General features: G+C 34.6%; 1 protein-coding gene and 1 long non-coding RNA gene across 2 annotated transcripts; one reads left to right on the forward strand and one right to left on the reverse strand.

Annotated features, from left to right (window-relative positions):
* Positions 1-9948: 9948 nt before the first annotated feature.
* Positions 9949-190287, reverse strand: LOC116658385. Its single transcript, XR_004313765.1, has 9 exons — positions 190179-190287; positions 188847-188960; positions 188351-188420; positions 186702-186858; positions 185563-185687; positions 183559-183645; positions 179644-179863; positions 85999-86207; positions 9949-10022 (listed from the first exon to the last, which is right to left on the reverse strand). It is a non-coding gene; the product is annotated as an uncharacterized LOC116658385 (long non-coding RNA).
* Positions 190288-190457: 170 nt separating this feature from the next.
* PCDH10 (protocadherin 10) lies at positions 190458-237571 on the forward strand. The gene is made up of 5 exons (XM_032463521.1): positions 190458-193914; positions 195496-195554; positions 196122-196228; positions 204110-204415; positions 231226-237571. Exons 1-5 carry the CDS (start codon positions 191290-191292, stop codon positions 231243-231245), a joined length of 3117 nt encoding a protein of 1038 aa, XP_032319412.1. The 5' UTR covers positions 190458-191289; the 3' UTR covers positions 231246-237571.
* Positions 237572-288358: the final 50787 nt, after the last annotated feature.

Below are 288358 nucleotides of genomic sequence, written 5' to 3' on the forward strand. Positions count from 1 at the left end.
TGTTCTGAAAATGTTGAAATAACCCCAAAAGCTAAGGGGTTATAAAGATCACTTATTTTTCTATGTCTCAATCTGTCTGATTATAAGATGAGAACAATGTGTCCCATCTACTGTGGTCTTTGGGATTTAAGACATAATGAGTACAAAAAGTTTCTAAGGACTTTACAAGAAAGCAGGCACATAAATAGTATTAATAACACGCCTGCTAGATGGCAACGGGAAAGGTGTGAAACAGTATCTCCAAATATGAAACAAAGTCAAAACATACACTTTTATCATCTCTTAGCACTACTTCTAAGAAGATCAAAGACCTCCTCTGTGTAATAATCTTTGAAAGCTATTTAGCTCAAATTTTTTAAAAAAGCCAAAATAATGGGGAAAAAAAGTTTGTAGCATTAATAAAAAATATAAAAGTTTAATACAGACCTATAGAATAATGTCAGATAACATGGTAAATAATGCTTAAAAAAAAGCCCAAAAACTACCAAACTCTTTGAATCAGGATGAAAATGGAATATGTTTGTCTGTCATCTATAAAAATTCGTGTCATTTTAGAAGTAGGGAAAGTAGCTGGATAAGTACACAAATGGTCTTTTATTCTATCTTCTTTAAGAAGGCGTGTGATCTTCAAAATGGAAAGAACAAAAGAAGATACGGAGAACATAACCCAAGTCAAGAAATCACGCTGCCCTGAATGAATTCAAATCTACAGGCCTGAGGGAGTAAGAGGAGCCATTGGCAGCTACCCGCCAAACCAGATTTGACAGTCTTTAAGTAATAATCGGGAAAGAAAGACTTTTCTGAAAACCGAAAACTGTAAAAAAGAATTCTCTGACTTTGCTTAAGATAGAATACCAAGAGGGTGATTTTGAATTTCTTGTAACAGAAGTAACTCTTAAGAAGTCAAAGCCTTTGGAACTGGAATACATACTAGAGTCCAGCTGTCTCAACACAATAATGTTACAGATTGTAAAATCAAAGTGCTGAAATTTTAGGGATTTTTCTACAACTTTTGCCAAATGACACTATATTATCGTATTGGAAATTGAGCAAGCCATGTAAACTTCTCGTGCCTCAGTTTCTTCATATATAAAATGAGACTAAACAAGGCTGATGCTAAAAATAAACAAACAAACAAACAAGAAAACAAGGCTGATGCTTAAAATTTCCCAAGCCAAATCTAAAATTTATACATTTATACATTCTAGTACAATATTTTAGATTCTCTTTACACCTGAAAAAACTAAACCTATGTCTATATGACTCCAGTATCATACATCCATTTATGTGTCATTTTCCACTTTTATATGCACACTGAAAAAAAAAAACATATAGTGAGTGTGGATTTTATTCAGTAGCCCCCACGGTCTTTTATGCCTTTCCACATGGAAACCTAAATCCTTCCACGTTTCTTGTCCTTGGAGCAATAATAACCTCAAGGTCCTCTTGTCTTTCCATCCCATGCTTTTTCTGCTAAAGTTTCCTCTTCCTCTAAAATCTGCCCAGACTCCCTTCCCAATTCTCTTTGCTTGAACTTTTATTTCTTATTCTATTCCTCTGGTGGTCTTGACAGCGTTCCTTAAAACAGTCTGCTAAAGAAGTTGCAAGTAGCTGTCATTAACATTTATTTACATAGGGTGTCTGACAGCAGTGCTAGCTGATTTTCTCACTGGGTTCCTGAAAACACCTGAGACCTACTAGGAAACAATCTTGCATTTCATAAATAGAAGATGTGGCAGACTGATGCGGGGCTGGAAGGTAGGGAGACACTAGAGCATAGCGATTTTTTTTAACCATAGAATCACTAGGTGATCTTTAATAAAATCACTGTGACCAAGCTGCTCTCTATACCAATTAAATCAGAATTTCTGGAGGTAGGACCCTGGCATCCGTATCTTTGAAAAGCTCTGCAGAAGATTCCATGTACAGTCAAGATCAAAAACTACTGTTTAGAACAAATATCCCTTGAGATTTTCAGCTCCTTCAAGGCAAGAAAGGTTAGAAACAGAGTCTCTCTAGGACTTGGTGGAAGTCATTGTTGCATAAGAGGAGACACAAGGCCAAATAAGAGGAAAGAACAAAGCTATCTGATTAGTCTACCAATAGCTCAGATTATATATAAGCGATATTAACAGCAGATTTACAGAGCACTGGATTTTTTCAAAAAGAAAGACTGTTTCTTTTCAGCAAGCAAACCAACAGGAATGATCTCTTACTTCTAGCATCTTAACTCACACAAGTTAGGCAAGGAATCTCAGAAATAAACCATAACTGAAAAGAAAAATCAAACTGATGAGATACAGCACACTTCCTAAACAACACTGTTAATCTTTAAGAATCGTGACAAGACAATGTACTTTTTTGTGATTAAAATATTATATTGTAAAATAAAAATGCTAGAGTGTTTTTTTATTTCTTTGCTTCTCCAGTTAAATTACCATTTACTGTTTATAAATAAATATCTCTTCTCCATTATTTCAGAAAGTTCTATAGGATAGAATTACTTTGGACAGTAACAATGATCTTAAATATCTTCAATGGCTCTCCAAAGTGAATATTAATTATGTCACACAATCTATATTATATAAGCCCAGATAGTTGAAACATGACAGGTGGAAAATCTATCCACAGATTTTGTGTGATGATTTAACAAGTCAATATGCAAAGTTAATTGTATTTAGTTTCTTTTTTGGAGGTCTTATTCTGTGACTACATAATTGCTTACCATTTCTGACCGCTCTTCTCAGGCCTTTTTAGGAAACCTCCAATAAATATCATGTATTTATTCAAATACAAGAAGAAAATTGCATCATCTTCACTGAAAAGATGCGCTACCAAATTGAAATGGACATATATGTAGATCCCATTTGACGAACTTTTCATTCAATTAAATTCAGAACATCCATGTCCACAATGTTCTTTTAAGTATGGGTTGCTGGCAGGAGTGGAAAGCATTTTGCCTAACAGAACCATATATTTTGAGATATTTGTTAAAATCTGTTTCTCTGTGCATTGAAACATCTTTGGAAACACTTGTCCACGCTGAGCTGTGAACTTTTACTGCTTCCTTACAGACCTCCCCTTATTCCACTATAGTTTTTGTTGAAGCTTTTATAGAATTGCAAGAAACTATAAATCATGTACTTCTTGAAACATAATTTGATGTTATTCTGCGATCTCATTTTTATTGCTTTACATTGTCACCGATTTTCATCCCCGTCTAATCTTAAGTAGCTGGAAGTTTTTAAACCATCTCTTTTACTATTGCATTTTTGAAATATACAAAGCATTAGATAGAGCTCAGTATAAAATATTGCTGTCTAGAAACAAGAGGGCAAGATTTGTGAGAAAATAAGCTTTTAAACCACTTCAGTTTTGGTTATACAATGTGGGAGACTGGAGCAAATGAGTAATAAAAGGCAGAACAACTGAGTCTCCTAGGGTGCTAAATTAAGAATTTATAGTCTGAATGAAGTCTCTGTAACCTCATTCAATTTTCAAGTTATTGCCGATCTTAAACAATTATGAACACAGATGACATGGCAATTTTCACTTATACATCTGCAACGGTGATACATATAACATGCAAAATTCATTTTGATAGCAATGTTAATTGGGCTAATGTTCTCAAAACAAAGAAAAAATAATTTTTAAAAAAAGCAACATTTTGAGCAAGTAAAACTGGCTTGAAGAGCCAATATATTTTTATTTTACAACAGATGGGGCATTTACTATTTTAAGATGGTTAGTAACTGCAGACGACATTCACATAAACATTACAAATGTGCTGCGAAATAGGTGATGCTTCTGGAGTTACAATATAAAAAATTATAAAACGAAACAGATTAGAATTTAGTTTTTTTTGCAACGGTACACAATAAAAACGGTTTCATTAAAAAAAAATACTAACTATTGACAGATGGGTGATCCAATGTTTTCCCTACCAAAAGAACTTTAGTGTTGCTATGCTTTCTAAGAATTAGCCTTCAAATCCATATAAAATTATATCTGTTTAAAAGTATATCAGAATAATGGAGTGTGGTAATATATCTAAGTCATATAAGACAGTGATGATTACAGAGGTAGATTCTCCGTTCTATGCAGTGTTTTCTTTTTTATCCTACCAATAAATAACATAAGCTTCAAGTGATATACTACATCAGCTTATTGGCTTAAGGAATCAGATAAATTTGGGGAAAATAATTAGTTCCTTGAATTAGATTAAGCTACTAGTCTTTAGTTGCTTTTTTCAGTTTTGCTTATACCTAGAAAGAGGTTGCCTTTTACTTTTTAATGGAACCTCTATCTGAGCAAAACCGAAGCGCCATTTGTGTTAAAATCCAGTAGATTAGACTCTTCACACGGGAAATCACATTAAAAGAAAATGTATTACCCTTGCGTTAGTATATTCCACTAAGAAATAAATATAGGTTACAAAGGTAATAAAGTCATGGATATTTTTTAGTGCATTTTTATGATATTCCTTTGGTGAATAATTATGCCTTAATATAACTTAGGTATTTTTGTTTCCCCAGTGTTTGAAATGTTTGGCCTGTAATTATTTTGGAGGATATCAATGGAATATAAGGCAAAAATCTTAAATATAAGAAATGAAATATCTAAAAGAAAAGGAAGGCATTGGGATTGAATTGGAATAATTAGAATGTTTTTGTATAAATTTACACTATCTTAATTCAACTCATTTTTCCAATTTCAAGAATGGAGACTAGATTAAAACTTAGAGTGTGTACTATTAAATACATTCCTCTACAGCTAAAATGTATTAGATGCATCTCAATTTTAAAATGTAATAATTTAGGGCCACCAAATATTGTAAGTACATATATAAAATCAGATATTTTAGTATTTTTATCTGGTAAATAATTTATTTTATATACAAATAGGTAATCAATAAGATGGGTGAAATTGAAGAATTTAATATTCTTTTGAATCACACTATTTAGTAAATCAAATACTGTCATTTTATAAAACACAGCATATAAAAAAGCCATGTTAAATATATTTCTTTTATTGATAAAAGTTATTTTATTCATTATATAACTTTTTAAATAGAGGCAAAAATATTGGCACATTGAATAGGTTTCTACATAAAATGCCACATCTTTATAGTATCTAATTCAATTCACACATAAGCCATTACTCTATCTAAAGAGACAAAAGATAAAAAGTCTTTCTAAATTAGCCTGTAAGTTGCTACTAGGAAATATAGGCTCTGAACTTTCTCAAGGATAAATGTTCTTAGCCTGGGAACTTCACCTTCTACAAACACGTTATTAAATTTTAGTTCACAGAACAGAAACCCACAAACTTATTTTAAAAGCCTGCAAAGAAAGATAAGGCAAGGTCAGCTCTGTAACTCTTTAGTCCTGATATACTTAAAGCATTTTCTGTAATATTTTAAACTTAACTTAGATACAGAATGTTTTCCTATTCCAAGAATGGAACCCAAGATATGTGTGTAGGAGAGAGAAAAATGGGATAATATAACTAAAACATGTTTTGCTTAATTTATATAATTTTATTTCTATATACATCAATATAAAAAAATTTTCCAATGACCTATACTTTAAAAAGTCAAAAATTCAAAGCTATATTTTAAAGTGAGTGCAAATGCCAACACTGAGGTAAAAGAGACTTTTAAATTTTAAACAAGTGTAGAATATAATTAGGAAGATAAAATATTAAATTACAAGTCTTTCATAATATTTTTGAGAGATTTTCTTATGTCTTCATCTTCCATGTCAAAAAAGACATGACTTTGAGTTTTTCGTTAGGATTTACAGTTTTTGACAAAGTTATCTCTGTAGGTTTTCCCTTTTATTTTCTCTATAAGAGAGTATGATAATTTGCATGTATTGGAGACGTATCAGATCTAACCTGTCCATCTATATACACACAAACTTATCTACATATAAGTATTACACATATACACACATGTACATATATATATGTAGACACAATTATATATATGTATACATGTGACACTTAAAACTCATTGTGAAGTATATAAATGTATTTTTATGTTTTCATATAACACACTGTCTGTTAGAGATCTGTAGGTTGGCTGTGGTTTCATTTCATTTCACTCTTACATCTTTACAACAATCTAGGAATAAGCCATCCCATTCTTGATGTGTAAAGCAGACAGTTTAGGGGATTAAAGTTGCTTTCTCTGAAGTTCTGTTTCCCAGGTACCCTCTATATTTACTTTAGAATATTTAGAAAGCTACTGCTGCTCTCCTGAGTCTGTGGACTTGGCTGAGAATCATTCAAGTCCATTCAAAGACAAGGGAATTTATAATGCTGAATTTATCATTCAAGATTTCAGTGTTGATAGAAAAAATAAATGATACAAGCCTATCTCAACTACAACATTAACTCTAAGAATTTCTCTTTATAAATTTGAGTGTCCACTGGTAATACACTCAAATTTTTCTTCATGAATCCTGTTTACTTTATTCTTCAAAAAGATCCTATACATTTTTGAAGGAAAATATATATATATATATTTTACTAAATTCTAGTGAAAAATCCTAAAGAGGAACATCTTTCTTAAAGATATAAAGTTAGCATCTTCAAGTTCCTACTTTATCGTCCTTGTAAGCTAGCAGTAGTAGTAGTAATAATAGTAGTATCCTGGTGTTCTTGAATGAGAATTCAGTATTTTCCACCATACTTTTCAGATTATCATCAAAAATGTTTTTAATGATTTAGACTTTCAAGAACTCAGAAATTTCCTTTCCACAGTATTTTTGAAGGATTCTATTAAACACTTTTTTATGAAGAAATAGCAAGTTTTGAGATTCTTATATTTCTTAGGTAATTATAATATCAATAAAATAGAATACTTATCAAACTGGAATCTACAATAATTTTCAAAATATCATAAAATGAGTATTATATGAAATAATATTGAGATTGAGGCAGATTAATATTTTGGGGTGAATATAATGCACAGAATCTTGAAGCAAAAGATGCTATCAATATATGTTTTGTTTCTTTAATTTCTTAGAGACTTAAGAGTAGGAAATATTTTCTTTGCCTTTTGACAATACAATAGTTCAATAAATATTGACACTTGGTTTTAGGGTCTGTGAGTCAATAGGGAGTATTAGGAACTTTGATGATTATAAGACTAGAATAATCATACATCATTTCCCTGAGACAGTTCTGGCTTCTGCATGATAGTGAGGCATGCAATTTAATAGAACACCTTTTCATTCCCCAAACTATATCACTTTGGCTGGTAACTTTAATGGTGACTCAACTCTGACATCCCTAAAGTGTGTAATTCATACCATGTGAATTTGATACTGCCAGATATTCTAATTTTTGAAAAATATAAGTTTGGATTTTTATGTTATTTACCAATTTTTAAATATTGATAATTTATTCAAATACACTAATAATTTAAATCTGTTATGCAGACTGACAAAACAAAACCCATTTGATCTGGGTTTACTATTGACAGACAGTTAACTACTCTGAACAAGAATACAAGAAGGGTTTCTTACTGATCATTGAGAAGAAAATTATCGTGTTTGCTCTTTTTTTTTCTTTTTAACTATTGATGATCATAAAGTCACAGTGAAGGCTTGAAAAATATTCCAAATCTGTAGTATAAACTTTTTGAACTCAATTCCTGTTTGTCCATTGACCAGAGCAACAGAGGTCTTAACTGTATGTTCTTAAGATGATTTGGTTAAAGTGTAAGTTTATTAACAGTGGTCTTCTATGCTATCTCTTCTCAGTATATTTACTTAAATGTGCCTATATATGCTACTTTGTTCTTTCCTAAATAATGATGACTGAAATTGTATTTCTCTTAAGATGGTATTAAAAGAAACTGAGAAAAGGAGAAGCGAGTAGTTGACAGCCATGAATATGGAATTGGAGAAGACTGGATTCACACGCCACTTGTGCCTCACTGTTCACTGAACAAGCTATTTAAACCTAACTTTGAGAGTGTTTGCTGAAATGAAATACACAGCACCTGTAAAATATTTCCGCATAATAATATGATCTTTTAGGCTCTGAAGTCAAACACAACTGGCTTCAAACCCTTGTTTCTTTGTCTATGTGTCATGGACTGTGTAAATCTGAACAAGTTAGGTAAACTTTCTAATTTTCAGTTTCCTTGTAAATAATTGGCATAAAAAGGCCAAATTTTCAAGATTATCAAGTGGGAAAAGACTGTATCTCTATCTGTTTGTCTATCTATCTCTTCTTTCCAGGAGGAAAGTGTCAAAAATGATAGGAGGTAGCACGTTTCCCCAATGGATAGGATGTACTTTAAAAGACACTGATATTTAAGGAGCGTTTTAATAACCAGAAGACTGATCCATGTTATTGACTGATCCATGTTATTGACACTATTGTTATTTCCAATTCTCTCCTGCCTATTCAATAGTACATATTTTGGACACAGTACACAATTGGTAATCAAATGTATTTCCTTTGTGTGTCAGAAACAACTATAAAATTCCTCTTTAAATGAAAAGGCAAATAGCTATTTACACACTCAGGGAGAGATCAAAGTCTACCTAGAATCACTGATTCCCAGAGGTTAAAAAGGGTAACATCTGTTGAAGAATTAAGTAGTTATTTCATTTATTGCAATAAGCTCCATGATAAAGAATGAAGAAAATGAAAGAAAACACCTCTCCATGTGGTATACTGGAAATTCCTTAACTAAAGAAATATTTTTTTCTCTTACTATGATCTATGCTCTTCTGCTGGCTCACCAGTATGCCATTTAGTGTATCTTCCTCAACAATTTGCATAGCTCACTAAGAAAACTTCAAGAGTTAAAGATATGCTGCGTTTTCACATGGTGGTGGGGGTGGGGGTGGGGACACACTTCACACTGAGCAAAGAAACTAAACCCGTAGAAACTTTATTCACACGTGGTCCCACAGAGAGCTAACAGCAAGATACTCCATATAACGTGAAGGTAATCAATAAGCATCACTGACTTGGCTACAAGCCAAGCTGAATGGGGTTAGAATACTGAGGATCCATGTAGGGAAGAGAGATGGACCCAGAAATTAATTCAATTCCTTATGAGTTTGTAGGTCATTTCTCACAAAAGGACAGTAAAAAGTTGAAGAATGGCAGATGTGTAAACCGTAAAACATGCGAGGAGATGTTAGGAACCTTGAGAAAATATCATATTTTCATTTGTGATTCTGGACTAAGTTCAAGTGAGCAACTTTTAAAACACCCTCTCCTCCTGCAAAGGTGCACACACACGTATCTTATGGGAAAAAGATAAACTGCATATTTGCTCAGGCTGCACATACCTCTTTTCCTATACGCTCCCTGACAACAGAGAAGATGGTCAGCAGTACTATGGCAAACAGCAGCGCACAACAGCCACAAACTAACGGGAAAGAGCACCCTACACCTGAGTTAAGAATTCTAAAGAAATCATTGGACTTAACCGTACAATTTAGAGTAAGTGACTTCTGAAAGAGGATGGGGCAGACATCTTGGTTCCACAAGCAGTAGATAAGAAAGACATACTATCAAATTTGGTTCAAGTTAATGCACATATAATTTAGACTCAATAGATCCTAAGAAAGGCTTGTGCTAGTACTAGTACTTGGTCATAAAATATTTTCACTTATCATCCAATAAATTCTGGATAAGTCTTTCCAAATGTGATTAATTTAGTTGGCAAATATATTAGAAAGAGTAACAATAGCAATTTAGAAATATTCTTGTTTTGAATAACAACTAACCAAACCAGGCAATGTACTAAGCACTTTATGTGCATTAATACATATTAATACATATACTTGCAATCTTAAGAAGAAGGTACAGTATACTGGGATTTACGGATAATTAAATTCCTTCAAAGAAGACTGAAAAGTGATATGCAGAGATTAAATAATTGTATGATATTCTCAAAAAATATAGCTAGAAATCCAAATGGACATAGAAATTTAATGAAGTCAATGTACTTACTTTATTCTCTGCTTCTGTTTTCTCTTTTGCTTCTGTAACAGATAAGAAATGAATAAAAACAAAATTTTAAATGTGAATCTTGATTGTTGACCTTATGTTTTATTTAAAATTGTAGCTATTAAAATTATTTGACATATCAACTTAGACATACAGATAACTTTTTCACAACTCAAGGATCAGTCAGTTAAAAATATGTTTGAAAGCAGACAAGGTTGTGTAACTGAATTATCTCAAATGTAACATCCTTGCACAGTTAACTAGTAGTCAATTGCAGACAAGAGATGATCAGAATCAACAGACATCAGAGGTGGTTATTTTATAGCATCTGAAATAATACTTGCCTCTGTGGAATTATTTCATAGACCTCCAAATGAATGTACAAAATTTCAAGCATAACTCCCCTAATTTTTGAGCTTACCTGGACAAATAAACAAATATCAGGACAGAAATTTGTTGGACTTAATCAAAACAAATGCCAAGAGAAATGTAACATGAGAATTTTTGCTGTGTCATCAGTTCTAGTACTGATAGTAGGGAAATGACACCCTGCTGGATGAAGCTGATTTCCAAAGTTTTGCCAGAAACCTTTAAGATCCCCTGAAGTACTCCAGTTTTGTTGGAGAATAGACTAAATGCAAGGCGAATTTTAGATAAAAGTTACCTCCTAGTGTGAAAATTGTCACTCTCTTCTAATAAAATGTACTAACAGGCCAATGATGAATAGATAATATTTGAGAATGAATGACCTCATTCTTTTTTGAGAGTGACAAATTGAAAACATACCCTAAACTAAGAAGACAGTTTACAAAAATCGGCAGTGGAGAGTCTACCATATTTAATTTCCCTTTATCCTGTGAAAACAAACAAATCAAATGATCGAAGTTTTGGTGTTAAAGAAACTGTTACTGAATAACAAAAACCTGATGGTTATAATGTTTAAACAGTGACATTTCAAGATCTAAAGTAGTTTCAGAATCATCCTCAAACAACATTTAATATGATTCATATGTTAAGCATAATCTTACTCCACTCTATTATTTAAAACAAGACCTCACAAAGTGTGCTTGATATCTTACGTCATTTTCATTCCATCAGGCAGAACGTTGTATTCCACAATCATCTTAGATGAATCGTTCTAATGTTCATATATCTGAGACGTTGAATAAGCATAGTATATTTTAATTAGCTTTCCAATATCACTTTAAAATGAGTGGTGTCTCAGAGTACGAGCACAGGGTTTCCTGGCACTGAGTATTCTCACTCACTGGCTAAAAGATCCCTTTTTAGGTACATTGCAACTTTCTACTTTCAAGCATATGACAATCTGTTCTACGGATTTAATCACCAACCTGACCCATGAAGGTGACAGAGGCTCAGTTAAGCCTGAAATAGGCATTCATACAGTTTCTGTGCACCACACAGGATGTTAAAGTACTTCTCCAATGGACTCACAACTTCAGCGAAAATACAAATGTTTGGAACAACAGTTGATAAAGAGACTGTAGATTAACTTCCAGAAACCCCCTGAAAGAGCAGTCAAGCTTTTTCTCTCACATACTATTACAAACATTTATTTGAACTAAGAAAACAGATCAAATTTGGAAGTCATTATTCTTGGGAAAAAGAAGAGAACACGGTAAGAAAGCGCTTAGGATAGCCCGTTGACATAAGTCCTCTGGAATGTGAGGCACGCGTGGACATACAGATTTGACGTCTGCCCAGCACCTCTGTGTCTGCAAGTGTGGACAGAACTACTGTCAAGGGCAGGATGAGGGGAAAGGACTGCCTGAACTGGCACATTCTGTCACAGCAAGAATTTATGGGTTTCCTTGTGCAAAAAGAACCTCGCAATATGAGGTTGTGTGGTATATCACCAGAGACAGGATGGAAAGATGCGAGAGTGATTAAAAAAAAAAAATTGGTTAGGATCACATTGCTGATATAAGATAAATTTTCAATGTGCAGGTGCTCAGAGGACTTTCAAGAACCTATACCAACACTTTACAAAAAGACACCTGCCCTGAAGAGGCATTCATACCAGACGAGTTACATACTACAGAGAAAACTGGAAGACTGGGAATGGTTACATTAAACACAAATAAGTAAATAAATAAATAATATTTTCTTTCACCTATTCCTAATTTCTACTCTCTCCATCTCCACTCTGAAAGATCCAAAAGAAAGAGAAGGAAGAGTAGGAGGAGAAGGAAAAATTATAGATAAATAGACTATGTCCCTCAGACACATTGCAAGATCCTGAGCGAAAAGGCAGTCCTAAGTAAAAAAAAAAAAAAAAAAAAAAGGAATAGGAAGTAAATTGGATCTGAATTTTTTTGGATTTAATTTATTTGCAAGTGAGCCTTCCTCATCTTTCTGGAGGTATTTACTATGAGTTTTTGCTTAATTATTTTCCTCAAGACTCTAGTTTTGTTTCTTCCTTACTTATGGATTCTTCAACTTTCTGCCTTTGTTGCACAGTGATGTTGCTTTTCAGAGAACCCATTTTGTTTCTTTGTAATCTTATCTTTTAATCTCTAATGAAAGTCAGGCCTTTTAGTTATTAATAACTATCTGGGATTTGGCCAACAGTTTAGGCTTTAGCTTATGCTTTTATGTATGAATTTGGGAGATGATGGAAAGAGAGTAACTGTTACTGCCGGCTGGGCTTACAACTTTCTTTCCGCCACTCCTTCCAGAGCTCTTCCATTAAAGAGCCCATTGCTTTACCTTGTGACCATTCATCCTCTATTGAAATTGCAGAGTACAGAGCAGGAGTTAGGGATGCTCAGAACATGCCAGACAGCCTGTATATTTCTACATGATCCACATAACAGCCAGGCTTCAAAACTACCCTGGAACTGTCTAAAAAGCTGTAAGGCTTATGCTGCATTTTGCATCTCGTGGGTATATATATATACTTATCCAGACCCTGGACAGTACTTCGTCTCTGTCTCTGCCTCTGGCTCTCGCTTTCTTTTTTTTTTTTTTTTTTTTTTTTTGGCTCCGTCCTATAATTCTTTTACTAACAAAGAAAGTTTCCTTGAGACACTATTCTTGCCTCAATCAATTAAGAGCCCAAGTACTTCCTAAGATTAAGTTACCCCAGTGGAACCTAGCACTTCCTATGCCACAAAAAGTTTAACTAATCAGTGGAATTAATATCTCGACTGAAAAAAAGTGCACAACCTTAAAGTTGAGAGTTATGTTTTATTCAGCGGACTTTCTGAGGACTCAAGCCCAGGACTTTCTGACAGGAGGCAGCCTCTTAGATTACTCTGAGAGACTGCTCTGGAGAGGCAAGGGGGGAGCCAGAATATATAGGAGCTTTTCAGGCAAGAATCGGGTAGTCAGAACATCAACAGATTACTGCTAACTAAAGAAAACTAGATAGTCCAAGTTAAGGAATTAAGGTGCAAAGGTCTGGGCTCAGACCCTGCCAGACAGCTTGCGTGTTTCTTTGCACCTTCCCATATGTGGAAAAGCTCTGAATTGAAATCATTCCTTTGATATGCACCTAGCTATCTAGGGCCAGTGTCCTGTTCTTTCACTTTCTGAGTTCCCTCGGGGCACCGGTGGGGGTGGCTGCAGAGGCTGGGCTGCCTACGCATCTCCATCCTGAGCCCCCTCAGCTCACCGTGGAGCAGTGGTAGTGGCTGATGACTTGATAGCCACGGCATCCTTTGTTTACTTATACGGCTAGCAATATTTTTCATTCATAAATAGCTAGTTTATTTGCCTGTTTTCCCCAGAAGACAATAAGCTCTATATGGGGATATAAATCCTGCTTTCAACTTCATTTCCAAATTTACCTAATCTACCTTTTACAACACTTAAAAAAAAAGAGAGAGAGAGAGAAATGTAAAAGTTTTTCAGTCCATTAGGAAAGCCAAATTTTGATTAGATCTATTTGGTGGAATAAATGTAAAAATTAAAATATAATTACACACACTATTTTCTCAGAGCTCATTATTTCACTGCTTGTTCTGAATAATAAAACAAAATGAGAAAAAAATTATTTTCATACACCAGGTACTTCCAACTATGGAATTCAACTGCCATCATCTGTAGATAGAGTATCCCACTGAAGTTCATCCACACATGCAGCCAGAGTAATAGATGATGGTGGAGATAAAAGAAATAACAGTTAAAATAACAGTTAAGTACACTAACTGCATTTGGCTTGATAGATACAGGAGGGAAATTTGAAAAAAGATCAACTGTTGGAAATTTTACCTTAGAAGCAGGGCTCTAAATGGAGTGAGAGGGTGGGGATTTCTGTGGACCTCAGATAATCTAAGCTTGAAGGAGTATAAAGCAAATTAACAAACTGACTTCCCAGATGGGAAACTGTTTGCTGATTCACTCTTTACTGAGAGTAACTTTAATGTAGAGGCTGTACTCCAGAAAGGAGATACTGAGACAGGAAGTGGGCAGGGCAAGCCATTCAAGGAATGCTACAGCAGTTAACAACAAAATGGTGAAAGATTCAACCCCCAGTAGGCCTTGAGGCTCCAGATGGTGGGAGATTTGACTTCCAGCAGAACTTGAGCTTCATTATACGCCCATTGTAATATATTAACATGGTGAATAACATGCCCACAGGCACCATGGCAGTTCCAAGGCTAGCCACAAAAGGTCAAATGGTGGGAAATGGCCAACTTCCTGGGAATCTCAGCCCCTTCCCCAAACTAGTTAGACCGGTCCTTCCACTTATTTCCATCTGAAGCCACCGAGCCCATAAAAACTGGCAACAGGAAGCCTGGCGGCTGCCGCCCTCTCTCTCTCCCACTTCAGAGATGACCTGCACTCTATGTATGGAGTGTGTACCTACTTTTAATCTGAGCACCCAACCCCCACACCTCATGGCCTTTCTTTTGCCTTTCAGTGTACCTCTCTGAATAAATCTACTTTCACTCAACTGTGGCTCACTCTCGAATTCTTTCCTGCATGAAGCCAAGGACCCACACTTGGCAGGGCACGTCCCAGGGGCTCAACCGAAGCCTGGGACACAGCCCTCCTCACGCCCCACATCCGTTTTCCTGCATCAATACCAGGCTGATAATCTCAGAAGGATGGACAGACCCTCTAGAGTTCCTCTTGAAGACTCATTGAGGTCAAGAGGAATGTAGCAGCACCCCGTGAAATGCCCTGATTGTCTGTTCCTATTTTCTGTTCCATCCGGTTTTTCTATAAAACCTCAAGACACCAACCCCAAGAAGGGCTCACAGTGTCTAAGGCATTAGCCTGCTGTGAATTCCTTTGCTGGACAAAGCAACAAAGCTGTCCTTTTCTTTGCTCCCAAAACTCTGCCTCTGAGTTTGAATTTGCTTTTCAGGGTGCAGAGGCCGATTTTTCAGTAACAAACTCACAAACTGATTCAAACATTTTGGTTGCATACAGCCTTCCCATGATTTCAGCTTTGCTAAGGACTTGAAATTGCATGTCAACTAAAACTCAGTGATTAAAAGCATGAACTCGTCATCAGACTAGATTTAGGTGAAAAATCCTAGGTCTTCTCAGTTCATGAGTGACTTTGGGCAAGTTACTTAAAATCTGAAAGACTGAATTTGCTTACTGAATAAAGAGAATTATATTTTTCTATAAAGCATTCCTAAGAATTTTGATAATATGGATAATAAAAATAATAAAAATCCATATTTGACAAACAAGAACTGACAGAAAATAAAGAGTTAATATCATGAATCAAAAATCCAATAATACAGCAGATTACCTATAAAAATGTATCAAAGCAATTGTGCAGGACATACAGAGCACCATCAGTTTCAGAGGGAAGAACAACCATATTGCATCATCTGCTGGTCAGGTTGTTTATGCAAAAGAATCTTGCAAGATTCATAATCTTAGAAAAAAACATAAATAAAGGCAAAGGAATTTTAAGCCAAGGGGCAGGGCAATTCAAGGAGTGTGATACTGGGAATGATTCCAAGTTTGTCAGTCAGCTTTGAGCTAAGTGATATGTCTGTTAAATGGAAATTGTTGTTAAGGCAAATAAGAGATTATGAGTTTATTCATTTGAGAGATGGAGAACAAGTCGAAGCTACTGAACAGATGATTAAAGAAAAACACAGAAAGAAATAGTTGTAAAATATATGCTTAGAAAATACAAATTAATGAATGTGGCTAAGGATTTTAAAATCCCATTTCTATTTTTAATAAAGTAATAAAATCATAATTATAATATTTTATGGCTCCACAAATAAAATTATTATATCAAGTTTTTAATAACAAAAAAATAATATCTGCCTGTATTAAAATGAGATTGCCACTCTTATTCTTTCATTTTTTTGTATGAGCTCTTCCTCATCTTTTTCTTGTTATTGTTGTTAAACATACACCATCTGGCCTTTATTACCACAAAGCTATAAATTCAAAATGCAAGCTATTTGTCTGTAATGTGTATAAAGTTGAGATTCTGCTGAAATTATTAGAGACAAGACTGAGTTATAGGTTTCTTTCTCCAAAAAAGTGGGACCCAAAACACATAATTTGAAATAGCACAAGTTGCACTTCAGATTAAGTAAGCAGTTTTGGTATGCTTACCGTATAAATACTCTGCTAAACTTACACTTCCCAGTCTGGTTAAGGTTCAGAATAGATTTATATCAACTTAATGAACCCTACTTCTGCTGACATACTCAGAAAAGAGTTTAAATTACAAGATGCTACTCTTACATAGAATTGGAATTTTTAACATAAGCTAACATTCAAAGAACATCATTTTAAATAGAACTTCATGATGTCTTCCTTTACTACACAGACTTTTAAGAATTTATTTGCATGGTATTTATGCCAACAAATCTGTACTTACTACAAAGGCTCAAAGTTAACTCTTTGGTAAACAATTTATGAGTGCTTCGTATTTTCCTTGTTAATAGTTTCATCAAGATACATTATCTTCTTTTCCATAGGCATTATAAAGTTTGGATATGGATATTAATAAAAATATACATGTACATCAAAATACAACATTGACAGATCCAACAACTATAGGTATATTATCATTTTCCTTGCACTGACTTTATATATCACCTCATTACAGAAGAGATAAGAGAAAAATAAAAAAGGAGTTTATAAATAAGTCCTCATTAGTGGAAGTCCTCTTAATTTAAGGCTGGATATTTAAAAAAATAGAACACCTTCACTTGAAAGTCATAAAAGAATAACATGTTCAACCAGAGACATAGCTAAGGCATGAAACTTAGGTTTTAATCAGATTATGTTGGATAATGACACTATAGTTTAAGCATATCAACTTAAATCTATTTGCTCTTTTTAAATACGTGAGCATAGATTTTCTCATCTGTATAGTGGAAATAGAATTATTATAAATGATGTAGGGGTAGTTAACAGCCAAGGAAAATAAGTAAGGCAACTGGGATTAAAGAAAACTATATAAACGAAGCATGCTTTTAAACCTGTAATATGTTTTAACCTCAAACAGTAAAGTTAATTAGCAAAGCATCTAATAATATTTCAAATAACCTTGATAGAAGACTTAAAAGCATCTGTTCTATAAATAATATCTTCTAATTAGCAAGAAGTTAAACTAAGACAACTAAAACCAAAATTTCAAAAACATACTTCAGTTCTTATATTCCACTAATGTAAATTTTTAATCTATTTTTGCCATGTGAGTGGGAAAACATTCTAACATTTCATACAATGATGAAAAACATGTTACATAGATAATCTTGAACTAAAGCATTAAAAATATTAATAAAATTATAGAAATCAGAAAAAAATATAATTATTCTTGCATCACAAATAAATACTGTCTAAAATTTCAAAGCAAGTTATGAAGGCAATTCAGTATCAAATAAATACAATGTAAAGAAAACATTATTCATATAGCAATAAAATGCACTTAAGGAAGGAGGAAAAGAATATAATAAATATAAAATTAGAAACATACAAAGAGTTAATATTACAAAGTGGGAAGAAATCATCACAGAAAAAAGAAAAATAGGAGAACTGTAAATGAGTGCATTCCTAAAAATCCAGGCAATTATTTTTGAATACCTGGACAAAAGAAAATATTTTCTAGGACATTTTGATTAAAAAAAAAAAAACCTCAAAGAGATAGATATTATAAAGTGGAAGGAAAAGCAATTAAAATGATTGCAGTAACCTAACACCTTCAACTAAAAGAATATTTCAAAGATCTTTCATAAGGGAATTGCTATAAACTGAATTTTTGTGCCCCCCCCCTAAAATTCATACATTAAAATCTAACTCCTAAGGTGATGGTATGTGGTGGTGATGCCTTTGAGAGATAATTAGGTCAAGAAAGCAGAGCCCTCAGGAATGGAATTAGTGCCCTTGTAAAAGAGACCCCAGATCCTTGCTCCTTGGGCCATTGTAGGACACAGCAGAGAGATGGCTCTCTAGGAACAGGAAAATGGGTCTTCCTCAGACACTCGATCTTAGACTTCCTAGCATCCTAGCTCTTCACAGCCCCTAGAACTATGAGAAATAAATTTCTGTTTTTTCATAAGCCGCCCACTCAATAGGTTCTTCATTATATAGACCCAAACAGGTTAAGACAGGAATTCTTTCAAAATGTAAAGAAACAGATTATTTTTGTGCTCTTCAATTTTTTCAAGAAAACAGATTGAAGGAAAAATTCAAATGCTTTTCGTCAGTCCAAAAAAAAAAAAAAAAAAAAAAAAGCCCACACTGCCACTAAACTTGAAGGAGAAGACACATTGAAAATATATATATACTATATAGTATATGTATATATTCAATAAGTACTCACAAGAAGCAATGGTGAAAGCCCTAAAAAAGAGTCCCTATGACAAAGGACTGGGCAGAGTTTGACAACATTCACTGTATCAAAGACAGGAAAATGTTCCCTGATGTTTCTCCCCACCTCCTCTAAGTAGTAAAAGTCTTAACATATTAGAAGAAAGAAAATAGATATCATTTTCCAGAGGGAATTCATAAGCCATTGCAGCTATAGGAAGAAGACAGAATACAACCTGTTGAAATAACATCAAATGTGTGCAGAAGACTCAGTCTGAGGTACAGTAAAAAGAGAAGGCATATCGCTGATGTTGGAAGAGAAACTGAGAAATTTATCAATACCAGATGCAGAGCAACTGGAACTCTTATACACTGCTTGAAGGAATATAGGATGCCCTTGAGAAAACAGTTTGTTTCTTACAAAGTTAAATATATGCTTATGATATGTCATTAGCAGAATAATGATACCTTCCTCCCGCACCCCCCCCCCAAAAAAAAGTCCATTCCCTAAGCCTGGAACCTGTCAATATGTCACACAGAAAAGGAGGAATTCAGGTGGTAGATGGAACTGTGTGCTAAGCAGCTGACCTTAAAGTAAGATTATCCTGGATTATACAGGTGGCCCAACATGGTCCCAAGAGTCCTACAGAGTGGGAGACAGAGGCAAACGAATAGGTCAGAGTAAGAGAGAAACTTGATGATGCTACTATGTTAGTTTTGAAAAATGAGAAATTAGTCAACAGGACAAGGAATGCTGACAGCAAAAAAAGAGAATTTCCTTCTAGTGTGCCCAGAAAGGATGCAGCCCTGCTGACGTCTTGATTCTAACCCAGTGAACCTTATTTTGGACTTCCAACCTCCAGAAATGTAAAATAATATTTTTTTGCTGTTTTACTAAATGTACAGTAATCTGTCAGAGCAGCAATAGAAAACTAATTCATCATATGGTCCAGTAACCCTATTCTTAGGTATTCCGCTAAGATAAACAAAAGCATGTTTACACAAAAACTGTACATGATTCTTTAGAGTAATGTTATACATAATCACCAGAAGTGGAAATAAGTCAAAATGTTCTTCAGTCAGGGAATGGATTAAAAAAATGGTAGTATATCTGTACAATGAAATATTAGCCAGAAAAAAGGAACAAATCATTAAGGCATACAAACACTCTGATTGAACGCCAAATGCATTTTGATAACTTTGTTGCAAAAGACAAAAATACTGTATAATTCCACATATGAGACATACTAGAAAAGACAAAATGGTACAGGTGGAGAATATATCAGGGGCTGCAATTAGACAAGGAAACAAACTGAGGTAAAATACTGAGCAACAGAAGCAAAATAACTTTATGTGTACTTTCAAAACCAAAACTAATAATCTTACAAACTCATTAAAACAGTAAGAGAAAATGCTGATGTCTGCATGTTATTAGTCACTAAATTCATAGTTTTTAATATTTTAATTATGTTATATTTAGAACGAGAGAGAGACATACCATAAATATAAAGTTATATCTAGTCTTTGTTCTATTTCTAAAGTTATATCTAGTCTTTGAATCCATTTCCCATGGATTCAAAATCCCTTGGAATTACCTGAGTGATAGAAGTATCTCCTTTATGCTAATAAAGTGACTCATCATGGGTCCCGAGATAGTTTCAGCATGGGAGAGGTCACTAGAAAGACCAGCTACATGATTAGAGGGTTGCAACTTTGGGTCCATTAAATAAATATCTAGGGAAGGGAAAAAGTCTGATGATTGAGTTCAATCACGTGGCCACTGAATAAACAAATCATGCCTATGTAATGAGACCCCTGTATAAACTATGGACACCAGCACTCTGTGGAGCTCCCAGGTTGGTGAACACACTGATACAGCGGGAAGGTGATGTGCCCTGACTCCATGGTGAGAAGGGAAGAAAGCTCCATTCTAGGCCCTCCCCAGACCTCGCCCTATGCATCTCTTCGGTTTGGCTGTTTCCGAGTTGCATCCTTCATAATAAAACTGTAATCATGAGAATAACATCTTCAGTGAGTTCTGTGACTCATCTGGTGAATTATCAAACCTGAAGAAGATATAAGAAGCCCTTACTTTATAAGCAGCTAGGCAGAAGGCCGGAGGCCGGGAAACACTCAAAATTTGAAGCTGGTATCCTGTAAGGGACTTTGTCCTTAACTTGTGGGGTCTGCACTAACTCTGGGTGGTCGGTGAAAGAGAACTGGTGTCAGCACAGTAAACACAGAATGACTTTATTCATAATTTTAAAAATGGGACTATTAAACCTACCAGATTCTGCAACATACCATACAGTTAAGGTTTAGAAGGATAAAAGGAAAACAAATGGATAAGTTGAATTTTTTTACATGTATTAAAACTAGACAACAATGCATGTGAATTTAACATATACTAAATGGTATTTCAAATTATTGGCAGAAAAACTGGTTAGTTTTTTTTTTTTTTAAGAGTAGAGAGTTAAGTGGGTGATGGAACCAACAGTTTTCTTACAAGATGGATTAAAATAAGATGAATTAAAATAGGGTAGGGTCCTTTGGGGCACAGATGCCATCCGTGCATGCAGACAATGTGCGTGGATGAGTCTCAGCTACATGTAAGAGTCACCTGAGGAGATTTAACAATCCTGATCCTGTTGGATCTGGAAAACAAATCTTACAGAAAAATTAATTATGGCTGGCTCAAATTTGAATGTGAAAATAATATTTTAAAATTATTAGAAAAATAAATCTGAAGTCATTCACAGTCTCTGTGATAGAAACCTTTTTTCTTTCTAAAAAGAACATAAATATCAATGCAGAAAGCAAAAGATTAATCAATTTCCTCCACAAAAATTAAAAATTTGTGCTTAACAAATATTGCTACAAATGTGAGACAATAAACTTAGTTTAAGATACTATTCAAGCAGATCACAGAAAGCTAATTAATTAAAATGAAAATATCTTACAAATTAATAATAAAAAGAATGAACAGCTAAAGTTATATGGACTGTTAACCACATGAAATAAAATAAATAAAACTATCCACAGAAGCCATGCAATTTGGTTCATTTTCAAAGATAGCTAAAGTAAAACAAATCAAATAGCAAAGGAAAAAGGTTGGGGTTTTTTTTTTGTAATAGGGCAATAGTTAAAATATTTGATAATGCTTAGCCTCTGCAAATTTGTAGACTAAAATATTCTTCTCTTCAACTTTTTAGAGTTATGCTCACCAATATGGCAGCCATTGGACACATGTGACTACTTAAAAGTAAATAAAATTTAAAAATCAGTTCTTCAGTTATACCAGCCTTATATTAAGCTACATGGGAATAGAGTTTATCTTACCAAACAACACAGATTTATCAAACATTTTCATCATCCACAAGAGTGTTCTTTTGGACAGCACTATTCTAGAGAATAATTTACCTATATTAAAATTAAAAGCACACACAAAACACACAAACATACACACAGATTTTAGTCAAGCAAACTCACTACTATTTCCTATATAGATACATTTTCAAAATGACATTAAGCTCAATGAAAATGATCTTTAGTATTATTATAACAATATTATTTGTGATAATAAAACATAGAAAAAATTCAAAAAACACCACTGAGGGAGCAGTTAAATAACTTATGGTATTCCAAAACAATAGGTTATTTTTCAACTGTTAAAAAATGTATTTATGATAACTAGAAAGTAGGAGTTTATTTTTGGGGAAGGTGTTTGTGATCAAGAGAATTCTATTTGTAATTTTACACTTTCCTATCCAGTTTGAAATTTTTACTTTATGTGCATACCACTTTTACATAAATAAATTGATAGAAAAATAAATACATGACTCTGAAAATACATAAAGAAATAAAACCATATTGATCCAGTTAGAGGGATTACTGAACTGATAAAGTGATCTTTATATTAAGTGCAAAATAATGTGATTATGAATTATAAGACTGAATTATGCATATTATTGATCATAATGTATCCTTCTGCTTGTTAACAGAATTTATGTGCTATTGGATATTGGTTTTGAGATCACACCAAATTTACAGGTATATCTGTGAATTCAAACTTTTTATTCTCCGTTGAAAATTTCATCTAAACTTTCCATCAAGCCCACTGATTACTTTAAAGATACTATTAGGAACTACCAAACTAGAGTTTGAGCAGAACTACCATAGCCAGCCTCCGAGAGTTGAGTTCATGGAAATTAGAACCCATGATAATACCATTCTAGTGGGGGAAAGGGAGAGGGATGTTAAAGCAAAATCCTGAAGTAAATGTCCCCGGTAAACTTTAATAATGTAATTTTCTTTCCTCAGAGACTCCTAGAAAATGCGTATTTTTGTAGATGGCTGGTTTGGCTGGGTTTATATATATATATATATATATATATATATATAGAGAGAGAGAGAGAGAGAGAGAGAGAGAGAGAGAGAGAGAGAGAGGATTTACTTGATTTATTTGAGCAGTGGCTCGGGTCTTTGATGTTTAGGGCAAAGAAAGGAGAGTGATACATTGGGGACTCCTGATCAATATCCCTATTACTTTCTTCTGAAAGAGAAAGAAAATTGACAATTAGATTTGAAAAGAAATCTATTTCAGCAATGCAATTTTATACATTCCCAGATTTAAGTAAATTTTTCATTGCTCTTCTGTCACCCCAAAACATTTTAAACCCAGAAATCATTTTATGGGTATGTTTGAATCATGATATATGGGATACAATATTGAGGTAAATGTATTACGCTAGAGCTCTGCATGCCTGGTGAAGGTGATTTTATTTCATTTCATTCTGACTGTCCAATAGTATTTTTTTTAGTGAAACTGACATTTAATGTTGTAATTTTCTATCTGATCAATGAAGCTTTTATTTATATCAAAGGCTTTCATGATGAGAAAACAGAAATTACAATTTACAACTCCTCCTCTCTTATCAGGGCATATTTTCCAGGAATTACTTTCCATATCAATTCAATTTAAAAGTTTACTGAAATAAGTTAATGAATGGATGAATGAATGAGTGAATGAGTGAATGAATTTACTGACTGATAAATATATAATGCCTTAGTACTTCAAACTTCTTAGATTGGCTGCAAAGTAAAAATGCCAGAATCAGCTCCTATGGCTTCACCAACACCGTTCTTGCTAAATTTTGTCTTTTCTTGCTTAATCCATTAAAGCAATCTTAGTCCTCAGTTAACTTAATCATTCCAAGAGCATCATATAAAAGTAAAATTTTTAATTCTTGAAATTTATTCTTCTTAGCTTCACAATATTACCCATTTATCTGTTTCTCTATTCCTTCTCAGTCCCCTTTTTAAACCACCTTTGTAGTAACTGCCATGTGAATACCTGTCGAATAAGGCTAATTTCAGTACTCTCTTGCCTACCCTTCTACACTCCATCTTCTTCAAATTGATTATATCTACCCTTCTGTCATCATTATGCTGGTAGTTCACTTCATTACATATTATACCCACCTTTAAATTCTTTTTTGAAGTCCAAAATCATAGATTCAAGATCTAATTACTTTGCTTCTATACTGAGATTTCTTACAACCATTATTAACTACATAACTTCAGAAATTTAAGCCTACATTTCAATCCAAAGTTTTGCTCCCTTACTAATACTCATTTCTTTAAATTGTACATCCATATCCTCATGTGCTCAAATTAGAAAACTTGGGATCATCCTAGAAACCTGTGCTTCAAGTCTGCACATACAACATTTTATTCATTCCACACCCCTAACATGTCCATGTTTATCACCTTCATTACCTATAATCTTACACAGTCACATCATCTTTCACCTAGAGTTCAAAAACTGCTTCTAATAACCTCTTTGCTGCTATTCACATTTTCTTTATAGTTCCCAATAAAGCAAAGATCAATTTGATTTTTTAACCATTGTAACTCAAGTACCTATTCTAAAACTTTAAAGTAGGTACCCTTTAAATATTTTTGATCAATGAATGAACCCATCTAATTAAACTGTTGCTTAAAATTCCTTTCATGAAATTTTTGTTAGTGACAAAAAATCAGTTGTATCAGTGAGCATAATTCAATTTATACCTTTACTTTTATATTTCCTGCTCACGAACAGCTTTCACCATTTACTATTTCTTTCAGTTTGATAGCATTATACCTGCACCTAGTTTTGAGAAAAAAAGAAGCACACTTAGGAGTTTGATGAGTTGGATGCTAACGATCTGCCATTTCATGCTGCATAAAACAAGGCAAGCAGTTTAACCTCTTTTGCCTCATCAAAAAGAAGTGGGTAGAAACAGTCAAGAGACAAGACAAGCCACAAACTGGAAGAAAATATTTGCAAAAGACATATCTGATAAAGAACTATTTTTATCCAAAATATACAAAAAACTCTTAAAACTTGACAATAAAATAAAGCTCGATTGAAAAATGGGCCAAAGACTTCAACAGACATTTCACCAAAGATGATATGTAAATGGAAAATAAACATGAAAAGGTACTCCACATCGTAAGTCAAGAGGGAAGGCAAATTAAACAAACAAACAAACAAAAACCCAACAAGATACCACTACACTATTAGAATGGCCAAAATGTGTAACATTGACTACCTCAAATGCTGTCAATGATGTGGAACAACAGGAACTCTCATTTATTATTGGTGGGCATGGAAAATGGTACAGCCAGTTTGGATGAGAGTTTGGCAGTTTCTTGCAAAACCAAACATACTCTTACCATACAATCCAGCAACTGCCCTCCTTGGAATTTACCCAGGGAGGTGAAAAATGATGTCCACACAAAAACCGGCACATGTGTTTATAGTAACTTTATTCATAATTGCCAAAACTTGGAAGCCGCCAAGATGTTCTTTGGTAGGTGAATTTATAAATACACTGTGATACATCGAAGCAATGGATCATTATTTAGTGTTAAAAAAGAAGTGAGCCATTAAGCCATAAAAAGGGAAATGCCTACTCTGAAGTGAAAGAAACCAATCTGAGAAGGCTATATACTGTACAAACTCAATAAAATAGCATTCTGTAAAAACCGTAAGTATGGAAATATTGAAAAGATCAATATTTGCCAGGGGTTATCCGGAATGAAGGACCAATTAGCTGTGCACAATAAAACTTTGAGGGCAGTGGAAATACTCAGTATGATACTATAATGATGAATATATGTCATTATACATTTGTCCAAATCCATAGAATGTACAACACCAACAGTGAACCCTAAGGTGAACTATGGACTTGAGGTGATTGTGACAGGTCAGTGTAGGTTCATCTTTGGTAAAACCCACAAAGCCTTGAAAAAAAAGTAGATATTTTTATAAAACAAGAATAGGATATAATTTTTAAACTAGACATAAAACACTTTCATAATGGAAGAGATTAACAGTTTTGAATACTATAAAATGAAGACTATGGTCCACCAGAAAACTTCAAAATAGAACTAAAATCCAAAGTCAGAGAAGATATAGGTCAAACATATGGTCAACAAAGTATTAGTTAAATGAAGAATATATAACCTGCTGGAAAACTAGGTAAACTACTTGAATAAGTAGTCTGTAATCCAAATGGGAAATAGATTTATAAAGTGATGACTAACCTCACTGTTAACAAGCAGAAAGGAAATTTAAAACAGGCCCATCATACAACAAGCAGACTAAAAAAAGTCAAAAAAAAAAAAAAAAAACCCAAAAAACACTCTACCTAATGTTGGTGAAGTTAAGGAGCAATGATAGCTTTCATACTCTAATGGCAGGTGTATTATTAGTAGAATCACATTGAAAAGATTTTGGCATTGTTTATGTAAGTTACAGATGCAGAAACATGTAACCAGCAATTCTACACTGAGGTACGTCAGCTGGAGAAAAGTCTTCACATGAGACCTCCAGAAGATGTGTACGTGAATAACCGTGGTTGAGTATGATGAATTATCCTACAGCAGACCCTAAACATGAACCAAAGCTGCACACACACGAAGGAATGCTGAATCTCACAACAGACAGAATTTTGAGGGGGGGAAATATACCAAGTCACAAAAGATCAGAAACAGCCTAAACTAAAATACATCACTAAGGGTTGCACAGATCAGTAGCAAGCTTTCTGGGTTTTGGGTTTTCTGTTTTGTTTTGTTTTTTAATACCAATAGAGTAGATTATCTTTTCCAGGGGAGAGAAAGATAGATGATTTAGCTTGGCAACACAGGGAGTTTCAAATCTGATTCTGATGTTGTATGTTTTGCTTTATAATTATGTGTGTTTTATATCTTCTACTATATATATGGAAAGACAGCCTTCCATGTTTTCTCATTTCCTACTTTACAGGATAAGGTTCAGATACACTCCTTAACTTGTCAAATGACCTTTTAAAATCAGACTGTAGGTTACCTTTCCAATCTCATTTCTTAGCTTTCTTATCTCCACGCTAATATCAAGCTAATGTGTTTACTTCCAGGTTACTACTCTACTCACTGTTAACATTTTACGTAGTCCAATAACTTGCCCACTTCTGTGGCTTTGATTTTTACATTCTTACTACCATTCCTTGTTTTAGTTCTCTATTAAATGAAACCAATCTTCATGGTATTAATCAAATTAATACTTTGTTTTTTTTTTAAGTTTCTCTGAAAGTTTAAATCAAAATTAATTTTTATCTTCTGTTTCCATGGTATTTTGTACACTGTTCTGTGATAGCATTTACTGCATTATAGTTATCTATTTACATGCCTATATTCAAGGATGAGACATTATTGAACTTGAATTCATATTACAGTATTCTTTGTCACCCAGACTGAGTCATACTGAGGTCGATTGTTCCCTTTTAGATGAATCAGCCTTGGAATTGTTACCTTCCTGTTGAAATATAAGTATTTGTGTGTCCTGATATGAATTTGAAACCTCACTGATAGCTGTTATGAAATTATCCAAGTTGTAGCCTCTACTGCATGTGACTGGCATGTGACTCCACTAGCATGTGCCTCTCTATGTTTGTGTGTGGTGCTGGGGTTGGGGGTTGAATGCAGTAAGTTTGTCCATGTGTATGTGTGTGTTGCTGTGTATATTCTTTTGAGTGTGGGTAGTGAAAGAAAACTGTGTAGATAAAATTTCATTTCTTCAAGGTAAAAATTTAACAGGCCTAGTAGCCTATGAACCTGAGAATTATGTTTTGTACCAGTCTTTTGGTTTTGCTGCTTATTGTAATCATTGTAAATTGTTTGTGGTACAGAGAATTGAAACTGGGGATTAGATTTTACTTTTGCCACGCTTGAGAAGAGGAACTGAAAGAGGAATGAGAACTTTAATAGCATTTTATTCTTTATTATATTAATGGAACTAAAAACTCATGGCTAACCCTATGGAAATTTTACTGGTCTAACATTGCGTGAGAAATGAAAGTTAAAAAAATAAATTATCAAAAGTGAAATAGGTACTATTTAATTATTGTCTCTCTTCTATAAGAGGAAATAATCACATTCAGGACAAGTAATATCTAACGACAAAATTCCTATTAACTGACTACATTTTTATTTCATATATATATATATATTATTTAATTACCACAGAGATATTTGCTATATTATTTAATCACCACAGAGATATTTGCATCTATAACACTTTAAATCAGATATTTAAGGAAATATTTGTTAAAATATTCTGTATTTATCACTAGAGGGAAAAGTCAAAATGTATTTTTAAAAATTACATTGGTCTTACACTAGTTCCAACTTTCTATTCTATATCCGTATACAAAAATCATTACTAGGAGTTCATAAACTCATCGTTTTGGAAGACCAAGCAAGATTTTACATCAAGTTGCATGATATTATTATTTTGCCTTTTATTTCACAAGGATTTTTTTCTATGGTAACTGTACATGTTTTCCACCATTAAATAACAAGTTTATACTGTATAGCACAGGGAACTATATTCAATATCTTACAGTAACCTATAATGAAAAAGAATATGAAAATGAATATATATGTATATGTATGATTGAAACATTATGCTGTACATGAGAAATTGACACATTTAAAACCGACTATACTTCAATAAAAAAAAGGAAAAGAAACAAATCCCACCCTCTCCAAAACATCTGCTGAAACAGATTTGTCTGTAGAAAGGGTTTCCAGATCTGAATTGCACTGTTCAAACCATTGTCGGTATTCAACTAATAGCTAGTTCCATTTCTGGGGCTATATTTAAGTATTCATTCTTGATTCAAGTTGTCTTGTTCCAAACACAGAAGAAGTGAATTTTTAGATGTCCTAGCTAATTTTCAAGTCAAACTATCATAGTCTACTGCCTGATTCTTCCAGAATTGACCGCTCAGTCCTTAGCATATTTATCCTGAATATAACTAGCAACTATAAACCTTGTTTGTCATTGTTCCTTCACATGTCCTTCATATTCAAGGTGACCATGAGCTCCTTTGAAATAAGTAACCATGTCTTACTCTTGGTATTTCCTTGGTATTTTTCCTGCTGTCTGTGAAAAGTGTTTAATTAAAAACAAATGAATACATGAATTAATATCATGATAAAATAAGGTGATTGCAACCAGAAATATCAATGAGATATTTCTCCTAGTGTTTTTTTTTTTTTTGGACTCTGTCAGTTAACTTTATCAATAATATGCTCATTTTTATTTCATGTTTCACAATGATCATAGCAATAAGAGGAAGGTGGTAAATATCACCGTGAAAAGAGGACATCCTTTAATTTTATTTAAGGAAAATCTAATATGTTATCTGAACAGTTACACAAAATAACCTTCTTTGAATCATGTATGACAAATATATTCTTTGTATAACTGTACTGTAACATACTCATTCATGGATAAAATTTTGTCTTATTTTTATTTCTTGCAATTAATAATCATAAGAATATTGCAATTTGCCCCCATTTTGCTGTGCTCTAAAGTCAGCAATTTTGAGCAGGAAAAGGAAAATGAATTTTTTTTATAGATTTCTGATGATTTATTTACTAAATAATACTTGTATTAGTTTGCTAGAGCTGCCATAACAAAATGCCACAGACTGTGTGGCTTAAACAACCGAAATTTATTTTCCCACAGTTCTGGAGGATAGAAGTCCATGATCAAGGTGCTTTCACGTTTGGTTTCTCCTGAGGCCTCTCTCCTTGGCTTGGAGGCAGCCACAGGCTTTCTGTGTCATCACATGGTCCCCTCTCTGTGTACTACATCTCAGGTGTCCCCTCCAGTGAGACTGGATTAAGTCCCACCAAAAGGCTTCATTTAGCTTAATTACTTCTTTAAAGACTATCTGTAAATACAGTCACATTATAAGACACTGGGGTAAAAGTTTCAATATAGACCTGGGGTGAGGGGGGGGGCAGGAAGTAAGTCTAAAACAGTGCTTAAATATACAAATACAAAATGTGAGGAAAAGAGGTATAGTTACCTCTAAAATAGATTTTGATGCAAGATTCTAATTGTGCATATAAATACATTACTTATTAAATATTATAAATAAATTAAAATCATTCTAAAATGTATTTTGATCCTAAATATATATATATAGATGACTGAAAACATTTATGAATTTACAAATGATTATTTATAAGTTGAACATTACCTTAAAATAAAAATCACTCACACTTATAAGTAATTCTTCATCACCTTTTTTAGTAATGAACATGGCATTAAAAGAACAAGATTGTTATACGACATCTTTTATGTCTCCTTTTAAAGTATAAATTCTATTTTAAGGTATATTTTAAAATAATGTATAGAAACAAGTGATTTCTAATATTCACTGAAATAATTTCTACTTTCTTTTTAAGACACATGAAAAGGAAAAAAACAACTTCTTTCAATACTAAGACTACATCTGACAGTAAATTTATTGCTAAAATTTAGAAGAAATTTTGACTAATTTCAGCTATACAAATTACACTGAATATACAGTTTAAGGCTGCTAAAAATGACAAGAAAATGTAGTCTTAAAGTAAACTGAAATTTTACCCTTGATTTTTGGTTCAAAACTATCTCCCCCAAAGCCCTTCCCCCCAGCACCCCCTCTTCTGTATGTAGTCAGAGACCAGCTCCTAGAATTAGCAATTCTCACCTGGGGTTAGAAAGTGGGGTGCTAAAATACCAGACTCTCTAGGGAGAAAGGCAATACACAGTGTCAAAATACGTTCAATACTATAATAGAATTCCAAATAATACAAATTTCAGAAAGTATCAGTGGATAAAACCTTTCTGACCGGTGGGAATATGCAAACAATGGGCTCTTCACTGGCAAATAAATTTTTAAAAGTTAAGTTGTGAAGCATTGCCATAATTATTCCATAGTCTAAGGTTATTCGGCACTTGTCTACATACCTTCAACCTGAGTTTACTGTAACTTGATCCCCTAACTCCGTTTCTACCACATTCCCTGATTTTGAACACCTCCACTTGTCTCACATTTAGAACAAAGTTCTAGTGTAGCCTTTTTTTCTGTTTTCATTTTTCCTTTATTTCCCATAACAAAACTCCTAAGTCTTCTTTTCTGAAATTCTTTAATATCCAGACCCTACCCTTCCTGTATAGATCCTTAGTTGCCATAGTCAGAAGCAAAAACTAAATTAAAAAAGAGAAAAAAAATTCTTTCAAGAATCATTTTGGATGTGAAAACAAAGTGACTGGTTAACACAGGAAGTCAGGACATAGCAAAATCACCAGTTTTAATGCTGTGCTGTGACTCGCAGTGAAGGGGAGAAAGAGGTTATAAAAAGTTCTATCTCTTATGAAGATGTTTCAGAAACTTTTTAGAGTCATGATATTGTATTTTCATATGTATGTAAAAAGGATTTTTACAATAATTGATGTTACAGCTTGATGAAGCATGACACTGAGAATAATCTTCACCAGAAACCGTATGGACAATCAGTGCGATTAAATTGTTGCATTTACCACAGTCCAATACTGGTCTTCAATTTTGTCAGTATCACAGTAAGAAAATGTACAAATAAAAATCATAAAGGGACCAAAGTAAGTAAATTAGACAACTGATTCATTTCTATAACTATAATTTTTTATGTACCTACTATGTGTCACACATTGCTGCTAGTAACTTATCAATGGTACAGCTATCCTTTACATATATAAAACTACACTAAAATGAGTTATTAATACACTTGGGACAATCTGGTAAAATGGAGGCAGTTGTGGTCAGGATCAAGAGAAATTAAGTTATGTGAACTGATTTGCAAAATTTTGTACACAATTTTATTGTCCTCCATCAAATATGAGGTTTGTTACATTGACCTGTCAGTTCAGCTAACACAAGAATGTTCTTCTCATGGCAGACAGGAGAAGCCCCAAAAAATGGTGAGAAAGGGTGTTTAGAGACATGCAAAGCTCCCTAAGTCTTTGTCTTCAAACCAACACATAGTCACTTCCATCCATATACTGTTGGCTTGGCCAAAGGAAGTCATTTAGCCACACTTTTCTGCATCTGTTGATAGGAATGTGAGGTTTTCTTTTTTAGCTTCTTGATGTGATGGATGGACATTAACTGATCTTTGAATGTTGAACCAGCCTTGCATACCTGTATAAATCCCATTTGGTCATGATACATAATTCTATTATACGTTCTTGAGTTCCTTTAGCTGGTATTTTGCTGAGAAGTTTTGCATGTATGTTCATGAAAGATATTGAAATGCAGTTTTCTTCTAATGTCTTTATTTGCTTTCGGTATTAGGGTAATACAATGAAATAGGAAGTATTCCCTCTGCTTGGTAGATTTTACCACTGAATCTTTCTAGATTTGGTGCTTTCTATTTTGAAAGGTCAGTAAATGATTGATTCAATTTTTTTGTAAGAGATACAGGTCTATTCAGATTGTGTATTTCTTCTTGTGTGATTTTGGGCAGAATTTCTTGTTTCTCTTATCCATTTGTTCTTGCACAATGTCTACTTTACCCATGAGAGCCCTTAGCATATGAATCGTAGTTCACTTAATGAACATTTTAAGGTCCTGGTTTGCTATTGTCAAAATTTCTGCCACATCTGAGTCTGGCTCCCATCCTTGCTCTTTCTCTTCACACTTTGTTTTTTGCCTTGTAGTATGTCTTGCAATTTTTTATTTATAGCTGAACTTGATCTACTGAGTAAAAACTGCTCTGAATAGGTCTTTGGTAATATGGTGTTAACCTGTGGTGGGAATGGGGGCATTCTATAGTCCTGTGATTACGTGTCAGTCTTTTAATGAGCTTGTGCCTCTGGACTGCGAAGTTCACACATGCTTTTCTGTTCTACCTCCCCCTCCCCTTAGTGGAGCAGGATGGCTAATGTGGCTGAATTCAGATAGTCCCTTCTTTTAATCATGAAAGACTGGATGGGGCTGGAGTTGGGTCCTTCCCTTCTCCCAGGTTAGTAACATTCTGGTAAAACAGATTCTTGAGGGCAGGCCTTGTTATGAAAAAAAAAGTTGTTATTTCAAAATGTCTACTTTTTCCCTTTCCTCTGCTGGAATCAGGAGGGGATTTTTCTCCAGTATTCATAATGGGAACCTGGGAGGTCTCCTGAATGTGAAATTCACAAAAGTATGGGGATCCACTATGACTGGGCCACTCTGAAATTTTTAATTCTCGAACTTGTTCACATTGTGCTCCTAGAAACTCATCAGTTACAGATCAGGTATACTTACTTTGGCACCGATTCCCTGAGAGGTTTTAGTTCTTGGATTTCTGCTCAGGTAAACCATGGTTCTCTGAACTCACCTGCTGGTGTCTCTAATTTAGTAAGTAGCCCTTTGCCCTGTCACCTCGTATCACTTATGGATCTAAGAAAAGTTGTTGCTTTTTCAGCTTGTTAAGATTTTTACTTAGAATTGAGTGGTGACTTCCAAGCTTCTTACTACAAGTCTCCTTCCATTTTTGCTTCTTGCCTTAAATGACTACTCCAACATTTGGCAGCTCAGCTCACTCTCTACAATTCAGTTGGATTTCTGACAAATCAATGCTGTGAGCAGGGTAGTTGATTAAACACAATGCTATTTGGAAAGAGCAAAAGCCTGAATATCCCTTTGAGATATCACCTTTGGGAGTCATTAGGGGAGTCCACGGAGCATTAGACAGGGGTGCTGGCAAATCATCTGCAGAAGTCTGAGAGCTCCAGGGGGCACTTAGTGGATAAGTCTTGGGAAGGACTGGCAGAGCTTCTGGGACACTTCACCAGCCATGTCAGTGGGTTGTGGGAAGGGCTAGCAGAAGCCAAGGGGCGTTCTTAGGGGATGCTAGGGGATTGTTTTTAAAAGCTTTTCAGTCCTGAGGGAGACCACTGGCCTTTCTCATTCGTCTGTGACTCTCCAGTTGAGCTTGTCAGGGTAGATCCAATTAGAGAGCAAACATCTCAACAAAAACAAGGAAAGCAGTTCACTTACTACTGCTTAGAGCCCTCTACCAATAGGGGCAGAAAGTCCAGGGGGTGCTTACAAGCTGAGTAGCTCTAAGTAGTAGCTGCCACTGAATCTGATAAATACCCAGCAGTACAGCAAGATGTTGCAACATCAGGAGGGAAAAAAAAAAAAAGAGCATAGAGCATTCTGGTTCACTCCGCTTAGCACCCTGAAGAGACCTCAGAGCTTGGAAGCTCTAGAAGCCTGTCTCTGCTCTAACCAGCCTGCCCTGCACTGCCCAAGGGGAGTCCCAGCTAAGACACAGCTGTGTGACTCAGAGCACTGTTCCTTTTCCCTCCTCCTGTCCAAATGGACCTAAAACTGACATGGGCTGTGTTCCCTTGTCAGAGGGAAGCAGAGGCCCTTGCCAAGGTTAGCGGTCAGTGGAGAAATAAAGGAAAATTGCACTTCTTGGGCTTCTTAGATACCAGCCGCAGGTAACTGTTTTGCCTGGACCAAGATGGAAAAAAACAGATAATGCTCTCTGACTTGAGGTCTGAGGCCACCACCATTGGGACCTTTACCAAGACTGACTATGGGTGGGTCCTTCTGGTCACTACAAATAATTGTCAAGGGCCCTATTGTGGAATAAATTGCTGGGATTGATGCAGTGTCTTGCCTGCTCTCCCTCTGCCCCAGCCCTAATGTAACTGCTACAGGTAGAACCATTGCAAAGAGGCATGTGGAAGATCGTGACCCTACCCGACTCACATGCTATAGTCAATGGGCTGGTTTTTCACTGGGGACACTGGCAAGCAGCAGACTGACATATAAAAGAGGTTCCGTCTGAAAATATTTGAGTAAAAGTCAGTTCTGTTCCTTGTAAGATTTTTGTTACTTATATGGATGCTTACCAGAGAGGCTCCCACACTGACAAGGAAAAACTGAACCAGTGAGCTGACCCTGCTTGTCAAGTAAAAGCAGGGACTGAAGTGTTCTCCGCCCTAGAACAAACAGATGAGCAAACAGCTGGACACAGGAAAAGACAGCTTATGGAAATTCAGGTATCATCCTAGACTGGGCCTGCACACATGGACAGCCACTGTCCTCAGAAACAGCACAGAAAAGCTACCCTGGCTGCCAGAGACCCTGGCCAGGCTAAACGCACTTCCCAGGGATAGATGCTATGAGACAGCAGACCAGGAGATTCTTGCAGTAGATTACATTGAGGGTCTCATCCCATCCAAAGGGTTTCACTGGATCCTGACTGCAAGTGACAGTTTCTATAGGTTTCGCTTTGCTATCCCGAAGCATTCCACTGACTCTGGCCACACCATCCACGCCCTACAAGACCACATTTGTTTCCTGTCAAAGGTTCTCACTACACTGCATCTCAAAACAAGCCCTATTTGTAGCCCAAGCTACAGATCAGTGGGCTCAGTCATTGGACATTCCACAGACCCTCCATGATCTACATCACTCCCAGGCCACAAGGATTATAGCTTGTTTTAATGGTCAATTAAAGGACAAACTTTAGTACTGATGAGAGAGGACAAGATAACCCCAGCCTGGACCACACATGTTAGGTAAGCCATCTCATGTCTCAATGCAGCAGTTCTCCAAAAGGAGACTTCTCATCTGTGCCACATGCCCAGTCAGGCTATCAGCCCCCCATGTTCAAATTTACAGCCTTCTTTTACAATTACTGACACCTCAGTCTCATGGGGGATCCTGTGGGGACTCTGCCTTCCCTTCAATCATTTTCTAAGACTCAAAACCATGAGATCAAGATTAAACAACAAGGGAAGGGAGAGTATGTATAAGCATTTTAAAATCTATTAAAAGTTCAGGACTGTATGCAAACCAATTCTTAAACATAGTGTGTAAATGTCTTTTTCATTAAGAGATGCAAAAATATTTTTTGTAAATTTTTTCTGTCCCTTTAGCCTTTATATAACCTTTCCAAATGAAAAGTCTTGATGGGAACAAAGAACAAATTTAAAAGGAAAAGGAATGTTTTGCTTACTAAACTGAACACACTGATAATAACAGGAAAACAAACAAATACAAAGAAAAATCTAAAACTTGCCAAAATGACTAAAGTCCTCACGTTAAATACCACCTTCAGCTAAAGACAAAAGAGGATGTTGAGGGTAATGGTTTGGGTTTCAAAGGGAAGGAAGGCAGCTGACATGGAGATGGGAAAGCAAATGCTTGGTAAACCACTGTTTGCTGGGCCATGCAGCGACAGCGGGACACAGAGTGGACTCTGACCTCTGGGCCCTGACAAGAGCTCCCCTCCACACTTAGCCCACATTCTTAGCAGATATCAGTGGTGATGGCTCTATTCCAAGAAGAGGCTCTTCATCTAAACACTTTAGGCAGTTACGGGGGAAGTAAAAAGACTTCCTAAGTTTTCCATTTCTTAAAAATAATCAGCCTAAATTAATCCTCATGCCAAAGAGATACATTTTGTGGTGGCAAATTTTGCTCCCCTACAGCTTCAACTCTCAAGAGCAATAATTGACGTCTATAGGTAAGATGCTATTAAAAATATTAATATTCCTGTTTCTATAATTTATAGTTCCAGCATACAATAACCAACAAAATTATAGAGTTGAATATTATTCCAAGCTAGATCAAATAAACATATGTAAAATAACAAGTCCAATAAATGGAGAATACTTATTTGTCCAAAGTTAGCAACAGACAAACGGTTGCCACTGTGCTGGTCCAAAATGCAGCATCCAGTAATGTATGTTTGGATTCCTTCAAACCACAAACTCTGACTCCAAGGCAATCAAGCTAGAAATAAATAATAATTAGAAAACAGTATCTTTATTCAGGAATCTAAAAGTATAATTCCGAAAATATAAATTAAAGGAGAAATCCCAACAGCTGTTCTACAATTCAGAGAGCTGACTTAAAGTGAAAAAAAAATTATACAATAAAATGTATGGGATACAGCGAAAGCACTATTTAAGAATAAATATATAGATGTAAAAAAACTACTTATGAAAAGTAGTTATAAACACAAGCAGAGAAAAAGTAACAAGGAAGGAAGTAACTAAGGAAGATAAAGAAAATTGAATACAAACATTCAGTACAGTTACACAAAAGTTCCTTTTTTTTCCTTAAAAATGCAATAAATTAGATAAACACTTGGTAAGGAAATTTAGAAAAGAATAGATAAGCATATTCATTATGGATTAAAACGAGGATGTAAGTAAATAAGCTGAGGGAGATATATTTGTATTATGTATATATATGTTGACTGAAGACAATACACAACCTAAAAGCTGAGAATTATGTTTCACTAGGCAGACTTGCTAAAGACTGAAGCTGGGGAAACTTAAGATTGCTCTGAGGGAACGGAAAAGCCAGGAAACATATAGGAATTTTTGAAAAAAAAAAAAAGATACTTGAAACATAAAAAGATTACTGTTAATTAAAGAAAATCCAGACATCTCAAGTTAATGAATTTAGCACTTTTCTATTTCTGGGAAGGTGCAAGAGTCTGGGCTCACTGAAATCATTCCTTTGATATGCACCTTAAGCATCTAAGGCCAGCATCCAGTTTTCTCCTTTTGAATCCCCTCAGGGTGCACGATCAGGAAGTGGAGGAGGAGCTAGGGAAGGATGCTGCAGTGGCTGATGGCTTCATGCCTACAACATCCCTGTTTACTGATATGGCAGGTGACAGCCTTTGTCCACACACACACACACACACACACATATACATGTACATATAATAAACTAAAGTCACTGCAGTATACAGTTCTAAGATGGCTTCTAGTTATCCCCTTAGTATACATGGCTTTGTGTAATTTCCTTCCCTGGAGTGTGGACTGGACCTAGTACCTACCATTTAAAAAATACAACACAGCAGAAGGGATGGGATGTCATTTCTGAGATTAGGTTACACAGAGGTTTCCATCTTGCTCTACCCCTCTTGCTCTCTTGCTTGCTGGCTCCGTGGGAAAGCCAGCTGCCATGTTGTGAGATGTGCTATATGGAAAGGCTAATCTGGCCAGGAATTGAAGGAGTTAACCAACAGTCAATGAAAAATGGAGGCCCCCCATCCCACAGACACTGAGAAGTTGAATCCTGCCAACCACCACATGAATGAACTTGTCAGAGGACTATCCCCCAAGCCTTAGAGGAAAACTCGTGCAAGAGACACCCAACTAAACTGCACCCAGTTTCCTTAATATCAGAAACTGTAAGATAATACTGTTTGTTTTAATTCACTAGACTTGGAGGTAATTCCTTACATAGTAACAGGTAAAAATAACACAAACATAAAAGAGAAGTACAAGAAAGAAAATTGCAGGAAATCTCAAATGTGCTAAATGTAATAGAACATAGATACAAACACTCCTAAATGTAATTGTGAATGATAAGAGAGATTGTGTAGAAAAGACACCACAGCATAATCATAGTAATGTGTTTTACATTAGAGAATTGAACATAATTTACCATAAAAACAATTCAAAGAGAAAAAAATGATCACCAAGACATATTCAGAAATGTCAAATAGAATTCAACAGCTGCTGTAGACAACATGAGTAACTGCTAATAAACATTATTAAATTAACAGAGGCATTTACAAAAATATTACAGCAAGAATTATATTGAATTTTGAAAAATATTTAAGTATTTCAAAGTATTTTAAGATCAGAAACAAAACATATGTCAATTAGTTAGTCAATATTTTACTTTAGGGTTTAGCTAGCAAAGTAAAAGAAATTAAAAGAAATATAATTAGTAAAGGATTGGAAAGAAAAAATAACAGTGTAATTATTTTCTAATTGCAAAAAATAGATTGTTTTGTTCAACTACATTGAATTTAAAATATTTGTTTATAAAAAGTTACCAAAAAGTTAGTGAAAATGCTTGAAGTTACAGATCAGAGAGGCAAAACACATAATTAGCAAAAAAAGTTAGTATGGATCATATACAGATTCAGTGCACTAATAAAAGGAAGAAAACTGGAAGGAAAATTGGCAAAAATATATAAATAGACACTTTGCAAAGGAAAACATACAAATGGCACATAACAGGTACAATACCACTTACATCACTATTTTTCAGGGAAATGTAAGTTAAACTCACAATAGTACAACATTTCACACCAATCAGATTTACAAAAATTTAAAGTCAGGAAATATCTTGGGTTATAAATGATGTGAAATAATGAGAACTTCAAATGGTGATAAGTATAAACTAGCAAAACTAATTTAGAAAATAAATTATATACTACTAAAGTTGACAAACCAAGACAGCAATTCTATTATGCAGCATTAAGAAACAAACACAAGAATATTCATCAGAGCATTCTTCTTCATACCAAAGTACAGGAAACAACCTGTATGATTTTTAAGACAAGTACAGCTAAAATCATTATAGGCACACAATGTCTATTCTAATCAGAAGGAATTCTATGAGACACATCCATTTGGATGAATATCCTAATCATGTAATTGACTGAAAGACTGAACTCACAGATGAATTCCTTCAGTAAAGTTAATTTATATAAATTTCAAAAACAGGAAAAACTAGGTAGTGTATACCTATGGACACAAATAGGTAAGAATTATTAGTAAAAACAAGAGAATAACACAAATTTTAGGGGTTAAGAAAAAAGTTTGCATTGAGGGGCACACTTAGAGCTCCTAAAATACTGATAATATTTTTACCTGTTAGTCTAATAAGGTATGGAAGGGTATATATTTTAGTATTATTCTTTAAACTATATGTGTATATTTCAGTAGGTATATTTCACAATAAAATTTTTTACAAACTTTTAAATGAGTTTTTAAATTTATGAAGTCTTGAAAGTATTTATCTCACTTTTATTCAAAATCTGTTGTCCGGATCCAAAAAAGTAATTTCTGGCAAAAAACATCTTCCTAACTGTTGCTTTGGAAATGAGTAACATCTTTACCATCTCTGGAAAAAAAGAAAAAAAAACCCAAACTGAGATTTTATTGAAGGTATTCTTCACCTTATGAGATATGTCACATAGTATCTGTTAAACTACTTTTGAAGTTTTTTTTTTTTTCCTTTGTGAACTCATTACTTCAAAGAAGATCATTCTCTATTCTTTACAGAATCCAGGGAGATCTAGATTAATGCTTTGTTGAAAAGGAAAATACAGGTATTCACATCATGTTAATATCATAAGTGCAAGAATTACAGAATCAGAGTGAGAAGAAAGGTGCAATTTCTTTGGGTTTTCAAATTACCCCTCTGAAAGCCATGGCAAAATTCTCTGCTACCAACTAAACTCTGTGTGTGTGTGTGTGTGTGTGTGTGTGTGTGTGTGTGTGTGTGTGTGTGTAAAGCTAAGTTCTAGGAGCTATGTTAGTGCAATGAAAATGCTAACTCAGGAATTATGGAAACAATAATTGCAATTATTTAGTAAAATTTTAAAACCAAATTATCTGACTAAAATAAGTTTTGCCCAAATTATTAATAAAAGAGTCTGTAAAAACACACACACAAGGAATTTTAAATGAGTTCATTTAAATCACTTTATTCCAAAATGTACATGCATAGCAATGTCTAAAATTATTTCTCTCATTTTTTCAGCTGGAAAAAAACATATTTTGAGGTTGTTATAAACATTTAGACAGGCCTTCAAATATATGCATCTACTGTTTTCTTTAAAATAGTTCTTCATACGGATGGCATTTATTCAAATTTCTGTTTAAGTTCTATGCAACATAATAGGTAAATTATGAAAAGTGGCTATGCCAATATGCTTCTGAGAGATACATAGTAGAGTAATAGGTGATCACCTACTGTTTTTTTTTCAAATGTATTTGAAGAGTATTCAATTCTACTCTAATGCTTTTACAGGTATTAAAAACAAACCCTAAAAAAAAAGACAAATATAAGTCCACATCAAGATTAAGATGAGAAGTGTTTGCATCTTTTTTGAGAAACTAACAATTTATTACTTGTAAGTGCCTTACTCAGATCTCTACACACTACAGCTAATTACCAAAGTCTTAATCTGACTGAGTGTATTCAATTGTTTGGAGCATCGTGTTAAAAGGGATTTATCATTTTAATTCCATAAACACGTCATTTTGTTCTTACTAGTCTTCATTCACATGGCAAAAATAACAACAGAACAGCCCACTGATAATCAAGAGTACAAACAAAGAAGTTCTAATGTTTCAATGTTCCTCAAAACAATTACAAAATGTATGAATTATAAATGGCACCTGAAAATGCACAAAACCATCATGGGGATAGGATTGGCAGGTATGTGCTAAAAGATCATACACTGAAATGCACATAAGAGGAATCAATTATTTTACTGACAAACTGCTAAAAGAAGTCTATAATGTTCTTAAATATATGTAAAAAATGTCTAGAGTTTGATATTGAGTCTATCAAAAATTCTTAGCTATTTATTTACATAAAAATATGAGGAAATGATGGGGAGGGTATAGCTAAGTGGTAGAGTATATGCTTAGCATGCACAAGGTCCTGAGTTCAATCCCCAGTACCTCCATTAAATAAATAAAAGGTTAATTACCTCCTCCTTTTAATTATCTGTAAAAATATAAGGAAATGATGGATATATTTATCATCATGAACCTAATGTTACAGGGATAATCTAATACTATAGTTTGATAGGAAATATCTACAACAATGAGGCAAATGTATCAGAATTTTAAAAAGCTGTAAATCCTTCAACATGTGAAACAGTCATGTCTAACATCATAAAATAAAGTCTTGGCTCTGGACTTGGTATTTTCCTGAATATCTCATAAGGATCAACGTTGAGGCAGCAGAGTAGGCTTCCTGTTAGCAATCTGTTAGTTTTCAGTATGCATTCAGAAACAAGACAGTTCAAAATATCTGGTATGAAAGTAATGAGCCGTAGAACTGTCATCGTGTATCCTCGAAGAAGGTACTGATTAATAAATGAGAAAGTGAAAACACAGAAAAGTTATGTAAGTTGTCAAAAACTCACACAGGTGCAAAATAAGAGACAGCATCCTAAGCCTGCTGTCAGTCCTGATCCTATGCTATTCCAAACCCTAAAATAAGTATTTTGAAATAATTTAAAGAGTGGGGAGACCTCAATTTGAATGTTCAGGAGAAGAAGGGAGAACATAACTGTGAAATGTATCTATTATATTAGCCATAAAATTTTCAGAAAACTGGGAGTTTCAAAAGTCAAGAAGACACTGCATTTATCAAACGGTAAGAAAAAGGAAAATAACAGAATGAGAAAAGGTGACGTAAGATAGAAGATTGCAGACATGATACAGGAAAAGATTATGATAATTAAGATGCAATAGAACGTGAGTTAATACATGGAAAACATTTAGTGAAACACCGGGTGCCAAGAAAGCATGCCAGTAAAAAAGGCAGCAATTATAATTTTTATAAATCCCGTGCCTTGAGGAAGCAAATTTGATCCAGACTTTGTTGTTCTGATTTGTTAATTTATTTTTGTTTTCAAAATGACAGAGATCAGATTGACAATTCCTGTCCTCTGTGACAGTCAACACCACTTTTCATATCTGAATCTTGAGAGCAGGTTTATACACATGAGTCCATCTTTAGCACTAGTTTCTAACAGTCATTTCAGAATTAATATATGGTAAAGATTTCTTTTCTAAACTGTCTTTTTCCATGATTCTTGAATGAATAAATCATGTGACCAATGCCACAATGACAAGTTGTGACAAATTTGATTTAAAGATTCACTGCAAATATGATCTTATCTCTTTTTGTACCCTCACTTCTGGTTCTTTACTTGTAAATATCCCTCCCATTCATTCACTCACTCTTTTTAAAAAAAAATTTATTTGATAAATGTATATATCAAGCACCTATCAAAGGCCAGACATGTTGTAAGTGCCATTCTGGCTAATATGAGTTAGACTGTGTTCCAGCATTGGATATGATGAAAGAGAATATATCTGAATTGAAAAGGAGATTCTGGATGCAAATGGAAAAATTCACAATAACCTAAGGGGGAAAAACTGAGAAAGATAATGAAACACAGACATATCTCATCAAATATTTTTAATTATAAGAAATAAAAATAAAATAAGGTGAGAAGCAAATCATATTTCAATTAAATAAATTAATTACATTAAGTAATTAAAATGAAAACTAAACCTAGAAAAATACTATTCATTTGGTTAGAAATCTGAATGAAAATGTTAATAATCATCATTGATTGAATTACTGTGAATCAAAAAATCCAAATTACAGTGATAAAGATAGAGATCCAGTAAACAGGAGTGAAAAGTGATATTACCAATAATAAAGTAATCCTAATATACTTATATAATAATAGCATCCATTAAATGATGATGTTTAAAAATTACAAAGTACAGTTAAAGAAATAATTTTTGAATTTTGAATCACTAACAAAATTTTAAATACTTTATATAGTTTTCAAAACACTGGAAAATATAAGAGCAAAGCATATGATAATCTTTAAGTGAAAGGAATGAAAAAAGAAAATGTGTATAAAAAAATTTTAAGTACATTTCACTAGTAGAACTAAGTATGAGTTATATCAGTGAGTATAGTTAGTTTAATATCTCCTGTTTAAAATATTCACTTAGGAAATTAAGAAGTCCACTGACTGAACAATCAATATGAATAAGCTGTAAAAAAGAAAAGGAGAAGACCAGCAACATATAGAGAATTGTTAAATTCACTAATTAAAAGATGGAAATTACAATAGCAAAGATACATTATTTTCAAATGTCATACTGGAAAATTGTGTGTTTAAATATTATTCAATTACTTGTTGTGATGTCTTCCACATATTACATTATTACCTATTACTGACAGGCAACACTTTATATACAGAAAATAACTGTACTCTGTTCAAAGAGCAGAAATGTATTCATGTGTTCAAAGAAAGAAGATGAGTCATTTATTTTAGAGCACAGTTTCTAGGTGGTGGGATTTGTATGCTTTCCATTATCTTATTTACATTCTTTTGAAAATTTCCAAATTTTAAAAATGAACATGCTTCTTTTGAATCAAAGTAGCTTATGTTAATTGTTATAAAAAATAAGAAGAAAATAACACCTTGAGATGATTAAAGTATGGTTTTCTAAGAAGCAGATGGCAAAGTTAAAGGTAATTTATCTTTATAACTTCATAACTAGCATCTTTCAGCCTATTATATACAGAAGTGAATTTTATCTTTAATCTCTGATTCTCTAGACATATGGAAGAAAAAAATGACCTTTATTTTAAAGACATTATTAAATAGGTATATGAACTCAATTTTACTATGGCTCCAATTCTAACACTTCTACTTTGGCTGTTTGTTATTTGTCCCTTATTTGTCCTATAATGTTGACAAAAATCCTAGCAATCTTCCTCTCTTAAGAATATTATATCATATGAAAGTATTGCATAAAACTAATACATTAAGTTGAGAACTTAAACAAGTATCTAATAAATTTAGAACTTTGTAAACAAAGCTTTCAATTACAGATGAATTAAACTCAAATCAATGATCTTAAAGGCAAAACAGTTAGTGTATGGGCTTATATAGTTAAAACCTATAGGTTTAGGCTGGTTTTAGATATAGTAGGGTCCAGCTTAGTTGATGTGACTCGTTAACCATCTACTGCTCTCATGCTTTGCCATCTTTTAGCTCTGATTTGTAATATGTAGGCTTGGTTCTCCAGCAAGTTCTCTACATAGATCCCTCCAATCCTCCAACCACACACACACACACAAACACACACACACACACCCTGCCCAGAGTTGCATAGCTCTTACATCTCCTCATCAAAGAAAAGTAGAGGCCCTCTTGCCATCCATTGTGATTCAAAATCCTGAATCTGTTAGGGGGATCTGAACAGATATCTGACCCTGCCTGAGAATGTGCCCAACAAACCAATCACTGACTTGGATCAAGTAACTGTGAAAAGAGTTGTAATCATTTAACTACCATTCCTACCAGAGTTGTAGGAGGGGAAAAATGCTAAAAGATAATGTGAGGCAGAAAAACCACCTCTGAGGAACTTAGACTTTAAGTTATCCTTGATGGTCAAAACTCCAAAAGGTCAAAACATACATACCATGTCATTTTCAGGGCTGCCTTTGTCAAGAAACTTAGACACTGTCTTTCTCAGACTACAGAGACAATTAGACACTTTTTGTTCTAGCTTTTCTTCCTCTTCCCATCAGATAAGTGTGACAACATGTCCTCGGTGCACCTATAGGTCTTGCTTAAGTCATTGCTTCATGATTATCCTAAATATTCCGAACATTCTCTACCTCATTAAAACACGTACTCCCTAGTCTAAGGATATAAGTTACTAAAGACAGGGACAAATCATCTCTTCATTAATATATTTTGGTTAGGTGAAATCATATTGGTAAATTATGAGTGACTTGTCACTGGTAGACCTTGTCTGTTGTCTATTACAAAGCATGAAGTTCCCAGACGATCAGCGGGTGACTCCCACCTGTGCAGTTCTGTGCGTAACCACCAGGAGGCACATAGTTATAACTAGGCTAGTATATTTTGCTCAGTGTATTTCACTTAGTAAATTACAATCTTTGTTGCAGACATTTCTACTACTTCTAATGGAGAATGGAAACGTAAGTTCCTACTAGTTGAGTGATTTCTTCTGCTTAGTGTCTAAAAATCCCAAGAGATCATTACTGTATATACACATGGCGATGCTTCTTGGTAATAGTTTACCTTCTAATCATTTTGTTTATTACTTTCTTAGCGTCTGAGACAGGAAAAAAAGTAACATAATTCTTTATTTTTTACACATATACAGAAAATAATGGTATATAGCAATCTTATCAGTGGCAGATTCACTGATATCCTCTCTTTCTCTTATAGATAGCACCTCTCCAAGGGACCAACTTTTATCATTTACTGTCCATCTAGAAGCCCTAGAAATATACCCATTGGAATAAAAATTTCCCTTCATAATTCCTTCAGAACTAGGGAATTTCTGTTACTAGGATTTAGAAGTTAGGGGATTTAAGAAAATTAGAATCTCTGGTGATCTTATACGTCTCCTCGAGCTTTTATTTCCACTGTTTAACAAGTCAAATAGGTCACTGAATGAATATAATTTGATACAGCTCATGAAAAAGTTATGCAAGAAAATATGCACATTAAGTTTTCCAAGCCTGAAAGAAAGAAGCGTAAGCAAGAAAACTGGAGCAAGCCAATCTTCTAATGTAATCCTAAACACATTTTCCCTTCTTACTTGGACAGTCAGTATATTTAAAATACATGCTAAAGTCTTTCTAATTATATCACAGGAAGACAAAAACTATTTTCTGATGCAGGTCATTAGATGAAGCATATTTTCCAAAGGTGGAGCTTTACAATATTCTAGCTCATACAGCACAGTTGCTTTACATACCACTAATTGTTTCTGTTAAGCTAGTGGCATTTTAGACTCATTGATTAAACACCCATGGTGCATTAAACCATTATGAGATATACAACTCTGATCTGGGTATATTTAATTGCCTTTGGCAAGCCTTAGCTAAAAATAAATATACATTTAAAAATATAACACCAATAAAACTAATGAACATACTCTAGGTCCAAAATTAAACAGAAAACAACTGATACTGAAAATTCAACAGAAACAAGAAAAGTAAAAGTCCCTCATCTTGCTGGAATCTTTGTCACTGTCTGTCAAAAACAAGAGTGTGAAAGCTTTGATGAGTCCAGTTAGTGCAGCACATGGATCAAAGGGTCAGGCTGATAGGATCAAAGGGAACAAAATGAAGTCGTAATGTTGTGCACCAGATTTGAAACCTCGGCAATGATGAGAGGTTCTCCCAGGATGGAACAGGGAAGCTTTGATTAGTGCACCTTGTTTGTACTGTGAAGGCATCAAAGTGGCAAATGCGCCTGGATCAAATGGGGCAGAAGGCAATGGGTAATGGAGCACTCACAGCTCACTAGAATTTAAGCAGAGATGCTGATGATGTGGTGGAGGCCAATGCACACATCCATCTGGCAGCTGGGAAGAAGAGCAAAGCAAAAGGGGAAAAATGGACATAATTTTCATCACTTGAAAGCTAGCTGGTTGTGGCACAACCAAAAGACCAAACAGCATTTTCAATTACTGCATAGGATGTGAAAACGAAATAGTTTAAACTTGGCAATATTACCAATTGTTTGTTGTAAATTGTGCTTCATGTATTGCTTATTCATTCACAATAATTCTCGCATGCTTGTAAATTCATAAAGTAGATTAACTTTGAACTTACATATGTGTAAATCTATATTTGCTAGGGAAATTTGTGTGTGTGTGTGTGTGTGTGTGTGTGTGTGTGTGTTGTCTCTTTGGAGTAGATTGCATGGGTAAGATTCATTGTCACGGTAAAATTTCACTTACTGTGCTTCCAGGGATTTTGCATTCCCTGGGAATCAATTCCATTTGCAAGTTAAGTCTGAAGACATCTGTCTAACTCATTTGATTCAATTTTCTTTTTTCCCCTCAGTCAGGAGTTACTGCGCTTGTAGTGAACAAATAAGCATATTATCGAAATACTGAAAGATTTAAATAAAATATTGTCTAATATAGTATGGTGATCATGTTTCAGATAAAAATATAGAAAGGTGTTTAATTTTATTAACATTAAAATAAAATTAAATATTATATTTATCATTATTATGACTGGTGTTAATAGCCACAGAACATAACTGCTATGTTTGAGGATGTGTGCTGGCTCTGTTTATTCTTACTTATCCTTACAACAGCTCCGTAAGTGAATATTGCCACAATGGGATAAGATTTTCTGATGATTTGGAGAAGTAAATGTGTTTTTAAATAGAAAGGAAACGAGTCAACATGATCAACAGGGCAGAGCTGTACTGCTAGCTTACAATTGTCTTTTGTCCTCACCTTTGCTATGGCTGCCTCTCTGCAGGAGGAGTGAACCCAGGTGCCCCACTGGGTTTGGATGTGGCCCCGTGACTCACTTTAGCCAGTGGATTATTAGCAGACAGAGGTGACCACCACAGAGATGTGAAGTGTGCTCATAGTGCTTGGCTTTTCACTCTTGCCTTTTTGACCTTCATTTTGAGAGTATGCTCCAGACAGCCACTGCCTCAAGATGAGCAGACAGAGCATAAACAGGAATCAAATGTGAAGCCTTGAGTCAAGCCCAGCTAATCTTTAAACTAAGTCCAGCAGAGCCACGACCTACACACTAAATAATGAGCAACACAAATTGTCTACTAAATATCACACGTTAATTTGGCAACCACTCTCCAAAACAGCATTATGCCCATCCCTATGTACACATAAAGAGGTCATTGATCAAGTATACACTATTCTTTAGTTGAATGGATTTATCCTTTTAAACAGAGATTGTAGTTGTTTCCCAGGTACTATTACTTCCTCCATTATTGCTATGCTGTCCTATTTTCCCCAGAAGGGCTTTGCATGGGTTACTAACTTGACAAACCTCTGTGTTTAGATATTTGTTCTCACAAGAGCAACAGGGGGTGGAGAAACCTACTGCCTGTCCCTCTTGAGTATTTATACTCACAGAGTGATGCTGTTTGTACATCTGTTTTCTCAGGACTTCAGGAAATGTGTCCTTTTTTTTAATCCTATATTGTTTTATCCGCTATTACTTCATACGACTTTTAAAGTCAAATATAACAAAATCACCAATTGTCTCAAAATTTACTTATTTTAATTATATTTTTGTTATTGACAGTGTAGATTTCAAATATGGGCAGATGAATAAAAAGGCAGATTTATGTTTTAAGTATGCTATTGATGTGCTTCAGGAAGTGAGGAATATCTCTGTTTGAGATGACATTATAAGGTTATAAAACCTGACCCAAAGAATGGTTGATCTCATTGCAACAAATCTCTTTCTTCAGCAATTAAAACTAGTAATTTGGAAATACAAAGAAAATTGGAAAAAATAAAAAAGGTTTTCCTCAACAATGAACTGATTGGGAGATTTAATAAAAGTTAGAAATCTTAGGTCTATAAACACTGTAGCATAAAACCGACAGTGGTAAATACTGAAGTGAGGAAAGAACAAATTCTGTTTATTCTTTTGGGTATTGTTTTAACCCTAAGGCCATAAATTATAAGGTAACTGAATCAATTTTTTAAATTATTAAATTCAAATTCTGCTGTTAATATTTGAAATGTATTATAATTTGTTCATTAATAACAATGATAAAATGTCCTTTAACAAAAAGTGACAATATTACCATAAATAATACTTTAATTGATGAATTCGTTAGTAGAAATTATTAACCTCCACCAAATATGTTCACTGATATCCTGACTCACGCACATAATTATACCAGGAAGTGCTCATAAGACTTAACCACACAATAAAGATCAACAGTTCCTTAATACTCTTTAAGTAAGGAAATATAGTCCATAATATTAGATTATAACATTTGTTAATTCAATCACTCAGTTTTGTACTAATTGTCCTGAGAAGCACTGGGTGTTTTGTTAATAAAAAGATAGTTCATTTTGCATAAATCTAGACATACCATAAGTAAAATTATATTCTCCAAACTCAAATGATTGAAGTAACACTTGAGATGATATAATAGGATTAAATCAATTTACAATTCCCATTCCACAAGGTCAGTTATGTGTACTGTATTTCAATTTTCAAGTGTTTTTTTTTTCCTTAATAAGTCATTAAAAATCAATGTGCAAACTACCCTCAACATTAGAAGGTTGGTTCATGATTAAAATTGACAAAATTTACCAGAAAGATTAAAAAACAAGCATGTTCATCAGGATCTAATACATTAAATTTATCCTCAAATATAAGGGAAGATTTTAGAGTATATTTTTTAAAAAGTGGCATTTTCTTATTTATGCCAGAGTATTTATACATGTGTCAGTAGGTACATATCTTACATACTCTAACTTTGTTGCTGTAATTATAACTTCAAATGCAAATATTTCCAATAAAATATACTTTAAAACTCATACATAATAGATAATTAGTAAAATTTTAATGGAACCTAAAATATTCAGGGTATATTTATAATGGTTAATATTTATGTTAAAAAGGAACCTTGTGATGTTCAAAAAACAATTGTTTATCATGATCCATGATAAGTAAGGCATCAATTTAGGGGAAAAAAACTTATTTTCCTATTTACGCTTTGTTATTTCTCAGCATACACAGAAGATGTTTAAACCAGTATATTCAATTTATTTGAGAAGGCTAATATTCTGTTTTCTAACATCATTGGAATAAAGTTATTTTCTAAAAGTATTATTACAGTTGATTTAGTTAAAAGTACTGAAATGAATGTTATGATATAATATATTAAACTGATAGTACACATTATTTGATACAAATGATAGTAACAGCAGTTTTAGACATGTATTTTTTTTAATTGCCAGGAATATGTACAAATTGAATAATGTACACCCTACTAAACTTCTACACCCATTCTTTCATTTACTTAGTTATTCAGTTATTCATTTAGCTATTTCCCTCTCATCAATTGCTTATTGAGTGCCTATAACAAGGTGCACAGTTGAGAAATAAAAAGAGCATCTATACAAATTCAGGTAGATGCTTTCAGTTGGAACCTCAGTTCGATGGTCTGTAAACATGTGAAATGCGAGCGCTCACCCTTTCCTTTAAAGATGAGATGAGTTATATCAAAGAATTTAGCCAACTGCAAGGCACGTGATAGGCATCTGCAGAAATTCAGCATCAATTAATCACTGTTATTTGTCTGCGCTAAGTCCCATTATTTTTCTCTGGCCGAGTGCTTGCTTTTACAAGTGGCCACGTGTAAACAATGGCTTAATGTTAGTAGCCTATGGGAATATAGCTAAATTCACAGGCATTGGGCTTGGATGAACTAGTCATACGAACACAAATTTCAAAAAAATACTATAAAATTCAGAAAAATGAACATTCGCCATTGACTCTGTTAAAACCCTTAATATTCTAGGACAACTGTCTCAGACTATTAAGATAAATGATGAGATTTCAGAGTTTAATGTTTGGGGACTGTGAACATTCACAGCTACCATATTCACTGTCTCAGAGTAATCCCTTAAATTATTTCAATATTATATGTCAATTATATCTCAATAAAACTGGAAAAATTAAACAGTAAAAATTAAAAGATGAAGAAGAAGAAAAAAAGACTCGTGTAACACCAGACGTGTTAGGGAATAAAGCTTGCTCCACACGTTAGGTAGTTAGTTAAGTGAGGGCACCGGGCAGATAGGTGTAAGTGAGGGAGGATGGTCCAGAACATGGCATTATGCCCACCGCCAGCATAAAGGGGCTTTACTTCCTCTAAATGAGTGCCAGCAAGGAACCAGTTAGGACCCGAAGCTGCGACTGTGCGGTAGTGAGAAGGACCTAACTGGACATGACCCAATGCTCACTGTGATATAATTAGCATTGTGGGTTAGCTTTTTCTGTGTACACCACGGGTAAGGACATGCTCAAAGGGGCCAAACATGACTAAGCGTTCCAGGGACAAGAGTCATCAATCAATCAAAAGGCCGCCTCAAAGTGAGGGTATAAGAGAAAGGGGCAAACAAAGACCAACACTGCTTTATCTCCCTCGGATCAGCCCACCTCCCATTCTTGGACATGTACTTTCCCTTTGCTAATTAAACCCTTTAAAATCTTTCATACACAATGCTCCATTTCCCCATCTGAAATCTTATCTTTCAGGTATAACAAGAAGTGGGGTCTTTTACCTTACCCTTTTGGGGTAACACATACATTCAGCTAGCAGTGTCTGATAATGCCTTAATTCAGCAAATACTTAACATCATAGGGAATTACACTTTTGTGTGTTATCTACAGCCCTGCTACTTCAGTGGTATTACTTAGAAGCCTAAAATTAGCTTTTCCTTCATTAATGTGTGATTACAAATACAAACCAGGAAGCCATGGCACTAAAAGTAAACAATTAAATCTAGTATTCATCCTCTTTGAAATTTACAATGAAAATATTTTGGAGAGCAGAGATCTTTCCTTTTCTATTAATCTTTCAATACTGAACAGTAACTATGTCTACTAAATGATTTTCATCATATCTCTTTAAAATACCAGTCCTGTATTTTATGCTTATGAGAATTCAATCACCTACCTGGTCAAGGCAATCATTTTGCTTTATGTCTGTTGTAGCTTGTAAGTGTGGAAAGGTTCTGGTGTTATTTGCTGAAGAGGCCATTTGTCGGAATGACTATCAAACTGTTGCTTTTACAGGATCAATTTTCTTTATAATTACTACTGGCATTAACAGTCATCTCGGCTCCTAGAAAACTGACTGATGGACTGGTAAGCAGAATAATCAAAGGGGCTACTGGAGATAATGACATTTCTTTACAGGGAACTGCTTGAGGAAGATTTTTCCCTTTTAGCAAGACAACTACCACATATGGTTAGAAAGTTTAGAAAGGATTTCCCTTCCCTTTCTGGCCGAAGGCAAAACTATAAGCTCAAATAGACTTTGTCCCTTGTCAGATGTTTGCTTTCTTCAGCAATTCTTAGTTTAATGGGCATAACAAGAAGGACTGGATTCTATTGTGTGAAACAGTAAATCAACACTTAACTCATGTTCTGACTGCTTTTGAAAAAAAAAATCAGATTTTCTTGCACACAACAGTTAAAAGATTTTCTCTTACTAAGTGCATTAGTTTGTGTTTTACAAGGCTGATGAGAAGTAGCAGGATTAGAATTTTCTCTTTTTCACATGCAGTGTCCTCAATTTCTTTTCACACATCCGTGTGAGTGCAATGTGACAGTAAAACTAAACCCATGTTCTTTTTACTGCACTGCGTGAACTTAAATGACTCCCGGCTTTATCTTTTTCTCACATTATTAGCATTGTTTTTGTAGGCAATTTGTTTGGTTTTTAGGTCTAATTTGATGAAGAAATGTCAGGAAAATATAGAAATTACACAAACAGCTGTGAAATAAAATTCATATTTTATGGCAAGACAAGAAAAATATAAACATAAAAACTCTTCTCTGCCCTTTGGCCCCTCCCTCCCCTCTCCTGTGCACTGGGTATCTGTACTATGCATGAACCAAACCCTCCCACCCCACCCCCGGCCGAAACCCCTGCTCAACCATAAAGAGCAACATCCTCCAAGTACCAATAGGACAACTCCTAAAAAATAACATTCCTTCTTGATCTGGTAAGCGGCCACGATGACCCATCACTTTGTTCTTACAGATCTGGATTGTGCAAACTATCTACCTCATTTAATGTATAGCCCTCTGTCTTAGAAACTTATATAACTATACTTTGACTTCTCCTGGAAAGAACAGTTCTCGGAGCTTTCTGAGAGCTTATTCCCAGGTTATGATCCTCAATTTGGCTTGAAAAAAATTTTCCATTTCTTTCTTAGATTGATTAATTTTTTTGTCGACATAGCAAGCACTGAATTTTTCCTATGCCGAATGTTGGTTAGCATTCCTTCTTAACATTTCCGAACATAAGTTCCCTCCTTTCATTTCTTCTTTCCTATAACTTTCCTGGGTTCTCTCCAGCATCTGTGCTATTTTATCCCCTTCTCATTTCCCTAGAGTGGAAAATTAGGGATTTGGATGATGGTAAAACCGATGTTGGTTTGGAGAAAGAAAAGACAGTAATCCAATGCTATATATAGGTCAATGTTATTGTCAGTTTTTCCCTGATTCCTGATGTTTTTCCCTAAACACACACACACACACACCCCAGCTTGCTTTCTAGAAGGGTGCTATCCAATAGAAATATAACACAAACTACAAATGCAAGATGCATATCTAATTTCAAAATTTCTAGCAGTCACATTAAAAACAATAAAAAGAAACAGATAAGGTTAATTTTTTAAAGATATATTATTTAAACCAACAGATCCAAAATATTATCATTTCAGCATGGCACAACGTGTCAATACTAATGTGACATTTTTACCTTTTTTTTTCCAGTCTGGAGTTTTCAAAATCCAGTTTACTTTACACTTGAATTATTGCAGGGCACAGATGCAGGAAGGGCAGGGTTGGCAATACTGAGTCAAAGGATGTCTGGAAAACATTCACCACTGGCCCCGCCCAGCTTCTGAGTCCAGTTGTCCACTACAACTACAAATTCTAGGAACCACCTGCTACCTACCTAATTATTTTTTATATGAAAGGGTTTTTTTTGTTGCTGTTTTATTTACAGGTGTTTTGCCACCAGGAACCCCGATTGATATGAACTCCTATCTTTCTCAAGGGCTACTTTTTCTCTGCATACATTTAAACCATCCTTAATAAGCAAAACCATTATTAATTTTTTTCTAAATAAATTGCAGTCAGCCATGCTTATCAAATTAGCAACCTAATTAACTAGATATACTGCCGCATGTATAAGGATTGAGCTGAAATGAAATGTTAAGGCTCTATCTTTACCCTTACTCTCTGCTTCCCTCCTAAGCAGATTTCTTCTGATACGACCACAAAAGTATTGCTCTTTTCCAGTCTCTTCTCTCTTTTATAATTACTTTGACTTAATTTTCATGTGCATGATGGCAAAAAGGCATACTTCATCTCCCTCCTCCAAGACATTCTTTACACGATATTGGGGATTTATCTGAAAAGTAAAAAGCTGACTCTGGATACACCCTGTCTACAATTCTTCAAAGCCAATACCCTCCTGGCCCCTATATATTTTAGGATAATATTCAAAAATCCTTAGATTAAATTCTGAGCGGTTTCAATATTGGACCTCTCACTGTTATAACCAGAATCATTTCTAGATGCCCCTCATTTCAAAAATGAAAGTCATGTGATCTTTTGTGATGCATTTTTGTCACAGAATGAGACACATGCCTCCTACTCTTAGCGCTGAAACACTGTTTACAAACTTCCACAATGTTTTATTGCAGCATTACAGCATTTATTATATTGCACTGTGATTGCTCATTTTTATGTCTTCCCCCGTATACTCTAAAATTTCTGAAGAACAGGCTCAATAAATATGTTAGATAAATTGAAAGATAAATAGGCAAATCAGCAAGAAAATGAGTTTAATAAAAGTGCACGTATTTGTCTTAAACTTACTTATAGTGAATAAACATAGTTGCTCCACTCTGTGGTATTTGTTGGAGAAGAAACATTCTCACTTTGAAATTGGACTTGCATCTTAATAACTGTTCTACCACTTAGGAGTCCTGTGACTTCAGGGAATTTACACGACCTATCTGAGGCTGAATTCCTTCACCTCTATCATGGAGCTAACAATGCCTATTATAGACACTGTATAGATAAAAGGAGTTATAACTAAATAAACATACAAAGTGTTCTATGTAACACCCAACTTTAGTAAGCATTCATTAAATTTCACTCATTTATTATAATATTTGTTGAAAGTATTTAATATTTTGATTATTCAATACATTTTATTATACTTACTAAGTACAAAGCAATACTGTTAGCACTTTTCTACAAATCCTAATCTAGTCAGAAAAAAAACTGAATCATAAGATGTTAGACACTTCTTAATGACAATGCACTTATATGTGAATGTGGTGAGTGTGAGTGTGTGTGTGTAGAGATGGAGCGTAAAAACCATTTCTGCTTTCCAAATTTAATGAAGCTATGTAAATATGAATTCTAAAAACAATCTTTTGTTTCAGGATCCTTTTATGAAGCAGGGCACCAACCCCTAAATTTATATTTTCCGTCTATTAATTTTGACTAGAAAAAAATAAAGGCCTAATTTGCCCAGTTGTAATAAATTTGGTATTTAGGTTTTTTCAATAATTCTTTCCACTTGGGCATCTAATATATTTGTTGAAAATTTTTCTTGATATATATTCATATGCTTGTTGGTATATATATATTCTTGATATGTATTATTTGAATCTAAATTTTCTGTATATATCTATATTTTTCTCTATATATCCATATATATCGTTTTTCTACATATATCTAAATTTACATATATAAATTCACCTATCCAAATTTTTATTGATATACATTTATCCTTTCTGATATATATATATACTTTTTTCTTGATATATAATCCATATAACATCCTTGTTGAAAATTTTTCTTGATATAATACGTATATGAGACATATATATATGTCTTTGTGTATATATATATCTTTGTCAAATGTAAAGGAATCTAGCAGGAGGGTGTAGCTCAGTGGCAGAGTGCATGTTTAGCATGCATGAGGTCTTGGGTTCAATTCCCAGTACTTCCATCAGTAAATAAATAAATAAATAAATAAATAAATAAATAAATAAATAAATAAACCTAGTTACCTGCACCCCTCCGAAGAAAAAAAAATTTTTTAATGTAAAGAAATCCACTTTTCTATCTCATAATTGAGTGCTGCTACCTTTTCTTTACTCAAATGAGTAAGTACTAGGAGTGCATCTCCAGATGCACTTATTTGAATAAGAAATGAAAACCAATCATTACAAGACTTTGGTCTTAATGGTATTTTCTAGAACAATGAGAATCACACTTTATCTCCTAGATTTAGATGAATTTTTAAAACTGTGTGAACATATGTTCATTTAGATACCGATTTGTGATGGGCACGCGAGCCTAATCACTTATTTTCATTCTTAATTTCCAAACATCTTTAATAGATCTCTTCAGATTCCTAATGCCTTTAAAGAAAACAAAGAAAAAGTGTTGTTTAATATTCTAATAAGATACTTCTCTGGTTGGGACAAAGGGCTTTTATCCTCACTGAATTCTCTTAATTCATTAATTTTAGCTATTTTAAGTATATGTTGTCTTTTATTCAAGCATGAAAGATTTTGCAATACTTTCTATGACTATGAATTTAGTAGTAAGATCACTATGAATTGTTATTATACATTCTCTTTGATTCTCCATGATTTCGGATCTAGCAAGTAGTCACAAATTTAAATTTGATTAACTACATTTGATTAACTTAAAGATATTTTGCAACACGTAACGTCAAAAGGATAAATTATTTCTCTTATTTTCATATACAAAATGATGCATGGGAAGAGGTTAAACATGTTTGATTTTAAAAACTGAGAACACATAGGTAATTAAATGATAAATTATGCCTGCTTAGAACAGTATATTTATGTCAAAATATCCATTCATTATAGATGCTATTTGTATTTCAATATTATCATGTTATATCTCTAGTTCTTATTAAATTTTATTAAATACATTGATTTTAATGTCATTTCAAGAACTAGTCCCTATGATGTGACGTTGCTGGGAAGTAGTGTCACAGAGTTAACCAAATGCAGTTGTCAGCTATTGACATTTTGACTGAAAGTAGCCCCTTTTATGATAGTCCTAATAGGACTCCCGAAAAACAAGAGCCTGAGTTCATTTAATTGAGGAATATTCTGTAGCAAGATGAGACAGGAAAAGATTCCAATACATTCATGGACTTCTGAACATGTTATGGCATAAGATAACTGCATTTCTTGAAACTGTCACTTCAATTTTATCCATTACCTATAAAACCAAAGTCTATTGCTTTCAGCATTTTGTCGTATAGTTAACTTGTAGAGCTGACCTGGAAATTTCCAGGAATAAAATAACTATATGTATAAAAACTCAGTTTTCCAGGAATTCTTTGAGAACTTGGATTGATACTATTTTTCTTAGTATATCTCTATTGAATACCAAAAAAAAAAAAAAAAAAAAAGAATAACATCACAAGATTCAGGATCATATTTTCAAAGAAACATACAAAGATTATTTGAGCTAATTAAAAAATAAACAATAATCTTTTTATCTTCTAGCCTAAAACATAAAGACCTTTAAAACAAACTTTCTTGGGCCAATATTTCTTTCTTCTGTGTTTTCAAATTAAGTACAGTTAAAGGCCATTTATTTATTGAACAAACATTTATTGACCAATTAAAAGTGATTTGTGCTGAGGATTCAACAGTGTGCAAACACAGACTCTTCTGTTTTCTGGTAGTTACAATTTCCAATGCTAAAAACTTGTATTCAATAAATAATTACTCAAATAATAATATATTCATAAACAGCATTCATAGTAGGCTATAAACTATGGTGAAATAAAAGTGTAAAACAGAGGGTATGACCTAATAAGCTTACCCTGAGAAATCATTCCTATGCTTAAATATAAAAAAAAAAAATCTATGTGTTAATTGGGTGACTGGGGTGAGGAACAAAACAAACACAAGGATAGCACATGCAAAGAATCTGTGTTTGCAGGGCCATCTGGGATGGTATACCATTTACAAAGTTGAGAGCAATAGGAAATAAAGCTGCAGAAAGAGGCAGAAGTTAGAACATGCAGTAGTGCATCTACCATGTTAAAGACAGCATATGGTATCCAACAAGAAACAGGAAACTATTGAAAAGTCCTGTTTTAAAAAAAATTTTGTTTGTTTTAAATACTGGACATTTGACATGGTAAATTTGAATTTTGAAAACATCATTTTGCCTGCTTTATAGAGAAGTACTGGAAAGGAGACTGGGAGATCCATCATTTTCCTACCTTTCATGGATTTATCTACTTACCATCTATTTATCTACTTATCATTTCTGTTTTCCTAGAACATTTTCTTTCGTAATGTTCCAGGAATGGAACGTAGTGTTGATGTAATATTTATCATTGTATAATCTAGTGATTGTAGACATGGGGAGAGTACATAGGAACCTGCCTGTTATCTTACTGCCAGTATGTAAGGAGAAGACAGATAGATCTGGGGACATTTTCTGGAGTTCAAAGGTGGGTGTTATTGATCCCAAACTGCTAAAGCCTATAGGAAATACACATGGTTACCAGAAGCCTAAGTGTGCAATTACTTCAGAGTGGAGTATAATGGTCACAGCTATAGTTTTTCCTATCTAACATATTTACCTATAACAATATGGCTTGTCATGAGAGATGGATTATTGTGTTAAAAAATTGCAAGCACTAAACCTTTTTAAATGTTTATCAAAATATATTCATGAAACTGGGCTTGTGTCACTATATTGCCTGCTCCTTCCCCCAGTCCTGGAATTTCCAATCTGTTCAGCCAGACTTTGCCCATTTTACATCCTTCCAGTGATACCAAAAAGATCAAAACTACTACGGAGAAGACATAGCACACTGAAAAATTAATTTTATCTTCCTAAATGTCATCAAGACACATAGATACTCCTTCTTTTCCTCTAAAAGATAAAATTTGTCAATATTTTCTATCTGAAAACTGAATCAAATGTGTGTGCACATATGTGTTTTCTCTAACAATAATTTATTTTGTTTGAAGGTTAATATTGATTAATGTAAACAGGAATAGATGCAATTATTACATGTAATTGAAAAATAAGAAGATTGAGGAGAAAAATCTCATAAATCTCTTCAGCCTCTTCAATAAATGGTGTTGAGAAAATTAAACAGCCAAAGAATAGAACTGGACTACTACCATACAAGACATAAAAATTAACTCAAAGTGGATTACAGACATGAACATAAGACTTAAAATCATAAAACTACTAGAAGAAAACACAGGCAGTATGTTTCTGACATAGGTCATGGCAATAATTTTTTGAATCTGACACCAAAAGCAAAGTAACAAAAGCAAAAATAAACAAGTGGGACTATGTCACAATAAAAAAGCTTCTGCATGGCTAAGGAAAGCATCAACAAAACAAAAAGGCAACCTACCAAATGGAAGAAAATAGTTGCAAATCACATATCTGATCAGGAGCTAATATCCAAAGTATGTAAAGAACTCATATAATGCAATAGCAAAGAAACAATCAGATTGAAAAATGGGCAGAAGATCTGAATAGACATTTTTTTCATAGAAGACATAAAAGTGGCCAACAGTTACATGAAAAAAAATGCTCTACATCATTAATCATCAGGCAAATGTAAATCAAAATCATTAAGAGGTATCACTTCACCTCTATTAGAAAGGCTATTACCAAAAAGACAAGAAATAACAAGTTTTGGCAAGGATGTGGAGAAAAGGGAACACTCATGCATTGCTGGAGGAAATGTAAATTGGTTTAGCCACTATAGAAAATACTATGGAGATGCCTCAAAAAATTAAACTTAGAACTATCATATGACCCATTAATTCCACTTCTACATATTTACCCAAAGAAAACAAAACACTAACTTGAAAAGATATATACATTCTCATGTTCCTGACAGCATTATTTACAATAGTCAAGATATGGAAACAACCAAAGTGTCCATCAGTGGATGAATGGATAAAGAAATTGTGAGAGAGAGAGAGAGAGATATACACACATACCATTATATTATATCTACAAATATATGCATATATATAATGGAATATTAATCAGCCATAAAAAAGAATGCCATTTGTGACAGCATGGATGGACCTTGAGGGTATTATGCAACATGAAATAAGTCAGGCAGAGAAAGACAAATGTACAATTTCTTTTACATGTGGAATCTAATAATTAATTAATTAAAAAACCAAGCTCATAGATACAGAGAAGAAATGATCTGCAGTTGCCAGAGGTGAGGGGTGCAAGGTGGGAGAAAAAGGTGAACTGCTTTATTTTTAGTTTAAATTAATTGATTAAAAAAATCTGGTTACACTAACATTTAAAAGAACAATCTGAATAATTTTGTTAAAAGATCAGTAAAAAAATTAATATAGAGCAGTTAATGAGGTAGGAAGCAGACCAGGAGTAAGTGTCAAAGAATACAAAGAAATACATTTTCATAGAAAGAGATTATTTTATGTAATTGTATACTAAGTTGTAGAGAGAGAGAGAGAGGGAGAATGCAATTTTATTTAATGATTTTATTTTAAAAAAACAGACACTTGATCCAACCACAAGAGTGGGCATTTGGTCCTTCAGATAATTCAAGGACAGAATGAAATCATTTCAACTGCTCTGGGAGAGCAGACCATCCATTGTGTTCCAGTAAACAAAAACTTTTTTTTTTCCCTGTAGGATAAAGAATCCCTGTGTTGTTAAGGGCTGGTGCTCATTCTTTCATTTAGAACTCCTATACTGTGGCAGGCTATGTCTCCGATCTGGGGTCTAAAATGAGCTAAAATGGCTAATGTCCCTGTTTTTATGAAATTCAGAGAATACTAATTGCAGAAATAGGAAGAAAATTGCAACTATGGTAAGATCCAAAAAGAAGTTACAACAAAGAAGATGAGAACATTTTCTTTTCTGAGAAAATTAGAGAAAGTATTAAGAAGAAAACAAATTGAGTTGAGATATGAAAGATGAGAGATCAGATCATTCAAATATGAGTCCCAGTACACAGAAAAGCCCTTGAGAAGGAGGAAGGATTATAACTGCATAAACTAAGACTAGTGTCCCTGGACAGAAATGGTTAAAATGCATACCAAATGAGTAGACTAAGTAGAGGTTAGGGAGGGAGAAGAAATTTCATACAAACCCTATGGTACTTTAGTCTTTCTCATCTTTCAGGCTTCAAAGTGTGGATGAAAATAATTAAATGAAAACTCTTGAATGAGGGTCTAGGTAGGGGATTGCAGAAGAAGAAGGGGTAGGTAAGAAGGGACTTATAACTGAGATACAGTTGCTGGGGCCCATATTTAACAGTTCTTGCCTGCAAAATGCCAGAGCCAATGGCCTGGAAGAAAGGCTCCTAGGGGACCATCATTTCAAGTGACTGGCCCACAACTCACTCAGAGAACTCAGCACAGCGGCCTTCACACAACTTATTACAGTGGTTTCTCTGTGGGATAAAGAAAACACAAACCAAAAAAAAAAAAAAAAAAAAAAACAAAACCCTAACAGTAGTAGCAGTAGTTGTTGTAGTAATAAATAATAATACAAATTTGCCTCAAGACCTTGCAACCAAATTTCTATTTAATTTGATATCAGATTAAGCTGGAGACATTTCATGTCCTAGTATTCCACATCACTTAATGACCTTTTGAGAAAATCTTTCCATCTATACCCAAGTTATTCATACTCCTAAACATAGGGGTAAGGAGAGGCTCTTACATCTGGAATTTGAGGCTAAATTAAAGCACGTTAAAAGATCCAAGTTAGGGACAGTGGGGAGTGACAATCCTGTTAAGATAATATTAACTACTGTTTATGCAGTGTGTATTCTAAGCCACACACTGTGATATACCCTGTAAATATCCTAATTGTATTCTCACAATAGTTTTATTTAAATACCACTACCATATTCAGGATGTTAGGGGCTGCAAATTTGATTAAGAACACTTATCTATGTGGGTTTTCAAAAATCCACATCATTCTTTATACTCATCAACAGTGTTGAGTGATGAAGGGAGGTTGAGCTATATGATGTCTGGAAAGATGTCATGGAATTTGATGACCGGATGCCTTGGTAAGGCCGATACTCATGGAGTAGTGGGAGAGGAAGTCGGGTACAGAGGGAGGAAAAGTAAAAGAAAGGTGAGAAAGTAGAAAGTGAATGCTTAGTTTATTCATAAGAAAGCTCATAGGAAGGAAAATTATAGGGACTTAGGTGAAGACAAAGATTACTTTATCTTGAAGAAACAGAGTAATACATTTTAGGAAGAAGGAAAAGAAATAATGACAAGAAACAAATTGAGGAATTCAGAGATCGAAGATGTAACTAATGTCAATGTTTCAGAGGTGACAGGCAGCGGTGCGACTGAGAATGTGCAGGTGGAGTGCTGTGCCTTAGAAAGGAGAAAGGGTAGCTCTTCCTTTGACGCAGAATGGAGTACAGTAAGACCATATAAAAAAGACATACAAACAAATTACTGCAGAAGCTATTATTTTTCTTCAGAACAACAGAAACACTGCTTATTCTGGAATCCAAGCTCTCTATTAATTGGTACTGAACTGCCCTTCCTTCTCAACATTTCACAAACCAATCCTTTATACAGGCTAAATTGCTATATTCATTGTCATTGTTATCTGAATACAAGTCCTATTTTCCCACTTCAATGTCTCATTTAAGGGATTCTCCTGGCACAGATGTCTCTTCCTGCCCATCCCAGCCACTCTCATCTCTTGTGTCCAGTGCAAATTTGCCTCCTCCATGAAGCCTTCCTTAAAAGCACATTTTAAAATTATCAGTCATTCCTTCTTAGAAGGGATTGCATGTACAAAATATTAATCATTTATCTTAACATTTCTGGGAATAATTTCATGCATTCTACCAGATAGATGATCTATCTATCTATGGTTCACAATTAACCCCAAAGTATGGTTTCACCTGAAATATTTTATTGGTAAGTCTGCATTTTGTTTATAAATAAATCTTTTCTTTCATTTCAAAACTAAGTGTACAAATGCTTAGTTTCAATATCAATATTATAAAATTATAGGAAAACTGAAATTATATTTAAAGTAATCACAAGCTTGATAAATACTGAAACACAATCTCTACAAATCTACTGACCACTGATTATTAGCACAAGGTTTGTCTTTTACAGTCTCCACATAAACATGAAAGATAGCTGTATGTCATTGAAAATATGGAATAAAGCTCTTCCTTGCATAAAAAACTGAATAGTATCTGCATTAAATATAAAACTAGTATTCATGAAATCTGTAAGTTTCTGTAAGGATCAACTGAATTTAGATTCAAAGCAAGTAAAAATCTGAACAGGTATATGAACAGCATTTTTTGGAAAGCAAAATTTGGCTTTTGGCGGAAAAAAACACATATTTAGATATGCAGTTGTTTTAATAATCAATAGAATTGCAGCTTTGTTCAGTTATATCCAATTGAGCAAACATTTTAATACAAGACATTGTGTGAAGCACTGAGCCATACAATCATAAATAAAGCTCAGAAAGATTTCCTTCAGGAACTATTTTAGATTGGTATTTAATACTTTAGTTAACACATTCATTCATATTTTCTTATAATGAGTAAAAATACAAACTCATTTTACATATGAATAAGTAGCATTAGAACATAGGATAATAGCCATAAAGATAATGACGCTTTTGAAAACTTGCTATGTGCCAGGCACTCTGGCACACACTTTATATCAATTATCATATTCAGTCCTTTCAAACACACCATAATGTTTTAGATACTTTGGATATTCATCCGTTAATTATTAGGAACATGAAAATTAGGAAACATAAATTATTTGTACAGCGTCACATAGCTAGAAAGCCAATTGGAATCCAGGTACTCCCAATTGAAGAGAGCAAGAAAATATCTAAGAATCTTCACATAAAAAGCCTGCACGAATAAACAATATTTCTATGTAAGTCCTGACCTGGAGTTGGAGTTACTAGAAAGTTTGTGGATAGTAAAAGGAATGGTTTTTATCAATATTAAGAATCATCTTTCGCTCCACTACGTGAATTTTTTTTAAAAGGTTGAACCTAAACACTGGATAAGACCCTATCTACAATATGTAAATTTAAGACTGAACATATATAATGATATGAAATGGTATTTGCAAGAATTTCTTGACACAGAATTCAAGTTCTTCCTCTTTAAGAAACTGGGAAGACTGACATCTGTATTCTAAAGGGAAATGTCTCTATACTGGTAATGTTCTGAATTTTCCTATCATCCTACATTTCAAGTGCTGTGTAAATTTTGTTTTCTGTGCTGTTCTTCATTCACAATATATGAGCTGAATTTGACTACATCCTCTACTCATGTTCCTTTTACTTTTTGCAATAGGCTTTTTAGTTCTTTGCATGTATCTGAAATGCTGAAATTTCAATCTTAATCATTCTTCATCTGGAAGGTTGCTATCATCAAACACTAAAAATACTGTTTGACTGCTTTACTTATTATCCCACAGTAATTTCCCTCTGATTGCTTTGCCCTGCATCTTTGTTTCTTCTGTATGTCTATCAACATCTGTCATGTCAGATTACCCAACAGTCAGACTAAGTTCAGGACACCAGCAAAGCCAGAGAGTATGCCTGCACACACACACACATTCATGCAGTTTTTCAAAGTAAATTATAAGTGAGGTACTCACAGGATCTGCAGATAAAGATATTTTATTTTACAGTTCCTACTTTAACCCCTGATGATATATATATATATAATTACTATTTTGTTGTTGGTTTTTAGGGGGAGGGAAGGAGGTAATTAGGTTGTTTACTTATTTATTTAATGGAGGTACTGGGGATTGAACCCAGGACCTCATGCATGCTGGGCATGCACCCCAGCTCTGAGCTATACCCTCCCCTTATCTGATGATATTACATTTAGTAGTCTGTATTTTCAGACTTCATGGAATCTCTTTATCCACACACACACACACACACACACACACACACACAAGCATAGATGTTACTGTTTGGAGATAAATCAGAACATTCTTGAACCTTCCTAAATTTATTTAATCATTTATTTTATTTTTAATTATCTATGAAGAAGATGCTGTATAGTACTCTGAAAGAAAATCATTTGTTTCAGATTGTACATGAAAATAAACCCACAGTTAATCAATAAAAATGAAAGTCATGCTAGTTTCCACATAACTTCATTAGACATATACATACACCCCATTTAAACACTGTACACATGACCAAATATTAGACACAGAAGTGCAGAAAGAAGAGGAAAGCACAGACCTTTCAGAAAAGGGGCTATGGAAGGCTTCAGATAAGAGGTGACATTTAAGGTGGATTTGGAAAGATAGGTAGGACACGGCAAGCCTAAAAGAGGAAGATGTTAGATAGAATAATATGGGAGAAAAGCTCACAGGTGTCAAAGCCCAAGGCAGAGGCCTGCTTTGCAGTCTATCCTTTCTTTGAGCAGCACCTGTAAAGCATCTTCCCAAAGCTAGCTCCTCCATGTCCTTCAGTTCTCAGCTTCAATATCACCTTACTTCCCAGCCAGGCAGTATCTCCTCACAGACTGAGAAAATCTTTACCTCAGGACCCAGTTTTACTCGTTTCCTTTTAACAGAGATCACTACCTGCCATTTTAGATAGGGCGGTTGGGAAATCCTTCTCGAAAAAGTGCCATTTAAGCAGGGACCTAAGGGCAGTGAGGTGATAAGGCACATAAGGCTACTGAAGAGGAAGGCTCCATCAGAGGAAGCAGTGAAGGCAAAAGCATCATTAGCCTGGTGTGCTCGTGAACCACAGGGGCGCCAACTTGGCTCGGGCGGCAGGGTTAATGAGGTAGAAAGTGGTAGGGTGTGAGGTCAAAGGCTGGATAATGAAGGGTTTTATAAATCATGAAAAGTAGTTTGGATTATAATCTGAATACGATGAAAGGCCATAGAGGGGATTTGAATTAAAAGAAAAATATATTTATGTACATTTTTAAAAATATGATTTATGGAAAAATGTCTCTAAGCTTGGCAGTGTAGTTCAGCTCAGCGTACAAAAGAATAATTACATCTCTTATACAGTCCCAAGTTCTTGGTAATAATAAAGCGATAATTGGTAAATTTATTTCCCAGAATGTTCCAGTTATTCATGTTCATCCATCTAATAGACTGATGGCTCAGGTGCAGCAGGAAACAGGACGAACAATGAGTAGATTAGGAATCTAGTCTAATCATAGGACTCTAGGTGAGGAGTGATGAAATCTTGGTTTTGTCTGCTCAGGGTGAGTGAAGAAACTCTTCATGGCTCCTACGAAGCTTTTCCAGGGGAATAAATAGATTGCACTATTGACTGTATTTTCAGTCCTAAAGACCTATTCTCTTAAACTAGGTGATATGGGTTAGGTGAATCCTGAGAGCCATATTACTTTAAAGTAGACCAGTTCTAAACAAAGTCAGAGCTGCCTACATCTTTATCTACCACTGATTTAGATTTCCATGGGAATTTCCAACTTATTACACCAATGAGAAACAATCAGAAAAATCTCTGTTAGACCAAAAGGTGCTGTCACACTCACGAACAGCATATATTGGGAATACTGCTTAATTTTCACTAGAAACAGCTGGAATTAGCAAATTGTGACTAATGTGTCTTATTCCTAGAAAATCGTATCAATACCTTTGTAGCCTTTCCAGAAATGAGTTTAGATGCAAAACCAGGATATAAGATGCAATTTTACTATTTTATTATTAAATAACTCTGTATGTTTATAAATTTGTTTGGTTTATTTTCTATATTACCATGAAAGAATACCGAGAAACCTGTCATTGGATTCCCAATAAATGTAAGACAGATATAACTGGTTGTAATCAAGAGCCCAGTTTCTTGCACGGAAATATATGAAAATGAAATTTCTTCTAGTGAAACAAATATCCAACCATCCCAACTTAGCTTCATTTAAACAACAGGGAGAATCCTCAGTGATCCATCGCCACCACCAAGTGAGCCACAACAACCTGAAGTCACTGAATAGTACCACTTTTACCAGAGCTCATGAAACAGTGTAGGCAAATTGTGTACATAGTTTAGTATTGAATAAAATAAGAAATGAAGAGATAGTATACATCTTTCATATCTAAAGTCTCTTGGTATCCTAAGACTTCAACTTTGTCATCAGTTTAAGAAATCAAAATAAGGTCTGGGAGACAGACCTTTGGAGTGGTTCGAGGAAGGACCTCTGAAAATCCCATCCTCTGTGCACGTAACAGGACACTGGAAAAAGTTGTCAAACTTTCTACATTCATGTACCAAAAATATGGCCCCAAATGACATGGCCCCCCAAATAGCAAAAACTGAAAGAACTAGAAGAATAAATAAATTCCATAAGAATAGTTAAAGGTTTTAAGATACCTCTCAGTGACTGACAGAACACAAGAACACAAAATTCAGCAGAGATAGAGAAGATCTGAACTATGTAAGTAACAAGAGTGACCCAATCAAAACATATATAGAACGTGTACCCCTAAATTGCAGAACTCATGTTCTTTCCAACTGCACATAACATGTTAGCAAACTGACTTGTATGTTGACCATAAAGCAAGTCTCAACCAATTTCAAAGGATAAAAATAACAGAAAATATGATCTGTGATCACAGAGGAATAAAATAGAAAATCAATCACAGAAAAATGACAAGAAAAATCCCAAAGTGTTTACAAATTAAGCAATACATTCTAAGAAACTAAGAGCTAAAGAAGAAATCACAATTGAAATCAGAATAGTATTTTGAGCTAAATGATTATGGAAATACAACATATCAAATCATGTAAGACAGTTAAAATTGTGCTAAGGGAAAAAAAAAAGTTCCAACTGCAGACCCTGGAAAAATTAAAAAGAAGACAGTAGATTTAATTGGGTCCCCTCCAAAATTATTTTGAAGGCTTAACCCCTAGTAACTGTGAATGTGACCTTATTTGGAAACAGGGTCTTTACAGATGTAATCAAGTTAGGATGAGGTCCTACTGGATTAGGGTGAGCCTTAATGCAATACGACTGGTGGCCTTAGTAGAAGAGACCTGAAGACACAGATGAGAGACCCAAGGAAGAAGGACATCTGACAGTGGAGACAGAGATTGGAGTAATGCAGTTATAAGCCAAGAAACTCCAAGGATTGCCAGCAACTACCAGAAACTAGGAAGAGGCAAAAATTCTTCTGTAGAGCCTCAAAGGGAGCATGATCCTGGTGACAACTTGATTTCCAACCTCACATCTTCAGAACTGTGAGAGAACAAATTCTGTTGCTTTATGCCAAATTAATGGTCAAGATTAATGTTTTTAAGGCCTCTCAAAATTATCCAAGGATTTTCAACCATCTAATGGGCAATTTTTTAAATGGCTGAATCTTTGTAACAGTGAACTTTATGGCATTTTAATTTGCTCTACTGCCATCCCCATCTTCTCAGTTCTGTGTTACCCTCAAAACCCAGCTACCCTGCAGCCACAGTAATTGAGAAAAACAACAGTGGAACAGCCAATGATGTGGGCAGAATGGACTTAAATCTTTCCAAACATCCCCACTATCAGTGGATTTTCACTATTTGACTAAGTGTCAGCTCCATAGAAACACCCCGTTTGCCAGATCTGTCATTATTTGACCTGCCTGTATCTCCTTCAGCTGGAAAAGCTTTAACCCCAGGGTACTTGTCAAAAACAGCAAGTAGTGATTGTTCAAATCACATCTTCCTGAGATGGCAATCTAGTTTTAAAATACGGACACTGGCAAAAACCATAAATGAGAATCTTGTGAATCAGGTGTCCCTAAAGGGCTTTCCAAAGCTCCACCACATTCCTGGGGAATGGGGAGATCACATATATGTGCAGGACTGTGGCCACGTCTAGGAAAGACCTGAGGAGGGCTGAACATCTCAATGCTAAGCTGATGTTGAAATCACTGCAGGAAGCTAAGAGAGACCTGTAAACTGCTAGAGGATGGCAGACAAGCACCAACACACACAAAGCCCAGCAGTAAGGGCCAATGGAAGACTAGTGATTCCAGGCTGAGCAGTGATTTGAATGACCATACATGGAGGGGAGTATGCTTTAGAAAATTAGTACAGGAAGGTCACTAAACAAAAAAACAATCATTGACAACAGCCAAGGATGATGTATAATTTATCTGAGGTTAAGATGAGTTTTCCAAAGCAGTCAGTGAGTGTAAATTAAGACAGAAAGAGAGAGAGAGAAAGAAAGAGAGAGAGAATCCTGTAAGTTAGGTAGATAAGGACAATCAGAAAAGAGGAGATAGGAAGAGGCAGCTAGCCAGGTAAGAGTAAAGCTACTTGTGTGCTGTCTTAGAAGCCAACTGAAGAAAAGATAACAAGGAGAAAGGAGTTATCAGATATGGCAATTACAGCTGACAAGTCAAACATGGAGTGGGAGATGAGGTCAGAAAAGGGAAAACTGATGGCCTGGAAACCCTGAACTTCTTAAAATGACCGAAGATTCAAAGAAGAGCATGACAGTAATGGCAAGGCCATCACTAGGATGAGCACTAATTAACTGATATTGACTACTTTATAAATAATATAATTAAACCCATTTGAATAACCACAGTAGATTTTTTCTAGAGTTTTATGCATCATAGAATAATTTGTAATGATAATTCTAATATAGCATATAAAGCAAATTGATTATTAAAGATGACTTTTTGAAGTCATATATTAGTATCATCAGTTCTCTATAGTGTGTCTCATCAGGACAAAGGAACTCATACAAGCTTTTTCAACAGAGAGAAGTTTATAGAGGGCATCAGTTGCATAAGTGTTTAGAGCTTAAAGCAAAAAAAAATACAAATAAGATTTTTCACAGAGATAACAATTGGAAGCAACAACAACTGTCTGAAAGACTGTTGAACAAAAGGAATATGCTGGGATTATCAGACCCTAGAAAAGACTCTGTAGAGTAGGTGTTCAGAACGGGGGGCTTAGGCAAACTAGCCCTGAAACACTAGCATGACTAGGCTGGTTCTGGGAGTGAGGAAACAACCTGGAGGCTGGAACTAGTGGCTTCTGGCAAATGAAGGGCAGTTTTACCCTCCTGAAAGATAACAGTTGAATAATATACACAATATACAAGTATGAAGCTTAACAGATTTAAAATCATAAAGCATAACCAATTAATTAATAAAATGTTATAAAAATCTCTATTGTAAATCCTGTGTTACCTAGAAATATGTATTTTGATTATCAAGATAAAGTGGTTTCCTGTGATAAATGTATCAAAAGATAGAGAGAATTCCAGGTCAGAGATCTTTAATTTTCATTAGGTATGGGTATATAAATAATAAAAGTTACATTTACTGCAATTATTATAGAAATTATTACAGAAATTTTAGTAAGCACTCATGTATCCAAAAATAATCAGAAAATTGGGTCTTTTGGTTAATTGAACATTCTTGTTAATTGACATTTGTCAAATATATCATACATGGATTAACAGTGTTCAAAGAACTAGAATAAAATAACACACACTTGACATCAGAATTATGACTTTAAGGCTCTTCCTAGCTACATAATTCTGATTCTCTTCAGAATATACAAATGTTCAGACGTTAGTTAGTATGTCATTGACTCAAATTAATCAACAAATAATTGTAGTTGTGTAACATTTAGGAGTTCAAGGTGAAGCTAATAAAACTGAATTGTTACTGACTCTTAGACACAGCTTAGAGTTTGATTATATAAGTACATTTCTGAAGTAAAATTAAATTAAGCTACAAAACGTTATGGGGTAAAAAATAACTCTATATTTTTAATTGTTGATTTTCTGGATTAATGGATGCAAACGCAATCATGTCTTAATATAATGATAGAGAGCTGACTCAGCAAGATACAATTTCAAATATCATCATTATTTTTCTCTACATCTATATGCTCTTGGGATATATTTTTATTTCTCCTTTGAATATAATTATCAGCTAATAAACTTTTAAAATGTAATGCAAGTAAACAAGAGTTTTGTATTTGTGCTATGAAAACTATTTTTATGGTAAGCTGATTAAAGAGAGAGCATGCCATTCTTTCTGTTCTCTATTGATTATCACTAACTACTGACTGGTTCAGAGAGTTTTAATAATTCTTAAAATGCTATGACTGGGACAGAAAATGTAACAAATTTGTATGTTCACTGAAAAATATAACCCTTTTCTTACTGGACCTATCAAAAACTATTATATTAATCACAGGATTAACTGATATAGGCAGAAAGAAAAGGGGATATTTTAACAAAAAGTCATTTGCTCTATGACTTAAGTAAAAAAGATATCCTGAAAACCACTAATATGTTTGAAGAAATAAAAATCCCACAATACACTGTCATTAGACAAGTATAGACCATTAAGAATAAAACTTATTATTCAGTTAAATGGTGTTTGTACTGTAGTATCACTGAATGAATTCTGGAAACAATAAAGTTAAAATTAGCATCAAGCATACCCTTAAGTTTCCTTAGTACCCTTGGTTATCCCTTTCTCTCACATTTCCCAGCCCTCTTCTAACCCTTGGCAACCTCTGATCTACTTTCTGTCACTATATATTAATTTACATTTTCTAGAATTTTATATAAATATAATTATATAGAATGTATTTTTGGGTCTAGCATCTTTCACTCAGAATAATTATTTTGATTCATCCATACTGTTAGATTTTTTAAAAGTTAATTCATTTTTATTGCTGAGTACTAGTCCATTGTATGTGCATACAATTTGTTTATAGGTGTATGATTAACATTTTAAGAAACTGCCAAACTGTTTTTTAAAGTGGTTGTCCCATTTTCATTCCCAGTAGCATGAGAGTTCTACTTACTCCAAATCCTCACCAACACTTGATATGATTAGAAGTTTCAATTTTAGATATTCTAATAAGTATGCTGTGATATTTCATCATGGATTACTTTTCATTATTCTAATGACTAAAAATGTGTTTTCATTTCTAATTCTTTGTAAAGTGTCTGTTTAAAATTTGGGCTGTTTTTAAAAAAATTTCATTGTTTATTTTTCAGTTGTTGAGTTTTAAGAGTCCTTTCTATATGGTAGAGTCTAGTCTTCCATCAGATGTGTGATTTGCAATTTTCTCCAAGTTTGACACTTCTCTTTTGATTCTCTTTAACAGTGTCTTTTACAGAGCAGAAGTTCTTACCTTTGATAAAGCCCAGTCTGCAAAGAAAATTCCACAGATGTGTGCAAAATAGTTACATGCAATTATGGTAGTACATCAAAATAGGACCTAACTATCTTCTTTTATTTATGGTAATTCTTATTCTGGATAATCATCATGATCATTATCATCAACAGTTTAAGCAGGTCTTCAGTCAGACAGAAGAGTTACTAGAAATAGGTAAAATGTTATTACTTTTCAACTGGAGCCCATTTCCCTTTGTATTACCAATGTGCACCATATTTCCCACACCTTCGCACAGTCATTTCCCAGAAAGAAATCTACACATTTTATTTCTGAAAGCAAGCGACACCAGTGTGTGAAAACACACATCATTCCAGAGTATTCATGTTCGGAATATTCTAAACATCCTTCCTTTGGTAGGCTGGATCACTGTTCCCAATCCCTCACTCTGCGTGTACCCAAACTTTTTTGCCAAGTGACTTTGCTGTTCCTACCATTAGAGTGACTGACACCACTGATGCGGGTGCAAATGACTTACTTTGACCAATGGAATATTAGTGGATGTGACATGAACAAAGTGCTTACAGATCCCTAGGTGCTTTGGCCTCTCTCTTGTGTTTCACAAGCACAATGAATGAAGTGTGCCCCTGTAGCTGTTGTCCCTTCAGTCTGGACCTCAGAATAGATCAGTAGAAGGAAACAGAGCCTGGACCAGAAGCTTGAAGCCAACCCAATTTTAAGGTAAATCTACTCTCAATGACTCACAGAAGAGACGGCCAGAAAATATGTGTATTGCTTTAAGCCTTGAGTTATGCAACATTATTGCAGGAACATTTAACTACTATATTTATATACATAAATTTGTGGATGATGATGGGGTCTTAATATTCAAATCATCTTTTTTCATGAAGAAGTAACATTCCTCCTTTATGAAGGAATATTATTCTTATAAATGGAAAAACATCATCCTCATTTCAAAGAAGAAAAAATTATGATACCGAGAAGAATTCTATAGATAAATTCTCAAGTATATTTTTGAAAGAAAATAGGGAAACAGGTATTTTAAAGTTATCACGATAATGATATCAGCTAATTAGCATTTCTTGAACTTTACATTCTTAGGCAGTTGGGGATAAATGTTTTATAGATATCACATCTTTTAAGGCTGACGAGTAATCCTATGAAAAAGGGAGGGATTATTAACAGTATTACATAAAGCAGTGTTTCTCAAAGTGTAATCCCCACACCACAAGTAGCAACATCACTTGGGAGCACGTTAGAAATGCAAATTATTGGGACTCACTCAGACCTACTGAATCACAAACACGGGGAGTGAGACATAGGGATTCGTATTTTCACAACTTTCTAGGTTATTCTAATGCACATTCAACTTTGAGAACCACTGAAGATGGGGGAGGGGAGTAGGAGATACAGAGGTTAAGTAAGTTGCACAAATAAAACAGCTAATTAATGTTTGTTTTAGGATTCTTTTTTTTTTTTTTAGGATTTCAACCAGACATTCTTACTTTCATTATGTGCTAGGTGCTTTGTGTACATACTCTTATTTAATACTCAGCAAACCTGTGAATTAGATACTGTCATTCCAGTTTTCACAGAGAGGGAAACAGAGCTCTTGGGTCAATAGTTAGTAAGTTGTGAATTGTTACCTATAACCAGATCTGTCCAACTCCAAACTCAATAATTTACTACTATACAAAAACTCTTTTATAAGACATTAAAAACAAGCAGGGGATCAAGGAGTTTTTCCATGTGTAGAATATAATCTTCCAGAATTACTCCAAGATCACTGCATAGAAAATAAAAGATTGAGTGCTGTCATGGTGTCAATGAATTGTGTCTAACACAGAAAATTAAAGAACCGGAAGAACTTCAACTTATAAAACAGAAGCTATTTCGAAGACAGTTTTATCGAAAGTTACTTCAAGATAAATGCATTAACGAAAAAGCACAAATAGTTAATGTTACTCACACATTAATCGGATCTTTAACTTAGTCTTTTGGAAGGTTGTAAAATATGCTCAATGGACCATTTTTTGGCAAGTCGGAAGTTTTGTTCGACCGACAAAAAGTGAGTTGTTCCATTTGTTTTTCTTTTTGTTGTTGGTTTTTGTTTCTGGGTTTTTGTTGACTTTGGTTGACTTTTTATTTTTTATTTTTGTAAGAGCTTAAATCTAAGCTTAAAAATGAGGTTATACAAAAAAAAAATCTATATATCCAGTGTCTTTTCAAAAATCAGTTCTGGCAACACTGGAACCAAGTTATACATGACATGGCAGATACAGCCACCTCCAGTGGAAGCACGCTCTCTCCTGTTCGCCATTTCCTGTTAACAGATGCCAGCCGAGTACCTGTTAATTGTACAGGCTGGAGTCAATCATCCCTGGGTTGAATCCTAGCTTTACCACGTACCAGGTGCATGATTTGGGCAATTTCCAGATTCCATATCCATAAAATAAAGATAACAATAATAGTGCATTAATTTCTGAGAGATTAATGATGTAATGCATGAAAAAATATTCAGATTCTTTCCTGGCTTTGAGTAAGTAAGTGCTCAATAAAGGTTAGTTATTATTTTATTATGTATTATTATTATTATTAACTATTAGTTATCTTTTTTCCCCAAAGGGAAAGAATATTTCACTACTCTCAAGCTTTTCTCTCAGAGATAGGGCTGTTAGCCAGTAGAATGGGTGTTTTCAGTAGAAAACAGATGGTATGTACCAGTTATGATAAATTAAAGGAAAATTTAATTAAAAGACTGTTTAAAACCGAGCAGGGAACAGGGAACCTCCAAGGAATAGTGGAAGCTGTCAATCATCCTTGGCCTGAAAAACAAGAGGAGATAATGGCTACCAGCTTCCTGAGGGAGGGAGAGGTTTGTGTGGAGAGGAATGACTTAAAAATTGCTGTGGCTTTTAGCTGAGGGAAGCAGGCAGATTGAGAAGACCGTGTAGGAGAGAAGAGAGCAGGTAAAATAAACCCTGAGATCTCCGTTCTCTCTTCCGTTCTCATGACCAACTCAGCTGAAACCCAGAGGGCTAAGGAGCTCAAGCAATGCAGTCTACAAAGTCAGCCTCCAGGTGGACAGACATCAAGGTGAGCATTCATTGAAGATATCCAAGTATACAAGTTGGAAGCCTGCCCAGCAACCATGAAGTAATACTCTTCTATTATTAATGCCACATTTTCTAGACCCTCGTGGCTGCTAGAAAATCATTATAGTATGGTATATTACTGTTTCTTGCCCTTTACTGTCTGGTTCCCCCTAACTTGTCACCTCTTCAAATCATTAAGTAAATGAAACCGGGTGGTTAAGTTTTTTGTTTTTTTTTTTTTTCCAAATTACATAGATTTCAATTTCTATTACCTTAAAGGTAATAGAAAGTCAGCTCATTAGATGATTAACTTTGGAAGTTCCATAAGCTTCGTATTGGTACTTGGGATCACATGATATAAACAGGTTGCTCTCTGCTCAAAAACACCTCAGCATGGCAATTTGGACAAGGCATGCATTTGCATCTCCCCAGAAGGCACTGTGCTTGATGGAAGTACGATCACTTTAATGCAGCTATGTACTGTGATGTAAAACAATGTATTCTTTTTTACAGGTGTGTCATTAAAAGACACAAGCACAAGGAAAAAGGCACAGATGCTGACAGAGAGAGCGCTCCCTGCCTCTAATCAGCTACACACCTTCCTGGTAAATGCTCAGCAAGCCAAGCCAACACACCCGCAGCTTCCAATTAGCATTTCACTTTCTCCCACTTAAAAATGGAAAGGCATCAAAAAGACTGCCAGACATTTGAGAAAATCTAACATGAAGGACAGACCCCAAAATAAAAAGGAAAATAATTAACTTTGGATAAAACAAAAATAGAGAGAGCAGAAGATAAAAGAAATTAAAAAGCAGTTAATATTTTGAGAGAAATAAGAGATCTCTGATGCACGAAAAGGAAAAAAAAAAAAAAACTACCCCGGACAAGTTGAAACAGAGAATTTTGTTCTGAGGAACAGCAGCTGCAACTGAGGGTATGAACAAATCTTACTAGCAGGAAAATAAAAGGGACTATCTGTAAATTTAGTAAGTCCCTGGGAATCCTTCCGTTAAATGTGTCCTTGAATTCTAGCTACCAGGTTTATCTCTTCAGGCATCGCTGTACAAAACAAGGATAGTATGTTGGATTTTTTGTTATTGAGTCAGTAATTTGCAGGAAAAGGTCAAGACTATCTATTTTGAAAACTAGAGCTGGATCAGCTGGACAGGACATTCAGGGTTTTTTTCAGGGTGCAAAGGAGGTGTGTGTTAATGTGCATATGTGTCTACCAGTGTCTGATTTTCCCATCTGTGTAATAAAATACACATAAAATCATACTGATGCCAGGGCAAAGTATAAGCTTTGCTTTAACACTTCAAATATGCTAACATTTTTCCCCAGGTATGAAGAAACTATTTTTAATTGAAAACAATCACTTCTATGTAAAAATGGAGTGTGAAGTATCCTGAATGTTCAATAAACTGAACACAGTCACTAGAGACTTGTGTTAAGAATTATTTAAAAAAAAAACAGTTGAGCATGCAGAAAGATTTTCAGGAAATACCTGAGCAAAACTTGCATTTCACTGTTAAGTCCTAACTATCAATTACATTACTAAAAAAAATATAAAGTCATTTTGATGATTATTTAGACTTTATAACTCCAAAACCAGAACATAAAGTTTGATAGGCTTTGAGAACAAAATATGAACTTAAAAGGCACTGGGTCCTACTCCCAGAAAACTAAACTCCACAGAAAGTAAATGACTTCTTAGGACCCCTTACCTTCTAACGTCAGAGCCCAAACACAACCCAAATTCTTACATAATCCTAATTGTGTGGATTTCTCAAATCATCAGGATACTTAAATAACACCTCCAATCTGAAAAATTCAAAGGAATTTCATCAACAGACTTGTATTCAAATTTCCACTCCCCACACTCATGATATGTTACACTGGGGAAAACAGTTTTACTATATTTTATTTTTGACTTATTTCTTAGATTTATTTCTTAGAATGCAATATGAAAGTTCTTTGTTTTTAGTCAAGTGCTATACACATTGCATTTTGTTTTTTTGTTTTATGATTCATTCATTCATTCAATGACAATTTTCTGAAGGCCTTGGGTTGAACAGTATGAATACAGAACTCAATTAAGCACAATCCAAAACCCAGTGAGCTTTCAATCTATTAGGGAGAAACTAATACCTAAACTAAAAATGCAATATTAAGATTCAGAAACCACTGCAGAAGTAGACAAAGGGTTCAGCTGTACAAAAAAGAAGGAGTAGTAAATAATATCTCTAGGATAAATGGAAAATTCACAGAGAAGATTATACGAACTTACTCTTGAATGATGAGTAGCTTTTAACCATAGAGACAGGTGGTGTGGAGATGGTGGTGATAGCAGGGGGTGGGGAATTTTAGTGGGGAGGAACATTCATACAGAGAGAATATTTGTCAGGAAAGGAAAAAAAAAAAACCCTGAGAACTGAATTTGAATACTTGATGGTGATATATGAGGGGAACTTAGGAAAAGATGATGCTGGCAAGTCAGCAGAGGCAGAACTTGATGTCTCCTGAGGCAATATTGAGATAAATGGATATTTTCTTTTCCTTCTACAGGCAAACATAACTGAAGCAGGTCAGGGAATATTTATGTTTTAAAAATATATAAAAATTGTTATCAATGAATTAGATGAGATACTCAATTCTAGGAGACCAGTTGAATAGTTATTATAACTGTCCGAACCCTGAAGTTAATGTAACAGACAGAACAGGCACACGTGCTTCAGCGGGAGTTGAGAGAAGCTATGGTCACACGTACGATTTGGGTCAGAGAATTACGGTCCATTTTCTGGTTACTGACGTTCATGATCATGCAAGTTGTGATAACACTCCTTAAAGCTGGAAATAATGGAAAACTGGTAAATTCAGCAGGAGAAAGTAGAAAGTTCACTTATGCAAATTCTTAATGGAAAATGGAAATGCTGATTAGACAGTTGCATATGTAGATGAAACTTGGGGGGAAAACATAACTGTATGGGACAGAGAAAATCACTAGGCAGACCATATGTGATGAGAAGAAAAGAGCAGCAATAATAAAATTCCACTGGAGTTTTTGTTTTTAAATATTGATAAATTATAGGACATTTTGGTAATACTAACTTCAAAAATGCACCATAAAAAAAGTAATACACTTTCAATTTAAGTTCGCTATATCTTTAAGCAGCCCAATATTTTTCTTCATTTTACTTTCCTAAGAAAGCACTCTATCAGAGCAAGAAGTTCCAAAAGTACATATTTAAAGCAGCAAATGTTAAATATTTACTTGCTATATTCATTTAGAATCAGTTTTCTTCTGTACATTGAGAATGAGTTTTCTTGAAACTGATGAAACATGAAACATGAAAACATTGCTAGGAGTCTCTGAAATGTTCTCAATAACCGTGAAATATTCACTTAAAATAGGAAAATTCTTAATCATAAAAAATTACTAATTATCTTACCCAAATCTTCCAATAAACACTTAGACTCATTTGCATTTTATTCTAATAGATCGAATTATTTACATGACTGAATGAGTGAGTAGGCAATAGAACAGCATAACATACAAGATTTCTCTGGATTCATGGTCAGTCATAGATCTACCTACATGGTCAAACTATGTGGTGTTTGTTTGCAGGAATTTAAATCCCAATAACTATATTATAGGCCATATGTCTAATTTACAAAACTGGACAACATTTTAAAAAGTTTTTTAAACATGATATTCTTTGTGGACATATATGCCTCATAATTAAGAAAAATACAGAGCATATCCAGAACAGTGTCCAATTGAGCTATACTCATGAGTAGTGTAAATCCTTTAAAGTAGTAAAGAAAAGAACACAAGATATATTTATGCTGTATTTCATAAATGTCACAACAGAATGAGCAATTTTGTGATGGTAAAATAATTTCCACATTCAGATACAATTTTAAAGTATTATGCTTTCATTCTACATAGAACTTCTGTGTTTCAGACGTCTGGGAATTTAAATGTCACCTAAAGCTCAACTGTGAGCTATGTAATCATTGAATGATCATTCAATGTGATATTTACAATTTTCATCAATTTTGCATATTAAAAGAATTTTCAATTATTTAACTATAAAAGCTTTGATTTGATTTCAATCTAACGCCTATCACATCTGATTGTACTTGACGTGTAATTAGTTTGATGAATATATATGTTTGATTTAAGTTTGCTTACTGAATATTTAAAAGGTAAACTTTTTCCTCTTTTTACTCATTGTCTTAAAATATGTCTTAGTCTGTACTAACAATATAAAATGAGTTACATAATCAACTACCCCTCTAATGCTAGGCTAAAAAATTTTTATCTTAAATGTGTAATTCATAACAATATAGCATAAAAATGTACCAAAATATTTCACTTCATTTTGCATGTGGAAACCTGGGTTAAGACAAATCAAAGACATACATCTTTGTATTAAGAAAATATATCATGATGATAAGGTATTAATCAACAAATTATACACTATATTCTATTAGTTATTGCATAGATGATGTGCACATATAAATGTGTTTCACACAAGGGAAAAGTGAATTGGCAAGAAATATTGTGCTGGTTTATTTCTTTAAGTTCTGTTACTGATATTCAAACATAAAGAGTAAGAAAAGGCACACATCCTACGTTGCTGCTCCTATGTAGTTTCCTGTAAAGTGCTGTGACTGTTTCTACTAAGAAAAGAGTGGATCCCAATCTATATTTTAATTTAAATACTATAGCACATTAGAGCACTGTTTGCTATGAAATGTCTACAGGAGTGTTTTTATATCTACTCTTAGTCAAACTCTGCCAATCTAAAAAGATAAGTTAATTAATAATAAGCAGTGACAGGTAGGCATTACTCATGATTCAGATTCCTTGGTGAAAAATGGACCAGTAAAAGCCAGCATAGTGATCGTGGACAAGAGCATGATGGGCAGGGGGTGGTGAGGAAAGGGGGACGATAACAATTCTACTCTGAAAAATCATTTTATCCAGATTAAAAAATTCTACTTCTGGTCCACTCCCACCACTACCACCCTGCCTGTGTGAGCACACTGGCTCAGAGTGATTACATTGGTGCCACGGAGAAGGATCTCTGCCAGTTAGTGAAAATTCTCCTCTAAAAACATATGCCCAATGTTACTCAGTTTTGATTTAGCAGTGTAGCAATCTCTATTTGCACAGAAATCTGGCATAAGTATAGAGTGGTATTTCCGCCCATTTTGGTTGTAACAGATACTCACAATATTAGTGTTACCAAAAATAGAAGTTCACTGCTTTCTCACATAAGTATTTTGAGGAACAAAATCCCGGGTCTGTTATGGAGGATTTGGTCTATCAAGTCCTCAGAAAATCAGGCTATTTCTTTTGCGTTGATTAGCCCTGTGCTAAATCCACTCTTAGTGTAACCTCATAGTCCAAGTGGTTGATGCAGCTCCAGGCATATTCTCTGCCTTCCACATAGAGGAAAAAGGAAGATACAAATGAAAATAGACAAGAGTCTTATCTTTAAAGAAAGTTTATGGAAGCAACCACAGGACATTTTCTAATTACAACCCAATGGGCACACCTAAGTATTAGAGGGGATAAAATATGTAAGTTGTCTTCAGGGAGGCATATGTCTACTTATTCATTCTATTATCAGGTAAGAATGTTAGAACACATACTGGGAAAAAAGTAGCAGTCTGGGCACAATGTTCCAACATATTGGAAACATACAGCCTGAACTATACTTATTAAAATCGCATTATAAAAGAGTATTTTATAAATACTGGTAAAATAAAAATAAATAAATAAAATAAATTGAAATGAAATAAAAACGTTGGGATGAGAAATCACTAATTAGGAAAGCAAAGTTTGAAATAATATGTTATTAACTGATTATACACACAGGGAACAACAACGAGAATAACTTAGCAATTTATACAATATTATTAAAACTCATTATTTCAAAGTAATGGAACTGTAGAAATAAAAGGTCATTATAATATAGAATTAATAACTCTGACTTCTGAGAAATATTGCCTATCTTTGGAATCGGACTCTAATTCTCAACTAGCTGTATATTCTGGGCATCTTATTTAACTTCTTTGTGCCTGAATCTTCTCATTTGCTAAAAAGCAAGATATTTATTACGTTTTTTATAAGGTAGTTATGAGGATTAAATAAGTTAATATATATAAAAATCTTAAAATCATACATGGAAAATAATAATAATAAAAAATATTACTTACCTATATATCTAAGTGGTTTTATTTTTTTTCTTACTAGCAATTTTATATTTAATGTTTTATTTTTAATAGAAGTTATATATGATAGATATATATAATGTATATACACATGTGTGTTTATATATTTCAAATTCAGAAGACATTACAAGAAATAAAGCAAGAAAGCTTCATTTCCAACATTTCCTACATAGAAAGTACTAATAGTCTTTCATGGCTAATACTTAGAGTAGAAATTTATAGCCATTTCTAAAACTTTCCTAGGTAATAGAGGACATGGATATGTGTGTTTGCTTAAGTCTACACACACAATGTCAGCAATGTAATCTAGTTCCCTCTGCAGTATCTGCCATGTAGAATCAGTCGATACAGTCCAAGATTCAGGAAATGGTACTGAAAATGCTGTAAGTGGTTCAGTAAACCCACATGTAGAAATTTCCATCAGTGGCTGCACGGTTAAAACAAAACAAACTATAACATAAACCCAGCTTTTAAGCATCTGACCGAGTATTTAAGGGAAAGTAAGAATAAGAAGTTATGACATAAATTATGAAAAGCAAAAGGATCAAAGAACTCCAGAACAAATATGTCTCTGCACAGATAATGGTTATTGCTATAATTCCACATTACTAACATAGCTTGTATTTCTCCACCTTGACAGGAAAAAGAAAATAACCCATGAGCCATCTGCATTTTATCACAATCTTTAATTTTTTTAATAAATGAAAATAATCTCAATTTTGGCTCTGTTTAAAATTATAATTTCATGTAAAGGCTTTCTTCTCCCTCTCTGTTTAGCTAGTTTAGAGGAAAATTATGCCTTTCCAATCAAGATCTGATATCAGCAAAACATTCTCTGACATAAATCTCAGCAACGTTCTCCTAGGGCATTCTACCCAGGCAATAGAAATAAAAGCAAAAATAAACAAATGGGGCCTAATTAAAGTTATAAGCTTTTGCACAGCAAAGGAAACCATAAGTAAAACAAAATGACTACCTACACAATGGGAGAAAATATTTGTAAATGATGTGACTAACAAGGGCTTAATTTCCAGAATATACAAACAGCTCATATAACTTAGTAAGAAAAAAACAAACAACCCAATCCAAAGACGGGCAGAACACCTAAACAAACATTTCTCTAATGAAGACGTACAAATGACCAATAAACACCTGAAAAAATGCTAAATATCATAAATTACAAGAGAAATGCAAATCAAAACTACAATGAGGTATCACCTCACACCAGTAAGAATGGCCATTATTCAAAAGTCCACAAATGATAAATGCTAAAGAGGGTGTAGAGAAAAGGAAACCCTCCTACACTGTTGGTAGGAATGTAGTTTGGTGAGCCATTATGGAAAACAGTATGAGATTCCTCAAAGAACTAAAAATAGACTTGCTATATGATCCAGCAATCCCACTCCTGGGCATATATCCAGAGGGAACCCTAATTCAAAAAGATACATGCATCTCAATGTTCATAGCAGTACTATATACAATAGTTGAGACATAGAAACAACCTGAATGTCCATCGTCAGATGACTGGATAAAGAAGCTGTGGTATATTTACACAATGGAATACTACTCAGCCATAAAAGAAGAATAAAATAATGCCATTTGCAGCAACATAGATGGACATGGAGATTGTCATACTAAGTGAAGTTAGCCAGAAAGAGAAAGAAAAATACCATATATATCACTCATATGTGGAATCTAAAAAAAAAAAAGACAAATGAACTTATTTAGAAAACAGAAACAGACTCACAGACATGGAAAACAAACTTACAGTTACCGAGGTGGAAGAGGGGGATGGAAGAATAAATTGGGAGTTTGAGATTGCAGATACTAATTACTATATATAAAATAAACAACAAGTTCATACTGTACAGCACAGGGAAATACTCAATATCTTGTAATAGCCTATAATGAAAAAGAATATGAAAACATATATGTGTGTTTGTGTGTGTGTGTGTGTATAACTAAATCACTATACTGTGCGACAGAACTTAACACATTATTTCATTAAAAACTATATTATTTGATGAAACATTATTTCATTAAAAACACCAACTATATTTCATTAAAAAAAAATCTGACATCAACCATTTTAAATGGCAAAATTAAAGATTTAAAATTAACTGCCTAGAACTGTAAACAGAGATAAGAGGGCTTGTAACTGACTGGAGGGATGTAAATGAAGAATAACAGAGAACCATCAGCTCCCTTCAATGATCAGAGGAATCCAACCTACAGCAATTTTTTTGTCCTGAACTACTCAGAGAACTGCCATTCTCTAAAGCTGTTACAGATACGCCTGTAAAATAATTCTTTCAGAGCATAATAATGTAAGAACTACCTCACACAAACTGAGCTCTGCAACCATCTACTGGATTCCGACTGTGAAGCCAACCAATTTAAATCATATCACCTCATTTTTTTGCTGAGTAGATAATTCCTTCTTGTCTCCTAAATGAGCAAAACTCTATATAATTCATAGTTTTTAAGTTGTTTAATAAAGGCTTTTTAGCAAGGAAGTTGCCTCAAACTGATAGGTCATGGAATTTGAAGAGCTGACAGTTCGGTTGACACTGCCTTCTCAGTAACTTGCTGGCGCTATATTTTGAGCAAATAATTGGATAACACTTTTCTTTCCTCCAAAAAGTCTCAGGATTTTACAGTGACATTCCCAGTGTCAGCAGTGGCTTCATCAACAGTTATGTAAAATGTGAAGATGCCACCAGGAAGTCCTGTTTCACACTTTAGAAAACTAATGTTAGTGGATGTGTGGGTGGGAGGGTGTGGAAAAATAAGCTGTGTATGGCAGCAAAGTTTGTAATGGAATGTTTAAAAAAAAAAAAAGGATTCCCAGAATATCACTCCGTAGGCAGTGGGCAACCTAGTGATTCTGTGAAAAATGCACACTTTTGAGGAAGAAGGTTTTTGCATCTGTTTCAGGCAAAAATTTCATCTACTCCTAATGGGAAATATATGCAATAGAGAATAAAAACCATTTTACAGGTGGTAGATGATCTGCTATCAATTCCAGTCTTTCTGTGCCCCTCAAGTAGAGTTTGTCAATAAAGCTACAGATCCCGTCAGGAAACAGAACCCTACACTAGGATTCTTTAAATAATCATTCTAAGAAAAAGGCAAAATAAATGGCCAAATGTGCACTAGAAATGAAATGTTACATTTAAAATTTTCTGAGCACATCAGACAATGAGTGAAGGAAACAGTATAACTTAAAAAGCATTTTTGATTAAAAACAGTAAGCATGACAGTACTCCCTTTGTTTCTGCCTGGGCCCTATTACAAGCAAACACAAGGATGATATTTGATGTAAAGCTGTCAAGTGAGACATAATCTTATTTATCTTCCAAGTGCATCTTTTTGGCACATGATTTTGCCAGTTTGCCGAAAATCTCTCCCTAAACTCTTGGATGGGATATGACTTTATGTGACTACATCCACTCTGCAAAAAGAAGTATTCTCCACAAAATATTTCAGTTGTGCTTCAGAAGGATGACTCCCAGCTCTCAAAATATCATCTGACTGAATACTGGCTTTCATTTTCAAAGCAATTTCAAGTTTTCATGACAAATTAAAATCATTACATAGAACTACATATGTGTGCGTGTGCATGTATATGTGTGCATATATATATATATATTTTTTTTTTTTTTTGAAAGCAGTGTGCTACAGCGAGAACCACATGAAGAAATCCAAACCTGTGAGGATAAGGATGCTACACTGTGGTAAGACCACGGAGACCACTAAGCTACTGAATAACTGGCAAGTTGAGGTTAAAGTTGCTTCCAAGGATTAAGACTTTCTAAGCCACCTTGGAAAAAGAATCTACCCATAAGTTGCTCCTCAGACCCTCCTAGCAGGATACCAGGTAGGAAAGAAATTCACCCATAAGGTATGTTTGAAACACTCTAAAGGAGTTCCAAAAAACAATGGTAGGATTTCTAATTTCAGCCCTGATATAAAGAGCTTTGATGATTTCACTCCATTCCCAACAAGTACAACAATAAAAACTGAACAAACTAAAAATCATTAACTTCCTTGGACCCATCAGAGAACTGAAGTCCCAGGATAAGTACCATCTTGAGATCTGGAGAAACAAGTGAACCTGGAGTCATAGTCAAAAAAGATCTCCTTACCCTGAGCAGAAGCCATTGGAGCCATAACTGAGAGGAACAATTAAAATGTAGTTTTGATGACTTGTTGGAGGCTGAGTGTAGCTTTAGATGAAAGTCAGAAACTTCTCAGGGCTGCAGTCTTCAGGGGATTCTCATACTTTCATGGGATTTTTGTTTAAGAGCCCCATTAGGTTCTCATGATGAAGATGCAGAAAGATTCCATCAAGGCTCTAGAAGAGGAAAGAGATGAGTAATTAATCCTTGTTATACCACTATGCCATGAGCATTGCCTCTAACAAAAGCCTACCATCTGGGAAGACTCTACCACAGTCTTGTCCCAAAGCTTTGATAGAAGGTCATTCCTCCCACTTCAGCCTCCTCCAGACTTCCTGTCTCACATAAGGAGGGAAAAAAACTGTACAAGAAGAATACAGTATGAAGTTCTGAAGCCAGAAACACAGGTCTACTAAAAGATTGAGATAAACTGGAAGGTTATAGAAGCCTCCTCCCCAACACCTAACACCACATTAATAGGACTATAACAATAGTGGGTGATAGCTGAACAAGCTACAAGACAGACTCTTTCTGAGGAGGGGTACTAAGAATGCTTGCTAAGTCACCGGCAACCAAAGATGAAATAATAGATGCTAAAATGTTGAGAAAAAGTGTGGTCCCTGATAGACTAAAGTGAGCATTAGAAATCCAATATGGATTGTTTGGGAGTTAACTTAGATTTACTCTATTTTTATTATCATGACACTATAATATCACTGGCCGATGGGGCCTGAAGAAATTCAGATTGCACCAGAAGATGAACGTCAAAGCAAAATACAGTACAACAAAATGAACAGCACAGTCAATAGATTGTAAAGGACCATCCTCTATGTTTTAGTAACAGGCTACATCAATAAACACAAATAAAATTTCTTGAACTTTAAAGAATTCAAAGGAAAAAATCTGTATTCAACCTACTATCATTGCTTATGCCAGATTTAGAACATGGAAGGAGAAATCATCTCGGGGGCAGGTGGGAGCAGATCTTGCACAGAAGGTCAACCTTGAGATTCTCATGTTCTGGTGCTGCCAGCAGCTAAGAATGGAAGTGCAAGGTCTCACCAAGAACACTGACACCCACCACCACCACTTCAGAGACAGTGCAGGACAGTGGCCTGCTCTAACAGCTAACAATATCCTGGTGAGATTGATGAAATTTACTGTGGCTTCCATGTGTGTCCTGTGAATCAATGACTTTTAGGAACTTCTTCCCTGACCTTCACCCAACCCTTCCAACAATGGTTAGGTGAGCCTAAAATGGCCTATGTTAAGTCCTTTCTTCTCCAAAATCCTGGAATGGCTGTTGTTTTCCTGCCTGAAACAGGACTTTTCAACTAAATGAGGAATACCAATATATATTTTTAAATGATATAAAGTTTTTAAATTACTCCTCTAGGATTTGAGAGAAAATTATTCTGATTTGTAGCTTTTACCACCTTAGAATCAGAGTGCTTAATTTAATATTTCTAGGCTTGCATTTCCTCTCTCAATTGAGGGCTCTGGCCAAGAACTTTTCTAGTTCTGTCAGTCTACAAGTCCAGAATGTTAAGATTAATTTGGTTAGAGAGATGACAAAGATGAATATTCCACATTATAAATATTGTTGGCATAGTGAGTTTAACAGAATGGATAATTTGTTTTGACATAAGAAATCACCTTTGCCTTCTAAAATTAACTTTTTTGTAGCAAAAGATAATTATAAAATATAATGGACACATTCTTTCTATATCAAATCTTTGTATTTCTCATGTGTATGATGAATTCTGACAGTTTCATACCTTTACATTGGTAGCAAATATCTAAGATAACCTTTCAAGGTAAGAAATGACAGTGCTAAACACTAGAAAGCTTAAAAGTCATTTATATTTGGTCCCATTCCAAATACAAGGTCCTATCTAATTGGTTTTTAAGTCAGCTGTAACAAATTACTACAGATTTGGGGGCTTTAAACAATACACATTTATTCTCTTACAGTTTTATACATCGTAAGTCTGAAATAGGTTTTACTGGACTGAAATCAAGTCATCAACAGGGCTGTACCCTTTGGAGGTTCTAGAGGAGAACCTGTTTCCTTGCCTTTCTTAGCTTCTGGGGTCGGCCGGTAGGATCCTGCTTCAGTGGTCACATTGTCTTCTTCTGTTCTGTTACCAAATCTCCCTCTGCCTCCCTCCGGTAAATTCACTTATGATTACATTTGGGGCCCACTGGGATAACCCAGGGATAATCTTCCCATCACAAGATCTGTACAGTCACATTTCTAAAGTCAGTTTTGCCCTGTAAGGTAACATTCACAGTTTCCAATGATTTGGACCTCAATATATTTGGGGGCCATTATTCACTATAATACATCAATCTTAAATTATAATCTCATACTGCTTAGTAACTTCTGTTCTTACAGCAAAACTTCCCATTCTTCCTAGAGTAAACAATAAAAAAGTATAGCAAATAAAAATAATTAAAAAAAAAGAAACCATTAAAATAGAAAGAATGACAAAATTAGAAACTAAAATTATTCAATTAAGCCTAGCAAAGGCAGAAAAGAAGAAAAAAGAATTAAAGAACATAGAAAACAATTAGAAACTATGTAGGAAAAAAAAGATGGATTTTAAACATAGTAATTATATTACATGTAAATAGACTAAATACTCCAATTAAAAGACAGTAACTGTCAAGATTTTAAAAAAGGAATATATAACTACATGCTTCCCAATGATGCACTTTAAATACAAAGACATGGAAAGGTTAAAAGTCAAATTACGACAAAGATAAAGCATGCAAATCTAAACTCATAAAGTTAATGTGGATCCATTAGCATCAGACAAACTAGACTTCAGGACAAGAAGTGTAACCAGAGATAAAGAAGGTCACTTTATAAAGACAAAACAGCCAGTTGAATATTCTTAAATATGTACTAAATATACAGCATCAAAATTCATGAAAGCAAAATTAACAGCACTAAAGTTAAGAAAGGATAAATCTACAATTATAGTGGAGTATTTAACATCTATTTCTCAGCAACTGATAAGGAAGGTAGAAAAAATAAAATGACATAGAAGATCTGAATAACACAATATATTTATAGAACTATAGACATTATAAGAAATATCAGACCATAAAACAAACTAAATAAATTTCAAAGTCTTAAAATCCTACAGAGTATCTATTATGATCCCAACAAACTTAAACTAGAAATCAAGAAGATACCTAGTTATTTCCTCAAATATCTGGAAAACCAATATACTCCTAAATAGCCTATTAATTGAAAAATAAATAATAAGAGAAAATAAAAAATATCTCTAGCTAAATTAGAGCTAAAGTATAATACATAAAAAAAATTAGGGATGAAACTAAATATGTGAATAGAGGGAAATGTATAGCTTTAAATGCTTATATTACAAAGAAAGAAAGGTTTAAAATCTATGAGCTAAGTTTTCAACTTAAGAAACTACAGGAGTAAATTAAAGAAGCTAGAAGATTATATTACAGAAGATATAAGTATAAATTAAACTTGTTTAGAAAAAAAAAGTAACAGCAAAAAACAATGAAATAGAAAAAAACAAAAAATCAGTGACCAAAGTTAGTTCTTTAAAATGATTAAAATGGAATTGTCAGATATATAGCAAAACTATTCAAGAAAGAATTTTCAACTTCAGAAATAAAAATTATTACTACATATTATTCCATAAATATAAAGTGTATGGTAACAAATATTACAAATAAGGTTATGGCAATTAGAAGAAATTAGAGGGAAATTAGAAGAAATGCACAACTACTTGAAATGTACAGCTTGCCAAAACTATCTGAAGAAGAAACAGAAAGACTGAATATGCCTTTATCTTTTTTTAAAGGAACTTATAATTTAAAAATGTTCCAACAAGAATGCTCAGTTTTACTAGTAAAATCTTACAAATATTTAAACAAACTTACTGATTAAAGAGAAGACTCTCTAAGTCAATTAATTCTTTTGTCAAAACCTGACAAAGAAATTACTTTAAAAATTTTGGATCAATATCCTTCAAGGATTTAGATAAAAATTCTCAAGAAATATTAGTAAATTGAATATAGTGATAGATAAAAAAAACTTAATAGAACATGACTAAAGGAATTAAACCTAGGAAGAAAAGGTTGGTTTAACATTTGAAGATCAACTGATATAAATCACCGTAGTAAAATATTAAAGGAAAAAAATGCATCATCTACCTAAATGAAGAAGAAGCACTTGCCACCTGCCAAAATTAAATATGTTTTCTGGATAAAACCTCTCAGCAAATCAGAACTAGAAAATGACTTTCTCATCATTAATGGTGAAATATAAATGTTTATACCCTAAAAAAAAGTACAATTGTTACTTTAGCTAGTTCCTTGAAGGCCTTGCCTGTGTAAAATGACAAAAAAAAGATAGAGGGTTTATGAAGATGGAAAAGAAGAAATCCAACTCTCTTTATTTGCAAATGACATGATTGTAAGGCATGAACATTAACATTAATGAAAAAATTAGTAGGAAGTGGATAGAGCTAGAAATGGAATATAAGGTCTATAAAATGGATCTTAGATGTAAAGGCTAAAACTAAAAATCTTGTGAAATAAAAGCTAGTAGAATATGTTCATAAGCCTGGCTCAGTAAAACATTTTTATTTACAGGACAAATTGAACTTATCTAAGAGGAAAAAGAAATTAATTGGACACCATTAGCATTAAAAATACCCTACCCATGAAGATAGCCCATTAAGAAAATGAAAAAGAAAACCAGTAACTGCAGAGGAAATATTCCGAATACATATCCCTAACAAAGAACTTTCTATAGAAAACATAAAAAGAATTCTTATTAATAAATACTAAAGGGCAAACTTTATAGTTGTAAAATGAGTAAACACTCTAGGAAACACTCCAAAAGAGATGTGTGACTGTCCCACAAAGAAACAGAAAGGTATTTAAAGCATTTACGTATCAGGAAAATGCAAACTAAAATCATAATGAGACTCTATGTCACACTCACTAGGACAGTGCAAATAAAAAGACATCAGAACTAGGATGTGTAGTGACTGTAACTCCAATATACTACTGGTAGGTGTATAAAATGATTCAAATACTATAAAATCCTATTTATCAGTTACAAAGTAAAAATAAGCCTACCTGTGACTTAACAATTCCAGCTACCCAAAAGAAGTAAAAATATGTATACAATAACTGTTAATTTATCTTTATTCATTTAACCAAAAAACTGGGAGAAAATACAAAATGTTCACTAACAATTGAATGAATAAACAGACTGTGATAAATTTATTTTATCAAAAAGTAATCAACAATCAAAGAAACTATTTATTAATTCATAAAACAAATGAATCAACATCAAAAACATACTGTTAAATATAAAAGCCAAAACAAGAGTACATACTGTATATTCATTTGTTTGATGATATCCTAGATCAGTTAATCTAATCTATAGAGCTAAAAATCAGTAGAGTGCTTGTCTCTGTGTGGTGGGTAGAGTTTGATTGGAGAACATGGACGAATTTTCTGGGATGACCGAAATGTTCAAAATCTTGATTTGGGTGTATGAGTTACATGAAAAATCTGATTTGGAAAACTTATTGAACTTCATATGATACATACTATTTTACGTAAATTTTATTTCAATTAGAAAGAGTTGGAGAAAAAAAAAGAACTGGCAAAAAATGAAATGAATACTTACCATATGACTCAGCAATTCCATTTTTAGGAGCCTCTTGTGTGAATTAGAAACTTATGTTGACACAAAATCTGTACACAAAAGTTTATACCAGCTTTATTTATAACAAGCAAAACCTGGAGACAACCCAAATATCCTTCAACAGATGAATGGATAAACAAACTGGATAACATTCATACTATTGAATGCTACTCAGCAATACAAGAAGAATAAACTATTGATTTATGCAACAAGGTGAATAAATCGTAAGTGCATTTTGTGAAGTGAAAGAAGTCAGCTCCCGAAGGCTACATATTGTATGATTTCATTTATACGACATTCTGGAATAAGCAAAGCAACAGGAGTAGGAAATAGATCAATGATTGTCAGGAAGAGGGGTAGAGGGAGAGGCTATCAACAAAGGGGCAGCATTTGGGGATGATAGAATTGTTTTGTATTGTACTTGTGGTAGATACATGACTATGCTTTTGTCAAAACCCATAGAACTCTACCGACAGTGAATTTTCCTACACGCACATTTAAAATTGACAACAACAGAAGCCGTGGTATCGGGGATCCCACAATGGAATGCAAACTATATAAGAATGAATTCAATCATATTAAAAATAAATGATATAACCAAATTGAAGGAAGTGAGTAAAAAAGCTGATGTCTGTACTTTGGAAAACAGTGTTCTGAATGGACAGTGCAAAGATAAAGACAAAGAGAACTGTATAACAACACTGCACACTAGGTAGTAAATTTCTTTCATGTAGGGCTTTGAGTCAGCAATTCTGAAACTACATGTATATTAGGGTTGCAGAAATAAGTAAATACACTGTAGACAATAAGAGCAAATTTTCTTACTGTTGGAGAAACAAGTTTCAAAAAAAGGAAAGGGGACTGACAGAATGAACCCTATGGTGCTGCACTGTAGCCAAATATCAGCTCGAACTCAAGTTCTGTGTGTGTGTATCACATATTATTCTTGCGTATGTGATATGTATTGTATATTATATATTTTATATATGCACACACATGCAGATTGGTACAGAAATAAATGTGGAACTCTATGTATACATGGGTTAGTACATGTACACATGCTTCCTAGCTCTGTCTACTGAGTAGGCCCAGAAGTGATGACGCCCCAATAATAAAGAGTGTATCTAGTATATTTATACAATGGAATACTACTCAGCCATAAAAACCGACAACATAATGCCATTTGCAGCAACATGGATGCTCCTGGAGAATGTCATTCTAAGTGAAGTAAGCCAGAAAGAGAAAGAAAAATACCATATGAGATTGCTCATATGTGGAATCTAAAAAACAAAAACAAAAACAAACAAACAAAAACAAAGCGTAAATAAAGGACAGAAATAGACTCACAGACAGAGAATACAGACTTGTAGTTACCAGGGGGGTGGAGGGTGGGAAGGGATAGACTGGGATTTCAAAATTGTAGAATAGACTACACTGTATAGCACAGGGAAATATACACAAAATGTTATGATAACTCACAGAGAAAAAAATGTGACAATGAGTGTGTATATGTCCATGAATAACTGAAAAATGGTGCTGAACACTGGAATTTGACACAACATTGTAAAATGATTATAAATCAATAAAAAAATGTTTAAAAAAAAAGTTACTATTAAAAATAAAAAAATAAAAAAATAAAAAAAAGAGTGTATCTAGCACCAGAATAACAATTTCTGGACACTCTCCAATACAATGAACAAAGGATCCTTGGGAAAATAGTTGACATTTCTTCCAAGACTGGGGAAGATGAGTCTGGAGCAACTTGTGTGAGATGATAAAAAAGTGCTAACAACAACAAGATGGTAGCACGTCAAAAGGAGCACACAAGAAACAGATGGAAAGTGCCCCCAGGTGCGAAGCTCAAACAATTTGAAAAGCAAAGTAAATGATGTTAGTATTGGTTTCAGAGTAAAGAATAAAATAAATATCCATGAGTTCATATACTGATATAAATAACTGATTGAAAAAATAAATACATGGGTGAGAAGGACAACTCTCCAATTTAGAAATGTGGAATGAATGAGGAAATAGAAAATCACTATTAGAGCAAGACAGTCATTTGCAAGATGCACTGATGAATGGTAAAATAAGTGGCTGTAAGGTTCAGGCAAAGCGGACTACTGACATAGTGTCAATGTTAACTCTCCATAATATTTATTAATTACAAATAAGGGGAGGACTTACAGTATAGAAACCTGGCAGATATCACCTCATTCAAGTGATCAAGATTAACATCACAAGTAGAAAGCTACAATAATACAGTGTTCCCTTGGATATGATGTAAAGGACAATTCACCCCTGTGGTAGTCTTCCCCCAAATTCACCACCTTAGTTGAATAAGAAAATTGTAAGACAACCAAAGCTGTAGGGCGTTCTACAAAATTCTACAGAACTCCTGACTAGCAATCTTTAATTTCCAAGTCATGAAAGACAAGAAAAACTGAGAAACCATTACAGATTGGAAGTGTCTTAAAGAAAAGAGAAAACTGAACATAATTATGTAGGCCCTGAATTGAATCATGGAATAAGAAAAAATTTGTATTAGTGGAAAAACTGGTGAAATCCACATAAAGTCTACAGTTTAGTTAATAATATACCAATGCCAATCTCTTAGTTCTGGCAAATGTGCCCTGGTTACACAAGATGTTAATATTAGGAGAAACTGAATTAAAAGTATACAAGAATTCTCTATATTATCTTCAGTGCTCTTGTGAATCTAAAATTATTTCAAAATTAAAGTTAAAATATTAAATTAGAATTTTTGAGTCTTTGTGTACATTTCAGAAATGTGAAAAGGCTATGGGGATTATCTACTCTTCCAAAATTTTCTTAAGTTATCTTGCAAGGTAGGCTGTGGCTGGCACATATGTGAGAGATCCCATTTTAATAAAAAATTCAATTAGAATTAAAAAATGGATATTAAAAGACTGGCCCTCTACTACTAACCTACATTCTCACTTCCCAGTCATTGTTCGATCTCTTTAAATGCTTTTACAGCTTTATTGAGTATAATTGGTATGTAATAAATTGCACATAATTAACATACACTGTTTGGTAAGTACTGATACTTGTACAAACATAAGGAAACATCACCGTAATCAAGAAAGTGAACATATGCATCATCTCCAAACATTTCTTCATATCTCTTAGTAATGTTTTTGCTCGTAGATTCTCCTCTGCTTATAACATTCAAATCCTGGTTTTGACTGACTAGATCCTAGACCTTAAGGTCTCACCTTGAGTTCCCTCATTCAAAAAGCTTTCCTTAATTAGTCTCACTCCACAATCGGATTTCTGTATATCCTAATTTCACTTACCTTACTACATTACATCATAACTATGTGTCTGTGGCAATTGTTCCCAGATTAGAAGGTGATATTGATGGCGGAAGAAATTTTGTTTCACCACTGGATCCACAGACCTTAATACAGATTAGCTGCTAAACAGACATTCACCAAATTATATAATTCCATGTTTTTGTACCCTTTGCAGAAGCACACCCTATGCTTCTAACTGTTAAAATATTTCATTTCAGACAATATTATTGGACAAATGAAATCACCATCCTTGTTACGACTCAAGAGGTCTATGAAATAACATGATTGTCTTTTTAAATTAAAAGCCACTGATGTGTGTATTTAATTACTTTGGTTAATCAAAACATTCTTAAAACATTCCTAAAAATGTGACTGTTATGAGTTCAGTGCCTCTGCTATTCCAAAACTCTCTTAATGACTTCCAAATACAGCTTGTGTGTTTATTCTCTTTGCTGCATATGGTTGCTTTATAGTATATATGTTCTCCATCAATGATTAAGAACTTTACATGTAAATTTATATGAGATTATATATTATATTTTGGTACATCTCATGATCAGAACTATAGTAAATCGACAATTACAGCAATGAAAGTTATTTGGTATAAGTATATCCAAGGCACTCTGTTATGCAGTATCTCAACTAATTTTTTTCAAAAACCTATTAATTAGGCTTTATTACTCCCTTTTACTGATAAGCTGAAACTTAGAAAAGAAAATCATGAGGAGTCGAAATGGTTACCTTGTGAAAATATCTTTTAAACTATGGACTAAATTAAGTCATTTTCACTCCTACTCACCTCACCAAGTTATCATCTCTACTCAGTGCAACATCTACCAGGCACAGGGGCCAGACTGTTTGAGTTACATCATATAATAAAGCAGTTCGAAAACAATAACTTACACATTTGCAGCCGTTTACAATTTTCAATATACTCTGACAAACATTACCACTTCAAAACCCTGAAGTAGTTAAGGCAGATTTATGTCTCTGCTGTGCAGTTAAGGAAACAGCAGTTCAGTGACATGAAATGACTAGCCAAGGTCACAAGTCAACCTACTCCTGAACCTGGAACAGTGGGAATTCTCCCTCTGGTCTTCCTGTTTCCTCTGTTTCCTTCCTGTTTCCTCCTCAATGTTTACTCTGGCCTCATGGCATTTACACTCATGTTTCCACGGCCCTAAATTCTTTCATTCCGTATATTTTAATGGCACATTTCCTTTCCTCATTATAATCTGGTCTTCAAGACCCCCCTTCCAAAATATCTACTCATTTTTTCAACCCCCAAAATCTTACTATTTATAGAAGTTTTTATCATAGAAGTTTTTGCCTATAAATCATAATACACAATAGAATAGGACTGAACCCTGGAGCCTAAAACAATACCTGGTAAAATCTATCTTTATACAAAAGAATCAGTAATTACAGTAATAAATCATTTTTCTTCAAATTTATTGACCATTACATGTAGGTTTAGTTTTAACTGAAGAAACAATTTAAGAATATGTTGAATGATTTCTGCATTTTACATTATTGTGATACACTTTGATTATATATACACCAAGACTTTGTGATTATATATTAAAATAAACTAGTCACTCATTCAGTAATTGATTAATTAATGATTTCAGTGTGATAGTAAAGTACTGGCTGTTACTGTCATTAAGAAATGTTAGTACATTTAATTCTGGTTTTTAAACCAAAAAATATATAGTGCTTCTTTTTACTTTTTATAAATTAAACAGTTAATAATATCTATTAAAATTTGAATTCCCTAAAATCACGTAAGTATGTAATTTTTAAAATGTGTTGGAATGTCAATATGTCAACCTTGAAAAGTTAAACCATAATACTAATATCAACATTAGCATAATCTAGTTATTTCACTAATTTTGTCTATTCATCAGTTGATGGACTTTGAGCTACACATGGTTTATAGCAGTGACTGACAGTCAAACATTAGCTGTTTCTCTTCAGAATTATGTGCCTTAATAATTCTTTACTAATTTTGATGAGACTTCTTTAGATATTTTATGTTGTATCATTTTTAGATTAAAAACTTCATTAGAATGTCCTTCTGGCATTTCGACTAGAAGTAAATTATATACAGACTCCTAAAAAATAACTACACTGCTCTGCAAATCAACTGATCGTGACAAATTAATACCACCATTAAATCTTATAATGCAACACAAATTTGGGTTAGGCTGAAAAAATATTCAAGTTTCATTTGATACACTTTTTAAAATATTTAAGAGTTTCATTTGAAATATTAATTGTATAGTTTTTATAGTTTCAAAAGGCAAATCCAAGAGAGCTAAGTAGTCTGTTGTACAATTTCTAATTACAAGGAAAGGATTATTTTAATCATCATGAATTTTAGTCCTTCGAAAGAAGTACAGCTTATAATACTTCTGATAACATAATAGACATACAAAGTATTTTTATAATTATCATGTTATATTTATATTTTTATTTGCATACCTATATTGCTAAATGGCAAAGTTTTAATATGGAAACCAATTCACAATTTACAAGTCTTATATTAAAAATGATTGCTTTGGAAAAGAACAGAGGTAATAAAATTTAGTAAGTTGGAAATTCAAATAAAATAAATGCTAATTTTATTTCATTTTTTACTTTCTTTGATTTAGCACTTAAACAGTGTGGGCTTCTGTTTCACTCTCTGCATGTAGAAGGTGACTCTATGTTCAGGTCTGCCCACGGTAGTTACAGCTTATGATTGTTGCCTTGGTCTGATCGTTCCCCATACTCCCACTCACTTTCAAAACTGTCTTAGTAATGACAACAAATTCTACGATCATACTATACTTTGGGAAAACTATGGTGTTGCAGGAAATGTTAATTGATATAAATGATCTCAATTTTCTTAATAATGATAAAAATTAAGTCATTTGCTTACTTAGAGATATATTCTATCTGTTATTTACTAAATTAAATATTGTGGAACACAGATACACAATCATAATTAATGTGAGTATTGTAAATACTGCAATGTGAATATAGTCAAGATTGTATTCATGTAGATTTAAGTTATAGAAACATTTAATAAATTTTAATTTGTATGTTTTTCTTTTTCTATTTTTATTTGTGGTAAAATATACATAGCATAATTTATCATCTTAGCCAGTTTTAGGTGTACAGTTCAGTAATGTTAAGTTTATTTACATTATTGTACTTGATTTACATTTAAAGAATGTACAAGTAATGAATCAATGCACCCTAAAAATCATAACCAAACAGAACTTAAACAGAATTACAAAATAGGTAAAGGGTGGTCCCTGGGTACTACAGACAAACAAGACCTTCTGAGACACAGAAATCCAACAAGCCTGGCACTGTGCCTGGAAACTGATCAAGTAATAATTATCTATGTATCTGTACTTGGATCAGAATGGTTAAGTAGTTTGGTTGTAGTCACACAGTGGATAAAATAAAAATTGACCTAGTTTGTTCTGATTCTAAAGACCTGATATTTTTTACCTGTGTTAGCTTTTACTCAGGAAACATGCATCACTAAAGGAATATAATTTTTGAGAAACACATATCAAATTTTTCTGTGAAAGACCTGGGCCACAAAAGACAGTTACATCCATAACTAAGTCTCTGTAAACAAATGTTTTCAGAATTGATTGCCTTTTTTGTTTCGGATAATAGCTAAAGGTGCCATTTTTAAAGCACATAATATATAGAGTCCAACTCTTTGAATTCATGTTCTCTATTTGAAGGCAACTAGCTATGTGGACTTAAGGTAAGCAAGCCCCTGAATTCTTACAGCCTCAGTTCCCCCACCTGAATAGTCACTCTTCACTTGGAAATGGAGATACGGAGAAAACAGTAATACTTATCAAAAACTTTTGAGACTCAAACCCCTTTTCATGATATAGTTCTTTGCAGTTTATTAACAGATCTTTGGAATCACACTAGCTAGGTTCAAAATTCAGTTCAAATACTTTTAAGTTCATTAATTCTAGCATAACACTCAACTTAGTGCTTTAGGGTCCTCGTTTGTAAAAATGGAAATAATTATAACACTCATGCTGTAAGGTTATTGTGAGGATTAGATGAATTACGTATAAGGTATTTAGAACAATGTCTGCCATATAATTAGTGCTCAAAATGCATGAGCCTTTATTGTGATAACTTTCTTTCATTTTTCTAGTTACAATAATGTCAGCCGCAATTAAAAATTCAGTGTTCACTCATCCTTCTCTCTAGTTCATTAAGCATCTTTATGACCATTACTTTGAACTCTTTATCAGGTAAATCACTTATCTCCATTTTATTACAGTTTTTTTCCTGAGGCTTTACTTTATCTTGTTCTTTCAATTGGAACGTATTTCTCTCTCTCCTTTTTTTATTTTTAATTTTACTTGACTTTTTATGTTAGTTTCTGCATAGCAGATAAGCCTCATGTAGGTGAACCTTTGAGGATCAGCCCTGCACCAGCCCTTGGTTGGCTCTCACACTTGTCCAAGCAGCTGACTATATTTTTATCTCCTAGTAGTTGAGCTGCTAGTGTCCCAGAGGTGAGATTCTCAGCACCTAGATTCAGCGAACTGGAAGCCAGACCCTCAGGAAACAGCTCTTAAAAGTATGCAAAAGAAAATCTCCAACTCCCAGTTTATCCCTTTCTACCTCCTTGCCCTTCTAGTAACCACAAGTTCATTTTCTATGTCTGTGAGTCTGTTTCTATTTTGAAAATAAGTTCTTTTGTGTCTTTTTTTTAAGATTCTGCATATAAATGATATTATAAGGTATTTTTCTTTCTTTTTCTGAGTTACCTCACTCAGAATGATGATCTGGGAGTTCGAGATTTGCAGATAATAACTATTGTACATAAAATAGATAAACAATAAGTTTATCCTGTATAGCACAGGGAATTATATTTCAATATCTTGTAGTAATCTATAATGAAAAAGAATATGAAAAGGAATATATGTTTGTATATGTACAACTGAAACACCGTGCTGTACACCAGAAATTGACACATTGTAAACTGACTATATACTTCAATGAAAAAAAAATATGCAAAAGTACTCAGTCCTGAGGGGCCACAAAAGTAAGCCCACTGGCCACCAGAGCCAATCGGGAGGTGTCCCCTGAAAGGCAATCACAAAAATTGGGCCTCCAGATGAAGTGTATGAGCCCCTTTCTGGGAGATACTAGTAAGCTGAAACAAGGTGGAAGGAGAGCACCAAGACGGTGTCCACAGCCCATGATCTGTAAAAGCAGCTCCACAAGCCACTAATTGTGCGCCAAACCTAAAGCCTGCCCCTCAGATCACAGCTCCAGGACAAGCAAAGAGGCCTCCTTTACAGAAGACTGGGAGGTGTGCCTCAGTCTGCTGTCTGCATGGAGCCCTAAGGGTGGTAGCCTGCCAAGAATTATCTCTCCAGTTAACATAGTCCCATGGGATCCAGGGATGCAAGACCCTCTGGCCACCAGGCTGGTCAAGGGGTGTCCTTTGGATGTCAGCCCTCCAAAACGAGCACCGGACCATTTAAAGCTCCCCTCCAGCAGACACTGGCTCTCTAGAGTGTGGCAGATATGAGTAAGTATGACAGCACCTGCCCCCTAAGGTCTCTGGCAAGGATTACAGTCAGCCCCTAGATGCATGGCTAATTACAAGTCTGCCTTTCAGGCCACAGGCATGATGATTAGCTAATAGGTCTCCTTCACAGTAAGACCAAGCCCCTGTGTCTGTTGCATGTTTCTGTGCCCTGGGAGTGGTAGCTGCTTAAGAACTCTTTCTCTGTTGATTGTAATCCTATGGGACCCACCAGCACGGACAATCATAAGCAAAAGAATGAAACTGGGCCACTGTCTTACACTACAGACAAAAATTATCTCAAGATGGATTAAAGACTTGAACATAAGACTTGAAAGCATAAAACTCCTAGAAGAATATATAGCCAGTTAGCTCCTTGACATAGGTCTCGGTGATGAGTTTTTGAATCTGACATCAAAAACAAAAGCAAGAAAAGCAAAAATAAACAAGTGGGACTACATCAGACTAAAAAACTTCTGCACAGCAAAGGAAATCATCAATAAAACAAAAAAGTATCCTGATGAATGGTAGAAAATATTTTCAAATTATATATCTGATAAGAAGCTAATATCCAAAGCATATAAAGAACTCATAAACTCAATAGCAAAAAAAGAAACAATCCAATTAAAAAATGGGCAGAAGATCTGAATAGACATTTTTTTCCAAGAAGTCGTAATAATGGTCAGTAGGCACATGAAAAGATGCTCTACATCATTAATCATCAGGGAAATAAAAATCAAAACCACAATGAGGTATTACCTCATGCCTTTTAGAATGGCTGTTATCAAAAAGAGTGGAAATAACAAGTGTTGATGAGGATGTAGGAGAGAAAGGAACCCTTGTGCACTGCTGGTGAATCTGGGAATTGTGCAGCCACCAAGGAAAACAGTATGGAGGTTCCTCAAAAATAACTGAAAACAGAACTACCATATGATCCAGCAATTCCACTTCTGGGTATTTATCCAAAGAAAACAAAAACACTAACTTGAAAAGATATCTGCATTCTCATGTTCCTGGCAGCATTATTTACGGCAGTCAAGATATGAAAACAACCTGTGTCCATATGTATTATATGTAATGAATAACTTTAAAGAAATAAAATGCTTTCTTAAAGAACAAAAATACCTAACTGGAGTTTGTATCTATAATACAGAAATTTAGAGAAACAAAATTGTTACCGTTTTTTAAGATTTTATTTTACAAGGACTGTCACCTACACATACATATTTTTTCACTAATGAGATCGCAAGGTAAGCATTAAAACCCTCAAAGGGAAATCAGGATTAAAAGATGTTCTAAGGTCATTATAAAAGGCAATTCATATCCTAGTACCGATGATCTTAAGCCCACCAAGGGCTTCATCTTCTACACCAGGGTCAACAAAGCTCAAAGACTGTTTAATTCTATCCTAATGGTAAGGGGAAAATTGAAAAGTGGGAGTACTTTCCTGAAAATCTGATTCTATTTGTCCATGGGGGTGTGTGTGTGCACCTTTCATGTGCAGTCAAATACTAGTATTCTGTGCAGACAGAGCAGATATTTGATGGGGTTTCACACACAAAAAGATGATTTGAAGTAATACATTTTTTCATCGAAAAGCTGTTGAAATGCTTTTTCTGAAAAAGCTTTTTCTAGAAACTATACTTGCTTTGGGCTGCAAGTCCAGTTTCTGCATCAGAGAATATACAACAAACATATAATAAGGCAAGATAGTGTACTGAGAATTATAGGAAATGACTAAGTCAGTACCATAAAAAGAATACAATTTCTTTGGATGAGATGTTAGGAGAAATAACTATGAACTGGGTTATCTCCAGCACTAAAAAGAAAAATTCCAGCGTATGGTTGGTACTCAATAAATATTTTTAAAGAATAAAAAGACAAAGATTTTAAGAGTATCGGTTAGAAAATGTGCTGGAAAAAATTTTTAATTGAAATGGAAAACAAAAGGTAATAAAATTCAATAGACTCAGTTCCCATATAATATGTATAGGAACCATTTCCTGGAACACTTTATTTTTGTTCCTTTCTCCCTTCATAGATTAGGCAATATATATCTACATCGTATTGAGATTATCAAGTGCTTTTCAAAATGCTTCATTAGTCAGTGAGATGTATTAGTCATTTCAATTTTATTTATAAACTTAAAATTCTATGCTATCTAAGCAGGCTACCTTAACTTTGTGAATTATGTGCTATTATTTCACTTATAATAATGCATAAGACTTTTTCAATGATTTAGTAAAGACAGTATTTTCCAAGGGAAAAAGGGACAATAGAGAGGATTGGTTATAACCTGCCATCATCATCACCAGTCACTCACAGATGCATATGTTGTGGGCTTATTTGCACATGATGCTTTGCCAGGTGCTTCTTCAAACACCTTATTTAGTGAATAAATCAGCAGATAGATGATAGCAGTCTTCCCGAAAACAATCCAACTTAAAAACAATATTGAAATATATGGTTATGCAAGAAAACACTTGCCTTAAAAATTCAGGATATTATGGGAATTCAATGTAGACATTCAAGATTAAGTACAATATAAAAGCATGCACTATACTTTGAGAGCGATACTTATCGGAGAGCTCTTACTCTCCTAAAATCCTTTTGCATTTACTAGAAACAAATTAGACCGAAAAGTAACTTTTTTTCCCCCAAAATATTCCATTCATTGAATTTTTATTTATACAGAGCTTTGAATCTGGTAAGAGTTAAATGCAAATCGTTCAAGTAGCATGTCCTTTTGCAAAGCTCTAGGATTTAGTTTCAATTTTTCCTCAAACAAGCCTCTTCCTTTGCTATCTCAGTTTTCCTTTTCAGTATGTCAAATAGAAAATCGCAAAATAGAAAGAAAATAGCATGGATTTTTCATGGCACTAAATACCAGCCCCAATTCTATTTTCCCTAGTCTTAAGGGGAAGAAAAGTATCTGAGAGGACAGAACTTTCCCCCTTCTTACCATATAATACTTTTGACTCATCAGCCATAAGTCAGGCCCAGACCTGTTTAAAATGCGTGTCTTATTTTCTTACCTAAGTTCTGTTCTTATTCATATTTCATAGCTTCATTATTTTTCTGAGAATTGCACAAAACTAAAGAATTGAAAAACAAGCCCTATCAACTCTGTTTATTATTGGTACAAATTTTTACTCTATAAATACCAATTACTTAAAATTATGACACACATTTTCTAAACAGGTGTCAAACTGATAGAGTGTGCCACCAAAGTATTCGAATGCAATAATCTTCTACAGCAAGGAAGCCACTTTCTTTTCTTTGTGATTTTCCAACTGTTCACTGACTACAAACGTTGGAAAGCTGACATTCCTGTATCCCCCGTTTCCAGGGTCACCAGCACACACATAAGGCAAATACAGTGGCTCCACCCTTATTTATATAAGAAGTTTTTTTAAATGTTGTCTCTGGTTATCAGTATAGTGAGCATGGCATTGTCCTTAACCAGTAAAATTGGTTTCTCCTCTTTCTTCCCTACCAGGAAATCACTCCCACCATCTGAGCTTTTTGTACAGAGAGATGGAGCAGGAAGAGGAACGATTTTCTCTCTCTCTGGTGAAAAAAAGAACAGCGTGAGTGAGAAGAAGACCTTCCTCCTCCTCCCTGTTTGCTTTGAACGTTCATTCAGCAAAGAGAAACATAACGGTTGGAGTTGCTGCACCATCTTGTGACCATTTGGGATGTGAAGTCATCTAAAATTTGAAATATACATATAAAGCATACAGAAAAAAACAACCTAATACATAAGTTCATAAGCTAATGAGTTTTCAAATAAAATATGAAGTAATTAAGGCAAATGCTAAATTTTATCTTTTTCCCCTAGAATTAGTGATACATGCACTCTGTAAAAATTATTTCCATAAATCCAAGTAAGAGAATTATTTCAACCAAAGTATAACTTGGGCACTAAGACTCCATTTCCTTGTGTATTACACAGATACCCACAGAAAATCATGATTCCCACAACTTAAGTAATAAGTCACCTACTTTATAAATTTCATGGACGTGGTTTTCTTTTTGTGCTGTGGTGTAAACATCTCTATATAACTTAGAATAAAACTTTTTCTCCAAAAGCCTGTGCTAGAATTAATTACTTTTGACAGCAACTATATAGCATCTTACAATCAGAAATGAATTAAGGGTTGGCTAAAACTGTGACATTAATTTCATCAATTTTATATCACTCAATGTTAATTCCATATCACTTTCTGAAATACTCCCTTGCTTTCTATGTATGTCTGACGACATCCTAATGAAACTTAGATAACTTCAGGAATAGAAAACTTCCTTATTCTCTGCTCCCACCACCGCATCTTCTAAAGTGCAGAATCTAAAACAAATCTAAACAACTATTGAAACATTTTGCTATGCAATTTAAATTAATTATTTAACCAAAATGAATAGATTGTATATCTGCCAAAATCTTTAAATTGCAATAACATAATCATACAATTATTTATATTTATATTTATAAAGTTTTCTCCAAATGTTCCTTATTACCGAAGAACACTGAAAAGAGGAAATCCATTACCAAGCTTACTGTTATTACTATTTTAGGAAATAGTTACAATGCAAACACTCAATATGTTCCTTTCCTTTCCTTATCTTTCTTATGACCATTTTCAAATTACAAGAAAGTTGCCATAGTGAGCAGGGTTAACTTGTTTAAATATACTAAGCTCTATCACATGCATTTTAAAAGGCAAACTCATTTCACTGTGTTGAGAGATCAGTCTGATCTCTGATCTCCCTAAGACATTTGGACAGATGATTATAGCTGTTCAGTCAATGCATGAGTCACATCACTGCCAAGACTTCCTCCCTCCAGTCATGGATTAGTGACCTCTGGGCAGCTGCCTATGTAAGAACGAAAAGATGCATGTGTCTCTGTCTGAAATCCTCTGTAGTTGTTCTAATTGACTGCAGTGATATCTACTGGTGACAGTGGGGAGAGCTGACAGCTGCAGGCCCTCTTGTTGCAGCCAAAAAGCCACTCTTACGGAGATCTTAGAGGAGTATATTAAGTACTTTCACTAGCTCAGCTGGTGAAGTTACTTTAGCTCACTTGGCATGAGCACTGGCCTGAGAATAGTAAATCAGCTCTTAAAAGTATCTTCTTGTCATCTGAATTGTAAATGTTCAGTGAGCTAATACTAATCCTCTTTTATAAATAGAACTGACCCTTTAGTGCTATAGTGTCATCGAGAAACATTTTCTCTCATTTTGCTAACTTTTCTTTTCCTTTGCTTAACCCCACCTGCCCGTCTACACACAGTAAGCGGAAATCTTAGAACAGCTCAAGATTAGATATCATATAAGAGGACCACAGGTGAACAATCCAATACTTTAGTGTGCCGGGCTTCCACAGTAAAATGCAGGCAAGAGCTAAACTTTACATTGTTTGTCAAGAAGAGTAGGGAAAAAAATATCCACTGACAGAAAACTTAGAGCAAATGAAACATACTGGTAGGTAACTCACAAAGTGCTACCATTTTTAAGTGACATATACTGTCAAACTTTCCCCCAAATTATCTGAAGCTGTTCATGAAGCTCTAGCTTAGATGCATTAAGGATATAACAGAAGTTCATTATTTTTAATATACTATAATTCATCACTGGGAATAAACTGTTCCACCCAATTAGAATGATTCAGCCCTGCTTCAGGCTTAATCGAATCTACGTTTACGCATTTCCATTATGTAACAATACATAACATACTCCTCCATACACAATCACAAACATTGACAAAATATATGAAGACTCTGAAGTCCTGCTTTTAATAGGCAATTACTAGAGGCACAAAACTTCAAGTTTTCCAGCAAAGAAAGGGTGTAATTAACAGAGAAGCTAACTGAATTTTTTCTTGCTTGAAATATTTGACAGAATGGGCTGTGTTTTATTGCCTTTTACAGACCCAGTGCCTTGAACACAGAACAGCAGAAACAGTAGATGCTTAATAATTCACTGCCAAATTTAAAAAAATGAATAAATGATGTTTATAAGTAACAACATATTCTGGCCATTTCTGAACTTAATTGGAGAGTAAAATTGACAAAATCAAATCTGTATGGTGCAGTGAAATCTACAAAAGATGAAATAATTTATCTATCCTTCCCAAGATGCCTTTATAAATAAATTTAATTGCTTGTTTTATCTAATTAGAAAATCTCTAAATATCCCAAAGATTATTAAGTTTCTCTCATTCATCATATTTTAATATTATCAAAGTGTTATAAATTACATGGTTTAAGTATTTTACTAACATAGTTCTGTTTAGGATAAGTAATATTTTCTCATTAAAACCTTCTTTGTTATTTTTCCCAAAAACTGTGAATCCCATTTTTCAGATATAGATCTTGTTTTCTGGCTTAATTTCAAATTAATATGCTTATAATACTTTCTCTCTATAGGAAAATCAGAGTAAGTCACTTCTGCACTGAAACAGGTTTACAAAAGGATAAATCAAATCCCTTACAGCCTGTAATTATATACAGTATCACCATGAGGAGTAAGCTGGACTTTAAACTGGGTTTTGATTTTGTCTTCCCAAAACCAGTATCACAAAGGTTTCCAGTATGGCTCATTTTTAAACATGTTCATTTAAAATATTCTCAATACTGCTTCCTTGACAATGTTTATTTACTTTGCCAAGCTCAAGTGACCTCAGGAACACCTTCCCTTGCAGATGCTAAAGATCACAAACAGTATGAATAGGATAAAAATAAGAAATAGTGGCTGCAAGACAGAGAAGGCAGCTTGGTCTGCTCCCGGAAGCACAAATTCCCTCACATACCAAGATGCCATCTATGTGTCTTAGGCCACTCACGATGAAAACGCAAACAAGAAATGTCTATGGATCATACTGAGACATGTTTCATAATTATTTGGTGGGGGCTCCAGACCTGCTGAATTGCTTAATTGCTCAAATTTAACTCTCCAGAATTATTTCTTATTATATTGGCTTATAATGACAGCAAAATAGAAATTAAAATGTAGAAAAGCATTCAGGCCGTAAACTGAATAAACCTCAAAGGAATAATATGTACAGACCACTTGTGTGCTTTTTAGAATCCTGGCTGCAGCCTGGGTCTCATCTCTCCTACTATGTGTGCTTAGTGTCATATTAATAATAGAATTTCACAACTGAAAGTTTATATGAAAAGTTTGTTAACTCTACAGTTCCTGCCAATTTATAATTCATTTTCTGATATCATAATTATCTGTAGTTAATCAAAACACATGCATTATTTTTCTAAAAGGTGGCATGGTGTATCGACTATAATTTACGTTTTGTTATCAGAGAGTCCGAGCTTGAACCTAGGGTTCTCTTAGTTACTCTGTGCAATTACTAAATCCTCTGAATCTGTTACCCACCTACAGATATAGATAATCTCTTTAATTGAGCATTGGTACAGTATCTTTAATTGAACATCTGTAAAATTCCTTCAGTTGAACATTTCTATATATTTATGTTAATAATAAATGCATTAAATTAATAACAATAATAATAAAGTTGTGATTATTTCATGACAAGACATGTTTGGGACTTGATAAAGAAAATCAGTGCTAATGTTGAGGTCTACAGGGTATTTCATCAATCTTTCATTCCGTCATTTAGGAAAGTTATAACTGAAGATGGCATCAAAAAAATTACGTTGTCAAATGTGCACAACCTAAGAAACTCATCCTTCCACCAATCCACAATAACACACAAAACTCTGGGATACAAACTGTTTGCAATTATAAATTTTCAATATGGATTGCCAAGGAGGTGTGTCACACAATTCTTTTGGAAAAATAATTTGCAAAGCGTCACTATTTACCTTTTTTCTGCAGGAGGTGGAAAGCATGGGTTTCGTAGTAAACCAAGAACACACTATGTTTCTCACTTTTAAATTTTTAGTGTGAATTGACTAATAGAAAAGCCTGAAGAAGTCCTGCGATAAAAATGTATTTGATCATAAGCACTTGAGTGGTACAGCTACAGAAATGCTGCTTTATAGACATCAAAGAAACAGAAACACAAGATTAAGAAAAATGGTGGAAACAAAGTCTCTTATAGGATTAACCGATATCTAAAAAAACTCAAGTTATTTCAAGAAAAATATATAAGCTTATTTGACTGAGTTCCAACTCTCATACTTACATCAAAATGATTATTTTGGCTCAAATAGATAAAAATCACAAGTAATCACATCAATGACTATACTGAACAGATATCTGAACAACATAATGAAGCATAATTTCAAGTTATGAAGAACCAAAGATTGTAAAAATTTAAAACAGGACATGTTTGCATACATTAGCCCATATGTCATGAATCCACTTTTAAAGGGCTCTGCAAATTGGCATCTGCAATCCAAGTATTGTTTACGGTAGTCCTTATGTTCTGTGTCGTATACAGTAGTTTCTTCTGTTACATCAGTAGAGAAAATATCATACACTGAGACTACAGTTACCTTTGAACATGAAAAACAATTAATGGGAAAGACAGGACATCTGGCAGGGGGACAACCCCAACCTAAGAAGATAAGGAAAAGCAGCAAGATGACCTTAAGAGGGAAGCAGGTAAGCTTACCACTACTTTACAGTGCTAAACCTCACGGAAGCCAGCAAAACAGTTTGTTACCCACAACACAACAAACAGCAGGAACATGAGTATGGTAATGCAGGCTTTTCTGAGCCAGAGTCCCAAGGGGAGGGAAGACCAAGATAGAGAGCCTCTCTACACCAGAGGGGTTGGGCCACAGCAGAGGAGCCAGGTTCAAGGGCTCAGCACTTTTTGTCACAAGCAGCACAAAAGCCAGTCTGTGCCCGAGGTGGGGCGGGGAGTTGCCTAGTAGTCACACATGGTTTCCTTGACCTTTAAGTGTCTGTGTGATGAGCTAGCAAAATTTCTCATTATCAGGAGATACTTGAAAATTGTTTGATACACCAGCAAGGATGTACAAGGACACCACTCAGGAACCACGGAGGACTGCTCTCTTAATAAAAGCAATGTCTGAATCAAAGTAATACAAAGAAATTAGATTCTGTAACACATTTGCTGCAATTAAAAAAAAATGGTTAGTGTGATAGTTGGTAACCATATCAGATTAACTGTTAGCTATAGCTTTAACTTAATTTTTTTTTCACCCATCGAAGTAGAATGTTTTTAATTTATTTTTCAATTTTTGGATTTTAGGGCAGTGATCTACCTGTTTAGATATGACCTAATTTACAGACTAAATTAGAAACTATAAACATTCTTTCATCATAACCCTTTATTTAATATTTACATAATGATGCATCACTATAAGAATTCTGTAAAAGGAAGCTCTCTATCTCAGCCTCAATTCAGGTAAGTTTAGGTGAAAGTTGGGTTATGGCCCAATTATTTCCCAGATGGTAGGGTAAGTCAAGCTATTATAAACTGAAGTTTTATTATCTACTGGCAAAATGTTATAAATGTCATACTATAAAAGGTCTGATTTTATGAAAATGCTAATCATGATATCCAACATTAAATTAAATAGCCTTTGCAAACATTTATGTACCAAAAGAAAGACAAACAACATTTGAGGGTTTTTATTCCATTATATCATGAATGTCCCTTTAGTATTCAGTCTGGCGAAGGATACATACATCTGCGTAAGTACCTTACGTGCGTACTACAGAGTGCTAAGAGACCGAAGAGGAGACCACTTCAGCAACAGCCTGTGGTTGTTATGGGGATAGCCTTGAAGTCATCCTTGGATATGGTGTGACAGCAGCACCTTGTAGAAGGAAGCATTAACTAAGTGGACAAAGGAAAGGACACTCCAAAGCAGAAGTCCCATCTGAGAAATAAACAGTGTCAAAGTAGCTGAAACGTAGCACAGAAGAGTGGGAAAGTTGAAATCTTTGGTCAGGTCCATGTCATAAAACGCCCAGTAAGTCACTGTGTTCTGGCTTAAAGCCTCTATCCATAAAGTCATGTGAACCACAAAAAAAAAAAAAAAAAAAAAAAAAGAGGAATGATATCCCATAATACATTTTTTTGAAACAACATTTTTTATTCAGTGGGAAAAGGGATTTAAGGAACACCTTAAATCAGTCAATTTAGAAAGGAAATAGTGGAGTTTACCACCATCCCCTGAATGCACTCGATCTTGTCTTATCTTGGAAGCTAAGCAGGGTTGGGCCTGGTTAGGACTTGAATGGGAGACTGCCTCGGAATACAGGGAGCTGTAGGCTTTAAGGGAAAAAAAAGAAATAGTGGAAATCACTCAAATGATAAATGATACAAAGGCTAGAAATTAGGAGGTAGCATTCAGATGAAGAAATAGCAGTGGACACCTGAATAGGTGGCATCATGAAATTCTCGGTGGTCAGTCAACTGTGTTTGGTGAGGAATAAACAGGAGTTCAGGAAGACTACGAACTTCAATACGGGTGGTCAAAAGTATGATCAACATGAATGGGCAATTTAGGAAAAGGATCATGTCAAAGACATTATGGTAGACTGAATTAAATGCTCCCAGCGGATCACTCTTTCTCTCTGTAAGAAGGTCATGCATTTCTACTCACTATTATATCACCTGTCCTGGGGAAGGAATCTTAAGACCAATTGTATTGACTGTGAGTATAGTCACATGACAAGTTTTGATCAAGGAAACGTGAACTGGACATGATTTTACTATGATCTCATCCGTGCATATTTTAAATACTACTGTGAAACGTGGTTTAAGGTCTTGCATTACTACCTTCTGCAATGAGAACACTCAGACAGTGATCCCAGAATTAGAAGACATGGAGACTCCAGTCAAGCTTAACAGACACAATCGATGTATGCCCTTCATGTCATGTAAACAAGAGATGTTAGTGATTGTAATCGAATGTGAAAAGGGAGTAGTTTGTTATCACAATAAAATCTAACAAACAAATGTGTTTGGTTCAGTTTAACATGTCAGGTCTGAGTTATTTATTGAGAAATTGAAAGAAAATATCCAATGGGAAGTCAGCTGGGTACAGAAGGTACAGAAATATTAAGAGGCAAAGGATGAAGATCACAAAAGAAAAATGTACCTCTCAAACCGTTCTGTCAATAGTAAAGAGGATTATTAAATAAGTGCCTTTTTCTTGACACTACATTAAGAAGTCATCTGCCACACATCTGTCTGAAGAAGAGGGTGTGAGAGTACAGGGCTAAATTTCAGTTCCCAAAGTGAAAAACTTTTTTGGCTCCAAGAAAAGCTAACGCAGGAAAGCATGTAATTGAGATGATGACTAGACTTGCACTCAGTGAATGAGCCTCATACAATAATGACTCTTGGAAATTCTACTTTACATCATTATACCTACAATTTCTCTAGAATTATTAGTACCTTGGGATTTTTTTTTTTTTAACTTGGAAGAGTAATCCAAAGTGCCATCAGAAAAGTAGTTGACTCAGTTTTATTCATGACATAAAGTGTTAAGATGTCTGGCTCTAAGACATTCTGACTTTCATTTGATTTCAATCTATTGCAGTCTTAAGCATGAGGTGGGTGATAGCAGCCCTCTGAAACTTTTCTGTGTGAGTTCACAACTTTAAAGTGTTCCAGTATCTTCTTATTAAGCAAGTTAAGCTCTTATTCTATCAGTAATGTGGATTAATTTTATCTTTTACCCACCCTCTGACCTTCCAGGATTACTTCAGCTGTAAGAGAATGAACCATTTACGGAATGATAACCTTGCCAGAAGCATAGTTCATCTCAGTTCCTGGGTCATTTATGCAAACTATTTTCTTCCACTGTAAATATCCAAGTTAACAGGCAATTTCTAGAGGGTGCATGGCCTGTCTTTTTTATAGAAGTCACAAGTATGTCTGAACATATTTTACTTACCCCCTAACACTTAAGGAATCAAAAATTGAAAACAAAAAGGCTTCAAGGGTTTGTTATTCATTAGCACATTCAGAAAAGAATAATGTCTTCTTTATTTCTGTATCTTCAATGTCTAGCCAGGACAAGGCACATGATAAGCATTAAAGAAAAGACTGAAGAATGCCTTTCTCAGACAATGCAGTTCAGTAATGTATGCAAGGATGTATAATTGCACGTGAGAAGTGCTTGAGGATACATGGCAAAGATCAGATTTGCCAGTGCTACTAATGAGCTGATTAATAAAAATAAGTTTGAGACAGAGACATATAACTTGAGATGTAGACAAGTTTTGAGTCCGAAACTAGATATCCAACCAGGGATTTTTGCAAGCGTGTGTTCAAGCTTTACAAGCTAAACAGTGCTGTGCAGAAAACCAAGTTATCCTAGAGAGATGAGGCAGGGTACTGCTTACACAGCATGCACTGAAGGTCAACTTTCAGAAATCCAAACTAAAAAGTAAATCACCAAGAGAAGATTCCAACTGTGCAGCATGGGTCTGATTTTGATATTTGATCTGTGTTTTAAGTATACAGGTGAAAAATAATTAGGTAGGAATGTCTCAAGATTAAGAATGACGGGCAGAATCAAACAAGAGAATAGGATTCTTGCATTGTAGTGGTCTTTCTATATATACCATCAAATGTCTGCTCCACAGAACAAGGTGTGTTTCAGTAAACACTACTCATAATGGAAGAGGAACACACTTTCTGGAGAGATCTCAAAAGTCTTCCAGTTGGATTTTAGGGGAGAAATACCTCTGCAGTTTATTTTCTCTTGTAACTGTTCTGTTTAAGAATATATGAATAGTGTGTGCCTGGATAGTTTATATGGTTACTAAATAGGCCAATATTTTTTAAATGAATTTTAACTTTTAAATTTAATTAAAGCACTAAGCTTTAGACTTAATTTGTCATAGCCATTTTATGGAAATGGATATTATAATTAATAAATATGTACAATCTGCATAAATGTAAATGTACCTCCATTTTACCACCAAAGATTCCACATTTTGTCTTCACCTTGAAGGTGATAAGTAATAAAATTTGCAGAGATGGGAAAAAAAGAAGAATGCAGTAGAGTAGAAAAATACCTTTATAGAATAAAGAATTCTGCAGATCTCTGTATATCTTGGAACATCAAAAACTAACTATGACTCTAGATGAAAGAGGAAGAAAGCTAAGTTAATTGACATATTGTTAATTATGTCATATATGATACTTTGTGATCATAGGAATTCTTTTAAAAAGAAACTAATATTTCCAAACAATTTAACTGCAGTTCAGAATGCTCAAGGAAATTGTGCAGAATCACATAGCTAGAAAGCGAAAAGAGTTTTGATATAAACCTACCTCTCTCTTACTATTTTATTCATGCAGCAAGCATTTATTAATAATCTAAAGTAAGGCCGGGAACTGCTCTAGGTAAATACAGATCCAATAAACTTTGAAGTTTCCTGTTTTATTTTCTTAGGTAAATCATTTAACCTTTTTGATTGTCAGTCTCTCCATCCATGAGTGCAGATAATTCTATCTCCCACAAGAAGTTAAATGATATACATGAAATTGTTTTATAAATTATAAAGTGCTATTCAAATATTAGTTTAAAGTAAATAATTGGTTTCATGTTTTTATATTAGCATAGGCAAATATTTGTACCCACTGTGGCCAGGATACAGAATAGAATTTAGGGAAAGCATTAAACAATTGCATCTGATTGTCCGTGTCCATTGGGCTGCTATAACAAAATACTACAGATTGGGTGACCTATAAATAACAAAAATTGATTTCTCACAGTTCTGGAGGCTGGGAGGTCCAAGATCAAAATGCTGGCAGATACAGTGTCTGGTGAGAGAGCCTGTTTTCATATTCAGAGTCAGCAATTTTTTTGCTGTGTCCTCACATGACAAAAGGGACTAGAAAACCTCTGTGTGGTCCCTTTTGTAAGGGCAGGCATTAATCTCAATCATGGAGGCTCCACCCTTATGACCCAATCACCTTCCAAAGGCCCCACCTCCTAATATTACTTTGGGTAATGGGTTTTGAACATGAATTTGGGGAGGACACAAAACATTTAAACCACAACACCAAAAATAATATAAACTACCACTAGTGGAAATAGGACTTGGATAGAAGAAACAAAGAATAAAATTGTTTGGAATATAATTCTTAAATTCAAGATGGGTGAGTTTTCAAAGTTAGGGTCAGAAGTATGTAATTTTTATGGAGATATGGGTAGGCTTATAATATTAAACTATTTTAAAATATGTTACCTTGAAGTGCTGCTGGCCTCTATTCTGCAGTGATCTGCAATGGTGCAAGACACATCCCAGCAGTTCAGAAAAAGTTTGCCAAGTGGACCAGGCATTAGGTAATGAGAGATAATACTAAGAGGCAAAGGCAACAGACGAAAAGAAAAACAAAAAATGACAGAGAGAGATGGAAAAGGAAGACAGGAGTAGGACAAAGAGAAGAGAAAATGAGATACTGAAAAAACAACTGGTGGAGGTCTTGGCATCATATATACTGTTCTGACTTGGCTGTACAATTTCTTCATGTATGAATATTGATATTCTTTGAACAATATATAAAAATGTAATATTACAAAGCCATCATAAAATATAACTAAATATTGTACACAATTTAACTGGGTTTGAAAGAATCAATAATTAAGATCATCTAAATTAATACATTGACTGTTTGGTAGCCTTTTTACTAAAGTTCACATAATGCCTTAAAATTTTCAATACATCATGTTGTTACTTTTTTAGAAAATATTTAAATTTGCACATTAACCAAGTAAAAAAATGAATGTTACTATCAAGACTCAACAGACTATAATACTTTTCATGTTTATAGTTCAGGCATGAAGTTAAGGAGTTATTACCCTATTTGAGAATTACTTTGTATCATAGAGCCAAATTATAAGGCATTCTGCCAGAGTAAGAAAAATTCATAATGGTTTTTATGGGTAAAGTGGGTAAAAATAAGGGAAGCAAACATTTATAGTGAATGAATCCACACATTAATAACTTAGGCTGCCTTGTATGGACCTGGTCTTTGTTTTGCTATTTATGTATACTTGAATTCCTAAAGTATTTATTTTATACCGTAAGCAATTAATTATATATTAATGACTAGTTACAAAAAGTGAAACCATCATAAATTGTAGGGAATTAGAAAGAACATTAAAATTATATATTCCAGTGGTACTAAAAATTTTATAGCCTCAACACTATTTATTCAGATGATATCTGATGTGAAAACCTGATTATGGAAAACATAAAATGCTGGGTAAAATAATTTAATATGCTTTCAGATTTATAGGTCTAAAGAAAATTAACAGAGGCCAGGAAACATAATGGAATGTGGTTCTAGAAATTACTAAGCAATGAAGTTGCCAGATGCCACCACAGAAAAGAAAAAACCCAGGTATTAGATCTCTTTCATATAAAAAGCACAAACTTGTAAAAGGTAGAGAGATGGATTGGAGAAAAGTGCACACAAAGCTAATCTTAGGATAAAATAAATGTGTGGGAAAAGGTAAGAAAGAAAGAAAACTGTAACAAAGAAAAGAAGAACATAAAGAAAATTCTAACCCTGCTTTGTTATTTGATTATGTTAAATAAATAATTAATTAATCTCTTTTGACATGTAATTGGCACTTTAACAATGGTTCAGTAAAAGATTTGAGTCCAAATTTATGGTGCTAATTCAAGATTTTAAAATTTAAGAGGAACTGGGCTTGCAGTGCTCCTAGGAACCTGATAAGATCAAGTACAATTTCTTCTGGAAGAAAAGCCATGCAATTCAATTACCACAGATAGAATGACAAGAATGATGAACTCACAATCCAAAATTACAAAACACGTAAGAAAAAACCTCCCATGAGTAAGAGTCATCTGTAATAACTAACAACAGAACCAACCCCAGAGGTAACTCCAAACTTAAATATGTTGTTTAAAATGCAAAACTATTATATTTCTATGTTTAAAGAAATAAAGTAAGGAAAGCAAAGTATAAATTGAGAACTCTAAACTATTATAAATGGTTAGGAACCCTTGATATTTAATGAAATGGAAATTTTAGAAACAGTGCACAAACACATATGTACACAGACAAATTTTTAAGTAATGGTGATGTTAAACATTAGATAAGAGCTAAAACAGGAATTAATAAAATTAAAAGTGGGAATAAAGGAAGTATACACAATGCAGCAGAGAAATAACTTTATGAAAAATACATAATATAGAGTGAGATTAATAGAAAAAAAAAGAACATCCAAGGTCTATGGCACTAATATATTATATATTCATATATGTGATTTTAACTTATGAATGATGTTTTATTATATTATAATATAATTAACATATTATATATTAACATACATGATTTTAATGTTATCGATTCCTATATACATATATGAATGAAGCTATCAGTGTGAACTTGTGAACTGTGAATGTCTAAACACACTAAATTCATAGAAGGAAGAGCATTCCTCATTTTGCAGATATCAAAGGCTGCTTTCCTCAAAGAGGTGGATACTTCATTCTGTGCATGGGGATCAGGTCAGGCATGATACAGGTTTTGAGACTCTCTAAGTTATTTCACTTGGGCTTTTCAGTATGCAACATTAAAGGGAGCTAAAAACTCAAGCATTATGGACTGAGTGTTTATGCCCCTCCCAAGTTCAATGTTGAATCCCCAAATCTCACTGTGACTATATTTGGAGATAGGAGCCTCTAAGGAAATAATTAAGTAATTGAGCACAGAAGTAGACCTTCACTTCTATTGCCACTGGATAAAGGACATCAAAGCAATCCAATATTCAAAAAACGGTGCAGCAGCAACTGGAAATCTAGGATGAAATACATTAACCTGACTCTTATTTCACAATATTCTAAAATTACTTCAAATGAATCATAAACCTAAATATAAAGTTAAACTATAATGATTCTAGAAGGAAACATTTCAAAGTATATTTATGACATTGTGTTAGGCAAAGATTTATTAAATAGGACATGAAAAGTATAACCAGGAAAAAAATAAATGACTTTATCAAAAGTATTAAAAATCTGCTTATTAAGAACACTGACTAACACATTAAAAAGGTGAGCCACAGAGTGAAAGAAAATAGCTGCAATTCAAATACCTGCCAAGGATTTCATATTCAGAATATATAAATTGTACTAATAAGAAATGTAAAAAACCAATTAAAAATGAGCAAAAGATTTGAAAATTCTCCCCTAAAGTAGAATATTCAAATCAATTATAAGCTTATGAAAAGTTAAACATCATTACTCCTCAGGAAAATGCAAATTAAATCACAGTCAAAAACAACCAGACACTCACCTAAATAGGAAAATCAAAACTATTTACCACTCCAAATATAAGTGTCATACATTCCTGGTATAAAATTCTAAAATAAATACTAAAGCCATAAACTACTAAAATACTGAAACCATACTGGCGTTATTCATTAGAGAAATGCAAATTAAAATCACAATGAAATACTATTATATAACAATTAGAATGTCTAAAGTTAAAAAGTCTGATCACACCAAGTTTTATCAAGAATGTGGTGCAACTAGAACTCTCAAATATTGTTAGAAATTTAAAATAGAACATTCACTTTGGAAAGCAATGTTTTTCATTTCTTAAGAAATATAACACAGTCATTTCACTATCATCTATTTACCTAGGGGAAATTAAAGCATAAATCTGCACAAATACTTGCATATGAATAAACATAACAACCTTATACACTATAGCCAAAAACTAGAAACAACCTAAATGCCCATCAACAGTTAAATGGATACAAATTGTACTTCCTTGTAACAAAATGTTACTCAATAATGCAAAAAATTAACTATGGATACATGCATGGACATGGATGGATCTCAAAATAATTATACTGAGTAAAAGAAACAAGATTAAAAATTACATATTGTATTACTCTATTTACATAAAATTTCTTAAAGATAAAATCTTTTGTATAATGAAGTGTGATGGGGTGGGGCAAGGGTGTCAGGGGATGAGATTGCAAAGGGACAAGAAAAAATATTTTTGCAGGGAGAAAATATGATAGATATGTCTATTCTCTTGACTGTGGTTATGGCTTCATGGAGTATACATATGTCAAATCATTAAATTATACATACTAAACATGAAGTTTATTGTATATAATTTTTTTTAAATTTGTTAAGCACACACATACACATTTGAAGTTTTTCAGAAGTTGTTACTAAAGTTAAAAATACATATACACCATGATCCAGCAATTCTACTTCTAAAGAAAGGAAGTTACATAAAATATTTAAAATACTTGTAAAACAAGGTTTAGAATCATGTTATTCATTGTAGCCCAAGTCTATGAACACCACAAATGCCCACAATGTGGAAAATGGAAAGAAAAAAAACAAAACAAAACAAAACAAAACTATTGGGTTATATTCCTCCAAAGCAGTAATAAAAAAAAGAGGCCAAATTACTGATACATGTTATAGCATTATGCAATAAAATAAATTTTCTGTCTTTATGTGGTTGGTTGATACATACTACATATATGTAAAAATTCACATGTAATTATCAAACTGTAAATTTAAGAGTTCATTTCATGTATGAAATTATACATCAATAAAATACCCATATGTATGTATGTCTCTGTAAGTTTATATATATAAGTGTATGGACCTTGTTTCCTATATATATAAAAATATAATAAATATACAGATAACCTGTATATATATGTGTATAGAAACAGATATGGGTAGGAATGAAAAAACTATGAAGGATAATATGAATTAAATTAAAACTGATACATATTTATAATAGTCAAAATAAAGAAGTTACATAGTCATAGAAGGCTCAGTTTCACAGGAGGACATAACAATTCTACATTTGTAAACTAATAACATAGAATCTAATAATAATCAATTTAAACAAAAAGAAGAAAAATTAACAAATCAAAATTTAAAAATAGACAACCTCACGAAGTGTAAGATTATGTTAAAATCATCCAATTATAGGCATTAAATATACCAAGAAGATGTAATATCTGTACATTATCAATCTGTAATATATGGAAGATTTTAAGAAAACAATTAGCACACTTTATTCAATGTGTGTTTGTGTACTTTTTTCATATACCCAAATAGAAAATACAGCTGTACTATATAGTACATAATACATTAGAGAGAATCAATGAATTTCCATCCACTGGCCAAAGAAGAAATCAAAAGTGCTGATAATATCTACAAAAACTTGAGGAATGCACCTAAATTTAGAGATAGAAGGAAATTTATATAATATGCTTATATAAAATACATAAAATTTACAGTTAGAAAATTAGAAAGAAAACAAATTAGAAGAAATGCAAACAAAGCACAAAGAAGAATAGAATGAACATAAGAATGCTACTTAATGAGATAAAGAATAAAATAAAATATTTTAAAAATAAGATAATATACTAAAGAGATTCAGCAAGACAAAAAGTTGAACCATATTAAAAAATAATGAATTTGACAAATCTCTGACAATAACAATGAAGAGCCTAAAGAGAACACAGAAATACAGTGTCAAAAATTAAAATATAAATATAGCTATAGATATTGCAGACACTAAAAAGATGGAAAAAACTATAAAAATCTGTTGAAATTTTAAACAGAAAAATTTCTGATAAACTATAGATTTCTAAAAGTGACTCAAGAAAAAAAATAAAAATCTGAAAAGCATTAAATCATAAAAAATCAAATCAATAATTTTAATTTTTCACCCACCAAAAGAAAAAAGGTCTTGATGGGTGTATATGTATGTGTATGTACCTTGTTTCCTATATATATATAAATATAACAAATATACAGATATATGTATGTATGTATATTACTTGTATAATTTACAAGTAAATTCAAGGAACTGGTCATTTCAATTTAGTATAGCATTTAAAAGTGGTCTGACCTTTTTGTTTTATATGAAGGATACTGAGATGTGTTTTTCAGAGGTAAAGAATTAAGATAGAACTGGATTCTAAATATCAATGAAGTCAACTGATTCTAAATAGAGTGCCTTTTAAAAATATTGCACCAAAAGTCTTTTGAATTAAGATATCTGACCCATACTTAGACTCTATGTTTCCTGGAAAAAAATAATAAGCTAACAGAAAGAGCATCTTTTCCCCAATAGAGAAAGGCTTGTGTGGTCGAATAAAGACAACTCCAGATCCATTCTCAACACCCAGCATACAGGAGAGTCATCTCCATTATATAGAAAGTAAATGGTGAAACAGGATGCTAAAATACCACTTACAGACTTCAAACATCAAGAAAAAGGCATTATTAAGTATAACTACAAATGTTTACTGCTAGAAAAATGGTGTAAAATGATTTTTAAAACTAAGTATTTATATTATTCTTATTTTTTCAAAACATTTACAAATAGGAACTCACATACAGAAGCCAAGTGGCATGACTTATGTAGCTAAAATGACAGAAAATAAAATATATGGAATTATGCATATTCTTATCTAAAATGAGAACATGAATAAAAATAAATTTTAATAAGAATTCCTCCACATTTCTCCAATGAAATATAATACAACTATAGCTTGAATCAATTATAGACTTCTAACTTATGTTAAAAACATTTTATTTAATTATACTCTTTACACTATAAATAATCCAAGAAATACAGATCATGTGCTTTTTACAGCACTGCTTCAAGCTACAAGAAGGATTTTCATTTATCACTATTTAAATATTCATTAATATTGCCTATGGAACAAGTAGATGGGAAAACAAATTACAGTTATTATTAAAATTTTATTGTGTATTGTTATTGATGGCCAATATTATGGAAATTATTTTTACACAAAAGTAAAACATTAAAGCATTTAATAAGGAAAAATTACCCTATTTAAAATACTTGGCATGTTGAAGATGCTTAGCAAATCTGCAGAGGAATTAAATGCATGTTTTATTTCAGATAATTAAAAGGCATGTATACTTATCTTCTAATTATGATTTGATACCCATATTTCAATTTGAAAGCTACTCTTTTTAAGTGGATTAAAAAAAGAAATGTTTTAAAGTGGTTAATGTATTGACTTAAAAGCTCTTACTTTATAATGTATTTAAGTTATGATCTGTTATTTAAATAACAACCAAAAATACATGTATAACTAGATATAAACATGTGACAAAAGAGTAGTCAAACTTAGCTTTCCTATCATTTCAAAGTTTGCTATTTTATTATAACAATAATCAGTACCACAACAGAAACAGCAGCATTTAATGGCACTATTAACTCAAGAACCTAAAACAGCAACTACATTAATTACATTCATTATACTTAATTGAACGTAATCATCTAACCTAACAATTCCTTGTACACTAATTAATAAGACAGCATGCCTTCTGGATCAGAAATGTATAAAAATAGTCTTTCTTTTTGAGTAGGTCATTTTTAGCAAAAATGTGTGAACCACAATTTACTGCAGACAGAAGATACTGAATTACATTTAATTTTAATGTAACTTAGTGTCATATTCTTACTGATAATGACTTAAGAATCCCATGCCAGATTTTTTTTTAATGTAAACAAATGTTCCACAACAGTCCTTTAGGATTTTTACTGCTCTTGTTAGCACGTGATTTTAGAGACATCGTTACCCTCAGTAGTCATTCCAACCGTCATCTCTTTTATCAAATAGCCTATACAAACGCTTTCACCCCCATTCCAAGTACATGATTTTGTGTCTGACCTAAGGAAATATTTATTTCAATTCTGCCTCTACAAATAACAAGTTGAACTAAATATGCTTGTATTATCATAGTTTTACAGCTCTCTGAATGGAGAAATGTCCCTCCTCCTCCTCCAAGGTTTCTGTAACCAGTGCAACAACTCTTGTCAGTAAGGACACTGACACCTTCCTACTCCTTTCTTACCTTCTCTGCAACCACTGACTGCAGTTTCCTTCTCAAACTCCCTCTTCTCGTTTCCCATCCTTCCTGGTTTCTTTTCCAACATCTCCTTCAACAAGATTTCTTTCCTATTCAGCATCAACTTTACCAACACCATTCATTTGCCCTTTTGGATATCCGTCTTTCCTTCCATCCTATAATTTCTCCCTTAATTTTTATATTACATCTTACTCAACTCTATAGAATTTTTTAAAAAGGAAAACTATATGCCAAATCTCCCCAAATGACTTTATAATTTTTTCACCCACTGTACAGATCACAGATAATAATGACCAGGATAAAAACAACTTTCAAATGTCAACAAATGGTAAAGTACTACTATAATGAATAATTCTCAAATCAACTTAATATTTCAGTATTAATAATTTGCTTTAATGGGAAAAAAATGTTGAGGATCAGATCATTTAAGTTGCTTAAGTTTTCACAGCTTGTAAACTGCAAAGCCATGACTGAAATCTTAGTCTGACTACAAATAACATGTTTTTCTACCAAGGCAGGTTGCTTCTCCACATTCAAATGACCAAGGGATGTCTTAGACGTCCAATAGGTAATATGAACCATCCAATTTCAAAAGTGATTCGATCATCACTACTCCTCCACCTTCTCAAAGAAATCCAAACTTCCTCCTCATGTCTTCTCTATCACAGTTAAATCACTGTATTTCACTGTCATTCAAGCCAAAACCAGTGAATTGTATGGACTCTTCTATATTCTGTATGGACTATATATATATATATATATATATATATATAGTCTGTAGACAATTCCTATGAATTCTATTTGTTCAACATTTTTTCAAGCATAATCTTTCTTTGACTGAGAAGAAGGCCATTTGATACTGCTCCATTTTAAGCTCTTATCATTTCTAGCCAGAAGCAGAGCAAACTACTTGTCTCTCTGCTTCCACACTGTCTTCCCTACAGTGTTTTTCACATAAGAGTGAATGATTTTTTTTCCATCAGAAACTAGATCTGGATACTTGCCTGCTTGAAACAATCCACTGTAATTGGAATCAAAGCTAAATTTCTTTAGATAGCCTGCAGAGGACTAAATGAAGTGGTCCTGGAACACCTCTCAACCTGTACTCCCCCCCAGCTCCCTGCATTCAGCTCCTCGGCTCTCTGTCTAATCTGCTGGCACAACAGTCAGCTTCAGGGCTTTCTACTTTCTTTAAGATGCTCACTTCATTGGCTCTTCTGTGCCATTTAGCTCACAAATTACATAATTCACCCATTATAATCTAAACTCTTCTCTAGTCATTTTCTATGAAAATGCTCTGATTAATTGTTTCAAAGCATTTTTTGCATTACAGTTAGTCCCACCTCACCCTTAGTTTCACTTTCCCCATCAACCACGGACTGAAAATGCTAAATGAAAATTCCAGAAATAAATAATTCATAATTTCTAAATTGAGCACTGTTCTGAGGAAAGTGATGAAATCTCACTCTGTCCTTCTCCATCCACCCAGGTCGTGAATCATCCCTTTATCCAGCATATCACACCCTTTAGTCACTTGGTACCCAACTCGGTTATCAAATGGACTGTCCCCATATTGCAGTGCCTGTGTTCAAGTAACCCTTATTTTACTTAATAATGGCCCCAGCACAGGAGTGGTGATGCTGGCTGGCAATTTGGATACGCCAAAGAGAAGCTGTAAACTGCTTCCTTTAAGTGAAAAGGTGAAAGTTTCTGACTTAATAAGGAAAGAAAAAAAAAAGGATGCTAAGGTTGCTGAGATCTATGGAAAGAATGAATCTACCATCCTTAAAATTGTGGAGGAAAAAGCAATCCACACTGGTTTTTGTGTCACACCTCAAACTACAAAGTTAGGGGCACAGTTGAGTGATAAGTAGTTACTTAAGATGGAAAAGGTGTTAAATTTGTACAAGATATTGTGAGAGAAATATCACATTCACATAACTTTTATTATAGTATATTGTTATAACTGTTCTACTTTATTAGTAGTTACGGTTGTTAATCTCTTACTGTGATTAATTTTTAAATTAAACATTACCAGAGGTGTGTATGTATGTGTATATATATATATATATATATATATGAAAAAACAGTATATATAGGATTTGTTACTGTCCTCAGGTTTAAGGCATCCATTGGGGGTCTTGGAATGTATCCCCTGTGAATAAAAAGGTATCTGAATCTGAAAACGCTGGCTCCATTTTTATTTACTTATTTATTATCTCCTCCTAATACAATGTTTATGCAAGCAGGTATCTTAATCATCACTCACTCTGAATTCCTAAAGCAGTATCTGAAGCTAAACAAAGTATTTATTCAAAATACTTTGTGTCACTTCAATTCGTAACATTAAAAATGGAAAATTTATGATTAGATCATTTAAGATATTAATTATTTCTAATATCCACAAAACATTTTATTGAACTATGCCTGTGACTTCAAAGTTACAATTCCCTCTGCCATTTCCCACTTCTTCACCTACCTAACCCATGGTCTTCATTCCAGACAGTGTTCACGCATTACTTGATGTAAAAGAGTGTTACCTGGCTTAACCTAATCTAACATACATATTCTATGCTACAATATAGGAGGTCCTGTAGCACTCTCAAAGCACTTTTGTTACTTTTGGAATATAAATTAAAGTTAAGACACACATAGAAACTTCCATTTCCAGGAATATGGCTGAGAGGTAGCTTTGTTTATGGTCAATAGGAAACGGCTGGCTAGGTATTAGGACCCTCTTTCACCAAAAATCACTTAAAAATGAATTTAAAAGATGATAAAATACAATTTTCTGGCCCAAATCCAAGTGACAGTAAATGGTTTTGGAAAGCAGATCCAACCCAAAGAATTGATTATTCCTGAAGTTACATTTGCCATGAGGGCACTTCCTAACCCTGGGACCTTGAACTCCAGGTTTTTCTGCTGAGGCAGCACATCACCAGAAACCAAATGCAGGCTATGTTCCCCAGGGGCTGCAGAATGGAGATCTATTCACCATAAATGTGGGATCCTGAAGGCACCCTTCAATGTAACGATACAGCAAATTCACCTGCCCCACCACTCACTGCCAGAAGCCTGCCAGGAACCGCACTACCTTCAGCAAGCCTGTAGGAGGAAGGACAAAGGTCCACAGACGCGTAAGCAACAGACCTAAACTGCTTAGGATTCATTATTTTAGCATATTAATTTCACATTTGTGATACATTAGTAACTAAGGTTCACTGAGCAACCGCAGTTATCCTTCATTTAATAAACGGGAAATGTAAAGCAAGGCAGGATACAGTGCTTTGCTCAATGTCACAAAGCTAGCAAATGGCAGAGCGGAATCTATCCAAGGCAGCAATCTTTCTAAACTATTAAACTGCCTCCCAGTTTCATGTTGCTGCCACAAATGTCACTTGAAAATTCTGATTGCCAAAGTCATAACTCAAAAGGTTGTATTCCTACACTCCAGATTTTATGGAATGAAAATGTCATGGTGAGGGTGTATGTAAGTACTGAACTGCTTTCAGATTCCCATGGTGGTTTTCTGCTGCTAAATCCAAGTATCTACACATTTTATAGACAACATTCATAAAATATAATGTTTGAATTAGGATAATGGAATAAAGAAAAAGTTAAAGATAGAGGGCACATTATATTATTTCTGTATTTTCTATTTTATAGATACGGATGGTACCTAATAGCATACGTAATAGATGTGTACATATATGTATATATGGTAAGATTTGTTGAGTTTCTTTATAAAACTTTAAAGGGCCCATTTCTTTTTTTATTCCATTTTTTCACTCCTATATCTGTTTTAAAGGAATCTATAATACCATGGGAACATTCCAACATGGACAAGTTCTTAAGAGGGAAACAAAAAAATTTCTCTTAAATGCAGAGACTAAATAATAATATCACTCCTACTAACTAAAGGGTAAGGCCAAAATGGAAATCAAGTTAGAAGAGTCTGAAGTCAAATGAGAAATAAAATGAATTAAGACAGTTTACTCAAAATGCTCGCTGTGGTTAATCTAAACAATCCTGGTCTAAAATTATGAATTAACTTAGATCCAACAGGAAGTAAAACACAGGCATAACAGAAGAGGGAAAATCTCTAACCCCTCTGAATTATAACCCAGCATTGTAACCTATCTGTTTGCAAAACCCAAATCAACCCTTCCCACTTAACGTGTTTTATTTGACCTGTCAGTAGTCCTTTGACCATTTGTAAATTAATCAGAAATTAAGGAATTGTCTCATATTCTGAAATACCTTACTCCTTCTGTAACAGACATTTTAGAGCAGGGGAGCAGGGTAGTTTAACCATAACATCTGAAACATGTCAAGTGGATTGTTGAATATCACTCTCATACAATGACCTCCCTGTGTGGTAGTTATGTTCCCTTTACTCTGACATGAACTTGGAACAACATGTGGCAGCAATCCAATGGTTCTAAAAACATTCTCTCTTTAACTTCTCATATGTAAAAATGTTTTCTTACAGGACCATATGTATTCCTTTGTCATGAGTTTGCCTCATTAAAAAACTGCATGTACTTAATACATCTTTCTGTGTGGCGGCAAGCCACTTTCAATGTTACAGACTACCTGATAATATATTTCTAGTAATAAATACAACTAGATACCAAAATAAAAAAATTTAATTCAATTCAATTATTTATTTACCATTTTACAAATGTATACTGTTCATTCACTATGTCCCAAGCACTGAGCTAGTTACCTTGGACAAAACTGCAAAAAGGGAAGACAAGAATCCTTTGGCAATTCACAGCCAAGCAGAGAACACAGACATTAAGTCTGTGACAGACACTTTGAGGGGCAGTGCAGGGCGCTAGGGGGGTAAATAACAGGGGCTCTTCACCCAGCTAAGACTCCATGAAATAATTTCTAAAAGGTAATAAATAAGGTATAATTTGAAGAATGAGTAACAATTAGGCTCTAAGAGGATCTGGAGAAATGGAAACAACTTGTAGTAAATCTCTAAGCAAAATGTGAGCAGGTTTGTTCAAGGAAATCCAAGAAAAGTTAGGTATGTTTGGAGCACAGAATAAAAGAAGAAGAAATCAAACTGGACAGGGAATCTTAGGCCAGGTGATGTAGGATTCTGCAGGCCATGCTAATGTTTTGAAGTTTTATGTTAAGCATAATGAAAAGTTTTTGAATCATTTTGATTCAAGAAGGATATGATCAGTTTGCATTTTTCAAAGATCACTTGAGTTTCATGTTATAAATTAACTAGAAAGTAGACATTTGGGAGACTGATGAGGAGTTATGAAGCTATCATAATAGTCAAGTTAAGATATGGATGTTGGCACTGGAGGTAGATAAAACTGGAATGGTTTCAGGACTACTCCAGAGCAATAATAAATCCAATTTGGTGGCCAGTTGGAGGTACAGGTGAGAGGGGCATGAAAAACCAGCCCAGACTGTAAATGAAGGGATTAGCTTTGGATAAGAAGTAACTCCTCCTCCATTCTAAGTAAATGGTGATAGAGATGGTAGAGGTGGAAATTTAGGCCTGCTGTCAAAAAAGTGTAATGAGTTTGTTAGATGGTTTCTAATTTTCAGGGATACAGTCACAAGAGTGAATTATCTTATATAACATTTCCAGAGGAACTGAAAAATATTACCATGATAGGGTACAGCTCAGAAAAGCACGTCATAACGCCCACTTCATTTATGATAACGTAAGCAGCTGATCTGATCTTAATGATCTAGTGAAATAAAAAAATTTTGATGATGTTTATATGCAAAGCATATTCTGGGATTGAGGTTATAGGAGAAAAGAATTACGTGTTCCTTTAGGCCCTCAAAACTAGTTTTAATGTTTTCTCCAAAGTTATGCAGTTCTACAGTGAAAGTATTGAAAGAAGATTGAGTAATATAGTTTAAGCTTGAGTCTTTAGTATATTACAAGATAAGCTTTCTTACAAATTATAGAACCACCTTTGGAAACACAACTAAATTGCACAGCACTTTAGTTTAAAAGTATAACTTGGAAATAGCCTAATTTCTACCAACTTTTTAAACTATCGCATAGAATGATATAAAACTGACTCGAAAGTATAACTAGTATCAACTCATCTTAAAGGAAACACTCAACCAGCAATCAGGCAGCTCACAATTGATCTGCACGACTACTACCAGGGAGGTGAAGATTCCCTAGTATACAGTCTTGGAGTAACAATTATACAACTCTGGGAATTAGGTTTAAATCAGAAATCAACTGACATAAACAGCATGCTGTTCTCTGAAAACAAGTAAATTATTTCTGGAGTATAGGTGAATGTGTTAACTCACATACCCTGGATTAACACTCATGTTAACAATGTTCAGAGAAAAATGTTTTGAGATTTAATTTTCAAAGCTTTAAAATGAGAAAAGTATTTTGCAGCTTTATCACAAGGATCAGCTACATGGAATGCATACTAACATGACTCATCAGTCATAGCACATCACACTTTATTTCTACTGGGCACATTTATTCAACATAAAGAGATCAAGCAGAGAAAGTAAATGACAAATGCTTCTTCAGACACCATTTGACCCAGCAAGTGTTAGACTCTGCTGGCAAATCACAGTGGCTGTAAATAATAGAGTTAATTGCAGGCCTTTTTTCTGTTTCAAAAACTCAGTTGTGCTCATCAAGATTAAAAAAAAAAAAAAAAGTCCAGCAGTGATTATTATATTAGTAAGCAATTTCCATGTTGCTCATCATTACTGTTGTTTATCAAAACTAAGCATGCTGCTCCGACAGAGCCAGGATGGGGTGGGGAGCATGAAACCTTTAGTTTTGAACTCAGGGCCATTAGGTATCAATCTAAAGGGACACACTTAGTATATAGTGACTGGATTCCCCAACCCACTGGTTTGCAACTCTGGCTGTGTATAACTGTTACTTTCCAAAATCCCAGTTCCCAGGTCCCATCTACAGCTAACTACATGGGAATCTTTGGAGGTAGACCCTTGGCTTCAGGATTTTTCAAAAATACCCCTAGATGATTCTCATGCACATCCAGGTTGACAGCCAATGGTCTATAATACTCTCCTCTTTCTTAAAATAATCTAATAGAGATCTTTGAGGCTGTGTGGTCACTAAAACATTATCAATATTTCTTCCTTTATAAAGCACTCAGCTAGATCTATTCTTAACCAAAAGTGCCTAATAGTCAGCTGGAGCTGCACACCTACTGAATAGTGAACCCAAGAGTTCCACAAAAGGTAAGAGCTGCCAGCGGGCAGAGGTTTGTTTATTCCAGCTACTGTGTATCCTGAAGCTCATCTTTCAAAGTATGAAAATATAGTGATGTGCTATCTTCACATACAGATTGCAGCAGTATTGAGGAAATCCTAATTATTTTATTACATGAGTGATCACAAAAGCTGTCCTTCTCAAAAGATGACAGAAAAACACTGAAACCTATCTTTGTTTTTACAGACCAGCAATGATCTTAAAAAATAGAGTTCATCTCCTAACCAGTGTATTCATTGTCAGTAAGTATTGACAGCAGACAAAAGGCCACCATCAAAAGTCTGAATCACTGGCCCAAACATCTGCTGTTTCTTCATTTTAGGGACTTGCCTGCTGAGCAGACTTTGCAAAACCATTAACGAGCATGACATCTATAAAGAAAAGAGAGTAGATAAGAGAGACATCTAATTAAGGAGAAGAAAGATATGGAAAGTGGAAACTTATAAACCCTACAAAAAGACAAAGTAATACCTTAAATCCAAGTGGCACATAGAGCACTTAAGAGTAAGACCTCTGATAAAAAAACACAGAAATTAATCAAAAAGCCATTTCCAATGTAGGCTGTAATGATGTGCTAACATATCTCACATCATCTAATATGTTTTGCCTTTCCTAGTATGTGTTCTGAATCTATCCTAGTAGGAGTTAAAAATGAACCATTTTGTAATCTGAGCCTCTCTAGAGAAACACCAGAGTGAATATGGCTCATATTTATGACTGCTGAATATTTTAATTTCTACTTCAAGTAGAAAATATCAAGATTTTGTCATATTTCCAGAAATAAGATGTGAATAAAAAGTAAGGTCACTATGTAGAGGAAGAAAGGGCTAAACTGGAAAACTGATTAATTTTGTTGTTCATGGAGTGATTTTCAATATTGGTTTTGACATGTCGTACAAAAAGATTGCTTTATTGAAGTCATTATTTTTTTTAACAATCCAAAGCAATTCTTTTTTATGGAAATCTCTGTAAATAAACTATATGTGAATTTGATAGTATGCTTTGTTTATTATTACAGCAAAATCTTAACAATACTAGTAAACACTTATATGTATGGACAATTTCAGTATTCAAATCACTTTACATATTAATCCAACTCTTACAAAGAACAAAAATTAATATATTTTCTCAACTTTTAAATGACATAGAATGATTGAGCAACTTGCCCGAACTAACAAAGCTACGTAACAGTCAGGATTCAAACTGAGACATGTCAAACCGTGAACAGCAGAGCAAGTATGCAAATAGTCTAGGCCTCAGAATCGCTCTTCTGTTTTATTGTTGTTGTAAAAATCAAATTCAGCAAAGAAACAGTAAAGGCCAACTTCTTTTTGACATTCCTAAAAACCAATTCCACACTCAGAGGACACGCCGTAGAGATTTGGGAAGGCAGAGCAGGAGCGCACTGTCATTTTGCTAGCTGCCCTGCCTCTACCAGTTCCGAAACCTGACAGTTAGATATGTAGTCAGTTTGCTTTAGACAGATCCCTAATTATCACAATGAGTTTCACAGAACTCTAAAATAACTGTAATTTGAATTTTAAATACTTGAAATAATTACGTGTCATATAGTTTTGGGGGACAGAAAGGGGTTTCATGCTATAAACTGTAAAGTTGGAGGTTTCAGCCCATCCAAAATGCCAGAAATAATTATTGCAGAATTTCAGCTAAAATTAACCAAGAGCAACACGTCTTCTCTTAGATTTGATAGAGAGCATTGAGACAATCAAATCCAGCTTTCCATCTGGTATGTAAGTCTCTTTTAAAAAATTTAATACAAGAAGTGTTTGAAGTACCTTGGCAAGACACTTAAATGGAGAGCACTGTTTTAGTCAGTGTTCATTCACAGTGATGGGGTCCTTATTTGATGTGTACTTTGCCAGCTACTTTGAAATTGCAAATAACAAAAAGGAGAATTGACCAGGCAAGGCAATATTCATCCAAAGAGCCTTTATAACTTGCTGCCAATAGCAACATATCTTGAAAGGCTAGAAACAAACTTCACTCAAAACGTTTTCATTATTAAACACAGTATTAATCCAGTACTACATATCTTAGAGTATACTGCATAGGTTCAAAATAGTTAAATATACAATGATCTCCATAGCTTTATTTTTTCTTCAATTATAAAAGTCTGCTTTATATAAGGAAGAACATACTTGTAGATTGAAATATACTTGTAAACTGAAATACTTCAAAGTAAGTTAAAGACTGAAGTAATCATACCACAGGACCTCTGGCTTCAGTGGTGACATGTAAACAGCCTGGAAGTTGTCACCACTGCCCTCACAATGACAATAACAACAATGATGGAGAAACAGAAAAACAATGACTTTTCTTGGACACATCGGAGAACTGAAGCAGCAGGGCAAAAAGCCACTGAAAAACATGCAGAGCGATGAGTCCAGAGTCACAGTTGAGATCAGCTCCCTTGGAACAGAAATTACTGGAAATATAAATTGATGGGGTATCTAATGATAATTTCAATGGCATGCTGGAAGCTGACTGTTGATTAGCATGAGAATGAGAAAATCCTGAGGGACAAAGTCTTAGAGAAGCCCACAGATTTTTGTGAGTTTCCCCTTCAGGAATCTCCGCCTCCCCAGAGTTCTCACACTGGAGAGCCAAAAATGTGCCTTCATGGTTCCGGTGAGCGGAGGGGAAATGTAAATATTTTGGAATAATCCAAGTGTGTTCTCCATAACAAGGTGAATACTCCAGAGGAAAAGGTTTTACTAGAGCTGTACCCTAAATAAGGGAAAGGGATTTCCCCAATTACTGGCTCCTCTAGGCTTCTGATCTCACCTACTATGGGGGGGGGGGAATAAACTGCATAAGCACTAGGTTATAGAACATCCCCCTCCCTCACCTTTTCCACACCAACAGGGCTTCAGCTGAATAATGATGGATTAGAGCTAAGAGAGCACCAGGACTCAAACTATCTAAGGAGGAATTATTAAGAAAGCCCAGGGACCACAGAAAAAACAAGAAGCAGGACAGCAAAGGAAGGAATCAGAAGGCTTGGAACCTACAACTCCAGAAAAAGTTAAAAACAACCCAACTTCAAACCAGATGTTGGTTTGAAACACAAATTTTCACCATGTCCAGATGTTTTTGACAATGAATGCTATCAAAATTTTAAAGATGAATGTTGTCAATTCTATCCAATCTCTTCCAGAAAATAAGGAAGAGAAAACTTTCTAACTCTTTTTATGAGACCAGCATTACCCTACCAGCAAAATCAGATAAATCCATTACAAGAAAGAAACACTACAGATCACTATCTGTCATGAACATAGCTATGGTACATGTGTGAAGGAAAAACCGGGCTGGTCTGACAAGATAACTCATAAGTCTAGGAATGTGAAGGAGAGGCTGGGCTGGACTAACAAGTCTAAGTATTGGAATACTGATCTGAGTTCTGCTGGACTAACTTGTAAATCTAGGTTAATTAGTGTTGGTTTGCTGTTCATGTTTTTTTGCTAGCCAGCTGGATTTTCAAAGATACATATCTGGCTTTGGAATGTTGGTTTGCTGCCTCCCCGCCTCCACTTTTGTGATGATGATGCTGCTAAAGCTGTTCCATGCCTATTGGCCCAATACCCCAAGCTTGTACTTTACCCTATAAAACCTCATGTGCACATCTTGAAGGTGCTCAGAGCTTCGGAGCAGAAGCCCCTCTGAGCCCACCGGCGTAATACATCTGAGTACTCCAACCCTCCGAGTGGGTGCTTGTTTCTTCACCGGCCTGTCGTTTCCGTAACATATGTACAACGAAATATTAAGATATCACATCAGCATTGTGCAAGAAGAATGATGTACCACAAGCAAGTGAGAATGATTTCTGGCAAACAAGGCTGTTTCAACATTCAAATATAAATCAGTATAAGCTCTCACATCTACAGGCTAACGGAGAAAATCATATAATCATATTATTCAATACAGAAAAAGCATTTAACAAAATCTAATACCCATTCATGATAAACTCTCTCCTGATGACCTCACTTATCTGTGGAATCTAAAAAACAAAAAGGGAAATGAGGGATCCTTTTTAACTGAATGGAAATGGAAACATAGCTTATCAGAATGTCTAGAATGCCAATAAAGAAGTGAAAACTTAAATTTAAAGTCCTGTCAAAAAAGAAGAGGTTTCAAATAAATGTTCTCAGCTTCTACCTTAAGAAACTACAATTTGAAGGGGAAATTAAGTCCATAGTTACCAGGAGAGATAATAAAAATCAAGAAATGAATGGAGAAGAAAATAAACAAACAAGAAAACACTAGAGAAAGTAAATGTAATCTAACTCTGGTTCTTTGAGTGATATATAAAATCAATTAACTTCTAGCCAACCTTATCAAGAAAAATGAGAGAAGATACAAATTATTAGTATCAGAAGTGAGAGAGGTAACATCACAATGGATTTTACACAGATTGAAAGGTAAGAAATTATCAATGATCTTGTGCCATTTAATTCAACAATTTAGATTAGTAGAAAAATTCCTTGAAAGATTATATAATATTAAAGCTCAGTCATGAAGAAATAAATAAATAGATCTGCATTTATTAAGCAAATTGAATTTGTAGTTAAAAATCTTCCCACACAGAGAAAAGCCCAGGACCTGGTGGCTTTTCTGGAAAATTTTACCCAATACTTAAGAAGAAATAATACCAACACAATGTGGTACTATCATTTAGTTATAAAAATAAATCAGTGGCACAGAATAGAGAGACTACAGATAGACCCATTTATATGGTCAACTGTGTGAATGAAGAATACTGCAAACCATTATCAGTAAACAAAGAATGCTGAAATCACCAAGTCATCAGAGGCTGCCGCCACCCCCCAGCAAAGACAAGCCTGCAGCCCAGCCTCTGCAGCCACACACAATGGTGCACCCTGAGGGGACTCAGAATAAGAAAGGACAGGATACTGGCCTTAGACAGCTAGATGCTTGTCAAAGGAATGAATTCAATGAGCCCAGATGTTTGCTTCCTCCCATACACAGAAAAGCGCTAAATTCTTTAACTTGAGATGCCTGATTTTCTTCAGATAATAAGTAATCTTTTATTGTTTCAACTACCTGATCTTTGTTATAAAGCTCCTATATATCCTAGCTTCTCCTCTACCTCTTCGGAGCAGTCCCTCAGAGCCATATGAGAGGCTGTCAACCAGGCTCGAGTCCTCCCGCCAAATAAAACAACTCTCAACTTTTATGCTGCACATTTATTTCAGTTGACAACAGATTTTTGAAAAACTTGCAAAGACAATTCAAAAGTAAAAGGTTATTCTTTTCACCTCATTTCACTGGAAAAGTTTCAATCCATACCTAGCATCATATAAAAACTGAATTAAAATATATCTTATGTGTAAATATAAAACCTAAAATTAAAATTTGTAGGAGAAAACATTGGAGAAAATATTTGTGAATTTGAGTTAGGCCGACCTTTCTTTAATATGACATCAAAAAATCAAAATTTGTACTGTCAACTGAAATAAATGCACAGCCTAAAAGTTGAGAGTTATGTTTTATTTAGCGGACATTTCTGAGGACTCAAATCCCTTGGAGCCCAGGATGACAGCCTCTCAGATCGCTCTGAGGGATTCTCCTAAGAGATAGGGGAGGAGCTAGGATATATAGGAATTTTACAACAAAGATCAGGTAGTTGTAACAGTAAAAGATTACTTATTAACTGAAGAAAACCAGACAACTCAAGTTAAAGAATTTAGTGCTTTTCTATGTATGGGAGGGAGCAAACATTTGGGCTCATTGTATTCATTCCTTTGACAAGCACCCAGCTATCTAGGGCTAGTATCCTGCCCTTTCTTATTCTGAGTCCCCTCAGGGTGCACCATTGTGAGTGGCTGCAGAGGCTGGGCTGCAGGCTTGTCTTCGCTAGAGGGTGGTGGCAGCTGCTGATGACTTGATGGATTCAGCATTCTTAGTTTACTGATATGGTCTGTAGTATTTTTCGTTCACAGTGCTTTATGAAAATTTAAAACTTCCCCTCTTCATACAACACTGATAAGAGAATGAAAAGACAAGCTACAGTTTGGAAAAAACTATTTGTGACTATATATGTAATAAAGGACTTGCGTCCAAAATATATAAAGAACTCACACTGATTAGTAAGAAGGCAAACAATTCAAGAAATAAATGGACAAAATATTTGAACAGACACTTTGCTGAAGAAAATATAGGGATGAAAAATAAGCATATACAACAATGTTCAACATGATTAGAAAAATGAAAAGTAAAACCACAATGAAATACTACTACACACCCATTAGAAAGGCTATCCATTCCAAGTACTGGTAAGGAAGTGGAGCAGCTAGAACTCTCATACACCGGTAATGTAAATGGAAAATGGTACTGCCACTTTGGAAAGTGTGACCGTTTCTTACGAAGTTAAAACACTTACCACATAACCCAGCCATAAAATTGCCAGGCTCTTTCCAAGACAGATGAAAGCATATGTCCATACAAAGATTTGTGCATGGATAGTCACAGCATGCATATGATAGCCCCATACTGGAAATGACCAAATGTACATCAATAGGTGACTGATAAAATAAACTACAGTATATCCACATAATGGAATACTACTCAGGAACAAATGGAACAAACTTGTGATATATACAAAACCTGAATTTTCAAAATAACTATGTGGAATGAAACAGGCCAGATAAACAAGAGGTAATATAAACAATGTAAACATACTATGTATTTTCACTTATGTTAAATTTTAGAATATGAAAAATAAATACTATTGACAGAAAGCAGGTAAGTAGTTGCCTTGAGGTATGGTGAAGGGTTGGGAGGGGTAGGAAGAAGGTACAAATAGAAGCATAAGGAAATTTAAGGGCTGCTTGCTGTATTTAGTATTTTGAGAGTGATGATTTCCAAGGACATACATATTCCAAAACTGTCAAATAATGCACTTTAAATATGCACAGTTTACTGTGAGTCAATTATACCTCGATAGAGTTAAAAAAAAAAAAAAAACTTTGTCAGGACACGTTCTTTTAGCTATCTTTCTTATCCTCTTCATAAGATTTATATCTTGGAAGAGTTGGTATTTTCTTCCTGTATTTCTTTCCTCACCTTGTGTTCAACCCTGAACCCAAGCCATCTGGCTTCCACCCCAAGCTTCTGTCAAAATCCTTCCCAGTAAGTAACCAATGGCTTCTCTATTATTCTAAATGACTTTTTCATTTCCTGTCTCACTGGACTTCTCAACAGCATTCAACATTCTTTACCTTCCTTTTTTCATCAAACCCTCTGTTTTGTTACTAAACAAAAATTCCATCAGGGTTTCACCTATGTTGTGGCCAATCGCATTCTCTAACATTGGCTCAGTCTTCCTAACCTGTTCATTAAACGTCACTGTTCCCATGAATTAGACATAACCCCCTCCGGCTTTTTTCGATTCTTAATCTTCAACCACATTTATTTTAGTCAGCATCTCTCTACTCCAAATTATTTCACAGCCTAGAGCCCTCCTCTGAATTCTAGCCCTCTATGACATACATATGTCTACTTGGGGTATATAAAAATACCTCAACTTTTTTAACCGTATGTTTCTATCCCGTTTTGTTTTCTACAATGCAGCCAGGGCAGTGTTTTAAAAATAAAAATCCCATTCCCCAGCTCACTCTGGAAAACACATCACAGCCTTCCCAACGATCTCAGGTTAAAATGTAAACCTTCAGCAAGATTTAAAACATCAAATTACCCTTACCTACTTGTGGACCATCTTATATACCCTGCTCCTAATTCTTTGAATTCCTGATGCCTTGTTTAAATCACAAGAACATTGCTTTCTCTCAAACAAGGCTTCTGTATGCTTTTCTTACTGGTCGGCACTCAATCCCAAGCCTTCTCTGCTTTTCATCTTTTTCAACTGTCCTCCTCAGATCTCAGCTCAAATGAATTTTCATTAGGAAAGATTTTCGATTTCCTGTTACCTGATCTGGAACCAGCCTGTTTCCTTTTCCCTTGGCACTTTTAACACATTTTGATTATAAACTGATACATTTGCTTAGGGGTGATGTATTCCACTAACCTGAAAACCCCAAAAGGCCACAACCGTATCTATTTTGCTCTTTACTGTTTCCTCATAGCCATGAACAGCGCCTGACACGTAGAAGGTAAGTGAATAAACAAATTAACATTCTGTGTGCTGTAGAAAGAAATATCACAGTTGACTTTTAATAACTTTTATAGGACACAATATTATAGTCTAGAAAGTACAGGCTTGGAGACAAGAAATTAGAGGATCAAATTTAGCCTCCACTATTTTTTATTGGTGTGACTTTAGATAATTTATTCAACTTTCTAGGCCTAAATTTCCTCATCTCTATAATGGGTATAATTAATAATAGCTCTCCCTCGAGGTTTCTCTTTATTACATAAAATGATCAATACAAAACTCCCAAAAGAGAGCCTGTAAAACTGCACAGCCAGTACAACTTAAATATTATTATGTACTGTACTACATTTTATAGGGAAGTTGTAGGCAATAGTCCTGTGTATAAAGTTCTGGGAAGAATTAAATAAACAAAAAATTGGTTATGTTTCAAGATGACAGCCTTTCAAAGATAATATTTAGCTTAAGAATTTGAATGCAGTAAGCCCAGTTTAGAAAATGACCAGCCCATGTTATGACAGCATGCTTGCCTAACACCCATTTGATTATTTTAAGCTCTACTTAGAAGCATTTTCATTCTGCAAACATGTTTTCAAAAATAGATCAAGGGTGTGATTTTTTCACTGGTTAGTTTTATAAAACTATTATTTAAATTTTATATCACACTATTTACCAGCTAATAATTTAATTAGCTCCCCGTCTTATTAGAAAGTGTTCAAAGATTTAAGAGCACTATCATGAAATAATAGTCATAAATAATAATATGTAATAATTAAATTACATTTAAAGTGATAACGAAATATGTGGATTAAAGTCCTATCACTAATTTCACAATTACTAAATAACAATTCATGCACATTTTCAGCCATTATTAAGTGTTTTGATGGATACAATCAGACAAATGTGTGAAACAAAATGTGGTAATTTTTTCTTTTTCATAGAAAAGTCACAGGACTGTATTTCTTTGGCTGTGGAGTGGAAGCTGTGTGAAACTTCAACGGCCGAAAGACTCTAAAAATGTATTATAAAAATCATTAGTAAGGAAAAAACTACAAAGTAGTGGTTTAATATTAATAATAATTAGATTGGAACAACAATACTAAATGTTAAGAACATGATGATGAAAGTATAGTTTTTAATATCTCTATTTTCCAATAACAAAAATATTTCATTCCATATGCTAACAAAGCATCCCATAATACAGTTATAGAAAGCTTAGTTAATATAATAATGTTGTATACTTTTAGCATTTGTGATTCAAACAGTACAAGAAAAACCAGAAATTAACAATTTAAAACATACCTATAAGGGAATTTTAATTTCATTATATTAAAATATAAATACTAAGATAATTTTTATTGAAATCAACCTGACCAATTTGGTAAACATGGTAGAGTAAAATGGCCACACATTTTTGGCCACATCTCCCAAAAAGAGATGGAGTCTATTCCTCTTCCCCTTGATTCTGAGCTGGACCCAAACTTTCCTTGACCACCAACACAACAGAAGTAACCATATAACTTATAAGGTTGGGCCTTAAAGAGATCTGTGCCTTAAGAGATCTGCAGTTCTTGCTTTGATAAGTTTAGAAAGTTTCCCCTTGGAACTCACCCACAATACAGAGAGAGTTTCAAGACAAGTAGGGAGGCCATGGGAAGGACCGTCAAGGCGTTACCACTGACAATCTCAGCTAAGTGTCCAGCCAACAGCCAGCACCCACTACCAGCCCTATTGAGGAAGCCTTCTTAGATGTTCTCCTCCAGGTGACAGTAGTCCCAGCGGGCACCACGTGAAGCAGAAGATCTGCCCCACTGAGCCCACTCTCTTAGTGTGTTCAGGCTGCTATAGCTGAATACTATACACAGGTGGCTTAAAAACGACAGAATTTCTTTCTCACAGTTATGGAGGCCAGGAAGTCTGAGATCCAGTCACTGGCAAATTCATGGTCTGGTGAAGGCATACTTCCCGGCTCATAGAAGGCCATCTTCTCCTTGTGTCCGTAACTGGTGAAAGGAGAAAGGGAACTCTCTAGGGGTCTCTTTTACAGGGGCACTAATTCCAGTCATGAGGGCTCCAACCCAACACCTCCCAGAAGCCCCACTCTCTAATACCATCACATTGGGATTACGTTTCAAAATATAAATTTGGGAGAAACATGAACATTCAGTCTATGGCACCAGTCAATCCACAAAATTAAGAAAAATAATAAATCGTACTGTTCTTAGAACCACTACGTTTAGGGATGGTTTCCTATGCAAAAGTAGAAACTGAAAGAGATGTTTGTAAAAGTTCAAATCTGATTTAAAATGACTCTGGAGTCAGACTTCCTGCTTTTACTCCTTGGACTGACAGTAGTATGACCTTGGTCAATTCACAATTTACTTCATTTCTGAGTCTCACTTCGTGGGACTGTTGTGAGAAGTGAAGAGAAGCATTCCTGTAAAGCACTTACACAGAGACGAGAGCTTAGTAAAAAGTTCAACACATGTTGCTGTGTTATTGTTATTGACATTGATGTTAATCTGGTCTGTAAGAAATATTATATGAGGTTCCACTCTGTTGAGGTCTTATGTTAAGGACGGAATGGAGAAACTAAGAAAGCATAAAATCAGTGAGAGCGTACATCCAATATACATATTTCAAAGGCTACGTATTTTAATAAGCTGTTATTTTAAATAACAGCATTGATGTACAGCAGGGTAATTTCCACACTGAGTAAATAAAGCTATGATTTATTCTTCCTAAACTGTTTTAGACAAAGTGCATTAATTACCCTTTGCCATTTTTTTCAGATATATTCGAATTGATACATTTATTATGTGTAATTATGAAGCTTAAATACCTAAACTTAGTTGACTATAGTTTAGCATGAGGATGGAATTGATGTCATTGTTTATCTAATAAAATAATTGATTCAGCTGTTTAACATAAAACTGAAGTTATCTCATCCTAGAAATATGCCATATATACGTCTCAATATTATTTCATTACATGCTCCATTTTGTCCTTTATTTATATGATTAAATTTTATTTCTGACAAGAACTCTCATTTATGCTGGGCATTCAGGAAATCCTTTCCCCTTTTATTTATATTTTAAAATTTCCCAGTAGTATTCCCTAATTAGCTCTAAGTTTTGACTTTGCATTTCAAATGGCTTTTCTTTGTCCTTAGGAGAAAATTAACATGGGATTGAAACTAATAACTAGTATCTATTTGTGTTATCCAAACAAGTATTTTTATCTTTATGTTTGACCAACTGCACATTGTAAACCACTAATTTCACTTGCAAGGAGTAAAACTCTTTTAATTTCCTCTGCATTTACTCTTTCCAGCTCAGTAGGATGTGTCTCTTCCCTTACGCCTCCAGTATAGACCTGACTTATCCAATAGAGAAAGGCAGTCATTCTGATAACGTAGTTATGAAAAGCTGCTACTGCTTCCTACTGATCTGTCTACCAAATCCCATGGACATCTCCCTTAAACTTACCCCTTTAGATCAAAGGACTCTAATGCTTAAATAATTTCTGTCTGTTCAAGATACTAACATAAATCTAGACTGCTTCCAACAAATCATAGGAGAAATGCAGAAGAGAAATAAATTATGGGAAAATCATATTTTTGAAGATAATAAAATTTCATTTACAGAATTGACTAAAGAGAAATACATATTTAAAAATCATCCAGCAGCTCCTAAACCCTCCATTTTATTTAGTGTAGATTTAAGGAACCTACTCAAGCTAAGTCAGCCCAGTTTGTTCAATTTATTCTCTTACTCAGAGTTGTCTTTCTCACAAATGTCTTGATCAATATGAAATCTGCAATAAAATTGCTATTTTCTCTAATTACCTCAATCAACAGGAAAAAAGACAGTAAAAAAATCACAGAACTTGCACAGTATTTTTCAGTGATTAAAGAGAAAATCCCAACAGAGCCAGAAATATGATGAGAAAATTTACTTTAATGATAATGATATAAGGACAAGTTAATTGGCCGATGTCAATTAGCAAATTAATAACTACTGACTAAAAAAAATCAGGCTTTAAATTTTTTGACTACACTTGTGTTTAAGCCTTTTAATGGTATTACTTTAAAAAATCTTAATTGACATAATATGGGTTACACAATTGAGGAAGTATTAGGGGGATCCTAATCCTAAAGCAAGGGCAGCCTCTTCAGTTGTCCAGGCTGAGATGGAAGTGGAACTCACGCTTAGTCCTTGTCACCTATTGGTAATTTCACAGTGGTATCTGTACCAAAATAGAAAACTATACATGCAAGGAAGAATCATGATAAATGCTACTTAGTTGTCACAGCAAAGCCACATCCCTACAACAAATAAATAATTTGATTTAATGATCAGTTCCTGAGTTACATGCTCCATAGAGACACAACCAAGGACTACATGAGCAAAGCCATCCATCATCAATTCAGAGTCATTTGATTCACCTACCATACTGATAAGTGTGTCCAGCAATACTCGACACCAAGTGAAGCAGCGTATAGAGAACAGGACCCAAGCTGGTTCTGCAGGCACAGCTAAGTTGCATGTGGAGCTGGCTCAGACTCTCACTTCCATCTATTCTTAGTGCATTGCCTTCTCTCCCTCAAATCACAACTATGGTCCCATGAATCCCTAAATTCAAACCCAGCATATAGATGGCATCACATATTGGTATAATCCAGATGTAAACTGCCATAGCAGTTCTATCACATTCGGGTGGTTCTAAAAGACAACAGAGAAGGAAAATCCTCTCTGTGGGCAGAATTCCAAGCAATACATTTGGCTGGTCATTTCACCTAAAGGAGAGATGGCCAGAGATAGAGATCCAAGGAGGGCAGATACTCCTCTTCCCCGTCCTCAGTGGGTAGAGAATGAGGTGTTGCTCATGACTGATTGCTCAGATTCTCCTCACAAAAGTTCTGAAATTTGAAGTCTGAGGAATTTACACAGAGATACAGAGTCAAATAAGAGATTTTGTCAACTGGCAGAGTCAAGTGTCCAGGGGCAGCAGCAGCAACAGTAAGAGTCAATTAAGAACCGAATCAGTGGTGATGTTCTAACCAGGCAGTTTCTCTGGGTTGTCATGTTGACATTAATCCTTGTCCAAACCTAGTGCCACAGCACTCCTTGAAATTTTATGATCTAGGAGACACTTTTCTACAAATTACTATTTTATTCAAGGTAACTAGAGTTACGCTCTTTTTGAAATCAAGAAACCTGACTGACAAATACAATGTCATATGCTTCTGCAAATAAAGATAATTCAAAAATTTTTATTCACCAAGAAATGTGTCCTGTGAGTTTAATGCTAGGTCTACCTGAAAAAGAAAAATACCTTCACTTCCTATATATGGGAACGTATATCTATAGAGATCTGTATTTCAGAGCTAGACTGACATTCTGGGATTATGTTTTATAGATATGATAGCCATAGTTAACAACTAATCTTCTAAACTGCAATGCACTAAAATATTATTTGAATAATTTTCCTAATAATATAATACGGAAAAAAATTGATTTAAGATTATAAAATTTCTAAAGTGCTGAAAGCATTATAGCAAATATTTGCTAGCTGAGATTAATGTTCTATTTTTAAAAGAAATATGAATATTTTTAGAACCTTATTTCAGTTGAAATAGAATAGAAATTAAAATTAATTCATACATTTTAACTGGTTTTAGTATGAGAACTAACCTAAGTATACTAATGTGGCAGGACTATGAAACAATCAGCAGGTAAAAATAAATTTTAAAATGCATAATTGGAAAGCAAGAATAAATAATGTTTACTTTGTTTTGAATAATCTATGAACTATAATTACTGCTTATTTTTATTCAAGTCTGGCTCAAAACATAAATCAACTTAAGACCAAGTAAAAGCTGCTGTTTTCTTCTTTTGATCTTTTATTTCTTTAAGAAATATTTGCAAGGGACAAGATTTCTACTTTGCCCTTAATTTGGAAGATCCTGTTGAACTCATAAACAAAAATTTAACTTAAAACTTTATGTCATCACTAACTGTATAAATTATTATAAGCATGTGAAGTGGGTCATGGCTCCAACATCTGTGCTCAGAATATTCAAATATGAATACTAAAAATATTGTTCCTCATTGAGCAAATAAAGAAGTATCATCAAAGGGAGCAAGCGACTGAAAGGAATTGTGGTGACTACAAATAGTCCTTTAAAAACCAGCTATGCAGCCAGTGAATGCAGAAAGGGCAAAGCTTATGAGTCATGAGTATAATCGAAGTAACAGTTGAATGGGTTACTAATCAATTAATAATACAAACTAGAATATTCCAACATTTAAATTCATTTGGACACAGTCTATTTAAAAGACCATATTTCATGTATAAAGAGATATAGCATTTATATTACCAAAACATGTCTGTCTTTCTACCTTTTTTAAAGAGAAAATAAAAATGATCTAGAGCCAGGGTCTGAAACTCACTCTGTACTTAAACATGAGGAAGAGAAGCAATAGAAATAATAAAGAACATCCTTCTTTTCCAATCTCCAGACACATAATTTAATTGAAATAATGTAACTGATGGATGTCCTCCACAAAAATATGTAAAGGTGATGGATCATGCCCAAGTTGTTCATAAGGCACTTAATAAATGAGAGTGAGACAGAGACAGAATAATCAAGTATTTTCAGAAGGAATGGCTCTAGGTTTTTCCAGGTAGAGAGACATAAAGGTGTCAGAATTATTTTAAACTGTTTGACACATAAATATGTAATAATGTCTTCATATCTCAAAAGAGATAATGCAACATGCAAACACTCTTAGGTCAGATTTATGTACTAATTCTATCTCATTCAGAATCTAAATCAAAAAAAAAAAAAAAAAAGAAAAAAGAACCTAAATCAAAAGAAGCCTAACTCTGATTACATAGTGACACAAATTAGTTTGTCAAATTTATGATAAAATATATGCTTTTGATAACATTGATTCATATATCAGGATCCACAAAATGGAGGCCACTCCGGTGACCGAACCCATGTCACAAATCTAAACCTAAGTCAGTCTGTGCTCTTGGGAAATACCAGTGAGAAAACCTAACACATACCAAAAACAATCCTCCAACTGTCGTAGTTGGAGATGTCTACACCCCTCTATCAGAAATGGACTGATCCAGCAGATAGAAAATCAGTAAGAACATAGCTGAACTCAACAACAGAGAGAGAATTAACATCTATAGATTACTTCATCAGTAACAGCAGAATACACGTTTTCTCAAGCTAACATGGAACATTTATCAAGATAGACCATATTCTGGGACACATCTTAACAAATTGAAAAGGATATAAATCATAAAATATGTGCTCACAGACTACAATGAAATTAAACTAGAAGTCAATAACAGAAAGATAACTAGAAATCCCCAATCTATGTAGAAATTAAACAACATGCTTCTAAATAACACAGAAGTCAGAGAAAAAAATCTAAACAGAAATTTAAAATTATGTTAAAGTAAATAAAATGAAGACATAACTTGCAGTAAATTGTGGGGTGCAGTAAAAGCTGTGTTTAGAGGGAAATGTATAGCACTGAATGCATATATTACAAAAGAAGCAAGATCTGAAATCAATAATCTAAGTTTCTACTTTAGAAAAGTAGAAAAAGAAGAGCAAATGAACCAAAAGTGAGCAGAAGGAAAGAAATAAGAATTAGAGCAGAAATCAATGATTGAAAATAGGATGTTAGTAGAGAAAAATCAATAAAACTGCATGTTGGTTCTTTGAAAAGATCAATAAAATCAGCAAGACTCAAGCCAGGCTAACCAAGAAAAACAGAGAAAGGACACAAATTACTAGTATCAGAAATTAAGGGAGAAAGATCACTCCAGATGCCATGGAAATTAAAAGGATAATAAAGGAATACTATAATCAATGTTATGCCCACCAGTCTGGTAACCTAGATGAAATGGATAAGTTCCTTAAAAGACACAATCTGCCAAAACTCACACAAGAAGAAACAGACTATCCGAATAGGCCTATAACTATTAAATAAATTGAATCAATAATCAAAGAGCCTTCCAAAACAGAAAGTAACAGATCCAAAAGCGTTCAATGGTGAATTCTACCAAATATTTAAGGGAAGAAATTGTACCAATTCCCTACAATCTCTTTTGGAGGCTATAAGCATAGGGGTACTTCTTAAATCATTCCACGAGGCCAGCATTACCCTAAACCAAAACCAATCTAATATCTTCAAAGATATTAGAAGAAAACTACAGATCAGTATCTCTCATGAACATAGATGCAAAAATCTTCAACAAAATATAAGCTAACAGAACCCAACAAAGTATAAAAGGAGTTATACATGTGAACAAATGGTATTTATCTCAGGTGTGCAACATTCAAAAATCAACTAATGTAATTCATCACTTCAAGAAGCTAAAAGAGATGATCACATGATCATATCAATATAGAAAAAGCATTTCACAAAATCCAACAACCATCTGTGATCAAAACCCTCAGTAAACTAGTAATAGAGGAGAAATACCACTACAAAGTAAAAATTTTTTTAAAAGCTAATAAAAACTACGAGAAAGGAAGATTAAATTAAAAATAGCAGTAAAATTTAGATGCAAAAATTGTAAACAAAGTATAGGCAAACTGATTCAATCATGATTAAATAAATAAATAAATAAGCCATGCCAAACAGGAATGGAAGTGTGGTTTTATATTTTAAGAAGCCACTTAATATCATATACAATATCAGTAAATTAATAAAGAAAAATCATATTGTGCTATCAATAAAATTGGTATTACAATGAAATATCCATCCATAACTTTTCAAGAAGACTCTTAGAAAATTAGAAAAATAAATTAGTCCTCTAAACTTGATTAAAGCATGCAGAACAAACAAAAAACTTAAATCCACAATTAAGATATTCTCTTTAAGATCAAGGACAAGATAAAGGAGCTTATGATTGACATTTCTGTTCAGCAGCATGTATGAGTTCAAGCTACGGCAGTAGACAAGAACAATAAACAAAATGCTTAAGAACTGTGAGGGGGGAAACAACTCATTCATAGATGACAAGATAGGCTATATCTGAAATATAACTAAAACTAGTAAAACTACAGAAAAAATACTATAATTAACATAGGATTACATAAAGGCTGCTGGGCACAAATCAACATATAATCAATAGCATATAGAACAAAATGACCTCTTACAAATAAAGTTTTTTTGTTTTTTAATTCCATGGGGAAATGAGCAAAATGTATGCACTGGTTCTTCATGGATAAAGTAACATAAAGGATAAATAACATAACATACATATATATATTTTTTATAATCCTCAAATTTACCAATCATCAAGGAAATGCAAATTAAATCAATATGGATTTTTTTCTCATATGGACTAATAATACAACTGAGGCCATGTATTGGGAAGAATTTATGGAAATGGGTGCTCTCATATATATTTGATGAGAATGCCCATTAGTAAAATCCATTGGAAGGACAATTAGGTGGTACCTCATAAAAACAAAATGTCGATAATTTTAGACAAAGCAATTCAAATTTCTGGAAATCTATACCACATTAACTAACATTCACACAAGATCACACAGGCGTCTTAGTTTATTCATTCATTCACTCATTCATTCATAACTGACTGTCTCCATATACTAGGATATATTCTAGACACTGCAGAATTATCAGAGAATCAGACAGATAGGACTTATCCTAACATGCTAGAAATCTTACATACCAGATGGATAGAGTAAGAACAAACAAATCAATAAAGAGCGTAACACTTACAAGAGTCATGAAAGAAATAAAAGAAGTAATAATTAAGAGTTTTCCTTTCCTGAGGCATTAATAAATACATTGCTGAGCAAGGAAACATAATCATGGTGAGTTTTATGACAGCTGTCCTGTGAGGAATAGTGTAAAGAAATTGGGTTCACTGTTTGTGGTGGAAAAAAATGGAATCCCAGTACACTACAGGCCAGGTGAAAAATGCACATGGAATTAACACAAAATCTACAAAGAGTGGTATTTGAAGTACACTGACTTGCAAGGATTTGAGGCAGTGGTTATTTTATTACCCTAGAAATGCAATAAATAGGCAACTTATGTGTCCTTGACATTAATAAGGAGACAAAATATTTCAGTCTAGTGGGTACAAAATTAACACAGCTGATTAGCAAGTTCCTGGCTGTAAGTCAGTTCACAGATCGAGAGTACTCTGACTGATGAACAGGGAGGCTTCGAGGACAGATCCCTGCAATCATAGCTGTGCTGAACGAGTATGTGTCCAAGCTCTCCCCAGAGGGACGTGCAGCCATTTATCTCTGTGCCTTATAATAGGAGAAAGAGGAATAGCCAGATTTCCAAAGGTTTGTTCAGTATAGGCTCTGAACTAACACTGAAGTCCAGAACACAGAAATATACCTGGTACCCAACTGTCAAAGTGGGAGGTCAGACGACAGAATCTGAGTCTATGTCTCTCAGAGGATCCTGTGAGCCCACAACCCATCCCACAGTTACATTTTCAGTTCCTGGATACAAAGTTATAATCCTCATAACGGTCCCCACAATTAGGGTAGTGAAAGCCAAGAGGATGTTCTTATAAGTCACCCTTACATACAAATAAGTAATTTAAAAAAACAGCACCACACCTGTAAGGGAACTGTGAAGATTTTTACTCCTATTAAAGATTTGAAAATTGCAGGGCTGGTGATTCCCATCCTATTCACTTTTACCTTATCTGCTTGACAGTGAAAAGCCTGATAGATCTTAGAAAATAACTAGAGATTATTATATAAAAGTGATCAGGTTGCACAGATCCAATAATGCTGGAAGCATACCTGGCAAAGGAGAGAGTATCTGCAAGTCTCAGTAGGAGAATCACATTGAAGACACATTAGTTTTAAAGCAAAACTATGTCCACTTCTGCCAAAAAACCTATTTTACATTTGAGAAGTAACTCCTGGCAGTTTACCGGGCTCTGGTAAAGGCTGAAAGTCTAATTAAAGAACACCAAGTAAGTATGCAGCATGAATTGCTCATCATGAACAGGGGTATATCCACTCCACCATTAAATGGAAATGGTAAGTATGGGACTGAGCCCAAGTTTGTCAAGAACAGGCAATTAAGTTGCGTGAGCCAGTGGCTCAGAATGCCTTGGTGGCTATTCACGATGCTCATCAGCTCTTCCTAAATCTACAGCTATGGTCTCAGGGGGAAATTCCCAATGACTAGTTGGTAAGAGAAGAAATGCAGACCTGACTTGTGGGAAGGTGATGACCACAGGATTATTGCATCACTGAGGACGGGAGGAAGGGAACTCCCCCAAAAGACAGAACTTCAGTGTATCTGGCTGTCCATTCTTTGCAGAAGAAAACAACTTTTGAAAAGAAGTCTAGATTGTTTTTTAAAGTTCACGGATATCGGTAAATTAAAAGGCATTTTAAAAATCGTAGTTTTTTTTTACTACCACTTAAAAGAAAACAAAGCTTCATGGTATCACAGTTTTCAAAATTGATCCTAGTTAATAAGGAATGGTTAATGTTGGCACCAGAGGATCTTATTTGCAAATGGCAGGTGAAGGAGTCAGTCCACAGGACATAGTTTAGCCAGAGCGACCTTGCCCTCCTGCTCTCCAGCCTTCTGTGATTAAACGGCAGTACACGCACAAAGGAACAGGCTTTTGGGGCCACAATCTCCAGCTTATTAAATGAGACATCTCATGGTCTGGAGTATAGTAGTCTGTTTCCACTTCACGTGAAAAGGACAGTGTCAAAGAGTGAGGTTATCCTGCAAATAGTGACTGAAGCCGTCAGGTCACTTTATCGCTACAGTTTTTATGGGAGTATCCTGTATGTATAGATACGAAAAAAAGTGGGCATCGAGGGGACATACTAAAAAGGAAATAGTATTGTACATGTTTACAACAAGCTCACAGGTTTTTTTGTTTTGTTTTGCTTTTTCACATATATACCCATGGGCAAGAGCTGAGGCTGGCTGCTGTCCAGACAACTGGAAAGGAAAGGTCTGAAGATTGGTAACAAACAGTTCTGAAGGACAGGTATGCATAAAACTTTTAGAATGACACAGGGTTTGAAGATATTTGAGAACGACCACGCAAAGTTCAGTCCTCAAGATCACTGTCACTTCTGACACCAGCTTTATGGGAGCATAAATTAGGTTCAATAATTTACTAAAAGGACTCACAGAACTCATAAAAAGCATTATACTCACCGTTTATTACAGCAGAAGAGTACATATGGATATGAACAGGGTCCAGGAGTCACTAAGCACACGCTTCAGCTGTCCTTGCGCAGAGAAGTCATTCATACTGTACCTTTTTTTTTTTTTTTTCACAACAGTGTCTAATGCCCATGGAGTACTGCCAAACAGGGACACTCACCTCATCCTTGAGGTCCTGAATTTGTATTGGGGATTAAACTACGTAGACACGGCTGACAGCTCCCAGGGTAGGTCACAGCCTCACGCCCCTCCAGAGGTCATACTAATACTATGTGGTCTAGGGCTCCAACTTAATATACATCAAGTGCTAGCAAACCTGGCTTGGCCCCAAGGTGAGCAGATATTCTTATCGAGCAGGCATCCCAAGGGCTTAGGGTCACCTCTCAAGAGCAGAAAGCAACAACCAGACCTCTCTCTAGGCAAGTCAATCCTTTACTGCACAGGGCAATGGAGAAAGCACACTGAAGAAGACAAAAAAATAACAACTTGTTCTATGAATGCAAACCAGCTTCGTACCCAAGCTCACATCCTTAAGGGGCCAGAGCACTTCACCTAAGACTTACTGTCCTCATTTTTCTTTTTGGTCTCAAGATTGTTTTTTTTTTTTTTTTTTTTTTTAATTACTGCTTGTGCACATACTCTTTCCCCTTAAGAGAAACAACCCTCCAACCCACAAGAGTATGTTCTTGTCGAAGGTTCTCCAAAAAGATAGCCCATCAGAACACAGCAACTCATCACCTATATATTCCCAAAGTTTATGTTATTCTGTATGAAATATTAGTATACATGTGCAATCAATGACTCAGCTTGGGTTCAGATCTTTTAGACTCTTCTCCAACTAAAGGAGGCACCCCTTCAACCATCTTTGGATCATAAATCCTATGAAAAACTGCTTGAATTTTAACATAGAACACTACAAGGAAAAACACAACTTATTCAGGTATGTTGTGATCTAAACTTGCTACTAGAAAATAAGCATTTCTCTTAAGCAAACCTAATTTATAGAAGAAAGTTCCAATCATCTCTTGAGTAGACCAGCTCTGTAACTGGGCCTCCTGCTTCCACCCCTGCCACTCCATGACCCTTCCTCTAGCACTTGGTAAGAAAAGTGCATTTTCTAGTCTTTACTTCCGTGTCTTCTAATCACATTCTTCTTCTATATCTGATGTACACCCTACTTAGTCTCTAACTCAGCAAGCACCCTGTTGGCTTTTCTTCACAGAACTTTGCGTAATTTATAATCATTTATTTACATTCTCATTCTCTGTCACTGTCTTTATGTCTTTCTTTGTCTCTTTCTCTCTCTCTCTTGCTCCTCCCGTTCCCCACTCCCTCTCCCTCCCGGTTTATTCAACTATACCAACTCCCTGCTATAATCTCAGGAGGAATAGGAGTCAGTCTGTCTGTCTGTCTTGTTTCTTTAAGCTCAGTGCTTGGCACATCGTAGCAATGAATAACTTCAAGTATTTATATAATGTCCTCTTTTACAGTGTTTACTGTGCCTGGCAGGCACAGTTCCTAACATCTTAAACACAAAAAATTAAGACACATTCAGTTTTCCTTCGTAGCAACCTGAAGAAGTGCCGTTTTTAGCCCCCTTTGACAGCTGAGGAAACTGAAGCACACACAGGACAAGTAACTTGATCAGGGCACAGGTAGAAGAGACAGGACTATTAGCCCAGGCCCTCTGGCTGTACGAACCTGCCCTTAACCCCTGTGCTGTGCTGAGTAAATTAACGGAGGGGTGCTTCTGTTTACTTGCAAATAGATTTAACTTCCTAGAACTACTTGATGGAATCTTTCATTTGAGAAGCGGGGCTCTGCTTTATATTTGCTTAATTCAAAGTCTCACTCAAGAGATTCCTCTCTTCATGAAAGAGAGAACGAGGAGGGAGAGAGGTTGTCCCCTGTGGTGCTTTCACATTACACTACAACCTTTAGAGAAAATATCTGCTAATTTAAAATGGAAACACACAAAGGCAATCTTCTAGACTTGAGAATTTTAAAAAATTTCTCTTTTTCATTTAGCTGAAGAAAGGGTAACAGAGCAGCTACACTTAGGTAAATCCAAAGGAAGCTCCAAGTACAGTAAATAAGAATTTTAATGATCATCTCACTAAATGTTCTGAGTATAACATTTGTGTCTTGAAAAATTCCACTAGCCAGCGAAATATTTTTCATTCAGAGTAGTTGAGTGAATAATAGAAAATACAGCTCACATTTATTCTAGAAGGTCAGAAAACAGTCCAGTTGACAATATTAATAGAGTACAAAATCCACGATTATAGAAGCTTTCCTGTCAAATACGACAACTTTCTAAATTAGTTGCCAATGTTCACCTGCCCATGAGCTTAGCTGAACTAAGTTAGGCAAGTTAACAGTGACTATAAAAGTGAGAGAAATTTCAGAATTTCATTGATACTTATCACTGTACAAGTCTTGAAACTGAGTAGAGAAAATAAAAGGAAAAGCTTACCTACTTCCTGTAAGCAGCTAAGGATGAAAAGCATATGTACACCAAGTTCAGAGAAAGGAGATTTTTACTACATATTTAATGTAACCATCAAACAAATGCGTGGGGATCTGTTCTAATTTATCATCAAATGAAAAGAATTGTTAATGAGGATATCAATTAAATGTGTATGATAAAATCAAATGATAAAGATGGTATTTATAATTAGGGAGATTAACTTCTTTTCTAAATTCAAACTTTAAGTTCTGAAATCTAGGACTAGAATATACATAAGGAATATTTCCATGAGCTAATCTATCATTCAAATGTATTATAAATGTTCAGCATATTCTAGATGAAAGATGAAAGTAGTTTTTAAAACTTAAATAATATTTCATGCAATGTATATGGATATATTCTGAGGACAGATATTAGAAGTTAATTTATTATTATGATTAATATTTAATGAACACTTACAATGTGTTAGGCACTCTTTGTCATCTTCTGTGAAGCATCACTTATTAATCACAATCAACTCATCACAAGGTCCTATTTCTAGTTCATTTTTTTAGGTGTGAAAACTGTGGATCAGAAGATGTAAGAATTGGCTCACAGTGGCAAGCATGGAGCCAAGATGAAAACAGATGTTAGACCCCATGTTCTTAAGCACCAACAAAAGGAAGACTATTACGTTAAAGATTTTATATTATTGGATTTTTGTTTTGACAAAATTACCCAAACACATTCTCAGTCTGCAAACCCTTCACGTTTCTACAGAAGTTTTATAGCAAATAGTAAATTTGCCTTTATCATCCTTTCTAAAATGTTTATCAAGAAGTCAGAGCAATTCTCCTCTCATTATATAGTAAAGGCTAATTTTTATTCTGGAAGAGATCTTACGTTGTACATGTTAATATACTTCAAGAAGCTGAGCAGGATGTGTCAACACATACTTTGAGTTTATTGGGACACGGCAGACAATCAGCATGCAATAAATGACAGAAAAAGAAAGAAGTCAGAAAAAAACTTTGAAAGTTACTGGCATACTCAGATTGCTTTCCACTGCCTCTTGTGAAGTACATTCCTAAGATATTAGAGAAACATTTGGGCTTTCCATTTCCTGATACTGTAATAGTTATTTTATTACGCACATTAATTAAGCAAGAAAATTCTAGATTCCTCTTGGTGCAAAAAGAATTTACTGGCAGCAGAGAGAAGCGGTATTTCTTAGGGCTGTACAGGAGCGGTGCTGTAGGCCCCCCGAGGTCTACAGTCAGAGGGAAATCCAAAAGCAAAGTAAGTAGCTGCCATTTACTGAGCAGCACCTGACACCTATGACACCCTGTCCTAGTTATTTTAAATCATCACTTCACTTAGCGCTCACAGAAATGCCTGCAGACACGTGGGTTAGCGTGCATACTTCAGTGTATTAGATGGCTATAATTTTCCAGCATTGGAAAGAAAATTTTAGTTTGTAAACAATTCTGGGTCAGAAGACATAGTGTCTACTTATTTTATATTTCCTTTCAGTACTTTAACACAGAGCTTTGCATGGCATTGATATTCAGTAAATGCTCCTAGTATAATAAGAACTTGTTTTATTATATTAAAATCCTTGAAGAACAGTGTCAGTATTTTATCTGTGGCCTTTAGCCTCCAATTCTTCAATTCAAATGATGAACAGGAAGGCACAGCTCAGATTCTTTTCCAGAGAATTAAGATAAAACATATTGGTAGTTAAAGACCTTAATTACGTTTTTTAGATTGCCTTAACAGACATTTACAGAGATTCAACTATATGCTGGTCATTATGCTTCATGCTGGAAGCTATGACACAGACATTCACACAGGCATTCACATCAACATGATGAGCTGTGTGTGTGTTGGTGAGTAGGGTGCAAAGATAAAACCTAATAAATAAAACAACCAAGTCTAATACATATATGGCTAGACACTACATAGGTAGATTAAGCAGTGTTTCCCTATCCCAGATTTTCACCTTTTATTCTGACTCCCCTTCAAGAAAGTAGAAAGGTCCATGTTCATATACTCAGGGTAGGTATGTAATGAGAAGGAAAGGGAAGAACCTGCCAGAATTCTTAACCTGTGCTTTGTAAATCCTACACCTACTGAGCATCACTGTGTTGAAGGTAAATCAAAAAGGGACTTGGAAAAGCAGGAGGCAAGTTGGGGTTCCCCCTAACTTACAGTTTTCCTCATTTGGGTGGGGGCCCAGAATTACAGACACAAACAATGACAGGACAGTGACCCAAGGCCGACGGGTGGGATGCCTATGAGGGACGTGGGGACACGTGGCCATGGTCACTGGTCACCAGCCTCAGCAGAGATTCTGTCCCTCCAAGCATAGTAGGTGAGCAGCTGAACAGCGATAGACCAGCAGACCACCACCGTTAAGTGTGGGCAGTGGGAACTTCAGCATGGATCACCACGGTCAGCAGATGCTCGTTTTCATTCCCTGGACACTGAGTAGGGCTCTCAGACTCCAGAGGGACATTAGGTTGGGAAGGAGAACCTCCCACGTAGAAGATAAGATCTCCTATAAAGTTAGAAAGTTAAAGGGTAATGGTAAAACAAGTTTTAAAGGAACTAAAGTGGTATCTCATACACATCTTGGCTTGTAGACTGTAATTAATACCTCCTTGGTTGTAAAATAATAAATGTGTGAAGTACATAAGAAGAAAGACAAAGGCATGATTAATGTGTCACAGAGAAGGTGACATTTGAGAAACTTGAAAGATGAGCGAAGGCTCCCTCAGCAGTGGGAATAACACATGCCAAGTCAGAGATAATGCTGGTAGCATATTAGCATATTAGCATATTTTGGCCTGGGTCCCATCAGCAATCCATTAGTGTAGGGCTGGAATATAAAAATTTACAGCAACTGATTTTAACAGATATGAGGAGTTGAGAGAGAAACATAAAATATTTTGAACGAGCTGGATAATAGTCTTCAACAAAAGTGGTTCTCCAAGTGTGGTCAAGGGACTCCTAGGGATTCTGACAATCTGTCAGGGGGTCCACAAGGTCAGAAGTAGTTTTTTAATAATAATAAGACATTATTTGCCTTTTCACTCCTTTTCTCTCGCAGGAATGCAGTGGAAGCTTCCAGAGGCTAAAAGACAGATGAGATCACAGCAAACTGAACGCAAGAACACATGAGAATCCAGCTAACTTCTATAAGCCAGACGTTAAAGAGATTTGCCAAAATGTGAGAAAATGCTACTCTCCTCACTATTTTGTTTTAAAATTGTATTTTTCATAATAACATGTTATTTATGTTAACATGAAGTTAAACAAATCTTAAAGGTTTTGAATGTATTTCTTTTAATTTCTAATGTAGTAATACTATTAGATAAGAGCCTCAAAAACAAAAACTGCTTGCTATTTGTCTCAACAATAAGTCAGTACTTAATAATGTGAAGAGGTTTCAGAAAATCTGTGAGGATGTGTTTTGAAACCTAATATGGGTTAAGTGTACAGGCTTTGTAATTCTTAATCCTAAGATAAGTATTATGATAAAGTGGATAATATGAACAATCAACATGGTTATTAACCACAACTGCAGAGCTGGTATAGGTAAAGGGTGCCAGTGCATTCAGAGTGAAGATGGGTACGAAGCAGGTGGCAGAGGTTTAAAATGGAACTGAAAAGCAGTATAAATAACAGAATTTTTTAAAAGGGAAAGCAACCAGGTGGTAAACAAATATGTCCTTTATTAAAAGTAAGCCCCACTGACATTATTTTTGCTAAATAAGAAAAAAAAAAACTGATACAAGTTAAACTTTTGTAGGTTAATTAGTACTTCATGCATAAATTTTTAGACACTATAAGTGTCCTGTACTCAATAGTAAAAAAAAAGGAAACATTTAGTTTCTTGTGTCCAAAATGAATATTTTCTGGGGTACATTAAGAAGGTCAAAAATCACCTCTTCCAAAAGTTTATGTTAGGAAATCCTATGTGAGGACATAGCAAATGTTTGGATAGTTGATATCAATGTAACATTACTACAGATGGCTAGTCAATTTTTAAAAATAATTTATTACTAAATATGATCAGCCTTTAGGATAATGATTTTAGCAATATTTCTAAAATCATTGTCCTAAATACTGACCATATCTGTTACGTGGCTTCACAACTCAAGGACTATTCTAATAAGTCATATACAACCCAGATATCAAGGAAGCAAACTGCAAATTAAGTTGATTTGGATATGGTTATTTATAATGATCTAACAGTACAATGATAAACAGTAAAACTTGCTTAGATCAAACAAAAACTAGGAGAGAGACTATACAATCTTGGTTAATTTTATTATTGTTTTGTAGAAATGCTATTAGGTAGTTCCATAAAAATTTTACATAAAAGTAAATGCAAATAAAGAATTTAACCCAGTTTTACTTACTATGTCAAAAATTGGGTTATCCTGCTGTAAAACATGATAAGTACTAAGAGTAAAGAAATACTTAGTAATACTGCCATTCTCGGATGAATGAGGAAATCATAAAAAAACTAAGAGAGAAAGATGAACATTTTTACTCACAATCAGTTTTAAGAAAGAGAGGGCAAATTTAGGCAAACAACAATAATAATAATAGTCCTAAAATAGTTTGTTAAAACAATTACTTCTGAGATTCATATTTGATTACTTCCAGTGAAAACAATACAATGAAATCCCCACATTTTAATGTTTCACAAAATTCAGCCTAAGTTAGTGATGGGTCATCTAAAAGAGCGAACATTAAAGTCAGTGTATAACACTTTGATAACAAGAAAAGAGAGTTTCAGTTTTTGTTGTTTATTTCCCAGCATTTTTCAAGAGGCTACAATGTTTTTGTTAGTCTGACAGAGTGTCTCCCCCAGCACAAAGCCTAGAAAGGACTTTAGGGACTATTTTCTTTAGAAGTAATCCATAAACACAATGAAATAATCAATGTTTCCTTCAAAAGATATCTTCTAATTCCATAATGTCTTTTATGTGGTTTCTATTTTATCTGTACTGTGCCAAATTATTCTTACCACATTAGAACACATGATGTATCCTTGAAAACCAATATCATGAAAAATAAACAAACACAATAAAAACCTAAAAAAGTCTCAACTGACTCAGCATTTGTTAAGGGTCTTTTGGTTGATAAATAATAGTTTCCTCAATATTACAGTCACCACGTGAATAGAAACTACTGTAATGAAATGGTTGTTACTGGCATCAACGCCAAGAGGACATGGTAGATTTAAAGGCAAACTGGAAATAGAAAATATTTCCTACAATGCAAAATGACATGATTTTTACTAAGGCATGAAACTGGTGGGAGTTTTTTTTTTTTAATTGTGAAACACTATCTTTCTTATTAAATATATCTTCTCCTAAAGCTCTAGTGCCACAGAAACTTTTAGAAATGTTGTAACATTTTGTTCTAAGAAATTATTACATTTCTTTTTTTCTGATCTACACACTGACATTACACAATGACTGACAGTGTAGCCGACTTCACTGCCTAATAACTAAATTCTCCTCTTCTCTGCAGTAACAGAAGGACTATGCACGTGGATGTCCAACTACACTGCACGCAGCAGCCTCCCTTGCAGTTAGATGCAGCCACATAACTAAACTCTCCATGGAATGCAAACAAAAGTGAGGCAATGCTCCGTCCAATCTGGACTCCCAAGACCATGGTACTTTTTACCTTCCTGTGATATTGAGCACCTATGTATCTACCTTAGACGTAGAGCAACAAATCCCTGCATTATTTTAACTGCTGAATGTCTGGCCTCTGTTATAGCCACTAGCATTTCCTGGAATATAAAACTTTGATAAACAAGTGTCTTGTCTTAGTCCCACTGCACTTTCAAACCTGTTCAGATAAAGATAAGGCCTCTTCCCTCCAAATATCACATGCTCATTCTTCACTGATTCTAGAATGTCTCAAATGGGCTTGAAAACTGAAATCATCCATCTGGTCTCAAGCCACATTATGCAGATAAATTACACCCAAAATAAGAAATAAAGAACCACCATCGTTCACCATAGCAGTCAGGATTTCTCCTGCTACATTAAGTCAGAATGCTAACTCAGATCAGTTTAAGCAAAACATAATATGCCCACCCCTCTTCTTTCTTGTTCTCTCTCTCTCACACTCTCTCTTTTTCTCTTTTTTCTTTTTATCTTTCCATATGCCTCTGTTTTTCTTTCTATATTAGACAATAGTGGTTGCTAGGTAACTCCAGCCCTAATCGCCATTCTTTACTGCTGACCGAGCTGTGTAAGTGTTCGCATTTCCACAGTAAAGTCACAGGAAAGAAACAAAGTCTCCCTTAGTGCAAACAAATCATGGCATTCCATTACCTTTAACAGTGATTGGTTTGGGACTGGGAACAAGAAATTCTAGCAAATGACACACAAAATGGAAGAGTCTACTGATACGGTAAAACACATTTAGGGATTTTCTCTTAAAAAGAGATAGATGACCTACTGTAGACATCAAAAAATGATAGGGTATTATTAGAAATTCAAATTTACTTGATATTTTAGAAGAAATGGACAAATTCCTGGAAAACTACGACTTAAAACTGACTCAAAAAAGATAATACCCAAATTTCTTATGACCATAAATACATTAATTTATATTATGATTTAAGCAATCATAGCAATCAATTGACCAATTAATGGTATCATAACAAAAATCTTCCCAGAAAGAAAACTGCAGGCTTGGATGTCTTCGCTAGAGATTTTTACTAAAATCTCAAGTAAAAACCAATTTCAATTTATATAAATTTTCCTCACAAACTGAAAAAGAGCATATGCACCTTTTATCGAAAACTGACAGGGATAAAATCAAAAAGACAAGTTATAGACTCATTTCACCTATGAACACAGGTGAGAAAACACTCAGCAAGTCTGCAAAGGTATCAATCATGGATTATATAAAAAGGGTCCTATACCATAACTAGGTTGTGTTTGCACCAAGAAAGAAAAGTTGCAAATCCATCTTTGTATTTTGCCACCTTAAGACACTACAGGAGAAAAATAAATCATATGAACATTTCAGTGCAGACAGACAAAGCACTGGTTAATACTCAGTATTAATCATTATAAAAATGTAAGAAAATTCTAAGAAGGAACTCCTTATGTCTAGAAAAGTATTTAAAGCACTTATCATAGATACAATATTTAATTTTGAAAGCTTTCCCTTTGAGATTGGAAATAAGAAAAGGATGCCCAGTATAGCTCCTAATGAACACTACTAGAATCTGCCATCAATGTAGTAAGGCAAGAAGAAGTAATAAAATGTATACAAGTTTTAAGAAAAATGATATGACTGCATTTAAAGAAAATGTCCAATAATTTATAGTTTAGTTACGTGAGTTAGCAAGATTTTAGAATTTTGAATTAGGAAGAAAATAATTTTGAATGTCATCAATATGAAAACAAATAAAGGTACTATCAAATTCCTAGCAATAAATCCAAAAATAGTATGAAAAATTCTTCAAGTTTTTACTGAGACATAAGAAGTAAATAAATCCAGATATATAGTATTTTCATGAACTAGAAAAAATAGTATTGTAGAATGTCAATTTTCCTCCAAATGTTTTAGGATTGATTTAATGCAGGTTTTTTTTTGTTTGTTTGTTTGTTTTAGTTTTTTAGGACTTTTAATGCAGTTTTTTTCATTTTTTAGGACTGATGTAGTGCAGTCCTAAACTGAAATATTAACAGTTCTGGGTGTGTGTATGTGTGTGTGTAGAACCATGTAATTAAAATATTTATGTGAAAATCAAAGAGGCATGATATTTTTAAATAGTCACAAAACTGACCAGTTCTTCTACCAGATAATAAGGTGTATTATAAAGCCATTGATAATTAGGACAGTTTGGTTCTGGCAAAGAGACAGACAAGGACCAAGGGGAAAGAAACAGACCCATGTAGATACGGATATTTAACTTATGAAAAAGAAGCATTGTGGATTTGAGGGGAAAAGATTATAGCGAAATATACCTTTCAAGAGATGAGACAATTAGGTATCTACAAAGAATAAATAAAATTGGACCATACCTATCATACTAGGCAAAAAAATAACACCAGGTGAATTACAGACCTATATGTTAAAACAAAGCAAAACAAAAACAACAACAAAAACCTTGCAAAGCCTTAAGAGGACAACACAGTAACCTAGGAGAGTCTCTTTATAATCTTGGAAAATTTTTTTAAACAAAAGACAAAAGCACTAACCATAAAGCAAAAACAAACCAAAACAAAAAAACACACAAAAAAATCGGCCACTTTAAAATGATCATCAAAGACAGGATGAAGAAAGTGAATGGCTATCACAGAATAGAAAAAGGGTTTACAACACATGAAACTGACAAAAGATTTATACTTACAATACAAAATAAACTCCAAAATATCAAGAAGAAAACCAGAAATAACGCAATGAAGGAAAAAAAAAAACAGGCAAAACACCTGAATAGACACTTCACAGCAAGAAATATCCAAATGGCCTATAAACACGTAAACAACCCAAAGGCCCAAAGTCAAATGGATTAACACACTGTAACACACACATGCACATAATGGGACTATTATGCAATAATAAAAGGTAAAAGCTCATCAACATGTGATGGCCGGGATGAATTTCATAAACCGGATATTTAGTGACTGTAACACCACACAAAATAATTATACCTCAAAATACTGCCATATAAAGTTCAAAACAGGCAAAATCAAACCACATATATTGTTAGAGTTGCATACATAGATTTCAAAATCCTGAAAGCAAGAAAATTCTTCCCGTTTTAATGGGTGAATTTCAAAAACTGGACATCAGGTAAAGGCAAACAGGCTCTCTGGTATTTAAAAAAAAAAAAAAAAAAAACTGCCTCAATGATCACAGCTACTTAAGAACGTACCCAGAATTATCTATGAAGGCAGTATCTAATTAACTTGTTACAGTTTCCATCATATTTTCTACCATGTACTACAACAAAAAAAACCCTGTTATTTTCTGAAACGAATACCAAGACATATATGGGTACATGCTATATTTTTCTTCTTCACATAAAAATTATCACAAAGCTTCCTACACTCATTATTCTCAAGGAAGGCAAAATGACTGGTATTTGTAATGAACTAACATAACTAGATACTTTACAGATACAGTTATTATCAACTCAAAACTTTTTAAAGTTCCTACCAATGATGCAGATTTGACGGCTTTGCTAAGGCTTAAAGGAGATTCTTTACAGCTATTCACAGCACTGTCATATAAGGTGGTGCAGAAAAAAACAAGGACAAAAGAATCATGTTTGTTGGTAACCTCAAACAGATCCAAGGTGCTGGATGATCTAATATTTTAAAATTTTAAACCATTTCCTTTATTGAAAGTACATGCAAGAAAGGGCAGGGCTCCCTGGAATTCTTTCTTCTGTTTTTCAAACACCTTAAACTGAACATCACTCAAGCACAGTCTTGTGTGTTCACTAGGATATTAATACCACTACTGTGATCTTTTATGTCTATGCTCTTCATATTAACTACCCTAGTTTCTCCTTGGAGAAACAAAACCTGTGGTTTGTCACTGTTAAGACAGTAACTTGATGAAGTCACTACCACTTGCTAATGCTTGTTCTGTGATGGCAATGAGATGGATTATACCGAGAGGCTTTGCTTTCTCCTGCCTTTTCCGTAAATCTCCGGGCTCCCAGCATATCAGCAGACCCAGGAGCACAGCAAGGTGCACGATGCTCACAGGAGTAAAACGTCCACCTCTCCTTCTAAGTCTTGTCATCCTGAGCCACAGCCCACAAGCTTAGTTTTGGAATCTTCGTATGAATCCTTCCTTTCCCTATCCTCCCATGCATCATTCGCGGTCTCCAAGGGTAACAGTGCCTCCTTCACCATTCGGAACTTTGTATTTATGACATATGGACTGGATGCTGATTCTGAATCTCAGAAAACTTACTGTTTAAAAATAAAAGGGAAATTACCCTGGAAATAACCTGCAAATACACTTCAAATCTTTCTTTTAGTTGAAAAAAAAAATGAAACGTATTTTTCTTTCCTTGTCTGGTCTCAGTCAGATCATATACAGGATAAACACAGCAAAGAAGGAAAAATTACTAAAAAAATGACACTTTTTTTTTTTTTGTCAGCTAAGAGAATCAAGAGTCTCTGGGGGTTTCTTTCCTCTCTCTCCTTGGTTGCTTCTGTCAAATTTTGTAATAAAATGTACCGCTGAAGTGAAAAAAATATATATTCTGTAAGAAAAGAACTGTCTAAACTTTATGTGGTGCTTTGAGAATTACTTAGCTCGTATAATTTCTTTGATATTTAAGGAAAATAAATATACCGAAATCCCACTCTGAGAGATGGTTCATAACTGCACATATTTTGACTTAATTTGATTTTAGATTTTGTTCAAGGGAGCTTAGTAACGAAAAAGATCCCACCAATCACAAGGAATAAAGGCTTTGAACCCAAGAACGTAAGAGTAAAGAGGCTGTCTTGCACCATTTTCTCTATCCAATAAATTTAAACTATCTGGACTCCTCCATTTTCCTATATTTTCACATAATCTCCCCACTTTATTTTCCTTTTAAAAACATTTTTGTTTCATTTTGCCTTCATTTCACATTTGGAAAAAATCTGAAAAAAAAAAACACCACAGATTTAGAGCTCAAAAAAAAAGTTTATGTAATTTTTTTTTAATTTTTAAAAAAGAACATACTTCTTTAAAAGCATGACTTTCATATACAATTGATTTTTCTGCCCTTATATAAGATATGCTTATTTGTAAACTTCATTAAATGAGAGCTCATTCCAAAACTGACCTTTAGTGTTGCCATTCTGTTAGTAATCCTATGCTTACGAAAATGAACATTCTCCTGTTGGTTCAACTGTATGAATAAAACAGAGTATTTTAATACACTATTTAATGACATTTTTCTTTTGGAGCTTAACAGTGTACCCGGCTTGCCATGAAGTGTTACTAGTCTGAGAAGAGCAGAAAGGACAGACACATGATACAAAATTGAGGACACTCCAAACACATTTCACCTGTGGGCGAAATGGCTGCAGAATAGTTTCCTTGATAAGAATGTCATATGTTGTCTGTTGTGAAAGACTGTTTTAAACTGATGGTATGTATTCATTCACTTGTGTACATTTCCTCCAAAAACACAGAAAGAGTGATTTATCATGGTATATCTTCAGCTGTAATAAATAGCCTATTAATACTCCATTTGCTTTAGGACACATTACAATTAAGGCATAAAGACTTACAGGCCAGGCACAACTCACATCTAAAAGGGAGCCAATCAGAATCTGGAACCACAGAATGCATGTTAAAGGCTTTGACAGATGGTTTTGTATATTTTTTTAAATGGATTATCATATTCATTTAAGATAATTATTAAAAACATTACAAAAATTATCTGGTATATTGAAAGGATATCTGTAAAAGAAAGCTTTATTGATATAACAAGAAAATAATTTCTTGTCCAAAAAAATTATAGAGCAAAACATATAATTTTATATGCATTCACAATAGCTGGAGTTTTGGTATTCAAATTCGCCATTTAAAAAATTATTAAGTAAAGATGCACCTTATGTGTTTACGATACAGTGACAATATGTTAAGCATAATAAAATTATACTCAGCTATTCACCTTGAAGAATGCGTCATGCACTTGCATTCTACAAAGGGGCAAAATCTTAGCCCTTACCTACCATAGATGAGTTTAGGACTTCTGATCGCTTAAAGATGTTCTAGAAAATGTACTATTCGGCCACTCCCTATACAAATTCTTAGAGCAATTCCTCTGGATTTCACTGGGAGAATAAAGCCATAATTTAATTAAAATCCATGACTTTTTACTACCTAGAACTCTACACAAGGAAATTTTGGGATTTTCTGAATACACTGTGTGAACACAAAAGCAGCATATGGAATTAATGACAAAGAGATGCACATATATACCCACCTTGCACATGCATATATACATAATGTGTATGCATCAAGTTTATAATGCTAAAAAATGCTTTACACTATTGGGAAACTAAAATTTAAAATATATTTACATGTGGAAATTGTTGCAAAAATGTTTCTAAATAATCAGACTCTGCAGTGTAAAGAGAAAAACAATGGTTCATTTGAAACATCAGTACCAACACACTTCTGAAGAAAGCCAAAATTAAGTGTGTGTGTATATATATATAAATATATACATTTTCATTCTTAAAAGGTTCCAGAGGTCCTCTTTATTTGAATTTCATTATTCAGACAATTCAGTCCTAACCTGAGGACCAAGGTTCTAACTGCCATTTTACCATTGCCATTTCACTTTATCACTTAAAACAAATCAATTAACCTGTCTAAATCTTGGCTACCTCCTTCTTAAAATTAGGAAATAGATGAGATGATTTTTATGGTTGCCTCAAGCTCTAGCAGTCTATGATGCTGATTACAGTCTGGCTTGAGACCAAAAATCCTCCGTGCAAGTTAAGAGGCTCCCGCTTAATGACGCTGTGACCTTTATAAATGATGTTCCCACAAATGTAGGAGAGGCACGGCCTGAAGGCTGTAGAATGAAGGACTTATACTTCTCCAGAGAGCTATGAGGTTCATCGCACCACTTCATTTGGGGCTGTACTGAAATATCCCCTCATCAAAAAAGCCTTTTCTTGAACACCCCATGTAACCACTCACCTGTTTCCCACACACTACCATTTTTTATTTTTCTTCCTAGTATCCCTTGCCACCAGATATTTCACATTTTTTATATTCTGGATGTTTATAATCCCCCCACCAACATATACTTCATGAGAGCAGTTTTATTTTGCCTTGCTTTAATTCATGGCAGTGCTCCTAATGGAATAATAGTGCCTATTATACCAAAGGTGCTCAATGGGAATTTGTTGATTGAATGACTGATGCTTTCAACAATAGGTACGTGCACATGACTGGATCACAGTGGTGTACTGACACTATGTAGAAGAAAATGAATCTGGAAAACGAAGCTGGAAATGGCTATGGAAGGGTTGGTGTTAACATTCTAAGGCAGGGCTGTCTAATAGAGCTTTCTGTGATGATGGAAATAATCTAGATTAGTGATGTCCAATTTAGTAGTCACTACCAACATGTGGCATTTTGAGGACTTGAAATGACACTGTGATTGAGGAACTCAATTTCTTTCATTTACTTTTAATTTTACACTTACATGTAAATAGCAACATATAGCCAGTAGCTGCTGTACTGAGCTGTGTCATTTCTAAGAAATTTGAAACTTTAACTCTGATAACAACAGGAATCTATGGAAGGTTTTGTAGCAGGAAAAAATGGGGTAAGAACTATATTTTTGAAAAAATGGTACAAAAGTAACGTTTATAATGCACTGGAATAGAGAGAAACCAGAAAACAAAATGGCCAGATAGAAACTTAGGAAAATCTGGATGTTAGGAACTGAGGAGACCAGTTTGAACAGAAAGAAAAGACATGACTGGGAAACATGGAAGAGGCAAAATCAACAGAAGTTTTATGTTTTTAACTATGACCCCATGTTTGCTGCTGCAGATGATTAGATGGATAACAATACCACCCACAAAACAATCCAGGCAGTGGAGAAAAACCATACTTGTGTTAAGAGATAGTCACTGTTAAAAAAAAAAAAAAGCTCATTTTGAATACTTTTTAAATCTAGGTGCCTAAATCTCAATTATGGCCCTCAAAGCATGCAAAAATTAAAAAAAAAAAAAAAAAGGAAAACATTTGTTTTCCTAATTTGTCAAAAAACAAGTCCAAAGAAAGTTCATATATAACTTGACATTGCCATTAAATTGAAACTGTTTCTAACATTGAATACATGTGTGTGTACATATACAGATAGATATGCATATGTTTGTAAGCACATACATATATAGTTTTAAAAATAATGTGAGATCTAAAACGTTATCAAGCGACCCACTTTGGTCCTCTCTCCTGTAGAAAGCCACCTGGGACAAGGAGGCACTTGCGTCTTTTAAAAATGGAGAAATACATTTTTATTTTACGTTTATGTCTCAACAGTGAAACCCTTTCTATCACAACACAAGGAAGACTTCTCCCATATTGGCAACTGTTTTTATATGGTTGGCAGGTTTCAAAGAGTTTGAACATGAATAAAATCCAACTACTCCACAGGATGAAAAGCTCATGAACTTCCGCTTTTAAAGATGAAGTGGAAAAGAACTGTCAGATGTAAGAAAGCCAAAAAGTGATTTAGTATCTCAGCAACAAAGAAGCCTTGACCCTTATTTGCACTATTAAAATCTTAATATAACAAAGTCATATAATGGGACAGTCAGAATTTAGAAGCAAATACAGTTTCTTGGCAGACTAAGGATTTTTGCCATCTGTATCTCAAAGCAGAAGGAAACATACACTGCGTTCAGGCTCTGTAATAAGCATATGAAAGTCAAAGGTGTGTCTGTATATCCCAAGCTAAGTAAAAATGAAAAGAAATGCCTGCAGGGCTCATGTTCTGAATACAACTGTCTGTATTTGAGAAATTCCACTCTCTATGGTCTTCTAATGATTACAACAGCAGGAGATGGTGCCAAAGAGACTCAAAGCAAATGGAAAAGCATGGTTTTAAGGGAAACCCTCAACACCCAGTAGAATGATAATACAGATTGACTCAGATGTCAGTCTATATCAACTAGTAAGACATACATTTGGCCAATAACAACATGATAGAATATAATTCATCTGAGAGACTGATAACGGCCCCCTTTTCTGTTTTTCTTCTTCTGAAAGAGATGTGATTATAATCATAAAGCACAAAAACATTACTTTAAAGAAGTATACTAGGGTTGTAAATCTAGGAACTAATGACAATTTGCAAAATGAAAAATGACACTAAAAAAGTGACCAAGGGTAGAAGCAAGTACAGAAGATAGCTTACCATGTAGGTTAATACAAGTCTGATAGATTCACCCTTATTTGGTAACTAAATTTTCATTAAAATTCAGTATTATATGGATAATATCATAATGTCTAAGAATTAATTAAACAATAAGTTGTTCACAGCCTTAAGCTAGAAAGTAAACGGAAATTACAGTCTCACAACTGTGACCATACTTATCTAAAAGTACTGCATGAACCTAGACGTTGTGTTTTTAAAATTTTTATCAGGCCACTACTATATTTTCACGTCTTTGTGTATGTAGGGTCAAAAGGTCTATAGTCCCACTTTTTCAACACTTCCCTTGCCCATCCCATAACCTTAGAGATGCAGCTTTCCTCGCTGGCTTGGATCTAGTACGAGACTTCGGAATCTGCATCTGGTTCTAAAGAAGTGTAACTCCAACAGAACTATGAAACCATTTTCAATATCACTGATAATTAGGGATATTTAAGTGAAAACTATCATAGAACAGGACTGCACACCTTTAAATCATCAGGTAACTAAAATGTCAGCCAACACTATGAGCTATTAAATACGTGAGAGCAATGGGAACTCACATAAACTGCTGATAAGGGGTATACTGCTCCCATTGCTCTGAAAAACTTCGTCATCTAATAAGTATGTATCTCACATAAAACTGCAGTTATACTAGAACAGGTAGAAATTTCATAATAATAGCACTTGTGATAGCCAAAAATATATATATAACACACATATGCAAGAAAAGTAACCAAGTTGTAAAGAAAATACATTAACTACAGCCACCATCAGTGACACATGTGATTCTTATAAAATTAATGGAAGCATAACACAAAACAAGATGCACAATTATGCTTCATTTATATAAAATATAAAAATATGTAAAACTGTATTCTTTTACTATATAAGTAAAATTTTAAAGAAAAGCAAGGAAGTCATTCCCATAAAGTCAGGCTCATTCTTGTAAACAGGAATGAGAGATGACTGATTATTAAAAGAAACAATGCATTTTCAAAGTGCTGGGAATGTTCTATGTCTCCATATAGGTGGTGGCTACTCAGGTGATCCCTTTATAATTATTAACTATATTGTACAGTATGTATTACATATTTTTCTGTACTTTTGTCATAATCACAATTTAAAAAGGTTTAGAAAAAATTCAGCCATGCCCACTGTAATGGGTTGAACAGTGGTCCCCAAAAAGGTATGTTCACCCAGAACCTCATAATGTGATCTTATTTGCAATAAGGGTTTTTGTAAATGTAATTAAGATACGGATCTCTAAATGAGATCTTCTTGGATTAGGGTGAGTCCTAAATCCAATGACAAATGTCTTTATAAGAGACAAAAAAGGAGAAGAGACACAGAAACACAGGGGAAAAGGCCAGGCAAAGATGGAGCTGTTAACTAGAGTTATGCTGACATAAGTGAACGAAAACTGTGAAGCTGGTAGAGGCCAGAAGGATTCTTCCCTAGAGCCATTAGAAGAAGCCAACACCTTGATTTTGGACTTCTGGCCTCGACAACTGTGAGAGAACAAATATTTGTTATTTTAAGACACCAAGTTTGTGGGGATTTTTTTTTTTTTACAGCCGCCCCGTAAAACAAATACATGCATGCTACAGACAATAATGTAAAGTGAGTCCTTTAGATTTGGGGCTGTGGAATTGGCCATGGTTACAATTCTGACTCAACCATTTACAAGCCTTGGACAATTCATAGTAGCTTTTTAACCTCAGTTTTCTCATGTGTAGAATGAGAATATTATCAACTTCAAAATGTTTCAGTAAAGGGTAAATAAGAGTAATGTGAAAACCTCTATATGCAGGGCTCAAGAATTATACATTGATACCCTCTCCTCACAATGAGCCACAAATAATGGACTATTCTTCAGGTAAGACCATCATATGAGATGAATGCATTAGATAATTTTAGTGATACTATAAAATTAAATCCAATTAAATTAGCTTGCCTTAGTCTCATTTCAGGAACAGGAAGCAACTGGTCCCGGCAGAGGCTTAACTACATGAAGGAAAGGGGGCTTCTGCAGTCACACAGAACTCCACACCTCTGGTCTCTGTTAGTTGCTTACCATTGTACTTAAATACATTCTGCTAGCATACATCAGTCTTACACTGTTGGTCAATGAGAAATGACACCAGAGAAACAGAAATAATCTCTGTATAGTAAAAGAATCAGGCTCTTAATCTACACTCTAGACAATGAAAAAGTCAACAAACTGTTGGTCCTTCCCAAGAGGAAGCCATACCCTTTTCCTATTCTGTACCCTTACTGACTCTCTAGAGTAATAACATGGTTCTAAAGAATAAAATCACATAAAAATGTAGAAACTAACTACCCAGAAATCTGGAGCATCTTTTCATATAAACAAAATTAACTCAAACAAAACATTATCATAGTTATCGTAACTGAACCTTATTTATAATTTTAAATGATGGGAGACCAAACAAAAATAAAGAATGAAATGTAAAGCCTAAGCACCGATTCTCCCCACTTTTTAAGCAAGATTTATAGTTCAATGAAGATTAACAGTATTAATTTTACTTAAAACGTCATTATCAGCTTCTGCTTTGGAAACCTAATTAGAATTTGTAAATTTGGCATCTAATTCAGTTTCCTGGTTAAAAAATGGCTTTGAAATTTGTCACCACTAAAAAGTTTTTTCCACTGAAACCTTGCTCATATACTGCCCTTTCTGACAAAAACCACCTATTTACCTTCACTGAGCTCCTTAACTTCCTAACTGAAAAAAAAAAAAAAAAGAAGAAGAAGGAAGTCGGATAGTGGTTAAGAGAAGAGTTCCTCCAGGAACAAGAAGATAACAAGGCAGGTTGTGACTATGTGTTGACAAAGGGGGTTAGAATAAAATTCTCGGCTCTAGGCTTTTGTCAGCTCTGTGTCTCAATTTAAGTTATTTAATCTTTCAAGTCTAAGTTAATTTTTATAAAATGAAGATGATAACAATACCTACAGCAAAGGGTTAGTACAATAAAAGCATTCAGTCAGCATCAACAGCATCATTTAATAAATATTAGTTGATCATCAGTCTTATACATCCTTCATTTTTGACTCACCTTTTTCTGAATTCACTTTACTGTCCTCTCCCACAAAACCTAAACTTTGGAGCAACTGTCTTATCTCTCTCCCCTTTCATCCATGCTTCTGGAAGGATTTGTCCCTGTTTCTCTTTAGAGTCTCATTTGTCTTCCATTGCTCAATCTACAAAAATCTGACTTAAAAATAAGGTTTTTAATATACGTGCTGTGAGTCACACATACCCATATTTCTAAATGCAATCTATATGCCAGCGACTTAATTTAAGACTGTGAGATGCATACACTGTCCTCCATTCCCGTGTTTTTATTTAAATATAGAAAGCCATTTTTTAGCCTGCCACGGTACCACACAGAATAAAAGACCACATTTACAAGGCTTCCTGGTAACTTGAGGAGATGTGGCTAAGTCTGGTGAAAGAGATGTAAACAGAATGGGTCAGAGGCTGGCTAAGTCTCTTTCAAGGGGAGAGGCTATGCTACCTTCCTCTCTTCCTCCATGTTGTTACTGGAGACACCACTGTGATGAAGCATCTCCACCAGCAACTCTGGACGCAGTGGGAGGAATGCCATACCCAGGGATGGCAAAGAGGAGATCATGAAGGACCCTGGATAACTTTTTAGTGCTCATTTCAGCCCAAGTTGCCTTCCACCGTGCTCTTCCACAAGACTGAAATAAATTTCTGTTTTACTTAAGCACCTGTGATGGGAATACTGCCGTTCTGTGTAGGTAACATAATCCAATCGAATCTGTATATTTAAACCTGAATTCTGTGATGAGCTCCAGCCCTATATTGCAGGTTGCCATTTAATATTTCAAAGGATTCTCAAGGTTGATGTATCTGAAACCAAATTCAACATGTCTCCTCTAAAATTGTTTCTTGTATTTCATGTCTCAATTAACCATGCCAAGTTCTTATTCAAAATATGAAGATCTGCCTAGCCAAAGTGGAATTCCCCAGCCCATTTCTTTGCAGGAGATTAGAAGAGCTTGCTCTATGAAAATTAGTCCAAGATAAATGATCTCTAGACACTGATATGTAAGGATCCCCAATTAAATGACTCTCCCTACTGTGAGGGACATGCTTCCTTCTCACACTGAGGTGTGCACACCGAACACCCAATCAACCCTTTTATTCTGAGCATTAAGTCAACATGTTAGTTCTGCATTTCAAACTGAATGGATGAGCATCACACATAAAATAACCCTGTAAATGAAAAAGACTGAACAAAATCAATAAACAGAAAATCAACGAGAAAAGCAAAGGGAATTTGGAGATGATGGCATGATGATGAAAGTTCTGACTGATAGCTGTTGCAGAATGGAATAAGAAGCTGGTAGTAAGTAAATTATCTGACTTATCTGATGTGCTTGTACTGAGAGAATTTTACAACACTTTCGGAGAATTTGGAGTGATAGGGATATACAAATTAAACACACAATAAAACAAGTTATTAACTCTAGGTAAAAAGAGTAGCACATGAAAGCCATTATATTTATAATCTACAGTATTTAGCTCAGATATAAACAGATTTACATACTCATAATATTGTAAAAACTGAATAAGGTTTTAACTAAAATTTACAGTAAAACTAATAAAATAATGGAAATAGAGGAAATGTGTTTTTATGTGTATGAGCAGATTGTTAAAAGATCTTCTACTTTGGGATATTAATAGATACACATAGTCTAAAACTGAGAAATCAAGAAATAAAAATATCAATAAGCTATTTAGATATATAGGCACAAATACCAAAAGAAAAAGCTCACAACGGTCAAATACTTGCCCCTGATGATTGGGGATCTTGGTGGGGAGGGTAGCAGCAGCAGATTTCTATTTTCTGAACACTGTACTTTTTGGTTAAGATGTATGTTAATTTACTACACTAAGAAAATTAAATTAAAAATAGTTATTTTTAAGAAACTATGATAACTTGAAATATGTTCTCTAAAACAATCAAATATTTTTTAGGAAGATAAATGCTATAATTAATAAGTGAGCTGAAACTGTCAACTCAAAGTGATTGACAAATAATGCTTTGAACATTTTCAATTGTTTTTTTTTTTTAATCTTTTTTTGGGGGAGGGGGGATTAGGTTTATTTATTTATTTTTAGAGGAGGTACTGGGGACTGAACCCAGGACCTCATGCATGCTAAGCATGCACTCTACCACTTGAGCTATATCCTCCCCACTCAACTGTTTTTAAAACCTGGAAAACTGCTTGATCTCTAAGTATGTGTACTTTCCCTACCTAATTTTTTATGCTGTTTATTTGTTTAACAAGCCCCTTTCCACTGTGTCAAAAAAGTTCAATATTAGACTCACATTTTCAAAAATTCTGAATTAATCAGGTGTGAATTAATGTTTGATAGACGCTAGACAGCAAAATCCCAAATGCTGGCATAAATTCTGCCTTTGAACCAATCTCAACTGTAAAGCAGCAAAACTGAAAATAATCTCCATAAAGAAGTTCAATATTTTCCAACATAAAAAACCACTATTAAGACAAAAAAAAAAAAAACAGTCTTCATTATCTATCTGAGGTTGAGGTGCGGAACACATAAACAAAATATTCCCTCACTCTATTACTTGTGCATTATCAGAGGTTTCATTCTGCAATGTAGATCCCCCTCATTATGTGCTAATTTTGTGAAAAGTTACTCTGCTTTTTTCCTGAAGTGAAAGGGAAATGAAAACCTTTCCGGGACTGGCCTGGTACAGTGCATTTGTAAAGGTGAAAACTTAACGTGAAATAGAATGGGGCACAGGAAATCAAATGAGCTTAAGGATTTAACTGTAACCAGGGAATAAAAGGTTATTCACTTTTGCAAAATCAAAGCACTCTCTGACGAGTCTAATTAATGAATAAAATTCTTGTTTCTTTTACAATAGACCTTTAAACTGTTTCTACTCAGCAGTCTCAAAATGATTTCACTAGGAGGTCCTGGAGTTATCAAGCTGAAATGGCAGCTGCTGTTCTTCTCGGTTTCCTTTATTCCATAAAAGGATTGGTAACTTGCATTTGGCTTCAAAACACTTCCCCACTGGCTACTCCCCTCTGCTTTGTCTCTCCCCCAAAAGTTTAATCTAATTTAGAGTATTCAAAGGGGGAAAGAACTAAGTTCTTCTCTAAAAGTAATTAAAAGCATGATGCCTTTATTCACTTGCTTCTAAATTAGGAATGCCCTTTCAGAGAAATATTAAGCTGAAACAGATAAAGTTCATCTTAGTAAATACTACAATTATCTAGGGAAGGAAGGATCTATACGTAAGCCTAGCTCTCCACACCTGCGGTTCAGCAATACCCACACGACAGAAAGATTAAGCAGCTCTCAAACTGCATTTGAATTGTTCAGTAGATGTCACCGTATTAAATTCCTTAGTCTTAAAGATCAATGAGATACATTTTCATATTTGAATACTTTCTTATCATAAAAATACATTCAGCGCCTTTCTGGTAACAAACCAGGACGGACACTGACCTGAGATTTGACCATAGACTTCTAGGCTTCCACAAAATATTGCTTAGATGAAGATATATAATCTGGGATTTTTTTTTTACTGAGTCATTTTGGAGAACAGAACTAAACCAAGTGAGTGGGGAGAAATGTAAAGACTAAAAAAGGCTCTGATTCAATTAACTAAGGGCAAGCTCCCTCAGATTTTTCACAACTAAGGATTCTTCTGAGGATACAAATAGGCTAATTAAATAGGTACCTTTCTGCTTCTTAATTACTTTCATTTCTCCCAGAAAGATATTACAGGAAATTTCACAATCATTCTACGGAAGCTAAGATATAAAACTGAAGAAACTAAAACACAGTACGAAGTCTATTGGATGAAATTAAGTTAGAAACCAGACAGCTACAGGTAAGTATGTATAAGATAATTCTATATATTGTACTAAAGTAGAATTCCATTGTATGGAGGAGAAAGTGATTTACACATCATTTTTTGAACATTTAGAAGATTTATAAATCTAGTCCTTAGCTGCACTGCAACTCTATAAAGTAAAGGAAATTTTTTTATAGAAAACAAGTTTGTAGCAAATCAGTAAGCTAATATATGGAACAATTTAAAAAATACACTGAATATAATCTGTAATGGTAAAATTTACCCATCCAAGTTTAAAAATAAAATACATACAAAGTAATTTTCTGACTTTAAAAATTTCACAAACTATTTAAATATATAAATGTAAACAATTATTATCAGTAACATAAGTTGTTATTAACTTTCTATAAAGGTGGATTGCTGTGTTAAAATAATTCTGAAATGTAGTAAAAATGTCTCTTGTCTTATTAAGAGGAATATAGTCAACAACATTTAACCTTTTCTCTTTGGCATCATTATGAATATCACTTAACGGAATTCTTCCAGTTTGCTTCTCTGCTTCCAAACCTAGTGACACTTCTATCTACATCTTCACCATCATCCATCTCTCCTTTCCTAATTTATACATAGCTGTAACCTAGAAAGAACTAGTGATTCTCAAACTGGATACAGACACTTCCCATATCACTGTCCCATCTTTCATATGAAAACATTTTTATCCAGAAAAAGTTTCTGTAAATGCTTAGCACAATGTCCGAAATATAAAGGAGTTCATTTCATATTTTTAAATAAGTGAATAAATAAGTGTGCGAAATCAGTAAGTAAATAAATAAGTAAGTGTGGGATATAGGCATATTGGTAAAATCAATGAAATTTTAGAAGGAGTAAACCTTCCAGAACACTACATGACGGAGTACTATGGAATTGCAGATTTTGCATGGACAGAGGACATGACTTGTTCTCAGACCACTGCTTGTCGGATTATATAACTGAATGAGTTGGGAGAAACCTTATAAACTGTGTACAGGCAACACACTATACTACTGGCAGACAGTACATTTTAGAAGAGCCCATCAGATTGACATTTAGTACAATTAAGCATTTTCATTGAAACTTGAATGCAAGTCATATTTTTGCAGAGGCCAATGCAGGCAGGCTCTTAAAGCAGCCAAATTTGGCAAAGTCCTTTGTTATCAGTTTCCATGTGAAACTCACTTGTTGGGATGACAATAACTAGACTTTTCCTTGCTTTTAATTCCTTTACTTTTATTAGTGTTTAACTATTCCCCATGGAAGATAAGGGTTTTGTTGAGGCAAAGAAATTCTTCTGAAGTCTCTTGCTGGCAACTCAATATCCTAAACTAAAATTTTACCTCCACCGACACATTCTTAAATACTACCTTCTGTTTCTGGCAGGAAAAAAAAGCAACAATTAAAAAATAGAAATGTACTCTACATCCCATCTAGAAATTCCTTTGCTTTAAAAATCTTCTTGCCATTAAATGACAGAGTTGTTTTAGTGGTTCGCCCACTAATTTAGTATTTGGGGCAAATTGCCTACTGGGAAAACATTCAATTTAGTGGTTAATGAGAAGTCTACTTTAAAGCAACTCCTGAAGGAAACCTTAAAAAAGAACCTAATGTTGTGTTTGTTGTCTCCTCTCATGGCAATACCACCACAGTCACTTACTAATATCTTACTCTATTTCATGTCTGAGTTCCATTACCCTCCCACATTTAGGAGGGAAAAAACACTTAATTTTAAATTAAGCGGAATACGAAAACAAATATATGTATGTATATGCATGACTGAGACATTGTGCTGTATACCAGAAATTGACACATTGTAACTGATTGTACTTCAATTTAAAAAAATTGAAAAGGAAATGAAAAATAAAAAATAAATTAAGAGATCCTCTTAACTTGTTCTACTTTTCCTAGTCTCCGTGGCACTTTTCACCTTCTAACATACTCATTATTTATTTATTTAATGTGTGTGTGTGTGTGTGTGCACACACACAGTGAGACCATTTCTCTATTTTATTCATAATGTAACCCAAGCACTTCGGTATACAGTAGGTGCTCTGTATGCACTTCTTGAGTGGAATAAATAAATTAATCAACCGACCAAAATGTGTTGCCACTTTTCATCTCAAATTCAAGTTACATGGCACATTACAAGTTATTAGTTTCTGGAGGGCCCTATATTTAATAAACGTGAGTTCATAAAAATAAAGGGTTTAAAACCTAGATTATAGGACATAGGTCCATGCAAGCACAGCCTAAAAATATGATCATTCCCCCCAAACCCTAACTTAATGTGCAAAATAAGTCAGCTGTACTTACACTGCAATAATCCGCATCTTGAAGATGTTTACTCATGTTTTATTAAACCTAAGCATCAATAGGAAGCATCAGTGGGAAGGACTGAGATCTCAACCAGTATGTCCTTAAAAACTTTGGGGAAGACATAGCCAATGGGACTCTGTTAGCTCTTAAGCATAGTATTTGTTTCAGGTGAAAAGATACTCATTCTTAGCTTCTGTTTCACTCAGAAGCCATCCAGGAGAGTAAATTATTCAGAAATAGGGAGGATAAAACCTGGGGCCCACTGTCCAAAACAAAAAGGAGACCTTGGGTTAGTCTCCTACTGTAACAGATTCTTCATAGCTTCCCATTATTTAAAAAAAATAAACTTAGCTCGATACATTTAGCCAGTGTCTCCTTGGGTTTCTACAGGTTTATGCCTACTTTAAACCCCAAATGTTTAAGAGTGTTCAGGCTTCCAAATGCTGGAGAACTTACTTCTCATCAACGAACAATAAATTTCATTGCAAAGTGTTTTTAAAACATACAATTTCAGAGAATTTATTTTACTGACCTTGAAAAGAGCAGAAAAATAAATATGAAGAAATAGTTTCTCCCTGAATTTCTTTGTCTACTTATTTCATATTAGAATTAATAATGCTTACACATCAGCTCGAGAGAACCAAATGATTCTAAAACAACTGTCCAGCAATAATGTGAGCATTTGCAAGCAAGCATATCTATTTGCAAATTATAAGCTACACATGGGCCAATAATTGTGAAGTAATTGAGTGCATTAAGACAAACACACAAATTAGGGTGGCAAAGAGGACAAAGCCAACAAACAAATAAAAAATACTGGAGAAAACATAAACACAAAGTAAGTACTGCTTATGTATCAGTGGCAGTATTCCCTAAGGTCAGCCCTACACTGATAATTATTGACCTGACTCGGTGACTGTCTGAATCTACTCAGCTCTCAAATTTCTCCTTTTCACCTGAAGAATCTGGATTAGATAAAAAGGATTTTAGTTTAAAAGAGAAAGGGGTGTGGTATTTCACAAAGTTCAATGTGTAAAACGAAACAACAGGAAAATTGGAGGGCACCAGAGCTTGCCTCTTTGGAAATCACGCCCACTGTCCCCCCACCCCCCCCACCCCCAGCTCCACTCCACATGGCTCTGGATGAAACCCTGGATGCATTTTGTGAAACTCTCCCAACAGACTGCTATAATGCCTAACTTTCTTGAGCTCCACCAGATGCCACAGTATGACTACGGATCGTCAATTTAAGGTTTTTTCTGTTTTGCTACATCATTTGTAATTGTATTATTATTCTCATGAATATAGTGCTTTCAATGTGGGTAACAGGCCTAAAGAATAGCAATTTTGTACTTAACATTCTCAAAAATACGTATCACGTCTCAGGATAGTAAATCAAGAAAGTATTGAATTTTTACAACTTAGCAATCAAAGCAGATTTGCCTGTAACTTTTAAAACAAAACATGTAAAGAGACAGACTAAAAACTTCTCTGTTGTTGGCTTGAAATATAATTCTGAGTGCTTTCAGTATAAAATTCTGATTTTAATATGAAATCAACTGGTCAATGAATATTAGAGTATTATACTCTTTCTAATGTATCTTTAGTAACATGAAAAAAAACTTCCTATAACAGTGTTTCAGAGTAAACCTGATACTTAAAATACTTCACAAGGGCACTCTCTTACCTAAGGGAGTTTATTTTATGTTTCTTATATTAACAACAAAAAGGAGGGAGGAGTTTGAAATGGGGACTAAAATGTCAAAAAGCCTAAATATAAAATTGTTAGCCAACTGAAATATCTTTTAGATACCTGCAATAAAACATGGAATTCAGCTGTGTATACTGCCACCTACAATTCACTGAAATATTACACATTCTTCTCAGATAAAAGAAAGAAATTCATAAATGTTCCTGAACACAATCAAAATTCAGCAGGGACTGTGTGACCCTCAGCAACTAAGACAACAGCACCATATTAAAAAGATGTCCTTAAATGCCATGGCCTTTTCTTTTTTTTAACCATTTTAAATTACTTCATAATTATTAAAGTTGAAATAAAACGCTAGCCACAACATTTCTGCCTTTACACGTAAACTCTTCTTCATATGTGGGCAAAACTTAAAACCACAGAAATAAATAGAGGAGTTCTTGTTACAGTCTATGATCTATGAATCAGATCTCGTGCTCCCATGCATGTCCTTATTTTAAACATAAAAATATTACATAAGTTATGAGAATGCCAGCTACACCCAAACTATGAACTTTAAGGGGGAAGAAGAGGAGCAGATTTTTAAAGGGGCATTCATTTTAAAACTGTAAATAAATTTTCCCATCTCAGCAGAGCTTAATTCAGATGTGCTACTAAAAAGAATCATGATTTTAAAAAATAAGGTTTTTAAAATAAATGAATCATACGTTCTAGACTGACATCTACTCACTTTCTGCCTTTCCAAGATAAATTCTAGAAAAAAATAGATAAGGAACAATATACTAAAATTCAGAAATAAATGCAGAAACAGAATACTTTAGAAAAATTCTAATGTGAATTACAGTAGTAAATAAATAACCATAAAACAACCAGTAACTTTATCTTTCCAATCAGAAGAGACTGTCAAAGCGATATATCTATGCATGTTAGAAACATCTCAGCACTCCAAAAGCATTCTCCACTTGGAATCTGGAAAACAGGGTACTATTTAAGGAATCACCAACCAGGAGAAGCCTCTTCCTAGAGTTTCTGGAATCTCAACACCAAAAATTGGGATTTTTTTTTTTTAATCCTGTTAATGAAGAATACATAGAAAGGCAAACAATCTTAATTCCCCGTCTTCCCGCACCAATGTCAAAGGGACTCACCTTGCAATAATAGAGATGCCCCAAACTTTCAAGCCTGGATTTCTCCTGCCAGCATCTCCATCTGTTGCCACCATCCAAGGTCGACAGAGGCTACATGGGAGTGGCTCCCATGAGAGGGTGACTGCTCTTCATTTAAGCGTCTGGCAGCGCGGGAAAGCTCTCGAGCTCTGCTGTCCCTCAGGTATTTCTGGGGAATTTCTGTCTGCCTTCTGGAGTAGACCTGGACAACAGAACGTTAAGGCCCTTTAAGAAACTTCACTGAAGTTACATAAATATTTGATACGTGAAAGGATTTCAGTCTAAAATGGAACTGGAGGTTATGAAATGGAGACTCACGAACATGCCCTCAGAAAAAACGAACTTCAGTACCGAGAGACTGATTTCCCGCAAACGCCTGATTTACGTAAGGCTGAAACTTATCTCTGGACCAATGAACAGCCGCCATCAATCCTTCTCCATCCGTAAGCCAATGAACTTACTGCTTAGACTCTGGCTGGACTCGCGCCCTCTGCACTCTTGCATGTAAATACATCCCGCTCCAAACCCTCAAGGGACTGCCCATAGGTTAATGCAGTTTGTGTTTCACGAATTGTAATTCCTCCCACTATCCCCGAATAAACTGAAATTTCTGGTAATTCAAGCTTGCCTCAGTTTACCTCTTTATTTAGGCTGACATACTATTCTGGGATCTAGTTATCTCCTGTTTTATGTTTTGAATTAATGCTCAAATCTGTCTGGAGATCATTTTTATATATCGTGCAAGATGAAAAAGGAAACGTTTTCTTTCACAACAGACATGGAACTTCTGTATTATAAGTCAAGTGAGCTTCCACATACAGTACCATCCAACTTTGATCTGTCCTGTTTCACTGATATGTTTAGATATTTTCTTATGCCAAAAGCATCTTTTTCACTACCGTGCCCTTTTTTTCTTACGTATGTGAACCTGTGTATGTACTTCCTATTTACACTTAAACCCTTTCATTCTGGTCAAATACTTAACGGTTTTATTAGCCTGTGAAAAACCTTTCGGATTACTTTTAAACCTGCATGCATAAAATAATTACTAACCTAATTACAGAATTATTTCTAAACTCCATAATATCCATACCACAAACAATACAGGTGTTTCAGTTATGGAAAAAGAAAGCTGAGGGATAAGAAAAGAAAATACATATACACACTATGGTGATCAACAGCCCTTTTCTGAACTGACATTCCTTCATTTCAGGACACTGAAGAACAGAGAAACTAGAAGCAAGGCAGTGTCCCCTCTGGCTTAAAACTCAGACCATTGCTTTGAATCTATCAAGTCAATCAACCTTTCTTTTTAACTTAACCCTGAAACACTTTAAAATTACAGTGTCTCCTGATTCTACCTAAGACACCGAATGTCCTCCCATCTCAGCCATATTTACTCTTAACATCTAACATTCTAATCATAGAGGACTCCTTAGCTTGTCATCCTGACCTTATAAAAGGAATAAAACAATTCAGAATCCTGGACATTGTACTTACTCTATTCATAGTTACACAGTCAACATAGTATATGTGAAATAAGATGAAAATTATAAATCAAAGAACATTATAAGATGACATATTACTTTTGAGTAGTAGTTGTCTAGAAAGAGAAGGAATGCATTTCATGAGTTGTAAATGGGATGAAGTGTTTTGAACACATTTGTAATGTACAGTGGATTTTCCACTTTAAGCAAGGTTTCTTTGAAATAATCAACTGTAAAAGACCTTTCTCAAATACAGATTATTAAAAAATATAGCTAGTGGAATTGAGTATAATATTTCAGAAATATTTTTTAAGATGAATAATAGTATAAAGTTAAAAGGTCAAGCATTCATTCATTTAGTCAGCACATCTTTATGTTAAGAACTGGTTATACAGCCAACAAATCCATCAAAAATGTGACCATTCAGCTGAATGTTTGTTAGGTTCCTTGGGCTTAAGCAATACTTCTCTCCATTATCCTGCCTGGCCAAAGGAAAATACATTCTTGTTAAATTAGATTCTTGGTTAGGTAGTCAAACCAAACAAGATTTTTAAAATATTTTGAGAAAATCAGACATTAACAGTTCACCATTAAAGCAGAAGCAGCAGCCAAGATTCTCAAATGCATATGCTAATGAACAAGCAATAATATTAGGTTTTATCATAATTCTAAGGCTGAACACTGGCTGTTAGCCCAACCCATACCAAAAGCATTACTCAGGTGTGAAGGCTAAATGAGAATCTCTGCCATCTATGCCGACCTTAAATTTGGCCAAGTTCTTGCGAGTGGGGCTGGGGAGGAATAAATCCAAAGAAACGAAATTGAAGCCGCCTGGCTTCATAGATTTAAGTAACTGGGTCCAAAGTCAGGATATTGGCCTGTAGTTGAAAAGCTTGATGTGCTGTTTTTATGATCTCAATAGAAAAGCTTTTTGCTATCACTGTTTTCAGTTCTTTACTGTGCATGTACCTCTAACCTGCTTCAGATATTTCTTTTCTACTAATCTGTAGCATTCTCACCTTTAAAATCGTGGCAGAAACTGCCCTTTTCTAGAAATCTTTGCTTAATTAAATGATTTCATTCTAGTCTTTTCTGTACTCCCCATGTACTCAGCATTCAGAGCCATTCTATGTTTAAATGTATTCTCCATGCTGTTTAATGAAGTAATTTAAACATTTTATGCATATTCTTTACTTATCAAATTGCACATGAATCCTAGAGAAATATATCCATGATTTACATTTATTTTCCATTCTTTCAGTATCCCTCTGGCTGTGCTGCTATCACACCAGCACCAACGCGTGTTTTTGTTTCTTAAGGTGTAAGAAGTTACTGAGGAGAACACTAATAGCAGTGCTAGGCAGAAATATAACAAAGAGGAGAATACTGAAGAGAGAGTTAAATACGATTGAGGCTTGAGGCTCAGAATGGGTCATTGTAATAAATTCATTCTATTCTAAGTGATTTTTCACCAATTTGTTTTTAATCTGGAGAGTTTCTAGTACTCATCGGCAGGAATATAGGAGTCGGTGTTAAGACTTTACACCAAGGAATTGGAGGGAAATAGTGACTATATCAAATAAGAGTCCTTTAATCCTGAAATTTTGATAAATATAGAAATTAAAAAAATAGTATTTTACAATGAAAGAGCCATATTTTATCAAAATGATTTTTTAAGTCTACATGTTTTATCACATAGATTAAAACAGAAAATTTAAACTTATCTCGAAGAAAAGAAGTATTAAAACAACACAAAGAAAAACTCAGTATTGATTTTTATGTTTTGATGCTTATTTAAAATTTAACTAGTTTTGTCTTATTCATTTACTGTTTCCATTCTCTTTAAAATTATAATTTCCTGCAAAATAAGGCCAATATAAAATTGTCCTCAAAGTAAATAGTTTGCGTTTTGTAAAGGAAATAAAACCACCAGGAAAATCAATACTATTATTGTCAATAAATATCTTATTTAAGGATTACTTCAATCAAAACATCTTGCTATAATAATAGATAATATTTATTGAAACTCTAGTATGGGCTGAGAATTTTACATATATCGGGTCAGTTTAAGCCTCCCAATGACTCAACAAGATCAGATGTATCATCATATTTTAACAGATGTTTAGAGTGTTTAACACACTTTGACAGAGTTTCAAAAGATTTAACTAATTGGGCCAAGTTCAAATATCTGGAGAAGCAGGGATCTGAGCCCAATTTGGTTTAATCCTTCATAATTTACTGTGTCATCATCGCCACAATTGGGTGCTTTCAGAAATGAGTAAGATCTAGAACCTACCTTATAGGGCCCCCATTCCATATATTCTGAATTACTGAGCACACTTTTAGAAGAAATATATTTTCCTTCCATCAGTACTTATTACCAAAATAATAATACAAATATTTTACTTACAGTGAGTAAATAAGATTCCATATTCATCTTCCTGTGGTTAATTCTTTCCATATTTAAAATTATTTTTAAGTCATTTCCTTTCATTTCCTGCTGGCAAAAGATTGTCAAATAAATTTAATTGTTTAATTTTCAGAAATTTTATATTAAAACAATCTTTTCTGAGCAACAATGATGGAATAAAATAATAGTTGCAATTTTGGTTAACAAAACACAATTTCCCTTTTAAAGACCAGTTTGGAAGCACACACAAAAAACACAAAAACCCACTAATATTTGCATTGTGTAAAATGGATACACTTAGTTTTTCCTAGCTTTTAAGAAACTCTAATAAACTATACGAACAAGGCAATACTTTTTGGCCCATTGATCAACAGGGTGTTTTTCAGGACTGAATGAAGCAGAGGTGTCTCCTTTTGGGCATGTTTGTTTTAGCAATTTCCATTTCCAGTCAGTAAAATCTGTGATTCCTATGCCAGGCACTTCTGCATGAGAAAGAGATGGATGTTTGTAATCTGTTTCACTTGTAGGAAAACATATTCCAAGTTTGGTTTCCTCGCAAAACCTCAAAAAAAAAAAAAAATTCTCAAATATATTTATGAATTCTTCCATGGCTCAACTCAGTGATGTAACAGCCATTCTACTAGCATAAATCCAGTACCCCTGTTAGTACAAAATCTAGATGAATTCCATTTTTAATCTTTAATTCATTTTTTTTCTTTTAGTCAATCCAATCATATAGACTAGAGAAACATCATGGTATAGTACCCGAGCCTCAGCCTGAGCACCAGAAGGCCTGGATTTGAATTTTCTCTTAATTTGGTGAGTTACTTAAATTCTGAACATCTTCAGTATCCTTATGTATAATGTTGGTATGATAATACCTATAGACATGAGGGAAAATATTATAATGTAGCTAAGAATGCTTGGCATACCTTGGCTGTTTAAAAACTATTAATCACTTTCACCTAAAAAAAACTCAAGAAATTGCAATAAAATAAAGCTTTTTACAGCATAGCATTGCCAAACCCGTTTAGATAGGATATCATGAAAATCCAGTTTCTTACAGAAAGAGTTATGCTAACCAGACAGTCAAACTGCAAGTTTCTTATAGAAGGAGTTCTACTACTAACCAGCCAGTCAAACTGAGATACTTTTTTAAACTGAAGTTTCTATTTTACTATTTGTTCTGTTTACTATTGTAATTCTAGTAACTAATGTAATTTTCAAGCTATGTTTGATATTCTTTCCCTGGTGTCTGTCTGCAATAACATTTTTAAACCCTTCAAAATATAGCCGTATGACTTGTAACCCCAATCACAATTTGAGTAATTTCATTCTGTATTCACAAAATTAAGGGGCTTCCCCTTAAGAAAACAATTCATACTTGCCAGACAAACACTAGCATTATGCTAACTATATCACCATCAAATAAGAAGCAAACCTACTGGGGAAGAAAAAAGAGAGAATTCTAGACACCTTTTCTCTTATATAGAGTTAATCAGGGCTTGCAATTAATTTTTGAAATTGTTTTATATCGGCCTTAATGTTTAAAGCTTCATTGCTACCTCTGAGCCCCATCAGTAAAACCCACACATCATCCCTGTTAGCAAAGCAGCTGGCTTTTTAAATGTGATGTCTTGTAGTTCTTACTTACAATCCTAATCACATCATTGATTTCAGTAATCTTCAGGAAGAGTAATTATTAATGCTGTCAAAAGCAGAGGCTGGGATTCAATTTTTTTCCTTTTCTTTTTTTTTATAAACCTGGATAATTAAGATTAAGCCTAATAATGTGACTCTAGAGGCCTCCAGGTAATTAGAAGTTTCCTATGGTTGAGTATGTATAATACAGCAAAGACACTGTCTTCACTTAAAATTCTTCACACATCCCAAATACTTAGTTACATAAGCCACAAATGGTTAAATAAAAATGCTAGACATAGCCACTCACCATTACTAGATTTTTTTTCAGACTCAACAAACAAGCACCACACAAAATTTTACCTGATTGATTTTTTCTGTAATTTGAGACAGCCGTAAGATCTATTTTGTCTCCTAACGCCAAAAAGACGAAGGCACATGACCTTTCTTTCTAGTGTCTTTAACACACTAAGGAATTAAACAATTTTCTGGGGAAAAAAAAAAAAACACGATAAGCCAATATGAAGAGGATAAGAGACATTTTGGAGAAATCAGATTTTTCTATAATCAAAGCAATTTAAAAAAGAAAACAGGTAAGATGAGGTAATGCATTTTGATTTTCAGAAAGAGAGATCATGATGTAATAAAGATTGTCATTCTAAAGTAGAACTCTATTTACATTCTGAAAGAAGTTGTGAAACATAAGTTTCCAAAGGACTACATATTTATCACCAAAAGACATAATATGTGAAGGAGCTGACAGAATGTTAGTGTGCTCAATGTTGATCACCCCCCTGTACTCAGGAAAGTATACATACATTTGGAACCACTGTCAAACACCATTGCCTAATTTGAAAATATTCCTAGACTTCTTATTGATCAATATCTCTTATAGAAAGGATAAGAGTATAGCATCTGGACTGAAATAGTATTATTAGAAAAAAATGATATCATGAGCATTAGATGTATAATTCATGTTGCTTTCATTGGCTCAGACCATTGTAAAAATCCATAAATCATTTTCTTGTTCATGTATTGCTTAAGTGCAATTTGTCATTCTGCATTAGAGGGCTGCTTCAGCTCATCAGTGCTTTTAATTCACTGTTTAGAGTTTAACAAAATGCTGGCTCTGTCTGATAACTGAAAAGACACTGAAATGTGAAGCCACACCAATATTAACAAGGTTAAACAAAATGAAGAACATTTCTACTTTGAATATCAAGTAACACTTAATAGCTAGTATTCTCAGTCCCCAAAACATGGATTGGTTTGTTCTCTATTGACTTCAAAGCATTAGAACACAGTAACTAAAGAGTTACCTGAATGCTGATAACAGCATGTATATGCTATAAATCTTTTCCAGAAACTCTAGTCAACACTCACTCTAGTGAACTGTAAATGAACAAAAATGAACGGTGTTTGTGGCACTGGCTCCAAAGCCTTGCCTTCCCACCTCTTAAGCTAGGTTACACTACTTACAGATAAACTGATTTCATGGTTACCCATTAGAGATGCAATACAGTCCAGGTCCTTTGCGTTTGCTTTGGGCACTGTGCTTGCTGGGGACGTCAAGTGCCAGGAACCATCTAACTCAACCCTGGTGGGACTTGGCGTTTGAAAGACTCCTTATTGACAATTTAAAATTTTTTTCTTCCATTTCTTAAAAAAAAAAAACAAAAAACAGACAAGAAAACCAAAGCTCTGGGCACACTGCAATAATAAGAGGATTTAGAAACAAATTGCTTTCAAATCAAGTTAAATCACTGCAAACACTCATTTATCCAAAACCCTGGTTAACAAACTTGTTTCCCTCCCGCCTTTTCCAGAAAAGGGTAGGGAAGAAAGCAACCCGGTTAGCTAGTTTCAAAGTTTGCAACCATGTATATAAAACGAGTTTATGAGATCCTTGGTGCCCCCCACCCCACTTTTGCTGCCCTTAGAGGACAATGAAATAGACGAGGGTGCATTAACACTCACACACCAACCAGGAGTTTTATGAAAATTGATTTTGATAATCTCTCTTCAAATATTAGCTACTTCCCTCCTCTGTTTTAGGATATAATTTGTTTGGGCCCAGGCGGTTGGCGCTCTTGGAGAGGGCTTGGGGTGAGAGGGTTATGTTGCTACGTTTTGTTTAGTTTCTCCCTGCAGGTTTCAATAAAGGTGGTGGCGGCGAGGTCAAAGGATGCTGCATTACACGATATTCTGCACTTCAAAGCGGTCGTCAACCCCATCACCGAGGCTGTTAGTTATGTAATCACGGCCTCACTAAATTCTGGGGTTCACTGAAGGGAGACTGAAAAATAAAAAGGGGAAGGGAAAAAAATCTAGATTGATACAGCAAGGAAGAAAGTACAGAGATTACACTGAAGAGGCACTTTTAAAGGGCAAATTTAAAGTGTTGTTTTGTTTTGTGGGTGACGGGGTGGGGCTATCAAATGATTCCAGAGTAAGGAGGCAGAAAAGGTTGTTAATGCCAATATCTGAATCTCGGCCCAGGACAGAATGCTCTTGCCATTGCCCTTGGCTGGAGCTACTAAAAGGCAGGCGGACGGCCGGGCTCGTATCTATTCTCCCAGGCAGAAGACCCCGTTGTCACCGTGCCGATACCAGGGCGCCTTGGAGACTAGAAGTCAGAGAGGCGAGACCTCTAGAGGACCCCGGCCGGCGTCGCCGGCGCGGATAACGGCCTCTGCGACCCAGGAAATCCTGCAGAGCCCCCAACAGGCGAGCCCTGCCGAAAGAGCTCCAAAGCAAAATTCTCTGGCTTGCCCTGTGCCGCTTTCGCCGCTAGGAGACGCCTATAACCCACGTTTGTGGAGAGAGTTGCCCTTTCAAACACAACTGCTATTAAAAAAAAAAAAAAAGAAAGCAGCTCAAGTGTTACAGTGGATCAGTGGATGTAGTGATTATTTACAGGCAAATCTGGCCATCTCTCCACGTTCTCATCTCCACCTCTAGTAGCTCTCTGGCTCTCAGCGAACGTCCAAAGTGCTCAAACTTCATCAATATTTTGAGAGCACAAACCCTCTCCCCCAATTTCTGGATCTGCATTGTCATTCAGCCGCATGTCTCTCACACGCAAACACGCGCGCACACGCGCGCGCGCACAAGTGTTTCCGTAAGTACAAATCAAACATTAGAAAATTACCGTCATTTAAAAATATGCTCCAAGATTCTGATGAGTCAGCTTGAAGACCTCAAAACATTTCATTTCAATCCTGCGGATGTAAAGAAAAATATGGGAGGGGGATGGGAGGGGTATAAAGTACAAATGCAATGCCGTTATTAATATTCAGATACACTATAATCTCTTTTTCATTGATCCACAGGTCTTTTTATAAACTGCCGCTCCATTCTCAGCCGCAGACGTGATGCTAAAATCATTTTAACTGCAGCGGTTTTCGCTCGGCTTTGGCCAGTCTTCAATTTACTGCAGCTGGAAAAGGATTAGCCATTTTTTGCTGGCATCCTTCCCTTCTAACCGCTCAAAGGCAGGACCCATCTCCATGAAAGAGCCAAGGGGGCGGGGGGCTAGGGCAGTAGACACGCAGTCGCGGGACTCGCAGGGACATGCCTCAGTCTACAATCAAACCCAAGGCCACTCGCCCTCCTTAATTCCCTGCCAGGAAGGAATGGCAACGTACCTTGGGATCGGGGAAACGACTCTTCTTTTCCCGCAGGTTGTGACGGTGTTACTCACAGGTCATTCATTCAGGAAGCCACAAGGGACCTTCTTATCCTGTGGCGTAAAAAGGAAACTGAACAAGGGGTGGTTTGGTTGAATAAACAACCTTCTACAGCCCATTAATTAACATAAAATTATGTTTAAAAAAAACATTTTCTCGGAGAATTAACATTCAATCCACTCTTCAGCATTGAAGAGTTCGCGCTGTATTTTAACTTCATAAAAACTGGGTGCTTGGATGCGCCGCTTCCCACCGGCGCCTCGGGAGTGAGCACTCAGCTCGTCAAGCGCATCCTTCGGGACCCAGAAGGGTATGTGGGAGGTGCTCGGTTGGGGCTTACACAGAGCGGTGCGCTGGACCAGGGAGGTTAGATGACAGCACTGTGAATGTGCAAGCGCGTTCGCAGATACCCGCAGCGGCACACACTCGAACCCCGCGTGTGCACGGCCCCTGACCACGCACCACCCCCAACCCCGCCCCCGCCCGCATTCCCGGCCGCCTAGCTGTCCTCATCCAGCGGTCTTGACCCAAGCTGGGCAAGAATCGGTGCACCGGCCTAGTTTAGGGCGTGGGGGCGGGGTGGGGGGTCCTCCAACTGTCAGAAAAAGCAGAAAAAAGCCTGTGCGCGCCGCCGCTGCGCCGCGCTGCGCCGAATGAGGCTCAGAGATATTCCAGGCGCCTTGCGGCTCTCGGCGGAGCTCAGTGCCCGATGCCCGCGAGTCGGACGTTGAGCGGGCGGGCTTTCGAAGGCAGAGCTCAAATGATACTCCTCAGTCATTGATCAAAGCGCTCACAGCTCAAACCAGGTCCCCAAGCAAATTAATCTATTTGGTAAGAATATTGTGGATATACGTTTAAAGGGAAAACGCAAGCCTAACACGACTGCACGCCTATAGGAGGTGCCAGCCCTCATGCCTGGGCGTGAATCCCCCGGCTTTTCAGGACCAATCTCCGCCCCATACTCCAACTGCTTCACCCCTTTCCACACGGCCCTTTCAGACCCTCACACTTAGTTTGACACGGGCCGTGTTATGTCTGTTTTTCAAATGTCCTGCCAATCTCCGCCAGAGTCCCTTAATTAGTAACCCTTGCCAATTAGTGGCCCCTCTGCAACTTTTTCCTGTTTTCGGTGACTTATTTCCAAAATCAGTAGCAAGGAAAATACCTTAAAGGAAAAAGAATGTTAGCGTCATTGGAAACCCCGCTCCTGGGAGACGATACCGCTGTTGCTATTATGTTTTCGCATTTGCTGATGCAAACAGGGGAACCTCTCTATTCCCTTTCCATTACCTGCTGCTGGGGACTGGGAACTTTCCGCGGCAGAGTCCCCAGCTAGCGCCTCGGGACCTGCCGGGCTGTTCTCGCTCTCACACTCACACTCACCCAGGCAGCCGGGGCGCGGGTTCTATCCCGCCCGGCCCGGCTGCCTAGTGACGCGCCTGCTTGACGGCCAGTTTGGCCAATTAGCGGCGGCTCGGTGGGTGGTGCTCCTCAGCGATTGGTTGGCAGAATGAGGGCGCTGCGCAAAAACAGAGAAGCAAAGCGCTCGGAGCTCAGAAACTGCCAGCCGAGATCACAGTCTCTATGGCTGAGGCAGAGGAGGGAAGGACTGGAAGGAAGAGAGACAGGTTAGGGGGAAGAAGAGTCTTGGTAAAGAAATAGAAGAAAAGCAACTGCTCATCACACTTACAGAGAGGCAAACGGCGGTGGAGATGAGGACAGAGAGAGACAAGACTATGAAAGCCAAAAATCACAAATAGAGCGAAAGAGAAAAAAATGCCAAGAAGAACATCCATCCGGAGAAATGAAGAGAATGAAAGTTTTATGCTGCAGAGCCATTCTGGGCTTTTCCGGCACAAAATTCTCTAGCTGTTTTTAAGCTCTTTTGCATTTGCCAGCCCATTTGCCAGCCGTTGACATTAAGAGGCATGTTCAGCGGTGCCAACAGCATCTCCTCTTCCTCTTCATCTTCCTCCTCCTCCTTCTCCTTCTTTTCCTCCTCCTTCTCCCATCAGCAAGAAGACAAACCGAGGACAGTCTTTAAATATCGAAATTTCCTCCTTGGGATTTGCCAGCGCCGCGTTGCGCCAAGACTGTCGGAATAAAGGAGGCTGACTATTGTATTATTATTTCATTAATTGGTCATTGGGAAGATTACTGATGAGGAAAAGGGGCGCCCGTCACCCTTCCTGCACTAAGATTGAAAAATGAGGCTGAATTGGGGGAAACCCTAAAATGAAACGAAAGGAATAAGATTGTTAAGGACAGAAAGCCACAGGAGACCCCCACATAGCGCACTTTTATTTTTATTTTTTATTTGAGATTTCTTTTTTTCGTGGTGGTGGGGGAAGTGATTGGGTGGCTGACTGGCTGCGGGAAGCTGCTTCCTTTCCCTTTGGAGATGATTGTGCTATTATTCTTTGCCTTGCTCTGGATGGTGGAAGGAGTCTTTTCCCAGCTTCACTACACGGTGCAGGAGGAGCAGGAACATGGCACTTTCGTGGGGAATATCGCTGAAGATCTGGGCTTGGACATTACAAAACTTTCGGCTCGCGGCTTTCAAACGGCGCCCAACTCTCGGACCCCTTACTTGGACCTCAACCTGGAGACCGGGGTGCTGTACGTGAACGAAAAGATAGACCGCGAGCAAATCTGCAAGCAGAGCCCCTCCTGTGTCCTGCACCTGGAAGTCTTCCTGGAGAACCCCCTGGAGCTATTCCGGGTGGAGATCGAGGTGCTGGACATCAATGACAACCCCCCCTCCTTCCCGGAGCCGGACCTGACCGTGGAGATCTCTGAGAGCGCCACGCCGGGCACCCGCTTCCCCTTGGAGAGCGCATTCGACCCAGACGTGGGCACCAACTCCTTGCGCGACTATGAGATCACCCCCAACAGCTATTTCTCCCTGGACGTGCAGACCCAGGGGGATGGCAACCGATTCGCCGAGCTGGTGCTGGAGAAGCCGCTGGACCGAGAGCAGCAAGCGGTGCACCGCTACGTGCTGACCGCGGTGGACGGGGGAGGAGGGGGAGGAGAAGGAGGAGGAGGCGGTGGGGGAGGGGGCCTGCTCCCCCAGCAGCAGCGCACCGGCACGGCCCTACTCACCATCCGAGTGCTGGACTCCAACGACAATGTGCCCGCCTTCGACCAACCCGTCTACACTGTGTCCCTACCAGAGAACTCGCCGCCGGGCACGCTAGTGATCCAGCTTAACGCCACAGACCCAGATGAGGGCCAGAATGGCGAGGTCGTGTACTCCTTCAGCAGCCACATTTCACCCCGGGCGCGGGAGCTCTTCGGACTCTCTCCTCGCACTGGCCGGCTGGAGGTGAGCGGCGAGCTGGACTACGAAGAGAGCCCAGTGTACCAAGTGTACGTACAAGCCAAAGACCTGGGCCCCAACGCCGTGCCCGCGCACTGCAAGGTGATAGTGAGAGTGCTGGATGCTAACGACAACGCGCCTGAGATCAGCTTCAGCACCGTGAAGGAGGCGGTGAGCGAGGGCGCGGCGCCCGGCACAGTGGTGGCCTTGTTCAGCGTGACAGACCGCGACTCAGAAGAGAATGGGCAGGTGCAGTGCGAGCTGCTGGGGGATGTGCCGTTCCGCCTCAAGTCTTCCTTCAAAAACTACTATACCATTGTGACCGAGGCTCCTCTGGACCGAGAGGCGGGAGACTCCTACACCCTGACCGTGGTGGCTCGGGACCGGGGCGAGCCTGCGCTCTCCACCAGTAAGTCGATCCAGGTGCAAGTGTCAGATGTGAACGACAACGCACCGCGGTTCAGCCAGCCGGTCTACGACGTGTATGTGACCGAGAACAACGTGCCGGGCGCCTACATCTACGCGGTGAGCGCCACAGACCGTGATGAGGGCGCCAACGCCCAGCTAGCCTACTCTATCCTCGAGTGCCAGATCCAGGGCATGAGCGTCTTCACTTACGTGTCCATCAACTCCGAGAACGGCTACTTGTACGCCCTGCGCTCCTTCGACTACGAACAGCTCAAGGACTTCAGCTTCCAAGTGGAAGCCCGGGACGCGGGCAGCCCCCAGGCGCTGGCTGGCAACGCCACTGTCAACATCCTCATCGTGGATCAGAACGACAACGCCCCTGCCATCGTGGCGCCCCTTCCAGGGCGCAACGGGACTCCAGCACGCGAAGTGCTGCCCCGCTCGGCGGAGCCGGGTTACCTGCTGACCCGCGTGGCCGCGGTGGACGCGGACGACGGCGAGAACGCCCGGCTCACCTACAGCATTGTGCGGGGCAACGAAATGAACCTCTTCCGCATGGACTGGCGCACGGGAGAGCTCCGCACAGCGCGCCGGGTGCCGGCCAAGCGCGACCCCCAGCGGCCTTATGAGCTGGTGATCGAGGTGCGCGACCACGGGCAGCCTCCCCTGTCCTCCACCGCCACCCTGGTGGTGCAGCTGGTGGATGGTGCTGTCGAGCCCCAGGGTGGGGGCGGGGGCGGGGGCGGGGGGTCAGGAGAGCACCAGCGCCCCAGCCGCTCCGGCGGCGGGGAGACCTCGCTGGACCTCACCCTCATCCTCATCATCGCGCTGGGCTCAGTGTCCTTCATCTTCCTCCTGGCCATGATAGTGCTTGCTGTGCGTTGCCAAAAAGAGAAGAAGCTCAACATCTACACGTGTCTGGCCAGCGACTGCTGCCTTTGCTGCTGCTGCTGTGGCGGTGGGGGCTCGACCTGCTGCGGCCGCCAAGCCCGGGCGCGCAAGAAGAAACTCAGCAAGTCGGACATCATGCTGGTGCAAAGCTCCAACGTACCCAGTAACCCGGCCCAAGTGCCGGTGGAGGAGTCCGGGGGCTTTGGCTCCCATCACCACAACCAGAATTACTGCTACCAGGTCTGCCTGACCCCTGAGTCCGCCAAGACCGACCTGATGTTCCTTAAGCCCTGCAGCCCTTCGCGGAGTACGGACACTGAGCACAACCCCTGCGGGGCTATCGTCACGGGTTACACAGACCAGCAGCCCGACATCATCTCCAACGGAAGCATTTTGTCCAACGAGGTAAGGCTGAAGCGAAAGGACCACCATCTCTCATCTCCTCCATCTGAAAGCCTCCTCTAGCCCGGCCCTTGTATCTCTGGTGCACTGTGTATTTATATTTAGGATATTAGTTTATTTGTATTTTTATGGGGACAGGAATGGGGGAATCACCTCTCCTACCCCTTCGTGTGTAACAAACTTCGTGTTGTCCCTAATTTTCTGCGCTCCACCCCTTCACGTTTATTTTCATCGCCCCCCTCCCCCCTTTGGTGCTTTGCCACCTTGGACCTTCCTTCTTTCCTCTGGCATCTTTCCTTTAAAATCCTAAGCCCCCTTTCAGTCCTTTCTCTGCTTAGAAACCTGGGGGTTAAGGGGGAAGTGCGCGGGGGGAGAGGGAAATGGGGTGGAGGGACTTTCTGGCTCTGCCAAAGGTCTTTTTCGCTTTGCATTTGTCCCAGGAGTTAATAAAGTTAACTGTTTTGCTTTGTTTATCAGTGCTTTCAGTCGCGTGTAAAAGTAAGCTATAGATTGTTTAACTTTGCACAGTTGTCTAAACTCGAATGCATGTTTTAGTGAATGAGTTATCAGATCCTTGTCCTCTGAACTCGGGTTCCAGAAAAGCCTTCAGTTCTGCTCTGGACAGCATTTACAGACGCTCTTGAAGCCGAACGCCCACACAGTGTGAATTTGAATGAAGTTGCTTTGGCACAAACCCCTGTAAGCGTAAACTAACGGAAGGCTTAAACAGTTGTTGTCGTAAATACACCTTTTAGCTAATAATCGCCTTCTTGCCACCGTTCTTGATAAATCACTGCTATTGGCTTTCTTCATCAAAGAATTTGCCTTGTCAATTCCGATTTCTTCTTATAAGATGAAGAAGTGGCGAAGTTGAAAGGAGGGAGGGAGCGGGAGAACAGTCGATTTATGTAAAAGAAAGTTTGGACCGGAAAAGGTGTGTGGGTGGTGAAGGTGGGAGGGGACTGCAGAGGCTATTGGGAGGGGGAAAAGAATTGGGGCCAGGATGGGAGGGAGGATTATGAACTCCCTTCTTGGCAGGTTATTTAATTTATTTGAGTCTTAGATATTATTAATTGACTTTCATGAATATTTGTACAGCTCATTTGTATCTTAAGCACATTTTGAAAATAAACAACAAAATAATTCCATAAAACATCCAAACTTTTTGCTTATTGAGCGTGCTGTTTTTCTTGTGTCAACCAGTATGCACCTAAACACTTTTTTAGACCACTGAAAGAAAGACTGCAGCATATAACTAGGTTGACTCTATTAGAGACAATAGTTTATGCGCCCCAGCTATGAGGTTATTTGCATTCTCTCCTTAAAACACACACACACACACATTTAAAATTGGCCTTTTATTTCTGCAATTTTTTAACCTTTACTGAAAATCTATATTGCAGTGTCTCTACATGTCTTCTTGCCTTTAGCCAGCAATCACTAGTCCAAGGTTTTAGGACAGCTTAGAAATTCATCAAAATGTACACAATTACTTAAGCTAGAATTCATTCTGAATGTCAAAAGCAGACTGTCAGTTAAACCCTTAGCATTCAAATGCTCTTGATTTATTTATTTTTTTTCTAGACTAAACACCAGCGAGCAGAGCTCAGCTATCTAGTTGACAGACCTCGCCGAGTTAACAGGTACGGACTTTTTTTCTAGTTTGGTGAATGGACAGTTTACTACCTACTAAAAGTGGGAATTAGGTATATCATTCAATATGAAAATAGAAACCGGATAAAATATTTCCAGTTAGCGCAGAACATAAATATTCATTATGTTGGGTTTCCTAGACAATAAAGTAAAAGTAAAAAATAGGGGTGTATTTCATTTATATATAACTACTAAATGTAGTTGAATAGTTTGTCGGTTTACACTCCTACACTGCTTCTGATAATCTTCCTGTTCCAGGTATATATATACATGCACACACACACACACACCTCTTCTATGAAAATGATATAAACATATGCTTAGTTCCAATCATAAAATCCTGACTAAACTACATGCCTTAAGGACTCAAACTGACTTATTATGTTCAATTTTAGAAAGTTAGGCTTAAGGTTAAGAAAACAAGCTTTGCACAGAAAAGAGACACCTGAGAGCTTGAGGCATCTGCAGCACCATCGGTGACCATGTGGTGGCAGAAGAATGTTTTCTTTGTTTCTTCACCTTTTTTTATTCTAATCTTCACATTTTTGTACTTCTAGTTCTGCATTCCAAGAAGCCGACATAGTAAGCTCTAAGGACAGTGGTCATGGAGACAGTGAACAGGGAGATAGTGATCATGATGCTACCAACCGCGGCCAGTCAGCTGGTAAGTGTGATCGAAGTGCAATGCTGACTTTTATGGTGTGTTTTTTTTTTTTTAAATAAATCCTGAAAGGATGATGTTCTAGGTAATTTTTAATGTTAGTAAATCTACAGAAAAATGATGCCATCCTATGATGATAATTGTATACTCACAGAGGATTGTAAAAATGTAATGTTCCTTTGGAGAATGAAAGTTAGAAATTCATTGTGGCATCTGTTAGAATATGAAACATTCTTCCTTATATAATTTTTTTAATGGAATTATATTGCGTACAAAAAGTTGTGGATTTCTCATTTGGTCCAGTCCTCAGTCTTCAGTCAGTTAAGGTATTATTAGACTTGTTTATGGATGAGGTAACTGAGGATAAATGAAATTGACTGACCTGCGCAAAGTCACAGAGGGTAAGTGGAAGACTGGGGACCAGAATCCAAATTTCTCGCCTTCCAGAGAGATATGCATTTTGCATGCCACCGAATAGTAAATGAGAGAAGGAATGGTGATTAAAAGTCATGAATAGGTTGAAAGCAGGATTCCCAATCCTGAGTTCTTAGGCTTCAGGACATTAGTAAGCATTTGATAATGTATATTTTCTGAAGCATCCTAGGTTTCCTCATATTTTCAACAGGATCCGTGACCTGTCAAAAGTTGAACTCTAGGTGTATTTGTATGTGGGCTTACTGTTAGTCACTGATCGGGTTGTAATGGGACACATTTTTTTACTTTGTTTTACTTTATTTTACTTTTTCCTATGTAAATTTACTCATTGTGTTTCACAGGATCCTGATAACTCTAATTACTAACACTTAAAGAAAACACTTATAAGAAATGAAATATGTACCTTGAAATAATTTAAATCATTTCACAAGGTTTGGGTTTTCTTTCCACTTCATTCACATCCCAGCTATGAAGGGTGCTTGTTGGATATATATATATTTTTTTTTAACTTTTTCTTTTCCAGTTGAGTTTTGTGTTTATCTGACATATAAAAAAGTGCAAAGACAAGTTCACTTTTGCAACTTCTGAAAATGCCCATTGTTGGACCATCTCTAGGTCCAAATTCATTCACTTAAGCTTTGAGCTTTATTTGGGTTAGTGATGTAAGCACAGAGTGATAGAGTCCTCATCTATCCTCGAGAGCCCCCATTCCTAAGCACACTCCGTGGACCTCTGAACCGTGCTGAGGCAGTGTGTCAAAGGGCAGTATCCGCCCCATGGTCGCCTGGCAGCAGTGGTGGCCGCAAGCCTCTCACTTGGCTAATATGTGCTGTGTCTGAGGCTGCATTAGCCTTGGGAAACGCAGGCAGGAGGAGGAGGGAAAAAAGGCTACTCAAGGGTCTCTTTATATTGCTGCAAGTCATTAATATGCAGACCTAATGAGACTTGAGAACTGCCAAGAATCCCCGGAGGTCCCTGCCCCTTGCGGGCCTTCATGCTAAGTGAACAGAGCATCTATTTAGTGTCTGGGAACCTGACAACAAACCAGATCTTGCCAGAAGTTTATATTTGAGTACAAAGTCCCTTTCATTTTTGGCCTATATATGACATATGATTTATTGTTATCTTTTAAAAGCTGTACACTTAGAATTGCTCATTCCTATTCTATTTTTCAGAGTTTCTAATTTAATAGTCAGCCTTTTAAAACTTTTGAAGCAGAATGTTTAATATTTAAGAAAAAAAAAGTGTATCCACGTCTGCTGCATGTTTCCTTGGGTGCATTTTCTTTCTTTCCCTCTCCCCCACCCACTTTGTTTTTTTCTGTAGCACTTCAATCTCAATGAACATTTCAATTAGTTTAGTCTCTCAGACATAATGAGACATAATAGCCTAACCGAAGAAAGAGAAATGAATAAACATCTGCAAAAAGTGCTAAATTTGGAAGATGGATAAGCGATATATTCTTATCAATGAGCCTTCCCAGGAGCTATTTTATTTCACAGGCACTCAGTGTTGCCATTTTGGTAATGTTCCTTTCAAAATATTTGAGATGTCAAAGCATATGAAAGGAAATTTTAAACGCTAAATTGTGTTCCAGAAAACATTTAAAAGCAAGGCGTTTTTTATTTTTCTTATCAAAATGACAATTTTTTTTTCCATCTTTGAGTTCTTAAACATGTGAAAGTATTGCAGAACTAACAATCTGTGTATCCATTTCGTTGGTAGTTACAGGGCAGCCACACTTACTGGGCACAACAATGGCTGTTTTAGAACTGTAATAACACACTTGGATTAAGAAGCAATCATACCTTTGTGTGCTGAATTGAAGTTGGATTTAATATGTTTTTCTGACTTTATTGTAAAAATGATTTTGAAGTGGTTACTTTTTAAAGTATAAAACCCTAAGTGGAGAGAATTAAGATGCATTTACTTGATGAGTTTTTTCAGTCCATTCGTGATGTTGTGTATTATAAACTTCAACACAAAGTACCTAGAATAGTTTCTAAAACTTAATCCTATTTCAAGTAAATAACATCTGCTTTATTTCCTTGTAAAACCAGATACTTAGGACCTTCCAATTTTGCAATATTAGGAAATATTCTCATAGCACATCCATTTCCAGGTTTAGGGTATTGAAAATTTTGTGCTAATAAACAAATCCCACTCAGCTAGATTTTGAGTGGGGAAAGCGAGTTTATCAAAGAAAAACAACACTGGGAAGATATAGATTCTGAATCCTCTAGTTTGTACCTTATTTCAGATTACATTAGATACATTGTCAGGCTTAGTGCATCACCTGTTTAAACTTCCTAACTTTTTATTTATTCCCACTTTCTTTTTCTGTGTTAGTGTTAACTTTGTATTTATTTGGATATGCCTTGTATTTATTCTTCTATGAATAGTTTTCTTTTTTTGTTCTTTCTTCCCCTTCCCCCCCCCCCCCCCCGGCTTTTCTCCTTTCTAAGCCATTTGCAGTCACCAATCTTGTTCACAGAAGGGCTTTAAACACGGAGGCAGCTGCACAGAGAATCACATAAGCTTTTTCAGTTTTCCACTGCACCTGGCTCCATGTGTGAAGTTCTTCAGCTTGACCACTGCTCTGTGGCGTTTTCTCTCTATAGTCTTGTCAAGGTGCTTTCCGTTTTTTTTCAGGGCATTCTTGATGTATTGGTTAGATATGGCAGAAGTCCAAGGAGATGTGGTAAATGTTTGCATAAATCATCACAAGAGGAAAAACTGACTAATCACAGCTTTAATTGCAAAAAACATATATATATATTCTAAGTGGACTTAAAAGCAATATATTTTCAGTTTTATAATACCATTAGATTAAAAGATAGCCTTTTTTCTAGTTTAAATGATACAACTGATACAACATAATTAGTTATATATTCTTAAAGATTTTAATATTACTGGAGGTAGATCTAAGGAGATTATTTAGTTATGAGAAGTTTTTTTCCATTTATTAAAGTACTTACCAGTGCATACTAGGATTGATTATGAATTTATTTTTAATAATTGTGTCTTCTTTAAAAATATATTGAAGAAAAGAACCCTAATAAGTGATGATTCAGTTAAGTTACTTGTTATAGTTTATCTGAAAATTTTCAAATTTCTCTTCTTGTAAATTTTTCTCGTAGTTGCAAGAGAACTAGTTTCTAAATGTGTTTATTTTTTGAATTACTGTGAGATTTATACATGACACATGGTCAACATTTGGCAATAATTTAAAAAATAAAGTGATTTGAATTGTCAGTATTTTCAGACTAATAAAGAAAAGTATAGCAGGAAATGCATTAAGCCGTTGCCCTACTACTACAATATCAATAGGAGAGTTCTTGGTTTTTCATAAAATACAAATCTCCCTTTCCCAACTCCAATAAGAACTTAGATACTGGCAATTAGTTTCTGGCTTTGTAAATAAAGTGAATTTATACCATTGCCTCCGTAAGCAAAAGCTTTTGGTTAAGGTTTCTGGTGAAAATGTGAGCTACAACTTGATAATGTGTAGAGATTTACAATTGGAAAAAAATACAAGACAAAATATTGAGAGAACATGGAGAAAATACAAGCATTTTAAAAGATGATAGGTAGGGAGAACATTTTGATGTGCATGTTTTGATTTTTTTCATGAGTGAATTATGTTGTTAAATCTCTGTTCCCAAACCACATTTTCCAAAAAGTTACAGCAATTTTTGTGGTTACAGTTAACATCTCTAATTTCTCCAGTGTTAAGTAATTACAGGAAGACTTGAAATTTCCTCAAAAAGTTGTGTTGATTTTTTAAAAACTAATTTATCATATTTTGAAAAGAAAATTTTTTTTCTGAAGGCTTAATGCATGAGGAAAAAATGTACACATAATTTTATATTATTACATTCGTCAGAAAACAGCACAAATTGAATGCAGTTACATTTCTGAAATCACAGTTTGTTCTCAGCGGTAATATCTGCCTCTGACTATAAAGGACAAGTTACTTGCTGGTTAAAAAAGATGTATTTGAGAGTTTGTCTAAATATATCTTTGCATAACAGGCAGTCTATCACTTCAGCTGTCATGCTTTGTAGAACAGACCATTTCTGAGAAGTAGAAAAACATAAATAACTAGGATAAGAAATTTCAAATAAAATATATATGTTGAAATGTTTCTTGGAAATTACCAAAACTTCAGAACTCAGGCTCGGGCCTGTATTTTCCTGCTATACAAATCCCACAGGTTCTAAAGTAAGGGCATTTGAATAAAACAAAAAATGCAGTTAAATTTATTTTTTCTTGACCCTTGACTTTCAACTAATAAAAAATTCCAAGAGCAGTGTAAAAGGTATGCATTTTAAAATGCCCCATGGACTGAAATAACCTGGCATTCTTGTCCCTCGTGCAGTCATTTACCATCACAAAACTTAAGTATGCCTCTGTTTATTTGGTCATTAAAATCATATATGTAATGAGACTAGTGATAAGTGAAAAAAATAAAATAATGTTAGTCTTTCAAAGGCTCCCTAAGGTGAGGACCGGTAACGGGCAAAGTTTATTTGGTTCTCAAACTGTATATCTATCTGCATTCTTTTTTACTGAAGTATAGTCAGTTTACAATGTTGTCTCAATTTCTGATGTACAGCATAATGCTTCACTCATATGTATACATACATATATTCATCTTCATATTATTTTTCAAACTATATCTCTAAAAGAAGTGAAAAAAACATTTTCGAAAAATATTTCTAAAATTTACTTGAAATGTATTTATATGCTATGTATGTAATTAAAAAAGAATTTTGTTTCTATGTCTGATACTTTCCTTATGGGAAATTAGTACACTTGTTTTGCCCGTAAACCTGGTGAAACACATTCACGCACAACGCGCGCCATCCTGCCTTTCACTCTAGTTATATAAAGCTATGTTGTCACGACGAGGACCCTACTTTAAAAGGAGTAGCTCATGAATTTATTAAGAACATTACTTACAAGTGTTTTTTTCCCTTTTAGGCGAGTAACAGTGTTCTTGCAACAAAAAAGTCTTTATCATATTTCTCACTTTTCTTGTTATGCACATGACATATTTTTGTGCAGGTTCTCAAGTCATGAGAACTTTATTTCATCATCTAAAGGAATATTAACTAGCCTTTAATAAATGAAAGAGACCGAAAACCATACACTTGAAGAGAAAAAAAAAATGAGCACAATGGAACATAAACTACTCATAAAAACAAGCTCTACTAAAAGTACCTCTTAACATAATCAAGCATCTTAATGAGTAGAGACTAGTTTACTAAAATTTTTCTGTGTGTGATGATCATGTTCAACATTATTAGAATACTTGGGTACAGAGCTCAAAAAGCTGTAAAAAGGTTGCTAATGCTCTCATGAGCATTAAAAAATAGTATATTTGAAAGGGTTATATCAGTTGTGTGATAAAAAATGTATTCCAAATTTTGCATTAGTACCCATCTTTATGAGGATCCAATAATATAATTCTGTCTTAATATTTGAATTTTTTATGAACTTCATATTTAATATGACATGAATTTATGTTTGGAATAAATAATTGCTCATAATTTACTCTTAACGGTAATTCCATCTATCAAAAAGGCCTTTTATTTCTCATCACACTATAAACAGGGAGCATTTACAGTACAGTGTGTCAAAATACAGATCTCTGATTCTACAGCTTCTTCCTGCCTCATATGTCAGTGTGTGTAAGGGACATTCTCCTTCCCTTCCTCTTTTTTTTTTTTTTTAATTCCTATCTCCTTGCAGGAAGAGGATAACTGAACTTCTCTGGTGTTCAAAGAAGAACTGACATGTTTTACATGCTGTTCTTAATCTGGTTCTTTATCCCGGCTTCAGCTCGGGTTGACCTTCCTCAACAGTTCACTGTTAGTCATTTATTTCCAGGCTTATGCATAACAATTATCAGTGGAATGTTGCAATAGCAGTCAGACTTGGCATCATATATAGTTTAACTTAAGATAAAAAGTCATTGTAAAGTGAGATAAATATATGATAAGAAGCTTGGTGTTATTTCTTTAACCATAATTTATGTAATTAACTCTTCTTAACTCCTTGAGAATAATCTAGAGGGTTAATAATTGTTAATGTTTGTGAAAAATAATTATTTTATGTATGAAAATAGCAAAATGCACACACAAATAAGTATATTAGTAGGTGACAGAAAACTGGAATCCCATCAGGAATTTACAAACTAAAACTTGCTCAAGAGCTCAAATCACTCATGATACTTATAGAAGAAACAATCAAGGGTGTTCATTACATAAATATGACTCTCTGTTGGTTAAAAGAAATAGTTCCTGGTTTTTCCACACTAAGCATGCATTTGAGAGGTTTTTACATACAGACAAATCACACTTTAGTTATTTCAAATTGATCCTATTTTAAAGCATATTTAATAAATAGAAAAATGTTAAAATGTGATTTTGGTTTATGTACTTATTTTTCCACATTTTGCTAATTATCAAAATGAATAACAAATAGTGTTCTAGAGTGCTCAAAAATTGTGATGCTTTGCTTAAGAAACTGAATGAGGTTTCTTGAGCCATAAACATCGTATTTAATAGTCTTGTCAATCTATGGAAGACAGTGAAACGTGAAAATGTCATTTGAAATCGTGGTATTCTGAGATTAGTAAGCAAACAGGTCTGTGTTGTCTAGGACAAGTGTTTTCCAATATAGAACAAGTAATAAGGTATTTGTCAATAGCCTCTGCAGCTGACTCATACTGCACTTGGTTACCTTGGTTTCACTAATTACGGTCATTTGTCCTGGGTTTGTCTAAGGCTGTAAATGATAAGTGGTGTGTAGTAATACGGGCTACCAGAGTGTCACTGAGAAATTACTTTTAGGAAGTCATTTTCCAGGAACCTAAGAAAGCATGCTCTTGGCCACTCATGAAATCTTGTTTTATTCTTGTTATTTACTGGTTTATCACTATGTATGCCATATGTCTGTTGAATATCACTTTTTGCTTCCTGTCCAGATTTTATAATCTAAATATCATTACTAGTGCTTCACATATTTCTTCCATTTTGTCTCTAAGAAAAAAAATATCGATGACATCATCATTGGAGACTATGGATTGAGAAAGCTTTCGACTGGGGTTTTTTCCTCTGTTAAGAACTTCACCAGAGATTTTAAAAAATATTCATTCTATTTCTACTCACTATTTTCTAGTTATTTAAATAATTTAGAGCCAACTTTTTGTCCACATACTCTGAGTAGTTTAGAAACATCTATCTCAGAGGGCTCTTTGGCAAGAGTCTTAACCCTTGACAAAATAATACAGAGATTTTTGGCTCCTGTCAGGTTAAGACGAGAAAAATTTGTTAAGATACCCTCACCCATTACTCTCCATGCTGCCTGTAATTTTTCACTTCTAAGCAGCTGGTGGTGTTGTGAAGCCCACATCTGCAGCTCTCTTTTCCCCGCTCCCAGGTATGGATCTCTTCTCCAACTGCACCGAGGAATGTAAAGCGCTGGGCCACTCAGATCGGTGCTGGATGCCTTCTTTTGTCCCTTCTGACGGACGCCAGGCTGCTGATTACCGTAGCAATCTGCATGTTCCTGGCATGGACTCTGTTCCAGACACTGAGGTGTTTGAAACTCCAGAAGCCCAGCCTGGGGCAGAGAGGTCCTTCTCCACCTTCGGCAAAGAGAAGGCCCTTCACAGCACTCTGGAGAGGAAGGAGCTGGATGGACTGCTGTCTAATACACGAGCGCCTTACAAACCACCATATTTGAGTAAGTATTACGTAAAAGGCTGTATCAAAGTATTCCGTTTCAGGAAGTAACGTTCAACATGCCATTCTTCTTTGTGAAAATAGAGGAGTTCAGGTTGTTCTCAGAAACAAGGATAAGAGTGACTCGTGGATGCAGGCAGCACTTGACAATAGAAAAATGAATATGCTTTACAGTAAGTCAGGCTCCTGTGTTAAACGTGGTTGTTGGCAACAGTCAAACATAACTTTTGATGTTGTTGAAAACATTCTTTAAATGATCTTCCTATTTCCTTTGAATGCTGCTCACCTGCTTACTTGATTTCCATGTGTTTTGAAGGGCTTATTTAAGGTGGAAAAACATCTCTTGACACTTGAGCCATTGAGAGTTCTCATTTTCTTATCGATACCAGCATTATGGCTTAATCATCCTTTTCCCATAATGACATAAAACACGTTAGGCTAAATTCAGAAATCAGTGCAGCCATTACTTTGCTGGTTCAATGTCATTTAGTGATATGTTGGCATGGATTCTAATCTTTTATCAGAATCAGAGGAACTTTGTGATGGAAGCATATCAATATAGCAATATTATTCAATTATTTAAAATAATAGGATCTTCTAACACTGAGACGTTGAGAATTGTACTCAGCTCCTTCGATATTGGGACCATAGCCTCTAAGTGGATTATTTTATACAACCAATCTGAAAAGCAAAAATACTTTGAGATTCTTTAGTAGATTGGAGATTCCTTTGAGGATCTTGGTAATGAAATTATTCCATTTACTCTCTGCTATATGGAAGCCTTTTCCTTTTAGTTAATGGATAAATACCACTGACGATTCAGTATTTTCGTCAAACTACATAAACTAGTATTTGATAAGGATGAAACCTGTAACAATTTAATCCAAAGACAATTTTTAGCTTGCATAGCAAATCCAGTCTACATGATGTTTCCTTACTTTCATCTTCTAGTGCAAAGAAAGCAAAAAACAAAAACGGAACCATAAGTTAGAAACAAAAATGAGACAGATTGCAGATGTATCATTTCTATTATGACTTATGAAGTGGGAAGGAAAAAAAAAATTAAGCGGAAGAAAAAAACTAGAAGAACATTTACTGTAGCCCTTACATGTAAATGTGAAAGGCGTGGGTTGAACACACTGAGGATGTGACTCCTACGCTGGACACTGATAATAAGAGTAAACAAGTGTCATATGATTAGAGTGGATCTGCCACTGGATACATACATTGTGATGGCAGCAATGATTGAATGGTGTTTTTGGAAGGATTGTGTTCAGCTTTTCAAATTATTCAGAAATGCCATTACCCCAGCATGATATAGTATATTAGTGTTTCAGAACCAAATAATTATGCCTCTCTATAAATTATCGATATTTGTTCTGCTTTGTTTTTTTAAGTTATAAAATTTGAGAACACAAACACTTAAGGAAAGTGTTGAAACATCTAACATAATAACTAAATGTAATTTGGATGCTAAGGTCCTGTTTAACTGACACATCCACAGACACTAATGATTTAAAGTAGCCTAAAATCAAATGTTAATAAATAAGAACTGTGATTCAGTCTTTGTCCCTCAAACTAAATTCTGGATTTTAAGTTTAATTATTATCATAAACCAAGCTTTTCCAAATTCTAAACAGCATATTCTCACTAGTGTTTCACTTAAAGTAAGAATGTATGTTATAGAAATATATTATCAATAATTTCAAGGCAAAGATTCAAAGTACATATGATTCAGAGTAATTCAAATATGTATTTCTAGATAACTACAAATATTTGCTGTTAGCATATATTAACTGGTAAGTCTATATCAAAGATGATGAAAAATCAATTCACCCTCTTTACCTCTTAGTGAGTACTAATCTTGATGAAGTTTCACTTACACTGGAGAACTGAAATTTTGAACAATTTTTTTTCTCTACTGACTAGTTTTTCTTTTTAATTTTAAAAATCATGGTAATAATTTTTGTTAATAAAAATATTAATGCTGCATATATTTTAATGTCAATTTTTCTACTTTTTAAGAATCTGGTATTTTCATTTAGATCCCTGATTGAGATTATGAAATAAGTCATCAGTTATATGTTTGCTACAAATCAAAGAATGCAGCTATTATTTTACCAAAAAAAATTAAGGTTTGTTTGCATATTATCCAGATGTGTATTATAATTAATTAATTTTGAATAACAATTTATGTTTTCTGTTTTAGCCAGCTCACACTGCTCAAAATTCAGGGTTTGGGATAAAGTGGACTGGGATGAAAAAGAAGCAGAAAAATAGCTATTTTGTTGTTTTTACTGACACTCACCTTAGTTCTTCATATAATTTTAATCATGTCTGAATTTTTTTTAATGTCTAGTGTTCGATGTCATCTTTAACTCACACAGTTATCTTTAGAATTACTTTATGGCTCTGATTTAACAGGCATAGTCAATTTGGTGGTTAATCTAACTGTACAAACTATAAACCAAAACAATCCATTCCTATTTTGTCCCCCAAATTCATATGGTGATAGTTGTTAATACGTGTATCATTTATCATCAGGAATAGAAATATTCTTTTCTTCTAAATGGAAAAGCATGCCCCTTATGTAATTAAAGAAGCTAGAAATTAGCACTAATTACTTGTTTAAAAATCAGAATGTTTAAACAATTATTGAGGTAGCAGTTTTACTTTTGCTAAACATACATTTAGTTTTTTTAATGAACACAATGTACATTTTGATGTTAAGAAAAGTAAGCAGCTGTATGTTTCTTTTTGTAAAGCCTTTAAAAAGCTTAATGCGGCTACCACTGTCATTTACAACATGATGACAGGGAAATGGGGATCCATTTAATAATAATACAAATGAGATCATTACCTATACCTAACAACTTTCCATTTCTACACCTCTGATGGCTAAAGTTAAAATTAAAAATGGCAAGAAACCAACTTTTACACAAAAATATGTGTATGCATGTTAAAAAATGTACTTTGTGTTTCTTTAAAAATGCCTACATACAATTATATTTTCTCTTTTATATAATTTATATGGAGGATCCATGAAGAGTATACATGATGCATTTAATGAAATGGAACTTATTTGTTGAATCAGGAGTAATTTTGAACATATCAATTAATACTTGCCTCATTAGTCATAAGCTCTTTATAAGGATGCCTCATCTTATTTTTGTTATAATGTTGCAGATTTCTAATACTCTGATAATAACCAAAAGGATACACTGAAAGTTTGAAGAAATAATTTTAAACATTTAGAATATGATCATATAGTCAAAATACAGTATTTAGATTTCTTAAAATGTTAATAAATTTTAGCTTAGCTTTACCTGTAATTTTTATCAGAGTGATAAAAAACATTAAAGTATCACTTTAACTTGTAATAAAAAACATTTCATTTTAACAGTTATTAAAATGAAGCAGAAAAATCATTGGGAGTTTAAAAAGAATGTTATATTTTTTCGTATGGAATTCAAAAATTTTAAATTATAGACATCTTATTTAAAATTATTTAGCTTTTCAATGGGCACAGTTAAGTTATGCACAAAACAATCTGGATAGTCTGAGAAAATAAGAAACATAAAAATAATTTAGGTTTAAGAATAAAACTGGTTAAAGTTATATTATTAATCTAATTTAGAAAAGCCCAATAGTTAAAACGATATCTTTAATACTATTTTAGTAATCATTTTTGCTTATGATTTTGGCTTTATATTTTGAACATCATTTCTTTAGATTTTTTTGTCTGTAAACAGGGATATCTTTCAGTTCAAATCAGTCAAAACAATACCGTTACTTAGAAGTATAAGGATTTGTTATCTTGAAACCCGTTGATTTCTTGTCAAAAACCTAATTGTTCCCTAAAAACTGAAGATAATGGCAAGATAAATGGCCAACGAAATTTCATCTAAAATGTATTTGTAAAATCTTTCATTTGTTTAAAGAATCAGACAATAATAAATTATATTGAATAAAGTGAAAAAACTACATTGACATGATGATTTTTTAAATCCTAAATCCATGAAATTTGCTACAATCACAGGATTGTAGGAAACCCTCTATTGAAAAGTGTCACAATCGATTCTGGTTTTATACCATACAATGTTTAGACTAGTCCGGATATGTCAAAAAAATCACTCTTGCTGTCTCCTGACATAACTTTGTTTTTGCCTACTTTTGAGCCCTTTTGAAATTTCAACCCAACTCACCCATATCATAACATAAGAAAGGGTGTCAGGACTTGGAAATATTGCATCTAAAATATTGCTGACACTTCACCCAGACTTCTTTTCAGTAACTCGCATTTTAGGAAAATGTTTTTGGACATCTATATTATTTCTACTGAGCACTTCAAGTTTCAATTTGATTGAAATTAAGAGCATGTTCTGTTTAGTCACATCTCTTCCAGCCCCTTCGCTATCTTAGCCTGCCTTTGTGAGTTTTCCTAATTTGTTGAAGTCAGTACAGTAAAGGAGCATACAGAGAATCCACAATAAAATGGCTTTTTTTATTGGTACAGAGTACCCTCATATTTCCATATCCCTTGTGGTGGTTTCTCTGGGATTTGTATATTCCTCTAATGTCATAAACATAGCATCACTTTATCAAATGTTAAATTCCACAAAAAAGTATTTTAATATATGGCCTTTTTAACATTTTTTTCTCATAGGTCCATATGTTACTAAATGAATGGACATCTTTTTCAGGATTTTTTTCTTTTTTACTACATATGTTAATTTCAGTTCACTTTTTCTCCAATTTGTGCTACTTAAGGAAAAAAAATCCTACTTTTGAGATTTTTGTTCTTTCATTTTAGAAGAAAACGTCCAGATTTGTGAGCCTAACTAATTTTCTTACTTTTTTAGTTTATCTCTTTGTGACAAATCTCTGGTCTTTAAATCGCACTAGTCCTTCTATTTTTCCTTTACATTCTTTTATTCTGTAATTAATAATTAATCTCTTATAATCAAAATAGTTTACAGACTCAACTGTGTAAGCAGGAAACAAATGATAACTCAGGATCAGAAGAAACCCAAGCCCAGTTCATATTTTCTGTAATCTACTGTTGGAATTAAATGTTCACTGAACTTTATGAAATTTTGCTTCTTTGAAAAATTATAATCTGTTCACAATTCATATCATTACTCCAGTTAACTGATGCAGCGGCTAACTGGAACCTTCCTATAACTATAGATAAATGAGATATTATAACACTGTCTTGTTTCTTCTCCTTTAGTTGCTGAGTAATGGTTTTCCTCAACTAATATGATTTAAAGTAAAAGCTATAAAAATCTTTCTGAGGTGCAGCTATGAAACAGAGCGGTTCATTTTACATCCACACATCTGGCAATTTCTGTAGGCAATTTGTTTCTTACTTATTCAGACAGCAGTGCTTCTCTGTGACTTATCACATGTCATTTAAAATTTGTGCCTTTGGGTGCATTGGAACTAGTTAGTATCCAATACTCTCTTGGCATATTTAGACTCATTACCCAACTATGCATATTACAAATGCTAAATAATTATGTGATGGAAAATGAATTAATGTATGAATGACTGTTTCTGAAGTGTCCAAATTTTCTTTAATGTTGTCATCATAGTTTAATTTACACACATTTCTACACACAGTTTTTGATATCTCTAGGCTAACTTTCTTCTTCCAATTAGAAAAATGTTTTAAATTAATCGAATTTCTCTCTAGATAGTACCTATAAATTTTTATGAGGGAAAGTAGATTCTGAACTTATTCAAAATATTGAAATACACCTAACTATGGTGTTTGCAAAATATGATGGTGTTTTTCAATATTTTGAGACTTTAAACTTCTGATTTATTCAAAGAACTTATTTCATATTCTTAGGAGGAATTAAATTTTTTAAAATTTCTTAACTCCCTTGGAATTTGAATTGCTCCCCTTTCTCTCCAGGTCTATAAGGCAATCTTTTATATATTTTACTTACTTTCATACTTTAACTCTCATCTTTCACAGTTTTATAAAGCTAATATACATACATATATGCTTTCCTCTGTTACAATCACTTACTTTTCTTATTTAGTTCCCAGGTAGGAGTTATTTATTTGCATGTTATTAAGTACATTTTTGAATTCATAGACACATGGTTAAATAAAATAGTGTACATTTAAGGGCATATAGAGAAGGCAACTAATAAAAGTTATTTATATCTTTTTCAATATTTTACACTGCTTAGTAAGTGATTCACCTACTATTTAAAACAGTTTACTTGGTGCACACTTTGCATTTTATTGAATGAACATTTATCATATTAATATCATTTATACACCTCATTTTTATATTACAGATAATTTTCATCCTCTTTCTTATTTTGTACATTGGAAGTAAATCCATATAAGCATTTGTCCATCATGTGAGACTAACAAAGGAAGATTATCAATTAAAATATAAATAGAATTATTCAATGGAAAGGAATATCTACTTGGGAATTTTTCCTGCCTCATCATACTGAAGATTTATGGGTCAAAATTTAAATGCATTGAGTTATAAAGCCATTGTAAATAAGTCTGGAATACACAAATTCAATTGCTTATAAATATTATTAAACATTATTCAATACTCAATGTGCCAGACTTTTTTTGAGTGAGTCTGCGTCTTTTGAAATCCATCTAATAGGAATTAGAGGAATTAGATAGCGTCATTTAGATAATATAGCATGGAAACTGCTTTGGACTATAAGGTTCATTCATTGTTCAAGATTAAGTAATACTACTGAATCAAGACTAAATTCAGCATAATGCGAGTCAGTTTAATGTTTCCCAAAGTGTAATAGAAATCTTGGAAGTTTTATATCGAGGTCCAATAAGACTCCCTAATTACTGCATTAGTGATTTCTAATCACCTATATCAGTTTAAGGGGGACAGTATAGATTTGAAAAAATTGAACCCCAAAGTGTAATTACATACAAAAAGATATGAATAAAAACAAATTGTAAGCTAGAAAATTTGCAGATAAAAATCAGGATTTTATTTCTGATTCTTTAACTGATACATTATATGACATTATATTTAACATAATACCTAGGCACTTAACCCTATTCTTTGTTCTAGAGATACATTTCTTTTAACTGTAGGGATTGAAAAGATTATATGTGAACTTTATTTCAATAAATTTGTATAATCTGTACAATTAAGTGTTGTCCAAATTATCAAAGCTAGCTTTAAAGTCATTGAGTTCAATAAGTGATTATAAATAAATTTTCTGTGTTCTATTTTCGTGATTCTGCTGTATGGATACATTTGCAGATATATACATTCCATAGAGAAGCATTATATCTTTAATTTAGTTTAATTTTTAATTATAGCTATCAATTACCAGAGAAAGAACAAGCAGGGATTATGCTTAACAGAAGAGTAAATTTATTTAACTAATGGCTACTTCATTGTCAGAAGCTGTTAATATGATAATATGGTGCTTTTCGAGAAACAGATAAGTGATACAATCAATTTTGGTCTGTTTCTTTATTTTTTAAAGTACTGGTTGTACTTTTTGAGGACAGGTTCCCATTACATAATGTAGCGAAATTAACTGTGACACTGTAGAGGAAATAGATGCCTATATAATGAGAAAGACATTATTTTTACTGCTTGTAAAAATGTTGTAATCTGTAGGGCTTTTTTTCTCTTTCATTGTTGGTGTTAATCAGAATCCTACAATAGATTCCAATATTTCTTGTGTTGGATGTTGAATTATATATTTTACACAAGCTAGAAAACTAACTTTAGTTTGTCATCAAGTGGTTCATATGTATGCCAATCCCTGTTTCAGCTGAAAATTGGATAATTACTACATTATTCCATAAAAGCATATTTGTAAATGTTTTTGTCGAAGTTTTCAAAAGTAAGTGTTTTGAAAAATAAAAAGAGACCTAAGCCTAGAATTAATACATAAATAAAATCAATATCAAATATATAGTTCCTGGCCTAAATTTTGAATCACCCTGGATAAAGAAATAGCCAGGGTAGAAAGTTTCTCTCACACCTAACTAAACACCACTGGGTTTTGTTGCAGAGTGCAACATATGGTAGAAAGTTCTGAGTTAAAAATGGCAATGGTAGATAAAGTATATATAGTAAGTTGTCTTGATGATATACACCTGATGGTGTGTTTAAGATAACATACATCACATGTTAAGTTTAATCGAAATGGTGGTAGGAATAATAGGTCCATAGATATGAGAGTTAATGCTATCATTTGAGAATTGCTATCATTTTATTCTTAAAAAATGTATAGAAAACCCTGAAGGCTGACCTGTGAAATTAGTATAATTTCTTTTACCATTCATTAATCTGATGCCAGAACTAATCCCCTTTCTAGTCACTAGCAGTGTGGGTTTAGGGTTTACTTGTCATAGAATTACTCATCAGATGATTACATTGGAGGTCATGAAATCTTGATATATTTTGGTGTGAATATATCTTGATTCTTGATGTTCGTCTCAATCTTTTTGATAAGAACAATGGTAATAGAGAATGATTCTACGTAGAGTCCATAAACTCTACTAAATTATATTTTTTAACATTTTTTAAAATGATGGATAATTTCAAGCTTATCCAAAAAAGAGAATAGTTTACTAAACTCTCCACATTCTCCGGTTAAACAATGATCAATTCTTGGCCAAATTTGTTTCATCCAAAAGCTAACACACGTTCTTTTCACTCAGATTTTTTAATCAAATTTAGAAACCCTAACTGTTTAACCCATTAATATTTCAGCATGTTTATTAAAAATAGAGTTTAACATAACCATAAGAACAGTACTTCTCCTAAAAAAATTTCCTTGCTATCATCGATTGTCTAGTTATTGTACAAATTTCTATAATTTTCTCATAACTAGTATTCACATTTACAATTAATTTGATCCATGATTAAAATAGGTTTATTAATAGCAACCCATTTTTATTTTTTATTTTAAAACTTTTGATTAATGTACAATATTCATATAGAGGAGTACAAAAATCACAAATGTAATACTCAAGTTTTCACAAAGGGAGCACACTTGTGTAATCAGTGACCACATTGACTGATTAGCCAAAACATTACTAGTATCTCAAGAAGTCCAGCATTCTGTCCCCTTTCAGTTACTACCACCCAAGGATCTGTCTGCCACTGTCCTGGGCTCTAACCAAAGGTTTGTTTTTCTGAGTTTCAAAGTGTACATAATTTGAATAAATGAAATAGTGCAACATATTTGAGTTTAACTAAACTGTAGTAGCCAGTTATTCTCTTTGATAATATAGGGAAAGTGATTATCATAGCCTAAAATATATCAGGGTCTAAGCTAAACAGACAATTTATTTAGGACAGCTTCCCCTTGGATGTATCTCTTACTAACTTTGGCGTTCTTGTTGTGTCTGATCTTTCAGAAATGCTTGATACTTGTTGTTAAATCTTCCTAGTGATTGAAACATAATCTTCGGTTAACTTAATGGTGTTTTACAGAAACAAATATTTAAATATATTTATCTGAATACCAAATTATGACAAAAAAGTAGAAAAATTGAAATGTCTGTGTTTCACCTTTCTTTGAGTCTAGTTTAGAGGGTTGTGGCAAATTGGAAACTATTATGCTTGAAGGGGACGGAATAAAGTAAAGAGATTAACATTTTAGAAAATAGTCTATCTGAAGAGAGTCTAAAAGGATTGAGGGACTGTGGATTGAGAAGAAAAGGGGAGAGGTTACAAAACAAATGTTAAGTGTTTAAACAAATAATACACAGATAAGATAGTGATCAGTTAATCTGTCTTTATTGAGAGCAGAAAAGGGAAAATGGATCTATATCGCATCCTGAGAGACTTAAACTACACATGATGGGAAATATCCTGACCCTGACATTGGTATTTGCTCCTGAGAGCTATGGAAACACATTACCTAGAAAGCTTTGCAAACTACAACGTGTGCGTATGCCAGCTGTGATTTGGTGGAATAGCACTTTCTAGCCCTGTGATGTGTTTCCCACAGAATGCTTTTCTAACACTGGACCGACCCGGTTAAAGGAGAGAAGGGGATGAGGCTCCGTTTTACTGGAGGACAAAGGAAAGGCAATGGAGAAAGCCTGGGTTTTTATCTATTTCTTTCCCTTCTGGTTACTACATGAATGATTTCTTATCTTTCATACCTTGGAATTTTGAAAAGGAAAACTTTGGTTTCTTAAATCCTTTTTCCCCCTCACACATTGAATTGTAATGTCTAGGAACAAAAGTTAAGAAATCATAGTTTTAGAAGGAAATTTGGGAATATGTAGAGTGTAAAAACTAAGTATTAAAATGTCTATTATATATATGCAATATATAACATAAATTATGTCTATTAAAAGTATACATTACAACGTAAAGATTTAAGGCTTCATATTATATATAATAATAATTTATAGAAGGAAGATAGGTGACTGTAGATTTTAAATATTTATATGAAAATATTTTAAATATCTTTGTCAAATATTGAATCTTTACTGAGTTGGCTTATTTCTCTTATAATAACAATTTTCCATTTTTGGCATCATATTATCTTCTGCTGAATTTTAAGGAAAATCTTTGGTGTCAGTTATTGAAATGGCTCACAAATAAAAATGAACAAACATCATTAGTGATTGAAGGTCAAGTTGCCTAACTCTCCTCAAACCTAGTAGTAATATATGCTTTCTTAATTATTTTGTAAGATATAGCAAACAGACTATATATGCACATTGTATTTTAGGCGGATATTTTAGAGAGTAAATTAAAATGTAGCATTAACTCGGTAATGTGGAGGCATGAAATACTCACACACTTAAGAAAGGAAAAATAATCAAATGAGGGAATTCTGTTAGCTAAACATTAAAGCCTAATTTAATAATACTTGCATCTGCTACTGAGTGCCTATTTAAAAGCATGAGATGATGAAATAAGACATAACACAGGCCTCACTTTCATAAATACACAACCAGTTTTACAAGGTGATAGTTATTCTCACCAATCATGGGTCATGATATAAGCTCTGTGAATTTCAGGCTATAGTAAATAATTTTTAAATTATTTTAGAATATTTCATGATTATATAAATGTACTCAACTTCATATAACAAAAGTTTTTTTGGTATTAGACAACGCAGAAATGCCTTTTGTTGATAAACTGGAGTAAATTCTAACTCCTTTGAACTTAAATTAAGTTAAGGATTTGAGAAATCTTTATTTTAAAATTATATTATGAAATGGTAGGAAGATACTTATTTCTCAAATTATAACAACAGAATATTGAGTCTTATTAAATGTTACTGGGAAAGACAATTTTTTTAATGCAAGTTTGCATTAGAATTATTTTTAGGATAATATTTGACATGTAATCATTTTATTTTCATCTCTCATAGTTGAGCTTGAAATCTAGAAATATAATTCTTGAGAATTTAAATTGCTTACTTTGTAGGAATTTTTCATAGGAATTGTGATTTCTTAATGCTGATTTAAAAAGTGTGCTCATTTATCTAATATAGGAGAATATTACTTTTACTTTAAATAAAAATGTTTAACATAGTACATTGCTTTGAGGTTAATTTTAAATCTATTACCTTTTACTAATCTTTTGAAGTTTTTCACATTTCAGTTACTTTCTAATTTGAGGTATAGCTGTCAGTCAGTAGGTCCTATTATTTGTCGTACCATTCTTTCTTGGAAAGTAGTACCATGGCAGCTTGAAACTGTAAAAGAGTTTTTAACCAGATGTTTTAAGCAGGTTTTCCCAAGCTACCGACAAAAACAGTGTGACCTACATTCAAGAAAACTTATTATTGAAGACTACTGTATTGCAGGCACAGTGGTCTTCTGCTTTGTTTGCCCTAGATCTAGATTATATAAATGTTCTCAAGGCCAGCTATATAGGAAAATGATCATTGCTTGTGAACTTATCACAGACTGATGCGAAAGTAAGATCAATATCTTAATTTAAACTATAAATGTAATAACTGAATCATTTGAAATCCTCCTGAGAGCTCTCCAAGAGAAAATACTGTGAGAACTCAGCTTGAGAAGGTAAAGGGCATCAGATCAGCTTCAGGGCTAGCCGTCACATATAGGTTCAGGCATCCTCACTTGGGGATGGCGACTGTGATACCATACCTCCTGCACAGATCAAAATAACTCAATCAGGTTGTCTCGGCGTAATCTGCTGTGGATCGTCCTAGAAACATGCAAAAACACATTTAATTACTGACAACCCCCCACCCCACTCCATACCTCATACAAACCTCCAGTCTTCCTTTGAGATAATTTTGGGAAAAAAAAAAAAGAATGAACCAACCTCGGGCATATTACAATACAAGTGAAAAATTTTCCACTTCCTTCACCGTGTATGTGAAGCACAAGCTGCTCACTTAGTTGGATTGTGGTGTCCTTAGACCTGAAAAATAGTCTTATTATTTTCAGGTTAGGTTTCCCTAAGCATCACTCATTTATTCATTTTGACTTTATGATATCTTGGAGCTTTTCATTTCACAGGATTTTATTTTCTGATTATGATCTCAAAATATGAGTGTTCTTCGTTTGGACTCGTCGCCTACTGCAGAACTCCAAGAGTGAGTCTTTATACTGGTCCTCATGTCAGAGAAGTGATGTGTAGTTAGGAACTCCAGTATAGGACCAGTCTGCCAGGGTTCAAATACTCCTCCAGCCAGTTCCTAGCTGTGTGACCTCTATAATTTCTTTAACCTTCCGTAACTCATTTTCCTCATTTCTGACATAGATCCTCAAAAGCTCATTGTGGAGATTAAATTATTTAATGTATTCAAAGCAGTGAGTGCCGGGCCCAAAGGAAGCACTCATTAAGTGTTCAAGGCAACTATATATTCAGTTAAAATTGGAACAATGACATCAGCCTGGGTATGGAGAAAATTTAAATTCTGCGTTTAAATAGAACTAATTATGCTTTCTTTTCTTCCCAGAGAAAAATCAGACTCCAAATGTTCTTTCCATGATATATCACTATTTTACATCTGCAGTATGTGTTCTTTCACGGAATGCATGTGTCTTAGAAGTACATATCCCAATTTTTCTTTTTCATCTGTGAAACCAATAAAATGGACAGAATAGAACCAGAGGTATAATGCCCAGTAAAGACTAAGTTTTGCTTGTTTTAGAACGATGTTAGCCACAAAGCATGAATATAACTTTAAAAATTTCGTATTCTCATTATTTTACTTGTGCGTTTACAATGAGTGAAGACATTTGATTACATATAACAAATAGTAAATATAATGGGACAAAAATACTCTTTTTTGAAATAACAGATTTTTATTTAATATAGACAGCAGCATATTATATTTGATGATTGTAAGAAAAATAAAGAAATTATATTTCTTCAGGCCAAAATTTTTAAAATGATACGAATAGATGTCTGTATCCAATTGGACTTAATCTCCACTTAGACAGCTGTACTAACTCTTTAGGGTAAATTCTGTTACTTGAGTTCTGCTATCCCTGTGGGAGAGACACAAATACCATAAAATTATCAAAGTAAATATAAAGGGCCTATTAATAAGGAAAATTGAGTCTTTCTAGAAGATATACCAAGGATATCTATCTCTGCCATAAATCACAGTCTTTGAACATGCAGAAGTCCAAAGATTTTCCTGCCTCCTTTTTCTCCCCTAAAATCCTATTATCTGATAAGCCTGATTGTCTCAGTCAGCCTTATATTTATGTTTTTGTAGCTTTGTCTTTCAAAGTCAGACAGAACTAACAAATGATGTCACAAGCCTATTTGAGAAATGCCTGAAAAGCTGCCCAAATTTTACTTTCTGTTTATGGCTTATTCATTGGTTTCTCTCATGATTTTCTGATTCTCTGTGTTTTCTGTCTTCTGCCTTCCACATCAGTTTTGCATATATATCACTATTCTGCCTAAAATACAAGATGCCTAACAGCTAAGTTCCAGGGCCCAGTTGCATGCATCATGTGTTTTTATTTCTTTTTTATGTTTATGTCACATATGAGAACAAAAAATTCTCCTTTTTTAAATAAAGTAGTGAAATCTCCTGTATTTAATAGTGTTGTTTCCCAGCTATAGAAGAAAGGAAATCTTAAAAAGATTCGATTGTTTTCTCATTTAACATATCTGTGAATGATGTTGCCTTGTCACCTGTATTAAGCATTGTCTCTCTTCTCAAAATGCACTTGATTTCAATGATTCTATGCTGTTTCAAGTTGTCTTTTTAATCTCATTAACAGTTGAACAAGATATTTATTTTATTAGAATAAAGTGGCTTTGGTTATCTTTGGGAAAGATCCCTTGGAGTGTAATCAAGGAAGTGTTTATAGAACTCTACTCTGGGGCAATATTGGAAGAATAACTGCGTGGTTTTAACTGATAGACTGAAAGGAGTACAGAACTGCATGAACAAAAGTAGGGAATCTGAAAGCAAACAAATATGGAGAAATGAATATTCTAGGTTGCCAAATCTATAAAATAAATTCAGCGGGGATAATAGTGGAAGTTAAGGTTTGAAAGTTATGTTTTGGACAGATTCAGACAGATTTTGAATAAAAACACACATACTAATAGTAGCTAACAATTGTTAAGAACTTACTATAAGCCTGGCATTATTCTAAGAACTTTTCAGATACTAATGCATTCAAACCTTACAGTAACCAAATAAAGTAGGTATTTGTACTGTCTCCATTTTGCAAATTATAAAATTAGGAAAAAGAGATGTTGGGGAACCAGTCCATGGTGCCTGCTGGCTTATAAAGGAGAGTCAGTTTCTTTCTTCCTTCCTTCCTTCCTTCCTTCCTTCCTTCCTTCCTTCCTTCCTTCCTTCCTTCCTTCCTTCCTTCCTTCCTTCCTTCCTTCCCTCCTTCCTTCCCTCCTTCCCTCCTTCCCTCCTTCCATCCCTCCTTCCTTCCATCCCTCCTTCCTTCCATCCCTCCTTCCTTCCTTCCTTCCTTCCATCCCTCCTTCCCTCTCTTTCTTCCTTTCTCTCTCTTTCTTTCTTTCTTTCTTTCTTTCTTTCTTTCTTTCTTTCTTTCTTTCTTTCTTTCTTTCTTTCTTTCTTTCTTTCTTTCTTTCTTTCTTTCTTTTCTTTCTTTCTTTTCTTTCTTTCTTTCTTTCCTTTTTTCTTTCTTTCTTTCAACCACCTGATTCTAGAGTCAGCCTTTGTGATCAGTTCACTACTTGAATCCTAGGCTTAAGAAATTGAACACTCTTCAGAGCAAAGTCAGTAAGGATTTGTTGTAGGGGATTGTATGTTTGTTTTTGTTTTACTAACAGAGTGTTACCAAACTTTGTAATAATAACCCCGATAGAGAATGAAAATGAAAGGGTTAGAGAAGTTTTGAAAAAAAATTAAAGTACTAGAATTCTAAATGTAACAATAAAAGAAAGTAGTTATCAAGGATGGTTCTTAAGTCTTGAGACTGGATGATTGGGAGAAGACGGCATTCTCAATCTCACAATTGTGAGACAGTGTAAAAAACAAATGTACTTTCTTTTTTTTTTTTTTTTTACATTTTTTATTGATTTATAATCATTTTACGATGTTGTGTCAAATTCCAGTGTTCAGCACAATTTTTCAGTCATTTATGGACATATACACACTCATTGTCACATTTTTTTCTCTGTGAGTTATCATAACATTTTGTGTATATTTCCCTGTGCTATACAGTGAGTTTATTCTACAATTTTGAAATCCCAGTCTATCCCTTCCCACCCTCCACCCCCCTGGTAACCACAAGTCTGTATTCTCTGTCTGTGAGTCTATTTCTGTCCTTTATTTACGCTTTGTTTTTGTTTGCTTGTTTGTTTTTGTTTTTGTTTTTTAGATTCCACATATGAGCAATCTCATATGGTATTTTTCTTTCTCTTTCTGGCTTACTTCACTTAGAATGACATTCTCCAGGAGCATCCATGTTGCTGCAAATGGCATTATGTTGTCAGTTTTTATGGCTGAGCAGTATTCCATTGTATAAATATACCACCTCTTCTTTATCCAGTCACCTGTTGATGGACATTTAGGCTGTTTCCATGTTTTGGCTATTGTAAATAGTGCTGCTATGAACATTGGGGTGCAGGTGTCATCCTGAAGTAGATTTCCTTCTGGATACAAGCCCAGGAGTGGGATTCCTGGGTCATGTGGTAAGTCTATTCCTAGTCTTTTGAGGAATCTCCACACTGTTTTCCATAGTGGCTTCACCAAACTGCATTCCCACCGGCAGTGTAGGAGGGTTCCCCTTTCTCCACAGCCTCTCTAGCATTTGTCATTTGTGGATTTTTGAATGACGGCCATTCTGACTGGTGTGAGGTGATACCTCATTGTAGTTTTGATTTGCATTTCTCTGATAATTAGTGATATGGAGCATTTTTTCATGTGCTTTTTGATCATTTGTATGTCTTCCTTGGAGAATTGCTTGTTTAGGTCTTCTGCCCATTTTTGGATTGGGTTGTTTATTTTTTTCTTATTGAGTCGTATGAGCTGCTTATATATTCTGGAGATCAAGCCTTTGTCGGTTTCACTTGCAAAAATTTTCTCCCATTCCGTAGGTTTTCTTCTTGTTTTATTTCTGGTTTCCTTTGCTGTGCAGAAGCTTGTAAGTTTCATTAGGTCCCATTTGTTTATTCTTGCTTTTATTTCTTCTAGGAGAAAAATTTTTAAATGTATGTCAGATAATGTTTTGCCTATGTTTTCCTCTAGGAGGTTTATTGTATCTTGTCTTATGTTTAAGTCTTTAATCCATTTTGAGTTGATTTTTGTATATGCTGTAAGGGAGTGTTGTGTACTTTCTTTTTTAAAGTAAGATTTTTAGAAGTAAAAAGTAGGTACTAGAAAAGATGATATGTAAAAATACTAGTAGATTAAGATACAGCAGGGGCTATTGTTGGATAGGAAAGATTTGATCAAATGTACGTGATCTTTAAACACTTTAAATATGCTATTTTAAATGCTATAATTAAAATTGTTTCTATGTCCTCACTATTTCTGTGACTTGCAGATCAGATGTTCCTAGGGTGAGATTTACTTGTGTCTCTCTCTGAAAAAATAATCCCTGAAGCAGCATTTTGTTAAAAAAAAAAAAGACATATATAAATCCTATATAAATCTTATAAAGTCAGTTTATTATTAGTCTGTGATCATTGTATGCCTTATTTTCCTTTGTTAAAATTTGTAGAAAAAAATGCCCCATGCTTTTCTGTATGTTCCTAGCTTTTACCGCTGCTGACCAGACCTGAGGCTTAGGACAGTAGGACAGAGTCACTTCCCGTAGCTCTTATCAACCATGTTTTTTTTAATCACAATTATCCTTAGAGTTAAGTTATCAGCCAAAAAAAACATCCAGGCAGTCATTTTGACTACAAAACATTTTGTCACTGTTGGAAAACTTAGGGTGATGGAATGCAAACTATTTCCAGATATGTGGAGTGTAAACCCTGGATCCTCGACTGGAGTCTGAGAGAAGACACAGGCATACTTCCTTTTGCAGCCCCAAACCCAGTCTTTTCTGCCTAATTCACCAAAATTAATGAAAACCCCTCTCCTTTTCCATCTGGCTTCTATTGTCAAATAATTAGAGGAGTTACTTGTATTTATAGACACTTGACTTTAATATTCTCCTCTTTAAAGATTTTAAGAGGTTTTTCTGTTTCAGCCGCAATAACATTTACATATTTATTAGCTTTAAAGGTTTTTTTGTTTAAATCCTGCCTGTGTTTTTTGCTTCCTGCCGTTCAATGACCGTCAGTTTCTTGATACGCTGTTTTTCCCAGGCTCTTGTACTCTGACACATTCCACTCTCCCTCGGGAATGCGCTCTCATTTACAAAACCACCTCCCACCACATCTGCTTGGCCATCTTCTCATCAATCAAGATTCAACTCATTTTACCTTTAATGAGAAGCCTTCCTGGACAAAGAGATAAATATATTCTTCTTGTAACTTCTTATAGATTTTTATATGTAATTGCTGTTTTCAAAATACCTTATAAAACAGTTGTTAGCCCATTGGACTGTTAGATCTTTTAGAGAAGAATCCATGTGTGTTTATTTTAGAGTCTCAAGTCCCGGAACCTTGTCTGCCTCAAAGCAAACACCCATAAATGCTTATTAGACTGCATCAACGAAACGGTAAAGGAAACAAACATCCTGAAACCAAAGAAGCAAGTGCCTTTTTTTTCCTTTTTAGTTACCTAGGTATCTTCCCGATTTACCTAAATTGATACAATTATAGTACTCTCTGAACGGCATAACAAGCAAATAAACAGCCCCTCAAAACCTAAACATTTCCACTTCTAACTTACATTCCCTTGGATTTCATCATCTTTCAACCTTCCATGATTTTCATGTTCTTTTATTCTGGCCTTACCTGTGCTAAGACTAGTTCTTTTGTTCTTTTTTTTTTCCTTTCCCTTGATCACTTTCTTTCTGATAATTCTTTAATCCTCATATTTCAATATCACCAACTGCTAGTTTTACTAGTTTATTTCTTTTCAATTGTCTGTCACATATAATTGACAGACACACGTAAATGTTAAATAAATACGAAGTAATCTAAAATGAACATAGAGGGGGATCCATCGCAGATATGTGAGTGTGAGCAGGAGATTGTTGATAGCACAGCATAACTCTGACTGGACGCACTTTGTCTAGCTCTCCTCTAGGTCTCTGGGGTTTTCATGCAACTGTTTTTAAGTCTTTGGTATTTTTACTTATCATCATTATAGCATTCCTTATTTTCACACTTTTTCTGTATGGCATTGTCGCAACTAATGAGTATCTCAGATGCTTCTTTGAAATAATGATACAAAATTTTGATTTTGTTCTATAAGAACTTGATTATGAGACATGTAGGTAGGTTTGTACATTAGTCATATTTTAAGAACAATATAGATATATTATATATAAGTATACATTCTCAGTGTTATTTAATCGGAATCTCTTACTGGCCTTACCAAAGGTTGATTATTTATAGTTTGAATTGTTTCCTAGAAGTATTTTTCATAGATAGTAAATGTATAACATGACTTATTTTTATTTACTTTATTAGGCAGTTAAATATTTGCAGTAATTAAGCTGAACCTTAACCAAACACAAAGCATAAAGTTATGGGATGTAGTATAACTGTTTAAGGATTTAAATCTTGTCATTTAATTAGAATATGACTAAAATGACTTTTAATATTTAACAAGCATGACACGATTTTATTATAACAACTTAGCGTTTTTCTGATTTTTTAAAGCTGAGTTTGATTCACTGCTTATCAGTTTTCAAATCTCTAATTATCTTATTCTAGATTAAATTGAAGGAGGTGGTTTAATGAGTTTCTAAGATAAAACCAAAATTAGAATGATACTTAGGCTTAAATTTTAGAATAAATAATAAAACATTTTGTTTTTATGCAAAAGAGAAATAACATTTTATCAAATATGCTATAAATGTATCTCACAAAAGCAAAGATTTCACTCAAAACCAAGATTAAAATTTAATCATAATACAAAGAATTTAAATGGCAATTAAGATTATGTTCACCTATGATGACAGATAACTGATTTTCATGTTTTATTTTTATTTTTATCTCCTTTTGAATTCTGACTTCTTAATTTTAAAATCACTTTACATGAAAATGTATACAAAATTTATTACATGAAGTACAGTGCTACCAAATAATTAAAGAATACAGTGCAACATTTTTCTAGAAAACACAACATAACATTCTCTTCTGTGTTAACTAGTATTATCTGTGGTATTATGTAGCTGATGCCTTGAGGATGAGGTTTCCAGGTTTATCAAATAAAAATACATGACACCCAAATATTGCATGGGGTGTATGTATACTAACAAATTAGTCATTGTGTATCTGAAATTCAAATGTAACTGGACTGCCTGTATTTTATCTGGCAACCCTGCTCAAGGAGTTATTGAAGCCTACAGTCTTGGAGTTCTAACCTGTTTAGTATGCAGGTGATCTTCTGGATACAGAACACCAGTGGTTAGCTTTTGCTTTTCAGTGTGTCAGATGCATTTCAACTCCTTCTGAGTCTGCAATTCCTGTTTTTAATCTGCTGTTTGCTTTGACATAGAAGCAACTGAATTATGTTAGGGTAAATCAGATCATCAAGTATATTAAATAAATAGCCAAACCTTTACACACAGTTTCTAAATCATGTGTATTTTGTGTCTCTTTCTTAAAATAACCTCAAAATTGTGCTATTAGTATTTTATTTACCAGCCCAGAAGATTTTCCACTTATTTTCATGGTTTAGCTATCTGAGGTTTTAGTTAAATTATTCTGAAATCTTATCCCTGTTTCAGTAGGCTATTAGTGGTTAAAAAATTAGATACACAGCTATATGTTTTTTAAATGAAGGTCTTACGAATTTATTCTTAGGTTTTTCCAATCTTTTACTGTTGGAATTTCTACTTGGTTTTCATATGAAAGACGAAGTTGTGCATGTCACTAGTAATTGACTTAATAATATGATACAATGATGTTGTTGGTTGTAAATAGGTCTATACAGACATAATACCCGTATACTTATAGAAATAACCAATCCCATTCAAGAATTTTCCATGTCTCTACTTTGAAAATTAATGCTAATTTCAACCTTACAGGAAAGTAACTAATTTGATTTGTTTATAAGGTCATTTTGAAGGAAACTACTTGAAATACAAATATCTAAATATCCATAAATATTACCAGCTCCATAATTTTCAAAGAAATAAAAGGAACCATTCATTCTTTAAAGAAGCATATGGATATCTTGTTAGAATTTAGATACCCATAGTAATGGTATTTGTCTAAGTTAAATGAAAGATCCTTTGTCTTTATTAAAATAAGATGTAATTGAATGGATTGTCTTCAAAAGGAATTGCAAGGGTACTTCTTTATTACCAATGTAAAGAATGTGACTTTTCAAATAGTTGTGGAACAAATCACAGGGTCTATATATTAGCAGATTATGATAAAGCATTCCAGAAAATTTGTCAATGATATTATAAACATGAAGAGAAATATATGTTAGAGTTCCACTTCCTAAATATATCGCAGTCTAGGATCAGTGCATTTAAAACATAATTCAGTCTCTAGACTTGATTTTAATATACCCTGGAGGCACGGGGGTTTTGTTTGTCAAAAAGAGCCTGGTATGGTGGCCAAAGTGTTCTGGGTAGTGTCTTGTCCTATTATTTGTTCCCCCTCAGGGAAAAATCTGTTATACCTACAAGGCATAATTTTTTACATTTCTAGATAAGTTTTGAATACATCCAGTCGGTCTATAGAATTCTATGCAAGTACATTTAAAACAATATTTTAACATAAAAGTTTAATTTTTTAGCATTTAAAAAACCAGATATTTAGAATACTGACAATTCTTTTATCTAGAAGATTACCATGTATTTTTAGATATCTTTCTTCAATCAATTCAGAGAACGATAATAATCAAATTGTCTAATTAAAGGAGTTAATATAATATACTGGTTTCTGTTGTAGATTTCAAAGTATTCTTAATTAATATAATTAATTAGAGATAAAGATTTCTAAACCAAATAAAATTGAGTTACTATAATTACACCTACCCTGTTAAAAATATTACTGGTAGCTGACACAGTCACAGTAACCCATAGAGTAGATATTTCCTGGTGAACCAGTTGTAAATGTACTGTTGCTTTAATAAGAAGGTCGTTTGAAATTACACATATATTTACATGCACACAAACACAGAAAGCTATATAGGAATATCTAAAACCTATGGATCCTCTGTCTAGAAGGAACTCGGGGGACTTACTTCCTCATACAAATCTTTGCAAGGGTAATGGTATTCTGTTGTACTGTGAACTGTACTTGCAGACAAACAGAAGCAAGGCTGTTAAGTCTTTTAATTAACAACAAAATGTGGTTTAAAAATAAACTCTGAGCAAGAATAAATTTTGAAATTTCACAGGTAGTAAATTCAGGGCTTTGCACAGTGCATCAACTCTGCTTTCTCTTGAGGGTAACTTCCAGCTGATAAAATTAATTCTTTCTTTGCACACATCATTCTTAGTGAGGAAATGAAGTCCAATGCATTTTTATTCCATGGCATCAAATTGATATACAGTCGCTTTGCAATTGAATAATAGCAGTATTGGTAACGAGATTCTTAGGCAAGATGGTGACTATTTAAGGGTGCCAGAGTTGCTATAGCTAGAAGGTGTATTAAGAGAATATTATGCTCAATATGTTTGTCTCCTGTCTTAGAAAGGACCCATTTTACTCATTAATTGATGTATATGTTTTAGTCTACGAAACTACACTTACCAATTTCTTATCTCTTAAAATACCCATAGATTTATCTTTTAATTTAATAGACATTTATTAATTGCAAATTATGTTGTGAGCATTGCATACATATATGGACTAAACTGAAAATACACACATGGCTTTACTACATATTTCTTATGTGAACAGTCTGAAGGGTTATATGAGTCATTTATTTCACAAAGTTTGCTCTCTAAAAGACTAATCAAATTTACATATGAGAAGCACCTCCTCCAAATAAACTCTTGTTTTCTAGATATATTCTATAATCCCTTAATTCTGTCAAGCTAGAATAAAGAGGCATACTGCTTGATGACAGGAAAAAAGGAAATTTAACAAGAGGATGGTGTGAACATTATAAAATAAATATAAGAACTCAAGTTTATGCTGTACTGAGCAACTACTATTGGACAGAAAAACAATCTATATCATACTAACAGAAAGCCTTCAGTCTTTATAATTCATAATAAACCACAGAATGTAATCAGTGTTTTTTTTTTTACCATATATATATTTAAACAATTTTTGTGAGGAGGTAAACATTTATAATATGAGCAATATACAACTATATTTTAAAAAATAAAAGCACATATAAAGGTGTTCAAGTAGAAGATAAAAGATAAAGCAGTGACCCACTTTTAATAGTTAACACATGCTCATTTCTGAACTTTAGGGTTAAACAGAAAAAAAAGTCCTTTAGAGACATTTTTGAAGATTCTCTTCAAAATGGTTCAAGAATAAGACAGAGGAAAGTTAAAAGAATGATTATTCAGCTGGACTGAGCTCTAATGGGGGCTTGCTTTTAAATGATCTTTCAGTTTACGATATGCTTTCACACGGGGAACAGAGAGCAGGTGCTTCTGACTTCCACAAGGGGAACGGGCTGAAACTCTCCTACGCTAGATTCACTTGACACACACAGTGTCCTGACCGGGAGGCTCGTTAAACATTTGAATGAGCTCGGAATCCATTACTGATCTCAGCCTCTAGAAGTTTTTCACTGTAGTGGAGTTTCAATCATCTGGGTTATCTGAAGGCTGTTCTTTCTTTTAGCTGCAGAAGTAAATAGATCACTTCACCAGCTTTATTTATTATTTGAGCTCCTGTGGTTTACACAGTCATAAAGGATAAAAGGTATTATGCTTCCTGCTCTGTAAATAGAGGAATGTGAATTTTCCAATAATCCAATTGTCATTTTCATGTATTATACAAAATTATTTTTCACCGGACTATTATTAAGCTATAATATGTGAAATAAATGGAATATCAGTAATGCTGTTTTTCAATTATTTTTGAGACATACATGTTTACAGTCATTCTTAAGTCATTCATCAAAATTTTTAAATGTTCCACAGTTTAATATTATACTTTACAAATTGCCAAAGGCAACAACAGGATTCTACAATATAAGGAAAAATGTGAATCTTGGAACTTTTATTAAAATTGTATGTGTATGCTGAAAATATACATACATAAATGTTAAATATATACATATACATATATATGCTAAATTATAAAAAGGTAGGTATTTGAATCTCTTCTCCATTAAGAGTAATTTTTCATCTGTAGTTCAGACAGTAAGATAAACGTCTTAAATGTAACATTTCTGACTTACCATGAAGAATAAATGCAGTGACTGAATAAATAGAGGTATAAAGGGATACTAATCCTCCTTTTCCTTTTCCTTTTCATTTGACTGAAAATAGAATATTTCATTCATATCAAGCGACCAATTCCCTACACCTGCTGATGAATAGCTAGGGAAAAATGCATTTGTGAAATGGAAAGGAAAAGCAGAAATTCTCCAACTCTGCTTTGACAACGCCAAAACATGTATACGCTATCAGAAAGCCTAGAGATTCAATGTATTTGACCCACACTCTAGCCTGAAATGCTTCAACAAATGCATAGTTCACACTGTGGAATAATTGTCCTTGGTACAGGCTCTAAAATGTTAGAACATTGATTTCCTTTTATATTTGTGTGCTGCTTCTCCAACATTAACCCTCACAGCCCCCAAAGAATAATGATTATTCAGTATTTAAACTCACCTCTCAAAAGCCTTGAAACAAAATGTCTGTGGCTGTAATTTTAGTAATAATATAACATTTTATTTTCTCTGGTTTGTCTAGCAATCCTTAACATTGGGAAATTGTAGCTTTTCAAATAAAGTAAATCTTCCCCCTCCATTCTAATTTGTTGTGACTTTCAGCCTCGGCCCTTATACTTGTCCTATTCAGATTTGCATTTCCTGAATTAAAAGTTAGGCGGGGAGTGGTCAGTTTAATGCAGGGCACGTATATTATTCAGACAACTATGGGAATGGATGCACTTTAAATAAAATCAGTGCACATGTCACCCTAAGCAGTAATAAAATATATTTTAAGCTTATGTTTATATTTCAGATGTTGAGTATACTGTAGACTAAGCTTCTGTGTCCCTGTAACTGTGAACCATTTTAATAACACAACTTCTTTTCGTATTTTGATTAAATCAAATGAACATACTATCTATGCTAATAGCTTTTTACTGATTTAAACATGTGTTAGGTTGACTTATTTCTGCATTTATACTAAGATGCAGCTTTTCAGTATATTAATTTTTCACTCAGTGAATTAGTTTATAGGTTGAGTATGGGTAACACCTGAATCTCTTTTGTTTCTGAACTACTAGAATGATGTTTCCTATAAATCAGTATTTTCTTTTCTTTTTTTTTTTTTGATTGTTAAATCAATATTTTCTGATTTATATTGTTTAAGAAAAAACTTCAACCTGTAAGTAATATCTCCAACTTATTTTGAGAAGTAATATTACGTATAGGGTGATGATATTTTCTGGGTTGTCCAGAAAAGTACAAGATTATGTCTCGCATCATTGTTAATAGTGCTCCCTCTCAGTCACATAATTGTTCAGTTTAGACAGTATATTATTTGGTGATCATAATTATTGTTCCATTTCATTTTATAAACCTGAATTTCTATGATGGCTAAATATTTTGATTTACTGAAGAATTTTAAATCTTAATTGCTATAAGGAAAATATAAATTATTTATCAAGATTTTCATGGAGCAGAGAGTTTGAATTCAAGGGCAAAGGAAAATAGGATTTGATTCTTTTAAAAGAGTGACGTTTCTATTTGCTTGCAGAATATTCTCTGTAGCATTATGACCAGGTAAGTTATAATAGCTACCGTGTAGTCCCTTGTAGCAAACTAATTTTATAATTCTTGATATTATAAAGCAAATTATGTTTTGATTATTTTCAATACTGGTCACTACACAGACCATGTATATATTCGTTTTCACTTAAATTTCTGTCAGTGGAGGTACCTGACTTTTACAATTTTAATTGTTGTGTTTCTGCTAAAAGGTGAACTGATGAAGGAATGCTTAATGGTCTGGTCAGAAACTGAGATAATTAGAGATAAAATTAAGAAAAATATATACCTAGAAAATCTACTTGAAATAAGTGGAAGTACCGTAGGAGAGGGATTGAAATGATCAGTATGTTCTTAAGCTAAAATAAAAAAGCCACTATTCACTGGATGGAAACAATTAAGTTATGCTATTTAGGGTAGTTCTTATTTTTAATGAAATATACATATATGTGATTTTTAAAAGATCACAACTGAACTATCTTGATTTTTAGCACATTTGTATTATACATCTCTTTTGTGCCTAATACTGAACTAGAAGATGCAGCTTCCTTCATGTGCACATGGTCAGATATTACAGAAATTACAAAGATTATGAATAGGTGGGAAGAGATATCCTTTACCACTATAAATACATAAAATATTTAAAACCATAAATTCCAAATGATTGAATTTGGACATTCTGCTTCATGATTCAATAAGTTTTAAAAGACTGGACCAAATTCAATAATACCTTTTACTACCCTTCACCTGTTTCCTCTTTAGGAAAAAAACAAGTTCCTTTTGGGGATAAATCTATTTTTTTAAAAAATTATAGGCCATAAAAAATCCAGTTTTTATATAATTCTAAAAAATAGATAAAATAAACCCATAAAATGTTAACCATTCTTTAATTTTTTTAACTGCATTAACACTTTCTGGAACAGTTTTCTCTATTATATATAGATTAAACATAATTAATTTAGAACTTATTAAATTAAATATATAACCAGTAATTCATAGATATTCTGAAGACTTATTCCAGAAACGTAAGGGCCACAGATTTTTCTTCTACTCTGATTGTACATAAGTAGTGAAGTAGGGATTGATTTTAAAAAGTTGATCTTCACATAATTGGTGTTCGATGTATAAAGTGCACATTTCCCACGCAAAACCAATTTGCATAAATGTCAAAATTGTCATTTTGAGAAAGCCAAACAACAGAATGACTCTGACTATTAGAAACCAAGGTGACACGAAATATTTCGCCACTACTTGGGTCTGGTACGGACGGACAGCTTGTTCACACTGTATTTGCTTCTTTTGCAAAAATGTGTCCTTCTAAACAGCAAAAGTCAGGCTCTTTTTCTTAGAGTATTTTTTTTTTTCTTTTTCACAGCACGGAAAAGGATATGCTAGTCAATTCTACAGGACTTACCTGAAGCAGCATGATTTGCACAAAGTCGACCAACAAAAGCATCAACTTTTCAACTTCATTATCTTGGCCATCCAGTTAGTTGTGTGTAACTGAGTATCAGATTGCCAACGGAGTCATCGTGGCCAATTATAGGACCTAATTGCTCTCAGCAGGCCTGAGAAATGAGTTGAAACGTGCAGAACTGTGGAAACTTTAGGCAACTGATTTTGCCTCTCCGATCAGTGTGTGCCTGTTTACAGGACTATATATCTTTCTCTCTCCAAATGTCACTGAGCCCTTTAGATGTTTATATTCACCACAAGAAGCCAGTCATAAAGATAAAGGAAATTTGTGCATTACAAATGCAATATCACTGTTTTAAACTTGACTGTTTTATATTATTTTTGTGTGATCAAGTGTTCCCCAAACTATTCCACCTTTACAAGAGAGATTGTGATTATGTTCTTTTCACCTGTGGGCTATAAAAAATGTTGTATTCCGAAGACCCACAAAATATCAAAGACATTCTGTAGTTTATACACCGTGTTGCAAAGTGTTTACTGTACTATTTCAAAGCTTCTAAATAAATATAAAATATATATATATATTATATTATATAATTTTCCTAAAATGTGGTACAACTCAGTTGGTTTTTAAATGGATTCATACAGTCCACATCATACAATAAAGTGAAAGGTAATTCAGGGTCCCAAAGATAAACTTAATAAGAAAAAAACAATCATTAACAGTTTCCTCCCAGTTTTCATATCTCATTCAACCCTGTTTTTCCTTGTTTAAAAGAAAATGAAGCTCTAAGCTACAAAATTTTGTCAAGAACTCATACTGAATTTTCAATGCCAAAGATATAGCTGTCGACGTTATCACAGGAGCACTGAATATGTACTATCAAAATATCTAACAATCTACGTTGTTTCGATTCTATTTCTATGGCTTTGAATTTAGAGTCATTTAAAGCTTTTATAAGGAATCTATAAACTCACCTGTATTTGTTGCTAGGAAAAAAAGAAACACTGGGTGTCTGTACATTTTGTGGTGTAAAATATGTAACTGAAAATTACTATTTTAAGAAGTCCTCAAACATGTCACTCACACAGAATTTTATTTTACGTAGTTTTACATAGTTTTGTGACTTCTAATAACTCATGCATATAAAAATCTATAACTCTATATGAATATATAGAGACATAAATATTTGAACTGGTAAAGAATAACTATAAGATATAAAGGATCTCTAAATTTAAAACAAATTAAATAAATTTGGAGATAGAAACATGGTACATTACTGCTTCAGTATTATGTGTGGAAATTTTATAGCTTAAATGTAGTCAGTATCTTATTAAGGAGAAAATTCTTCATGAGTCAGGCTTGAAAAGTGAAGCTTGCCTTTTTCCTTTATGTCAACAAGGTTAATTATTAAATTCAGTAAGATGCATTTTCCTTCCTTTTACATATTTTCCTTTTTGCAGACTGTTATTTACCGCTTGTTGAAATACAATTTAGACAGGGAAAAATCAGATTGTGAGATAATCTTCTAAGCAAAACCCAGATTTGTCACAGCTCTCCTCTAAAAACCCCTTCAACGTTATATCTAAATGTTTGCCCAACTCAAATTACAGGCTGATTTTGAAATATTTCCCTTAATTTTTAACTTATGTTCAATGATAGTTTGAGCTGTGCTATGTTATTAAAGAACAGACTAAAACTTAACACATAGCGAATGTTTTCCACCTAATTTTATGCCATTTAAGTGGGAATATGTTCCTAGATTTAACATTAAAATGCATATATATATTCCTAGGACCTCGATGTGTATATTTGAGTGATATCTTGGTATCACTTATCTGACTTATCAAAGTAGGTATTAATATGTCATTATCCCAATCAATTTATGTATCAGCATGTGTGTAATGTTCCAGTCTTTTGGGGACCCTTTAAAAATAAATGATGCTAATCCGTCATGAATGACACAGAAAGCACATACCTTCACTAGGTGCAGCAGTAAAATTTTCTCAAACTTTTGGCATTACTACATTCGTATTTTGAATGATGGACTAATTTAGTAACGAGATGTTTTTATATAATTTAACTGGGAAAAAAGTCTATTTGTTGCAATTACTTTTCAAACAAGAAGCTTATTTTCTTGTTGAGTCACTCTGCTTTAATTAAAACCTTTCACTCATCATTTTACAATTATGGGGGGAAAACACATCCACCTGCCTTCTTACATGCATTGAAAATAAGGTTATACTCACTTCATATGTAATAGCTATATTAATTAATTTGACTTAAAGAAATTTACTTAGTAAATTAGTCCTTTATATGATTGTAATTTCCCTTGAACAAGCGTCTCATACCATATATTTATGTATTCTTTTTTAGTATATTGTAGTAACCAGTTATATTAATTTACATTTTAGTTCTTAAATATTATCATCAATCTACAAAAACTGAAAACAACAAATAGAATTATTTAAATCTAAAATACTAATGATTTTAGGACAAATAGAATCTGTGGGACAAAGAATTATTTAAATATAAAATACTCAATAATTAGGTTATTAATCAACTATCTATTTTATTGCTAATAAATCAGAAGTTACAAAAGAGTAAGAATATGATTTTATTAAATTGGCTAAAATGTTACCTACCAATGCAGGGGACTGTAAGATGGAAAGATGCAACCAAACAATAATGAAGTTCAACTTAGTCTACTCATCTTAATAGTCAACCTTCCACAATTTTATGCATATCAAAGAAAAATAATATCCAAATTATTAGGCAGTATTTCATCAGTTAATTTTTTCAGAAAAGAATAATCATGACATTTACTCCTTGTTAACATGGTTAGTTTTAGAGTAGTAAAAAGTCAAAATGTTTTCCTGTGGAAACAGTGTCTTGATGTTTCAAAGGTATGTCAAATGACAATTTTTAGAAATATTTCATCCATATGTAAAATTCTAATTTTTAACTTATGAACAAAATTTTGTGAAATCATTTGAAATCAAATACTTAAATACCACATCAGAACTACTTTGCAGATATAATGATGTCTGTATCATGATAAGTGTATCATCTTTCTCAAGAAACTCTAAGGAAATATGTACATTTTATTTTATGAAGATATTGAATGCAATGCCTTTATCAAACATTGCAAGTTAAGTGCTACAGTAGAGGATTTAAATATTTTAATTACTTTTTTCTCCTGTTTCATTTCCTAATAGTGTTATAATTTGCTGTCAGATCTTTTGAATTGTAGAAACCCTCCTGTATCTTCCGGAAAAGGAGGAAAGGAAATCCTCACAGTTCTTGACATCAACTTTAATAACTGTGCATTAATGGTACCATTTTACCTTCCAAATGTTATTTACTGGAGTAAAGTTCATCTTTAATATAATTATTCAGTCAAAATGTTGCAAATGTTAAGCAGGATAAAGAAAATTATTCATGTTACTGACTGATAATAGCACTATTATTTGTCACTGCGTGTATTTTTTTCTCCCCTTCATATTTCTACATGTGAGTTTAATACCCAAGGAATTCAAAAATACTGAAAACACTGGTAGACTTGAGATTTTTTCTGAAAATCTTCTATTTTTCATATTGCAGTTTCTTGGGTTCTTTATCTTTTTCAATTCTAATTTTGTAGTGGTAAAGGCTTTGCACTTAACATCCTTTTTATGTTCCTTTTTAACAAGGAAAAACAGAAAATGACAAAATCCATATTTTTTATGCCATGGAGTAGTAAAATTATTTTATATATTGTTAGTGTTTCAAGGAATAGCCCTCTGCTAGGTCAAACAAAATCCTTACACAGTAATTTGTGAAACTACTGTTCAGTAGAGTATTTTTTTTTTCCTTCTGAAACTTGGTATAGGTTTTAGATTATAGCGTTCTATAAGAATGCCGGTAGATGGGTGCCGCCAGAGTATTGCAGGCAATAATATGATTAAAATTCTAATACCTTTAGTGTGCATGCATGTATTTCTAACCACTGCTATTTTTTAAGTATTTGTAAAATTAGAAAAATGGCTTTTATTTCTTGAAAACTGGTCACATGTTGAGTTTGAAGTTTTACACTCCAGATGTTTTTGAGTTGCAAGAAAATGTTGCATTAAGGATGCAAAAAAAATGAAATTTTCACATGAGACTCAAAAATTTCTGAATGATAGAACTCAGACTTCCAATACATCCATACATCCTTGAGCTGAACGTAAGCAGGGGATTCAGCTCTAAACACATTTTTTTGAGACAGTTATCTGTGAGTGAAAACAGGGTATTATAACAAAAGATGAGTTTAAATCTTAACTATAGTGTTTGTTACTGTGAATGCTATAATACTACATAAGTAAAATGAGTGTAAATGTAATATATTATTTTATACTGCTGTATACATATGAACTCAATAAACTAGGATACATATTATGCCATTTTTCCATGCATGGATCTTCCACTGATGCCTGTGGGAGCTTTGAATAAAAATCAGTGGCAAAATATGGCCCTAAGTTTAAAAACAACTAATGCCGATTTAGTAATTTTAGTCTTAATATAACAGGTCTAAGGGGACATCTGTTCAAAACTGAGTCTCATTTGAAGCAACATATGCTAGGTTGAAAGGATTTCACTGTATTTATAGTTTTGAAAGCAGGCATTTAGTTCCATATGATTCTCATGATACCCGCAATGAATATTTTAAATATATATTTTTTCCACCTGATGTTATATTTTCTTTTTAATTTTTAAGTCATAGTAATAGCAAGGGTCTACAAGGATAAATACAGAGATTGTATATAGCATTTGAGTGCCTTCAAGCAGTAAAAAAAAAAAAATTTTATTTAAAATTTTAAAAACAAATTTTCATTTTTAAGGTTGATGGAAACTTTAAAAAAAATCACATGGGTATCATTTTCCAAGAAGATATGAATTAAGGATCGACTTTTCTATAATGTAAAAATAATCTGAAGGAGTCTTACAGAAATTTACTTTCTGAAATAGCTAAAAGTAATAGAAGAAATGTATGCTTCTTAATCTCATGTGTGGTTTGTATAATTTATTTTCTTGAGTTCAAACTACACATATCTGGACAGAGTTTCATTTTATGAAGCAATAGGGAGAAGATTAGGTCTTCGAACATTTAATAAAGCCAACCCTATGCTGGAAAACAAGTGAATAAAATATACAGGAATGATAGTCCTTTTACTAGTATCTTTTCTGAGAATCATATGAACTCTTCTATTTAAACAAGATTATGAATTTTCAGAGGTAAAATTAAATTTTATTAGATTACAAACATACATTAAGATTTGACAATCTTAGGACATGGAACGTTGGAGCATCTGCTTTCAAGAAAATTCTAGTTTGCTTTGGGAACCAAAGAAATTATAGGAGTATATTAAATAATAAAATGATCAAATAATTAAGTGATCAAAATTTGTGGTTGAAACCCAACAGTGGGTCATGAGAGCAATCCACTATATTAAAACAATAGCTTAAAATAAAAAATAAGTCAATAGAATAGGAAAAAAGTAGAATAGAGAAGTCTCAAAATACATCATTTATGGTAAAAGCCAATAGTTCTTTGTGAAACATTTTTTCAGGTACATGTGTGAAATAGGTCACAGTGTGAAATGTATTTCTTACTGTGAATCATTGCCCTAAATGTTCGAAAAGCACTGCACCATACGATCTCTATTTCAAATTTAAACTTATTTAATGCTGTCGAAGGACTGGGAAGATCTTTTTGAAAAGTTACTTCACATCTGAATCTCAGTCTTCACCTTTGTAAAATATGGAGCAGTACTCTTAGTTGTAGAATTCTTGTGAGAATAGGTGAACTGATGTATGTGAAATGCATAGCACAATGCTAACACACTCTAAGTGGTATATTATATTATTAATATTATTTTCCATTACCTTATTCTTGGTTACCTAACATATGGAATACAATCTGAGAATGGAAATAACTCCTTTCTTAAAATTCCAGACGGCTTTGGAGTTGTATTTAAGTAGTGTTCATTTCAAAACCTCAAGATGAAAGTAGACTTGATTTTGGTATCTAGTCATCAGCTCAGTCCATCTTTGCCTATTTATTGGTGGTGTGGAGTCCAGGAAGTCAAATCTCAGTTGCTGAAGTCCAGTCATCTCCTTCAATTCCTTCCTGAAAATCTCAAGTCACCCTCTATCCCTACTAATGAAAAATATATATGTATGATTGCACTAGGACATATTTACCTGATTTTTTGGCCTGACCCTGATGTGCTTTTTGAATATCTTTCAATTACCATGCAAATAAATGTTGGTTGGAATTACACATATTTGACAGAATCATACTTTTTGCATATGACTTATTATATTATAAAAATTAATGTGGGCAGTATTCACTATCTGCTTGATAGAAATCGGATTTCTTTTCATTTTAGTGGTTCTAATAGTAGACTTCTTAAAGTTGCCATTTCTTAGCTTGGAAGACTCTGTTCTCTAGAGTTGCCCTTTGGCTGTGCAAAAAGTTTAAGATTTTTTCTCTTTCTTTTTAATCTGTTGAAAGTTTTATGTCTTTGTCATGAAAAATAGGATTTAAATTTATCAGCTGAAATAAGGAAGTTCATATTAATCTTTGACTAAATTAACGTGTCTAAGGGAACATTTATCATTTAAAGAAAATTTATTAATCCATGTAAAAATGTCTATTGAGAAAATTGTGTAGATGAAGATATTTTTTATCTTATTTCTCTTAAGTTATGTACTTTTGAGAACAGCTCATAATCAATGGGCAACTCCTCAACCAGTCAACCTAGGAGGAAGGGACATTTCATTAGCATTGCCATCACCTAATCTGGAACACAATCCCCATTCCCTCCCTCCCCTTGCCAGTGCAAGTGACTCTTCTTTAATTATGACAAAGGGAAGAAAACAATTGTCAACATGGTGAGTTGCATAAACATGAAATTCTGAATTTTATTCTAAAAGTATGAGATTTCTGTCATGCTCAGTTGTGTTTCCTAATTAATAATGGAGTGTACGACCGCTTTCTGTTTTCTGGCAATTATTTCTCTCAAAAAATGGTATCCGTGTGTGTGTATGTGTGTGTGTGTGTGAGATGGCTGGAGTTATCAATCAACACAAGAGAAACTTATATACATGAAGAGATAGAATTGTATTATAGGTAAACAAATTCTGTGGCCTTCTATTAATTAATGTTTGGAATATCAAAATGCATGTTTAGAAGATAATAATATTTGATCATCAACAAGCTGGCTTGGGCTTTTCCACACACTCGGGCATTCAATGATCAGTTTTTTTTGACATTGTGTGAAAACCACCCTTATTTATTACTGGGCTACATAGACCACAAATAGACAGCACAATGGTTACAATAAAATATGCCAAGTAAAGTTAAATTAGAGAGAGAAAGTGAGAAATGAGAAAGAGAAAAATAAAAAGAATACAATCATCTTCATTCTCCAGTAAGTTTTAAGAGACTGAGAAGCAGTTTTGATTTCTGAAGTCCACGTAGTCCTATACATATGTAAGTTAAAACAAAAAGAAAAGTAATAAAAATAAATGATTGTTGAATAATTCTAGTTAAAATACGGCAAATAATTTAATAAAGTGGTACAGTATGCCCCAGGAAGAAGTCAGAAAGAGAAGAAAGATACACATTTTATTTACAAATACAGTAGTACCAAACGTTTTCATTGGGATGCCTTGGTAGATGCTCGCTTTGTTTTCACCGTTTCTTTGAAAACATGTATGGATTCCCATACCAGTGTTTGCAAATGTTACTCAGTTCAGAGGTGTCTCAGTGACCTGTGATCATGCACTTGTAATTATAGAAACCAGAAAGGAAACAAGTGGCGATACCATGAACAGATCACGTGGAATCATGTGACACTGACATAATATTTCACAAATCTCTAAGACAAGGAGGCAGCACTGTGGTTATCAGTTAAGGGTATTCTTGCTGGGGTGGGAGGCAAATTTTCAACTGAAAATCAGTTACGTGGGATGAGCAGGTATTAGGTATTTTAAAAGTGTAGGTATTAACCCAGTATTTCAGTTTAAGATGTAACATTTCTTTCAACCCTCTTAATAGAAGAGGCTCTTGCCTAAGTGGATCCTCCTGTCTTTAAACAAGACAACATGAAAGAAAGAAAAAGGCTTATGAGGAAGGAAATCTTATTTGTAGAAGAGCCTGCTAACTTTCTCCTTATCACTCAAGTTTTACGGAGCTTGTTATCCAAGTGGGACCTGATCTGCATTATATATTCACATTCCCAGAGAACTTTAAGTTTTTATCTTTCTATGAAATGATAGTCTCTCTACTGCATTGCACTTTATTCTCTGTGTGATCACTGATGATTATTACCACTATTTAAATGATATCTCTTAAGTACATTTTTTTCATTAATTGTGCTTATTTGGAAATCATTCTAGAAACGTGTAATATGTAAATTATAAATATTTTTTAGGGTTTCTCACCCTCCGTCCCCGTAACTTTGGCTAGTGTATTACAGTGCCAAAAATGGGCTTGACCAATTTAAAAAGGATACAGATTAAATCAAACTCTCTGGTTCTTTTTGTGATACAACCATGACATTATATAATGAAAAGGAAGAAATGTGAATAAAAATAAATACAAGACATAATAATTATAAAAATTTGTTTATTTATCTTCCCTTTGCATCTGATTTCGAAGAATGTTTTAAGGAACTATTTTTGAAAAAGTCTTAACACCTTCATGTTGGTTGGCTTGTATTCATCAACTAGTATCTGAACTTTTGTAGCAATTAATCTGATTTTCTGGGGTTTTTTTTAAAGTGGACCCTGAAAAAGAATAGAATTTTAGTGCAGAACTGAGCCTTGAGAATATTCTGGTCCTTATCCTACCCATGAAATAAAGGAGACAAATATAGACCAACTTACGGAAGAACCTAACCATAAACCTAACTCTACTTACCCCGACCCTTTCTCTGGACTCTGAGTTCTCAGTCTGTGCCAGGATACGTTTCTGGTCTCTGTGTCTTACTTTAACTTGAAATCCTGGGAATAACTCTACTTAAAAACACACAAATAAGTCATAGCATCTAGAACTTCATTTTATATTTTAAAATTTCAATGCTCTCCCTGCCACATGCTCATTTGTAAGGATGATTCTCACGTATAAAGCACCATAAAATTTGGACTAAGAAACTAAAGACTATTCTGACTGTCCTTTTATGGTTTATATTTAGAATGTTGTTTTAATATATGCATTTTTATTCCCCTTAACAACATGTTATGTTGGCAGCGAATAAGCAAAACTAGAGTCAAACAAATATGAGTACATCTCCCAGGGAAATCAGATTTAACAAACTGCTGCTTCACCAAGAATAGGGCTGAATAACCTGATTTTACAAAGTCATTATCATCCCACCTATTAAGTTCACCCAACGTAGCTCAACTTCAACTAATTTATCCCAATGCTGAAAGAAAAATAAGGCAGGAAAAGGGTAGTTTTAACCGTCAGCTATCCACTCTGTTGATGAGGGAGAGAGTGCCACGCTAGGGTTTTGGGATGGGGAACACACAACATCTGACCCTGGACAGACGGGTGAAACTGACAACAACTATTGGTCACATATTCTCCCAGCTTTGGGGGAGAAGGACACCACACAAAACACAGGGCCACAGTGTGGGGTTACACTCAGGGACAGAGGGGAAACCAGGGGCTAGAAGAAGCAGGTTTCGGGAGGGAGGTGTTCTCCTTGGTTCCGGCTGGAGGATGGGACTGGCTCGCTTGAATTCAATGGGGCTGGCCAGGAAATGAAACTCACTGATGAGGAGAATGGTTTGGCTAAGGGATCTTATCTCCAGGAGGAAAATGAGGAAGGTGAGGTTTGGTTATTTAAGGCACTCCTGGTTATTCCAGATGTCAAGGCAGTGCACAACACTGGGCCTTAATTTTCATTCTTGGACCATAATTAACTCTTTGATGACTTGACATCAATTTTTACCTTGGCGATGAACTGACATTTCTAGGGAGTAGGAAGAAGTGCCTCTTTAGGACGTGAAGCAGGCACTTGAAGAGGAGGAGGGCCACGTAGCAAGGTGGTTTTCAAAAACGTGAACTTTAGGGGCAGTCCTTTTGTGGACGATAAAGGAAATTGAGGAATCTGTGTGGCTTTAGTATAGGGAGCGCTTGTCCTCAGGGGATGTGGCTTCAGATTAATCTGTGCCTGTGGCAATAGCAGGCGTCCATTTGCTCTCTTCGGAGCTCTTTGAGGGGGCCATTGTGCCTCAATTAAACTGAATGTCTGGGGCTTTGAAGGGACATGGAAATTGCATTGAACGACTTCTTCAAGAGCACAATATTGTCTGCTTTGAAAAGTGAAATGAATGCCTTGGTGACTATTAATGATCTCCGGAATTCCGAAGGGATAAGGCGTGTTCAGGTGAGGCCTTGGATTAGGGGATTAGTACAGGTAATAACAACTATTGCCTTTATTTATAGTTTAGATCTCTGTGAGGCAAGAGATTGTCAGACTCCTTTACCTCAAAGCAGTCATTTTTTACACAACACATAAGAATTTATAAAAAATATACAGATGGGGCCATTTACTGGCCAAGGTCTCTGATGCTAAGATGATTGTCTGGTGTGTGGCCAGCTGTGCTGACCCTTAGTTCCTGTCACTTATCAGGGACACCTTGGATTAGGAATGGAAAGCAGCAACATTCCACTGATCTCCATCCTATATAATGGTGGCAATATGGTCCACAAAGTGTATAAACACCTATTAATGGTCACTCAATTGCTCCCAAGGGACTCTCTGGGACTGGTTTGACCTCCTCTAGCACTGTGGCATCTGGCAAAGGACAGAGGAGAAGTGAGGCTAGCCCCTCCTGCAGGTGGGATGTGGTCAGAGGGTCCAGGTTGGCTCCAGCCTGGAGAAAGGAGGCCCCAGTCACATTGCAGGGCTGGTGGAGTGCTGCTCCCATGACCTGAGGCATAATGGCCAGCTTGGTGTGGGGGAACAGATGTCCAGGGTCTGTGAGAGACTGCTTTCAGAATTGCTGAGCATGTGGCCAGCCGTCACCACTCTAATGGTATCTGGTGCAGGCCAAGGAGGGCAGTTTTTATGGCAATCCTAGGTGGTCCAGAGACGCCACATGCCTTGAGAAGAGGTTGCTAAAGTCTCTACAGTGAAGGAAACTCAGACACTAATGAGAGTGCCTGCTGATCTCAATTTGGACAGATTCTGGAGCCTTTGGTTTGAGCGTTCCCCACTAAAGGTGGGATGATTTGCAAGTGACTGCATACATGAGCTTTGTAAATAAGTAATGCATTGCCTCCAGAACCTCCAAAGACCTAAAAGATACTGGATTTTATAAACACTGTAGGTGCTGAGAAGAGTCAGTTGCTGCTTCTTGCCAGTGTCTAGATGGAGCAGCCCTCAGTTTACCAGAGAATTTTCAGGAATTTAACAGAAGTGACAGGGTCCTGTACTATGTGGAGGGCAACGGCCCATCCCCTTTTTTGTGAGCTCCTTTTTGAGAATTTATATTCCTGAATGTATATGTCTGACAAACCTCCTCAGAAGATGCCATCAACGTAATATCATACCTGGGCTCCTGGAGAAGGGGGCATGCAGTTACTGTCTTAGCAGCAAAGATTGTGTGTGGCAGCCAGGCTACTGAGGTGCTCTGGGTAGCCTGAGAGAGGTGGATTGTGTTATTTTGGAGATGAGGGCAAACTGTGGCTCAGAAGTTGTTGAAATAGGCATTGAACAGAACATAGTAGACAAATCTATAATAGCAAAATATGTATTGGTTATTGATTGGGTTGAATTGGTAATTTAAAACAATATTGGGTGTTGGTTATGGTGGTCTTATTGGATTGGACCATAGCATTAAGGTTGTGGTAATCCACCATGAGATGCCATTCATTCTTTCCAGGATTAAGAACAGAACAAATCGTACTGTTAACTGGAGAAGCAGAGGGGATAACCACTCCTTCACTCAGTAGGTCTTTTATGTTTCAATACTTGGATGCTTTGTTTTAATTTACATTTGGTCGTATTAATTATTTTAACTGGGGAAATGGGGTCCATTGGCTCCCATTTTTTCCAGGACAATTCAGTGCCAAAGTATTACTTTAATTACAATATATTTCTTGTTATGTCCAACCATCCATGCCCACTCTAGAAGTGTGCTAAAATTAGGGAAACGGGTGCTATGACCATGGGAAATTTAGGAATGTTAATAGTTTGGTGATTAAAGTGGTGCTTACTGATTTGTCCTTTATTTTGTATTCAGTGATTCCTCTAACATTATAAGTGGTATTATATTTAAATTTAGTGGGATCCAATGTATAACTGTCACTTAAGTCCCAGTATTGATTAAATCCATAAGAGTTTGCCATTTGGTACATCTGAACAGACATTAATTAATTCAGAACCTATGTTACAGAGGCGCAAAAGCCAGTTAGCGGTGTTCTTACCTTTTTGTTATATTCTTTTAGTAAGTTTTGGATTTCTAAGGCCAAATTCTACACATTTGTTTTAACTTTTTTGTTTTCTCTCTTTATAACCAAGATTCAGTCCTTCCTTCCTACTTCCTTCCTTTCTTTTTTTCTTCCTTTTGCCACTGGATTCATTTGATGGTGGTGATAGTGGTGGAGATTCTTTGTATCCTGCTCTTATGTATGAGATTTTCACTCAGAAAGCTTTAAACCAGTATCATCAGTATTATAACCTCCCCCAAGGCAATGGCTACATTATAGAATTTCAGGAGTCCCTTTGCTTTGCCATAGGGGTGTCATGGATGTTTTTCCTTATTATCCTGAGAATTAGGATCTTTGTTGCAACAGAGAAACAGTCAACAGAGTGGCACATTAGAAGGGTTCTGGGCCCCAAACCCAGAGGTCATTGTTCAAAATCAGCCTCTGTTATACCCCTATGGGCTTGCCTGCCTGTCTTTCTTTCTTTCTTCCTTCCTTCCTCCCTCCCTCCCTTCCTCTTTCTTTCTTTCTTTCTTTCTTTCTTTCTTTCTATCTTTCTTTCTTTCTTTCTTTCTTTCTTTCTTTCTTTCTTTCTTTCTTTCTTTCTTTCTTTCTTTCTTTCTTTCTTTCTTCCTTTCTTCCTTTCTTTCTTCCTTTCTTTCCTCTTTCTCTTTGTATAATTTTCTCAGAATATTTTGGATTTATAGTCATGTAAAATAGATGTGGCTTTCAGTTTCTGTCTCCATCTGATACTCTTGGGGCAGACCTTCTGGGCTGCTGAGGGGAAAGAGTTTGGGAGCTGAGCTATCTCAGCTATCTTCTCCTCCCGGGAGTATCAGACAGTGTTCCCAGGGTCAGGGTCCACCTCCAGGAAGGTTTTTATGTTGACAGTGCTGGCTGGGCAATCAAGCCATGCAATCAGATTAGCCTTTGGACCTAGTAGTCAGCAGCTCTAACAAAAGCCCAGGCACGTGGATCAGGGGCTTTTCATTGGAAGAGCAGTTGTGTCACCACCTCCGTTGCTTCAAGAGGGGTTGGTACCCAATGCTCCTTCTACTTCTCATTATTATTGTTTTATTTTATCATTGCCTGGGCCATAGGTTTCTGAAGATAAGTACCTTGATACCCTTGGTGGGGTCGGGAGAACACACAGGACAGCAGCATGGGAAACGGTAGCACAGGTAGCTAGCTACCTGGCCTGAATGGTTATTGTTAGATGATTTGGATGCCCTGCTTAATTATTCCTAGGGCGGTGATCTCCATTTCCACAAAATTCACAGTGCGCCACCCCTGGGTTCCTCCTGAGGGTGTACAATCACAAATAATGTCCATATGGCTGCCCTAAGCAGCTAGTGATGGATACCAGGTTAGACACAGTGACCAGAGAGTTCTAGCTCATCCATGGTAAGGGGAACTCAAGCACCAACCGACCGGTTAAGGTGCCGTGTTGCCTCTTTGTTTAAAGGCAGGAGTCCCAGAGACTGCCCCCGCCACCGCCAAAAACAGACTGAATCTGAAAGCACACCATGCCTACGTTTAGTCAATTAACAACTCTTCTCCTGAGGACAAGAACATTTTAGGGTGGGAAGAAAAGGCAACACCAGATACAGACAACACAGTGCCCAATAGACCAAAGCACAGGTCCACTCCACCAGCAATCAGCGGCTGAATCCGAGGCAGCCTTCCCTGTATCATGAAACCACTGAGCTATTGAAGAGCAGTTGATTCAGGCTGACTGAGTGTCCTTGGTCATTGTTGGACCATTCTGTCAAAAGTTATTTTCCTTGACTCCTGTTCACCCTATGGGTGAGGGAAGGATTCCTACCCTAAAGTCAGGGGGATGGAGAGGACCAAAATCTCTGAGAACTGAAGAATTTTAGGTTTTGATCAGGCTTGATTCAAGCCAAATTTGTTAGAAGTTAAGCTTAGATTTTTTGAAAGGTTTTTTATATCGTCTTCTGAAGTAGAACATTTTCATAAATAAACTTTTCATGAGCGCAGTTTCCCCAACATCTTTGGAAACTTATGAGAAGATCTTTGTCATCAAGTTCTGAAATTACATAGCATCCTGTCATTTGATGTGTAACTATTTTAAATCATATTGTAGGTACTTAGTAACTCTTTCAATCTTTAAATGCAAGCTTTTCAGTTTTTGGAAAAAGTTTTGGATTATTTCTTTCATCATTTCTTACTCTTATTTTCTTCATCTTGTTTGGTTCCTTATTTGGAAGCTGAAACTCCTCCACCAACCTACCAATTTTCTTCACTTTTTCTTTCCTATTTTCTGTATTTTAAAAAACTACTTTCTGGGAGATTTTCTCATGTTTATCATCCAAGCTTCTATTGAGCTTTTTATTTAATTATTTTATTATTATTTTGAACCCAAGTTCTTTTTGTTTTCTGAATATTCCTATTTTAAGCTATTTTGAACTGTTTTTCATGTATGCAGTATTTTCTCTTATTCATCTCTAGATATTGATGATGGTCTGTATTACATTTTATTTTCCCTGAATAGTGTCTCTTTCCAAGAATTATAGAAGAGATTTTTTTTGCAAATGTCTTGTGATACTTGGCTGCCTGCTCATATTTAACAACAGTATTCAAAAAATGCTAAAGGCAAACACTCTGCTTGTTTGGAGGGCCTGTGGAGTATCTTTGTCTGTAGGATGATCTGTCTGGACCATTTGATTAAGAAATCCTCAATATCAGTGTGTTAGATATATTTTTCTTCTTGGGCTAGTTAATACAAAGAGAAGTATTTTTGGGGTTTCTGCCAGGAGGTATAAGCTTGGGCAATGGTATTCTGAAAGCTAGCTGGGAAAAGATGCACGATTCAAAATCTCTTGGTATGATCATCTCACATTAGACATGCCTGCTGTCTTCCAATCTAGGCATCTCTCTCTTAACCTCCTTGAGGACAAATCTCGTGTCTTCTAGCCAGAGGGGATAATCGATCAGCTACACGTACTGTCGATGAGAGTAAGTTGGAAGTCTAATTGCTTCTTAATGACATTTTTTATCCTTTTTATTTTTATATTCACTCCCACTTCAGAACTAATTTGTTCTATCAATTCCTAAGCCTTCAGAATTTTCAGTGGGATAAATCAGTTATCTTCTTTATGCTCTAAACTTCCAGCTAAAGATTACATATTTTCAAAGCTACTAAGTCAATTATAACTTATTGATCTACTTCCAAACTTAGAAAATGTTGTCACTATTGTTTCCCTCACTTGTTTATTTGTCTTTTATTTGCTCTTGTACGTTTAAAATTTTCTTTTTAATCTCAGTGAAGTTTTAGGAAGAGGGAAGGTTAGTGCATGAATTCACCTCTTCTCTGTCTTCAACCGGAAGCTTGAAAATGAAATTTGAGCATAATGAGCAAAGGCTTACAAATGTGACAGAGAGTGTCGTGAAGATTCATTAGATTACTGAGGGTTTGTGAGATTCTTGCTAGTGTATTTTTTGTTGTTGTTAAGGCTACATAGAAAGCACTGATATGTTTGCTATTGGGTCACATTTAGAAATTGATAATCTAAATTTAAAATTTAAATACTTCCTTTCAAATCAATAGATGAGATCATAAAACATGATATGTAATCCCATTTTCCCCAAATGCGACTATTACAATAATTTATTTTTCACTTTTGATTAGTAACAACTTTATCCTTGAGAGCGAGTGGAATTTTAGATCAACAATGTTAACATCAAATACGTGATATGCATTGCGATATCTGATATTGATTAGAATGGTGAGTATTTACACAACTGTCTTTAAGGTTATAATTACATATGAAAATACAATTTAAACCCCAATAGAGCTTTTCTCTCATTACATTGGTTTATTCACCATATTACTCTGCTTTGAATAGTGCCTGAAATTAGCGTCCAAATAGTATCAGGCGACTTGCAAGCTTCAGTACTTGAGGTCAATTTAATTACACTGTGCATGACAGAAACGAGGCCATTTGGGTATTGCCTTTGCCACCAGCAATTGACACCTGAGTGTTAATGAGCTGGTAATTAAGAGCTGGCACACATAGACACATTTTACTGTTTGGGACTAGGATAACCATATGCTACATAACTTCGGTGCTAAGTATTTTGTTAGCTCCAGAATTTACACAATTATGTTTGTAAGGTTTTTTTATATCTCAATTTTCTCATGGTAAAAAAAAGATAAAAACAGTTATTTTAAAGATTTAACTAACTGCACTCATCATTTTCAAGTTATGAAACTTTCTAAAACTAGCAAGATTATCATTGGAGAGGAAATATTTGCGAAGAAATAGAACTGCAAAATTTTTGTAGTAGCATTTACTTTTAGTTTAAAACCACATTTACATTTATTTTGAAAAGTCTTTTGTAATATTAAAAAGTACCAAAAGCAACTTAGTATGAGTGTATATATGTGGAGTAGGCAGCCTCTGGGATGGCCCATAATGATTTCCATCTCCTGGTATTTACACCATGAGTAGTCCCCTTCGTTTGAAGTTAGGTGGGATACAGTAACCCACTTCTAAGGAATAGAATGTGGTAGAGTGAGGGAATGTCACTTCTCATATTAGTTCTAAAAAGGCTATGACTTCCATCTTGGGGAACGTCTTGTGCTCTCTCTCATTCTCTTGTGGACTGCTTGTGGAGATGTCATGAGGACAGTTTTGTGGTAAGACCCAGGTGGCCAGAGATCAAGTCCTATCAACAACCATGAGAGTGAGCTTGGAAGCAAGACCCTCTCCCTCAACTTGAAGAAGCCATGTCTTCAAAGGAGATCATGGTTCCTGCCAAGAGCTTGACTGCAGTCTCAAGAGAGGCCACAGCCAGAGGCATCCGGTTAAGCTGCACTAAGGATTGTGCGCCACACAAATTGTGAGATGATAGTGTGTTTTGGGGTATATTGTTACATGGCAACAGGTAACTAACACACTGTGTAAGTGAGAATCCTATTGTCTGCTACAGCAATATGAAGTATTGATTTTTCTGGTGCGATGTGGCCATTTTCACAGATAACTCATGTAATGTACTTGCTCTGTTTCTTTGATGTCCTTCTCAATTTTCAGTTCTCCGTTCCTCTTCTCCTCCCTACCTCGCCAAAAAGTGCCCATCACTTCTGGATTAATCTTCTATTGGCTTTTAAAAAAACTGTTCTTAACAGATAAAAAAAATGTATTAACTTTTAGTGAATTTTAGTTGTGGGAATTACTTCTAATTTTCTTTTTTGAAAGAGTTTGCTTTTCCATCCAACCCTCTACAGGACATACAGCCTCTTATATGCAGATTGGTATAATTACACTTTGAAATAGCTTTGAATTCCCTGTAGCTGAAACTGAGAACATGAAAGGCCAAATGTTATATCAAACTGAAGGATATAAAGGTGCACGCACGTCAATCCAAAATGAGATATAGAAATGAACAGCTCTTTACACAGTGGTTCAGTTTTTGACAGATTATTGAAGGATCCTTATAACTGCCGAGACTGCCTTGGGTTGGATGAAAACTCTGCCTGGGGATAACCTTATCAGTTTGTATTTTTTATTCTTTCGATACCAAAAGGTGAGTAGATGTTAAGTGAAACGAGAGAAATACTCTCTGACAAAAGCTTTAAGTCTCTTCCCCAAAGATGACACCTGGCCCCAAATTGTAAAACACAGTGCGATCTGATGATGGGATCATCTACCCAATCTGTCAGGCTACGGGTGGCAGCCTAGATGAGGAGGTTGCATTTTAGGAAGTTGACAGAGATCCCACGTGGCAATCTTCAACTCCGAGAGATCACAGTGACAGAAAAGGGCCTCTTCTGCTCTGGAGGAGAGTTTATTGTGCCAGTGACAGACCCATCAGGAGGATTTAAAGCACCCACATTCTTTCTTATTGCCAACAGGAAGATAAAAGAAACACAGTGGATTTTTGTATGTTTAAAACCTTGAAATTAACACTATTTATTTAAAAACAGATTAAAACCCCCCCAACTTTATGCTGAAAGAGTATGTCCTGTGAACATTTACTACATCCTCTGCTTTAAGTAAATTACCTCTTAGAATTGTTCTTTTGTATCAAGCATGAATAAAATTTTTTTTCCTACCTAAAAGGCATATCGTCTCCTGAAATTATAATACAAGCAAAAGAATAGAATATCCACTCTATTTGCTTTGTCAAGCAGAAAGGAATACATCTCAAAACTGAAAACAAAAAGGCCCTAAAATTCTGGTGCTTCTAGAATGTGCAGATATTAAGGAGGTATAATTGAAATCAGAGCAAGAGGGGCATAAAACTTTTTAAACAAAGTTTACACTTTGAAATTGATACTGATTAAAGTAGAAGTGAGTAGGTGATGCGTATAATATTTATGTATTCAGCCTAGGCTAGGACATTTTGCCGTGTTTGGCACTTTGCAGAGCACACCACTTATTAATTTGCAAAGTATGTATAGAAGGAAATGATGATAACTCAAGTAGTAGTTAAGAAAAACATAATTATTAATTAGCTCTGACACTGCAATAAGAAATCTACTAAAATGCCTCTTTTCTGAAATAATCAGCAAGGATTTGAAAAAAATTCAAAGGCTTTAAACATATAACTCAATGCATACATCGGGCTGGTATCACTCCCCCTTAACTTTCATACTATGGGAAATTGATGGACAATATGGAAGAATAGCACGGTGATTCTGAAATTGTTTCAAGCTGGATTTTATTTTAGCTCTACTACTTAAAATGATGTGACCCTGGTCAAGTTTTGCAGTTAACTTGGAGACGCAAATCAGTTCTCATATCTAAATTAGGGTCATGAAATGAATTTTAGTTGGAAAAGATGTCAAACAAAACAATCTCCAGCTTATAGAGAGAATCTTTTACAGAGAGATTTGGAAAGGGGGACATACGCATCCCATAACTTCACGTGAAATTTCCTGGTCAGGGAAACTTTTGGGTAGAAATAAAAAACAAGCAATACTCCCCCACTCCACCCCCACCCACAACACTCTGAACAGACTACAAAAATGCTTCTAGTTATTAGTGATGGGTAATAGTAGCTTCTAAGTTACACTGGCAGGTGTTGTTACAAGAAATCTTCTCTTGACATAGATGATAAAAAAGCATCTCTACTATGATTTATATACAATTCCAAACTCTAGGACAAACCAAGATAAGCATATTGGACTCACATTAAAATCCAAACCATAATAGTTCTAAAGTTACAGTGAAAGCTAATGTTTATTGAGTTTTCCATCTGTGACAAGTACTGTGTTGGTTATCACAAAACTTATATAGAAAGATGATATTTTAAACCCATTTTCAGATTATGAACTAAGAGAAGCATAATTCTTAATTGCAAGGCTAGTGAGTGTTGGGAGATAACGTCTGCCTTCAGGACCCCTGTTGCTAGCTACCTTAAATAGTATGGGAATAAGATCAAATAAAATGAGGCAATTAAGCAAATAATGCTTCATTAGAAATATGCAAAATAGAAAGATCTATTATATACTGAATTTTAAAGAGAAACTGTTTTTATATCCATAAATTCCTCTCTCATTTAAAAGGCATAGCCTTGTGGTTTAAACAAAGCTTATGGTGCAAGTATTAGAAATGATAACAAAAATTAAAATTTCTATTGTAGCTTGTATGCTTTTCCTGACATCTTCAGGCTATAATAGTATATCTCACATTATACTGAGCATGTGTGTGTGTGTGTGTGTCTGTGTGTGCATGTGCAAAATGAGATAGGGACTGGATGGTCACAATATTGAAGGCAAATAAGATAGTGTAGAACAGTGTACATTGGAGTAAGATGGAGTTTAGAGAGATCTTTGTCTAAAATTCTAAAGTACTCTTCACGAACCCTTGCTTAGTTTCGTCAGATTGAAAGTGGAGAGAAAGGGAGAGGTAGAGGATTTTTCATTTTCCAATGGACATTCAGCCTCGTATGCCCAACAATCGACTATGAAAATCCTTTTTTTCCCCTACAAACTTACATTTCAAAAATGAGAGTTTGGAGGCATATAATTTGGGAAATGTTGATTTACCATTTCACATACTTTGCAGAAGAGGAAAATTAAGCCTTGAGGGGTATGACTTAAACTCACATTGCAGACTAGAAGCAGAAGTGAACTATACACAGACAGTGCATTTTGTATATATGTCAAACTCAGGTTATGACATTAGATGGCCTGGGTTAAAATCCACTTTATAATACTTTAAATCTGTGTGACTTTTGAAAACTCACTTAACCAATCTGTTTTTAATTTTCTTCTTTGTAATTTGCAACTAATGACTAACTTCCCCCACTGAATTATTTGCACATTCTGTGCTTTAATTCATATGAAATTTGTATTATTGAACATACAGTAAGTGTAAAATACATTTTTATTATTTTGATTGTAGTATGTTGTATACATTTAGATGGATTACAGAAGAAGTGAGAAAAATCATTACAAGGCGTTTTGTGCTACAAATTCTACATACTTCTTTTTCCTGAAGTTTGCAAACAGAGGTTAAGATCTAATTTGTGTGCTGCTAGGAGGAAGGAGACTCCTGTTGAAACTTCACTTAAGAAAAACAAACATTTGGACACTATCGTAAAAGAACAGCTTGTCTGGCATATCAGGAATAATTAAAATGGCAACATGGGCTTTGAAATCCATGGATATGGGTTCTAATTTTGGCTAAATCATTCCCTGGATCATTGGTGAGGAGGCAAACACCGACCCTTGGAGGATTAAATAAGTCCTTCTGTAAATAGTAATTTTTAATAACATCTGAAAGACATATTTCCTGATTCTCATCACCATACTTATGGCAATGATATATTTTCTAGAAGTCAAAATTAATCAGACTATTTATCATGGACTTAATCATGTCAGTGATTTTTACATTTTCTATTTGAAGACTTTTTGGAGAACAATATTGAAAAGAAGGGGATGGATTGTTAAATCTATATGAAGATAGCACAAATGGTGTACCAGTTTAAGAATTTTTAACAGTAAGAAAGAACCCAAAGTGATTAAAATTATGACAATGGTAAAGCACCTTAAAAATCTCCTTTTCACACACATTTTATTTTTTCAGGAATATAGTGTTTATCTTAACCTGTCCAACCTTCTGCTTCTCACATCAGATGACAGTACAGATTTGATGTCAGTTATGTCAGTGAATGAAAGCCATATCTGAAGTTTATCCAACTCTGTCTTGAATATTCATATAGAGGAGCTTTAGCTGAGTGTTCTATTTGTAACAATATTGACTTTTACAAAATTATTTTCTATTGTCAACATATACAATTTCAACCATTTGTAGAACAAATTGTCTTTATGTGGTATACAGGGAACCTGGGAATGCATTCATGACATTATGTCTATAAAAAAATGCCCTGTTTTAAAAATTCATCTTAAGTAAAGAAATTATTTGTAAGCTGGGGACTGTTGAACAGTAATGTTCTTCAACCATGTCTTTTGGATAGCACAAATGAAAATAAAACTAAATGCTTTTTCTTTCTCTTTCTGCATACATAGATAAAACACATTTTATTGATATGAGTGTTCGAGAAAATTGTTTTGGAGGGTAATTTCTTTTACAGAGAAAGTCACTGAATATGGGCATATAATTTATTTTTGTTTTACACATCAAAATGTTTGAACTCTACTGATTTTTAAGATCAGAAATTAAAATTAAAAAAACACGTTTTTAAAAAGTTTAGAACATATTCACCAATATAAAATATTTATATACGTTTACATATGTTTACATAGCATATATATTGAGTGTATGAGTATGTGTATATACACACAAACATATAAATACAAACACACATATGTTTATGTATATATATTTAGTGTACATACATGTATATGCACACATATATATATAATTTAATAAACATTTCACCAAATGATCTAAAAGTTTATCACCATCCTTCAGAAATGTTGTGACAAACAATGCCATCTGTTTAAAAACAGATTATTAGTAATTAATTTGCATGTAATCAAGGCCAATAAGGGTCTATTTAAGACACTGATAAATTGTATTCATTACTTATTCTTAATTAAAAAGGGAGAGAAAGAAATTAGTGTAAGCATTGGAGGGAACAATGATGTTTTTCCCCCTTGCTAATAGAAAGCCTTTAACATGATATGCCTGAGTAATATTTGATGTGTACAGTTACCAGTAAGAGCAGATTATGTAACTATTTCTTCATGTTTGAATAGTTCATGCAGAGTAAGTATGTGTAAATTCTCATTTTAAGAGACAAGGGATATAAAGACATAAAATTAGATTTAAGAAAAGGAAGTTTGTTCTGAGAAATGTTTTTCAGTAAATTTGAGAATCTGACTACATTGTCTTCCATAGTTTGTTAAATTTCGTCAAATCAGTTATCACATAGACTAAATATTGCTCTGTAGTCTCAGTGCAGTCTACTTTCTGTTCCTTTCCCTCCCAATGTTAAATTCTAACTCCTTGCTTCAAGACTGAAATCCAGGCTTGCCCCTCCACACACACACCATTCAGTGGTTGATCTTGCTTCCTAGTTTAGAGAAATAATTTAAGCATAATAAGGAATCTTACAACTTCTAAGAGTCTCAAAATCTCCATATCATTGGCTCCTATCCTTACATCTTCAAAGGAAACATTTTTGTCACTGTTTGTATAAGTCGGGTCTGCTGTGATTACAAGCCGCAGAATGTCAGTCTACGTTAGCTGAAGAGAAAAGGGCCACTTTGGCTCAGGTAACTGAAAGTTCTACGCGTGGGTCTATTCAAAGATCCAAATGTGAAAACTCTTTCCAAGGCAGATCTAGTCACCTATGATTTTAATCTCATTTCTTCCTGCCTGCCACCTTGGACATCTTTCCCTATCAACTACTTCCTTTGCCTCCTTGCCAATATTTTTTCCTCAGTATATCAGCATGTTCAAATGGTCCTAACTTAAAAAATATATCCTTCCATACCTAGATTCGTTTATATGTGTAATCTCTCACTTTGTCTCAACATATCTCAACTCAACCACTCAGGTATACCTTTATTTCAATCTTCATTTTCTAAGGCCAGCTCCTCAAATTCAGTATGTCTGAAAATTAAAGTCTCACGTCGAAACCTACAGAACTTGTCCAGGTGCTACTGATTCACCTCTGCCACAGAAGTGATGCAGGTAGCCTCCAAGCCAGCACCCTTCACAATCCAATCTCTGAGTAGCCTTGGCTTCCGGCTCTGCTCTGCATCTCTAAGAGCCCTTCAGTCTTCACTTCCAACTCAGATGGGCCTTGGCCTCCTCTTACTGAGGTCATGAAGTCTCAACATAATATAACGTCCTCAGACTTGGAAGACTGAGCCACGTGTTGGGGGAGGGTGTGGTGGCAGAAGGAGAGACAAGATCTTTAGATATTGGGCGAGCATCTCAACTACTGGTGTTCTGCTTGTATCATTTTATATCTTAGAGACCAAACAATATTTGAAAAGATTTTCACTTCTAAAAAATATTTAAACAACCATTGTTTTGCTAGATAAAATACAAACAGCTTCAGTTCATCTTCTGACCGATGAATTCAACCTTCCTTTTCCCCAAGTTTGCCTTGAATTTTTCAGTCTAGGAACCCTGAATAGTATTTCCCCCTGCATAACCCTCTTTCAACCCCGTTGCCCCTTGCACTTGGCATTCATTTTGTGTGGACCATCCTCAGTCACTTTTTTTTGTCTGGAGGACACCTTTTCATCCTTCACTCCTCAATGGCGCAAACTGCTTATTTTTATCTGACATCTTTGACTTCTGTAGATAGATGTCTACACTTCTTTTACTTGATCCTCCTCCACTTCTCCTGGAAGCGATTTGAAAATGAATCACAGGATGACATTTGCCTTCATGGTCTTTATAATCTGGAGACATCTGAGAATTACGTACAAAATGCTTAGGAATGAAAAGGACAACATACAAGCATCGTCTAAGATATGCTTCTGAGGTAAGAGATTATTCAGTGAAGTCTATGTAAAGTTTACTGGAGAGACTTCTCTATAGAGATTAGTTTAAGTAGCAATTAGAGAAGACAATGAAGCTGAACTGTTTGAGTAGATTGTCTCTATTATAATCGATCAGTAATAATCTGTATGTTCTTTATAAATGTTGTGGTGGAGATTTCACTTTATTTTGTTGATGCCATAATGCCTACACAATGCATATTAAAGTAGTATGTTGACAAATGAACAATTTAATACAACAACCATGGAGGAATTTTTAATTGCTATAGGAATAGTTATTTTTTTTTTTTTTGCTGAATGTATCAGTTATCACCTTATCTATATATTGTCATCAAACTAAAGCCTAAACTTTCATGAATATTGAAATAGAAGGCATTTTGAGTTTTTTCCCCATGTTTATCTAAATAACTTGGAAAAGATTTTTCTGTTTTCAGGGTTTAGTTTGCCAGTAGTGTTATCAGTCTCAGGAACTCCAAAGAAGTCATTTTTTTTCTTCCCAGGAATTTAGCAATATGCACAGTACTTAGTACAGTTAGTTTAATAAATTAGTATACTTAGTATAAATAAATATAAGTTAAAAGGCTTTATGAATGAAGCTATTCAATTCAGATTGATGTTCTGCCTTAATCAGAGAAGTAATGTAATTTTTTTTCCTGGAATGCTGTAGAAGCAGAGACAAATTGATTTGGGAACAGAAGGGATATTTGGATAACTTTTCAACTCTTTGTGATTTTTGTCTTCATAGTGTAACTTAATTGCTTATAATGAAATGATGTGAATTCTTTGAAGAATTCATGTATTCTGTAGAGAAAATTGTACATACATATGATAGCTTTCAAAAAAAAGTTCACTATTTAAAATTTTTATGTTATATTTTAATGTTTACAAGAAATATTTGTCTGTTTTTGCTGTGGAATCTGCATTTTTAATTTAGATGTATCTTATTTTCTTTGGCATTTCTCCATTTCTTAATGCAGTGTCATTTTTTTTCTAAATATGATTATTTAATTTAATCACACTGAGAAAACTGGCTTCAAGCAAGAAATTCCTATGGGATATCTTTTCTCTTTAAAACAGGAGAAACTTGAACTGACACAACAGCTTTAGGTGTAGAAGCATAAGGATCAGTAAATCCCCATTGTACTCAGTTGATTAAAATGATAGTTGGGAAAAGCAAATAGTAGCAGCCTCTCTAGAGTGATATAGTAAAAATAATGTTTCTCACTAAAGGGACTTTCTAGTATTCATTCCGTGAGATTTCTTAAACAAACTGGTGTTCAATGCTTGGCTTTGCCAATTTCCAACTTTGTAACAGCGGATAATCTCTCAGCCTCAGAGGTCCCACGGGTAAACCTGGATTTGTAATACTTTCCCTAAGCATTGTTATATGGAAAAACTATAAAGTAATAATAATTGGTAGAGTTTTTATTGTTTCTAGGATGGTGATTTTTAAGTGAGCCATCACATCAGGGTCTGAGCAAAGACCATGGGACACAATGACTGTTCAGAACCTCATATTCTAATGTTCCTATTACACACAGATTTTCCACTGTTTTGAAAAATACTGTGATGTGAATGGACCAAGACAGAATTGTCTTCATCTGGTCTGGAGCTTTCACTTTCTCCTTATAACAGACAGAGCAGAATAACATCCTTTGCCTTGAAACCAATACTTAGGTAAGTGAGCTTGCAGTACATTCAAAGAGGGATTGTGTTCTTCATTCAGTCATCACGTATATCCTTGTGTTCCAGACTCTGTTTAAAAGCCAGTGATCATAACTGAGCTTTATATAGTCTCTGAACTATAACTGAGGCAGAACGGCATCAGAACATTCAGCTGTGAGGATAAGAATAAGGTCAACACCCCCAGATTAAAGTACATTGCAGTAGACAGTAAGGAAAAATTGTAAAATATATAGAGAGGTAATCTAAAATTCCCAGGAATTTACTTCACTTTTAACTTTTCTCAAAAGTATTTCATCTGTGATTGCTTACCTGTAATTTATACCTCATACGTATTTGAGGAATTCTCCATAACCATGATACTCACTAACGTTTGTTGAACATTAACTATTTCCCAATCACTGTGTTAAACAATTTACATTACATTTCATTCTTACAACACACCCTCTTGGTCAAATTACCATGAGAAAGAAGAAATTCCCTTGAGCTGCTGATAAAAGAAATTTTCACATATGGGGAAGTCATTCCGGCTCTTACATAAGTTAACTTGACTTTTTTGCTAACTGAAACAGCCTGCTTGCGGCCTGTCAAACATACATTGTACATCTGCTTTAATTATTAAAGAAAAGGGCATGTTGACCAGAGTAAAGAACGTCTAGGTGAAAAATAAAGATTAAATGCTCCTCTTCATCGGACGTCGAAGCTGGTACTCCTTTGACGGTGAGACCCCCCCCTTCCCGGACGCCAAGGCCACACTGTGTGTGCTGTACGTGGACGTGCTGTTCTGTTGTCTTTGAAGCCTTGAGGAAATGTATCCCTGACTTGTTGAATGTTCTTTGTTCCGAAAGGATATAAAACTGTGCTGAAAACCTTGCTCCTTGAGAGAAATCTCCCGGAGTAATCTGGGAAGCGGGCTTCCAGGCTAGCCCTCAGTTTGGCTCAAATAAAACCTTTTCTGTTCTTCTTATTGATTGTTTATTGATTATGTTCATCGACACTATTTTTTGTAGAAAGGAATTTATTACAAATTATTAAATATCTCACACAATCCTGGATAGAGTTAAAGAAAGAGAGATCTCTGAGATTTTAGGAATTCTTTTAAAGACATGCAGCAGAACCGTGTTCCTAAGGGAACTACTGTCTTCTCTGTGTTCAGTAGGTGCCTCAACACAACATTGTCATCGTCAGGGAACTGCTGTGACGAGGACGCCACCGCTACTTTGGATAAACTTTCATCAGCAAAAAGCTCTCTAAACTATTGATTTCTATATCAACAAATTAACACATCCTTTTGTGTTTACAACGTACATGTTGGACATAAGGCCACTAAAGAAGAACCTCTCCTCTGATTAGAGAAGGAGAGTGTACTAATTACTTCTTATTCTCTAAAAACTGGAAAAATATGTTTCTTGAGCACATTCTTCAGTTTGAGTTTTGCTGTGAGCTCCACAGTAGACCAGCCATCCTTTGAGTCTGAAATCAAGTCTAAAACTGAGCAAAATATGATTAGCCTGGTGAAGTTTATTATTAAACTATATAGGGAACAAATGCTGACTTTATTTTCCCATCAAGGCAAGTTAAGCATCAGTGGTAATTGATCTACATACATAAAATGCTAAAAGAAACTTCTGACAATGATGAATTCATTGTTTCGCTTAATAGTTAACAGTGGTTCTTCAGAGACAATTTTTTTTTAAATGTATTTCTCTGTCATGTATTTGTATATTACAGGTAACTTAGAGCATCAACGTCATTTCACTCATACACATTAAACAGTACAACTTTGATATCTTTCATTATTTGCTATAAAAGTATGCTGGGCCATCTAATGAGTTATAGACCAAAGTACGTGTTCAACAAGGAAGACTGCTGAAATCTCTTATGTAAATCTGACCCAGATATTGTGTTTTTCATTTCATATCCACCAAATTTTTTTAAGTTTTCAGACATTGTATCAGACTACATATTCTTGGCAAATAACATGATGGAATATATAAGGCTTCTAATATATACAAGCATTTGCGAGAGAAACAGTGCTGAAACATTGATTAATAGCTTGATGTGCTTTCAAATTAACATTTTTTTTTTTTATTCAGCAGACATTGTTAGAAATTTACTAAAGATTTTGGTAGCGGGGCGGGAAGCAGAATGTTTTGTATTATATAGTATGCTTGAGTTCTTTGAAAACCTCCACTAAATATGTCTCTTTTATACCTCTTTCTACTCTGCCTTCCAGCCTCTGTGTCTCTGGTCACTGCTTTTCTCCCGAGCTCAGTGCTCTCTGTGTGGGTATCCCTTTCCTGGATTTTTTTAATAAGGATGCAGATTTAGCTTGTGATCTTCTGTGTTTTATTGTAATTAATTCTCCGTAGTAGTTTTTGGGATTGCAGGGGTCTTCTTTTATCGTAACATTAGTTTGCTTGTTAAAATTATAAGAAAGTTTCAAAGGTTCAAGGTTGGCACTTAAAAATAATGAGTTTCATAATACACAGCTTTAGAAATCTATCCATTTATGTTGCCCAAGTAAAAACTGAAATAAGTAGAGTCAACTGGATACACTCTTGCCTCACATCATACACAAAAGTCAATTATAGATTAATTGCATATTTTAAAAGAAAATGTGCAGTATCTTTGTGACTTTGGAGTAAGTAGGATTTCTTAGACATAACTAATGATAAGTGAAAATAATAATTTGCACTGCATTAAAAATAAGAACTTCTGCCTTCATGAGGCACTACACGGGGTGAAAAAGCAACCCACAGAAGAAAGATGACTTTACAGCACATGTATTCAAATAAAGGACTTTTATCCAAACTAAATAAAAAGAACTCTTACAAATTAACAGTAAAAAGACATAAGCCCAGTGGAAATATGGGCGAAAGTTTTCAGCAGACACTTAACAGAAGAAGAAATTCAAATAACCAATAATGGTAAACATATAAAAATGTGCTAAATATACTGGTCATCAGATAAATGCAAATTAAGACCAAAATCAGATACACTATATACTCACTATAATGGCTGACATGAAAAACAGACAATACAAGTTTTTGAGCAGCGTGTGGAGCAAAGAGGCCTCTCATATGGTATGGAAAAATGGCCCATATCTACCAAAGAACATATACATATTTTAAGACCAATCCATTCCAAAGTAGTGTTTACATGATTTCACCAAAAGACATGTTTGAGAATATTTCTAGTGTAGTAAGCATTCATTCACACAAACAGAAAGCTAACAAAAATGGAACAAAAAAACAACCAAACAGATAACTCTCATAAAGCAAATAGGCAAATAAACAAACAAAATAAAGCTACTCAAATGGCCAGCAAAAGTAGATGGACAAATGCATTTTAGTCTTAGCTATACAATGGAATGTTACATAGCAATGAGAATGAATAATCTACAATGACATGTTCTAACGTGTGCAAATCTCCTAAACAAAAGTTGAGCTAAAAAAAAATCTGACACAAAAATGTACACATTGTATAATTCTGTCTTTTATAGAATATCAAAAGAGGCAAAGTAACATACTGTGTTAGAGTTCAGGTTAATGGTTATTAAGCATTTGCTGTGTAGCACCTGAAAGGCAATCAGGAGGGGTACCAGAAAGCTGGTATAATTTTGTTGCTTAATCCAAGTGCTGATTATTCAGGCGTGTTTAGTTTGTGAGCAATACTATGATTGTGACATGTGCAATCTTCTATATGCAGTTTAAATTTCAGCCAAATGTTAAAGAAACTGGAAAGAACACAATTATTCAATAGGCACATACAAATAAAAAGGCTCTTTCTTGCTGGAGAATTTTTTGTGGGGATAAACTGCATCTAATGCACAAACAGGTAGTAGCCAAGAGAATTCAGAAAAGCCCACGGCAGAGCTAACCCATTTGTGCATGAAATACCATGGACCATGGAGGTACAAATGCAGCTGTTACCACGTAACTCTAAATTAGAAATATCCCTCCTTAAGTAGAGGGGTATTTTCTGCCATATTAAAGGAACGATGCATGCCACTCCTCCCAACTCAATAATGTTCACTGCTAGTTATCATTTTAGATGTTTTAAATGACCGGAAATGGTAAGTTAAGAGTGGAGGGGCTGTTTCTGATGGAGTGATGTGACTGACAAGTTGTATTCTCTTTGTTTTGCACCAGGTAGTCATATTCAATTGTGCTGTCGATTTAAGCTCTGTGTTGTAGGTATAACACGCTCCAGAATCTGTGTGTGTGTGTGCCAGAAACAGCGCATTTTCTGGATTCTGAAATTAAATTGCATCTGGCTCTACTATCACACTTTCCAGAGTGGAGAGGTGTCCAACTAATGCGGACCTTCCTCTTTTCCTGCTGTTCTTCTTTAGACAAAAACAGTAAGTTGTGTACATACACTGAGATCAGCAGAAAAACATTTATACATAACAGAAATTTTTCTATTGCTCTAAGAGTCCATATATCTTAATTGCTGAATCTAGCATGCACTTTATTTATTTATTTATTTTTAATTTTTTATTGATTTATAACCATTTTACAATGTTGTGTCAAATTCCAGTGTAGAGCACAATTTTTCAGTCATACATGAGCATATATATATTCATTGTCACATTTTTTTCTCTGTGAGCTACCATGAGATCTTGTGTATCTTTCCCTGTGCTATACAGTATAATCTTGTTTATCTGTTCTACAATTTTGAAATCCCGTCTATCCCTTCACACTCTCCGCCCCCTTGGCAACCACAAGTTTGTGTTCTGTGTCTATAGCATGCACTTTATATTTGTTTTCTAACTTGATATTTTGGTGGCATTTAAAATATTTGCTTACCAGATATTTACTTGTCCTTTTAATTGTAGTCTGAAGAAATTTTTTTCTGATTTTCCTAGGTCTTTAACTATAACTTCTCCATATCATTTTTTTATCCTCTCTTACTCAGTGTTGGGTTTCCCCAAAGTCCCCTTCTGGGTCTTCTTTTTATCTCACTCTGCATGCTCTGTCTAAAAGGTTTCTGTCCACCTTCATATTTTTAACTAATATCTACATTTTTGTATCTTCTGGCCTGACAGTTTATCTTAGTCTCAATCCAGGATTAACTACTGCCTGGTGATGATAATTACATATATTACCCTACCATTCTACAGGCACTCTATAATCAAGATGAATAAAACCAATTTTACTGTTATACCAAAAGTTTTCTTCCTTTTGAAACACTTACATAAAATTATTAACTTTTTCTTATAATTTATCACTACAACATAGATTCTAGACCCAAATCTCTTTAGTATGTCTGTCCTCTTCCATTCCAATGAATTTAACCTGACAGAAGCTTCCTTCACTTTTTCACGTAACTCACTGCAACAATTTCTTTTTACTGGTCATCAAACCTCATCTCTCTCCCTTCTAATACACAAGGCATCAAACTTACCTTTCCAAAGTGCATAGCTATCATATTGTTTGCTTTACTAATTTAATTGGAGACCCCTCGTGTTATAGCAGGTGAAGTCTAAACTCCCTCCAATGTTAAAATGCCCTTTTCAGCCTCATTTGTGCTACTTCTCACCAGACCCTCTGGTCTACTCAGAAATAACCACTTGCCATCTCTTCGTGTTTCCTTGTCTTACTCCGTATTTATTTATCTTGTCAGATATGTTTCCTCCACATGCACTTTGAAAACTCCTCCTCTGCCTCCTGTATTTGGGCAGTTACCACCTTTCTGTGTTGTCTCCCTGACAGGTTTAAGGGTACAAAAGGAACAAGGTGTGCAAAAGGATGAAGTCCCTGCCCTCACAGAGACAGCATTCCATCCAGAACTGAAAACAGACAATAAACAATGAAGGAATAAAAAAATGAGAAAAATCACATGCTTGGAAATAAATTAAAAAGGTGGTGGCACTTGAATATAACTGGTGGGGTAAGGAATTTTAGAGAACAAGTCTTATGTTTGAGCCAGAACTTGCGCTGGAGCTTTGAACCAGTCAGTAATGGCATGTATGTATAGTTTTTTTCTCATTTGAGAATTCCAGAGCTAGGCTGTTGCTACAATGGTTTAGTTATTCAGCGATGAAACCAGTGATTACGTATCCCTCGCTTCTTGGATTTCTCCTTTAAGCTTGTTGCCTCACCTAATGGCGTCTGCATTTCCATTCATCCCACCTCTGCTCAAAGCAGAAAGAGGTAAAGAACACTTACCTCTGTTGTCTGTTTTTAGGGAAGCAACAGATTTCCCAGAAAATAAAAGCGTCCAACAAATTTTTGCTCACGTTGTATTGTCAGCAAATGGGAAATACGTATGCACTAGTAGCAAAGGGGTTTAAGAAACTGTAGACTATTATTGTTACATTTGGCTTGGGATAGATACGATCTCTTCCTCTATACAAAATTTTAAGCAAAAAGACAAGAGGTAGGCACACTGAATTGGCAGCTGTTAGTGAATGCCAAAGACTTTAAGGTTGAGAAATAGCATCCCAGGCCGACAGAACCTCCAGTGGGAAAGCCTTTCGTGTATCTGAGGAATAAAGATAGGATCCTGTGGCCTGATAGACAGATGAGGTATGGTAGGTGATGGACTGAGAGAAACAAAGTCTAGCTAATAATGTCTGTCTTTTGCTTAGGATCCTCATTACTCAAGTTGAGGACTACTTTTTATGCATTTCTTTATTCTAACCACCTTGCAGAGTTCCAAGCTAATAGTAAACTTCTTTTTTATAATGAGTGAATTTAGGATAACACCTTATATAAATGTATCGAAGAGCTCTGTGAGTTCCTTTTTTATAAATAGTTTTAAGCTGTATTCACAGGAACATATGTTAATAGGTCAAAGTCTCATGACTGGTAATCTTCACTTTTAGCATAGATTTCTCTAAGGTTAACCTATTACGTGAAAATACAGAGACCTGCTTTTTAATTGTCAATTGCCTCAATTTCATAATCCCTCCTTATATATGTTGTTTAGTTTTATTTTATTTTTTGGCAAAAGAAGTCATATAAAAATATATTGGTATATTGTTCTCAATTATCTAAATAATTTCATAAGTTTTGTTTATTTTTAACTGTGGAGCTGTGATCATATTTAATATTTCACAGCTGTATGAAATATTACAAGTAACTTTGTTCAACAGTGTTTGACTAAGAAATTATAAACTCTGATTTTTAAAATTGGGCACTGAAATTTGATTAAATAGTCCATTTAACCAAATGTTACATTGAATATATGATGCATTGGCCCTATTTTAGGTGGGGTGCAAATTTATCATATGACCTGAAATAAAATGATTGACCCTATTATTTTCAAAAGAAATATGCTAAATTGCAACTAGTGTTACACCTCACATCAAATAGTGCATAATTTTTCTTTGTAATTGTTTTTTAAAAATTCTTCTTAAATACAAAGCACAAGGTCCAATGAGGAAAACACTAGCAGTAATTTTTCTTATAATAAAAGCTCTTTGTGTAAAAGTTGGTAATATGCTACAGTTGATTCATACTCAGTAACATACTACGTGTTATAACATTCAGAAAGGACTTTGTGCTTTATTTTTAATAAGATCTACAAAAACCACTAAACAGTTTCCAATTTCTGTTTCACTTCATTAAGAAAAAAGTATATATGTGTTTTTTGGTTAATTTTTTCCACATAAATTGTCTTCGGTAAATTTGTGTGTAATTAATAATAAATGTTTATAAAGCATGGAGTTATTTCAAGGTTCCCATGTACCTTAAACTGAATTATTTTGAAAGTCTAATTTTGGTTTCTTATGTTTCCCATCTGGTCTTCTTACATTATCATTCTATGATCTGTTTCCAAAATATTGCTGGGAAATGGAGTGTTGATTTCTTCTTTACTAAAATATATTTTCATTATTTTTGAAGTAATGAAAACATTTCTATTTTTGTTGAGTGAGATGACAACACCTTTTTCCATTATTTTATTTTTAGCTGGCTAAGTTTAAACTTGACTGCGTGCCTTTTAAAATTCAAAGTGAAATAATCAGACCATTTTACTTCCATTTGCCATCAGCTGAAAGATTAGTTACTTCAACTAGAGGACAATATAATCAATAATGGCTAAATTTATGCCCAAGATGACCATCCTTGAAGATACCCTTTTCCTTCTTGGAAGCATAGTAAAGTCCATCATAAATTTGGCCAGGAAAAAGACCCTAGGTTCCTTTTAAGTATCTATCACTCTCCTACAGTCCATTTTTATGGAAGGGAGGTAAAGCAATAAATCACAAACCATTAGTCATGAAAGGTCAATCATATCTTCCTAAAATATTCTATTCTATCACTTAAGGTTTAGTTTTTACATACAGCCAAGGAGGCTATTTTTGGCCATTTTCATACTAATGAGATCACTCAAAAGATTGCATCATAAAACTTGGAATTAACAGGATAATTTAGATTATATTATTTTCCTAGGTTAAGAAAGTAATTCAGTAGACTTATACTTCCTTTTGTTACTGAACTATAGTTTTAATCTTCATATGCTCCCAGAGTATACAAGTTACAGTACCCTATAAATATTAAATAATTATTCTAATGTTTATAATACTTCCAATTCAGAAGCAATTGGAGACAAAAAGCAAAATTTTACTATGTTTACCGTACTCATTCTAGAAATATGAAACTGCATCAACAATTGAAATTTAGGGGAAATACAAAAGTGACATAGTATTACTCTCTTATAACTGGAAGCAAAACCTGTTTAGTCTCCATAAAAAGCTACAGTCAGGTAGTCTGCAAACAAAATTATGTATATTTATTATTCTGACTATAAAACCTCCAAAAATACTTCAGTAAGGCATTATTTTCCTCAATTAAATGCTGACATTCCCTTAGGTACCATAATGTGTGTCTTTATAACTTCCCCCTACCCATTTCCATTTCGAACAAATTCAAATATGTATTTCTCTTCATTCATCACAAACTTGTTCTATTCTTTCAAATTAGAGTACAGCATTTCCCAGTAAATGCCATTCTGGTCTTAACTTCTTAACTCCCAGTGGTGGGTTCCGGAGAAGGCGCTGCTTCTAAGAGTCCTTCATGTAAGTAAGGGCTGCTTGAAGAACCGCATTAAATCCTCTTCTCTATAGACCGAAGATCTCTGTTTTCTTTAATCTTCTGCTGTTGTGCCAACTTTTGAAGTATTTTAACTATCATTCAAACCTTCCCCAAAGAACTTTCTCTTGAATTACATTGTTCAGAGATCGGTGCACTCTCCTAGCAAAATTCTGACCATTGTTCATGATGGCAAGAGAATTGCTATATTCGTTTCCTTCATCTCGCATCTCTATGTCAAAATATAGTCAAGTGTTATGATTTTTAATTTACAGTTGTGTCCTCTGGCACTATTATTTCTTCTCTCCTCAAAGTACTCTCCTCTCTTGGCTTTCGTGACCCTGCACCCCATTACTTGCATATGCGTATCTCTGTCTATGACCACTCAGTTTCACACACATGCTCTTTCTCCTCTGCCTGTACACTCTCTTTTCTTGGGCTCTGCCTCTGGTGTTTGTCTCTCTTTACTCTTCTTGGCTTTTCATATTCACATTTATAACAAACTATTGTTGCTATTACTGTGCTTTATGGGTTAAATGTCAGCCTTTCTCCAGATCTGCCCATCCTACCAGACATTCCCAGGTGGATGTCCCCATCTCTCTTCCATCTTTCTCTCAGCACCTGTCTCCAAATGCCAAAGTCTGAAACTTGGAAGCCTCTCTTTATCCCAAGTGCCACTGTCTTAGTTCAGGGAGTTCACGTAAGATTATTCAAATAGCTTCCTTATCCTTTCCTCTGTTTCTGGTTTCCCACCCTCTTCTCTTCCCCTTGCTGCTGACCTTTTCAGTTTATTTTCAAATATTGCCACAATATTTTATACAATGTGCCAATTAGATAGTGTGCTGTTCCCCTTGCTTGGACTACCTTCCTTACTCTCTGTTCCTAGTTTCATGTAAAATAATACAAACCATTTTCTAACTTCCAAGAAGTCTCTAGAGTATCCCATCTCGTTTCCACTAGAATTTGTGGGATTCCTATTTTATTGAATATAAAGTGCTGGTTGTGATTTCTATAGTATGACCAGATTCCAGCACTGGACTGCAAGGCAAGTCTCCTTTCATAGAATACTTTGAATATCTTGTGGAGTGCGCGGGCAAGGTAAAGGCTCAATGAGTATTTGTCAAAAATGAATGAATGAATAAATGAATGAATGAATGCAAAAAAAGTGTATGTATGTTCTTCATAGATAAAGCCTATCATGACAAATAGCTATCATAGGCAGGTATGATGGTAGAAACTTAAATTTTCCTATTCATTTCAGAGATTTTCATATTGTAGGAAAGTATTAATGCTATCTCAATTATATGAAATATTTCAATTTAAGAATCTATTTAAAGAGCTTTCTTTTCAGTATGTAAAATGCTCAGATGTCCTGTTTATGTCATCTTTCTTCACATGGAATAAGTTTGACAGATACTTAATAATAAATGAACTAATTAGAAGATTACATGAAGAATAAAAAGCAAGAAAAAGGGAAGTAGATTCTTCATTCATGAGATTCTCTCCCATGGAAAGTGCTCAGCTCATGCTGACAACACTTTTGCCGTTCAGTAAAATTAGTTCAGTTGCTTATATGGGATTGCATTTGGTTACATACATCACATACGTTTATGTATTTCTTTGCATATAGCAGTGGTTCTCAAGCATTTGGTCAGTAACTCTTTAACACATTTGAAGATTATTGAGGACACCATTGAGCTTTTGTTTACATAGGTTTTATCTTTGATATTTTCCGTATTGAAAATAAAAATAAAATTTTAAATATTTCTATGGTATTTATTATAAAAATAAAAATCATTATATGTTACCATAAATTATATGCTTTTATAAATAAAAACTGTATTTCCAAAAAGAATTGACAAGAGTGGCCTTATTTCACAACATTGTAAATCTCTTTAATGTCTAGATATTACAAGGCACATGGATTCTTATAACTGCTTCCACATTCAATCTCTTGCTATACGGTTCTATGATTAAACAATATGAAGTAAACAGCTGTATAATATATACAGGTATGTAGTTGGAAAAGGAGAGGTATTTTAAGTCTTTTCAGATAATGTGGATGTTTTTCTTTGATACCACACTACCACCTGACAAATTGTTTCTAAAAGTTAGTGGCAATGCAGAAGCTATGTCAAAAATATTTTTGAACTCTGTGTTATTATGAATAGAGTTTTGACATCTTGGACCACATGAAGGTGTCTCAGGGACTCTGAACCATACTTTGAGAATCACAGGCACATAGAATCATGTAATTTGAGAGGTCTTACTATGTACAAGGCATGGTATTAGGTGCTCTGGAAGATAACAAAAAAGAAGGCCAGCCAGTTACAACTAGGAAAATGTTGCTCAGTTTAGGTGCTGAAACAATGGAGGCTGTAGAGAACCGAGTTTGACAACGTATAGAATCCACATCTTTCCTAAATCTTGGTTGGCCCTTCAAATTGCACATGATACTCCAGACATAGCACGTTAGGTGCAAGATAACATGGTTTATATAAGAGCAAAGTGTTGGAATTATAATGTGAAGGAAAATATTTTATTTCTTCATGTATTTCTTGAAAGTAGTATTAAATTAAGGAAAATAACAATTTGAAAGTCACTAATGGAAATAATAATTTTGAAATATTGTCAATTCCTGAATTTGTATTTTTTAGGTACTTTACTTGATGGTTATGATTGCATGATATCATTTTGTACCAATGAAATAAAATTATAAGTACCTGCTCTATACTGAAAAGTATATTAGTTTCATATATCTTGGAGAAGGCTACATGAATTGTTGTGTATGTAAGTTTCAAATACCTTGGATATAAAAGATGTAGTGAACTATGTTTTTTTTTATGTATTTGTATGACTTTTGAAATATTGTCATTTTTTAACATCTTTCTTTTGTCTGCTTAGCATGTTATTCTACACCTTTCTTCTAAAAATCACCACATCTCCTTTAGAGAACTTCTCCCCAACTACCTGTGGCTCTGGTGGGATTATCATTCATTGCACCTAGACCTGGGGTGTAGGCGTTCAGTCCAAAAACCTTTTTACAATGAATTAACTTGTGATGGTATTCTATTCTTAGCAACCTAATGAATATTGATTAAAATAGAAGGTGCTTAATAACTTTCCTTCAAATGGATATTGAATAAATTAAATAAATCCATTTAAAAATTATCTCTGGAAATTTCTTACTTCCTCCACTGTACTGAAGTTGAGTATCCAAGAAATATTATATGGAGGAGATAATGGAAGATAATTCCACGTTCCAATTCAACCTCTGCAATATTGTAGAAAAAACTGTCTAATGTCTTTCATAAGTGGTCATCACCCGTGCCTTTTCTTTTGAAAAGCTAATCTAAACTGTCATTTTATTCAATATTTGATTTATAGCACTCCTCAAATATATTTTATGTAAAATTAAAAAATTTCAGAATAATTAATGGCAGTTGTGAGGAACAAATTTCTATCTGAGAGTTTATAGATTACTTCTGAGCACCTAAAAATATTCAATACTTTGTTAAGATTTGGCCACAAAGCTGACAATTAGTTCATTTCTTTAAAAAAAATTGATTGTACTGATAATGAGCACTTGTCTGAAGTCTGGCAACTTTAGGTTAGTACTGAAAATGGAGTTTTCTGTGTCCTACTTGTGAGTCCTGAAAGAGATTAGCAGCTCTTCTAAGAAAAATTTCTACATAATGAGCCATAAAAGACCCTGACTGCCACAGTGAGCTGGATTACATGTGGTAGTATTTTGCATAAGTAAATATGCCTCCTGAAGTATCTATATTTTTACTAGGCAGTGATCTAAATTTCCAAATAAACAGAATACTTTATGAAGCTAATATACACGCAGATCTTAGGTTTTCTGATGTAAAATGGTGTCAAGATAATTTCATTTTGAAAACCTTCTATTTGCTTAGAAAATATTCAGCGGGAAAATAAATTTTCAGTTCATTTCACTAATACTACAAGAAACAATGCACTTCCTTTATTGTATAACATTTCATGTAATCAACATTTGTATGTATTATACAACAGGGGGAAAAGTTATCTGCTAACATTTTGATTATTACTACTATCAATCCAATTTATAGTGATTGGCACAAACTGTTCATAATTGCCATATACCAACAAAATGCTTTATGCTTTATTTTATCTCACACAAAGTTTGAGATTTTGAAGCGCTTTCATTTACAAACTGACTTTAATTTTCTTCAAGTCTGAACCTCCTTTTCGGATGGTACTGACTTTTTCTTACTTATTTACAAGAAATGTTAGCTATTTCTATAGTTTTGTCATTTCAAGAATGTTACACAAACACATGCATATAGTATGTAGCCTTTGGGAATTGGCTTTTTTCACCCAGAATCATTCCTTGGAGATGTACCCATATTGTTGCATGTACCAACAGTTCATTTCTCAACTACCTCTGAGTGGTACTTTGTGGTATGGAAGTCGCACAGTTTGCTTAGCCATTCACCCACCGAAGAGCATCTGGGTTGTGTCCACTTTTTGGCAACATGAATACAGTTGCTTTAAACATTCATGTACAGGATTTTGTGTGAATCCAATTTTTTTTTTTCTGGGTTAAAATGCCCCAGAGTATAATTCTTGGGCTGTATGATAATTGCAGTTTTAGTTTTTTAAGAAACTGCTGAACTCTTTTCCAGAATGTCTATATTATTTTTTATTCTAAGCAGTTTCATTGTATCTATGCTGGCATTTGTTATTATCATATTTTAAAATTTTAGCTATTCTGATAGATGTGTAGTGATACATCCTTGTAGTTTTAATTTCCAATTTTCTTAATGCCTAATGATGCTGAATATTTTTCATGCACTTATTTGGCATCCATATATCTTCTTCAGTGAAATTTCTTACGTCTTCTGCCCGTTTTAACGGATTTTTTGGTTTTTACTGTTGAGTTTTGAGAATCCTTTGTATAGTCTAGATACAAGTCTTTTGTCAGATATGTGGTTTGCAAATATTTTCTTCTAATCTTTAACTTACTTTTTTTTCCAGTTTCTTTAAGGTCAAATTTAGAAATTTTTGCCTTTATGGCTAGTGTTTTTTTGTGTTAAGTTTAAGAACTCTTTGTTTATAGCTGTAAATCCTGAAGAGATATATATGTATATAATATACTATATTAATGTATATGCATATATGTATATATACATACACACACACACACACACACACATATATATATATATATATATATATATATATATATATATATATATATATATATATATATATATATATATATATATATATATAAATGGTTATTAGCTTGTTCTTGGCCAAAAGAACTAAAGAATATCTGGATTGCTGTATTTTCACAAGAAATTATGAATTTCTCATGTATGTGTATCTGGAGTTGGCAAAAAAGATCCAGCTAAAAGGTTAGCACTGGCCCTGGAGTTAGAGCAGGAAAGCAGTGCAACAGACAGAGATGGGTTTGTGCTCGGCCTCGGGGCCATGATGCTGCTGCACACCTACCCACGTAAGTCAATTAATCGTACTTTCCCACAGGAAAAGGGAGGGAAGCAGATCCTTCCATTCACAAAGAAGTGTGGGATACTTAGATTTGCTTAAATATAATCCCTGCCCCTTCCTGAGTAGTACAAGTACTTTATCACAGTAGAAGAGACAGGTGTACAAAATATAAGAAATATTCTAGAAAGTTAAATAATGACAGAACTGGCGAAGTGGTAGTGTAAAAATATTGAATCAAAGGTGAGGTGTATTGCAGGAAAGAACTTCAAGCACGCCTGAAGCTTGTTTCTTCTCCTCCGGTTAAACTGCCTTCATTTCCAAGTGAATGAAGTTAGACACGCACAGAATGTGCTGGAGTTTTTAAGAGCTTAGGAACGTTATCTAAATACAATGTACTGATCTGTCCTCTGCTCTGTCTATATAGCTTCTCTTGAACAGAAATTTCTTTAAAAGGCTTTATATTAAGATAACTTCTAACTTTTCATTGTTTTTGTTGATTTTCTACAATCAAGTGCTATCATTCCTATCAAGAAAGTTATACAAAATGGCATTGTAAATAGTGACTGGTTTTGCAAAGGGGGATAGTACTTTAGATTGGAGTGTAAATGAAAAGTTTCTCACAGGGAGTGTCATTGGAGCTAAACTCAATACTCATTCAGTACGCAAAAATCAAGTGGAAAATTCCAGGGAGATTAAAGTATAAGGAGAAAGAAACTGGGGTTGGCAGAAAAGAAAGAAGGTCAGTGTGGATGAAGTGGAATGTAGGAAAGGGGGCAGGTAGGAGAAGAGGGAAGGAAGAGACCAGATCATGGAACAAACTTTAAACCATAATAAGAAATTTGCATTTGATTTGCTAGGCTTTGGGTTGTATGTAGCAGCGTGGAATCATCCAGGTGGCTGTGTAGAAAGCATCACAGGGATGTGTGGTAGGAATTGACACTGGCTCTCTCTAGACCGAGTTACATCTTCTGCCTATTTGCTAGGGTTGGAAAGCTAAATTTTTTTTTTATAGACTCCTCTTTAAGTGAGGCTCTGGATACAAAGAAGATTCTGTCCATTAGATACTACATGGAAGGAGGAAGCGAACTGGATACTAACTCCTGGGGCTCCTGTATTTGGCAGATCCAACAAAGTTGTGGAAATTTTGATGAAGCTCTAACCCGAGGCCTCCTGAGTTTCAAGAGAAATAGCAGAAGAGAAAACCTCTTGATCTGATACTGAATCCCTGAATTTGGGGGAGGAGAGTGGAATCAGGGACATCAGTGTTAGGATTCCGTTACAGGAATCTAGAATTTTGAGGATGGCTGAATTACAACATTAGTTGTGGAAATGTTGACAGGTGATCATGTATGGGAAGCATTTAGAAGGCAGAGGTGTATGGTGGCCAGGGTGGGGGGAACGCTCTGTTTAAGGGCTTCCAATTGGTCATTTTCACTATAATAGCTCCGACTCTACAGGTCAGGGAACCAAGAGAGTATTTGGTCAACAGCTAAGTATATGCATTCTCATTATGTATTAAGGAACTAAGAAATGATCAGTACCTGTAGGTAATCATCAAGAACTGTGAAGAGTCTGATTTTGCCTGATTTTCAAGCTAATAAGGTAGCCTGCCACGATTTCATGGTTGCTGACAGATCTGAGACAAAAGACAGTCAATTACTGACAGCAATAGCTGTTTGCATCGGTTCCTCCAGCCCTGATTACCACAGGGTAATGTGATGATGCCTCAGTTTCCCTCATTGAATTGGAAGACTGAGTGATTATACTATTTTAAAAGCATAGATCTGATAGGTAAAATCTCACTTAAAACAATCTTGTTAGAATGCTAACATAGCTATAATTGTAAATGATATTCATATGGTCATGTATCTAAGCTGTGTGTTGGAATGAATGAACTTTTCTGTTTTGAATGCCCATATATGTTGTGTGGATTTAAATAACTTTCGTTTGTTTTTCTCTTACTCCTACAACGCTGATCACGACTCTGAACACTCTTTTCAAGTCAACACGAACTTTTATACAACCAATTTTGTGAACGCTGACTCTTTCAGCTCATTTTCGGGAAAAGTAAGAGGTGTAGATGATGCATAGCTGTGAAAATCAAGTAGTATTTCTTACTGACTTTCAGACTGTTTCATGTAATGTTCTAATTGAGTTTCTCAAATTAAAAATAACTTTGTAAGAAATGCAATTTACATTGTAGCCTAATATCTATAAATGCATACGCAGGGACACAGAAATAAACAAGACCAAAAAACAAGTTTCATAAAGCACTTCTCGGCTCTACTGCATGTGATTTATACGTCTGGTATTTATGGGCGCATTTTCTGTTTTATAACCTTGCGTGTTGAGTAAAAACTAAATAATGTATGTCAAATCCACAGTTTGAAAAACATGAATTTAATAAATGCCAAAAAAGGAGAACACTTTTAAGCAAGATGGGTTTATAAATTGCATTTGCGCTTTTATAATCAACTATAATTGTTCAGCCAAAGGGTGGACAAATTGCTATTTCTTTGGAAGAAAGACCTTTCCTCATAAAGCATATCATTGCCCTTCTGAGTAGAATGGCATTTGGGCCTTAATTAATGGTCACGGGTAACTCTAACACGTATCAGTGGGATTTAGTGAGATTCATTTTTAAACAATAAACAACAAGGATTCGACAAAAATATTTCTTTTTCCATCAGAACAATGACAATAACAAAAAATATACTTTGGATCAATTTGTAGAACATAAAGGCAAATTCCGTGTCATTATTTTAAAATCCTATCCTTGTCTGCAAATAGGAGCCCTTTTAACCTACTGTAGCCACCTTATTTGGCCCATTCAACTTTTAATGCCTTTCGATCACATTAAAATATCCAGTTGTACCTCCAAAGATAAAATTTTGTATTAAGTTACATTTATATTAAGAGTGGTTCCCAAGTGAGTTAGAAAAAAAATAGTTTTGAAAATGTTTAAATCAATTTCATTATTATTAACATAAGTATATTATCTTTCAAAGCATCTATGAGCCATTATATTGGCTTAAATAGCACATGCTGATGTACCCCACACTCAGTATACACAAACACACATCATGAGAAACGATTCTTCTGGTGACTTTCTCTTTGCCTTCTTTCCCTAGCAAGTAGATCTGTGGCTGGCATATACTATGTACTCAATCAATAGTTTTAATTAACTGAATAGCACTATAATAGTCTTATATAATCATATTTTCATAAATTATGATATACATTAAATGTTATATTGACTGAGAGGAAATAGCCTTGCAAGAAAGTAAAAACTTCAAGAAAGAAACAGTGCTATTTTAATGAGTTATTGATGAATTGCTCCAGGAAGGCAGAAAAGCATTTATATACTGGAGCTAGTTTAAAGACAGGTGACCTTTTAAGAGATTAGTTAACCTTTCAGAAATTTTGGAGAGTTACTGTTTTGAAAGATAAAGGTCAGGGCAGAACTCAGAATGCAGTCATTGTCTCCTCTGTTTGTTGCTATGCCTCTTAATTTCCAATAAATTAATTCAAACGGAGAGACTGTTCAGAAGTAGATTTGTTTTTAAGATGAACGAACAGTATTGGTTTCAAGTATTTTGCAGGTACTAGATAGGAATAATCAAAACATGAAAACTCAAACTCCTAACTTATCTGTGAATTTCACCTCTCATTTTGTGCTACGGTTACAAAGACTAAACGCTTTTGATTAAAGAAAAAAGCATGATGCTTCTGGTTATTGTTTCTCTTTAAGAAAAATTCATTTCATCTTTGGTTTCACCCCCCCAAAATCTTTTTTTTTCTCTCAGACTTAGTCATTCTAATTCTTTCCCTATAAGACCCTGCAGTCATAAACCCAGTGTTTACATATTTCCTTAGATGTGTTAACACCAAAAGGAAAATTGGGCTGAGTGTTTAGAAAACAGTAGTATGAAATAGCATTTCTGTGCCAAGCTTTCAAATACTTGAAATGCTTTAGGAAATAACTGAAACATATTTTAACATTTATAGATGTTGGTCAGGTTGTGATAAGCAAAGGATCATTAACCTGACCTACACGCTCTCTTTCTTCTTTGTAGTTCCCTATATTCATATTTTAAAATGCGTACAATAGGCAGCTTGACCTATTCATTTCAAAAGAAACCACCCTCTAGTTTGGAAATAAAGAAAATGTGTTTTTCTGCTAGATTTGATGATATTTACAAAGAGGTCAAGCCAATTTTATATTACCTGAACATATAACTTAGTTTCTGATGTTTTATTCATATTCGACTGTGAAACAAATATACATAACACAGTGCCCAGACTTAAGAAAGCACACAAAAATCAAAGGGCAAACATCATATTGTAACAACTATAGTCCTATTTGAATAAGCCAGCACTATTTTGGAGATAGCAATAAGCGCACTGATAGAATTTTCACCTACTCACAAATCTGTCCATATTTTTACAATAAACTTCAGTTTATATGATTATTATTCACTAGTTCTCACCATTTCAGCTTCAGTGTAGTCCTAAAAATTAAAGAAATCTTGATTAATGTTTGAATTGTTTGGACAGTCATTAAACAAGCACAGAGAGGAAAGGAGAAGGAAATTGAAAGTTAGGTGAATAATATTTTTAATAAGAGTTTTTTCAGTGTAATTCAGTATTGACTTTATTATTATATGAAAGTGTCTTTGAATGGTGGAATAGTATTAAAAACATGGGCAACATCCTTATTGGTACACAATAATTATGTAAGAAAGCCGTATTGATGACAACTGCCAAGTAACGTCTCTCATGATAAAAAGTCAGGGTAACCAGACATTTTTTTGGTAACCAGATTCTTTCATCTAACAATGTAATATTTCCGAGTGTGTGCACTTTGTGCTTCCGGGCTGAGATGACTGCTATAGTGTCTGAAATTAATCACATTCTAGGCAGTTGAATAAAGGGATGGACAAAGACAAACTGGCAAGTTGGTCCACCATATGTCTTTAACCCTCAGTATATTAATAATGTGCAATGTATCTAATTTTAGTTTTTGTTTTTATTTTTGAACATTTTAAACTATTTGCCATGAACAATATTCTAGGAGTCTTCTGAACACCAGTGAGTTTTTTTTAGTATTAGAATAAAATTCATTGTATCTTACAATTACTTGTATGAATTCATTGGATTCTCTTATAAATCTCAGATACATTATGGGTTCTTAACTTATTTTTTGGATGTCTTGAAACTTTTTGCTGCCATCATCTTAGGAATTATTTCATCACTCAGCAGTTATTCTAAACTATGCTAAAAAGACTCATATGAAAAGATGCTATAATAATATCACCAGGCTATTATTCAGTTGTTCTCGGTATTATATTATTACTTCAAGAAGGTACAAAGGAAACTAACCAATGGTCTGCTTTTAGCTTTCATTGAACACAACTGGAAATTCAGAGTTTCTCATTTTCCACCTATAAGGGCACAGAGAATAAAATTGGTGACATTAGATGTTTGGCAATCATTAGAAGATAAACACAAGGAGACATAAAATTGTCTAGAGCTACACTGAGCTATTAAAAGCCATATGTAGCTAGTGAGCCCCTGAAATGTACTCAAATCAAGATGTGCTGTAAGCATAAACTACACATCATGTTTTGAAAACTTGTATGAAACAAGAGAAAGCAAAATATCTCATTATAATTTATATTTATTTCATGTTGGAATGATAATATTTTAAAAGTATTAAATTAAATTAAATGTACTGTTAAAATAGTTTCAATCTTTTTTTTAACATTTCCAATGTGACTACAAGAAATTTTAAAATTACACTTTTGTCTCATATGATTCTATCGACAGCAGCCTCCTAGACTCTAGCAATGATAGTAAAATTGATCCCACAAACACAATCTGAAGACTATGCATTTTCAGGCTACAATAGCCTCATTGCATTTTCTCAAATGTAAGAATCAATTTGTAAAATATAAATTTTTTAGTAAATAAAATATATATGACATCCTTATCAAGGGAGTCATTCAACAGAAGGACTTCATCATACAATACATTTCTAGAAGACTTAGACTGCTCTCTTTTGCTGCAAGGAAGAATGGCAGTACCCTTTCGGCCTTTACGACATTTGTGCTCCAAGATATACGTGAAACAAAGAGGTTTATTATACTTACTTTTTATTAAACTTTCTAATAAAGATTTTTTTTTTTACTATCCCTTCATTCTTACTCTACATTATATATAAAATGACTTCAAAATTCAAAAAGTCCTTTGGAGCCAGATGGTGATGGCTATTTCCTGGTACACTGAAGGCTAAGGATTTTCTTCCAGAAGCTGTCACTCAACAATTCACATATTTCACTATCCAGAACTCAGTCACGTCTCCGGGTAAGGTGGTTGCCAGGAACTGAATAATTCATTTTGAATGACTATGTACTTGGCCAAAACACTTAGAGGTTTTTATTCTAAAGGAGTAGGAGAGGGTAGATATTGGGGGAGACATATCCCAGTCTCTGCCAAAGAGCCTAATTCACATTTCCCCCTAACTTTGAATTAGAACATTTGACAAAGATGCTTGAATACTTACCCCTTGCAGGTATGATTAAAACTGCACCAGGACCCCAAATTTGTTGCCCTTTATTTAAATGGGAAGGAAACAACAACTTATTATTTGTTTTACATTTTCTAAACCTACTCTCAGGAATCCCTCCCCTCTGTTGTTACTGGAGTGAAGAGATTCTTAAACATTCTGGTTAGGGTATCTTGATCTGCAATTATTTGAGGCAATTTTTCTGTATTTTAACCAGTCTCTTTATAGCCACCTCCTTCTCCCTCTCTGCCTTTCCCAGAAGCTGTCTGAGTGTGAAAGTTTCTGCAACCCCTGGATGGAGGAGGAGACTCCATAACATAACACAGAGCTTATTCCTTTGTCCTTGAGTTGGACTCAGCTCCAAGATTGTTGGCTTGAGTGGTCTCCAAATTGCTTGTACTTGTATCTGTCAAGATGACCACTGATGAAATTTTCCATTCTTTCATTGGGTGAGTGCCCAGTGCTTCTTCCTGCCAAATCCAGTTTTAATCGCCAAGACTCTTCCTGAGTTTCAGCCATGTCCTCCACCTGGCGCCCGGGTTAGAACGTCCATTCATTATCACCCTTCAGGGTAACGTCATCTCTCTCCTTGCATGACACACCTATGTATCTCAACTCAACCTTGAGCTATGCTGGAAATTTGAGGATCATTTTCCTGATGAATAGAACCTGTAAAGCCCTTTGCAATACTACTCTGGTCCTCTCTCAGCCTGCCACGTCATGCTGTCATTTTTAGTTTGTTTTAGATCTTCTGGCTTAATCTGGGAATGCCTACTTAGTGGGCTTCTCACAAAATTCCAGAAGTGGATCAGGGTACGGTCTCTTGTCTTTCTATTTGAATCATGCAACATCTCACTTTCTAGGATCTGGTCTCGGAGGATAGGAGCAGGAACATCTTTGTCTGATTATATGAATTCCTTACAACTATCCCCCCTTACTCTCCTTCTCTCCTTCTCGGAACAGGCCTGTTCTATTTTACTTTTCGTTTTTATCTGGTGGAGACATTCTCTAGGCTATCATAGCCCTCTTTTCCGATTTGAATTCATCTCTTTCATCCCTTACAATTAAAAAAGCACCAAGGAGGTAGGTGGTAAAACCTTAACTAGAACTAAAATGATTACTTGAGAATATTTTAATCCTACTATGAAATTACCTGTAATTAATTTAGATCAAAAATAACTATAAGAAAGTAAGGGTTTTTAAAAAAAAATTTGTATGATTTATATGCAAGTCAATTGTTAGATGCTCTTTGGCATACACAAAGTTGAAGACACATTATCTCACCTCAGGTCCCCAGTACATGGCCGATCAGTTATAGAGAGGATACGTGTAAAACTCTTAGGTGATATATGGCATGCCAAGTGAGTTCTATAGGGGCTGAGAAGTAGAGCCCATGATTTCGGACTAGTACAGAGCAGGCAGCACAAAGAGGTTGATATTTGAAGGGGACCTTAAATAAGTGCCCGTTTAGTTAAATATAGAGTAGAATTGGGGATTATTTGGGTTAAACTGTATTGCAATGAGTAACCAGTGCTCATTCTATCCATAATACCTAGACAATTATAAAGGCTCAAAATGTTTTAAGTATTGATAATACTATGATTCAATGGAAATGAAAGACGGAATGCATTTGTGGATCTGAAATTAAGGCACTATGAGAATTTAGATATTCTCACGAGTCATGAAGAGTAAACAAACTTTTGAGATGGAAGTGGGCAAAACGGTTGCCCAAATATCCATTCCTCTACCCTGGGCAAACTCCCAGACCAGAAGTGGGTTTGTGAGGCATTACGCCCTGGCAAGCCTGTTTATTTGCTTTCACTCTCCCCTAGAACAGGGATGAACATGGCCTTCTGCGCTTCGATTGTGTGTAACTCCCCTGTGAATGCCAGAAAGTAAGTTTGCCAAGGTTTCATAGTTTGCTGTCAGGCAAAGTGAGCTCAGACAGTACAAAGAGAACAAGAAGGAAGTAGCTTTTATAAACAGCTTTAAATGGACGTATTGACTAATTCTAGTTAATTTTAGATCACTTCACAGAGAGATAGCCTTGGTTCGTCCCTTGATATATCGGCATTGTTATGTGTCTTTAGAAAATATTCCTCAGAAAAATGTCATAGGTTTATCTTTGCCTCCTTCAGTTCTCATATAATCCAGAAAACCTTGTAAAAGACCATCTGTCTGACAAAAACATCACCCTTTGAATCTGGAAATTCTCTCAAACATATGGTTTAGATAAGAGATTTTACCTTAGAATTCCCCCAAAAAGGAAAAAGAAGACACTAATGAACTTACGCACAAAACAGAAACAGACTCACAGACATAGTAAGCAATCTTCTGGTTATAGTGGGAAAGAGGGTGGGAAGGGATAAATTTGGGAGTTTGAGATTTGCAAATGATAACCACTATACATAAAAATAGATAACAAGTTTCTTCTGTACAGCTCAGGGAACTATATTCAATACCTTGTGGTAACCTTTAATGAAAAAGAATATGAAAATGAATATGTGTATGTATATGTATGACTGAAACATCATGCCGTACACCAGAAACTGACACATTGTAACTGACCATACTTCAATAAAAATAAAATAAAATAAAATCATAATAGATACAAAGGAAAGAAGCTTGGAAGTTAAGGTAGTCATTACTCCCTCCCCCAAGCACAGTTGCTTGGCCTGAACTAAGGATAAGTCAGGCCTGAACATCTGACTCAAACTGGGCAAATCAGCATCCTTCCCAGGATAGCAGCCGGCACTACCTTCCTGGTAGTGGCGGTACGAGGTGCTAGGGTGTTTGGCAGTCCTGATCGAGGTCAAGCTGAAGAAGCTGGTCTGCACAAAAAAGAAGAAACATCCGGAAATGACAGACAAAGGTGAGTAGTAAGAGGAAAAGGGGATGGGGAAGGGGGAGAGAGATGAGAAAAAGAAAGAAAGATGAACAGAGTGATGGAGGGAAGGAGAGAAGAAGGAGAGAGATGGGTCTGTGAAATCCCCTTTCTTGCTTAAGAACATATCAAATTAGTTGTGTCTCACTTGTAGTTGAAAAGTTTCCACGATTACAACACAGCTTTCTGGAATTGATGTTGATTTCTTACAGTGTCCATGATGATTTTTAAATGATAGTTTAGCTAACATGTTTATTTGAGACTCATATACAATTTTTTTTCAAATTAAATTCACACTTTGGTCACAAAAATTACTAAGCTCTGATTACCAAATACAGATTCAATATTTATTATGTGAATAAAAATCAGCCATTTGAAGTCACTGACCTGGGAACTGCATTTGAAAACAAGTTGGAATAAGAATACTGCAGGAGTTTTTCTCTCTCTCCTTTTATAAATCTGTCTTAGTATTTTCTAACTAGCTTTCCCATACTTTGTCTTTTATGTTCTGAGTCTACCTTCTAAGTTTCATATTAGCAAGATAATTTAACTTATGTGTTTATACAGACTATCATCACCTTATCTCTGAGATTTTCAAATTAAATAGTGTTCTGTAATAATGAATCACACAGTGGAGTAAATTAGTAGCTTGCATATGACTCTCACTGAGTTAGTGAAAGTATTGAACAAACGAGCAAATATATTAACATGTTTTAATATTTTGTCAGCTCTGTTCAATTAAATACCTGATTATAGCACTTAAAATAACACTTTTAAAATATTAAAAAATTGTAGTGTTACTGAAGAAAAGATATCAAATAGATTGTTTTCTACTTTTCTATTATAATTGCAACTTTATCACCTGGGATATCTTTTTTCTTTTCCTTTCAATGAGTTTTTCTTCCAATGAGTAGCACATCATGATTTTAAGAACTAACACTAAAAAAGAAGAAAAAGCAAACATTTGTCTATAACTTTTACATAATGAAAAATGTCATTGGTGGTCATTCTTAGCATTCAATATTGAGGAAAATGAAAATATGCTTATTTTATTAAAGATGATACTCTAGTTATTAGAAATGAATTAATTCTTACAAATGAAGTGTAGGTTGATAATTCAGCTAAGTATTTCTTATTTGATTAAAACATTATTTCTTTTCTTCTTACTTCAGTTGTTCTTTTTTCCCTCCCTCTTTTCCTCCCTCCTTCCCTCCTTTTCTCCGTTTCTCCTTTCCTTTCACAAATGGTACCGTGTGCTCATTCTGTACCAAAGACTCTGCTAGGAGAAAGGAACAAGTAAGTAAGAAATTGCAAATAAGGGCAAGTTCTCCTATCAGCGTAGAAGTTTGGCCCTAAGGTTTCATAAATTCACTTATGAAATGTTCAAAACTGAGTGTGCTAGAGGTGGGGAGGCAATCCCAAGGAAGGATAATTTAAACTGATGATGAGTATATATCAAAGTAAAAGAAGGTGAGTGTCAGGGGAAAACATTTCCCAGAAAGAAAATAGCCTTCTCAGAGGTAAAAAGTTGAGCTAGAACATAATGAACCTGGCACTTCAGTGGTACTGAAAATAATTTAGAAACATACTTAGCATGCTGCCCTGGGTCTTGATTCTGAACAACTTGTAAATCATGTTAAGAAGTTTTGACCTAAATCTGAACAATTAAAGGGTTTAAACAAAAGATCGGTATAATAAGTTTGGCACTGGGTGAAGGATAGATTGAATGATGGGTTTAACAACCAAGCCCAGAGAGACTAATTTGAGGTTGTTTCTGCAAGGCAGGTGAGATAGTGGCCAGAATAGGAACAGAAACAACAGACACTGAGAAAATGAAATCACACTGGGAGAAATCTGGGAGGTGAAATTGATAGAAATTAGTAACTGTGTTAGGAGTTAAGAGCAAGGGGAAAACAAGTCCAAAGTTTGTAACTTAAGGACCACTGTCCTTTGCTGTCATAAGGAGCATAGGTTTTGAAGGTAAAATGATTCATAAATTTATATGGGGACATGACATTTAATAAGACTTAGGCAGGAGATAATCATTTTACAGAGCATAGAGGTAACTGAACACCCTCTGTGTGTCTAGAGAGACAGCATACAGAACACCAAGGGCCAAGGTCAAGACAACATAGAGAGGTCCAGCCGTGTTCACAGTGAAGATTTTATCACATATTTTGTCTCTCTATACATATCAGTTTATGTTGGCTTTATACTGGAATTAAGTTCAAAGTTCAGTGCTAATTATTAATCTGTGTCAAGTAAACGAGTGGAATACAAAACTATAATAGGACATGAGTGGGAAAGCAGAGGAACTCGTGGAGCTGTACACTCCAATTGAAGTCATATCACTGAACAAGTGACACAACCCTCGCAGCCCTTGTCCCAGAACAGAAAAAAATCCAGTGTACAGAACAGGGAAAAAACATGATCAGGTATTATTAGACCAGGGAGAGGCCACACTGGGAGATCAATCTACTCTCTATCCACTCCCAGAATCCCTACAGAATTCTGACAAATAGCTAGCCAGCTGTATTTTATTTCTAGAAAACAAAATCTACTGTATCCAAGACTTCCTTCTGATTGTAAAGTAGAAACCCCATCTTAAAACAAAGTGATTTCAATTCAGTGAAACTTGTTTTTGATAAGCTCATCTTGACTACTGAATCAACTACGGAAGTACTAAAATTACTACAAAACAGGAAAGAGAGAGAATATAAATCCCCAGCACTTAAAATGGACTTTTCTTGAGAATGCAAACATGGTTCCAGCAATCAATTTTAAGATAAATAATGCAATACTGGATGTCATATTTACTTTTAGCTTAAACCATGTAGAATATTGAATATTATATAGAATAAAGAATATTGAATATTTGATCTCTACCCAATTCCACATGATAATTTAGAGGACCATATTATGCCTCAATTTGTGTTACTATATGTACCTTTAAACGTATTTACAAATTGGAAAATTTTAATAAACTATTTTGACACGTAAATTAATTTTATATAAAATAACATTATTGAGTAATGGTAAAGGAAATTTGCTTACTGAATTACTAGTGAAATTCATAATAAAATATGCTTTCCTTTAAAGGAAATTTCTTTAGTCCTTATGTTGTAGCATGAGTTTCCATAAGCATATATCTTTTAGTTCAAAGTACTTTAAAAACAAATGCTTTCAACCTGTTCCTTACTGTTATGTTTCATATACATCTGGCTATTTGGGGCTGAAAATATACAACTAAAATATTGAAATCCGTAACTTTATATATTTTTTTAATATCTTGGCCATAAATGTCAATGAAAGTTTACAAGTCTTGTATACTAATATTAAATTCATAAATTATATTTAAAAAGTAAAGCTTTATCACAAACATATATACTTTAATTTGTTCATACTTTGCAGTTTCTTTAGATATACACTATAATTTATTGGTCACTATACTCAAAACTATATAAGAAAAAAGAAGTATTTAAAAAATTTTCACTGGTTTTACATTAGCTTTCTTAGCTCTCTGGCATCAATAGTTCAGCTTCTCTGCACTTCTCGTATCTAGATGGTACAAACAATAGAATGCACTGATTGGGAGGAAAACAAATATCTGGTAAATGTAAATATCAAGTAAATGATTAAGAAATTTCACTCAGTCAATCCTGGAAAATGTTCAGATATTAACAAATTTAAGCCAAAATAATTTTTCCTATTTTAATAGAAAGCTGCACTTAATGGCCACTGTGGCCATGAGTGTGATTCTGTCCTTAACTGGCATTTAAAAATTGGATCAACTATAATATAATAATTAATTTATGACATACATAGGTTAATCAAAAAAACAGATTTTATTGGCATATTATGAATACTTCATATCACTTCCATAGGAATTAGAGTACTATATTTAATATCAGACTCTCCTGCTTTTACCTTTTATATGGCTGAAATCTTGATAATTCAATGATTTTTAAGTTTTTTAGTTTTAATATATTCAGCGTTTACAGAATTCTCACTTAACAAATATCTCTTTTCTGACCTAGGTAAGTCTACCTAATTTAACCTCATGAAATACATGCTATTTTCATATCCCTATTTTGTAGGCAAAGAAACTAAAGCTCAGAGGGCTTAAGTATCTTGCTGAAGGCCATAGAACTAGAAAATGGAAGACAAGACTCGATGCGTAGTGCTTTTAAATTCATATCTAGTATTATTTCCATTATAATTCTGCTGCCTTGGTAAAGTAATTAATTTTTGTGAAAGTCATATTAAAATTAGAATGCTAAATTATTAATTTTATAAATGATAAGATTATCAAATAAAAAAATATTAGTAGTTAATAAATTCTTTCTTTCTCTACAAAAGACTCACAGTTTTCTTTTAATGATCCTGAAGTATTGAGTTCCAAGAGTTGTTTTCATAAGACTGTAGTAATTCAAATTTTATTATTACAGAGATATAAGTGCCAAGTCAGGCCAATGCATTGTGTACTATGGTAAAAACATTGGTATAATGTTTTAGGTGACTTGAATTTCTCTTCAAATCACTTAAAAATTTTTTTCTCTCTCTTTCTTTTTTTTTTTTTATAATTGCCTCTTTTTTTTTAATCACTTTTTTTTTTTGAGTAATACATATCTGCCAAAATTCATTCTTTTCTCAGCCTCTTTTGAATTTTAAAACATAGAGTTTAGGGGTCAAGATTATTCCCCAGCTGTGATGGTTAATTTGCTGTTAACTTGACAGGATTAAAGGATGCCCACAGAGCTGGGGAGCACTATTTCTGGGTGTGTCTGTGAAGGTGTTTCCAGAAGAGATTAGTTTCTGAGTTGGTAGGCTGAGTAAACAAAAACACTTTTACCAGTGCAGGTTAACATCATCCGATCTTTTGAGGGCCTGAATAGAACAATAACATGGAAGAAGGACGAATTTTCTCTCTAGTTGAGCTGGGCATCCATCTTGTCCTGACCTTGAACACTGGCATTCCTGACTTTCAGGCCTTCTGACTCAAGCTGAATTACAACACTCGCTTTCCTGGGTCTACGGTTTGCAAGTGGTAAATCATGGAAGTTCTCAGCCTCCATAATTGCATGAGTCAAGTCCTACAATAAATTTCTCTCTCTCTGTGTCTCTGTATATACGTATGTCCTTTTGGTTCTGTTTCTGTGGAGAACCCTAGCTAATATACTAGCTCTTACAATTGTGTTCTTCTGTAACTTAAAATTTTTTCATTGTTCTCAGAATTATTTATTGATGTTTGTTAATACTTGGCTGGGTTGTTAATCTCTTGGGAATTAGATTTTTTAAAATACCCCCTTCACCCATTTCTCTCTCTCTCTCTCTCTTTTTTTTTTTTTTTGATTTAAGACACTTAAAATCTTTCAACTGGATAAAAGATCTATTAGCAGCTCTTTAATAAGAAAGTCCAAAAAGCTTTTAAAAATATTTTATATCCCACTTTTGGAAAATACAAACTTTTATCATAATAAATATTAAAATAGGGCTCAAGAAAATTGGTGTTCTCTTTCTCTAATTATGCAGTGTTTTATAAATAATTCATAGTTAAATGTTGCAGAACAAAAATGCTTCAAATAAAATGTTTTTTAAATAGTTTTTTATTTCAGATGTTTTAAATATTTTGTATATTTTTTATTATTGGAATCTTTTTTTAATTAACAAAATTTATATAGGAATTATACCAAAATTGCTACTTCATATATATATTACCTTGACATATTTCTTTGCAGATCCCAAATTGATGTTATAAGAAATTATATAAAACTTCTAATTCATCAGAAGTTAAATGTGTTACATTTTTAAAATTCCATCTTGTACTCATTGAAATTTATTCTAAATCATATCTTCAGATCAAACACATTCCCTAAAATCTAGATAAGAAAAAGATTAAGCAAGTAACAGCAAAAAGCCTAATTAGTGTATTTCACCTTCATCATCAAACATAAGCAGAGAAGTGATCAAAACCTTTTAATGGTCAGAAGTGGGCAAGTTTGTGGGCATTATCTTTCATCTAAAATACTCTTTTCTGCACAATTTCTGAAGGTTAGTTTTTGGCCTTGTTTGGAAGAGGTTCAAAAATTTTAGATTTAAAAGAAAATCATAGAATGATATTTTTAAAACTTTACTTCATGCATACATTTTTCATAATTTAAAGTATATGAAAGAACTTCAAAAGTGGAAGATATTAATTCTAAAAAATTATTAAAAATTGATTCATAGGATTTATTTGCAGTTTGTGACTGGCCAAACAAATCTGTTTCTTTGGACTGATAGCTTTGAACAACTACATGAAGTCATTACTCCTGCATTGATATATGTATACACACACACACACAAACACACACACACATTTTGTCCATTTATTTCTATAAGGTTTGTGTTTTTATACATGTACATAATTGGTCCTCGCTATCCATGGGTTCCACATCCTGGGAATCAACCAACCATGTACCAAAAATATTCAGGAAAAAAAAATTCCAGAAATTTCCAAGAAACAGAACTTGAATTCACTGAGCACCAGCAATTGCTTATATAGAATTTACATTGTATTTACAACTATTTTATATAGCATTTACATTGTATTAGATATTATAAGTACAAGGAGATGATTTAAAGTACATGGGAGGATATGTGTAGATTATATGCAAATACTATGCCATTTTATATCAGGGACTTAAGAATCTGAATTTTTGGTATTCCTAGAGGGTACTGGAACCAATTCCCCACAGATACCAAGGGATGACTGTAAATATATTTTATACACTAGTTTATATAAACATATATATTTAAATTAATTAATATTATTATTTGGTGGGTATAGATAATTGTTAGAGAAATTACTTGTCAACTAAAAAAAGAAAACTTCTTGGCCAGAAATAATGCAATTAAATTAAATGCACCATCTAAAAAATTAAAAAAAAAGGAAATTAGAGGATCTGCAAAGTCCATCTGATAATTTGCTATTCATGTATCTGTTAGG

This window comes from Camelus ferus, chromosome 2 (genome assembly GCF_009834535.1).
Source record: "Camelus ferus isolate YT-003-E chromosome 2, BCGSAC_Cfer_1.0, whole genome shotgun sequence".
In the NCBI taxonomy this organism is placed as follows: Eukaryota; Metazoa; Chordata; class Mammalia; order Artiodactyla; family Camelidae; genus Camelus; species Camelus ferus.

Excerpts from the sequence above, each read along its gene's own strand:
- PCDH10 (XM_032463521.1), top strand. The coding sequence starts at position 191,290 with ATGATTGTGCTATTATTCTTTGCCTTGCTCTGGATGGTGGAAGGAGTC. Across the intron at positions 193,915-195,495 it reads GAAGCATTTTGTCCAACGAG|ACTAAACACCAGCGAGCAGA; the intron begins GTAAGGCTGAAG and ends TTTTTTTTCTAG. Across the intron at positions 196,229-204,109 it reads CAACCGCGGCCAGTCAGCTG|GTATGGATCTCTTCTCCAAC; the intron begins GTAAGTGTGATC and ends CCCCGCTCCCAG.